Genomic DNA, 288358 nt, shown 5'->3' with positions numbered 1-288358 from the left:
GTTTCAGGCTGCAACAAAGTTTCCATTTGGTGTCTGTGCAACAATTTATGGCCACCCATAACATCAGCTTTGGAGGTCTGAATGTCTGTTTGACTAACTCAAAGTAGCTGTTTAACAGAAAACAGCAAAATAGGATTCATTCCACCATGCAGATGCTTTGTGACTCCTTTGTGCTTTTCTGTACAGTTTTAACCTATTGAGAAGGTCTGAGAAGTTTGGTTCCTCCAAAGTTTCTAGTGGAAAAAAAAAACCAAGAACCAAGAAGTTGTTTTGGAAACTTTTAAATTAACTGGTAAGTCAAAAAAGCCAGTTTAGACTAGCTTAAAGCCAACAAGCTCTTCTTCTCTGTGAAGATTTAATCAGCACAACTAATGAGAAGTTCTAAGAAGGTTGGTTCCTCACAACATTTCTGGTGATTTTTTTTTTAAAACACTGTTGTCTGGTCTCAAAATATATTTTAACAGTATTAGAGAGAATTTGGGTCATGGATGGAGACCAGTTTTACCAGCTTAAGACCAGCTTGGCCAGGAGGTCTATCAAAACCAGCTTAAACCTTGTATTTTTTACGTGCCTGTAAAACTTCCATCAGTATAACTCTAGAGTAGTTCTGAGAAGATTAGTTCCCCCCAAGCTTTCTGGTTGAAAAAAAAATCATTGCTGTAGTCTCCTATCTTTTGATGGATCTAGAGAGGTTTTGGGTATCATTTAATTAACAAGCAAATTAACAAGCAGCTACACCAGCTTAAGACAAGCTTGAAGACCAGATAAACAATCCTTAAACCTAGCAGATGCGTTCTCTCTCTATTGTACTGTAAGGTTTTAGTTCACACAACTAATGAGAATATCATAAAAGATTGGTTCCTTTAAAGGTTTCTGGAGGGGAAAATAAATAAATACAATGCTATGCTCTCAGAGCCTGTATTGGTGGTTTTAGAGAGGTTTTGGTTTACTATTAAATCAGCCAGTCAGGCCAGGAGACCAGCACCATCTTACAACCAATCTGGAAGAGCTAGCAAACCTGATAAACCAGTTCAAACCAGCTTATGCTGGTAAACCATACCACCGAACCATAAAACAACTACATAAGATGACTGTTACTCTACAGCCATCAATGACAGCAAAAGCCGCTACTGAATATAGCACATCACCGCAGCCTGAGCCTCCAGATATGTCATATTTGGGGTGAGAACATCTGCTGTCGAATACAACACCCATTTAGTGGTAAAAATAGACTGGATTACATGAATCACAGAGAGTTCCTAACAGCTGTGGATCTCCTGCAGCTCATCTCTCCAAAACTCTTCTTCTCTGGTCTTCAGGAAGCTTTGTATTCAGCCTAATAACAGGCTTCTGTAAACTAGCCGCACTCATTATCAGCTGAAGCAGTAAATATAGCTTATGACATTCCTCCATGCTGAGGTGTAAACATCACCTACTCACCGTAGCCTCCCTCAGAAAGGACTGACTGATGCAGGATGAAGAGAAAACTTTACCTGGCCAAGAAAATAACGGTGCTTGCAAGACAGCAACAGACGTTTTAGGTATAAGCTTAGGTTTTATGGTTCGGTTTTACACAAATTAAATGGCATGTCGTCGTGTCACTCAGCACGCGACTTCTTCCATTTGAGTGAAAAGGCTAAAAGTTTATAGATAAAAGGGTCAGTGACAAATAAAGAGGTCTGAGACAATAAAACAGAAGACATTTCTAAATACTAGAGGGGGAAAAAAGAAACATTTTATGTACCATTTGTAACAAACTTTGGGTTACACTTTACAATAAGGTTCATTAGACAACATTAGTTAGCATGAACTAAGAATAAATACTTCTACAGCATTCATTAATCTTGGTAAATGCATATTTCAGCATTTACTAATGCATTTTTAAAATCACCAGTTTGTTACCATTAGTTAATGCACTGTGAGCTAACATTAACTAACGATGAATGGTTGTTATATTGTTAACTGAGTTTATAAAGTTAACAAAAATTATAAATACTGTAAAAAATGTATTGTTCACTGGTTTTTCATATTCGTTAATACATTAACTAATCTTAACAAATGAAATATAAAGTGTTAACAAATTTTGATTTAATGGGATGTGGTTTAACTATCCAGTAAAAAGTAATAACAGATTTTCCTTACACCTTCAATGCATAAGAGCGAGTACATCTTGGTAATGAAGGTTTCTTCAGGATTGTTAAGTAATATTATAATATTAAATTTGTTATATTTGTAAAACAACAAATTTAATATTATAATATTCCTTAACAATCCTGAACATAATTTTCTTTCATTCTACCATTAAACAGCTGACCACCTGAAACGAGATTGCATGTGATTAAAAATGTCCACATATTTAAAAAGGAATAACACTTTTTTAAAAAATTAAATTAATAAATAACACGCACTTAGCTGTGTTATAATGAATTGTGTTCTTTCTAACAATCGACAGTTATACCAGCTAGACATTTTCTTTTCATTTATGTCACACACACGGAATGATAATTTTAATTTTTTTTTATTTTTTATTTAATTAATTTTATGAAAAAATGTACACCGTAAAAGAGGTGCATTGGCGTGGCTGAATGTACAAGACACAGTCATGATTAATAAAGAAGCATGTTCGAATAATATCAACGCTGCGATTATGTGCAAGTGTGTAGGAAAGAGAAAAGAATAAACCAGGGTCTATACTGCTGTAAGCGTTTTCTTAAGGCTGTTTATTGTGCAGTCCTGAGTCTGAGGTCAAACTGTGATGAAACTCATTCATTGTACCCAAAAACTCCACGTGATCACAAATGCACAGGGAATGAAACACACATAAACACTCTATAGCGTGTTTTATTAACAGTAACAGCGCCGGTTATATATATATATATATATATATATATATATATATATATATATATATATATATATATATATATATATACCGGTTGCAAACTGCATGGTTACTCTTCCTTAACTATTTATTTAACATACAGAAGCTCTAGAACCACAGTGATGGGACATGCGTGCACTGCTGGCATGACTTTTGTCCAAAAATGGGCACGAGGCACAGGTGTGTCAGACTGGAAAATGTCAACATTAACTTATATGGACCCCCCCGAACATCCCAACTAACCCTGCAGTCGGAGATATGTGAAGCACGAAGACATTAAACATGATGACACACGCCGTGAGCCCAACCGGAGTCAAACTCTGGTATCCTCGTGTCCTGCGCTGCCCACTCATGATCCTACCTTGTGACTGTCCTTCTCCCGACCGCCCGAGATTTTCACTTTAATGTTTTCAAAGCCGGTGGATCACATCGCATCGCGCCGCTTGCGCTACGCCGCAGAACTTCGCAAACGCTCTCCAAAGACGCCGCTCCAAAACTTTCATTCTCCGTCGCGCCGTCTTTTAGCGCTCCCAGCCCTGCTCTGAACTCAGCAGACGTTGCAGCGGATCTCCATTCAGTAAATTCATCCTTTATTCCTTTAAAGAGCCGAGCGCCGGGGTCAGATTACGCCGGGAGCCAAACCCCCTGTCTGCTAGCCGTGCCCGATTCGCGAACTGATCGTTCTATTGAGTCGAATCTTTCAAATGAATCGTTTGCGCCCACAACGATCCGCAGTGAGGAGATAGCGAAGCGAATACATTAGGAAAGAACCTAATATTTGACCGATTGAGCTATGGGTAAGCTATAAAACATTGGTGTAAATGGACATACAAATAAAACGTAGGTTATATGTTTTGTGTTTTTTTATGAATCATGTCCCACAACAAACGGAACTGGGACACGGTAAATAAAAAAACAAACAAAGGTAAATAAAAAAATTTAATAAAAAATAAATAAGTAAAAAACATTGTGTTTTATATATAGCCACTATATATGCATATAATGTGCCAGACCGGGATTTTTAGAGCAACGTGATGACGTAAAAGAACCAGTGAATCAATTTAAATGAATTGCTCAAAAGTACCGATTCGCTGAACCAAATCACCACTTTCTGCGTGTCTGTGTGTATGCCTTGAACACACAGGAAATTGCATCAGGGGCCACTACTGTCCCACTCTGAAGTTTTTGACTCACTCCTGTGTAATTTGGGCTGGAAAGAACTTTGGATGGAACTGTGAAGATGAATGTCACGAACAAATGGTCATCCCAAAACTAAAATAAAAATGAAGAAATTGAATTTCGAATCGAAAGTGACGACGTTGAGTGGCTATTTACTTCCTAATAACAAAATGTATCATTTTACTTTCCACTTTTTATTACAATAATTACATAACAGGTATCAGTTCTCAAAAGTGGTGTTTAAGGAACGGAGATTACAGAAACGCCAGCATAATATCTGTGTTATAGTCCTGATATAGCCTACTATTTTTAAAATAATTGAAAATTCAAGCCATCTACTGCTAAAGTATAGTGTGAAAGTTTGTAGTTATAACGAATCATTACAGGCCAATAAAATGTTTGTAGGAGTGCAATTAGGAAGTTTGTGAGGAGAGACTGTATGCTTTAATTGGCTTCCTTAAAAAAAAAAGGAATGAAAGGAAAGAAAAAAAAAATCTAGCTTTAGGTCCCAAAACATTTGTAGCAAAAACTTTTATTCATATAGCAACATGCAATGCAGTCAGTGTGCAGTCAATGTGCTCAATCAGTCTTATAAATTTCATTTTTAATTTGTTTCGTTCATCTTTCGTTTTTCATCTGTGCATCCCGATACTCTCAACCCTGGGTTTGTTTCCTCATGAGAAATAATACGGCTACCTACAGTGCAGCTGCATGTAATGCCATTATCAGCTGCATTACATTTCCGGCATTAAGGGTTATTTTCTGTGGTTTTACAGAGCAACACCCTAGTATATAAATCCAAAATTTAACTTTGGGCCTGCTGCAGATGTTTGGATTAAAATAAGAGGACAGGCATGCCACATCTCTCTCTCTCTCTCTCTCTCTCTCTCTCTCTCTCTCTCTCTCTCTCTCTGTCCCAATCTCTTTCTCCATGCCTCCAGTGTGTGTGTAAAGCATGTAATGTTGAGGTAATTGTTAACCCCACCCTGTTGTGTACAGTACAGAAACGTGACTGCTCTGTCATGAACCGCTGCAGCCGTTACAAACATCGCCGTTTAATATCTCTGTAAATGATTGCAACATTTCACAAGGAGTATTAATAGCAAGGCATTTCTTTGCATCTGCATGTGTTTGATGTACAGAAATGTGTAAACATACACAAAAACAAATGCATAAATGATCACTTATAAATTCTATACAAAGCTTAAAATACAATTATAAATTACAACCCCCGAAAGGATATCATGAAACATCATACAAATATGCCCTATGGCATGAAATTAGTCTATGAATTTTACAGCCTGACCTCATAGCAATTCGTACATATTTTATGAGGTGGCTTATTATGGCCTTATTTATAAATTCATAAGGTTTTGTTGTGTTTACTGTATTTTACACATTGCACAATTCATATAAATTTGCATGAACCTACACCTTACCCCAGCATTACACCTACCCATCTCTCGAAACTGTATGAATTAGACACCTTGTAAAATACTAGAGATAGTGCTAGAATGTAATTGTGTGTGTGTGTGTGTGTGTGTGTATCTCAAGTGCATTAATTACTTTTTATGTAGATCATATAGTGTTATTTTCTGAACAGAATGAATGTAACATCATGCACTATATATAAATATATATATATATATATAAATAATATATATATATATATATATATATATATATATATATATATATATAATATGGATATTGTCATGGCAGAAAATTACCAGTAAGTTTCATTTAAAAAAAATGTCATCATATTAGCAGAGTATGTTTGGAACATATTTTTAATGGACTAATACATACTTTAAATCTGGAACATTCCTTAAAACAAATGTGGAAGAGAAAAGAAAAAAAGGGAGAGAAAAAGAGAGAGAGAGAGAGAGAGAGAGAGAGAGAGAGAGAGAGAGAGAGAGAGAGAGAGAGAGAGAGCTCCACTTCCCTCAGTCAAAACAAACCATGACAACTCAGCATGTACTGTAATGATTTACTTGACTGCGGACTACCTGGAAAAAGGGAAAAAAAAGAAAATAAAGTTTGTGGGAGTGAAAATGTTTGAGCGAGCACAAATGTCAGGTTGTGTGTGTGTGTGTGTGAATTCTGTATTCTAAGTTAAAGTGATTCTTGATGCAGCAGTGGACTGACATATCCTCTACTCACAAGCCACTGTCATCACCTAGCACACTAACTTTAAAAACCACATAGAGCGAATTCCATTCGAAAGTGAGCATGACTTACTCTAAAAAGCTCTTGTAGTGATGCAGGGTATTACTGTCTGATATGTAATCATTTAAACACCCAGCAGCCATAAAAATACAGTCAAGGACTAAGAACAAGACCATGAAAATATTGAAGACACAAGACCAGTAAATATGGTCACTTACTCGGAGAAGCACCATGAACGTTAGGTTCTTGGGCTCAGTCTTGAAGACCAAAACCAGAATGATGAAAGTATGGTATTAGATTTGGACTGAAGAACCAAGACTATGAAAATATAATCTTGGACTTTGTCTCAAAGACCAAGACCGTGAAATTATGGTCTTAGACTCTGTCTTAAGGACCAAGACCAAAACCATAAAAATATGGTCTTAGACTTCAGGACTAAGACAATTAAAATATGGTCTTGGACAGGCTGTCTCAAGGGTCAAGACCAGAACCATGAAAAAGATTAATTTAAAGGCCAAAACCAACACCATAAAAATATGATCTTGGATTTGGACATGAGAACCAAGACCAAGGCCATGAAAATATGATCTTAGACTGTATCTCAGGGCCCAAAACCAATGGACTCGAACTTGAGGACCAAAATATAAATATAAATCTTGGATTCAAACTCAAGAACAAGACCAAAAACATAAAAATATCTTGAACTGTGACTTGAGACCTGAAGACCTGACCAAAATGTCAGGAGCGTATGGACTTCAATGTTTCAACCTAAACTCAGTCTCAAACAAATAAACCGGTCCTGACTACGACAGTGGCTTCAGGCCTCACTTCCGACTGCAGTTACACTTTGCCGTGACCTTCAAAGGAGCAAAAATGCCATTTGGAACTCACTCATTCTCTTTCCATCACTCGTTTGTGTGCCTTTCACTCCCTCTCCGCTGTCCGGCGAGGATTTTATTGCCATTTGGCCAGCCTCTCTGGAACCTCAGTGGGAGTGGATCGTGATGGAAACTCCTTTTTTAAAAATGGAGAATCTAGCATAAACCATGTTTAACAGCAGAAACATGTAGCAGCAGCACAGGCCCAAAGAATCTGCGGATTGCCATTAGCAACAAAGCCGATGCATTTACTTGTAATTCCATTTTAATCGGCTAAATATGTATTCTTTGTTATCAATTTTCTCCTCTCTTTGTCTAACTCTGGCTCACTTTCTCTGAACATGAGCTTCGCGTTCAGCAGATAACGGAGTACAGCGGGAGAAGGTCACATTTCTGCATTCTTAAAAATAAAATGTTCCACCCGAAATGGATTTTACACGTCATAGGATGTTTGAAATCAAATAGTAATTTTTTATTAGTTATTAAAAACAACAAAGAATATATTAAAGCTATATATTATATATTAAAGGTGTTTGGCGTTGCTGAGTAGTTACTTACAGGTTAAAAGGTTTGATTTATATTTTATTTTGTATTTTTTAACTTGTATTTATAGTTAAGTAACGCAGGAACTTCTAAAAACCCTATTTGTACATTGCAGGCTTTTATTAGAATTTCTATTATCAAAAATAATTATGTTTTTACCGATTTCATTAATGATTGTAGCCCTGTTATGATCATCAATAAAGCAAACCATCAACAAGACAGAGTCTATATCATTCATGTTCATAGCACACGTAGTGCAGGAAAAACAAACATCGTAAGACTTTATGTCTAACAGCAAAAGGAAAAGTCTGGCAAAATGATGCAACATGATGTTTAGAGCTGAATTATAGACTCACAATTTACAGTATAAAATCTGATAACAGCACACTGGCTTAGCTGAACATTTGTTTAAGATGTAATGTCTTAAAACAATATGTATGTCTTGCCCGCTGGGATTGATGCAGGATAATATAAGGATCAGTACAGGTCCGTATCATCTGGATAGAGTCCATGGAAATGTGGCCAGACACTTGTCCTCAAATCACAGACTGCAAAACTGATGGCTGTTTATCACATTCACACAAGCCCCTTATTTCTGAACCTTCCACTGTATTTTACTGAGCTCTGCTATTGCATCCATGTCTCTGTAGGCCTCTCTCTCTCTCTCTGTGTGTGTTTGTGTGTTATGTTTGAATATCTGAATATCTCCCTAAGCTCTGACTCTCTTGAAAATTACAGCATACACACAGAGCTCAGTTCGAACGCTCTCCTAAATCTTGTGGATTAGTGTCTCACTGACTGAAGGTGTCTAAGCCAAAGCAACCCCCAAACATACTGTAAAAAAATTAAAATTAAAGGAAAATGCAAGATTAAAAGAACACATGCAATTTTATTGTATATAAGTTTGTGTATGACATTTCATGCACATTCACAAATATTATTTAAAATGATGCTGTTTGCAGGTATTCACACTTTAATCATGTGACTTTTTTTTCTTACCACCTATTTTATAGTGGTTAGTATATATTTACATTTTATAAGTTAATGAAATGTATGGTTATGAATTTAGAAATATCGAGTCAAATTGCCTGACACCACTATGTGTGTGTGTGTGTGTGTGTGTGTGTGTGTGTGTGTGTAATATTGTTCAAATTTTAGGGATTTAATGCTAATCAAAGCTACATTTATTTTATCAAAAATATAAAATACTAAAGAGTTCAGCATATTTTGAAGCACATTATAACTATAGAATGATTTCTAAAGGATGTGACACTGAAGGCTGGAGTGCTGAAATTGTAGCTTTGCCATCACATGAATAAATTATATTTTGTAGTATATTACAATATAAAACTGTTATTTTCAGAATTTTGTTAAATAATATTTCACAATATTGCTGTTTGTACTTACCTCCCACCTTTGGAGACCTACACACTCACAATTACAAGCCCAAATGCTCACACATGTTCCTGTAGTAGTGTTGTGTGTTTGTGTGCATACTGAGGGTGTTGAGGTGGGGTTGTCACTCACACACACACACACACACACACACACCTTCAGACAAACATACTACTCCTCTCAGCCCCTCAGGACAGATGAGATCTCTCACTAAATGGCTGAAGCATTTGCTATATCATTCTAAAGAAACAGCAGCTTGCGATCAGACAGTACAAGAGACTTATTGGGGACTTATTGTGCTAATATTTTTTAAAATAGCACATTGTCTGTTCTTGCCAACATTAAACTGTTTAAGAAAAGGGACCTTGTGTTTTAAAGGGGTCATATGATGCTGCTAAAAAGTACATCGTTTTGTGCATTTGTTGTAATGCAGTGTGTTTTTATTTGATTTAACGTGCAAAAACACATTATTTTCCACATACTGTACATTGTTGTTTTTCCTTTAAGCCTCACCTTCAAAAGGGGCGATTTGTACAAAGCTCATCGGTCTAAAAAACCAAAACGAGGTATGCTCTGATTGGCCAGCTATCTAGTGCGTTGTGATTGGCCAGATATGTTACGCTGAGTCCCGGCGCTATGACACCAAAACAATAAAACACATTACAAGCAAGGCTGCATCATTTGTTGCATCCAGTGGGGACTGATTATCATGACTTAGTACTCCTTTTTTTTTTTTTTTTTTTTTTACAAGTCATAATGCATTGCACCTTGTAAACATAACACCATGTTTGCATTTGTGATCGGTGAAATGACAAATAAGCACTAACGTTACCCTTTACTGTTTAAAAGTCGCATTTAAACAGTAAGTAGCGGGTTCTTTTAACAAGAAAATGTAACTTAAAGATTGTGAGTCAGAAGCACCAGACTGTTCTTTCTTTGCGTAAACATTTGGGAGTCGATATCAAATAAACCCACTCTGTGATGTAGAAAAGTGGGGGCGTGCTTAAACGAGGTGTTTTAGAGAGGTCCCAACTTTTATAAAGAATATCGCTTTGGTTTTGAAACGTTATCTTTGCAACTTTAGGGAACATCTTGTAACACTCCGAAGAGAAAGGAAAACCTGAAACCGCGTCACACGACCCCTTTGACACTGGAAAAAGAGGAAACGTAAAAGAAGAAATGCCGTGTTTGTGTGTGTATGCAAGTAGGTGTCGAGTCCCCACAGATTGTTCTCAGTCTCTCTCACCCAGTCCTCCACCTGTTTTCAAGACTGCACTGCAGTGTTTGTAAATCGCAGCGAAGGCCTGTGAAATCACAGATTTGTTGCAATACTGTAAAGTCCCACAGGATCTCACACTCAGCACCTCAACATTTGGCTTTCAGACATGGAAAACTGAGGAAAACAACAAAAAAAAGACGTTTCCAAGCTGTTCTCAACACAATCTCAGGCAGTTGAATTTGTATGATGTCATTCGTGAATACTGTAGAAAACATTTTTACCCAGACATTCAACACTTACAAAGAAACAGCAATTAAACTGAATCAAATGTGAACATGAAAAAACTGAAAAGGCATTGTGTTGTAAAACACCTCAGTAATCTTTTTTTTATTTTATAAATATTTATTTTATAGATGATGGATATTTTTGGATGGTCTGCTGATCTTCATCCGTACTGTTTTTTTCTAAAAATCACATCTTTATGTACAATTCACATTGAACAAATGAATAAGAAATCACATCACTGTGAAATATTTGCACTTTCTCCTATAGCTTTGCTTTGGTCATGTGTCCTATGTGTGTTTCATATGTAAGATTTGTGATGTCTGAAAATCTCACTGTGATTGAATCAGCTGGATCTGTGATTAGAAACTGAATGAATGATTTATATATATATATATATATATATATATATATATATATATATATATATATATATATATATATATATATATATATATATATATAAATATATTTATATATAATTTATATATTCAAAGGAAGAAGTCCAGTGTCTGCCATTAAGATGGGTGAGATTCAAAATGACAAAACGACAAATGTTCTACATGGATGAATTATGGTTTCCAAAGTACATATGTGTAGTAGAAAAAGTATTTAGATCCTATTTAGATTATTTTAGTTTAGTTTAGTTTTACTTTTTAATTATAAAGTTATTTTATATTAAGAATTATAATTTTACATTAAGTAATAACAGTATTTATTTGAAATGCAAACCTTTTGTAGCAATATGAATTCACTTTTGATAAATGTAATACCTTACCGAATAAAACTATTAATTTCTAAACAAACAAACAAAAACCTTACCGTTTTTCCTCAACTCACTGACCCCAAACTTTGGCACTGCATCACAAAACAAGCTAAAAAATGCAAAAAAGCACAAACATACCATATAGCAAAAAGTAATATATTTCAAATACATTTATTTCATGCTAAGTATAGTTCACATATTTACAAACAGATAATTTGAGACTTTTTCTCAAAGTACAAAATGAGTTGCAATTTAACAGATTTTAAGTACAGGTTTGGTTTAGTTTAGTTTACTCGAAATAAGATTGAAGGCCGTTTTTGTTAATAAAATATAAAAAAAATGTGTTTTGCAATACACTTAGCGTGAAATAAACGCATTTCGAATACATAACTTTTCACAAGCATGCTTTCCTCCTTTCCTGCTTTCTTTCCTCGTAGTCTCTGTATCGTCGCATCTATCATTGGCCGTTTTAATTATACAGTTATAAGATCTGCAATTTTTCACAAAAAAATGTAAGGGATGATCCCCCACAGAGGCAGAGAGAGGTATGAGAGAGACAGCTCTGGTGTATTTGTACGGATGGGGGTAGCAGTGATGGCTTTAGCAGACGTAGATGGAATAAGCTTTGGGGAGGAGACAAAAAAAAAAAACTGTGCATTTTACAGTGCAAAAAGGCTAAAAACAAGTCTGGCCTGTGTGCGTGTAAGAGTTCAGTCGACCTCGTAAACGTCTGAATGCGGCAGAAACGCTTTGCCCGTTCAGAGACTTCAACAGTTTCTTCTGGCGGCTGTTTTTTTATTACTGTCACTTTTGAGTAGCTTTACGGCTTGTTACATCCTATTTACGTGACCAGTTGTACTTTAGAGAAATAATTCGAAAACAAAAATAAGAAAAAAGCACGTTTTGAGGAAGCGTGATATGAAGCCACGCTATGAGGGCGTGCTGTGTGTGTGGATTTCTGTGACTAGTACTGAATGTAATTCTGCATCGAGGATAAGACCAAACACACTGTGAAACCACCAAAGAAAACATGATTTTGATTTAGAGCGCTTGTGTGTATCGCTAGAGGGACACCGGAAGTTCAATCACCGTAAAGCTGCATTTTCATGGCGTGCTGCCCTCTGCTGTTACGTTTAAAAATCGAGCTCGTCTAAATACTAATCTGGTGAATTTCTAAAAATATCCACGATGTGGCGCTAAAGCCGAGCTGTCTGCCTGTTGTGTGCCCTGCTGTGATTTAGTCAAACTATTTTAACCTCACAAGATTATCAAACACAATGCATTATTTAATGAAGAGAGAGAGAGAGAGAGAGAGAGAGAGAGAGAGAAAACAGTATGCGTGTCCTGTGTGGAAACAAAAAGGCCTACCTAAAACCAATTGTTTCACTTAAAGTGTACAGAAAGTAAATGTGTGAGGTAAAAAAAAGCATAAAACATAAACAGTAGGGTAGGATATGTAAGAGAACTGTCATCTTGTGCTCGGAAACATCCTTGTTTTTCGAGTGTTTGATGCGAAACAAAATGTAATGTATTCTGTAACTTTGAGCATTTGTTTTGATTTTAGTTTATTAGTGGCTGATTGTTTTCAACTGTTCAGTTTTGTCTTTAAACTGTAAAAAAAAATACATAAAATAATCAGTTTGGCAATTAAAAAAACATTTGTGCAGCCATCTTGTTAGCTGGAGTGGGAAAAATAACCAAGCAAAGGATATTTCATTAATAAATTAATGCATAGTCCTATATAGAAAATGCGTCTTTTCTGATTTCTTTTGTCATTATATTACAAATGTATCCTTAATATTATTTCCTAATATCCATATATCGCTTTGTCACTTATTTGTTTATCTCCAATTGTTTATTATTTTAACTTATGTTCAACTATTCTATATTTAACCCTGTTGTCCATATATCTGTAGCTATTTCAGTGTAAGTGTAAGACTACTGTATTTCATTTTATTGATTGATTCGAAATGACTGTTTGTTATTTGTGCGTTTAGTACCACCATCCATGGATAAAAAATAACGAGCAAGCAAAATTGAGAACACATTTATGTCAGATGCCTCCAACTTCAATTTAAAAATAATTCGTTTTCGGGGAAAAAGGTTCAATATTGTTATGGAAACCTGATCGCATTTTCATTACCAAATAAATCTGTGTTTAAATATCTTCCTTCCCCATGCTGTGTATCTTGCATGAATGGCTTACGCCAAACCAGCTGTGTTTCATTCTTTTTATTTATCACCAAGTCTGTTATTTACCACAAAGAGCACCGATACCAATACGGAAAAACGTGATAGTTGTGTCTATGTTTGTGGCTCAGCTTTTCGCCCATTTCAGGATAGTACGCTCTCAATGTACCATCAAAACCTCAGTTGTTTTCATTTATATGCGTGCACTGGTACAGAAATCATTTGTATTTTTCTCCTGAAAAGGATAACAAAATTATATAAAATGTTTTAACCGAGCACAAAATCAAGTATGTACCCTGTAGCCTATTTATATAAGGAGGATGTTTGACATGGAAAGAAAAAGAAGTATGAACAGACTGACATGTTTACTGAGAATCAAAAACAGTCTCTCTGTCCCGTCTCTTGTGTCCTTTCTTTTGTCAGCTGTGGTCAACCCTTAAAAAAAAGCACTTGTCCTCAGTCTTTATTCTTTTTTATTCTCTTTCTCTTTTGTAGTCAGCAGTATTTGCTCTTGAATGCTGCTTCCTGCTTTGACTCGAACTAAATAAAAGGACCCTCGTCATCCCACAACCCTCCTCCACCCAGCTCTAAACAAGAAAAGAAACAAATACACTAGTCTTTATTCCAGGAAAACAGTTGCTGAGAATGGCCAACGTTTTTTTTTTTTTTTTGATAAAGGGCCTACATGTTGCACAGCGGGGCCCGGGGCCCGGGCCGTGACCCCAGCATCAACTGGCCCCCCGATTATTCTCAACTGTGTCAAAGAATGGGAAGAGAAAAAGAGCTCTCTCTCTTTCTCCAGACATGCTGCCCCTCTTCCAGTGTCGCTTTGTATTGGGTAACGGACACTTTGATCAAAGACTAATTATGGTTTCCTGCCTGGCGCTCTATTGTCCATTGATTTCACTGAGTGTAGAAGAGACATCAGCATGCCGTTGTCTTCATAACGATGAGAGGCTTGTGTCCGATGCCGTGCCCTGTTCATTTTTTACTGGTACGTGCTTGTTTTGGACTGTTCACATGCACACTCGCACACTGATACTCGAGTTATTGGCAGTGCTTGGTACAGTACTCATACTACACTAAACTACGCTAAACACTAAAAATGACTTCATAACGACTGCAATTAGTTAAAAAGAAGTGTGCTTAAAGTGAAAATGAAAATTCTGTCATCGTTCACTCGTCCTCGAGTTGTTGGTTGAGGATTTAAAATACATGATACATTTGAAATCATTATTTAAACAATCTCTTATTTTGTTTACAGCATAGTAAAAAGCACATGTAAAACACCTCAACTGTGTTATTCAGTATTACATTTAAACAATATTTTAATGTACAAAATTATAATTTAATATTTAAAATATATAAATATAAGTATAAGAAGTAGAAACTTGAAATAAGTGTAAAAAAATATATGTGAAAACATACAGACAATATACACTTATTTTATTTTGTGCATTAAGGATAAATTATTATTTTATGCAGGATGAAACTAAAAGTTTATCAGCTTACCTCAAAGTGTAGGTGTAGGATTTTCTGGAGTTTAAAGGGATTTGCTGCAACCACTTGTGCCGTAGACTTGTTGGGCAGAAGTGTGATTTTCCATTTCTAAATGGTATAATTAAAGGGAAAAGGACAATAAATGGGCAAAAATCATACATTAACAAAGAATCTCAGTTATAGTTGGTGGTAGGCACTTTTGGCTTAATAGGCAATCCCACAGCAATGCTTCTTGGACAACCTTAGCAGTGACTTTTTCACAGGCTAGTATTTCTTGCTTTTTTATGAAATGTAAAAGTCTAATGATACCTGTTTATGAATACAGCATGCATTCACAAGCATTAGTGGTTGATTTCCCAGCAGGCGTAACTAAACTGGATGTCTACAGTAGACGTCTGAAACATGGCCACCCCATATAAACACCAGATTTAGCGACCTCATTTCTGCTTCTCATGGAAATCTAAGTCTCCAAAACGCCCCATTTATAAACATACATGTTGTTGATCACCCGGCCAAGCCCAAACAACACATGGACGGCTGTCAGCTTCCTTCAGCCCAAATAATTCCACCACCAGACATCTCCGCGGTCCAGAATCATCCGTAAGTAAAACGAAAAGCAGCATGATTGGGGAAACTAAAGGTTTCTAAGTTGATGAAGCACTGTACTGTGGTTTTGGTGGGGGGAATAAATGCCAAACCTGTTCTCATATGCAACCGTTTTCACATCTGCCCCACAGCTGCTGTGCTGGCCAGGGGTGCGAGAGAGATGAAGAAGAGCAGGGGGAAGAAATAGAGTGGAAAATGGGCAACATACACTATAAATGACTTCTATACTCGTGAACTGCGTGAAAGGGGCACAAAGGCCAGTCATATGGGTGCGAGACATTATTTGTCTTTGCAACCAGTAAAAACAACAGAAACAGTAAAAATACTTAACTAATGTATTTACACAGCTTATAATACAAAGGACTTGATGCATATACTCAATTTTAAAGGCAAAACATGTTATGGACAGTGAATCTTTTATAATGCAAATACGAGGTGAGAATGTAGATAAGTGTGTCTTGCTTTTTCCTCCTATTGTTTCATTTGTCCTCTGTAACTCCATAATGAAAATGGTGAAAGGATGAAGAATTTAAACCTGCAGTTCTCACTGTGTCCAGCAGGTGACATCTGAGCTCCATGATAGCTGATTAGCCCACCAAAAAAAAAAAAAAAACAGTCTAACCACAACTCAAAACTGGCTCAATGATTTGACAGTGATACACAGTCTTCCTACCCAACCAGAAATCTTATGAAATAAACCCAGACCCAGAGGAATACTTTTAGAAAGCGCATAACCATGTGCACTCAGGATTAGCCGTTCCATTAGCAAAGGGCAAAATGATCATCTGTAGAGCTTCATGGCTGGCTTAGAGTGAAATATAGGCTCAAGTGTACTCTGCTCCTTACAAACAATGTGTGCTTTCGTTTTTGTGATCTATGTTAGGTCACACGTCTCGCATGCAGGCTATGTATTCATCCGCAAGCAGCATTGTGCTGAAAATATGAATTCGATAATTGCGGAGCCCTCTGAACTTGCATGGTTCTTAATGGTTGTAACTGACAGGTAGAAAAAAACTGGAATGCTGCTCAGTAGGTTAACTAGAACACTGTGTGAAGAGGCAACTCGATGCATATCTTTTTTGGAATGAGGATGTATGACAAAAATAAAAATAAACATATATAAAAGGCCAGGGATTTTGTATTAAAAGAAATTAAAAGCTTGTCAGAGAGACTGAACAGGTAAATAAGCTGGTGAGGTTTTTGATACAATTCCAGAAAAAGACAGCATTTCTGTTTGTTGATTTCCTATCCTATAGTGCTTTTCACAGTAATTGTCACAAAGGAGGTTTACAAGGATCAGTGCTCTAAGCGAGAAAGCTAGGCAAGGACAACGATGGCGAATAAAGCCCCTCTGATGATAATAATAGAATGAGGAAGAAAACTTTGGAGGAACCAAGATTTAGCAGGGGAACCTTCTTCTGTTGGTCAGCACTGTTGGTTAGAAACTTCTGTTGATTAGAAGGATCTATTTTGTAATGTTAGCAACATCGTCTTTAAAAAAAGAAGTTGAGACAGTACAAGTACGTGTAAGATAGGACCAGTACGCTCAAACTCTCTAGGTCTTGTACGAACACTCCTGCATTTTGAACTGCTTTGTTTAAGATTACTTTCGGGGGAACCCAGCATTATAATCTTACAGCTATAAACACATGGCTACGTTATCCGCATCATGTATGCGTTTTCTTGTCTTAGTATTTATTCCAGGCTTCCTTACAATATCATCTACTGGGAGCATGCTGAAGGAGAACATCAAAGGTCTTAAGACAGAGCCATGTGGCTCTACATAATTTTACCTGCATCAAATCATACAGTTTGACATTTAGATTTATAAAATGTAAACCAGGCAAACCACAGCACACAAAGGTTCTCAGATCAAAGTATTTTAAGATAAAGATAAGTTCGACATTAATAAATAAATAAATAAATATTACAACAGCAGCTATACTGTATGTAATTGTGATTTAATGGGGCTTAATATTGACTCAAACACGGTTTGACATGAAGCATGATTACTGTAGAACATTTTTTTTTTAGAAAATAAGATATTGGAAAAGAAAGTACCTGATCAAACAATGGGCTAAAACAGCAATAGTAACAACAACAAAGCTAAAGAACACAATTAGGTCCAGTAATAAATGAGTTACCAGAATATTTTTTGTGTGACGGTACCCTTATAAATGATCTTTACTGTAAAAATAATTGCATTATAATAATTTAATTAAATTAAAAAACAAATAAATACTTAACAAATGGCTTTTTTTTTTTAGATTACCATTAAAAGAAGATTGAAAGCAACTCAACATTCACTAAACAACTCTCTTTATCAATGCTTGATAAAAAGAAAAATGTACTGGGCTTTGTTGAAGCCCATGAGGGGACACAGCAAGACGGAAAAACAAACAGCAAGTAGAGAACATGTAGACACAGACTTCATACATCAGACTCGCTCCCGATACTAACCACATCACTCATAATAATGAAGGAAATGAGGCATCAAGAAAGAGAGAAAGATGAAAAATGAGATTCTGCTGCTGTACGCTGCATGTGGCCCGAGTATTTGTGTGTGTTAGGGTATACATGCGTATGTCTACGACTGCTGTCATGTGTGTCAACAAGCCAATGCCTGTCCATAAATCTGCATGCCTGTGCATGTGTGTATGCCGCGTGTGTATTTGTTGGCATATGTGTAAGTGTGTCATGAGTATGTGTGTGCTCCATTCAGCTACAGACAAGCAACCCCACCTTTCTCTTTCACTGTTTGAATGAGAGAGTGAAAAGGCTTTTGGTTGTAATTACAGTAATTAATGATTTTTTTTCTTCCTTTCCACCAATGAAAAGTGCCCTGACCTCATCCACCTTTCCCAGCGCTGCTGGATGTGGTCTGTTCTGTAAGGAGATCCCCCTGTTTATGTTCAAATGGGTGTTGCACTACGTTCTTCTATTCAACCATTGGCCCTTTTATGCGCTTCACTTCCCCCGGGTGTATAGGTGTGCTTGAGTGTGTCTGTGCAGAATAACCGCACAATAATAACGTGTTTGCATTTCTGTGCAGTGAACATGGCCATATGTTTATTTTCATTCACAGCCAACCTCAGGACTGACGTAGCTGTACATTGTATATAAAATATTTACTTCACAGATGAATGTACACACTTTTTACATACACATACACTGACATACACGAGATACAGTAAGTGTCTTGACACATCAAACGCCTCAGGTATTGTTATCATTAGCGTTAGCTTTTAGCTAAAGCCATTAAGGTCCTTGTTGGTTACTACTGGTAGTTTGTCAGCTTCTGGTGGCATGTTAAAACCACTAAATCGTAATGGAATATGTTCAAAAACACAACCATTTTTTTAATGGTTTTAATAGTAAAATTGGTTAAAATGCATTATTATTATACAAAAAAGCCGCTAACTTGAAGATGTTGAAAACATAATACTCACAAAGTGCAAGGTTTTGTGGGTAACATTAGCTTTAAAACATACCTTCATTGGATATAGTAAATATATGTGGGTAACTTTGCAAAATATACAAATTTGACAATATGCAACATTAGCAAAGAAACTCTGCAAATGCTAAAAAATCCACTGAAATAGTATGCTGGCATTTGAGATAAGCTGATTCTAATCTTGAATCTATTAAGGATGAACAATATGCTAAAGGAGTAATGACTGTTGTTTACTGTATAAACAGTTAAGGTTTCTTCATTGCAACTGCGCAAAATCTTCATTGATGCTGCAAGCAATCTAGTTTTCTTTAGCTTCTTTATACACTATTCACTTGCACTCTATGCATTCCATTAGAAGATTTCCTATCTTAGATACACGTAAACATACTTGGACATGTCCAATTCTATCCAATCACACCACATGCCTACATGGTGAAAGGGGGTGGAGGGTCTTTCGATATCATTCGACACCTATTACCCAGAGACAAACACAAGACCTGCTCACCCCGCTGAAACTCGTTCACTCATTACCCCCAGCCTGGGCCAGTGACCTCTTTCCTTATGAATACAATACAATGATGAATGACGACAGAAGATACACATTTACTACTCTGGGGGAAGCCAGGTCTATAAGCAGAGGTGTTTAGTACTGATTGCTCAGCGGAGAGAGTTTGAGATTATGAATTAGGGCCACAGGTAGAGAGATGTGTCTTTGTGGTGAAGCCATAAACAAAAGACCCCCCAAATCCCCATCATCCCTTTTTCCTCCTGCCTGCCTCCCACGAGCCTTTGCGGCTTCGCCCCTCAAATCACACATACAGAGAAGGAGCCGTGTAAATCTGGCTCCCAGTGGGAGAGAGAAAGGCTGGGGAAAATAAATCTGGCACAGTTCACAGTAAGTTCAGCCAAGTCACGGCTCCGAGTTCTCTCATTCATTCTCTCTCCAATCTTTGTTATCTTTCTGTCATCGGTTTACCCCCATACTGGTGAATCTCCTTTCATTAAGTGTTTATCTTACGAACAGCCTTTCACAACGATCTACACTGTCTGTCACATTCAACTTACCTGCCGCTTCACAACGCATTTAAGGCGGTTCGATTTAACGTTTCTGAAGAAATTGTGAGTGCTTCTGCATGCTAAACACCCTGATTCTAGCTCTTACAAAAAAGACGTTCATTCAACTGTGCAATGACTTTTTTCAAACCAAAAGCAAGAGTTTATATTTCAGTCTACTTTTTATGTGCTTTTTTAAATATTATGCACGCTAATAAGCTACTAGTTTGAATTGGTCCCTTTACTAAAGTGTCAGCCAAAATTATACTTAAGTGTACTGATGAGTATACAGGATAATCCAAGTATATTTGACCTAGTTTTTATACTGTTGTGTTACAATTAAAGTATACAATAAAGCATATTTTACAAGCAAAAACTCAGCCAGTAATGAAATAGTACATTTTAAATGAACTGTACTACTAGTACAGTTATTTTAGCATACTTCATAAACAACACTTGGAAAATATTCTTGAATTTTTTTGCAAGGGAGTAATGTGGATGGTTGCTAGGGCATTGTTTTAACCCAAGTGTCCATGATATTAGTGCTTAGTCCTTATACCTAGTCCTTATTCCTGCCAACCTGACAGAAATTGGTAAGCATACTCACTTTGAAATGAACATGCACACACATAATTTGAGATAGAATTCGTGTTTGTAGCACAAACAGTGCTGGATAGGTTACACATTAAAATTTATGTAAGTTACATAAGTGTGAGCCTTAGCAACCAAAAATAATCTGGACTGAAGTGGATGCAAAGGCATGTAGACAATCTGACCTTTTCATAACAAGATACTGGCTATCTATATAGACTCATAAAAACGAAACTGCAAATATGTCGGCTGGCAGTTCACAGTAGCAAGCCAATGAGTACATGTTGTTTGTTGGGAGCAAGAGACGCGGATGTTTTGAAGATTGACGAGTTCCAGACGGTTAATGAAGACGGATGTGAAGACATGGATTGCCGGAGCATAGAGATTTCTGATTCTGACCTCTAACCTTTGATGGAGAGAGGGAGAAAGACGAAAATAACAGCCTGAAAAACTCTAAACATCAACAGTTTGAATTTGAGAAGCCATTGTTGAGTCCTTGCTGGTTTCATTCACATTGAACTGTTTGGATAAGTGTAATATCTGTTACGTTCTTACCATGTGTATAGTTGTTCATGTACTGTAGGCGTTCTAATTCAACAACATGAATTGGTACAGTAATCCTGGTATTCAGTGTTTTAGATCAATGCATTTACGCTCTATTTAAGATGTATATCATTGGTTTAGATGGAGATCAGTGCAGATCTATGGCCTATTGTTGTAATGACCCTCCCTCCCCTAATCCTTCTTCCTAATAAAACATGAGCCAAGCACCTAAGGGAGTGGCTGTGGTGTTAAATTACCTGAGGTCTGTAATTACACACACACACACGACTCTTTCAAACACACATGCACACACTGATTATGTATAGTAGACGTAAAAAAAAAAACGCGGGCGCAGACGTTCGCACAGTGGATCAAATATATTTTCGCATCGGCTACGTCTTGTAGTTGAGCAAATTCATGGAAACGTCCACAAGGATTGGGGAATTGGTCATCTGACCAGGCAGTTCTGTTAATCAGCTCACGTAGAGCACATCAATGGCCCTGATGACAGAAGACAAAACCTGAAGACTTTTCTTAAAGAGGATCTGGGAACAAAACAGCTTTCTTTAATCGCAATGTCCCAGCAAATAACCCCGAGGTGAGGGGTCGGAGGTCACGACCCCGTTGGAGAGGGGTTGAGTCTCTGCAGTGCTCATGGCTGAACCAGCTGTAATAATAGATGACAGGCCAGAAACAAGGCCGGAGTTAAAATCCAGATCTTGGTGAGGTATCATAGAGAGCTTTCTTTTCTCATATGGATACATATGGCCTTAAGGCCTTAGGTCAGGGGAGAGCACTCACACACTCCTATCTCGTTCCCTGACTAAAACCAATATGTTCTCCGAAGCTAATAGTGGACAAAAAATAAGTTTATTGTTTGTTATGCTAACTATGGATGTTACCATTGGCTAGCATTGAGCAATTTAACTGCAACATCTCCCTCAAATCACAAGATACTCACTCATAAACACTCACAAAACTGCATACAAATCTCAAACTAACAGGTCAAATGTGTACATATTCTTGTATTCACTAAACAGATGAAACAGTACCCAGATGACCTACTACCTCTGCTGATATTCTAAAGACCCAATTAATGCTGTACTATCCCACGAGGCCTGGCTAGAGGAGCAGCTTACTTGAAACATCACAGCTCAAGTCCCATGACAATACAGAGAATTTTTGGATTTCATTCATCCTAGAGACATTACTACTAGCCTATATAAAATATTCAGTCAGCTTTTTTGTAGCGGGGGTTTGCTAAGTAAAGCTTAATACGGATGAGGATAGCCTTAATGAGGTGCAATATTACATGTCTGAGAGATTAAATTTGTGATTTTGCCTAGATATCAATAAAATGGGAAAATCATTTAAATTCATACTTACACCGAAGACTGAATACACTGAAGGATATTAAATTGGGCCATATATTTGTGCACAAATATTATAGATTTGCAAATTTCGAATGTCAGAGAAAGCTTTACAGAAATAACAACATTTTAAAGTGTTTTGTTTGTTTCTTAAGAGAGCATTGTTTCTTAAGAGAGTTTGTTCCCTTAGAGAGCATTAAGATTCATGCACTTGGCACACGTTTCTTTCAACTTACACTGTATTGAAGGCACGCTTTTAAAATCAGTTTATACATGATCATATTTGTTAAGATTAAACTTGTGATCTTTGCATTGCCATGTAAAAATGGTGTAAATAATATAAAAAGTAGCGTTTACAATAATCACAGTTTCTGCTTATTGGCTGTAAATACGTTTGAACCACAACATACATGAATTTGACAGTTGGGCAACAATAGGAGAGATGTGCCCTACTTTAACCCAAACTCTGCAATTTCTTAAATATAATAACCTCCTATTGTCTTCATTTGACGGGGAATTGGTAAAACTCACAAGACAGGACATAAACATACTAATACATGCACAAGAGATCTGTTGAAGAAGCTGGCGGGGGGCTTGTGAACCAGTAATGAGTAGCACACATTAAAGAGCTGTTCTTCTAGCATGCAATCTGCATCACAGAGACAGTTATTAACCTTGACTGCATCCCATGTGACCCGCTCCACCTCTGACTGTGCCTAATGGACCTTGCATGATCATCTTAGACGATATGTCACATATGTCAAAGACAGGCCAATCATTTAACAGCTTTCTCAGTTTACCAGTGGGCATGCAAAGATAAACTGACCTGTCGAGAAACTCAGAGAGCACTTTTAAAATTCAAGTTTTGATAAATGTATGTTTAAATGGTATTAACATATTAGCTGTTTATTAGTAGATACTTATAAACATATTCAGCATAAACTTATTTTACATCTCTAATTTTCCCCAATACCTGCACTTAACAACTACCTTACTAACTATTAATGCGCAGTTAATTAGGAGTTTATTGAGGCAAAAGTTGTGGTTAATTGTTTGTTAAAGTGCCCTGGGTAATGAAATATTTTGGTTTTGGGAGTCTCCAACAACAGGTTGACATGCATTCAAGGTAAAAAAAAATTATTGTCTTATAATATGCATTTATTATTACCTTACTTGCTCAATGCCTCCCAAATGATTCACTCAACTATTAATTTTTTAAAACACCTCCTTTGTATGGCATTAATGCATCATTTGTGAGTGCAGTCATGATACTTTTACCATACCATGATACCATGATACTTTTTGTACAATTTTTTATGAAAATAAAGTTAAAGAATGCCATTTATTTTAAACACCTAAATTGCTAGTTTTTCAACAATTACTACCTCCTTGTTAAAGAAATGCAGTTTCTTACAACTTTCTTTAACAATTTAATGCAACAGATTTCACTACCTGTGTCCATTCACGTAAAATTGCATAACAAAAGCGAATATGTTGCAGAGTATCATTCCAGCTTAGAGGTACACCTTAAGAAGATTCCTGAGTAAGCATGCAAGACCATCCTCATGAGTTATACAATAACGTCTGAAAGAGATGGCAGACAGTGATAGTGAAGACAATAAACTAGCAGCAATCAGAGAGAAATGTCAAGCAACTTTTCTGTCAATCGCTCTGAGAACTGCTGATCACACATTTCTGCTCTGGGCTCTGGTTAAGTGAGTTCCTCTCGACCATGTGGCCTGATGTTGACTGATTGTTGGCAATCAGCTGACAGGAAACACACACCAGGCCCGTCGAGCACAGCTAATGGAGAACATACACCAAAAGGCCATCGAGACGGTCGTCACCTTTGACCCCCTGGGCCGCATGCTTGTGGAGGTCTTGTAAAATAAACTGAACTAGAGCGTGTGCATATTATTGAACACTGCTTTCGTTAATCAAGACAGTGACTCACACCTTTTAAAAACAATTTAGGAAGTTTTCTTCCACAGTTTCATTCGTCATACGCTCATGTATCCAACTGTAATGCTCCAGCAGCGCTTTGACCACCGGCAAGGAAAGGATGAGACAGACAATGGAGTGTCTGTCTCAGTCCAGCTGTGCGGCTGACCCACAACTTCCTGCTCAAGGATGGTCTTCAGCCAGACTTCATGAGAGACGAGGAAAGAGACAGACTCCGTGAGAGGGGCCGTTGTGCTGCTCTCTGTCGTCTGTGTCGGTGTTGAGCCATGGACACTATACTCTGACAAAGTATATCACACAGGAAAAAAAAAATCACAAATGAAATCTTAAATGATTCTGGAGCGGAAATTGGATAAATGGAGACCCATTTTTATAAATATGTTTGCTACACGCCATTAAAGTACTACATATAAACCAGTACATTGTATTAACTTATTATGATTAATATTATTATTATGAATTATACTTCCTCTTAGAAATAAGAAAAGAATAAGAACTATGAATGTACTTATTTTGTAAACCAAATATTAGCACTAACAAGAGCAACAGCAGTAACAATAATAAAATAATATATTGAAGAAAACTAATTAAAATAGCATAAAAAATAGCATTAATAATTAACATTTATACTGATTATTTATAATAATAATTATAATAATATTAGTAGTAGTAGTAGGAAGAGGAGGCGGAGGAGTGGTAGTAGTATTTGCATTATTATTAATTCCTCTTAGTCCAACTTTAAAATAGTTCTAAAATCTTTTATAAATCTTTAAGATACTTCAGTCATCTATTAAGTAATATTCAGTCTGATGTTAATTTGAGTGCTATGACACATATTCGAGTGCATATATTTCAGTGAGTTACTGGTTTCATGTTTTTTAGTTTCAGAAACATTACATTTGCATGACTCAACAGTTCTCAGAAACCTTGCCAATAACAACCAACACTTGTTTTACTGGCATTTCTAACTAAATGCATCACTTCGTCCTTTTATCACTTTATATAACATTTAAGAAAAAAAAAACAAACATTTAACACAAAGTCTATACTTGCAGTATAACAGGAAAGAAACTCAGTTCTCAAGTTCTATGAAAGCAATCCTTCAACAACATTCTCAGGTGTTTCAGAATGCTGTCATTGGGTGAGTGAGTTTTGTTTTAATCTATAATGTTGTGCGAGGGCTTTTTGTATCTACTTCTTTTTGTCTTTGTTACCTAATATATTTCTCTTGTCTGTGACACCTGATAGTGCGGGTCCATTAGTCGCCCGTGTTTACCTCAGGTGTGAAGCGGAGCCGTGGGGGTTGAGGATGGGACGGCTAACCATTTTCAACCCTTTTGGAAGACGGCGGTTATAGACAGATTTTGCCTTAAGAAGGCCTGGGGTGGCGAGTTGATCTATTGTACCCCTGAGTGACGAACAAGGATGTGAAGGGGGGAAGAAAAATCCACTTGTTCGCAGTTCATTCAGCAGAGCTGCCCCGAGGAGACATGGCCCGGGTGAACATATTTCATCACGCTCATAAAGGACAGAACGAGGAGGGGGGAAAAGACTAAGAGAGGGGAAAAGAGGTTGTTAATAGAGAGTCGACTTGAATGAGACAAGCATAGACTAGCAGGCTGAATCTGTAGCTCACTGTGTTTTCTCCATTCTTAAAGGGAAGCGTATTGTCCATTCAGAATTCTCCCACAGTCTCCCACATCCCTCCTCTCCTGTACTCCATCCATTCATCCATTCACAATACCTGCAGCATCAATAAATATTCACCAGCTCCACACTGCAGGGAAGAAAGGAGAAAGGAGCCCGGCTGAAAAGAAAGGACAAAATAAGGATGAAAAAAGAGAGGAGCAAGGCCAAAAGGGGGAGAAGAAGAAAGAGAAGAAAAGGTTGGGAGTTGGAACTAGACAAGCTTACCAAAAGCTGGGCAAGGTGCTGGCAAAGAGCCAGGAGGGAGAAACAATACCCCGCCCTGCCGGCTCAGTGAGCGCTCTATAGAGACTCACTGAAGCATTGGGATACTGGAAGAGAGAGGGGCAGCTGCAGCTCCGAAATCCCGCCAAAGGAGGGGAGGGAGAAAAAGAAAGAAGGTAAACTTTGGCTGAAGACTCGGTACCAAAGCATCTTGTGTTCAGCATCACTTCGCATGGTCCCTCGGAGATTAACGACATTCACGTTCATCGCTAATGTCAGATTTATGGGAATTTCTCTGTGCGAGACAAGGAAAGAGAGGGATTTCATGTAGATTTCATGTCATTACATCAATTTATTCTAATGCTAATCAGATTAAATAGAGGAGATCGACAAAAAGGGGCTTTCTCCATGTATTGCGTTGCTCAGAGTTTGCTCTTCTAAAGCTCCTTGAGCACAGATCTTCGTTCCAGTTCGTTCCGTGCCAGCCGGCCCCTTCTGACGTGAGCCAGTGTCTGTACTGAAAAACGTATCTAGTTTAAATTACTGTTAAAAACTTATAGCTGTGGTTACCGGAAATAAAAGTGATATTAAACATATATTATGTGATTTTGCCTATATATTGTAGTACTAATAACTAATTTAGGTAGACCATGTATGCAATTAAATAATAAAAAAAAAAGGATTCTGACTCTTTTCTCAGAATTGTTATAAACATCATCACGTGACAATGAAGAAGGAAAACTCAGTTTTGCTACTACAGGAATACATTTGAAAATATATTAAACAGAAAACTATTATTTAAAATTCTAATAATATTTCACAATATCATTGTTTTAACTTTAGTTTTTTACTTCTGACCGTATAACTTTAGCTTTCCTAATAGGATAAGATATTTTAAATGTTTGACTAGTACAGTAGGTTTAAACCTTACATGGTAATAATTGTGATTGTTATATTATTACACTGCAGTATTGACATACGTTTAAGAGAATGGAGGTAAAAATGAATATGAAATGCATCAACCTGGTAATTTAGTCTTAGTTGGAAGAATTTCACGAGAAATACTCATATGTGATCACACATCTGAGCCCAGTTTAAGAAGTTGTTGAGATTTCTTCAGTAACCTGACATTTCAAAATATTCTAGAAAGCATCTGCGATAAACAGATCTCATGTGGGATTTTTCCAGAATGCGGCAACAGGTACATTCTTGGTTTTAACGACATCACTACAAACTAAAGTGGCTCTCCTTCCCACTTTTCCATTTCTTTTTCATTCCTTAACTGTTCTGTTCTTTCGTCCTTCTCATTTATGGTGCTCATTGTGAAGGGTGAAGGTCAAGGCGAAGAGAAAGAGAGCTTTTGGGGGGAGGAATGGTTGAATGTGTGCTTGGCCCCCTTAGGATCAAAGCTATGCTCCTATTGTACATCAAATCCAATAGGGGCTATTGGACAGAGCAGTGAAAAGAAATGGGCTTGACCCCTGCTGGCTAACTGACAGCTCCGTCTGTGTGTGTGTGTGTGTGTGTGTGTTCACATGCACAAGGAAACTGTATGGACATTACATTACATTACTCATTGCATTACACTACACATTCGTGTCTTTTCGAGGTAACTTTACGCTTCACAGTGCTGGTATTGAGGTGTCACATGAAAGGTTCGGTTGTTTTAAGATCCTCAGTGGAATGAAGAAACGCTATTCTCGTATCTCCTCTGTCTTCCTCTCGCACCCCCTCTTTCCTCAGGTGTGTTGAAAACATCACGTATGAGTCAGAGTTCTGAGAATGACATTTAATATCTTCCTTCATACGCAGGCCGCCGGCCGTGCACACACTCTCACCTGAGCTGCTCTGACAGACAGCTGCTCAGAGTTTACTCAGAAGAGATACTAAGTACCACGGGAAGTGGGTGTGCTGGTGTGTCATGACATTTATGATTCTTGGGTCTAAAGAATGAGCTGTAACTGTGTGAAAGGAAAAAAAAACGGGTAGATAGCTAGTGGTTTCTTCTTATTAGCCATGTTTGCTATAGATAATCATTATAATAATTGTTCACACACACACATATATATATATATATATATATATATATATATATATATATATATATATATATATATATATATATATATATATATATATGATCTTAAATTATTTTGAAAGGAGTGTTTTATGCTGCATGTGTTCGATTAAAAATGCTATATAAAAAGTTATATAGTGAAAAATATTATGATCCAGAGTAACTGTTTTTTATTTTACTACATTTATTCCTGTGATGTTAAAACTGAATTTTTAGCAGCCATTACTCCAGTCTTCAGTGTCACGTGATGCTTTAGAAATTATTATAATATGCTGATTTGCTACTCAAGAAACATTTCTTATGATTATAAATGTTAAAAAATAGATTGGCTTTGTAATGCTTTTTGTGGAAACTGTGATACATTATTTCTAGGTTAAAATCATAATAAAAGACCTTAACATTCTATAACATCATAAAAGATAAATTCAAGTCAATTTAAAAAAATAAAAGTAAAATAATAACAATAATAATTTTAATGATTTGCTGTATGATGTGTTTGTGAGTGTGTGTGCACTTTTTACCATGTTTAAATAAATGTAACTGTAGAAAAAGGAAAAAAACAACAGCAATTCTCTTTTCAATCTCTTCTTTTCCTTTCTTCTCCATTCTGTATTTCTTACTCAATCTCTCTCTCATAAGCAAACATGTCCTGCAAGAAGGTGGAGGTAGTTTCAGGGCTGGTGAGGAAGCCATTAGCCCCTCGTGCTGCTCTCTCTCTCTCCTTGCGTTAATCTGCTGTGACAGCTTCACTGTTTACTAAATCCACACTCAGTGAATCACAGGACGGGAGGCCTAGCACCGCTCGGCTCCATTAACCCCTGACCCTGAGCCCTATGGCAGCAGAGCCAGGCCTGAGGGAGGAAACGACACCTGTCCCATCCTCATGGGCTCACTCCATGTAAATCAGCAAATTTATGAACCCTTGAAGTTCAATTTAGGGTGTAATCCGATCACTACATCCTTAACAGCAATCATCTACCTTGACAGGAAGTTGACCCCAGCTCTAAAACTACTGTACTGAGCATGGTGGAGGATTAAATAAAACATCAAAAATAGTATGTGTTTCACACTCACTCATACTCACTATCATAAATACTCACTGTATCAAAACTATTTTTGAAACACCACCCTGCTGAAAAAAACCCCCATCATACATCATTTGAAACTGGGATGCTGGTTCTTATTATGCTGGTCCTTTGCTGGTCAGACCAGCACATGATCAGCTAAGGGCCAGCTTAGCATCCCAGATTCAAAACATACCTAGCCACCACATGTTATTTTTTTCAGCATGGCTAAAGTTAAAATCCCAAGACTCTACTCATCCGCCGTGACCTCTCCAGCTTCACCATTTAAATGAACCCGCTGTTCACCGAGAGGCCCGATATGAACACCACGCCGTCCGAATCACAGTCGACACTTTAAACTGTTATCACACATGCTCCATCACACATCTCCACTTCTCTTCAGCTATCACTCTCATGTCAGCACACAGCCTGGAGCGCCATCCTGCTCGGTCCTGCCTCAGCGTCTGTTTCTCCCTCCCCCACATACCAAAACACAGGAATACTGACAGCTTCTGCAGGTTACAGCACTGCTTTATCCTCTGTCAGGCTGCTGTGTTGCTCTCTGCTGGAGGTATGCTAATATGCTAATGCTGAGCTAAAATGTCTAGGGGGCATAGTTCAAGTGTGTGAGTTTGTGTGTTTAAATCACTTGTAATCACTTCTTTTACTTGTTGCTCATTTATAGATGCTAGTTAATGTGCAACTTTAACTCCAGCAGTATGATGGTGTAATGCAGGGTATTGACAGTAGTTGGCAGTGTCTTATGCTTTCTTTGCAGGGAAAACAACATGCATGCCAAAAGCAACTAAATTATTATTGTACAGCAAGTGAGGAAGACAGGTTACAGCAAATGAGGGGAAAACAGCACGCTGAAGAAAACACACACACACACACACACACACACACACACACACACACACACACACACACACACACACACACACATTTAAACAGCCAAGGTTACATTTTCTGTTTATGTCTACCTAGTGTTCCAATACTGTTTTTTTTTTTTTTTTCTTTTTACCACCTTTATTATATATATCTGCATTTCCTCTGTCAGTTTCAGCTGGGCCTATTTCTGTGTTTCTCTAATGGCCTGTTATTTTTATTATGCTTTTTCATGATTATGTTTCTTCAACCCATATGTCCTACACTGCTGAGCAGTTGATTCATCCATGTCTCACTCATGATTGTTTGTTCATGTGTGTATCGCAGTGATCCCAAACGTCTGTTAATGACATAATTCCTTATGGGACTTGTAAAGTTTATATGACCTGATCCTGAGCTGGGCCTGGTATCCATTCTTGAATATGTCTTGTAATTAGTTTTCATGTGAACTGAATCTAGCACTAATATCAAAAATCACGACGCTCTGAGCTGTGTTATGTTATGTTAAGTCTATATTCCTGTAAAGCATAAATGAAAACTACATCATGTCTACAGGTTTTAAAAAGAGAAACAAATTCTTATGCAATCTAAAATAGAAATGTAGAACTAACAGTACTGCATTAACAAAATATCAGTTATGGAGTAACCGAGGCTAGTATGGTTACAAGGCATCTGTATCTTCAGACTGTTGTGTAAGAAACGAGAGACACGATCAATGAGACTAAACCAATAGATACACACACACACACACACACAAACATAAACAATGGCAGAAAGGCAGCCAGCCAGGTCACAGTGAAGTATGACAGATGAGTTTGTGGCGTCTCTATCAGCACCCCTCCCTCTCAGCTACCACTCCCCAGCGTAACCTTTGACCTCTCTGAGCACACACTGTCATCACCACCTCTACTGCAATGTCTAAACACAGAGGTCAGGAACCCAGTTTCAACACACTCAAGACAGCCACCAAACACAGTGTGCATCGTACGTGTGTGTCGGGGGAGTGACAAGTTGCACATGACAACAGCGTCAACAGCCTCTCATATGTGGTCACTTCTGCTTTTCATCAGTATTTCACTTCTCTTGGATGACACAAACAAGGCCCTATGTATATAGTTACATGCACAAATACACACACTTCTGCTAAATCTGAGCATATTACAAAACACGACAATAATTGCTTCGCAAGCTGCATGCATCTGTGAAGTTCTGAAAACATTCCTGTCCACTTCTCTGAAGTGATATTTTAATATACACTTCCTTAAACTCTGTTGCAGTGCCCTTCGACCCGAGCATATAAGGATGTTTCTTCAACCTTGGCCACTTTTATACCGCATTAGAGGGATATCCAACTGATTCTCCCTTTTGTTATATGAATTCTCTTCCTTGTGCCAGACTCAGAGTAAATGTAAAAAATTGACCTTTATATTTTCAGCTATTTTACATTTAAAGAAAGGCTTTATCAAGCCAACAAAAAGTCCTTTTAGACTTTTAAATCTAATCTAATATATAAGTCTGACACTTCCATTTAAACTCAAACTTTGCCTACTTTTTTGATAACTTGTCAAAACTAATTTTCCTTTTGTTATATGAAGCCCCTTGTAAATACGCGTGCCAGACTGAGAGTTTTCTAAACTATTAATCTCCATCATAAATTACATGTTTTAAAACTAAATACCCACTTTAATATGTATTGCGTGAATCTTATTTAAAGAAAATTACTTTCCCACATTTGTGGTATTATTTCCACCACAAAAAAAAATTTTTCCTACGGGTTTCAGTAAACATCGCTCTCAAATTGAGATATGAAACATGATGTGTGAAGAAAACAAAGAAAATCTGCAGTAAATATAAAGTGAAAGCAAACTACTTTTTAATCCAATCAAGCTGCAAGATGTAACAGCAAGAGTGGAAATATTATAGAATTGAGAGTATTTAGAATATATAAAATGCTAGTTATTAATTCATTAGTTATTAATTCATTTCCATGTTGTCGTTTACATCGCAGAAAGGTGTCGAAGTGGACATATTTGTGACTACATAAAAATGTAATGACCGTTGTAATTTCCCGATCATTATTAATGAACAAATTAAATAAACTAGTGAAAGTGTGAAATGTGCTTAAGTATGTTTTATAACGCCAAAAATCTAAAAAAGGCCATAACTGAAGAAACACCCATATACTCCCTATGACAACTGAAACGCACCCAGAATAATTACTTTTCAGTGTGCGAACACAGACATGAATCATGTGATGATTCATGTCATTTTTTTTGCGCTTCATTTGCTTTAACTGTCATCATAACTCATTGAAGCTACAGGTGAACGCGAGATGACTGAATAAAAGAGCGCTGTCACTTAAAAATGAAAATGGGATTTGACCCAGATTTGTAACAAAGCCAAATAAAACTGTCACACCCTCAACAGCTGAAGCCTCTTCATCTGCTCTTATGAGCCTCGTGGTACCTTCCTGGGCCCTGAACATCCCCCTGGATACGTCCAGAAATACATTATGCTCATAGTCCTGAGCACACATGCACAGGCTCACGATGACAGCTCCTCGCTCACTTTCTCTCTCTCTCTCCCCCTGCGCTCTGTCCCCTCTTAAGTCCCTTTCCACAAATCATACACAAATGTTTATGGTTTTTCCACAAATTACACAAATAAAAGGAGCCAGAGAGGAGAAGGGAGGAGGGTGCTGAAGAGAGACGTTTGGACCTGGTACAAACAAGGGCAGCGGGCCAAAAAGCTTTGCTAAAAGTTCGAATTCAACACTCCCTGGAGTAAAACAGCTCAGGCAGATGGAATACATTGACTCGAATGCTCTATGAGAAGAGACGAGAAGAGGTTTAGCTGACTTTAAACGGTGTTCGAAAAATGTGATCAGAGAATAATAAAAGTTCTGCCAACATTTACTCACCCTTACGACTTTGCATGACTTTATGTGACGTCTTTTGTTCATACAGTGGAGCTGATTTGTTTTGGACCCCACTGACTTTCATTATTACGGAGAAAAACTGTTCAAACATACAAAATGCTTGTCTGGGTTACACTTCATTTAAATAGTCTATATTCTACTAACTTAAAAGTAACTTTGTAACTACATCTAAACTACATGTCAACTAATTCTCATTCTCATTCATTTGCAACAAGATGTCTGCTAACTCTGAGTAAAGTGTTTAGGTAGGTTTAGGGTTAGTAGAATACATTGACAGTTTACTTACAAGATTCTTACAGTCAGTATGTTGTATGTTGTGGACCAATCAAAGTAAAGTGGTAGAAGATATTAAGCAGACGTCAGGAACCCAGAATTCAGCAGAATGTCTAAAGTGGGCTATCGAAATAAAGTGTTACCAAAAAACTGAACACAGATAACACGTACTGCCTATTTCAGCTTGTTTTGAAAGTCTTGTGCTAATGATTCATCAGAGCCTCACCATGTAAATGATAATGGACACATTCACAGCCACTTTCGCAGCTTCAGCACAAACATCCTTTATAAAACATGGAAGTTGTTCTGCTGGCGATTCCAACACTTTATTAATCAGAGGAAGTTTCACAACAGCGTACAAACTCTTCAGCCAAAAATGTGAGGTTAATAGTCACACATCGTGATCGTTTCTGAATCTAAAGCTGTGTCCAGTGTTTCTCTAAAGCTGTGTCCAGTGAAAAGCTCGAGCTCGGTCCTGGATGAAAACGAAGTCGAAGCGGTGCAATCCTAGTGAAGCTTAAACTTAATCCTGAACTTTCCCGAATCTTTGTCTGAAAAATTTGTGCTCGTGTATGGATCATTAGGAACAGTTTGAACAACCAACATGGACTTGATTTACAGAGTGCACACACAAAAGGGGAAAAACATCTGTCTTTTCTCAAACAGACAAATTATGCATGTGAACGTAACCCTATAGGTAATACTAAACCAGGTGAAAGACGTTTAGCAGGAGCCAGAAGCCTGATGAATAATGAAGTGGTGTAAAGTGTACTATTGTGAGGAAAGCTGCTCATTGTTAAGGGAAAGGTGTTGAAATCTGTAATCGTGGTATTGTGATGCTTGTGATGTGCCGGGGAAAGTACAGAACGATTATGAGCTATGATAAAGGAAAAGGCTAATGGAGAGAAAAGGTCTAATTCCACAACATTAAACAGAGTACCAGTAAAAAAACGTCTTATCATTTGAGCTCTGGTGTCTGATTTACAAGCGAATTAGATCTTTGTTAAGACTAATGACAGTTTTGATTACTGGTCATTAAAAATCCATTAGAACTGAAAAACATTACAGAGCAAATCAAAAGTTTTACTCTTAGTTCGATTCCACTCTTCTCATCCATGATTGCATTTACAAATTGAGAGCACATGATACCACAAACCAGATGTGCATGCATTTGGTATCCAGGACCATGATCGATAAAAAAGCATAAAGTTCATATGGCCTCAAACATCTCTATTTGTCTTCAGGAGAAGATTGTTGATGCATGCGTCATGGCTTAATGTGGCCCATCTACAATAAGTGCAATGATATAAAATAGATTTCATAAGATGGAACAGAAGGTGCTTTTCTGCCCTAAAGCATCACCTTTTCATACAGGAGGACTTATGCCGGCTATATTGAGAAGATCAAACACAAGGCACAAACTCCCAGTATTGAACCCCGAGGTCAAAGTGTATAATCAGGCTGATCTGTTCTTTTCTTGCTTATGAATTGTGCTTGTGGGCGGAGAGCCTGCTAGACTTTCACCTGCTCTCTAAGACTCCATGCAGCTGGTTTTCTAGCTGGGATTGAACTCTTGAACTTGTCTTTAGCTCACGAATATGGCAATGCAACACGGTTCTACCTCTATACTAACAGTGAATGTCTGTATTAACTGATTGTGTCTACACATGTGTTACGAGTTTACTCGAAAATGAACATTCATAAGACTTTCGTTCATCTTCAAAATACAAAAGAAGATATTTCCAATGACACCTGTGGGATTTCTCTCCCTTAGTTGAGAGTTCTGTCAACTAAAACTGATGCTTCAAAAGCGATCAGTATGAATCACGCAGTTAAATCCAAGTCTTCTGAAGAGACACCAGTATTTTATATAATGAACATGTTTAAACTTGTAAATATGTAAACTTATTTGCATGATGTTAGCATGCTGCTAAGCTAACAAAATGATAGACTACTCTTACATACAACCTACTCTATGTGTAAAAGTACACCTTACAACACATACACACACAATAAGGTAAAATAGTTAAGTTTTAATTACATATTATATAGCCTACTATTGCGCTGCCTACCATGTTGGTTTAAGCTGGTCCTTCGCTGGTTTTAAGCTGGTTGGTCCAGCTATGGAGCATCTTAAACCAGTTCAAACCAGCATCTCAGCTTCAAAACATACCAAACCAGCATATGCTATTTTTTTTCAATGAGGTTTTCATTTAGCTCCTGATGAATACTGTCTTGGATTCTTTTAGAACATATTAGAATATTTTGGAACATTAGGAATATGCAAATGCTGTCTGAATAGAGAATTGGTTTAGTTGCTTCTCCTTCCACACACAAAAGAAATAATAATAATAAAACAACTTTGACTTTTATTTATTATTTTTTCCTCTATTAAAAAGAAGAGTTGGACTTTTCATAACTGAAATATTGATATAAATGAATACCCATTAACAAGAGGACATTTCTTCATGTGACACAATCCTGACACATTCATAAAAGGTCTTTAATCCAGCTGCACTCCCATTTGAAAGGTACAAACTTGAATAAATACAGTTTATCTCCAAGTAAACTGTGCATAAATTGTTCTCATCCTGTTTTAGCTGTTGGAGGACAAAGCACGTAACAAATTACACATGTTGACAAGTTTAGGAAAAGCTGTGTTTTCAGTCAAATAAATGTGCTGGATGAGAGCGAGACAGCTATGCAGACAGACAGCTACTGACAAGCAAATGAGTGAGTGAAAACGCTGCTACATGTTGTTGCTGGAGAGACGTAGCTCTGGAAGCTGCTTTTCCTTACTTGGTAGTGTAGACTTTGTGAGAGAACGCTCTACAGGCCCTCAAAGAGCAAAAGATGCACACACACACACACACACAAAAGCCTTTTACATTTATGCACATCTGTGCTTAAGTGTTGACGTAGACGGGAAGAGTGGACCTTTTTCCATAATTCCCTCCGCTGCAATGCCGTGCTCATTAGCTCACAGAGCTTTGTAGCCAGAACATACTTGTCGCTACAAGTCTGTCACAGATTACACACCAAGAGAGAGTCCAGAAAAAGGGAATAGCAGCAGACTACCCAATTGTAGGGGTAAGGGGCAAAAGGGGCTGAAAGGAACCATGATGCAAGGTATTACAAAAGCCAGATGGCTGCTTTAATGCCAAAATATGCTCTGTTTTTATTTGTTTGTGCTCTACAGCTTAAACATTTTTAAAGCCCCAGCTAAACACAAGAATTTGCATTTTACTATGGCAAATAGTATACCTATCAAATGTTTATAGAGGCGTATATACCAATATGAAAGCATATTTCGTGCTCAAAGTGGAAAAAAAGGTAATTTCAAGATAAAATCAGAAACTACGTCACATTGAGAGATCTGAAGTCACACTCCACAACATGAATTTGCAAGTGTGCGTTATAAAGCCACAGAAATGCAAGGAAACTTTTCTAAATGTGAAGCAATGTTGTGACATATTATGCAAGTTACAGCTGGGGCATTTAAAACCACTATTGCGAGATTTAAGGTCAGATTGTGGCATATTATATCACACTGAGAGTTATAAGGCACAGTTACAAGAAATACAATAAAAACGATTCAAAAACATAAATGAATATTGTGACACAATCATGTAAGAAAATATTTTGATGTATTTTGAAACCAACTCTTAATTGTGAAATTGGAAGTCACGTTGTGGCACATTAAGATGTAAAAATGCAATTGTGAGATATACAGTCACAATTACATATTAATGCAATTAAATGCAAGAAATCCATATGAAGACGTAAAGTAATATTGCAACATATTGTGAGTTAATAATCTGCAGCTAGGGAATATAATGTCACAATTGTGAGGTTAAAAGTCAGACTGAGGCACATTATGTCACAATGAGGGCAAAATTGGGAAATGTAAAGCTATAGTTATAAGAAATGCAAGAAATCTAATGAAAATTTTAAGTAATATTGTCACATTTAGAGTTATAAAATTAAAATTTTAAGAAACCAACTCACATATGTAAAATGAAAGTAATAAAATATCATATTAAGCAACTCACAAATTCCAGTTGTGACAAATAAAGTTACAAGAAAAATGCCAAATCCAAATGTAAAGCAATATTACAATATTGAAAGTCAGACTGAAAGTTAAATCACTACTTTGAGAAAACAAAGTCACACTGGGATAAATAAAGTTATATTTGCCACAATCTATTTATGAGGTATATGTTGAATGTCATTTTTAAGGTAATCAGCTAACCTAGCTAGTTGTTGTTGTTTTTTTTTATTGTAGCCATTTTATTACATCTTAATACGAGAACATTACAGAGAGAAATAAAAGATTTAGTCTGCATGTGTGAGCTAAATCGGTTTAACAAGCTCCACATTTAACAGAGCCCACCCATAAGACCTAAACCGGAAGTACAGAACACAGTGGTTTGTTGCAAATAACCCCTATTGTAATGTGGAAACAAACTTATGCAGTAAATGCAAGCGCAGCTAAAACCTTTTTACATGTTTTAGAAACGTTCTCGTTGACGGTGTCAGGTTCTTTGGCCGTTAAAACGTACTTGACTTCATTTTATAGTTAATAGGAATGAAAAAGCCCAGAAACTGTCACAAGCTACATTTCCCGTAGAATTGTCTAGATGTGACAATTAATAAAGATTTTATCAAGGCCCACTAACATGGTCTAAGACCTGAAAGGCCGCACGTATTTAGGAAATAGTTCCAGTTGGAGGAATCGGATCCATCTATGGGGAATAGCCCAAAATAAAATCCTCTGTTCTCCCATATCGGGCCTTACATAAATAAGATATCACTGCAGGCACAAGGCACCATGGGAAATAGCCAATCCAGTCTTGTAAACATCAGCCAATGACTTCTGGCAAGCTCACACTCTCTCTGGAGGCATGCGAGCGAAGAGGGGAGGAGGGCAGTTCAGGGCTGGAATTCATAAATAAATCACTTTTTTTGGAGAGGATTATGTGTCCACAGACCCTTTCTAACTCTGTCCCCAACCCCCCACCAAAATAAACAAGGCGAGGCAGAAATAGCTGCTTCCAAGCACCACTACAGGAAATTATTTTAGCTTGTTGGTAATTTGGGCACTTACTTTTCTAGTGTATGAATTACAGTTAACCCTGAAACATTTAACCTCCCTCCCCCTACCCCCTACATACACACACCTGGCCTGCAGAGCGAGACTTTCGGTGTGGAAAACATGAAAAAATTAGCCTGTAGAGCCAGAACATAAACAAGTTTGAACCATGAGAAATGATTCCATATTAAACAGTTACAAAATATAAAGCATTATGATGACGAAAACAAATCAGAGGAGCTTTATAAATACCGGTCTGTTTCCCAGTGCTTGTTTTTTGGGTCCTTTAAATCATTAACGAATTCCCAAAGGAAGCACTCCGGCTCTATTTAAACCCACTTATCCGGGCGCTTCCCGTAATCACCCTACTGAACAAACACAGGGAGCAAAAGATTGCTCAGTCTGCCCGACCTTGGCCAGAGAAGGTAATACTGGTGAGGAAGGATGTAACCAAATATTCTAAGAGGTGAATGTAAAGTTTTGACAATATGTCATTTATAAACACACTAATCCGTCCCAAAAAATCAGATTTCCTTACTAAGGGGAAGGTTATGTGATGCTGTTTTCAACTAAAAGAAAAATTATTTTTGCCTCTATTAGGATAGGACATTGTATCAGACAGTAAGTGAGGTGGGAGAGAGAGATTGGGGGGTGTATTGTGTAATGTCCGCGAGACCGGATTCAAACTTGGGACAGCTGCTATACAATATAGGTCACCACACCGCCCATGAAGCTACTGGCATTGGCAAAAAAACTTCTGCCCATTCATTTACACAACAACAGGCCTGAAAATGCTACCTTTTGAAAAGTGGACATCTTTTGATGATGGTACCATGTTCATATCTATGTAACAATGACATCATGCTCATGCATATGATATGTTCAGTGTTATAGTATGCTCTAGGGGTTGGACGATTTGACCAAAACCTCCATGTGAATCATTTTATTCCACGGTAACAATATATATCACAATAAACAAGGTCTTTATGATATAAAAAATTTTGATACCATAAAAATTCAATTCTTGCCACCACTCTCAGTATAATAAAATAAAAAAAAGCTCAAGCTCACTGAAGACGAGCAAACAGTCAGCAATTAAGCTAATAAGCAATAGGACTGCAGTAGAACAAATAAATCCAAAATGCTACATACATTGCATAATACCACTGCATATTCTTTGTGTGTTTTTTGCATATTTTCAACGTTTTGAGCTAGGAGCAGTGAGAAATTACCTTTTTTATTGTGTGATTAACATGAATGACAGACAGCCAAAATATTAGACTGCAATCACTTTAAGAGCTACCAATATACTGTTACATGTGTTCTCAGCTGTTTGCTTTTAGTTCTACTGCGTTTGTGAGGATACCAGAGATAAGCATTTTGACACATGTGCATGTGTGTGTGTGTGTTTAACAAAGGCCTATAAAGTGACAAATAACTCAATATCAATAATTCTATACTCTACGAGCACCGTCTTCATGTGTCTCTCAGACAGTGCACAAATATAGTTCCCTTTCGTCGCAGATTGAATTTCAATGATTTAAAATGACTTGTTTTTAAACTGCAATGCTTAAAACATGCGCAAACAATACATTTTCATGGCCATGAAGCACAACGTCATGTGAGTATTTATCCATAATAGGGTCAATAGTCCAAAATCTCTACCGGGTGACAAATTTCTGCTGGTTAATCATGTCTCTCACCCCTAGTCTGTGTCAGTTTCACAACGTCAAGTCACATCGCCAACCAAAGACATTGCAGGCTACCCACTGGACCGCTCTAGGCACGTAGATGCGGGCGCCATGTTGGAATGTCATTCACCATACTGTAGATTCGCACAGAGCCGTTGAGCCTTTCTGTGCAGGATTGTGGAATCTTTCCAATATTTAGTGACTACTATGGTGACCGACGTCGCGCCAAGCCGGACGGATGGCATGAGCCATGGCCACGTCATCAGAGAGCTCTGATCACATCACAGCTATCAGACTAAACACAAAGTGTCTTGGAATGGAAATAGCAGGCTGATATTTATACAGTATGTCACAATGTTTCAGCTTTCACTGGAACATTAAGAACTCTGCAGCATTGTGCTGGAACCATATTCCAGTAAACAAGACATTAGCTATAATTAAGTAGGTGTTGTTTTTGAATTGAAGTAAAAAGGAAGTTTCCCGTGTGGGCATGGAAAGGGTTAAATGTGTGCATTATTGTGGGTTGTGTGCATCTGTGCCTATGTATATGCAGCAGGACATGAAACAGTACGCAGTGCTTATAAACTCCTCTGCATGTTCCACAGTGAGATAAAACGTGTGCGAGAGCAATAGAGGCCGATATAGAGTAACCTCAGAACATCCTGCCCCATTTGTAAGAGCACACACACGTAAAATAAAACACTTTTATTCATGAAAGCATTTGTATTTGTAACATATTTAAACTAATAAAACTTTTTGTCATTTACCATTGGTACCAAAATACTGTTGATTATCCTCAGTCATTTAGAAACCATTGAAATAAGCAACTCGTTTATAAAATAATCTTTTGACCTACATAACTTAGGAATATTCAGACAGGTTTTTGGATGTTTTTACTTCATACTTTTATTTTTTCAGCTGTGAGGAAATAATAAACAGATCAGAAATGCTCCTCGGGGTTTGGGAGGATAAAATTTGTGCAGTGTAAATCACCCCATTGGATCTGGCATTTAAAAGTACATTTCAAGAAAAAATTACTTGCTTGTATTGGAGTGACAAAAAAAGGGAAATGCAAGGACTGTCGATATCAGGTGCATAACGTGTTTAGCTTTGGGCATGTACAGTCAACGCTGAGCCTGATATACTTATCTGAAATGGATATGCTTTCTAGAAGATAAAGAAACGTGTGGTGAAAGACTCCTCAGTCTAGACTGATCACAGAATGAGTCACAGATAGTTACAATAAAATTAATACATTTATAAATAAGACTTTTATTTGTGACTCTATATCTATGTGAAAATGATTTGAAATTATATGTTACAGTAACTTTACTTGTAGTGTACTTGAAAAAAAACTATACTTGCAGATAATATAATGACATACAAGGCCATTTCGCAACATTTAAAAAGTGCACCTCGTACTAATATAAAAATAAATTGTTTTCATGAATATATTAATGAATAACTTGCAACTTGATCATTACAAAATACATGTTTCATTAGTAATAAAGTCTATTTTAGTTTTCCTTTGTCAGTACATTAAGCAGTATGCTTACAGTGGTTACAGTGTTATGAAATTACGTATTAAGATGTGCTTGAGTGGGTTAAAAAAAATTCATTTAATTGCAAATAACATGCTGTAGGTGTCCAAAAACATTACATGTATTACTATGTATTATGTAATGTATCATTTTAAAGTGTATTTTTCCATAGTACATAGAAAATATGCTTGAGTGTGCTTCTTGTATGTCTAAAGCAACATTATAAAGTGACATTTCTTATGAGCTTTTTATCTCAATGCAGGGGAAATTTGGAAACCGAGTTAGACCATCATGATAAAATAAGATAAAGGAAATTCGGGGGCTTCTTTCTAGGCCACTTTCCACCTAGTATTGTAGGGCAGGATGTGACCTCACTTCCTCTCTTCACAAGTCCCACACAGAACGAAGAACAAAACAAGATCCACCACATAACTTTTCTCAGTTTTATGTAGCTGACCACAAATTTATTTAAAAATTCAAAAGGTTTTTTTTACATAATCAAGAGACCTCATGCACTTTCAAAGAAACCGCTTTATCTGTTTTTTTCTGTATAGATCTGAGAAGCAAAAGCTACATGCTAATGCTCAAACCTTTCAGTTTAGATACTAGAACAGTATGAAAGTTTCGATAAAATGTTGCTACTTTCGACTTTGGCCTATGCCTGTTTTAAGAGATAGCAGCAGATCTCTGACAGTCAAGGGCAAATGCACGGGATTTTGTTAGGTGGATGGGGAGAGAAACCGCTAAAGGCCGAGAGGGCAGTCTACAGTGTGAATCTTTAAAGCCAAATTTAAAAGATGACTCACTCCAGCAGCTCTCATTTAGACAGTTAGGTAAACACAGTGTGTTAATTACCACACGTTCAAGAGTGAAAGTGCCCTGGAAAGTACCAAGAAAGCTCCCTTTTTCGAATAGGGAAGTCTTAGAGATACCACCGCCTGATCAAACCATGATAACCGCAGATGAATATCCTGATAGTATTTTGGAATTAAAGTAGAGATGAGAACGCCTCAGAGATGAGGTCAATACCGCACGGGAGTGTTTAGCTTGGCTGAGAATGCATGATACAAGTCACTCAGGAGAGATTTAGCAATGTAGAGATATGCGGGTAAATAAACCCAGTGGGATTAGGTTATTGGGTTTGAACTTTGACCTCTGGGGGACAGTGCATGACTCAGAAAATGCGCCCCCCTCCCACCAAAAGCCGCACAGGGATGGGTCAACCTGACCTCTCTGCCTGATAACAGAGGACAAGTAAGGACAAAAGGGGAGAGGTTAAATCACAAAGTCCAATGGAAAAATAAAATCTTTCAGAAAAACAGTGAAAGTCGGATGTCATACATTTTTTATAATTAAGTGCAATATTTGTTGGTTTAAACTGGATTGATATTAATATTTTTTAATTTAACTAAAAGGCCTACAATAGGTTGTTTAATAACAGGTTACAATGTGACAACTTACCCTGTGTAGTGTGATAGCAGTTATTATATAAGTGAAATGAAGCAATAAAAGTGGAAAGGCACCAATACCTAAACTTAACATCTTAGTAACTAATAATAAGCCGCAAATTGTGAGTTTGTTGTGGCAAAAGTCATAGTTAATGGTTTGTTAAAAGCGAGAACTGAAGCTTACAATAAAGTGTGACTCAAATGTTTATCAAGAATAAACCCAGCATGAGTAAAATGCATCTAAATTAGCCTTGATATCCCTTTTGTACATATAACAAAGTCTATCTAGCTATGTTAATGATTATACATACTAAACAGACCTACTTGTTGTACAACTAAATATTTACTCATGTGCTTACACAATAACATGAATGCAGTCAAATAAAATGTGACCAAAAAGTTCCATAAATAACACTGTCTCCCCCAACCCACCTGATAAGAAAATATTGTTCTGTCTATCAGTGCTTTTAAATTACATCTCCAGACTCAGAGCTTTTTATATCCTACTAAGATTAAATTAAGATTAAAATGTAAACTGCGTTAGTACTAATTAATTCTAGCATCCTTAGTGTTTAAAGGAATAGTTCACCCAAAACTGAAAACAATTCTTGCCCTGAGGCCTTTCAAGATGGAGGAAAATTTGAAGAAATTGAATTTCATATCACTTGCTTACCAATAGATTCTCAGCAGTGAATGAGTGCTATCAGACTGAAAGTCTAAACAGCTGAGAAAAAACAATAAAAAGCTGCATGTTTGTAAGAAATTTCATTTTTAACTAATCTTTTAAGGCCTAAATTTAGCAAGTGACTTGCGTTTTTAGCTTCACGTTCTGCTATTTGTCACTTTCGCAATGTTTAATGTCACTTTTACGACGACAAGACATCCATATATGTAATCGTAAAAGCAAACACAAGTGCATGTCTGCACAAGTTCACATGCAAAAACATGCATTGTTTCCATGCAGACATCAAGAAAGAAACGCAAATCCTATTTCAATTCTCTCTCTGTCACTGTCAGAGCAGAAATACAGGCCTAAGACAACCACAGAGTCAACCATGTTTGAGTTCCAGTGGTCTACGAAAGGAGGGACCACACAAACGCTATACCATCAGATAAGAGTATGTGCGCAGGAAATGAGCAGCTCTTTGACAGATGAGGGGAGTTCTTCATAACCAAAATAGAACACACACATGGCACGTCGACAGACATCGGTTGCACAGTTTGGTTGCACTTCAGAGGTGGTTATCGGGGAAAACACCAAGAATATCACTGACCTTGTGGCACACAGCATCGTGACACATTTACATCTATTTATGGTTATTTACATGCACTAATCACATATTTGTTTTCACACCATGTTTTTAAGGCACCAGGTCTTTTATAATTATCACCATGTCATCAACTCTCGTCTGGAAAGTGGAACTGAGAAACATAATACTGACAACAAAAGACTTTTCAGTTGCCCTATTTTCAGCTGTTCTCAAACTTTACCTCATTTCAACCCTGCATTGAATGTAAAGCACAATGAACTCAATCCACATTGCTCTTATGTTACTCATAACGTACTGTATGTCAGCTGGGTCATTCTACAAAATGAGTGCTTCTTCTGTTTCAAAGATATGATTGGGTAACACTTTAGAACAGGTACGACATTTCCCTCAATGCATTTGCTGCTTATTAATAGTTACTGAGGTATATATAGGTCACTATGTTAACTACTTATGCCAAATATTTCTTAATTACTACTTATTATTATTATGGTAGCTGTTAAGATATTGGGTAGGAGGATGTAAAAAACTTACTTTATAAGTACTAATAAACAGCCAATATGATAGTAAAAGGCATTTTAATAATCAGCTAGTTAATAGTAAGAATTTGTCTCCATCTTAAAGTGTAGCCAAAATAAAAATTAACAGATTTTGGGATATACCTTTGCATTAAGAAAAAGGTATATCATTATCAGCCATTATTACAATTGAATTTAAGGTCATAACAATTAAATTCTATATTTTCAAATATCCAGTATTCAATAATCTATTTCAAATGATCAGTTTAAGATGATCTAACAAAACTAAAAGACTGTATATATATATATATATATATATATATATATATATATATATATATATATATATATATATATATATATATATATATATATACTTAAAATTGTAAAGATCACTTGTCATCATAGTGAAAACACTGTCATTGTGACAGAACATTTTTATGTATAGAGTACTCTATAGTAATAACAGACAGTTATGATGACAGCACGAGTACTTGAGGACATAAATTTTGGATGTTTTATTTACTGTCTACTAAAATATAGTATGTTATATAATATATCAAGAATAAAGATTTTTCATGTCAGTTTTTACAGATTTCGTGATAGTGTGTGGATCACACTAGTAAAATACATAAAGTATATAAGAACCTACAGTTTCAACATGTAGGTAATAATATCCTATATAGTAAAACAAAGTGCCATTAGCTACTAATGGCATTAATGTTTTGCTAAAATCCAAATTTTCGTTAGAGATACAAAAGGCGGCTGTTAAAAGATTCAGCTGAAGAAAAGAACAAACTTGATCCCTCTGATCAGCCAGATCTAGATAACTCTTCAAACCCTACAATATAATTTCTGAGTATAAAGGAAACCCTGTTGCTGAGGGAGCTTGAGTCATCTGAATAGTTTTCTGTCAATAGACAATACGTCAGCCTCATTAGACACAAGCATTCCCATGAGGCCTCTGACCCACAGCAGACAGGAAACCCTCTCTGACCACATAAACAGGAACATCAGAACTGAAATGAAAAAGGGAGAATCCAATCAAAGGTACCACCACAAATCAAACTCTACCAAACCGGTTCTGTTATGGAAGTTGAGATAAACAAGCGAGACCGTTGCTTATTTCATCTTTGCTGCACACAGTAACTGTTGATCTTGCTCAAAGTGAGCTATTCCTTACTCTGCCATGTTTGCATGTCTTTGCGAGGCAACGCTTCCCTCCCTAAGGTTTCTATTTTGTCTTCATATAAACATGGACCCATCGTTATGATGAGGTGAGAAGATTATGACATCACTGGAATTCGTCTGTCAAACAAAAGCGCCTGTGTGAGGCTGAAATGCTCTCTGCATGCTGGGTGAATGAGATGTCAAACACACATGAGCCCTCAAAGAATCAACTTCAGAACAACCAGATTCTGGTTTGAGAACCAAGGAAATGAGGTTAAAGTGTGTGAATGGCTATTGTGCAGATGCTTGTATTCAGCACAACTTAAACCCTCTCCCTCTTGAAGGAAGTCATTAAATCAATACGTGAACCCTGGCACGTTTTTTCTTATGTTGACATAGGTGTGTATTGCGATGGTTCAGGATTTAAATATTCATGGACTGTTCATAAAAGTTAATGCTCTATCATGTCGGAACACATGATACATCAAATCCAATCCTAAACCCACTCGATAGTGTTAACAAAAGTCACAGTTAATTATTTCTTGACAGCGAAATAAAATGTAACCTGCATTTTTCCTTTTATCACGGACACAGCATTAAAAACAAGCTTAATTATGAGTTCAAAGTTAATCAGGGCGCATATTTCGTTTTTACAATGCAGTAAATGGACGCTGAAAAACAAGTATCAGCAATGGTTTATTGCTTATGCACTTTGTGAGCAGAATGTTGACATTTGGTAAACTGCGCGAGTGGCACCAAAACACAATTTGGCTTGAAAGACACAAACAATTAGAAAATTTCAAATAGAAATTCCCGTAAAACAGCCGACCTCCCTGAAAGTCAATGTACGATGCAGCACCTAGCTGGTACCGGACCCATAATGTTATGATTCATAGTTCAGCGCTGAGGTATACGAGCCCTCTGTGGCTATGAATGGAGCGAGATTTGTTACTATATGTGGCAAGCTGTATATAAGAAGGAGGGCAATGTGTTATATGCGATAGGAGGCTCTTGTGGGGTTAAATGGAGGTGAGTGCGTGTACACGGTTAAACAGAAATGTGAGAAGACGCCACTAAACGTGACCCAGCGGCAGCAGAAAGGAAGGTGGGCCCGTACTCCTTAACACGTCTCCCCCTGAGTTTCCACTCTGTTAAGGAAATAAATAAACTCCAACTCCACCGGGTACTCGAGCGCCGTTCACCTCTTCTCTCATCCCTCGCTCTAGCCCTCCCCCGCACGGCCGGTCGACCGCCCCTCACACTGACAGCTGTCTCTGATTAAGACTGTGAAAAATGGGGCAGTCACGCCAGCCGCCCCTTCCTCCCCTGCATTCCTCGAGCATGACTGTGCACTTTCTCCCTCACGGCGTTCTCCCTCGAAGCCTCTCGCTCTGATTGCCTGTTTATCTCTTCTTATTCCTTCTATGTGTCTGTGCAGACTCGTTTTTTCATTCAGTTCTTCTACACCTTCCTTTTTTCTGCTAGAGTGGCTCTGTATGTAAGAGGGGGTGTGAGGATTTGTGGGTAAGTGGAATAGAGTGACAGTGTACAGTGTGGGGGGAGCGCGAGTGATGACGCATGAAAATGTGCATGTCAGATGGAGACAGTTAACTGCGGGGCGCGCAAATGAAAGTAAGTGGGAGAAAAAGAGATTTGTGGGGTATAGAAGCGCAAGTGACCGAAGGCGTGAGGAGTTTATGGTTGTGCGTGAGAGCGAGTGAAATGGAAAACGATGCACAAACACATGTTGTGTATTTGGGTCAATGACGTGATGCTCATATTATTGTCAGGATCTATTAAGATTTTCTTAAATACGTTAAAAATGTAATTGGTTCAGACAACTACTTCAGTGAAACAATTCTATGACAGACCTGTTTTCAGTTTCTAAATTAAAAATCGTTTTGATATTTTTATGGGGCCAGATATTGTAATGAATTAAAGTTAACAATTTAAAAAAAAAATTAACAAAAAATGTTTAATAAAAAAATAACAAGGACTATAAGAAATTATAATAGAGGCGCTTATTATTAAAATACACTATTTATCATTATTATTATTAACCCCTTAGTAGTCCAATGTCCCTCCTGAGGTACAAATCCCACTAAAATTCATCAGCAGACCTTAGGACTGCTAAGGAGTAAAAATGGCACTATTATTATGATTATTGCTGTTATTATTATTATTATTATTATTATTATTATTATTATTAAAAAGGGCACTATTGTTATTATTACTATTATTATTATTTTAAACTGTCAAATCAAAGTCAATGTGGTGTAACCATCATGCAGATAGTTTTTTCCTTTGACAAAAAAAGCTATAAAACAAGATATTATCTCAGAAATTTAAAGGCCTAAAGATGTAAAGACTTCTACAGATCCCCATAACTTGTGGGGTTTAATAAGCTAAATGGAAAAATATATTGACATCAAGCCAGATAGATTAACCCTAACAAAAGTTAATTACTGTAATTACAATTTATTTTTCTTTTAAGGTTGTGCATGTTTGTGTGTGTGTTTAACATGGAAGTCTATTTCCTGCCACTGAAAAAAAATCAGTAATGTAACTATGACTTTTATTTTTTAATTCTTTTTCTCAGAATTGTGAGGTATAAACTTGCAATTGTGGGTGATAAAGTCGGAATAGCAAGATATAAACTCTGAGAAAGCTTCTAGTAGTGACTACATTTCTGAGAAATGAAGTCAGAAATGCAATTGACTTTTTTTCATTTATAATCTAGTGGCAGAAACGGCTTACACATTTTAAACCTTATCTATTCAAGGTCTAAGCAATATATTATGTTTTTTTTTACTTGGTGGTCACAACACTTTTCATTAAGCAATCTGGGACATCCTTGTTTGACTCATTTACATCAAAGATGTGCAGTACCTTGCTTCATGTGATGCCTGAAAAACAGATCAGCAGAGAACAAAGTCTTCGAGGCCTTCTTCACGAACCCTTGAGTAACCACTGAAACAGCAAACATAAGCGTTCTCCGTTACCCATGGAGGAAAACCTAACCTCAAACTTCAATACAGACTAGCATTTTTCACTTTGCAGCACAGCCATGTTTACACCACATTAAAATTACCTCATGATAATTACAATGTGCTTTGAGTGTCTCATTTTTGCGGCTGTTTTGCTTCATGTACTTCTTTATTTGTTCGGGGACTGCTTGGAGACCTCGACAGAATCCACACGATTCCCAATGCATGAGACGGTGTGGAAGGGGAAGCTAATCCTCACCCTGTCATCTCCCTCAAGACGTCTGTAGATCCACTTCCAGATGTTTCCTGTAGTGTCACTCACGTATGCTTATACTCGGGCCAAAAGGCTTTAGCATGAAGTTTACATTGTCTGAAATGTCTACTCTTTGACTTTTGAAGCTCATCGCTGTGGAAAACATCATAATTAGAGTCTTTTCACCCATTAGTAGCATTGGTTTACATTGTACAACAACCCATTACGCTCTGTTTGGCTAATAAAAGCCGGAGCTTTCTTGGCTTTGGACTGCGGTCTTGCATCTGTCTCCTCTTCACGAGATGAGGACAAATGCATACTTTCGTGTGTGACCGAACAGTTCACGCAATCAGAGGCAGGCGTTCAAAAAACAAAGCAATGAAATTTGTTCTCTTTTTAAAAGGCCGCTTTCCTAAGGAGCTCAAGGCCAAATCCCCTCTTGAAAGCAAGAAAATCTTGATTCCAAATTAGTTTAACAAGCCTTTTCCTGTTTTATCAGAGCTTGTTCGTTTTAACCACATGCTATTGTAATCATTCTATTTTTGAGGGTGGTTTGAGGGCCAGGACTGGTGGGAGAAGGTCCTATCAGAGGCTGTTAGATACCATGTATCAGATTTCATAAACAAGCAGGAACGTTTTTTATCAATCACTGCATTAAAGCGGGCAAGCGCTGCACTCGTATCCAGTCGAATGATCCTTTTTGTTGGAGGCGAAGACGTTTTCAGGGCGCCGTGCTCAATAGTATTTCATCTGTAATGACCACATCTTTTACACAAATGACTCAGAAAATAAAGCCACACATCTCTCTTTCCACATACTGTATCTCTGGATGTTTGTCACCCATTCCAATGCTTTGGCCAAAAAAAAACTTTATTTGCACATCTATGGCACATAAGAAAAAAAAATCAATATTATTTCATTTCAACATACCTTTGAGCTATCATCATTTTTCACCAGAAGACTGGCACTAGATCTCCTTACAGGAAAGGAGCAAGAGATAAGGGCCTTCACATTAGTCAGCTTCCTCACTGCAGAAAGAATTAAGAGGAAAGCAGTCTCAGTTAATCTCCAACTATTTATTTTGTGGTATGATTCATGTGTCTACACCTGGAAGTGATGTCAGGAGTTCTGTTACAGCTTTGCTAGTCACTTATTGTAATACAAAATGCAAGAGACACTTACTAAAAGTACTAAAAGCAGGGGAGAGTATCAGAACAATGATTTTTCCATTCTACATATGATTTTCTTTGAGCAAATGTGCCGGTGTGGGAGGTAAATACACCGGGCTGATTGCATCTGCACCAAGCTTGTAGCCATACAAATCAAACCGAGCATAAAGGTCAGTACTTAAAAACGTACATGTGGGAGACTGCATGTACAGTATGACACATTTTAAGAATGGAACACGTGTTACACAGTGGAGATAAGAGCAGTGCACTCTTGATGTTGTCTTGTGAAGCAAGGACCAAATTACTCACCGCAGTGACCTCCAATAAACTGAATTATGTGCATTGACATAATACGTAGTTGCAATATGTAACTGTAATGTGATTTTTAAATATTTAAATGTTAAGTATTTAAGTATTTTACCATGCTTTAATAAAGCAGTTGCCAAAAAGACATTTTAAAATAGATCCAACAGTTAGCAGTTATAGTAAAAATATATTTTAATAGCAGTTGCTGTAGCTAAAAAAGCATATAGCTTTATGATACTTTTTGAAAAGTAATCGTTAATTTTTTTTTTGATAAAGTAGTTAACAATTAACAAAAAGACAATTTATATGATAATTAGCGAACAGACATTTTAATATAAAAGTTAAAACTTAGTAAAAAGACTTTTAATATAGCATTTGGCAGGTAGCGAAAATATTTTTAAAATAGCAGTTAGCAGGTAGCAAGAATACATTTTAGTATAGCAATTTGTGATCAACCAAACTGACTGATGTTTCCTCAATAAACTGGGGTTAAATTTTAATGTATTATACTTTTTGCATGTTTGATACAGTGTGGGATTTGTTTTCATTTTACTGTGTGACTTTAAAGAATTCAGCTGATAAAGACATACTTTTAAATTAAAACAACACAATAAATAATAAAACCTTAATAAACACTGGTATTAATTTCAAGTGCAAATATTGCTGACATATTTGCCAATAAAAGTGTGCACACTGAAGTGTAAAAACGTGAAGCGTAAAAGTGTCATAAAAAAACGCCTCTGCTTTTATTAATGTTTTGCCGACCAATGAGATTGTCGGTTTTCTTCGCACTGTTCCAAGATGGCGGCTGCATCTACGTTCCTAAAGCAGCCCAATGAGGCGTCTGTGTATGTCTATAGTTTTGACAAGCGCTCTTTCTGACTCCCTTCTTCTTCTGTGTTACAAGTGAGTGTCAGAAACATAAAAAGTTGCGCAGCACCACCATGTGTACCGGGGTATTCCTGTTTTTCTTTGTCAGAAAAAATCACTTGGGTATGAAAAGCGAAAAACTGAGACAATTTTTGCGTGCGATATTTGTCCGGTGTTTACTGGCCTTTAAAAATACAAGTCCTAATATGGTCCCAAATAGTCCAGAGTGCATTAAAGACTTCAAAACAACAGGTAACTAAACACATTTTAGTATCGCAGTCACTTTTAGCGACTGGACAGTACAAAGTTGTTATAATCTGGAAATGAATAATAAAGTAATAAATAATATTTTGCCCATGTATTTTCCGATATGAATTTTAGTTAAAAGCGCTTGATTACTGTGGTTTGATCTTTAGACAAAGGACTTCTGTCTGTGAACATCTATTTAGCATGAAGCGAAAACACACTCTTTTGCTAACTTGTAATCTAGCTTTTGTGATTACTGAAATGCTGTAGAAACATGTATATATACTTATATGTAAAAATGGACTTTTAAGAGGTCCCCACCCTTTTGTTTTGACTTACTTCAGGGGGTTCAAGCCCTAATTACGGGGGTCAGACCCCCCAATCCCATCCTAAATTAGCACCCTGGTTTGCTAGAACAGAAACCATTGTTTAGTTGATGAAGCCGGTTGTAAAGAAATGAGAGATCAAGATCTTATTGTTCCAGGAAACATCACTGTAGGCAACGCATGTTCAGACCGGAGCCAAGCTTTTTCATGTCTAGAAGGTGCATTATTGAGATCACATATTAAATCTATTAATAGCCGCGTCCCTCTCCACTGGGAATTGTTTTCATTTGGAAACAATTTAGTTTAGCTTTTTTCATTGTTTCCTCAGTACCACATTGGTTGGAGGATGATGAAGGCCGGGTGGTGGTCAAACACTGAGCCAGATACGTCAGCGCAAAGTCAAGAGAGCAGCTAAGCGTTTGCCAGCTCTGGGTGGATTCATTAAGAGGGTCATGATACGTACAGGGCAGCTGTGCACTGGGAAAATATCTGTACTCCATTTAAGAGTAAAGGGGGAAAGCTTTGGAGTGACTCAAAAGTTTGGTGAATGCATTCTAAGTTGAAGAGGATGGGGACAGGGGCTCATAAAGTGCCGATTCTGGGAAAGCCATTTGACTTTACTGGATTTCACAGAGCATATAAGCATTCAAGGCAAACAAACTGCAAACCAACACTGTTTAACACGCACCAAAAGAGTTTCCATACTCCATGTCACACAATAGGATGCAGAATGAGCTGACAAAACAGTGTGGGCTGCCATGTGGGACTGGACCTTGAGAAAGCCTGAGGTTGAGGGGTTGTATATACAAGCGTGGATACGCCAGCAATATCCACAGTGGACACGCTTAGCATTGGGCGTAATTGGTTGCAGTTTCTTATTTGACAAAGACTCACTTTTCTTCTTCCCCTTTCTTCACACAAACAGATAGACAGGCTGAAACGAAAAAACCCACACTGATTTACCAAGCAAAACACGAAAGGATAAACAGAGATAAAAGTAGAATGGCAGTTTACAGACAGTATTTGTAGTCTTTGTCATGTGAGGTTCAGTGGAGAGCATGATGAGTTTGTTCTAGACAAAACTGCGGGCTAAAAATGCACTCCATTACAGTGGAAGACGGAACAAACTGATTTCCCTCAGGATCGTACCCAGCTGCACCTCAGATCTTTGACACGGACAGGGACAAAGACACAGAGTATGAATCCAATATATCTTTCCTTAATAGACATTTACATCATCTTATAAGGAGGAAAAAGCATGGGGTGTAAAGTTGAATGATCTTTCTGTTGACTTAAGCAGATGTCTCAAGAGTTAAAGAAGGAAAAAGATGACATCTAAAAAATAAAGCATCTAAAACAGCTCTAACACTCCTCCGGGTGATAGTTCAACCAAAAATAAAAAATTCTGTCATCGTCTATTCATCCATACGATTTTCTAAACATGACTTTCTGTGTGTGTGTTCTGCAGAAGAAAGAAAGTCATTAAGGCTTGGAGCAACAAATGATGATAGAAGTTTCATTTTTACCTTTAATGTGGTATGAGACACAGACAAAGGTTCAGAGACCTGTTTATAATATAAGTCTTAAACCTTTAGTTTATTGAGAAAGATTAGATGATTAATGTACAGAAACAAAATAGTACCTTGTTGACATGAGACTTATTTCAGCTGTAAGCTGCAATGTTCTTTCATCAAGCAATCCTCCCTCCTAAAACTGAAATCTTTTGCTTTCAAGACAGAAAACTGAAAGGACATTTTACTCGTTTATCAAGTTTTCATTATATTAAAACCCTACTTTTCATGGATGGATGGCAGCCAGAGACTAACTTTTCGGGAATATGATTGAAAACATTTGTGAAATCAAAATGAGAGGTCAAGAAAGCATTGATCTTATATGGCAAGTTGGCACACACCAACTCGGTTTCTAAAAAACTGTCCCCTGGGAGAATGCGGAGGAAAGGATTTACTGTGCTGTGGTTGCCCAGCCACGGCCCACATACCTTTAATGTTGCTCACAAGAGCTTTCTCCACCTCTACTTAATCATTACTACAAGGAACAGTTGAAGTATGCCATTACAGCAGGACAGAGAGAAAATCCCTGTTTTGCCTCCATGATCTCCGAGTTAAACTATGAAGTCTCCCTTGCAGCTTGATAGTTTGGAGACACCTGAAGTTTTATACAAGGAGCATAATGGAGAGCTGCATGCAACTTTGTTGACCACACTGTTTTACCACTGTCTGAAAGTGGCAATTATCTCAACATGCCCATGAGTGGATTGTGAGATGCCGCAAAAGAGCACGGCCTCAAATATACCCTCTCAAGTGAACATAATTGATACAAATGTGCAAGTTTGGAGCGCAAGTACCGGTTTAGGTGCTGAACTCTTGAGTAGATTGTGGATAACAGTAATTAGAGCGGAGAGCAGTTTTGGGAAGACACGTTCAGGCAGACTTAGGCCAGGCAAAGCGGCATTCTGCTGCTCGTACAAACATAACGTCACACAATGCATCTCAGCTCCAATTTAGTGAACACTTCATATTTTTGTCATGCTCCTAAAGGACCAAATATAGTCCCTAAATGTCAAAAGTACTCCTATTAAAAAAAACAACAAACCTATATGACCACTGGAGCTAATCCAGTTGTTCCCGCCCTTGCTTCCTCTGTTTAAATGACAACATGCAATGACATAATCTGCAATGTAATCATAAGACATGTTTTTCCTCAGGGCTATTTCTCCAATGTGCATGAGTCATCATTACATTCTCACATAGAAATAATGAGCCTAATTTCATGTGCAAACTAGGTTAAATGTCTACGGGATAATTAGTAGTGCTTTTAAAGGCATGAGGTTCCGGATTCGTATTTTATAAGTATTCAACTTCGATGGCATTTTGTGAGACAAACCTTTACAATAACTCCTATTATACAGCTTGTGGAGAAGATATGTGCTATTACTCTTTTCCAAAGTTTTTGTTGGACGGAAAAACAAGCAAATCCTATAGCATATATATGTCTAATTTTATCATCGTTATAAAAATATCAAACAATACAAATAAAGGAAATACAACTATTATGGAAACATTTGTCTTATTTTACGATATCTGGGCACAAAATATCACAGCTCTATGGGTTGTGGTATTGTGGGTAGCAACGAATTAGTAACTAATCAAAGCACCCTAGCAACCCCCTAACAAATTAATAAAAAGATTAATAATCTAGTTTCCATCCAATAAAACAGTCTCAAAATTACGATCATAATGCTGATTATGAGCTCATGTTAACTTTAATAATCAGTAAACAAATCATTAACTTAAAACACATGCTGTGTTTTAGGGAATCCAGAACATGAAACAATGTATATGCAGCTAAACAAGCGAAAATATTAATTTTCCTTCCATCTTGCGTCTCATTCATGTCCAAGATTTTGATCAAGAATGCATGTAGAAGGAAAAGCAGAAAGAAATGTTTGTCTGAGGCAGGAAAGAGTGGCTTCACTTTCTGCCTTGTTTGTTGTCCGGCCCAGCACTGGACACATGGGCCGTGTAACTCTAGTCCGGTTGTGACCACACAGGAGAGGTTCTGTGCAGAGGGGGTCGGCTCCAGAATGGAGACAGATGGACGGAGGGCAGTTCTCACACAGAGAATGGCCTCCACTGTTCCCGCGTGCTGGCCGCTGCTCACAAAGATCATTGATTTTGACCACGTTGAGTGAAGGGCTCGCTAATATCTCATTTCAGCACCGTCCTCAGCATGACCATGACACCTGTTCGGAGGTCAGGTCTAAAGAACACCTCAACTTGGGGAATCTGATATATATATATATATATATATATATATATATGTGTGTGTGTGTGTGTGTGTGTGTGTGTGTGTGTATATATATATATATATATATATATATATATATATATATATATATATATATATATATATATATGCATGTGTATTCTGTTAATGTACTAATTTATTGAAGTTACTGAATGCACACAATACACTTTACAATTTACTGAATGTATGTTATTATATTCTTTATATTTTTATATATTATATATGTATAATATAATAATATTGTTATTTACTGAATTTATATTAACTGATATATATATATATATATATATATATATATATATATATATATATATATATATATATATATATATATATATTTATAAATAATCACTATAAATCACTATATCTATTATTGAAAAATTCTGTAAAATATTAATAGATATATTATTATATTCAGTATCTACGTATACTATGTTTATTCGGTAAATACTGCTTGCATAAATGGACATAACATAAATGGACAACACACACCTCATGTCAATAAAAACCTTATTCCCATCACTTACAAATATTTGATCTTAAATAACCATAAAGGTTTCTGGTCAGTTAAATGATGATTTCTGTAGTGATGATGCATTTCTTTGTGCTGCTGCACAGTAGGAATGATTCAGAACGGGGAGTACACCCTTCCTCATAATCAACAGGCCAGAAAACCTGGTCAGAGAGGAATGCTAAACTCAAGACAGGAAATTCAATTCCAATAATCGTATATTCATCACTTCACTATTTCCTGTCTTCGAACCCTGACACTTTTCCCCAGCAATTCCTCTTCCTAACTACAGTGCATTTACCTTTGTGCCAGTATCCTGTTTCCAGCTTCTTCAGTTCCTTGCTCCAACTCTACAAAAAGACAGGAAAGGAGGGATAAACAAATCGTAAACAATAGCATAATAGCTAGCAGATAATGTCACGATCTTTAAGCCAGAGAACTAATGCTGTTCCCATATTGTAGGGGTCAAAGAGAAAGCCATAAACGTCATATGTTTATATTTTCAGGTTTAAAAGCAGGCGTCTTTTCAACATCACTTTCGATCCTAATCGTCAGTCCTGACCCTTGAAGCAACTCATTGTACAGCTGGAGCCCCGTACAAAGAGCAGAGGGGGGCAACGGCTACTTTGTAGAGGAGTTGCATGGGAACAACAAGACTGGAGAGATCTAGTGGTGTACCACTTACGATTCTGTGGCCAAGCTTTTATGGACAATTTTTTTTTTTCCCTCATTTCAATTGTGCTTAGCCTTTAAAATACTTGATTTGCATAAATGCAAGAGGAATCTGGTAAAAAAAAGCAGAACAGGAAAAGACAAGTAAACAGATTTTGAACGAAAGAAAAATCCGTCCGTCAGCTGTGGATATCGAAATTAAAAACTTGAAATGACCATCCAGATATCAGCTCAGTTGTACCAGCAGGGCGGTTACCACAGCACATAACTGACTCTTGGAATCTCACAAGTTCCCCCTACATACTTAGAGATTAGACTGCAAAGTAATCCTGTAAGAGATATTTCATTCCTTGCCTCTTACTACCATCTCAAACTCTCTCTCTCTCTCTTGCTCCCTCTCACTGTTCAGCTAACAACAGCAGAAGCCAGGAAGGAAATGCAGAGCAGTCTGTGAAACGAAGTGCTCCCTCTACAGGCCAAAGGGCCACACTGCGAAAACAGTCTCAGCTCATTTGCATGATCTTTACCAAACAAGTTTAAGCAATTATGACATAGCTTGAGTTCAAATGTATTATTGGACTTTGTATGAGTGAAAATAACTTTTCTTATCCCGACTCTTAGGGCATATCATCAAAGTATCGATAAGTTAGTTGGGAACACTTTGAAATGTAATCTCAACCACTCCTGTCAACCTTCGGTTTTGTCTCTCTTACACCCCGAGGGTAGATTACTTGTTTGGGAGAGAACTTGTTAAACTCCTCATAAACATACTCATAATTCTTAAACTGAATAATAATCTCAGCATGCAGGTTTCCTCGCATCTCGCCTACAGTCCTCATGTTAAAAGCGCTGTTAAAGTGTGGAGGGGGAAGGCCTTTATAAAAACTTCCACCTCTGGCGGAGAGGAGGTGGAGAGGAAGGGGGGTGTTGTGACCCCGTCCTCTCCTCCGCCCCATACACAGCCCAGGGCAGTGTAGCGCCGTAGCAAACATCCCCAGTAAATTTGCCCCCTCCTCCAACATTTCTGAAAAAAACTTTTGTCCTAAGTGGTGCTGTTCTTCCTCAGCTGTAACACAAATACAGAATGACTCAGTGTAGACCGAGAGAGCAGTTCTTGCCCTGTCATGGATTACTAGGGTGGGCCGTGGGACGGGGTCTGTCCTGAATGGCGTGCTTTTTGAAGCTGTGGGAGCTCTATTTCGCTATTCCATCTAATATAAAGACTACAGGTTTTGCTTATTTACAAAAAATAAAAAATAACACATCACCATCCACATGAGGTAACAAAAAGCTCGACGTAATATTGTTTTTACAGAATATTAAAGTACTTCAGAATGTACTTCAGAAAACAAAACGTTTACAATGAAATAAAGGTGCTAGGCAATTATCTTAAACCAGCACACGAGGATACAGTTAATAAACAAAAATAAATCCCCACGTCTTTGTATTCTTCAGTGAAGCGCAGCATCATTCACTGTACATTGAAGATGAGCGATAATTTGTTGATTTCCGAAATAATTCGCAGCGAATATTTTCATACTAGGCTACGAGAGGTAAAAGACTATCTTTGAGTTACAGAGCGTTTTTGTTAAGAATTACGCAAATCTGCAAAATAAAGTTTTAGACACCGACGAAACCAACTAAACACAAGGGCGCTGATTCGCTCGAGAGCGTGCGCAAGAGCTCTGGTAAACTTTTAAACTGCGTTGCGCTCCTAAGCGAGAGAGAAGTAAAAACTTCAAAACTTGAAAAAAAAAAGAGCAGAAGAAACGCCCATACGAAGCGTCGTCTCTTGGCCCCTCCTGCATTGGGTTAAAAGGAAATGCAGACCAAGGAGGTTTCTTACAGGGCAGCACAAGTTTACACAACCAGAACCTAGCTTGTTACAATTTAAAGTATCCGATTCTTCTCGCCGCGTTTGATTTATGCTCGATTGGAAGATGACCACAGCCGTGGTGTCGCCTTTCTTCGACTTCAGCGAAGTGATCAACAACAAGGTAGTGAAAAAGTTACAGCTCGATCTGTTTGTGTTGTGGAATGTGGACGATTAGACTTTCCTTCTAGTTTTGAATGGGCGATTTCTAGTCGTATTAATTAACAACTAGATTACAATTGCTTGTGCCGTTCTTAAGTCACGTTTAAAGTTATAATGTAGCACTGAACGACACTAAAGTACGTAGTAGACGCTTGCAGCCAGCACAGTTCCCTGCTAAGCTTGTTCTGGAGAATCCATGGCTGTGATTTTACAGCATATGTGGGTAGTTGATGCATATTGTGTCCATGGACGTTTTTTTTTTAATCAAGATTTGTTGCAGGAATGTTTAAGTGAAAGTGTGTATCTTGAATCTTCAGACTGCTTGCAGTTAATTTGAACTTTAATCACAATTCTAATCACTGTTGAGCTCACAGTAGTTCATTCAAAGTAACTATGTGGTGTGCTTTTTAAATTAATTCAAGTACACGTTTTCAATAAGCTAATGTCATTTTAATTAAGAGACTACATGCCTAACAGTTGACACAATCCTGTTTAAGTCTTTTGGCATAGTATAACACATGAGTACACATCAACTTCCCACTGATGTTTCATGCCAACTACCCACGTATGTTTAACGATGCTTCCTTTTGAACTGTTTATCAACTGAAGTGTGGAGCAACCGGTTTCACCACCACCTGAATATATATATATATATATATATATATATATATATATATATATATATATATATATATATATATATATATATATATATATATATATATATTATAATTAAACCTGATGAAACAGTGTTTTTGATAGACCTGTTTGGGTGTAAATGTGAATGGTGTATGAATCTTTGCAAAGTCAGGGCTGTCTCGTGATTTTATTGAATTAAACTTTGACTGAGAGGAGTGACTTAAATCAGTGAGTCAAGATGGTTCTTAGATATGAGCTTATTTCAGTGGTTAACCCATACTTGCATTCAGACATCATTTGTCAGTAGAGTTAATGTGTTTTTCTTTGCTGTGCGGATGTAACATTTAGATTTGAGTGTGTATTTCCATCCAGCTGATTGTCGCATGAGTGAAACCCTATAAATAACTCTATTAATAGTTTTTCTTAATAAACCATGTGGCATGGTGTAAATACAAACCATAGTAGCTTTTTAGGTTGTTGCCGAATATTCAAGATTTGGTGACCAGAAGTTTAAGAATGATGTATGTCTTTGTTACAACCCTGTTTGGCTATAATGTTCGTACATTGACAAATTTCCTCATTGAAACTAAACAACATTTAGTTTGAGATTGATTCTGAAGTTATTAAAGTTGTCAGATGCGGTCATCAGTGTTTTTCCACAGGTTTCCAGACAGACCTAGTCCAACTTCTGATACTGTACAAGTTAGGTTATTACTCATATCAGACACACACAGCAGTCTTTGCGTTTCTAAAGCAGTCAAGCTTTCCCATAGTGGGCATTGAGCCAAGCTAGCAGTTGTTTAGGCCTGTATTTACTCATGGGTTTAACATGAAGCCAGTGTGAAACGGTTAAGATGAGCCAACCACTTTGTGACTTTCAAAAACTGAATTCAGTGTCATAATTTTTCTTTTCTTTTTTTTTTTTCTTTTGTAGAACAAAATGCTGAACTACAATAATAATATCCTCAGTACTCCACACCCTGTCTCGGTCCCCTGCACAGGGGCAAGTCTGCCCATCTCCAACCCCACCGGGTGCCTGCTGGACAGGAAGGCTGTGGGGACGCCCTCAACTGGTGGGGTTTACCAGCGCCGGCACTCTGTCACTTTGGCTAGCACCAAACTCAACCAAAACCAGTTCTTGAACATTGCCAAGGCAGATCCATCCCTGCTCGGTTCAGGGACGGGAACCACCGGCAGCAGCAACAAAGAGAACCGACTTCGGGACCGCTCTTTCTCGGAGACGGGGGATCGCCTGCTACAGAAGTGTTCGGGCCCTGGAGGCCCCAACAGCCAGGTCAACTCGAGCCGCTACAAGACAGAGCTATGCAGGCCTTTCGAGGAGAACGGCGCCTGCAAGTACGGTGACAAGTGCCAGTTTGCCCATGGCATTCATGAGCTGCGCAGCCTAAGCCGCCATCCTAAATACAAGACAGAGCTCTGCCGCACATTCCACACCATCGGCTTCTGCCCCTACGGTCCACGCTGCCACTTCATCCACAACGCAGAAGAGCGCCGCGGACCTCCTCCGACCCCATCGCCGCTTTCATCCTCCAATAAGATGGAGAGGCCTCGGCTGCAACACAGCTACAGCTTTGCAGGGTTCCCCAGCTCTGAAGGCTTGAGGGAAAGCCCTACCTCGGTCACTCCTCCACCTATATTTTCCCCGGACGAACTGCTCGAGTGGCCTAGCAGCAACCCCTTTACGTATTCCAGCCAGGAGCTGGCCAACCTCTTCAGCCCCGGCCTGGGCAACGCACCTTTATCCTGCTCCGACCCTTCCACCCAGGCTCCGTCTTCCCCGACGACCCCGTACTACTTCAGGGCCATGTCAGAGTCTCCCCAACTTCACGAGTCTCCATCCAGTCAGCTAGATTCCGACCAAGAGGGCTACCAGAGCAGCGCGGGCGGAAGTCTGAGCGGCTCCGAATCTCCCGTCCTCGACACCACCCGCCGACTGCCTATCTTCAGCAGGCTTTCCATCTCTGACGACTAGAGCACACTGAGCCAGACCCCATCCCCCTTTCCACTGCACGCAGCAGTCTTGGGCAGAGAGGATGAGACGCTAGCACTCCCTCTACCTCTCGCCATTTCTCCGGCGCCCTAGAAGCCGTAGACTTCCCTCCTTGTATGAAGTCCGCTCTGAAAACCGATGCAGTGAATTAAGGGATCTTTCTCGTTTTGAATACTCTTTTTAGCCAGAACAAGCTAAAACTCTCCCAGCCTCAAGACCCTTCTGTTTTCCGGGCCTCGGCTTGCAGAGGCCTCTGCTATGTTCTTGGTGTGACTGTGCCAAACACGCAGAGTAGGAAGTGGATTAGCGAAATGCTAATCGTGAGAGGTATGAGACCGTTGTGCCAGGTGCCACAGCTGCAGTCAAGTGTAGCGGAGCCAGTGGCACGGTTATGGGAGAGATCTGCGCCCTTCCCCCTCCTCACAAATTACCACTCTTCTCAAGGACACTCTTTCATAACTAACTAAAGCTCACAAGTGTCATGCTTAGACTTTTCACAACTGTCTTTGTAGACCTGCTTAAAGCAAAAAGAGGAAAAGAACATGAAAAAAAAAGACAAGTGCCTGGGGTTAAGTGTTGGGGTGAATGGACCACTGTTTCTTTTATCTTTTAATATATATATATATTTTTTTTTGTGGCCTAATTATGTAGCTCTTGTTTTGAGTGTGTGCTCTCCCTACCTTGAAATTGCAGATTACACCAGTCTGCAGGAAGGACTTCTCTCGTAAGGGTTGAATGAGAATGGAGCTCTGGAATATTTCAGGCACATTCAAATGTTCAATCAGGTGCTACATGCTCCATGCCTCCTCTCCAGCCAGCACAAACCCTGAGATGGGACGACTCCACTCAAAAAAATGAACAATTCCTTACAATTTTTGTTATTGTTGTTGTTAGTGCCCTTTTTCCCATTAGTTGCTGGTTACTTCAAGTTTGTTGGGAAGGGAATCTTGTTGTTATTAGACCTTAAAAACAAACTTTTCTGTCCCACCTCAAAAGCCAACTTCCCTCCGGCCAATCAGCAGACAGAGGGAGATTTCCATCATTCCCAAGGTGCAGTTCAACCTCCTACAGCTTCACTTTAGTTCTTCATGCAAGCACGCTTTTTTCCGTAGATTCTGCTCAGAGGAGCACTTTGTAATTTTGTCATCTTTCCACCTCTAAGTTTTGATTTTTATTATGGTCATTGTTTATTATTATTATTATTATTATTATTATGGTTATATTATTGTTATTGTTTGAAAACCTTTCAGAACAGAAGGGTTTGCTTGTCACTGCTTATTTAACTTATCAAAAACATATTTATTGGTGATCATATGCATTTTTTTGTTAATTTTGTTTGTATTTATCTTGATAATGAAACGATAGAATATATTTTCTTTTATGTTAAATTATGATCTTCTGTATTAATCTTAAGATTGTGAAGACTTGTCGGCTTTCTTTTTTTCACAGTTTAATATATTGTACTACAATGACTTTTGTTGGCAACTACACTTAAATGAAACTTAATTTAAAGCAAAAACAAAAAAAATCCTCTGCATTCTGATTTATTTATTGTAGATTTATTGTCATTCCCTTTTTCCCAGATATTTGACTGCAAAATCAGTACTACCATACAATCATTCCTAGATTATAAACTCACAGGAGTGTCGGCTTTTTTTTGTTGTTTGTTTGTTTGAGGTGAGCTTAGGCCCCACTTGTAGCAATTTATATGGCAGTTAAAAATCTTTTTTTTTTTTTTTTTTTTTTTTTTTTTTTTTTTAACAGTGAATCAAACCGTGAATTTTTGTTGTGAAAACAGACTTGGATTACCAATCCATTAACTGAATGCCTGAGCCTGATGATAGATTTGATCTATGGAACAAATGATCAACTTGTCAAAGTATCAAGTTGATCCAAGATGCAGAAGTTTAGTGGCCTTAACACATGCACCACATTATAAATACCATCATGAAGTGCTTTTTTTTTTTTTTTTTTTTTTTTTTGAATGTTCGTTACAAAGGTTTAATGATGTTGCAAGTAATAAACCTCCAGTGTTAAAGCAATTTATTTGGTTTATGGTGGTGGACATGAAAGGCAGGCAGTAATTGTGACCTACTGGGTTGAAGTTCTGTTGTCCTTGGACATTTGGAGCTTTTGGCTTCTATGTAAAGTGCCTCTTTTACACATTCCATGAGCAAGCTTCTTTGCCTTAAATAAAACTTTTTTTATGACTTATTGCTTGTATCCTCAGTGGTTTAAGCAATGATTGTCCAAGTTGGTTAACAGTATAGACACAAAGAAAGTATCTGAAGAGTTGAATGTATTTTTTTTTTTTTTTCATATAAACAGCTATTGTTGTTCACTACAGTAATTTCTATGAGTTTATATAAGATTGATCTCTCTTTTGTAATGACTGATTGCAGTTAAAACCAATAAAATCCCATATTTTTGAGAAAATAAATAATCGTGAGTATCATTTTTATGCGGTATTTATCTTGTGGCGGATGCAAGGAGATGGATTGCTTGAAGCAAGGAAAAAGATACACGTCCTGCTGTCAAATGCAATTAAAACTAAAAGTTCAATAATCATAATAGTGGTGTGTTTATATATAATACACAAAGGCAGGGTAGATGGTTTTGGCTGCACATGCTACCAAAATGTCTCGAGAATGGTTTGACTGAATTATACTTGCGACTGACCGCTGAGGACGAGAGAACACAAACTTCTTATTTGGTTAGGACAGCGATTTTCACAGAACCCCAATTCTGGATCATTATGGTTTTACTAATCTCTGTGGATCTGGCATCTGTGATACAGGAAAACAGATATTCTGCATATTATCAAACATTCTGACCCACGGTCTACTGTAATGAGGGAGTTCCTGTGAGGAGTACAGTCATTGGTAGTCTAGAGAAGGATTGATGGGCTACTGACCTGACTGTGGTCAAACTCCATGGGTCTCTCTGATTACACAGTTCCTAATGGGAAATCTGCTTCTCTGGTTTCTGCTGAAATAGTGATGAATTGGGTTAGAGGAGAAAAGATCTCCGAAGTTAAAGCGTGACACGTTACATCAGGGCAACCGTTAGAGTCTGGCCGTTATGTAACTTTGTCCTCAAACAGATTAAGTTAACTGAAAACCCCCTTCAAACACGTACAGTTGATGTGACATTAGATCTCACAGGTTTGGGGAAATTGCTAGTTTGTTTTCTCTGTCTGTACTGATTCCAATTTTTTTTTTCCCCGAGGCATTTGTGTTTCTACGTAAAAGTAATAACCTTTCAACATTTCAACATCACTCTATAATATAACATGTTTGATTATAATAGCCTATTGTTTGTTTGAGTCTATCATAACCAAACGTATTAGAACACCTAAGCTGTATTAATTCTATGCAGTTGCTTTTATTAAAGAGACATGCAGACTTTAAAAAAATGCAGTTATGACATTATAGATAATACAAATAATAGATATGCTCTCCAGACCTATCAAACCTTGGAGGTGAATGTGCATAATAAACTACATCTGTGGTTATTTGGTAAGACACCTGTGTGAACTAGCTTTATATACTAACAATAGCATAATTTGTTTATAAATAGCACATGGTTGCTTTCTTATCTAAAGCAATGATGCTCTAAAGCAGTTAATGTGTCCAAAAACTTTCTGGAGTCTTGTTCGGTAAATAAATATTGACCACATCTACTTGTGAAGCAGAGTTCAACACAGTATATGTTCAACTTGTTGGCACCCAAGTCTACAAAACAACACTCGAATATGTTCCTTTTTGCTATTTCCATTGTGCAGGTGATGGAAAGACTTGCACCAGTTGCTTGGTATGTTCTGTCAGGTGTACCTATATAAAGAAACCCTCAACCTCCCCATCTTTCCTCCACTGCACTCACAGTCTCCACCCTCGTGAACGAGGCCACATCCTGTAAAATGTGCCTGTAAACATATAGGTGCTTGATGTGTTCTCATCATAAACAGGAAGCAGGTCTCTCTTTCACATGCAGTGCGGCTGGAGAGAGAGAAAAATGGTACAAAGCGGAAAGCTACATCAACCTGAGTCTGTGTATGTTGAGAAACACTACTAGACTTTGTAATTCCTCTATCAGGAAGTCCTGGAATGGATTGCTCGATGTTTGAGCAGTGCAAACAGACAAAAATGTGCCAATTTTGCCCTTTTCTGTATCATTCGTTTGTGTACAGATGCATGTGTGTGTGCATATGTAGAGCAAGTGGAAGGCCAGGGTCAGTGATAACTTCAGATTGAAGAGTAACTTGTGTTCTGCGAAGTAAGTAGTTTCATGTGAACAGATTTACTTTCTGACCTACTGTTTATCTTTACACCAAAACAATGAGGAAACGTAAGCTTAAAGTGAAACATCATTAGTGTTAAAATAACATATTGGTTGTATCATAGACAATTGTCCATGGCCCTAAAGGCATGCAACTAGTTTCAGTTTACAACAAAAACACATTAAGAGAGTGATTATCATAGCAATGTACTAAAACTACTCAAAATGCCTGAATAGAGATGCCTTGGCAACTTCAGAAAACTCCCTAGTGTCATGACAGAGTGTTTTGCACTGAAATACTGTATATATTTAGTTTACATATTGTGTTGAGCAGCTTGTCCCATCTCAGCTCAGTTATTATGACTGGAAGGTCCACATATAAGAACTTGCCATTCTGAAGCCGTGCAGTTATCCAATCGTCTGGTCATGAATATTAACTTTGCCCCCCCTGGCTGTTTCCATAGTCCATCACATGGTTTCTTTTTACTGCTTCAGAGCAACCCTTGACCTGTAACGAAGAGCAGAAGATTATGCCAGAAAAAAGGTGTTTAGAAGAAAAGATCTCAAAAAATGTGCGGTTTGGAAAAGTTTCAATATGAAGGTAAGTTGGTAGTGGAACCAGGTGCAAAGGAAAGTGTGGTTGCGACTGCACCCAGCCACTGGGTTCTATTTGCAGTATTTCTCTGGCTGCTGAAACAGCACAAAGAAGCGTAGAGGAGACCGAGTTAGAAAGCTGAAACTGAGCTACTTAACCCTGTCACATCTCTGATCTGTACTGTGCTAAGTGTTTGTGTTGGACCTTAGGGTAGGACGTTGGGAGCTTCTGGATGAGATTAAAACAACGGAGAAACTGCACTTTCTGCTGTATGTAAATACTGCAGCTTTCACTGCGGGGCTAGAAACACATCTGATGTGACCAAAAAAGGTAGAGGCAGCAATGTGTTTTTTGTGTCTTTTTTTTAAGTTAGCATTTTTTGCATGTGTGCGCAAAACTGCATATCTTAACACCTTTGGAGGCATAACTGTACAGTGAGTGGGAAGCATATCTCAAACTGTTTGATGTTGCTTGTGACATTTCACTGCCGTGAGAGTAGTGATGCGCAATGTATCTGAAGCTCCAAACCACCTTTTCTTCACGTCCTTCCTGCCTCACATGTTCTCAAATGAGCTTAGACCCAATTATTTTCAAGAAACACCACGCCTTGATTGTTCTTTTATGAACCCCCACAATCAGTTATCATTTTTGTGAAAGCAACGTTCTTGCAAGTAAATTTAAAACTGGATGCATACATTAGTTCAATTGGAGATGTGATGCAAGTGAGTGAGTCTAATGGACATCACATTATCACAAGCTTATGTGACTATAACATGGAAAAGAAGCAGGTCGGTGTGGTCATAAAGGGCAAACTGTAGACGGTGGGTGGCTGGAAACTTGGTCTATTTGTGTGAGTATCTGTAGGTGAAAGTGATGACGACAGAGTACGTGAAGACCCTGACACCCAGGCCAGAACTGTAACTGAATATGATCGAAGCTTCATGGTACAACAAGCGTTTCAAAGTCAATCTGGCTCCATCAGAGCATTCCAGCATTACCTGTGTAAATAAAACACATTTCACACAAGTCATAGACTCCAGACAATAATTTAAATATAATGTTTTAGTCCTTCCTTCTAGCTTTGTCAAACAGTAAAGGGAACATTTCACCAGCATTTACAAGCTTTGTTTCAAGCGGCCTCCATATGTCTCAAAACCATTCAACGCACATTCAGGCTACAACATGTCAGGCACAAGAACAGGAGACCAATGATCTGCTTATCTTCTGGATGAACCTTAAGTAAATGCCTAAAGGGGACTATTGCCTTAGCTCTGTTCACACACTCAAACACGCCCTATGTAGTTCTTATCCACTGCGGGACCTTGAGTAAGCACTAAGAAATGACACGCTCCGATAACCTGCTTTCTCAAAATAATCTACGATAACATTGTTGTAACAGACAGACAAACTAAGAAGTGATTGCAGCTTTATCTTATGACTGGTTCAAATGAGTCATTCGTCTGCTAATGGCATTGTAAAAAGTTAGCAAGAAAATCAAAAAGGAAACAGATTGGTATCAAAGTTGAAATGTTTAGTTTGTGGTTCACTTAACTTTTAAGGATTCTCACATGCTTCTCATAACCTCAGGTGACAAGATACTGAAAGGTTATGTGTGAGAAAACACACACACACACACACACACTCAAACACACTGTGCCTGAGGTAAAAAAAATTGCTCCTTTACCATTCGGAACCTCAGAAAGAAAAAACCTACCTAACCTGAGATTGCATTGGCAAATCTCCCCACAGATTCTCAGAGGCAATGTTCCATCAAGATTAGGCCTAAACGAAACCAGTCGGGCCTGTTCCTTCCATTCCCCTGTCCTCAGGGTATGCTCACTTGCTCAGACAACGTTCACAAACACAAACATTCTCACCCTGACATAAACACGTGTCCAACAAACCATAAAATCACTTCAAAACATTGAAATGCAAAATAATCTTAGCAGCACATAATGTGTACCGTGGAATGGTACACAGAAATGTCACATTGAAGGGATGTGGAAACTTTAATAAAGGTCATGCTTTAAAAATACAGTTTGGGTAGCCACAAAAAATTCTTTTTACATTTTTAAACCACTTCGTAACATTCATTCGATGCGTGCTACGGAAGCAGTTGAGGAACCAGTTGCTAGATTAACACCTTCAGATGATAGGGTTTTAGCACCCACAACTTCTAGGGGAAATTCACATATTCTTGACCGTCTGAGCACACTGAGAGAAGCTGCTATTTTTGACCGTAAATGAGATCTGGGACTGACAAAAGCAGTGAGCAAGCAAAACGTGATTGAATATTTTCTGTTTACTTCGTTTTCACAGACTAAACAGGAACTTGCTTTTAATGTGCACAGTTTTACATACAAGATTTAATTTAAAATCGTCACGCCTACGACACATTTCAGGGCATTTCATCATCGTCACGTTGACCACTGTTTGATGGAAAATTACAAGTGTTTTGTTAGTGAACACCCATGTGCGTTTAGATGAATTCAACTCAAATGGTCGTTCACAGCTGTGTGGGTTCACTAAGATGTTCAGTCACGCTCCTGTGGAGGCAAACACAAAGTGAGGATGGCGTGCTCTATTGTTTAACAGGGGAGATCAGGCTGTTTTTAGGAGCTCTGGAGAGAGGAGACCAAGGAGGTTAGAGGAAGAGCGGCACAATGAAACTCAGAGAGCTCTGTAAATCACTGCCTAAATGATCCACCACCTGTTTGTCTGTGTGTGTGTGTGTGTGTGTGTGTGTGTGTGTCCATCACTCATCCAGCCACCCAGCTAACATGGGTATATTCTCACAACTTTTAAAATGCACAACAAGAAAACTGGATATTTGAATGTTTATAGAAAAAAAAACTTTCAAATAATGTGATCTGAGTAAAAATAAAAGTTATGAATATAAAATAGAATGAACAAACATTCTTTAACCTTAAAACATTCTTTTAACCTTAAATAATGTTCTAATCACAACAGGAATACTGGATATTTTTATTATTATTAAAATAAGAATATAAAAAAATAAACAATCAAATATTTGGGGTAAAAATAAAGTCACTATTGTGTTGTAAGAAAAGTTTTAGTAACATTTAAATAATGTTATAATCACGACAAAAGAACTGGACATTTTAACATTTTAAAAACATAACATTATTATAACCTATATTTGTTTCCAGGGCAATTTTAAGACATCCTACATTTTAACTTTAACTGAGCGGCTTACTTAGAATGCACTAAGATGCCAAACTTGCATCTTCCTGAATAAACAACTTTATTACTGACTGTGAACATCCATTCATATAAAATAAATATACAGTACTGTTATTGGATAAAATACTAATGCCTATTTTGAACATTAAATATTTATATATTGTGTATTTCATGCTTAAAGTGCTAGGTTATTAGCATAGCAATATGCTAATGTCAAACTCAAATCAAAGCAAGGCAGGTCACTGTCTTCACCTCATGTGTGGTATACATGCACATGCATAGCCCCTGTCCTAAATGGCATTCTTAGTCCTCACGGTCTTCCACACATTCGTGCCGATACAGATTTCACTGTTGGGTAGAAATCTGCTGCAAAGCTTTCCTCAGTGCAGGCTTGAAAGAAGTGTGCATCCGTTGCATAGTGGCCTAAAATAGGGAGCTCATGAGTAAACAAGTATGCAATTTAGGACAGGGCCAGGAAGTACACACTTATATGCAAGTGTGTGTTATATGTGTTTATATGTGTTAATGCTCTTATAGCACTAAAAGATACATGAAATAAAAACACTGAAGAACCAAAAATTTAACCTCATCAACACAATTCAATACAGTGAAATATAGTTATTGATGAGAAGATAATTTGTTGTTGATCCTAATGTGCATCACAGATCCATTAAAGAAACTTAAATATGTGATGCACAACTCATGTACCATATTTCACATTCATAGGAAAATTCAAATGGTATCCAGGTGTTGGGAAACCTTTTCATGTGCACTCATACATATGTAATTACAATATCAACAGGAATAGATGGTCATAATGAATTACAGCCCACTTTCCTATGGGGTTTTCCAGGAATAAGCCAGATTGAAAGACCTGAATTGGTGGGTGGAGTAGGTGAAGATTTGTGGAAAGGAGATCTGGGCTAAGATGTTTGTTTTCTTGGGCAAAATCTCTGCAAACCTTTCTGGGCCAGCTCAACTTCCTGTTCCCTAATCTGACAAGAGAACTATCATGGTTAAATCATTATTTCTATGGTTTTCAACTCCCGTTGGACACATGGTTAGAGATGGTCTTTAATTCATTTTAATGAACTATAATTAATAAATCTCTTGTCTCATGTCTTGGTCTTTAATACTCTCTCTTTTCTCTAAAGAGTGATACAAAGGGCAAGAGATTCTCTGGAAAGCACAAATCAGTTTTACTTCCCCTCAAGTGTTATTTGCCAGAAAGAAAAACAATTGTCTAAGTGTGATAACCTATTCCTCTCTTCCCAAGAGAGTACAACTCAATTGTCTTCAGAAAGGGTGTGCCTATCTCTGTAGGTCTAAAGAATGAGCTTGTTTGCATACCGAATATAGAGATGCATGTGGATTAACCAAACAGAGTCTAAGACTGTTGTCTTGTTACATCATAATTTCTACATGTTGCCTAACTGGCTTACCTATAACCAGTGAGCTCAGTGGAACATACAAGCAATTCCCGGACTGTGCTCCATCATTTGATTGCTTCCCTTCAGCCCTTTATTTAGTTTGTGTTCATTTGGAGCATTGCCTGGCTCTTCCCGTTTGTCCTGTTAACTTTCATCCAAGTAATTGCCTGCATTGTGAGATACTTGTTTTTATATGACCCCTTGTGACCTAAATGTTGTTTGCTACCTAGTTGACTTTGGTCATCCCCTACTTCGCAGTCAAGGTGGATGGGTATTCTTTGGAAATGTCTATGTTCCTTTTTTTGCATTTCAATCACAAAAACAAGATTTACAGATACCTTAAAAGTCACATGTCGACCTTTTGACAGTGGTCACTTTTTGTAAAAGCTCACCTAAAGTGTTTTTTCTGCTTACTGAAAAGAGGAAGAAAGGGAATAAAGTGACCACACAAACAAAAGTACAGCATTCAAATCTACCCAGTATGATACCTATGCCAAAGGCATTGTAAATGTAGCCCTATAGTCTACTGTTATTTGTTGTGTAGTTTAGTTTGAAAGGTGATTTTTGGGAAATGGGACAGTGCATGACCACAAAAGCCAACAGGTCTGTATTATTGGGTCTACTTTGGGTGGTAAAGGTGGGCCTCCCTCTGGGCGCCAGGCGGCTGGGGAATATCAGATATGAGCAGGGAGGGGTTACTGAGATCAGATTGGGGGGGTGGGGGGAGTCTCCAGTGTCCCCTCCAGCTTTGATTTAACCGAAAAAAGCACAGTATAAAAACAGAGGAAGACTGTCTTGAAATGCACACCTTGGTGAAAGCTGCTTGTGTATAATGTATCGAAGGTGGGCCCCTTTTTTGAAATGCTGCCAAGCCTGTGGCCACTATTGGCAGTCGCATTAATCCAGAACAGGAATAATGGCAGTAGAGGAGGAGCCAGAGCCGAAACATTACCTGGCAATTACAGGGGCAACGGGACTGGGGGTTGGGAGGATAGCGCAAGAAAATGCAGAACATATGGGAGGCAACACAAGGGCGGATACCTGACCTAGAACGGGTCAAAAATACAACTCACTCCCAGCAACCTAACAGAGTGCAGGGAGCATGTGTTGCCTGCTTGGGTCATGTAATGTTTATGTGTAAAGCAGCTCCAGCCCAGCAACATGCAACCCCATGGAATCATCCGAGCCCGACAGCCAAGAACCGCAGCCAACCGTATGTGCAGCCAAAACACACGCCGCGAATGCTTCAATCAATTTAGAAAACTATGAGGCAACAATTATCGGTTAACGCGCTGCTGAAAGGCCATGTAATGGAATTTGTACATGAATGTTTTTGCCGAAGATGGACACCAAGTCCATTCTACCCAGTTGTGATGTTTTATACAAGGAGTGGCACCATCCTCAGGTCTCTGTGGAAATTTTGAGCCATGATGGAGGGGTCTCTCTCTGGTCTCTTGTTTTATTTTTACGTGCCAGTGACGCAAAGACCTCGCAGCTGACTGCAAGTTTTTATTGTAAACACAGCTACCGCCACTGGGCCAGCTGTTAAGCTTCTTATTTCTCTCGTCATTGAAGCAGAGCTCTAATCTTTTAAAGATCCAGTTACTGGCTGGGTTTTTCCACTGGGCTACTGGTTGTTCCACTAACTTAAATGCATACAGGAAGCAAAGATGGCTGGTTGGAGGACAGTTGGATGGAGGCCTGAGATTCCTGTACTAAAGCATAAGATATTGAGGTCAAAGCTTTGGCTCTTTTTGATTGGCACAGTTTGTTTATGCAGTTGTAGTGTTACACAAGAGTGCGTCGCTCATGTCCTGACCCCTTCATTTCAAATAGAGGAAGGAAAAACAGCCACTGAATGGGAAAGACAGAGACGGAGAGAAAATGAGCACAAGAGAGATGCTGATGAAAGCAGAACGGAGGGAATATAAACTGAAGTCCCAGCAGCTGTGTCGAGGGCTACGGGGACGACACTCCCAGCCAAGTTCCATGTCCGCTCTGATTATGAGCTTGGAACAATGTGGCCCATTGTGGGCTGGCTACTTCACCATTCTCTCATCATGTCCCACAACCCCCCCATGCCTCTCGCTCGGTCCATCTCACACAAACACTTGCTTTATAGATATGAGTGCACTCTCGTAAACCACAAATCTAGGCAAAGAGATACTCTGAATCACCACATCTGTCCTGTTATTTTGCTTTTTGGCAGGTGAGGCAGCTCTGAATTGGAAACATCGAAAAGAAATGGAAATACATTAAGGTGAGTCAGCCTATTTGACACGGGGGCCTAGTATAATCCTGAATCAACATGACCTGCTTTAAATAACATTCATAGAAGTAAAGAGAAAGCCAATTACCTCAGACCACAGAAATACAATAGCCTTGAGCTATTAGCCTACATTTCAGCACTCTTTTGTTTTGAGACACGTATACAAAGTCATAACCTGCTTTTAATGCTTATGATAAACGTGCTGTCCACACCGTCCTACTTTAAAGAGGAAGGTTCTCATTGTCAACGTGCCTTCCTATTGACACATAGCCCTGAGTCAACAAGACTGTCACAGTTTTACTTCTTAGGCTCAGCTTACCAGTATTGCTAATTGACACACTAACGTCTTGTTGCATAATGCGGCCTAATTCTTGCATAACCTGGGGTATAGAGGCTAACGTGAAACTCCATGCTGCACTGAGTCAGATTTGATCTGAGAGTCTTCAAGTGGCAATTTTGGCATATCTTTTACCACAATGAGGAGCGTGTTATTTAAAGAGTGTTTAAAGGGATAGTTTACCCTAAAATAAAACATTTACTCATGTTTTTCCAATCATCCAAACCTGTGAGACTTCCTTTTCTTCCTATCCTGGTTTGCATTAAAATGAGAACAGAGTACATTACTTTAAATGGGAACATGCTGAAACAACACAAAGCTGAGTAAATGCTAAAAAATATACATTCTGGGTGAACTTTAGTTTTCTGTTATTATGAGATGATGCTAAGCAGCCACTTGTTGATTGCAGGAGTTGTGATAACATTCAAGGACAGCAAAATGAGTCTGAACTCAAACAAAAGCAGGTCACGGCACTCTGCACCCTAGTGAGTGGTAATCAGACCAAATCTTGCCTGAGGAACAACAGATGCAGAGGTGCTTTAATCACCAATATGCAACACCTGCGGTAAAGAGGCCTAGTTAAAATTTTACAGAACCCCTTGAGAAAGGAAGAGCAAGCGACAGGGAAAAAGAAAGACAGACAGAGAGGTGTGAGTGTGATTTTCATGAATGAGATATCCAGCAAAAGCATTACGATGGTCTGTGTTTTCAGGCTGTAAGCTGCTTCAGTTTCAAGGTTCTGTGATCTGATTGGATGCAGCTGCAAGAGAGCACCATGGGAATGCAACAGCAGCTGGATTTAGTGTACAGCCTCAGAACCTAGAAAAACAAACTCTTTCTGTGTCTGTGTGTGTGCGCGATTAACTTTTCAAGTGTCCAGGCTTTACACAAAGGGATTGTGCAAACATTGCAAACAGAAATTTACAAACTGAAAATTCAATGATTCAACAATATCCCCTACACATGTCTGTGCACTCCAATCACTTTTGACGATTACTCCTTGTACATGGATTGTTTTTAGCAATCCAAATAAACTGTAACATTTTTTATAACTAAAAACAGTTATAATGCATTAATACATGATACAAAATAAAAATATGATTTTCCGTAATGTGGCCTCACTTAAACCATTGTTTAAAATACTTTCTTAAACTGTTTTGATCTAAAAATCAGAAAGTCTTAGTCTATAGCTAACAACAAGTCTCTGCACGTTTCTGGTTGAGACTGTAAAGTGTGGTGAAATCTAGGCGTGAAATAATCATTTCACAGCAGGGGCATGTGCAGGTATGCCTGCAGCCAGCAGGCTTATGGAGTCCCGCATCTATGTCAGCAAGCGGTTGTGCAAGGTTTGGCTGCGTCACAAGGTGATGATGGACATAATTTCACGCCTCGGGCCTTCCAATGCCGTTCACTTTACAATCTGCAGGACGAGGCTTGTAGGAGGTTGCCGGAGCAACAGGTTTTCACATGAAGTGATTATTGTTGGAGGAACAAAAGACATGACTGCTTGACCTGAATATAGGCACAGAATAAACATGTCCTCATCAAACAATGTACTTCACTACAGATCCGATGGGAATAAATCTATTTGTTTCATCATGTGATTTTTGCGTGATTCATTGATTCGAACTTGAGATTGGTTTATCAGTTGATCGCATACGGGAAGAACACCTGAAGGGTTTTGCTGTATACATGTGTACGTGTGTATGTGTGTGTGTTTGTATGTGAGTATTCTTTCATGGGAGAGTGGCAGGACTAAATCTCTCTAAGCTTTGAAAAAGTATGAGAGCAAAACAAGAGCACAATCCCCCCCTCCTCATTCCAGCTTATTAAATGTGCGGTTAACCTAAAATAGCTGTTGAGGAGAAAAAGAGTTGCTTGAAAAATGTTTCCCCCCCAGTTAAGGTTGCGAATATGCAGGATAATACAGATTTCTTGGCTGGATCCCTACCTTCTGGTGAATAAACAACACTGAAATCTGTAAAAGACACTGGGAAAAGTTGGACAAAACAGACACAGAAGGAATGGAAGTAAAAACACAGAAAGGATCCCAACATTCTAGGATAAATTAACCTAAGACTGATTAAAAAACATAAGATAGGACTGTGAGAGAGCAGAGCACATTTAGATAAGGAGTGAGCTGGTGGAGCGGGCAGAAGAGATACACAGGAAGAGAGAGGAGTGAGGCAGGACAACAGAGAAGGAGAGAGAAAGGGAGTGACGGAGCATTGCTTTTCAAGACCAGGCTGAACAAAGGAAGCTTTGTGTGGAGTGCTGAGAGAGTGGAGTGGAGCCAAGATTTAGGGAGGGTTGAGCGGTGTGCACTGACTGCATTCCTGCACTACCATTACTGGACGGCTCTCATTTAGACCGCTCCAGGAAACATGATTATCTCCCAATAACAAAACAAGCCCCTCCTCTTTACATTTCTCTTTCTTGATGACTTGACACGTCTTAAAATAGCAACTTCTTTGATAGTTTCGAGCCAACATCTGGGCCGCCAAAAATAGCATTAATTCTAATGTATCTCGGTATATTTATGCATAATATAAGTCATAACATTGAGCAGACAATAGACTCTTTAAATTAGACCAACTTTATGTGCATGGTTTATGTCCTAGTGTGCATTTTGTGGCTAGTAAATATGATAACTGCAACTCAAGACAACATTTGACAGACTTACGAATGCGTCTTTATATTTTTGGGGCAATTTGGTAGCTGCCATGCCATCTTGTTTCAAGATGAGAGAGTATTCATGCCCTTTTGGGGGTCACCGGCATATCTTGTGTTTTGGATGCTGGTGTGTTGGTGTTCTATCATTAAAGGGACAGTTAGAAATATTGTCATGATTTGTTCACCCTCCTATCATTCCATCAGCTATATGTTAAAGAAGATATTTTGAAGAATGTTGAAAAACCAAACAGTTGTTGGTCCCCATCAAGTTGACCATCAACTGATTACCAGCATTCATCAAAATATATTTATGTTTAACATAAGAAACAAACTCATATAGGTTTGGAATGACATGAGGGTGAGTAAATGACGACCAAATTTTAATTTTAAGCTGAACTTTCCCTATAAGACAAATTTTCATTTGCTATTTGATAAAAATCTTGACGTGTACTCAAACTCAATAGAATCTGTCCAATTCTTCACTGATAAAAAGGGATTAGTAAACATTTGATTTATAAATTAATTAGTCATATTGGTTCATGTACTAAATCAGTGAGTAAATGATGACAGATTTTTTGGGGTAAAATGAATTATTCTGTTAACTAGATTTACTAGTTAGATCAGCACCGAATTTGAACCAAGCTAGTCTAAACAGGTCCTTTCAGCAGGAGTAACATGTTCAATAATGTCACAGGAAGCTTTTTGTGTCTTATGTCATTTTGTCCACTATCATTAAGACCAAGACTAAATATCCTGTAATAGCGGCTCTGTCTTTCTCATTGCTCGGCTAGCTCTCCTCCCTCCATTTCATACACAGCTGCATTGTTCCAGAAGCAGAGTGCTTCAAAACATAAGCGACTACATTCACTATCTAATTTGGCAAATAAAATTTAGACTGCAAGCCACCTGACTTGGTCTGGTTTTCTTGGAAAGACAAAAAGAGACGTAGATATCAAACTGGAGAGTACACGAACGCAAATGCCCTGAATGAAAACGAGTGCGCTAATGACTTGTGGTACATTAGTGCTTGGAAGTCAGGGTTGAAGGGTCTCGCCATTATTCAAAGGAAACATCTGATCTGGCATCAGCTTCAATGAATGGTGCCCACATCTTCCATTTTCCCTAGTCTGATCCCAGAGCAGTACAGAAGACTTACGTAATACCTTGTACCAACTTGCGCATTTTCCCCTCAGTTTTTCCACTGCCTGTAGTGATCCATGAAATGTGGTCTAATCATGCTTTTTATGTCATTTTACCAATGCTGTTACAAGACCTCAGATTTCTCCAGCTATTATTCAACTGATCCTGAAGTAAAACCATTCCTGTTCGCCCTCTCTACAGCCAACTTTTTAAATCCAGATCTGAGCCCATAATCAGCCTCACAGACTGAGCCGGGGCCCCCTCCCTATCTTTCTGATCTGCCTCTTTTGAGGTCCTCAGGAGAGCACGAAATAAAGGAGGAATAAATAATAATTGTGTGGAAAAAAAGCAGATAGGAAAGAAAGAAATAAATGAGAGACACAAAGAAAAGTGCTGAGATGCTGAGATTGAAGTGGTGGGACGAGACCCCCTATCTACAACTGCCTCCCCATCCCCCTGCTGGACGAAGAAGAGGCGTTTTCTTCAAGGGAGGAAGAAAAGTAATTAGTCCCCCCAACACACACACGTACACACACAATTTCCACTCTCACTTCTTTCTTTTCATCTCTTTTTAATTCCTCTACTCAGCAATTTCTAAACCTTTTTGTTCCTCCTTACAACTCTACTTCTCTTTAAGACTCTCCTCTTGGAGGACACTGGCAGAGAGCGAGTGTGGAGTCTGAACCGTGTGTGTGCATTGTGAATTTAAAGCAGTGTCTCCTTCAGGGGTTTTGCATTTGTATGAGAGGCGAGGCGGTTGGATTTGGCCGTAATCACAGCTTTTCTCTATAGCACACAGAGAAGAACATTCTCAGAGTCTAATTAATGGCATTGCTGCAGGGGTGCTTAAATCAAGTTATTATAAAGTTTTTTAAAGTTTAGTTGCTTTGAACCTCTGGAGTGAACTAATTTTTCCACCTATACAGAGCTAACTAGCATGCTGATCAACACCTATATGGACCCAATTTGTTCGGCACTTATGAAATCCTCTTATTCAAAGTTTTACAAAAAAAAAAAAAAAAAAAAAAGGTGTATACTTCAAATAATATTATGTTGCACCATCACAGTAGTGTACAAAGAATAACCATTGACTTGGTATTTGTATTAAACCTTTTACCTAAATCACATTAAGCCATATCAATGGATGTTAAGGAGATGTAGATGTGTATCTTTAGCAAAGCAGCATGGGGAGACACTATTGGGATGCTTCTAAAAGGTTTTACGTAGTCCAGGTGACCTGTAAATGCAAAAACAAAAACTGTTTCCATTGCAGTTTTGCAATATATTGCTTGAAAAACTGAGCAGGCAAGCATAAAAAATGTATGCAATATATGGGAGTTTCCATTTGGCATATTTTCAATTCACAATTTACTTTGAGAAAGGGTAATGTAAACCCATGAGACACAGTAGAATCCAAAAAACAGCATATGATGGTGATTTTGAGAAAGTTTAAAAGAATATGTTATTTTCATACTAAATGATACCCAAGTCCATTTAGAGGCAGACAATGGGGAATGGGAAGGCAAGAAGAGAAAAGAGGCAGAGGCACAGAGTGGATGATAGAGAAGATGAAGTTTTGTGGGGGAGTGGTTTTAACATCGATAAAAGTTGGGCCGTATGAAAATCCCCCTTTGCTCACATCAAAGCCCAGCCTGCCAGTTCAATTCAGAGAACCAATCTGCATTCCCATAGGCTCCCCCTGTTTCCTGCCCCTACAAACACCCCCAGCCCATCTCCCTGCTCCCCCTGACCACGCTCCCTTAAAACAGGACCACCATTGTCCCTGCACACTCCCTCCCTCTGCCCAGCGGGTGACCATTCAGACGTCCCCCACCTCGCTGAACTCCACGTCCAGGCCAGCAGACATCCTCCCTGCCCCCATGAGAGGACAGGGGACAGAGGCTTGCTTTGGGAAATGACCGTTACACACTGAGCGGATCAAAATGAAAGAGTCATGTGATTGTGTGTGCGTGCAGGGAGGGGCAGACTCCCATGTGGGGTGTGAGACAGGTTTTGGCGAAAGTTAGAGGTTTGTGGCTATCTTATGGGAGACAGATGAGTATGAGAGACCATGGGGTATGTGATGCGGATAAAGAAGAAAGGTCAGGTGATAGATAGTGCACAAAACAAGCTCTGATTGCTTTAACCAAAATGAAGAATGGGGAGAGAGATGAGATGAGACTGAGAGTGACAAAGAGAAATCTGTCAACTTTAAAGTTTTTGCAGCATCTTAAAGGGATAGTTTAGACAAAATGTTCAAATTATCATGTCATTCAAACCTAAATGGTTTTCTTTCTACAGTGCAACTAAAGATAAAGATATTTTAAAGAATATTGGGTTCCAAACAAGATCGGACCCCACTGACTTTCATTCTAAAGATTTATTGAAATAAAATCTAGTATATGTCACTTTTTATTCGGCTTATCCTGTATCTCACTCAGTTTGCCTCTGAAGGTCTACAGGTTCAGTCAAGGACACAATCAGACAGAGTGTTTTAAATGTCAAACCAAAAGAGCAGAATACCATGGATTCCTAAATGACATTTTAAGGCTGTGCAGCAGGTTGCCTGGTTGCTCAAGAAAGTTAATGAATGTAGGACCCTGTAGGGCTCAGTAGAAGACAGAGGCCTGTTGTACCAAGCCATCTAAACAAGAAAGGAAAGTAGAAAAGAGAATAAAAACCAGGCAATTCTCATTACTTCAAGTCATAAAATTAATAATAATTTGGTTTAATGTGGAACGAAGAACTTTTGTCCTCAAAATATTGAACCGAACAAGTTCAAACGGCTTCTGAACAAAAGCCCCCAAAATTGAATACAATCCCTTTTAAGTCAGGCTTAGGGTTGTGCTTGCACACACGCAGGGGTGCTCACACTCATACACACATTTCCTCTGCTTTTCTGTTTATTGTGACAATAGAGGGATTTGGGGGATCAGGGTTGCACTAGTCTGGATTTAACGCTCCCTTACTCAAAGAGAGCTTTGCTTTTCTGACCCCTCCGTTTTCACTGCTGTCAATCAGCACAACCTCTCATCATGTGTGATAAGACCGGCTTGGCTTCTTTCTTACTCGTTGTTGCATTTTTATCAATTCCTTTTTTTTGCCTTTGCTCTGGTGACAGGAGCACATGATGCAAACTTCCTTAGTAGCTTATGCTAGCATGCTATTAGCAGTTCTTAGAAACACATCGTCATTGTTTTTGGAATACTATCAGTGTGCACACGGTGAGGGAAAAATGACAACAAATGGATATGAATCTGACAGCTTATGAACTCTTTCCCCCTTCCTTAAAATGTTGTATTTAAAATACTTTAAACTTGTAGTGTAGATAATTTGACGTTATATACAGTAGTCAACATTTAAAGGTTCAATATTAACTTTTTTGATCCACTTTAAATGCTAACTAGCGTATGCTTGTCAATCCAGTTAATCTCTGTTCATATTCAATTCCAGTTTTTGTTTAATTTAGTACTACATCTATTTTATTTATATTTAGCAAACATGCCTTGGTCACCAGATTTTACAGTACCGCCACCTTCACGTTTCAATACTGTCACCTAAATAGTTCCCACATTTATCATACTGCAACATTCATCCCGCATGTTAATATTTCCTAAGAACAGTTTCAGATGATATTGACTGGTGAACACATTCCCTCTAGAAATAATTCTTCTGAGAATATCTATTCAACCTGTCACATGTTGGACTGATGTCAAAGAATCTGTCAAATAAACATCTCATTGGATGTGGCCTGCAAGTCGTCATCGTACGAGACTGAGGAATGAGATTGGTCTGGTTATTCCACAGGCACAAATCATTCATCCGTGTCTTTTTCTGACAGTCACCATGTCACTCGGTCTCAGGAAATCTCAGGAGTCTGAGTCGGCCTACACACTTAGGTATGGAAACAGTTTGAAATCACATTCCTGTGCAATTTAATAATTTCTTTACATAAAACCAACAGGAAGAATGCCATACTTCATTTTTAAACATCATAGCAATAACATCCAATTTAACTCAGAATAACACTGCTTGTCTCAGCAGGGTTCGATGAAGGTTAATACAGGAAGTGTGAAGCTGTGAGAACTAGACTAATGTCCTTCAGTATCACTTAGGTATGAGATACAGCGAACGTCTTCTAATAACAGAGAAAAACTTTGCTGAATGGCAAGGGGGTGTTAGTTTACCTCTAATTTACGAGTCAGCAACAAGGAGAGAGTAAATAAAAGACAGCAAATACTAGGTAGCGCACAAGCTAGAGTCATCTGAAGTCCTCTGATCTTCTCAATAGTTTTGTATTTGCTTAGCTTCCGTTGGACAAGGCTCTAACAGATGCTTTTCTTTCAACAACAGCACGTATTCATGCTAAAAACTAAATAAAAATTTACACTTGCAATTTTTTTTTTTAAACAAGGCATGTTGGAATAATCAACTAACAATGCGGGTTGATTCCGATGTATAATTCATGTGTCGGGGGGTATAATATGTCCGGATCTGAGGCAGGATGTTGGATAAATAAACATTCTTCTGTAGCATTGTGAGGTGGAGGTCTCAAATGCTGGTGACTTTGAACGCTTCCATAGAGAGAAAACAGGAGAAAGAGGAAAAGTGATCTCAGGGATCCTGGAAATTTTAAATGTCATCCTCTTAGCCCAAATTAAGAAGCTGGTTGCTTTGAGAGTGAAGACAAATGAATTAGTTAGTTAGCGGTACTTGCTAAAGTTAACATCACATCACAGGATTTGGATTTTATCAAACCTCTAAATCAGCACATTAGAGACAATGTCAAAAAAAGAGTTTACAGGCCATTAAACTTTTTAGGTAGTTTTGTTACCATATTTATGTGTGGCTACATCATGGTTTAAGCTAATGCTAACATTATTAATTTTTTAGGATGTTCTGTGTAGTTACTGGTCAAAAAGGCATGCTATTTTTGTTTGTATGTATGTCGATCTAGATCAATATGTCAAGAATTTCGTCTCTCTTTTGTCATCCACCATGCTGTTCACATATGCAAGTGACACAATTGTACAGTTTTTAAATGCTAACATTTTCTCTTGTGGACAATACACAAAAAATAGCTCTTAAAAGTACTCACAAAAAATCTCACCTGGCAGTAATTTGAAATTGATACTGGTTTTAATGACTAAAGAGTGGGAGATGGCGTTTAATAGAGTAAATTAGAGGGATTACTGGAGAAGAAAGTGCACTGCCCCTGACAGAGTCAGTGTGTCCTTCAGGAAGCATCCTGCATTGACCCTGTGATCCCAGCTACACATCACTTACGGGTCACCAGCACAAAACAGGCGATTTAACGGCTAACTTGGCATCGGAGAACAGAGAATTTCCCAGAATAACAAACTTTTTTTTACATCAAACCTCCTGCTGAGTTGCGGTGAGGCCTCAAGAACCACTGACCCTCATTACTATGCCTTTTCTCTGCCTGTTTACAAAGCCCATATGCATACAACAATAAAACACACAAAGGAGTGGGAAGGGGTGTCTTGCTAATAAGAATGCTACATTTATAAATGACAGCTAAATAGTAGTTATTGAATTTCTATATGTCGTATGTCTTATAGCTGAAGGTCTTATATCTAACTGATCTGAGTTGGCTTTTGGGTTTTTTTTTTGCCAGATGGACTCCAAGCCCAACCAGACACAAGCTCTAAACTTGTTTAAAAAAAAAAAAAAAAAAAAGAAAGACCAGCTTGACAGGCAGGAAGATCAGCTAGGACCAGTACATCACCTGGTTTAAGCTATGTGACTATAAGGAAACTCTGTTGTTGTTTACTTAAGTTGCAGTATGGAAAAAAGGAGCTTCGGCAATGCTAGTATATTGACTTCCAGGGAACTCAATGAACTCAACTGCACTGCAGTTTAACTGGACATGTCAAATGCATTTAAAATATTTATAATGTTTACATTGACATGTTAACCCATGTCTCAGTGAGAAACACAAACTTTTTAGAGAATGTTAAGCATGCTGACTTTGTTGTCTAATGGCATTCTACACTGAAGGAATCAAAGTGTGACAGTCTAAAATGACACAAATCAACACAGGACAAAACAAAGCACACTTTTATGAAAAGCCGACACACATTTACAAGAACACACCCACTCATACAGACAAGAATAGCTTAGAAAGTCAGCAAAAATGTCAAAATATGTGTAGGAGAAAATGGACATACAAGAGCATGCTTTGATTTGGAAGATTTGAATTTAATTGCTAATTTAAAGTATATATATATATATATATATATATATATATATATATATATATATATATATATATATATATATATATATATATATATATATATATATATATATATATATATATATATATATATATATATATATGCAGGTGGAGATGAGAAAGTCACACGTGATGAACCAAAGCCCATCTCAAGCAGCTTTTAAATATGAACATATATGGAAGGTGCCATTCACACAAACACTAACACCATCATGGTAAGATTCCTTAAACTGAAATATGCAATAAACATTGACTTGTAACATACATTGACATGTAACATACAACCCTAATAAACATAACCGATAAGAAAAAACTAAGAAGAAACAATTATTTCAAAGAAAAAACTAATTCAAGCAAAACTGGAAATGCAATGCAGGGAATTCTGGGAATGTCAGTTTACAGTTTTCGTTGTAAATTTCACAGGAATTTACCATTAACCATTTAACAGGTTTTATACTGAAACATTTTTACAGTTAAACTCACGGTCATTTTATACAGTGTAGATTTTTTTTCTTTATCATCTTTACATCTCTTTACCATTTAAAATAACATTTTACATTTTCTATGATAATATAGTTAACAATGTAATTTACTCCTGTGTTGCAAAGCTGTTTCTCCAGAAGCCGTTATTTTTTCAGCTTACTTTTTCCACGGGATTCTACACAGCGTTTATTGGAAATACAATGAATTGGACCTCGAAACCTTTGGACGGTAGTATACATAATTAGTTTTTTGCTGGTGTTTTTCACTTTGGAGCCTGTGGTGTGGGAGGATGTATAGGGTTGTACTTGCTTGATCAATAACACTATTAAAGCCTAATTCATTCAATAGGAGGCAAACTCAATTTAATACAGCGGCCCTGTTAGGAAGCAGGAAGCAGCAGCACATCAAAGACAGGCTTTGTGAAGAGAATCAGCAAATAGATCCACTGACGCAGAGAAGGAGGGTCTCTCTCTCACACACACACATATATCCTCAATGGCCTTTCCCCCTCTCAGTGTTGTCGCTTTGGAGGGCATTTCACTCTAATATCTCCTCTTTCTCTCTCTCTCTCTCTCTCTCTCTCTCTCTCTCTGACCATCCACATAACTATACAAGACCACCGTGACAAGCTCAAGATTAACACCAGAGGAGGGGAAAAAGCAGGGTCTCCAAGGGCGTCATTCATCATAATTACAGTACATTATAGAAGAACCGTGTTCTTCATTTCTAAATATGATTAAGACGATTTACAAGTATCTTTATGGAAATAAGGCCAAAAAAAGCACAAAAGCAGCAGCAGCAATGCTTCATGATGGAACATTCCTCTAATCTGATTATCACAATTTTATTATGTGCATCACATTATGTAGGTAAATTGCCACAAAGCTGTGTCTTTAAAGCGGTGCAATGTTTAGCCTATATGCCATTTGAGCACTTCAATTAAAACTGAAATATACATTTTTACAAATCCAAACTAGCCAAAACATTGATGCAGAAGGCCTGGAACTTTGAACTAGTACTTCAACATGAACACACACTTAAATGTGATGGGTATTTTTTCCTATGGGACGCCACAATCTCCACAAACCAAATTTTCTCTCACACACATTTACATACACTCCCCTCTAACTTTCCAGCGCTCTGTTTCCTAATAAACTTTTGTGGTGTTTGGAATCCATTAGAAGCAATATCCCTCTTTACGAAGCATCCTGGCTCACTAGAGAGGGAGGGGGAGGATGACACTGTTAATTTTTAACGCATTTTATGTTGACTTGATTTCAACACAATCCCTGTGATTTTTTGTCTACATAATTGATACAAATTGTGTAACTGTAACACGTTAATGTGTAGGAAAGCAGCGGGTATAACGCATTGCTGAGTTAAAAGCAACACAAAATGTGTTGTCCTTAACTAAACACAGAGGTGTGTTAAAAAACAACACCTTTTTTAAGAGTACAATGTGATTCTCACACACCCCATTGGCTATTTTTTGGCTTTTAATTAGTCAATATCTGCTATATTTGCGGTTATGTATTGTTACTTTACTTTTGAAACTAAGGGCTAACTAACACATGCACTCTGCACCTGAAATAATTCTCCGAACCAGCAGGTGTCAGTACTATGTATTCATAATTTCATTTATTTGCAAATTGTTAAGATGGAGAGGTAAAATCGGAAGAGCTTTATTGTTTCCTTGCTTTCATGTTTCTTTTCACTGGTTCTCTAAACCGATCAGCCAATCAGAGTGATACTACACAATGGCTTTGACCAGGATTCAACATGCTCAGTTGGCCAAAAAGCCCCAGAGGTGGTCTGACCAGTGCAGACAATGCAGAAAACACCACAAAAAAAAAAAGTTGTCCGACAGATGCTCAGTGAAGATTAAAATATACTGCTTCTCCTCCAAAGACTATTGTGCAAACATTTGTTCAATCCGATTCTGTCTGTAATGACAATGTCACATATTCTAATACTTTTAAACCCTTGTCGCTCTGTTGTCACTTTTATTGTGACTTCATAAGATTTATCATCACCGAACAAAAAAGCGGGCCACAGGGAGCACGCGGGTGAACAGACTTAGTCACTGGGTATTTTGTAGGACGTGCAGACTGTGTCTCAGTTTGTACTATCCCTAAAGCAGAGTCATGTCTGTTTTGTGGTGATGTGTAGGACTCAAAAGCACCTGATTGTTCTTGTCATGTGATCCAGAGCTATGGACTACATCTACAGAGCTTAAAGACAAAAAGCTGGAAAGCTGCCAGCACAGCGTGATTAAGCAGTGAGCTGGAGTACGACTGCTTAAGGAAGAAAACAACACAGCACTTTCAACAATGTCACTTCCCGCCAAAGAATACCAACAAAGCCTCTTCCTTTCTGCATGCCCCCTTGCATGCGCCCTCACTTCCTGTTTCAGAGCAGAGCCGGTGCTCAGACATGTGCCTGACGCACCAAACAACTCTCATCCCGTCAAAGCACGTGCACGCACTTATTGTTAACTAAATCTATTAATCGGTCGTTTAAATAAAGTTTAAAATACTGTATGAACAAACGTGAACATTTTAATCAGTAAATCAATGGAAAGCTAACTGAAGTTTGAGTTGGAGTACTAAATAGAAATATATATTACAAAATAATAAAAAGCATATAACAGAATTACTCAAATTGAAACTAAAATTAAAAAGTAAATAAGTAGAAGTAAGTTTTGAGCTTGCAGCTGTAATTTTGTCATTTTAATAATTTAAGTGATTTTACTTATTTTAGAACAAATAATCTGCTGTATAATATGCATATATATATACACTTGCCTGAACTGGAGTGAGTGTTGAGTAGTGAATATGTTTTTTGTAGTGCTGGGCAGGAATTAATGGCATCCAAAATAGTTTTTGTTTACATAATATATATATGTGTATACTGTGTATATTTATCATGTATATACAGAGACACACACATACAATATATATATACAGCAAATATTTACATGCATGTATTTATAATCATATAATTTACATATAATAAGTATATTCTTTCAAAAAATAAATTCTTAGACATATATACAGTATGTGCTTGTGTGTGTGCAGTATTTATATATACATAAAAAATATACACAGTATGCCCACACATATTATCTCCACAAATGTTTTTATTTTGTATGCAATTGCCAGCACTAGTCTAGCTAGCATTAGTTTTTTTTGCACTGACATACCAGATCCAAAAATGTATTAAATCCTGTGCCTTAACATTAACAGAATGAATCGGTCGTCTTACTGTTCAAAAACAAAGTGTGCGTCGTTGTTATTTTTAGTGCTGCCCAATATTCTGAGTTCAGGGTGAGGCATCAAAACAATATGAATGTTCCACCAAGGCTAAGTCATCCATAAGTGTACTATTGTTCTGCAGAGTCTTCCTCTAAGGATCCCTCCCATCTCTGGGATTCGAGAGCAGCGTGCTTTGATGAGGGAAGGGTTTCTGCAGCTAATAAAAAGAAAAGAGAAAAGGAGAGCACCAGGGCTTGTGGGTAATTATGGCACAGGCGAGAGCGTTGGAGGGCCAGATGTGTGAGGAATGTTCTGGCTGGATCCGTCGACGGGGAAGGGGGTTAAGAATAGTCGACTCACCGTCTGCAAATCGTTACAGGGCTGTCGAGCCTCCAGCGGTCTACTGTGCGTTTTATAACGCTAAGCCGAATGTCACCACCACAACCATAATAAAGACGCAGGACAACCGTGAGTTATCTGCGACAACAGCCGCATTAAAAAAACGAATCGCAGAAACTCTGGCAAAGGGCGAGAGACATGACAATGACAGAACGCACTTATGTTTCACGTTTTCGAAAAGCGTCGCAGCATGGGAGTGATAAATCTGCAGCTAACAAAAATAAGCGGCTGGCTAACTGTTTTCTCTCATCAGAAGAACAGCATTAAAAATGGAGTCAAGCGAATCAATTTGAAGTTTTATCTTATCTGTAAACAGTACCTTGGACACGAACCCCCACCGCTCATTCGCTCAGCGAGCCCATTAGTTATGTGCTGCTATGCTTGAGCAGTGCTCCAGAACAGCCTCTGTTTGTTCAGCTGTTTCAGGCCGGCCGCAGAAACCCTGGGAGGCTGTAGAGAATTCACAACCCCAACTCATCAAATGAAAGACGAGATGGTGGAGGGAGAGAGGAAGAATGAGAGAGATGAAGAGGAAGGATGAGTGCAGTGGAGCTCAAAGATAAGATGATGATGATGATGATGATGATGATGTCTTTTTTTAATCACAGACCCAGAGCAGCTACTTGCCTATGATCTAAGAAAGAAAAATGCATTTGAGAAACACAGGCCATCCCCTATGGAGCACATTCTGGCACGTGTTGGATATATAGCAGATTCATAATTTATACTTCAACCCTGAGGCCCTTTTAACATATTAGTGCTGGCTTCCACTAAATACGATTAAGCCAGTTCCTAATTTGTTTGCAGTGCTGCATGAAAATTTAAATGCAATGAAAATTGAATTAATGTGTCCATTGGGTTTCAGCAAGTCCTCTTTGTAGTCGCAAACAGCCTAATGGTTCGTACGTGTTACAGAAGCTTTTGCTGTTAAATTCAAACACAAACATAAACACAGAGGGTTCAAAGTTAAAGGGATAGTTCACCCAAAAAAATGTACATTACGTCATAATTTCATGCTCAACTTGTTCCAAACAAAATAATCTGGGTAACCAAACTGACTTGTAGTATTTTTTTCCTAACTGTGAATGTCAGTGGGAAAAACAGTTTGGTTACATGCACTCTTCAAAGTACCTTCTTTTATGTTTGACAAATTTGCAACAACTTGGGATAAAGAGAATAACTGCAGGTAAAATTTTAAATTGTGTTGTTGTTTTTTATTATTGCTTTATTTAAAATAGACATGATTATTTATATGTTTTTCCCCATTTCCTGTTCATGCCAAAAGTCATTCTCTAGACACTTTTTTCATGGTTTGCTGGCAGGAATATTATTCCACATCACCATTTTGAATGAAAAATTCAACACAAGTTAATAAAAAAAATCTATATTTACAAAAAAATATTACAATTTGCACCCATTATTCTTCATAAGCTGATACTGGAAGAACTATTTTAATTATTTTTTTAGTTTTATGCAACCTGATAAACCTAGATTTTTGTCTTTTAGCCTGAATTTCTTTCACATGGTCTTCAAAAACTGTCTGTTTATTAAATGCGTGCATGTCTTTTGCACATATGTTTGTAGTTTGACATCAAGTCAGTAGATTTTTGTCCCGTGCACGTATTAACTTTGATCACTTGCCTGATACAGTCAAAGCCAGCTTTAAGAAAGAGCCCTCTGTTTGACTGATGAATTAGAGTTTTGCACACTATTTCTGGTCTTGCTGACAGATACATATGTTTTTGTAAGTGCTAAATAGGCAATCTAGGTCCATAGCGCGCAGCAAAGAATGAGTCAGTGTGTCCAGTTGGTGTTGGCATTTATATGTGCTTCCCAAAGCGCTGAACATTTCCCCAGTCATCACCAAGGCCGGTGCACAGCCTTTACTTCATCCTGTTGTGTTCCGTCCTAAAGCGAGTGTGGCCTTCCTTAAATGTCATGTCAGCAGCCCATACTTCCCCAAAACATTTCCTTGTGCAAACATACCAGAACCACTGACCCCAGATCAGGTGAAAACACCTGAAGTTTGATGGTTCGCCAATCCACATGAGTGGCATAAGGTGGTATGGCGGTGCCTAAAATGCTATAACATGCTGTTTTAAGTTAAATATTCTTAGATATTCATCCCATGCTGTATAAAGGCAACTTTGTGGGTTTCCTTGCATAATGGATTGACTGAAAAAAAAAAGAACAAGTACAAGAAAATGGCGGGAAACTCACACTACACAGTTGTTTTGAGAGCCAAATCGTTTATTGCCCTCGATTTGCAACGGGTTGAAATTTCAGCCTCGCTAAGCGGGGAAACTCGAACCAGCGGTCCAGCTGTCCGCAGGCTGCCGTCCCACAGCGCCTACCGCCACACACGGTTCCCTCCCCTCTCTTATTCCATTCATCCCCTCTGTCCCACAGAAGCAGGTGATCGATTGGAAGAACAGACCCAAACAAAACATGGTCCTGAGAGTTGAACATTTGCCCAGAACCCTGTTTCCTAAAATTCTTCAGAAAAGCCTGGTTGAAACATGTTAACCCTGCTAAACAAATCTGTCATCGCGCAAAACAGCCACGTTTGATGCTACTACTTGTTGACTTCTTATCTATCTTTTTTAGCTTCTGGGTAATAAGGCATTTAAAACTGAACTGAGAATGACTTTTAAAATGGCAATAATTTTTCCAAATCCTAATTAAAGTAGCAAGAATTGCAGGTTACAGGTTACATAATTGAATTAAATTTGAATGAAAGAAAATCAAAGAGATTAATATGATTTTAACATTTCTGAACTTTGCACAATCTTAAGTCTTTAAGATATTCTAGATATGGCTATTGTCCAAATGCTCACAAATAATAGTAGCTCTCTATCTCTAACAAGTTAAGGTGATTTAGTTAATGGTTTGCTATTGCCTTAATAAACTCCACTTATAATTCTGTATCAGTATCAAATACAGCTAATTAAAGTGAAACAATAATGAACCACCTTTAGCCATAATTGCTACGCTTTCATGTCTCATAGAAAGCTGGTTAATTCTTTGCTCAAAACATATGACTTAAGTGCTTACCGCTGTGGAACAAGTTGACATTGACCTGTGATGTGATCCAAGGCACTACAGTTCACTAACAACAAAAAGGGAAAGAGGTCAAGTTAAGCCTGTCTGCAGATCTGTCATTTGTACAAGATTTGTACAGAATTTGAGTTTGTGACTCACATCCAAAGTCACCAGTCACACTGGTGTTATTGCGCCATCATAAAATGCCAGTTCAGATGACAGACAAAGACAACTATGACCCTAGTAAACTCAATGTACTCAGGGGTAGAGGACGGAAGACAAAATAAAGTCAAAAACGACAGTCAGACAAAGTAGACATGCAAAATGTTCAGTGTTGGTGTAGCTCCAGAAACGTGATTCACATAAAGTAAACTGCCTTTGAACTCGGCTACATACCAAGAAATCAAGAGTGTGAAAACAGCCTTATAATGAGAGTAGAACAAATTTAACCAAACACTAGTGACTGTTTGTTATCTGCTGAATCTGTCATGTCAAGTTTTGTATGCACATCTGTGCCTCAGCATCCGTTTCCTCTCTTGTGCAGCACTGCGTATATGTCCTGTGGTAAACTTGCCATATTGCTCCAATATGGTTGCCATACAACTGATATCAATCTCAATTATTAAAGTTCTTCTAATTATAGTGCTCATTTCGCACTGTCTCTTTCTATTCTTTTGAATGTGCAGACGTTTCCCTCCCTTTCTTTGTCATAAATACAGGTCTCTTTAGCTTTAGTACACTCGTCTATTTTCCTCACAAAGGACTTGAGGCAGAGCAAGGCAGACAGTAGCTGCATTATCAAGCCGATGACTGGACGGCTACAGCGCCCTTCCCTCTGTCACACATAGCGAATTAGGGACTTCGGGTGAGACAATGAGGGATTGTCCTCTTTTAAGTTCATAATCATTCACGTCTCCATTGGAAGGCAGAAAGGCCAAAACAGAAGGACAGCAGGAATGGCCAGAGAAGCAGAGAAATCTTCCTTGGTAATCTGACTGAATGAAACTTCTTAAATGCAGTTCTTCTGTGAAACACAGGAGACGACATTTTAAAAGTTCAAAAGTAGTGTTACCAGATCATCTTTTGTCTTCCTTGTGGCGCTGTAGTGTATGCATGTCGAAGAAGGAAACGTATGAGAAGAAATTATTTAATAAAGTTGTCATTTTTGTTTGCGCATTAAAAAGTATTTTTCGCAGCTTCAATAACATTAAGGTTCAACCATTGTCACGTGGACTATTTTAATGATGTCCTTATACCTTTCTGGGCCTTGAACGTGTCAGTTGTGTTGCTGTCTATGCAGGTTCAGAAATCGCTGTGATTTTATTAATAATATGTTTCGAAGATGAACAAAGGTCTTATGGGTTTGGAACAACATGAGGGTGAGTAATCACAGGACTAGCCCTGTAAGTCCTCATGGTCTTCACTCTAACTTAAATCCTGGTTGGAGGGAAACTGTGCAGAGCTGTGGCCCTCCAGGAATTGAGAGTTGAGACCACTGATCTAGGTTGTTTCTCTGGTAGAATATTAAGTATATTATACTTAGTACATAAAAACTGTACTTCGTTCTGCCACAAAAAACCTCCTCATAGTGAGTGTGGGAACATAACCGTCCTGCACTGACTCGGCTGCTGGGAGGACAGGCTGGCGTGGGTTCTAATTGTACATGGTGCAGGGCAGGAACTGAAGAATAGGAGAGGAAATCGGCAGAGGAGGATGGGGGCCAGCAGATGTTTCAGCTTTGAGTTTTGGCTGGAAAGGGCAATTATGAGGCACTCTTAATGACGCTGGCAGCCGCCCCATAAACCTGGTTCAGTGGAAGAGCTGCTCATTAGGGTGACCCACCAAAAAACCTTGCAACCTGTCCAAACTCTTCCGTGTCCTACCAAGCCAAACAAACACGCCAATGTCACTGCTACAGGAAGTGCAGCTGCAAGAGTTGGGAACTGTATGGGTCCCATGGACCCCAAAAAAAAAAAAAAAAATATGCAGACGACTTTGTTTGAGCCTGTGGATCTAAGGTAGCAGTAAAGCGCTCTAGATGGCGAGCGAGCGTGGTAATGATGTAGGTTTTCCATTATGCAGGTTTGTGCACAAGCTGGTGAACCAGACTACAGAGAAAATGATAAACGGAGAAAAGGGAGAGGTGGCTTGGGGGTGTTGGGGAACTGGGCGCATTAAAAACTGCGTTAAGAGCCCAATATAAGACATCCTGTAATTTACACGACTGATTTTCCCACTCGTTCATACATATTAACTTCACCGGGTGCCATAAATCTGTTTAATGACCACACGGCCCTGCACCGACATGGCTACCTCTACAAGGGGCTCTGGCCTCGTTGACGGCAGGCAGACTGCGACATGTTCCCTGGCGAAGGGGTTTACGAGAGATCTCCCCCATTCTCGTGCACCTTGGCATGGCTAGAGCCAGACCTGTCTTCTAGGCGAAACCGCTGGCACACGAGAGCGCTTGGCACAGGCCCTGCTATTGAGTTTTCATGAAAGTAGGTCACTGCAAAGCTCCCGTTGAAGCTTTAGAGCATGAGGAAAAGAAAATAAATGAGGAGATGAATGAGGAGAGAAGAGAAAGAAGATACCAGCCACTTCCTGTCTAGCAGAATAGGAGGACACAGAGGGACAGGAAGTTACGTGACATGCTGATAACGGTCTTGTCTTCTTTGAGATGTCTTTGAAAATTTTGGTTTAAGAATATTTTACTTACCCCACTGGCAGATATTTTTACTTTTACTTTAAACAAAATGCACTTAATTTAGATTCTGTCACTTGGAAATAAGAGTAAATATCTAGTAAAAGTGTACTGATTTAAGATATTTTGACTAGAAACAAGGCAAAAATACTAAGTAAGATAAGTCATTATTTTGCGGTGAGTGCGCGTTTGTTAGCCATATGTTGCCATTGTTGTGGTATAGTATAAGAACAAGCTGTGTTTGGCAGTTTTATTGTACCTACGATTGATTTACCCTACAAAGTTCAATTTAAAATGTTAGGGCTCAAGTACATGAGGTTTATGTTAAGGCTCATCATGCACTGATTTTGGCCAGTCTTGACACGGGAAGGTCAAACCTGTTGAAAACGTAAAAATCTCAGTCAAATGATTCATCCGCAGCTGATGCACGTGTCTCACACATGTTTGAAAGAATTGAAATAAAAGAAGCAGAAATGTGCTATAGATCTGTGAAATCATTTTCATTCTAATTCATCTTAGCACATGCGTCTCTCTCTACTGCTGGACTTACCAGACACTTCATTTTCCATGTGTTTGATCTCACACTCTGTAGATTTGACAAATCAGTTGGGTTATGGAGGTTTGAGGATCATTCGCTCCATCTGAGTGAAGCAGATTATTAAAAAAACGTCTCGTTTCTGTTCGCCACACATGTGGTCATCCTCCGATTTCCCACAATTCCCTTGTGTTGTCTCAGGTACCACATGGAATGATGTAGATGGATGACATTTTAAACAGCCAAACTAGATGGTCTGGGACAGCTATTTTGAGGGGAAAACTGCAGTTTGGAAAAAGATTACATTTAAAATTGTTATTAAATTATTAGCGCTAAGGGATTAGTTTACTTACAGAATAAAATGTTCCTTATTTTTTATTCACATGCATGTCATCCAAGATGACGTCCTTTTGTTTTTGTCGAAAAATAAATTAATAAAACATCATAAAAAAATTTTTTTCCATAGCTGACATTTACTTGCAAAGTTCTTCAAAATTATGCTGTATGTCGTGGAGCCATTAAAATAGAGTGTTAGAAGATATTAAGCAGACGGTCTACTAATACTCTAATGATTGCTAGTTGACATCTAGTTGCAAAGTTACTCACTGTTAATAGAATGCATAAAGTGGACTATAAAATTAAAATGTTACCAATAAACCAACATGCACACACACCAAAACATATTGTAAATAATGGTTATTCTGATTTCAGCTTTCTGGGGCTTCTCTGTAGTTTCCATATGGGTATTCTAATGAAGCAAATATTAATCATATGATCTAATTAAAGTAAAATGAGATTACTGTATCCAATACAGGACATCAGGACGTTGCTCTCCAAGTCTTTTCAATATGCGAAGCCAGATGGGAAAGGAGAAAAACACTGTTTTTACATGACAGATCCAAAGTCTTGGATTTCAAAGAACACACACACTAACAGGTGTGTTAGATCATATTGTGGAGAGATTCAATTATACGCTGCGTGCATATGCACACACAGGCACGTGTGAACATTCAACAAGCTGGACGTCCTGGCGATAGTTTTGTGCGTTCTTGTATTTTAAGCGAGGAACATTTCAGAGCAATCAGAATGAAATAACAATTTTCAACAGTTTCAGTTCAGTTAAAACGCAAAACAAACAAAAACAAAATTCACGCCTGTCTGCACGTGAAACTACTCATATCTGTATTCAGACATAAAAATAATCACTTCCTCCTCTGCAGCACTCAAACACCCACACGTATCAAAACAGTGCCAGGCCACTGTCAATGCGTAGGACGTTACAGTACTTAATATAGGACTTGTATCGAAATCCCCTAAAGGTCACGTGAATCAGGTGTGAGTTTTGAATGATACATGTAGGTGTTTTTTACAGTACGTCTCATCTGAAAATATAGCTAAGAAGTCGAAACCAGATTTGTGTGGAAGAGAAAAACATTAAGCAACTCTTTTAACCACTATTTGACTAATAAGCTAAATTTAACACAAGCTGTATAAAACATCACCCTCTCAGCATTCAAAACACATTTTCATCAGTATAGAGGGAGTATAAAAAGAAGAAGGGAAAGAAGAAGTGGATAGAGGGCAGTGCACTTGATAAAAGGAAGTGAGAGTTTTTTAGTGAAACATCTGCTCCTCCTGCGGCCTGTCTCTCAGCGAGCCGCTCTGTTTGTCTATGGGTCAAAAACGGCCAAAAAATACAAACACCAACAAAGGCACTCACGGACATGTGGACGCATAGAAAGCCGAGTTAATAAGTAAACAGGCAGCGCTCCATATCTGATTTGGCATGGCCGGAGTCGGTCTCGCTGAGAATAACAAAGGGGAGTGACAAAAATCAATGTTATCTTTTCATTTGCAAGGGAGAAGGCAAGAAGCACAGAGGGCCCACGTCAAGAAAGGAAGCGAGGGAGAGAAAGCCCCCTTCTGACTGCTTCAAACCCACATACATCTCCCTGCTTAGCTCACACCCCACCCCCTTTCTCTTGGCAACTCAAATCCTACACAAAGAATTCCAGCGTTCAGCCAAAGGTAAAAAACCCAGTGAAGCTCCGCCTTCCGGTCTAATAGACGTTTGCCCCTGGAAACATAAGCCTGATAGAATCAACCTGTTTGTTATAAAAATATCTAGATAAAGTATTGATGCTATTTGTAGCATAAACACAAATGATTAGTTCGAATTAGCGCAGTTGCTGGTGACATCATTTAGATACGTCAAATGTGATTTAGCATAGCTTTGATGCTACAAGGGGCTTTTTTACCATGTGGGTGTCCTTATTAGTAGTCCAGAGATGCTCTCTGAATCCTTCACTGCTTTGTTATTCTACATACGCACTCTCTTTTGCTCTGTTCCAAAACCTAGCGAGTTGTGCCTTGCTGTCTACTGCATGCAGCTGCCTCCTTAGCAAATCAAATGGAAATTAAGTTAGCATGCCGCTAAGCTAACAAACACAACACTCAAAGAAACAAAAAGTCATTAATTTCTAACAGAGAGTCACACACCAAATTCGAATTGAAATCTGTGTTTAAATTTTTTTTCTTGCGAGACTAAACAATATCCCTCCAGACTTCCTCCAGAAGAACTGGCAGCTAATTGTCCCAGCTGGATAGTTATTTAGTTAGAATTCATACGTACCACAATGGTCAAATTGTGAAATTGAAAAATGCTTTCACACTCCTTGACAGAAATAGCGACTTTGTGAATAAACTGTCAATTTACAATTTACAAAAAAATACACAATGTACACACGCATTTGATTTTTAAAAAAGCTGGTGCTTAGCTGGTTATGTGCTGGTTAGAACCAGTACAAGACCAGTTAAGCAACAGCTTAAACCAGCGTCCCAGCTTCGAAACATACCTAACCAGAATATGCTGGTTTTTTTTCAACAGCGCAATTACATCACCACTGTTTATCTGTATTTTTCGTTATTACATACTGTACAAAGACTGACATTTTCCAGACTTTTCGGGTTTTGTCAGAGCTGATTGAACAGAGGTTAACTTAAGCTGATCCATCTGTTTGGACTGCATCAAGAGAACGGACATGCAGACAGGGCCCAAAACACCCACGCTACATGACACTCTCTCACACACACACCAGCACAGTGAAGTGCTACAACTGGACTTCTTGCTCATCACCCTGCTTTCATCTTGGCACCGGCTGAACTGTTCATTTTCAACGAGAGCCCACATTTGTGTCTGGTCTGGCCACTTCAGAACGACTGATGCATGCTCTTTACCGCTCGCTCCAGCACTGCGGCTGCGCTGGGCCAAAGCCACAGGCGTGCAGGAGAATCTGATAGTCGTGGAACCCACTCTGCTCTCGCTCCGGGCTGGAATGCATTTCTGCAGCACTGCACTTTTTACCATATCAGGGGAATGATTGGAGGTCCCCACCAGAGCGATCAGCTTCCATGTTCAGCCAGACAACCAAACAACCCACTCACCACCACACACACAAACACTACTGGACAAACCTCAGCAGACTGAGTGCGTGCTCAAAACATATGATTCACATGCAGAAAATGACAGTTTTTTGGAGTTTGGGTTTCACTTCCTTAAATTCCGGTGTTCAATTCTGGTGTCTGTTTAGCTATAAGAAATGCACAGACATATTTACACAGACACACACTAATTATACCCAACATTTTAGTACCCAGTTGAAAATTACGTATCTACCTTCAGAGTATGGTCCTTTCGGTGCTCTAATTTGCTAATGTAGTTCACAAGCAGCCTGACTGATTTGTTCTGGGATCATACTGATTTGGTTCTGACTGATTCACAAATCATACCACTCTCAGAATGGAAAGATTTAAAAAAAAAAATGTACACAAAGCTATCACATGATTTCAAACATCTAAGTTCACCCCAAAAGTAAAATTCTGTCATTAATTACTCACCCTCATATCGTTCCAAACTTGTAAGACCTTCTTTCATCTTTGAAACACAAATTAAAATATTTTTGATGAAATCTGAGAGCTGACTGTCCATAGACAGCAACACAACTGAAATTATCCATAAGTCCAGAAATGTAGTAAATACATTGGTAAAATAGTCCATGTGAAATCAGTGGCTCAACAAAAATGCAACAAAAACAAAAATAACATAATTTACAAATAGTCTCCAAAATGGTGGAAGACGTAACGCATGGGAGAAGAATGGTTGAGTAGATTATGTTATTTGTTTTCTTTTTAAAACTTTAATATGAGCAACATTACTGTAGTTATGGGAAAGAGCAACCAGGACATTAATCAAAATATCTCCTTTTGTGTTTCACAAAAGTAATCAGCTGCACTTGGAATGATACGAGGTTTAGTAAATGGTTCTGTAAACTATTTCCTTTAGACAACCAGATTTTGCAGACACATGCATTTTGTACTATCAGCCTCTCATCTGAAATTGTAAACTGTGGGAGGGTGAACAAAGCAAATGCACAACCCCAGACTGTGATTGCGAGCCCAGATTATCATTGTGTGAAAAAATGATAAAGGAAAATATGTATCTGTGTGGTCTACTATAGGATTCAAGAGGGGTGTGTTTCAATGATATTTACATTTAAAAACCATATGTGCATGTGGAAAGAGAGTTTTACAACATAAAATCTGCGGAATTTAAAATCATGAACATGAAAATATCAGACATTTATATGGAAAGCCAAAAGCTCTTTATGCCTCACTGGATGGTCTACAAAGAAAGATATCCCCCCCTTAAATGTCCTCTGGGAACTGTTACATCGCCCCCTGCTGGATCAACTGCTACTAGCTTTGTTTTCAAGCTGTTTTTCTACAGGTAAGCTCTTGTCAGTTTCTCAGACATACCTAAAACCCTTATATGTCACACTGGCTGAGCACACAACCTTTGTCCTGCTAAGAGTTCTTTTCACATGATCCAGTAAATGGCCTCAAGACAGCCCGTGACAATAATTTGTCAGTTATGAAACAAAGCGTTCTCAAAAATATGGTGTATGGCTTTTTCCACATTTTACAGCTCTTCACACAAGCTATGAAATATCTCAGTGAGACAGGTAGAGGACACATGGAGCGTCCGGAAAGTTAGATGAGAAATGGAGTGCATTTGGAGCATGGTTTTGTCATTTGCACAGCTTTTCTCAGTATCTAGCCATCTCTCTTTTTCCCTGAAGGTGTATGGGGGAATCTAAGAGAACCTGACACCACAAACTTGCACCACACCCTATATAACTCCACACATCCTCATTTAGTTTTCCCGAGTATAAAGGGGTAATAACCTCAGCTATATCAGAATCACTGTAAAGATATGGATTAAGGGTAATACACTGCTGTATTTTGCCCTGAAAGACATCAATGCAAAACTTAGAATTGCCCCCGAGCTGTACTTCAAACCTTACACATACACATTTCAACCATCAAAGCATGTAAAGCATGCAATAATGTATGTCTATATATCTACGACTACCTGAATATATCTTAATTTTTAAGTATTAAACATGCATTCTCTGAAAGTAACTCTTAATACCGTATACATTGGTGTTTCTCAAATAAATGTAAATTGGATTAAAAGTGAAGGATTGTCAGATCCTTTTTTTTATCTGAAAAAAATTGACAAATGAAGAGCAGGATTGTTCGCAGTGTATCCTCAAACTTCTGCTTCAGTTTTTTAAAAACAGAAGGCGTACGGGAATATCTGGCCAATTTGTTTTTCAAGAGCATGTGGACTTTACGTTGCGGCACTTATTTCATTGACTTCACGAGTTGTCTGATGGCGGGGATTCCCCAGCTCTCCATTGTCATGAGATGGCAATCGCTGTGGGAGCTGCATACCAGGGTAAATTTGAATAAACCTATAAGTAGTTAAAAACAAGTTGTTTTCTCTCTATTCGAACAAAATGCATTCAATGCAAAACTGCACTCAGCATCGGACACTGTATTTAAGACTAGTATGCAGTATAGTAGGCAGTATGGATTGAATCCAGGCCCTGGCTCTTGTTTCAGCTTGTAAATCTCCACAGCCAGTTCTGTGCAGCCGCTGAAGGTAATCTTATTGTAAAATATTTTAAAGTCCCAAATTACGTCCAGTTAAAGGCAGATCTCACACCAAGTTTTACATGCACTTCAACATGAAACAGTTGGAACATATAAAGATGCCCAGTCTGTTCCAAATCTTTTTGTCGCTTTTACAAAGAAACATTATCACTGGCAAGCATGGTGGAAAAAAAGCTTTTATTGCAAGCAAACATTCTGGCTTGTTCACTTGTCAATCAGCGAGTCGGTCTGACGAAATAATGGATGAGCCGTAATGAATTGACTGGAGATTCCCCAGCGGTTTTAAGAAGGCTTGTGCTTACTGGTTTGAAGAGAACAATAGGTAGACGAGAACACTACCTGATAAGGAAGTGAGAGGCACTGCTGTGATTTGTTTTTCCCAGCATGCTCGGAGTGCGTCCCATTCAGGTATGGTGACTCATCAAGTGCTCAGAACTGAGACAGAGTTTGTGTCAGGCAAACAGCCACAACAAAACACAAAGGGCTGGCGAAAGAAAGCGACAGGGACAAACACTGTGCATCTTCAAACAAACGTCCCTGCGTGTACACCAGGCTGACGTACGGACTGAAACTTTCAGTCACTTACCACAAATCCTACTTAACCGCAGAACATCGAACCTCACATTTTACTATACCGTGTAATCACAAAACCTACGCACAAGTGGGCTACGGTCATGTTGAAAGGGTGCACCGATGAGATAATGGCCACAGTCTTATCTGACCAAACACGGGAATGGTTATACCACCCTCATTATAACTCCTCTGATCTCACACCTGCTCCAGACATCCATAAATTCTCCCATATACAGCTCAGCTATTTCGCTTTGTGTGAAAGGAAACAATGTTCTTATGGACGCTAAGTAACAAAACACAGGCCTCCTGCATTCTCATGGACACTGTTGATCTAAATATTGAAAATTCTGAGAATTTAAAGTGCAACTATTACAGTTTATGAAAGGTTTGTGTTTTGGTTTTTGGAGTTCCCACCAACAGGTTGACATGGATACAAGTTTACGTTCTCTCCTAACATGCATTTTTTAATTTGACCTTATTTGTTCGATTCCCAAACGATTTGTTTAACGATTCATTTTTCCAAACCCCTCTTGCGTGACACTAATCTGAGGTGATTGGTCGATTTCATTTAGAGCAGTTTAAAAAGCAGCACCTAATGGCAAATAATTAATTTGCATTTTAATTCAGACCAATGTGAAAATCGAGTTTTTCTAGGTCTGCGTGTGCAACAAGTAGGCTGTTAATATTGTAATATTTCACTCTTACGCCAACATGAAACGACTTGGGACTCATTTTAAAAGATTCAAAGTTGACTCTTTCTTTTGAGAGATAATAACTTTACACCGTGCATTTTTAGATAAAAAATTTTGCAGGATGTTTTTATTTACTTAGAGCTGTGTTATACACTGCATAAAATGTCATTTTCAAAAATCCACACTTTAAGAGTAACTTTTGAGAGTGTACTAGACATTTTATATCCATCTGGATGTGATCGTCAGTCAACAGTATGAGAAAAAAACTTAGTCTGCTGGCATTTTTAGATGTTATCGATAATCTTTGGCTGAAGAATGACATTTTTTGATTTGCGTTTTACAAATTGATGTGCACATCTTTATCTTTCGTGGTTGCATTCCTGCAAACCTTATCAAGAAATCATGATTCATCATTGCAGCAACATTTCTTACACTAGACACAAACATCTCAAATCCGACCCCAAAAACCCCAAACATGACTGCAAAGGTCTTGATCCCTTTTAATGGAGGCAACAGACCCTTGTTTTCCAGATCGTAGATACTAGATAGGACAGATTCAGTGTCTAGTGTTAGACCGGTCACGTATACTTTGAACACGACGCAGACTGTGCGAACGGGCAGGTTACCGTGAATCCAGATGGGCCTGAGGGTTGGGGGCGAGGGGTCGAGGGAAAGACACGGTAGAGATATACGCAGACCTGAGCGATCTCAAAACCGGGTGGTCTGTTATGTGGCTGAGGAATGTGAGGATCGCAAAAAGAACAGACGTTTAGGAAAACTGAGGAGCCCACATCAAACGTGATGACCAGGAGGGCCGAATGTAGAGGTGACCCGATACAGCGTGTGTGCGTCTGTGTGTATCACCGAGAATATGTCGGTCGCACGCTGCTCAAGCTGCTGTTGGTTGGAACACAGCAGCCATTCTCAGATCTCTTACAGGGTCCCACGGGAAGAAAAAGCCACCCACCCATGGTGCCACCGTCAAGAGCATCAGCCTACCATCATCTTAAGTGCAAACATATGACCACCAATATCTGACCCTAATATGACCCACATTGTCTAAGTCACAATAAAACAAATAAATGAACATTGAAAAGTGTTCCTACAGGAAGAACTACTAAATATTATACCTCTGTGCTATTAGGTAGATGCCCATAACTTGCTTAGCAATATTCTTTAAAATGTCGGTATGCCATGATTTAATTCAAGAAATAGTTCACCCAAAAATGAAGTGGTCATTCCAAACCAGTTCCTTTCTTACACAGAAGAAGATATTTTAAAGAATTCTGAAGAACCAAACAGTTGTTGGTCCCCTGTGGCTTCAATAGCAGGGAAAGAAATACTTTGGAAGCCAGTGGAGGTCATCCACCGTTTGATTACCAGCATTCTTCAGAGTATCTTCTTTTCTGTTCAATATAAGAAAGAAACTGATGGAGGTTTGGAATGACCATTGGAGTAAATGATGAACTATGCATTTAAGATGAAATAAAGAAAAGTACTTTAAAAGATAATATATGCCAATGTCAACTATAGTGCCCTTTGTGGTTACATTAGTGTTCCGACAACGACGTGAAATTGAGCTTAAGCAAGTATGAACATTCCTGTTCACATACTAGCACAGTCAGGCATACTTCCTAAAGCCAGCTGCTTTAGCGTGCAGTTTTTTTGACGTCTTTAGCATGTAGTTTGTCCTAATATTCCTGTCTTAAAACCATGTTTCATTATCCACCCATTGTTTGGTTTTGACTGTGGCTCATGAACTATTTTCACATGTATTATTTTTCCACATCTTCCGCGATCACGCTAAGAACAAGGTCAGGCAGCATTAAGACTAGTAAAAATATTTTTCTTCATCAGTACTTTGTCTTGTTTTTGCAAAAACAACTTTAAATCAAGATAAATTTAATATGTAGATAAGAGATTTCTGGAAAACCTTTATCTTTTTCATAGCCCTTTTACTTTTTGTTTTGAGTATAAACTTGACTTAATTGTTAGATGTTTAGAATGAGAAAATAATGATGTTTGAAAAAAAATGATTACAAATATTTTAGCTTCTGTAAATGATCATGCGCATTGTGTTTATCTTGTTTTAATTGTTGCTTAGTTTGGAAAACATGACTGAATTCTGTGTAATAAAATTATTTTCATAGCTCTCTGCCCTGCTTGTCAACTCAGCCTAGTTTCCTTTCATTCTCATCAGGGCAAAAATAAGACATCTCAGAAAACAAGAACAAACATGAATCTGAAGGTGTAGCTAGCTTACTAATAAAATGTCAGTTAGTGTGTGTGTATGTGCGTGTGTCAATTTATCAATGACAAAATAAAAGCCCAAAAAAGTGAGCCCTCTAAAAAACAATGTTACATCATAATATAGTTGGGCTTTGCTCTCTCTGTCTGGTGACAAGCTGTCAGCCAATCAAATTTCACTGGAAAGCACCTCATTGGCTGGTAAGCTTCACAACTATTGGCAGGCAAATGTAGAGACCTGTTTCAGAGCCTTAGTTACAGAAACAAAACAAGATTTCTGTTATAGTCATAGTGATCTACAATGAGTAGATCAGATGGCTCACGCACAGCTTAACAATATCCATTTAAATGATAAACAGATGAAGCGATTATACTTGGGTTAATTGTGTCATTTCAATAAAAGTGTTCAGAACTTATTGACAGCTGTGGTTCATTCACGTGGAAGAAATCACAACCTCACCAGTCTGATGCGCACACATACACACACACACACACACACACACACACACACACACACACAAAGGCCCTATTAAAAAAAAACATTGTATGTGCATGTTTTAAAACATTTTGGTCATTTGTAGTCTCTTTGAGTATTATGCCAAAAATGTGAAACAATTGTGATTTCTGTGATTCTCCTCCTAATTGATGGTTCTATGTCATACCTGGAGAGAAGTTCAAAGACAGCTGTCGTCAGTCTTGCGACCAAAGGTATAACTTACAATTGTTTTCTGACAGTGTCGGAAATTCAGCATGATCATCTCACAGGTGCGTTTGCCACCACGACCCACGTTTACTGACCAACCAATAAAAATGTGTCAAGAAATCAACGAGGAATGGCGCTAAAACATAAAAATTCTACCACTAGAAGATGCTGATGATGTTGTATTGTTCTATAGAAATGTGCATCGTAGAATACGAGTTAATAGGTGCCGTCATTGTACAATATACATGCATGTCATAACAAAGTTTATTAGATCCATGTCACTTAGTGTGATCTGCAATGATCTTATGGGATTGTTAAAATTGTTCAGTGAATAGAAGGCTTTACTGATACCAAGACAAAAAGTGTGCAACCGATTAAACGAGCTGATGCACAACAAGAGTGACAGCAAGAAAGACCTGGTCTTGAGGGAAAACAGCTAACACTGAACCAAACGCAAACTTGCTTCTGGTCCAAAAACAACATGCCAAATGCAAGCATGGTCTTTTTTTACTGAACTAAATCATGCTTTTTACAATCTAAAACTTTTTATAGAAACCTAAATGAGCCTCTCGCTTGAGCTCCTGTGGCTCCAGTGCGTTTTACAGGTCCACAGAGAGTCAATGAGCCCATTGGGACTACTAGGTTTAGAGAGGAAAACCACCTTGACCGCAAAAGATTCAGCAAGTTGTGCAGCAGCGAATAAAGATCAACCCCCTCTATGGGTAGAGGCGATTTGCAAATAATAGCTTTATGTTGTATTATATTGTAGGGACGTACAAAACTACAGACCTTTGAAATTTGGTGGTTCGCCTGAATGACTAGCTGAGTAATCAGTAGTAATGATGCATTCACATCATGTTGGAATTACTGTAATTAAAAGTTTCAGTCTTGTAAAAACCCTTTTGTGCCTGCGTCAACCTTATAATTAAAGGTTAGAAACTCAATTTCGACTTCGACTTCTACTACCTGACCGCTGTGATGTCATGCTTAAACAACCAAAATGGTGTCAACTTGAGCAGTAAAAGGAATACTTGGTATGCTTTCTGTGTCCTTCAATATTTTCTCGCCATTCCGACGTGGCATGGGCACAAAACTCTCCTATTACAATCATAACATAAGTCAAAGACCGCATGTGTGTGCTTTAAAGGAAGGTCATTGAAGCACTGCTACAAAATAATTAAAATAAGAACTAGCTGAAGAGTTAATCAACCACTGTGATCCATCCCTAGTATTCTGTGCCTGTTTGATTCAAGAGGTGTATGAACTTTTATTAACACCCATTAAGGACAAAGCCAGTGTTTATATACAAACACACATGACTTGGAGATTAGATCATAAGTGACCCCACCTTTAGAGTCCATAATGCACCTCTGCAGTCAGTCGTCATCCGGCAAACATTTCTTAAAATAAACCTCGTCTTTTTTACAGCTAGACGCACTCTGACACATTTTCTCTCGCTCTCCGCGGCTCTCGTGAGAGGAACGGAAATTTCACTGCTTTTTTTTTACGCCTCAAATGGCCACTTTAACACCGACCAAGCAGTTGAAAAAACAGAGGTAGTGAAACGTCTCACATATTTCATAATCAGATGTAATATGCACACACACCTGCAATAACACGGTTCCCACTGTATCGTACACCCCAGCGGTGTGCTCTTACACCAAACAGCCCAGCCAAGACCGCTATACCGTAACTCTGTCCCCAGGCCTCATCGTCGCTCGCCACCTCACTCTGCATTCCTGGACGCAGCTAAAATCTGGATTAAATCAGGATCGGACCACTGTAATGAAATCATACAGAAAAGAAGCGTGACGGTTAAAGCACAGTCACTCATTTCAACTGATGCTTGTTTGGAGTTCTTGAAAGTCATTTCTCGTCAAGAGCTGGTTTGGATGGAAACAAATGCATAGATCTCACAACTGCCAGCTGTTCGCCTTAATACCTTATTAAAACCACACACACCCATTACATTTAAAACTTGGTTACTAATCATAAAGTTTGTACAGCCAGCAGCTGCTTTGAAGGAGACGCCCATCCGTAGTTCATTAAGAATATAACCGATACCTTTATCTTTATTATAGTAATATATTTGCACTAATCTAGATCCACTGAACCGAACGAAAACTAACGACTTCCTGCGGTTCAATCGATAAATGATCTGCGAGTATATGGGAAAAATAAATAGTAAACTGATCTTTTCTACATGACCTTTTGACTATCAAAGAAAACATACCGGTACAGCTGTTTGGTACCAACCGTTTGGATAGCCTCAAGCGGAACAAGCAAATCTGTTACCTGCTCTTACATGCACAGTTGCTCAACTTAAAGGGTTAGGATTAATGTCTTACGGCTTGAATCTGTCATTAGGACAAAAAAATGGTGTGTGACGGGAACTTTGAGAGACTTGGAGAAATGTTTCGGAAAATGGAGACAAAAACAAAGATTAAGCCTATTGAGGCAAGATTTACTTTTGGGTTCTATGACGTCAAGTTGTACCAAATACTCAAATTCCCACTTCAAAGGCCAAAGTTGGGGGTGGATTTGTTCTTCAGGAACAAACTGGGTCCTTTGGCAGACTTATGGAGCTTGTTAGGGATGTTAGGCAGAATGGGGCCAAGGACTCTGTGACCATCAAGTGCCTGGCAAACCGCCTAACCATGCCATCGTGCTGAGCCAAACCAACTACGGAAAAGTCCAGAGAGAGAGGGTTTGACGTGTAATGGGAAGACGCACACAACAGTGATGGAGGTGTAGGTATGAGACGGAAGAAAGCTGAGAGGCCTGGCTCTCCACCCCTGCCTGGGGTCTGGACCGCAGGATGAGCGGCAGCTATTCATTTTAATAACTGCACTTATTTTCTTCCCTGCCAGGAGCCATTACCATAATTCACACTTTCTGCACAGTACCTGGAGAGCTTTAGTGTGGTTTACAAGTTTTGGATTAAAAAAAGTCTGGAAAAGTCTGAAACATAGCATGGAAGAGAGAAATGAACCAACAGCGTTACGCCTATTTAGTAGCCACACACCAAACAGACAAAGGCAGGCTTTAGTTCAATCCAAATAATATATTTACTTGACCCGGACCAAATCTGAATAATTTTCTTTCTTTCTTGAGTGGTTGGATGAATTTAGTAAATGTGTAAATGACACTCAGTTCCAATCAATTACAATGAACATGTACTTTCAGAGTACAGAAAGGTTGCATTAGTTCATTTTAGCAAACACAATTCGTATTCTTTATGCTACCTGATCTCATTAAATAAAGGTGAGACGCAAAATATGTAACAAAAACTACATATCACTGCAGTTTCCAAAAATAATGAACACTACAGGCAGTAAAACTCTGATCACTTTTATTCCTTTTCACACAAATTTACAGAGTTTTGAATAATGGAAGTGTAATTTTCACAAAAATACTTGAAGAATATCCTATTATGACATTAAAACAATATTAATATGCTGGTAGATTTAAAAAACGTATTCTTTTGAATGTTAGCATTACTCATAGGCAGCTTCATATCTATATGTTTTCATACACGGTAGGTTTGTTCGGTAGCTCACAGGCTACAGAGACGGACTTGAGAAGCGAGGAGCTCCGGTTTAACTCCTGTGTAACTACAGTTCAACAAAGTAAACTTCAAAACTGTAGTAAAAATAAGTAAGTTGAAACGGCACAGTTCCAGTAACAAATCTGTTTTTATACATTTTGCACTTGTTAACACGATCGGGTAGGTTTAGGGTTGGGTTTAGGGTTGGGTTTAGTGTCAGTCATAAGCTATTTGCAACGTCTTTTATTTTTAGCGTCAGTCCATGGATATTTGAATTTTGACCGCCAGAATATGAAGCAACATAATAAAAACAAAGCAACACTTAACAATTTTAACGTGATAAAAATGTGCCAGGGTTTACATATTGAACATATTGTTTTAAATCACTCCGTGGCCATTTCTTTTGAAAATTGCAGTGATATGAAGGCTATTTATTGGTAAGCATTTCGCGTCTCGCTAAAATGTGCCCCCAGGTTTATTCATATTCATATCCAAATTAATCATATTTTTGAGTCGGTTGATCCAGTTCACAAAATTGGATTTGCTCGCAAATCAGACTGATCCGGTTTTCAGGGTGTTCCACAGATGAAGGAATGACTTCTGAATGACATGTAAATAATGGCTGTTCGATCTTAGCAACTATTTCTTTAAATGTGTCGTGAACACTGGGGATATTTTCACAAGGCAGTAACTTTGACAATACTATCTGCAAGATAGCGCATGGAGTCCACCTCCTTTAAATCACACCGTGAAGAGATAAAACAAGGTTTCCATCCATGCTTGTGCAAATTCCTCTTCCCCATCCTCATCTACTCTGTCACACACAGAAGCAGTGGAGCTACGTCTCTGTAACAGTCACTCTGAGAAGTGACAGCGGTTGACAACCACTTGGCATCTGCTTTAATGTTTACACTGAAGCCTCACCCTCAAGCAGCAAAGCACTAAATTTAACAGAAGATACATACACCAGAAAGAAAAAGCAGGGGAGAGTTATTGCTCTTATCTCAAAATAGAGAAACAAAACAAAATAGCCTGCTGCTCAAATACCCTGGTAAAAATGCAAAGCAGTGTGGGAAACCTCTGTGTAACGTTATGCAAAGTTGAGTGTGAGATAAGCAATGGCCGTTTACATAACGGCAACAAGCAGCCAAAATGAGAGATACAGCTGTCCACCGTTTTAAAAAAAAACTGTCATAAGCACCCTCAAAGTAAAGGCTTACAGGTGGCTGTTTGTTTTGGCTTTTGAAAATTAGATTACTGGCGAACGATATAGCTACCAGGCTTCCTATGGAGGAAAAAAAAGAAAGAGCCAAGAAGATTTTTTTTTAACCAAGGTTAAGGCCGCATTTAACCTTTAAGTTAAGCAAGATTTAACCCCGGGTTATTAAGCCCAGCTCCAGAACTTTATTGGTAAGGGTATACCATAAAATGTGAATTACTAACGCGTTTTGGCCTGAATTGATGGTATCAAAATTTAGCTAAAATGTGAAACAACATAAAAACATTTTCTCATGAGAAAAACATGATCAAAAATGACATTTTAAAAATGTATCGTTTTAAAAGTATTATCCTCTCTGATATTTCAGAGAAGAAAGTAAGTTACTAATGACAAAATATCAAATCATGATTAGCATGTCATTTTTGTGTACACTATCTCTTTAAAACTAATACTGAATATTGAATAATATACTTTGTTTAATATTCACGGGACATGTTTGGATAAGATAAGAAGATCTAGTTGCTCTTCTAGCAAATGCCATAAATCCAGGGAATGAATAGTTTAAACAAAAGTGGCTTTTCTAGTTACAACCGTTCTGCATCTGTCCTCAATAACCCATATAGCATAAAGCAGGTTTCCTCCCATTGTATGGTTTATTAGGACTCTTTCTCCATTTCTAACGTGCTTTATGAATGGATCTAGGCCCTTTCGGCACACCCCTTAAATGCAGCATGAAGCCATCGTCTGCTCCACTGCACTCTGACAGCTTTAATGATTGACAGGCTTAAAGAATACTGTAGTGATACCCCTCCCCACTGACTCAGTTCCCATGCAAGACACTTAATTTAAACAAACCCCTCCTGGGCTGTTAGTCCTGGAGCTGTTTGAGCTGGAGTCTCTGATTGTGAGCCGCTTTGCTGCTTCATTAAGCTGGAATCGAATCAGACAAACATTACAAAAATCAGACAGAAAGACTACACACACACATCGTGAGGAAATAAAGGCTATTTATGCTTCACCTGCTCTTTAAAGGGTTAGGACCTTGCCATATTTGGCGTTTTGACAGATGATTGGTTGCGTTGCTTTCGGAGGCGGAGTTTAGGCGTTTTTTTATAGGTGCAGCGGCATCATAGCAGGCCACGCCCACTGCGGTCAGGTGAGCTCATAGGCGTGCTGTCACTGCAATCAAAGGCGATGAGAGAAGAGTTGCCAAATCGCAATTGAAGGATTTAAGGTGACGCATAATTGCCCTGGATAGCCACAGGGTTTTTCTGAAAGAGTTTCTACAAAATGGGCAGGAAACTGGAGACAAGAACATAGGTTGAAAAGCCTTTCTGTGATATGACGCAAGGATTAAAATGCCTAGCATATATGTGACAAAATGCAATCAAATGTACATGTCTGAAAATAAATGAGCTTGTTAATCTTCTGAAGTTCTGAAATAAATAAAAAAAAAAAAAAAAAAAATATATATATATATATATATATATATATATATATATATATATATATATATATATATATATATATATATATCGCTGGCCTATTGATAGAAAGCAAACAAAGCTTTATGTAATTTAATTACAAAATAAATGTAACTGTACTTAGTTACAGTTACTGTGAAAAATGTGTAATTACTTATGAAAATGTTTACAAAGGGTACTACTGTAAAATGAGAGACATGCCCCATGCAGACGATTTCATATAATCTATTCATTAGAACTAACGCGGACTGTCACGGAATAAGCCATGTTTTGGATGAGAAAGTCAAAAGTTTATCAGTACACTTGAATCAAACTCTGTTTTTGTGAATATGAAGCACGGGGACAATTCTTGATTTGATCCGCTGCCCCGGGGAACTGCGAGGTCACAGTTGCAATTTAGCAGACAAATAATTAACACTTTATATAAGGTTTAGGGGGAGCTAGGGCAGACCGCACAACCATTAAGAAAAATAAATAATTTTTACTATAATCTAAACACAGTGGTTAATAGTACTGTTAAACCATGGCAACCACAAATTAGCCATGTTTTTTTTTGCTAAAGTAACCATTTTTAAGACATGGAATTTGTAGTGAAACTTATGGAAATGGTAATCCATTTGGGAAACATGGTTATTGTACTTTTAATATAATAAATGTTTAATTTTTGAGAGCTTTTAAGTATTTTGCATGTCCCCGGCCTAAGGATTTAAACCTTTTTTAAGCGACGGCCATACAAATTACAGGGCTGTATCAGGTTTCAGAATTTGTTTGGGTGTTTGGGATCCCCTGGATGAGTGTGAGATTTCCTGGCCTGAAATCTTCTCTTGAAATTAATGACGCAGACGTGCGGTTTCCTTTACACACACTGAAGCGTGTTTTCAGCCTCTGCCTCCTCGATATATATGATTACAGTAAACACGTAAAACATTATCTAGAACAGCTCACTTCTTGATGTATATGCTTTCATTAATGTTTTTAATAGTAAACTACTTCTTATAAAACTGCACCGAATCTCATATCAACCTCAAGGTAAAAGGCGGTGCCAAAGTTGAATTTTGGTGGCATTTCAAATTGTGATATTAAATAAAATCTTAATTAAAGTGATGAAAGATTGTGAAAGTCTGACGGTAAATCAGTGTTGAGTACTACTGTAAGGTTAACCCTGAATGGGGAAATTTTTTGAAAATGTCGAATACAGTAATCAGGTTACACTGCTTTAATAAAGTAATTGAAAAATAACACTACTATTACATTTTTAATTTGGTCATTTGTAATCTGTAACCTATTGTATTTCCAAAGCAACCTGTATTACACCGATAACCTGTTCATATAGATCCCAACCACAGTAGCTGATGAGGATGTGAGCAGTCTGACACAGAAACACAGCTCACATAACCCAAACACATCATGTTATCTGAATGATAACAAAACGTGCCATCTTCACTGATACATTACGACACACACTTCGTGAAATCTGGCCTGAAGTATAGCAGAATAGAAACGTACCAAGGTGAAATACTTTTACGGTGGCTACCTAACAACTGCGATAACTCGGCATTTTCAGAAGCTGGAAACCGAAAAGCATAAGTGAAAACCATAATAACGTTACGAAGATTTTGCATTCGTAACAATAGCCGTAGCATCTGTGATTTGTTGACATATGGACGTACCTTCGGTCGGTCAGGCGCTAAATCCGGGTTCTGCGGTGGTGAGAGGCTGCCATCTAGTGGTCAAGCGACAACATCGCGTTTCTGCATTAACCTGCATTTAACCTCCTCACTGTTAAATAACACGGAATGTTACACACAATCAAGTGCTTTGTTTTTGCTTTTTTAAGATTTGAGTGGTGTTTGTATGAGAAATGGTTAACATGTTCACTTATTATTTCATAAACAGATTTATAAAAAAAATCAAAATCTTACAACTATTCACAAACGCTTACATGTTAGATTTGGTAGTACTACGAACATAGTGGTAAAAAAGTGCTTTTGCATTTGCACGGTTTGTGTTTTATGAATACCGATAATTCATAAAACATTCTGGCAGCTCCAAACAAGCGCTCATAAACCTTAATTAACTCAAAAATGAAAATGATGTTATTAATTACTCATCCACGTGTCGTTCTAAACTCGTAAGAACTTCATCTTCAGAACACAAATTAAAATCATTTTTATAACTAAGTTCATATCTTATACTGTAATCGTATTTGACCAGCGGATCTACGCTTGTTATTGCGGTGCATTATGGGAATTAGTGTTCAAATAGCAGACTATGTAAACATGGGGAACAATTTCAGATATAGCCTGTTTTTTATTGAATCGTTTGGCTGAACAATTCACATAATTTACAACAGCTATGTCGATACTCCCACTCTTCCCTATAGATTCATCCACTATAATATAGTCCACTGACTGGATGAAGCGCAGTGCTTCAGATGCCATCTTAACTGATTGGCTCACAGTGCGTGGCTTTACATTTGCTAATGAGGTGGTGCATTGTGGGACTGAACGAGCACACACCTAATCCACACGCAGTGCCCTATAAAAGGACATAGTTGGCCGTTTTTCAGACACAAACACACACACCGCTCGAACGCTGAGTAATAATGCGAGTAAACCGAATCAGTGACCGATTCAGAGTCTGATTGCATGATCAACTCAAAAGATTCAAGTCCCCGAGTTTACTCAAAATCCCCACATTTACGCGCATTTTCTTCATGGGTCGAGCTTTTATATCTTTTATTGACTAAAAAACGAATTATTTGCAATCAGGCGTCAAAGCAAACAGCAAAAAAAAAGAGATAAACACTGCCTACGCTTTGGTTATCTACCAGGCCATCTTCTCCCATTCTCTTAACCGTCTACTTGCAAGAGAAGGATCATGTTCAAGTCGTTTAACCTTTAGAAAATTACATGTAAAGCCATCGCTGTTTTAATGAACTGAAAAAAAAACTGTTAAATGTATGTGTGAATGTGTGAGTCGCAGGGTGTTATTTGCTTAAATCGCACATTAAAATTCAGACGACAACACTTATGCGTTCCTTCCACACGTCACATGATCACTGCCTGAACGCACGGCCGCATACACAGGCATTGAAGACCATCTCCATCACCGCCGTACATCTGTTGATGCGGCCTGATCTGTATTATGATGTTACAGAGAGCGATTACAATACAAGAACAATGGCAATGGCAAACAGACACGCAACATTTCAAAGGAACCGAAAAGTGCACCTGATAATCATCTAACATTTATAACTTTGACAATCATCTAGCAAACCTAAGAGACAGGCGTGCAAAACATGCGTTTCTATTAAAAGATCAAACGTTTTGCAATAAGTTGTGATAAAGACCAACTGCAGACATTTTATACGTTAACAAAAAAAAGTAAAACCAACAATGTTGAGGCAAAATTGGACAGGAATTTCGTTCAAAAATTTGTGGCTTTAATACATTTTTTTTTTTTTTTGGTCAGGAACAACATAACCAATACAACAAAACTTTCTGGCAAATCCATAACCTGAAATTGTAGCCATGCGGGTAATACCAAGGTGATGTTGGCATTTTAAATAATTTGCCACAGTATTTGTCTTAATCTTCATCCGTTACTTCATGGCATGTGAGAGACGGAGCTGAAATAATTAACATTGACGTACCTGAGGTCAGTGAACCTACATACTAGATGCCTTTATTGTGACTATCATCAGATCCCTTAGAAGACTCGATGAGAATCTAGCACCGGTTCATCAACACATTTATCTCATTCTCTCCGGTGAAAACACGAGAAACTGCGATGTTTTTATGGTTTCTGTACCGAGCACCAGGCCTCTACACATGTAAAAACAATACAGTACTCTTTTGGGTCTTCATCTCCATGAGAAAAAGCAAACAAAAACGGAAATAAATGGTACACATCTAAGATCAGTTTGAAAAAAAATCCTGGAAGACAACTTTCATGCATGTTCGAGCACAGAAATTTTTTTTTTTTTGAAGAATGTAAAAAAAACACCAAATTCAAGTACAAGGCATTGCTTTAGGTTATACAGTATATATATATATATATATATATATACACAATACATTTTTAATATATTATCATGACATTTCTTAACTACATTTTTAGATGAATAAATAACACAAACTAACATTCAAAAGGTAAGCTATCCTAACAGTTATTTGCTTTTGCTACTACATATACATCATACACACCTTTATAATCTAAAAGGACTTGCTTTTTTGGTTTTTTAAAGCACTTGATATATATATATCTTTTCGTCTCTCTACAAGTGATGTGTTTGCGTTTTTTGGGGGGGGGGGTTTTGAAAGAGGGAAGGCGAGTCATTTTGTTTGTCCCCTCCCAGAGTGTCGGAGTGGATCAACTGGTTTGGGAGGTGCAGTATGGCGGTAGAGGTGGAGGGTTCGTTCTCTTTTTTTGCCGTGGGGCACCACTCCTGCAGACGAAACCTGCAACTTAACGGCTACTCGCCCGAAGCGAGGGCAGCAAACGTCGAGCACTGAGGTGGCAAATGAACGTCCCTCCACAAGAGCGAAGAGCGCCGGTGAATCAGAAAGTTCCTGTCTCTGTTGGAGCTGCACCAGCTGTGTCCGAGCGCCTCTATCCCTGGAAGCGGGTGGGAGAGAGATTGAGGGATGTGGGGAGAGAGTCATGGGTGACGGGAGCTTCGAGATGGGGATGGCCGTTCGTCCTCAATCCACCTTCACGTAGCCGTTTGCGCTGGTGGCCCCTGCTCTGGCCCCTCGGGCCCTTCGCCCTCCGCCTCCTCGCCCCCCGCCGCCTCTGTCCGACCGTTCTTCAGCCCGGCCGGGATCGGCGGCCTCGTCGAAGCGCAACCGGAGCGTGTTGCGGATCACCAGGCGCTCCACGATGAAGGAGGCGCAGAACCAAGGCACGGCGTACTCTGCCGTGATCAGGCCCATGAAGTTATATTTAAACTCGGAGTAGTCCCACGGACAGGCGTCGAACTGTCGTAGCAGCAGACCTGTGCCGAACTCCCACAGGTACGTCCACAGTGTGTAGATGATGCAGCGGAGCAGCACGTTGCAGCGGTCCCGCAGACAGAGGTACATGCGCTCTACGATCAGGATGCAGGTGCCGTAGATGAAGAGCGCCCATACGCTCGTCACGCCGGGAAACTTCCAGTTGCAGTTCACCACAAACTCCCAGGCGGCCGTGAACATGACTTCACAGAAGTAGCCGTGGATGGCGTACAGGTACCATCGAGAGAGGGCCGTAAGGGGCTCGGGGGTCACCGGGTTTGCCATGTTGACCATCTTCCTTTTATTTTGACGTGTCGGGAAGTAAAAAATAAATACATAAAGTGTTACAAATCTGCATACACCGCGTCAGAGGCTGTGTTCTGAATGGAGTTGCCACGTTCACACCAAGATGGATAACTATAAAGATAACCATGAAGATATTAGCGTTCACTGTATATTCTAGAGTATGATCATCCGCCGCTTTACATTTTCATGCTCGTCATAGCAGGATGGATCCTGATTGGTCAATGTTTTTGTCATTCATCAGCTGGAAAAAAAAGTGATTCCAACGATACGGTTTCTCTGTGCCTTCATCATTATAGCTGTGGTGTGGACTCTGCTATTCTTATATATAGATAGCGAGGGTGATTTTTCTTTATCATTAAGAACTACGTCTTTTTAGTTATTGACCTTGGTGTGAATGGGCCTCAATGGTTTAGAAGCTGCAGGGAAATAACATCATTACACGCTCAAAACTGGCTAGTGACACCACAATAATGCGAAATTAAATGAAATAATAAAAAAATAATAATAAAAATTTTTAATCTGAAATTTAGTGCAGCAGCATGCATTTATTCTATTAGGAAATAACTGCGAAATGTAAAAAAACAAGTATATTAAAAAAGTATTACTTCCGGTGTAATTCTTACATAAAATTGGAAGGTCAGTCTGAGTGCATTACATTTTGGGACGCAGCATTTCACATACGGGTGCTTTGTTGGCAAATCTGGGCCAAACAGTAGGTCATTTGGGTAATTTATGCATACAGAAAATTTGCATGTTGTGCCTAATTCACATTACCATTTAAATATTTAGGATTAGTAAGTTTTTTTTTTATTTTACTTTTATTTAAAAGAGAGACGAATGTTATGTTACAAAAACGCCTGTCAAACAAATACTGTTTGAATTTTACATTCATGTTAAAAATGCAGCGCAATTACCACAAAAAAATAAACGACACTAATGTTCTATTATATATATAAAATTCTAACAATATTACTGTTTTTATGCTATTTTTGATCAAATAAAAGTTTGTTGAGCATAAGACCAACCCCAAACATTTTAAGTCGAGTAGCATGCTACGCCGAACAGATCCAACAAAATGCTACATGACAACACACAGTAAAAGCATCTAATATATGCTATTAATAAATGGCACTATATAATCTCAAGGAGCATATGAGCTGGATTCATGAAGGGGATCGCTTGCAGACATAAGCAAAAAATATCTGATCCTAGTTACATGAGCCAACAAACACATTCAACTGTCCTTTGCTGTAAATCCATGTACATATACACACACACACACACACACACGCCGTACACAGCTTAAAATACAGTATCGTATGTCAGAGGGCCTCTGAAGAGCTTAAAGTCCTATAACAGCTCATCTGTGTGCAACTAACATCACAGCGAAACTGTAGAGATGGCCGGTCAATTGTAAGGCAATTATGACTGTTTTGATATTCAACTGCTGCTGAAGATGTGTGCGAAACCGAATTAGAGGTGAATGTGATCTTATTAGGGCCTATCAATTACACTTTGGTAACCTGCCATTTAGCAGATGCTTCCCTCAGCCAAAGCCGCTTACTGTGGGCTAATTGTAGGGACAGTCATCCGGGAGCAAACGGAGGTTAAGTGTCTCGCTCCAAGGGCATCATGGGAACTCAAGTGACTTTATAATTCACACCTCCTGAGATCGACTGCAGACTTTTACAAAGCGCACCATCGCATTTAGACAGGTCCGCTTGTCTTATTTGAAAAACAAAAACTAGTTTTGCCTGTGCAGCGATTCAACCAGGCTGACGATTCAATGGATGGTGAGGGAAACAAACAAAAGCGGGGCATTGTGGAAAAATAGTCATATTTGCAGATTGACCCAACCTGCTGTCTGGCGGTCTCACTGTCCACACTCCGGTCAGGGTCCAAAGAGAGCGGTACGTCCGAGCTTTGCTGCCGATGACAATGCTAATGTGGTACTCATGTACTAAAATGAAAAAAAGGAAACATACAGTCCCTGTTAAACTGAGTGGAGTAATGGATTTGTTTTAAAAAAATGTTACGGGTGCAAGACAAGTTAAGCTTCCATCAGCACAGACATTTATTTTAACTTTCCCCTAAAAAGCTAAGAATATTTGTGTTTCCAGTAACACACCTACAATAGAAGTCTATTGGGAAGTACATTCTATCATATATTGCACTTATTTGAAGTATAAAGTGTAGACTAAATCAATTTTTTTCGCTCTTTGCAGTACACATTAATATTATTTCATTGTATTTTTGGAAATTATAATATTGTGTAATATTATGCAATAATACCTAATAATAATTCTGTTAATCTAACACTAAGAATATGAATTGTTGTCATTTTAATCTCACAAAATTTGTGCATATTTTAAACGCTGAGATAAATCTAGCCAAATAATATAAATATAAATTGTGTATATACATGTAAATATTTTCTAAATATATACTGATATATACTGATATATATATATATATATATATATATATATATATATATATATATATATATATATATATATATATATATATATATATATATATATATATATATATATATATATATATATATATATATATATAAAATAAACGAGCACAATACACATACATATACAACACAATTATGTACATACACACATATACACATTCTGTAATAGGCTTCTATTAATTTATAACAGTACTATTAAATATGATTACAATTTTAAATAACAGCTTTTACATTTTTAGATTTTTATAGTGTCACGTGATCCTTCAGAAATCATTTTAATATGCTGTTTTCTTGCTTTAAATAACACTTCTTATTACGTAGAAAACAGCTGAATATGATTTCTGCATGATGCACTTATTTTTTTGTAACAATGTACTCGGTGTCAAAAGATCAATCATTTATCTCACTCTTATCTGTTTTAATACACACCGTTTTGTTATTTTAAAACAAGAGATAGCGAGAGATCGCAGGTTATAAATAACACTCGATAAAAACTGCATTTCGTACTTGGACGTTTCGAAGGTTTTATCAGCGTAACTCCGCGGGAGTGCGGCACACATTGCTAAAAGGCTGATATTCTGCACTCTAATGGAAAGGCCGTTATAAAATATTAATCTATGCGTCGAGATAAGACACAGCTCTCGAGCCACAATAGAAGACACGAGCGCCCAGTCATCCGAACAACCTAGAGGCATTAAGAGCCGTCTGGTACAGAGCCCAATGGTACGCCGTTTACATGCTCCCCGTTTACTGGCCTTGCAGTCAGCATCACTATTGATCCCCTCCTGTCAAACCTTTATTGACCTTCTCAGCAACCTGACAGTCTGCTCATCACTGGACCACACAGACACGCGAGCTCGGCTGCATCAAACAGGACGACTGCTTTATGTGACGCTGGGTGAACCTGCGCGGATAAAAAGAGGAGGCGGCTGAAGAATTTGTCTTTTAATAAAGAGCGTAAAAACACTGCGCCGAATGCAAATGAGTGGAATCACTTAAAGATGTTTCAGATCGCAGGCAGTCGCCGCATTAGGTTGATTACTACGAACAGGAACAGCAGACAACAACAGCTGAAAGGCAAAGATTGTGAAACATTTATTCTCACATATTGTGATAAAAGCTGGTCACGGCAGTTAAGCAGATGTAAAATTTAATATAACTTTAAAAAGAGAAGGTGAGCGATTAAAACCGCATTTTTACATATTGTTTATATTTTGTTACGATACTAAAACACAATATTATTTTAACATTCACAGGTTGATCTCATTCACTTCTACTGTAAGTGCCTGTAACTTTTTTTTAAGAAACTGGGGAAAGTGTGGAGATATATTTTTTTTTTGTGGCAATCATGTTTGATTGAGCTTAACTATTCGAGTCTATTCATTTTCAATTGAAAATTGAAGCGCCAAAATTACTCTGAAATAAGTACATATAAATATATACAGAAATAATATTACCTAATAATACCTAGGTGAATTGTTCCAACATTAAATGCTCATACTTATTGTCAAATAATACGTCAATAATCTTAAAATGGCCTAATTTTGCTCAATACATTGGTCTATTACTGCTCATAAATCTTCCCAAGCATTATTTATATTAAATTGGTAATTGGAAAATGTAGATACATATTTAATATATAATAAATAATAATTTTATATAATATTTAATTTAATTTATATTTTACTTAATAGAATATTAGAAATGCTGTGTAAATGAAAAAAAAAAAAAATAATCAATACAATATTAATGCGCCTGGACTATTTTTATGCTGCATTTATGCTCCATTTTTGTCCTTGCTTCCACCATTTAGATGAGCAGCTTGAACACTGCATTAAATATACATTTTTTTTAGTTCATGACTTTTTTGGTGAACTGTCCCTTTAAGTGCCTGTTCGAGCTCTACGGGAATTTCAGACATAATAAAGGCTACATTATCCAAGTTTTATTCACTCTGTCCTTCTTTTGTCAATTTCAAGCACACACCTGCCAAGAGAACAATGGCAGGGACAATATACTGTAACGTCCTCCTTCGACGCACCGGAATGACCGGCTTTCTCATTACCGCTATTTCTAGAGGTGACTGATGAGAGCTCTGGTCTCTTGCCATGAGTTCACTCCACTCTGCACAAATATAAATGGCAATGGATCAATAGAGCACACAGCTCAGTTACTCTAGACATCACCTTGGCTCCAGTCCGCACACAGCCTTTATTCTTCTCATCAGGTACGAGAAGTGCTGATAAGCATCCTCGGGCTGTTAAAGGACGATCGTGTTTCATTACAGAGGCAGAACCAGTTTCATTAAATTCTTCAGCATGTGGTGGACAATTCATCCCGAGTTTCGCTCATCGGCGTTAATGAGGCACAAATTAAAAAAAAATTGCAAAACAATTAGTAGCTGAAAGTCGTTAGTAAGGGGTGGCTAAATAATAAGAGTTACATAATTTTTGGTTAATTGATATGTGTTTTTCAAAGACATAGAGAGAGAGAGGAAGTCAAAAGTGAATTTGTCAACATTAAATGGTTATATTTATTTAAAAATGCACATTTCGATAATTTTAAAATTGCCTAATTTTGCCCAATATGTTGATCTGTTCCTACTCATGAGATCCCCCCCCCAGCTTTAATTATATTAAATGATTGAAATAATAAAAAATAAAAGCATGATTAAAAATTATTAAAAATTATTAAACACATAAATATTTTTTATCTTACTTTAAGATGAAAAATAACTGTAGTGCTACCAGTATTGTTTTCATTGTAAGCAAAAACCAATAAAAATAATTCTCATTATTTGAAATAAAATAAAAACATGAGCTAGGCTAAAATAAAATATTAAATGGAAAAGTGACATTTTAAAAAATTAAACATTAGAAACGCTGTGTTGGCAACTGAACCGAACTGAAATAAAATACATTTAAGCTTAAATAAATTACTTTTCAAGTTTAAGTTTCAAGTTGAAAGTATTTTTTTACTTATTAAGCAAATAAGCAACTGCTAAAATTCTAATAAAAACTGAAAATATTTAAAAAAAAAATGATATTAAATATTATAAAAAGTAGGCTATAGGAATAATTCTAAAATAAGGCTGCGTGTGTAGTTTTATCTGGCGTGTCTGCAGTTTCAGCAGGACTCTGAGGGTGGGCCAAGCTCATGATTAGGTGGATGGGACCCCCCATTCCCGCTCTCCAGTCAGTCCTCTTATACACATTTTACTTCAAGTGATTATGAAGCAGCCTAAGAGCTTATCCTTTCCGTTTGTCCCCCAGAAAGGACCACAAGAATGTCCCGGGCCCTCCAGACTGCAGACATATGGGTCAGCGCCAAGAGATTAACAACTTCTGAGCCCTAATAGAGAGGGTAGGTCACATGACGGCACCGGGTCCCCGTGATGTTAAAAAAGACTGACAAGGCGAGTCTTGTAGAATAAAACAATGACACGCCGACATTTACCACAATTGCACGTCTCATTTTGAGAAGCAAGATTGAGACGCGGGCAACTGAAGCCGAAGCGGAGCAGATCTGCCACACTAAACACCAAATCCCCAGTTTTAATCAAGTAAGCTTTGAGTGTCTTTGATCTCACGCTGCTGATGTAAGTGGGGCTTCGGCTTAGCGGTATGAAATATGAGGACAGAGTCAGCGTAGTAAATATTGACCCATCCAAACTATCCCGGAACGACCTCTTAAAGGGCACGTATCGTGTTTACGCACGCTTAACCTCGTCTTATACCGGGCGGCCGGGACAGACGAAGGGAGAAACCCGCGCCAGGGCTCCGTTTATAACCCGTGACCCCGAAACGTGCGAAGCGTTTGAACTCTTCTGGTCGCTTTACTCAAAATGCTGTCCGTTTCTGAAGCGTCGACTTATGTAAAGACGCGACGTGATTGAGCGCCGGACACGCTCGTGCCGGCGCGAGCTGTCCGGGATAGGTAAATCCGAGGGGTTTTCGTGCGAGGCTGAATATACCGCAGTCGTGACAGCGGCAGCGCCGGTCGGATGCGCGGCGCAGGCCTCTCCATGACAACCGAGCACTGCACTGCGCCGCCTGCGCAGACACAGCTCCGCACGGTCCAACGCGGCATCACGGTGCCATTTACAGCAGCGCGGACGGTGACAACGTTACATAAAGTTGCCGAGTCGTCTCTGCAGCGGGCGACCAAGAAACGGCGTAGTCGGATGCAACCCCGCAAACGGCCAAACTTGAGCAAGTTCCTTCGTAATTGCAGCTTTTGGGCGCAAACGAACGCGTCTGGGATCAAATGCGCGACTGAGCAGCGTTGACTTCCTCGTTCGCACGTTTGGGTGATAACAGTGCTGAATGACTCGAGCTCGCGTGCATTGTGGGATAACCCGTGAAGGAAAGTCGACTGGACCTAAAGAAACATCCTAAAAGCCGGAGAGACTTACCTTATTATTGCTCCGCTGCTGTAGATGTAGAGGAGCCGGGACTCATTTTGGTGTTAAACTGAGGAGTTAAACAGAAAATCGTCGCACCGGTTGCCCCTCAGAGTACATTTGTAACCGGCTCCCTCTGTCCTCTCGCCGCTGTCCGGTGATAACTGACATATTTTACTCCACTGCAGCAGTAACAGCACATGCTCAGACGCCGGCTGCGTTTCAAAACACGGCGAGCTGCCTACCTAGGTAGCGACGTACGATTCGGCTTCGAATCGCGCTTCTGAATCGGATCTTTTTGCGATGCGTTAGTTGTTTCGGTTCACAGAATCAGCCTTTGAAAGATTCGTTCGCCAAATTCAACCGCGGTCGCTAGTTCCGTCGTTACCAACACAGTTCAGGAGAACTTGCAACACTAGTTAGCGAACGATGCTTTTGGGAAAACGCATCCCTGGTTTGACTCGGAGCTGCTCTCGTTCACTGAACGAACTGAATCACGAGTCGACTCGTTCGCGCATGCTTGATTTGATTCAAAGTGAGCCGAGAACGGAGTGACCGAAGGCAATAAAAGTACCGTAAAAACGTGAAACGTAAAACTGACATGGTTCTATTAGCGTGTTAATAAAACTTGTATTGTTGTAATTTGTAGGCTACATAATTTAAAGTGTAGGCTAATATGTAAAATATATTATAGGGTTTTTTATGAGTTAAATATCATTTACCATTGTGTGTGTGTGTGAAATATTATTTCAAGGAAAACACGAGTATGCTATGATATTAAGTCACACAGCTTGTTTCAATAATGCTGTAAAGAAATAGCTGAGCTCCACTGACAGAATACACTTGAAGTCAGGATCACTCAGGTCAAATATAAGCCCCATGACTCACTGATGACATTGTATGTAAATGTGGTAAAAATGAACCACATTGAAATATTGAGTACTGCGGTATAAGATTAGAATAGAGCCAGTGGGGGCCAGCGCTCCAGGTATTCACTCCACCTCGTCGAGTCTAGGACATCAACCAAATGATGTCTTATTTTAATTTGATGTCGTTTGTACTTACTTGTTATTAATTTTACTTTAAATTAAGTCCAAAATATGAGTCCATGTCAGATTCGAGTCCAAGTGCCTCTAGGTCCAGAGCTCGAAGCTGAAGAGCCCATGCAACCCGAACGCAAGGCACAGCAAGTTTCAAACTTACAGACAGTGCTCGATTATGTGGCAGTAATTCAATAAAACACAAACTATCAATTAAAAAAGTGCATATCAAGATCACAATTAAGTTTATGTAAAAATCCTTCACTTTACTTAACTATTAAAGCAAAACCCTGTAGATGCATCTTTTCTAGAAAATATAACCAAATATAAAATCAAGGTTCTGTCATTATTCACCGATGTCGTACCAAACCAGTATGACTCGATTATTTCAGCAAAACACAAAAGAGCATATTCAAAAGAATGCTGGTAACCAAACGTTTGCTACCATTGACTGGCATCGTATAGACAAAAACCACCGAAATGTTTCTTAAAATATCCTTTATGTTTCACAGAAAAAAAATACAGTTTATACAGGTTTGGAACAACATGAGGGCGCGTAGATGACAGCTTTTTATTTTTGGAATATCCCTTTAATGCCAAATACAGTTTTGCCTGATATCCATGGTGTACCTTTTTCCCGCCACAAGTGACTCCAAATTGACGCGTGCTTCCTAACGAATGAAATTCTGCTTTAGATATTACGGCAGTCCACGAAAGCTCTATAAAAATATCATTCCCAAAAATACGCCCTTTAAACCTTCTCAGATCAGTATCTTTGGTTGCAAGTGTCAAATCGCACATTACCTTTGGAGATTTTCCCAAACTGTTTAAAACTACAGTCTGTCGTATGTGTATACATCCTTATATATATATATTTTGTTTAAAGGAAATGTGTGATGAGTGTGAGAAGCTCTGCGCTGGCCTAAAGATATCAATATTTGATAAGCCAACTGCAGAGTAAACCAGGTTGTATCACATATCCTTGGCCTGAAGAAGTCGTTTTTTTTGCCGTGTGCATGCGTGAGGAATAACTTAAACGCCACACTCCCGTACAAGCTCAATCTTAAGAAGGTGCATCATTGTATTAATGGGGTAGTACCTTTTCAGAGTTCCCACCACCTCTCCGTATATGCAGGAGAAAGCTGGGGAGGTTTCCTTACAAAAAAGACATTTCAAAGAATACGCTGTGCATGGCAAATCCATTACAACAAGCTCTGATAACCACCAAAGGCCCAAAATGCACCACTGTACAATAACACCTCCCTCCTGTTTTCATTTACATATTCACAAAAGAGAAATTACATATAGGAGCAGTTGCAATACTCGTGAAAAAGGTAGAAAAAGAACGTTCCGTTGTCTTTCTGAATAATTTAAACCACTGTGGCAGGACGGACTAACAGAACCGGAGAATACGAGCATCCAAAACGAAGAGAAGCGTCATATAGTCCTTCACGTCGGCACGGAGCTGTCATGTTACAAAACAACGCAAAAGACAAAAATGACAGTTCGCCCCACCTTTACATTATGGTTTGGGAGCAAGTCGTTTCAAGAAACTTTCAAGATTCTTACATTTTCTCAAGTCATTAAAAAGGAAATGGTTATACTTGATAAAAAAAGAACAGTAATAATAATTGTAATAATTATAATAATTATAATTACAGTGACAGAAGTAACAGCCGATGGTAAATAATAATAATAATAATCAGTCCTGTACAATCAGATCAGTCCTGCGATTGGCCGCAGGCTGTTTGAACCCATGGAGACATCGGGGCTTTGCAGTCATTTCAATGGCTTCAGCTGTAAAAATGGGCCGCCTGGACAGGGCTTTCTGACCGCAGATCCTTTCTTAGGTCCATCCGTCACTGAGAGCTGAAAAAAATCTCTCGAGTCACCTGAGCATTAAAGAGATGCCGTCAGAGTTTGTAGTGCAACACATTTAGAGTATTAAAAACTATATAATCATATTTGATACAAATCAAGTTATACACACAATTTATTCATTTTATTCATTTGTTTGAAGGGTTATATTATTATAAAATATTATATGGCCCAGAAAAACTACAATTTAGGAGGGTTTATATATATATATATATTTTTTTTTTTTTCCTCCATTCATTCTACAATAACCCTCATTATTAAAAAAAAAAAAAAAAAAAAAAAAAAAAGTTATGCTGCTTAAAAGGTTTGTGCAAACCGTGAACATTTTTTACAAGATTATTTGAGACAGAAATTTCAAATTGCAAAGGAACAGCATTTATTTGAAACATTATGTCTTTGTCACTTTTGAACAATATACTTTTGTTTTACATCTGATGGAAAATGCTTTTTTGAAAGCATTTTTAAAGCTTAAATTGATTAGAATATCTACAACATGTAACCGTTAACAAGATATGCATTAGAAATGTTAATGAGCTGCACCTGCTCATCCGGTCAGAGGGTAGCAGTCAGTTGTCAAAGCAGAGGTCAGTCCAGCTCGTGAACCTCATCCTGCAGGCCCGAGGGAGTTCGGCCTGCTTCAGACACCCTCTTGGCCATTATTTCCCACTGAGGAGCCAGAACTTTGGGTTTGGACCCTGACACACATACAGAGAGAAAGAGATGGAGATAAACCCCATCTATACACGCTATCCAGCTTACATATACAAAAAAAAACACGCATTCAGAGCTGGGGGGTGAAAACTTTTTGAATTTGACAATCAGGGTAAACAACCATCAACAAAAAAAAACAGGACATTCAGGCAACAACAATATTGAGGATCAAGGTATGTAAACTTTTGAACACGGTCATTTTTCTACAATCAACAATTATTTTCTCATATGTGGACTGTAAGTAAACATCTTATGTGAAATATTTAGGTAAGTACTAAATAAACATTAACATGCATTTTTATGATCCCTATTATTTCAGAAAAATAACACTATGCAGGTTCTGAAAGAACGATGTTAACATTTAACCGTAACTGTACATAATATATTTACCTATTTTGTATTACCTGCTGTATGTTACATATTGTGTGCATTTGCAAATACTACAGAGTTCAAGACAGATAGAAATAAAATATTTGCAAATAGTTGCGACTTTTTATTTACATAAAAGGAAAATAATTGGTATAACATAAACCACACGTGTGTTGTGCATAACATTTTTGGCATTTGTACATATTAACCATGATAGAGATCCTAATAATAGTGTAGCGTAACGTAAAATACAAGATGAGTCTCTAAAATAAAGAAAGCTTTTTGTGTGGGGCATGGAGCTTCTGCCTATGAAGAGCACAAAGAGAGTCGCGTTTAATATTTCAGTTGAGTTAGGATGCTATGCTAAAAGACAGCTGCCTATGCGGGAAGTAAGTATCGGAGCAGCTTACCAGGTTTTGAAGAGGAAACAAAAAAAAAAAAAAAAAAAGACTCCAGACACTTCTCCATTCTATAGTTTCGTGAGCCATTCGCCCTTAAGACTCGTGTCACCCTACTGGTTCTAACAGGTACTACACGCACTCTTCAGCTAACCCCATCCTTTACATAATACATGCTGCTCACACCACCGAAGACCAAGCCCGAGGATGGCAACATGGAAACGAGCACGTGCCATTCATCACAACTACATCAATAAGTGCAATAAGCAATCTGAAACAGCAGCATGGGGGTGAAGAAAAAGGATTTGCTGCTTTGGACAGAATGGTGCCAAGCTCATCAGGAATTTATATAACCGCTGAACATTGGTTTCCCTCCAAAGCCTTCATAGAGACAAGAGGGTAATGAAGCACAATGTGACAGGGGAGCATACATAAGTGTTCCTAACATCCAAGCCACGTGCTCGGGAAGCCCTTCTTTTGAATCGACGGTTACGGTGCCTTTAGTCTGCGTTTTGGGGTCTGATCTCCCGCAGGACTAATGATCCATGTGAGTCACTGCTGATCCGTTACCATGACAACCCTGAAAGCCATTCAGAGATTAAAGTAGCGCGCGCGTGTGCGTTTTCCTGTATGGGGGTTGGTGAAGATACGAGTGGGAGAGTTTAAGAGAAGTGAATGAGACACCGCAAGAAGAGGAGGAAGAGAGTGCGTTGTGTGGGCAGCTCGGAGACCCGCCGGCGGCTTACCATCCAAACCGTTGTGCTGCTCGTAGCTGCGCTTGCCCAGGATGGTTGGGGAGCCGTTGTTGAGGATGGGTGTGGATTTGATGGGCGTCAGGCTGCCCGTGGAAATGGTGGCTCCTCGTGGAGGATCTGCTTTGGGTGGGCAGGGGTGGGCCTCTGGAACACGGTTGGAAAAAGACATGACTAAAATAGGTCTGCTTGAAAAATTAAAAAAGATTTGAGGAAAGGCAGCTTCACTCACCCAGATATCTAACCACTGACTCTAGAGGCTTCCTTACTGTCTGTTTTAGAGACGGAGGCTTTTTGGACGTATCTGGCAACCTAACCGCACCTGAAATATGTAAAAAAAACAGAAATGGTATTAAAATGATGTATTCTGATTGGGTTCAGATTACTGTGGTAATTCAGTCAATGAAAACTAAGATTATTAACCAAGATTAATAAATGCCCTTCAATGTGTTTTCATCGTACATCGTTACTTTGTTAACTACTGTGGTTAAATAATGTTAACAAATGTAACCTTTATTGTAAACTGTCATCAGCATCTAAAGAAATAAACAGTGAAGGTAAATATTTATAATATTTTTTTAATACTGGAAAATTATTATTATTGCTATTGCTATTATTATTATTAACAAAAAATAAAAACATTTGTCTACCAAATCAGTCCTCTTGTATAACGTCAATAAAGAAACATGAAGGAAAAAAATTATAGATGACAAACATCCCTGTAGACAGACCTGTAGACCACCGTGACAAGATCAATAAGTATCTTAAAACCTCAAATATTAATAAAAATTAAATAAAATATATTTTTGTGACAGGTTAAGGTTGTATAATGTAATGTATGGTACAACCTCCCAATTACTTAGATTGTAAATGTAGTAAATTTTTTTCTTTCATTTTTATGCCATTACATATACATATTAGTAGTTTACATGTATATACACACACACACACAAAAAAAAATTCTCCCCATTCATTAAATAGTAAATTCCACAATAGCGCGTTCATGTCTTACAGCAGATACTCACACTCCGCTTTGATAGCTGCGGTGTTGACGGGTGTGTACGGGTGTCTGGCCAAATATCTGGATCTCAACAGGTCCTGGCAGACACGTCGAGCCGCTTTCGTCAGCTGAGACGTGTGCAGGTAGAAAGCCTGTCTGGTCTTAACAGCAAACTTTGGGCTTCCGCTGTGTCTCATGGGCAGGCCGTGAGGACTCTGAACACAGACAGCGAGATGAAAGTCAAGTCCTGGGTGACGGCGAAATCTAAATATTGCATTTAAATTCAGTTAAAGTCCACGATTTTCGCTTTTTAAAACCTCTTTTAAACATAAATGAAAGAAAAAGATTCACTCATTCAGGGCATTCATTTAACAGTCACAAAGAGGCATATTAAAACAGAATTGCACAGCGCAAGAAAAAACAGACTAAATAAAAGGACTCGGGGGGTGGCGGGGTCTGGTGGAGAGAGAGAGCAAGGATTTCATGTCAAGAATTGACTCGGAGCCCCGTGGAGTATGTTTGGAGAGAATCCACTTTACACCCACCATGTTGTTGCGGTTGGGTCCGGGCCTCTCTCCATCCAGTCTGGTTGGCATCTTCAGACCTCCGTACTTTTTCCAGTAAGTCCAGCAGGAGGCACACAGTCTGCACTGCATGTTGGGCGGCCCCCACGAGTACCACTGATACGAGCTAGTGGCTGCACACAAACAAAACACGGAAAACTCTACTGGCTGTGGTTTAACCCTTAAGCTGAAATAATATTAAAGCTGACATATAATAGAAAACAGGATTTATCTACTCTTTTTTTTTTTTTTTTTTTTAATAAATACATCAAATCATTACTTGGATACTTTGCTGTATTCAGCTTGTACTTTTACTTCAAAAGCTTAATTATTATAAGGCTTAATCAATCATAAAAGATTAGTGCAGTTAAATGATTAATTGCACACAAAATATTTATTTCTATTATTATATTTCATATATATTAAAAAAAACTGAAATATACAACGCAAGTGTTTATATTTATATAAACATACATATTAGATACACTATGTAAACAAAAACGTATATTTCGGATGCAATACACTGCGATTCATTTCACATTTGGGTGAACTATCCCTTTAATTCTATGTCAGAGAACACTATAAATCACAGGAAAAATCTCGACTAACACGGCTTAAGCCCGAACGCTCTGTCCCGTCAGTTTAATGTAACCTTTACCATCAGATGTACTTGAGAGCGCCTCAGATACTCACTGTAACAGCTCTCGCATGCTCTTCCCAATCCGACGGGCTGGCCTGGTGCTCCCGGAAGCGCCCCCGCTCCATTCACGAGCCCTGGCTTCACGCTGTTCATGCTCAGCTGGTTAGGGTTGGGCTTGTTACTGTAGACAAAAAAAAAAGGCCACGACGGTTACTGGATTTCATCTGGTCAAAGTGCAATCACTCCAATCTTACAGAGAAATGCAAAAAATCCGGGGGGTTGAACTTCGACCCGTTTGAAATACTCACTAGTTTGGGATATAAACCTGCTTTAACTTGCTCTCAGCCTCGGCTGCTTTTAATCGTTTCTGTATGAAACAAGATCCAGTTAGTCTCGATGTGAAACCCATCTAGGTTTTCTACCTGTGCACAGAGACTCGAGACAGCAGTGTCGGATTACCTGCTGAACGTATCTGTCCGTGGTCTTCCACATGTAGTAATACTCGATAATGCTGGTCAGGGACTTCCAAGGAAGCTGCAACAGTAAAATAAAAGCTCATTTAGAACGAATACTTCACTAAAATCATATTATTATCACATTATACTACAAACCCCGCCTTTACAACGTTACTATAATTTAGTTAACCTCTCAGTCTTTCCAAACTCACAGGACTTGCATTTATCTTCGAAACACAAATGAATATATTTTCAGGCCGAGAGATTTCGGTTCCTCCTCTGAACATCCACGCCAACAAAAACTTTGGCTTTTGTAAAAGTATTATAAAAATAATTGCTATGAATTGCGCAGGTCTTTAGAAGAGACATGATCAATTTACAAAATTAACAGATTTATTTTAGGCTTTTTCCCCCCCACTTATAAGCACTGATCACTAGAAAACATCAAATACGGTCAATAAAATACGCAGGTTATTTGAGACGAGTGAACAAGTGTCACACATTGCACAAAAAGTTTCTGCCAACTACAGTTGTAGATTATGAGTGGAGAATAATTACATTTTTTGACTGTTTCATGCAGTTTTTATGCAATTTACAAAAGATATCAAATGATCCACGAGGACTCTTTTAAGGAGCTTTCTTGCCGTTAAATTTTTAAACATTCTGCAATGTTTTGCTCCACAGAATGAAAGCGTATGGACTTAAAAAGTGACTAAATGGTGACAGTTTTCATTTTCAATCTTTTTAGAGCAAATTTGTTCGTGATGGCAAACAGAATTCCAGCTCCATTTCCCATCCTTTGTGTCCCTGAATAAGCTGGTTGACTTCTTTAGGGTGTGCCCATTTTCCATGCCTGGCTCCTCCCTGTTTCTCTAAGTAGAGATTTCTGACACAAACCCAGGGCCGAAACGCTCAGTGCTGCACATACACCCATCGACCACCAGATGGCAGAGTTAAACTCGCACTTGGCACACTCTCTGTCCCCTGAACAAAGGCAGTTTATCAGTCATTACTGCCAAAATTACCTTAGCATATGCCGCTCAAATATTTCCACGTTAGTGCGAACCGTAGTAACTCTGAAAGTCTGATCGCCCTTCGAAACTTACAAAGTCTTGCTGGATGTCAGTGAAGTCCTTGCCGTATTTCTCGAGCGCTTCCTCGAACAGGTTGGCTTCGGATGCGCTCCATTCCTCCATTTCATCCCGGCAGAGCACCGGGCCGCCCTGGGGTACCAGCGCCGCGATGGCCCGCGTCATGTCGTAGCCGTTCTTATGCAACGTGTCCATGGCGTGAAACTAAAAAAAAAAAAAAATTTAAATGAAAACGCATCATAAATGATGGCTCGAATCCAAGATTCGTCAAACACCCCATTGTTTTCAGCGGAAAATCTGAATTGCTCAATCCTGGGAACAACACAACACTGACACTAGATGAAGAGAAATTGTGTGGGCAGCATGAGAGTGTGTATGTTTATGCATGGGGATGTTGCCCTCTGGCGTCTTTCCTTCATGTTTTGTACACAACGGGCAGAGTTGGGTGGCTGGAGAGGGAAAACCGTGCTCTGATGTTCTTCTCGAACACCCTATAGGCTAAAACTGAACACAGAGCTGTCGCAATTATTACGTAATCGCCTGGTGGAGATTATTTGATCTAATTGTGATTATTTGAGATGACTGTGATCACGGTGCGCTTTAAATTCTAATCACATTTTGCCACTCAAATTATGAGATTCTGACCGAAACACCGGCTCAACCAACGACATGATTTTGACTGACCAACGGCATTCAAGCTGTGTGTGACGGTTCTTATTTTCATAATTATTTTGGTGAACTTCGACGCGCTTTTATTTCATGCAAAATGGAAACACGGACTGAAGCCAAACCCCAAAAATGCTTTGCTCAGCTTGAAAGAACTATACATTTCATTAACAAAGCAATCCATTACAAATGCAATGCATTTATACATTTAACACGTTATTCCTTGAATTTGTGTCAATTAAATAGCATTTAGGCTCCAATAACATTTAAAAGTATTGAATGAAATTCAAAACAGTATTATTAGTCGTGTAATTATTCCGTCTGGGTTGTTTAATACAATCTCGACTTTAAATAAACTATTACAAACTGAGTAGATGTTTTTGTTTACTACTATGACAGAATGCTAACAACGATCTCTAAATCTTAAATTGACTTTTGACTGATATAACACATCTGTACTTGCACAAAACACAAAACTTTACTTTCCATTTCGAAGAGAAAATAACATGAAAGCTGGTACCATCTTTATGTAATAAACAAGTTCTTGGTTTAAAAAAGCCTTTAACTCTGCACTAGTACAAACTGAATTTATAATAACAATACAATTTTGACTGCAAAACGCTTCAGTGTAATCTCTTTTCTATCAATACATCACCCTAAAACAGTAATCGTTTACAGTTTCACCTTAATTCAATATAAATGTATAAAAATACAAAAATTAATGCCACTAATTGACCAAAAAAAAGCTAATTGAACCATTTTAGATCATGTCCAATTCTGATTTTTTTTCCAATTAAGAAAAATGTTACTACGAACATTTATACATCCATAAGGAGTATTTACAGTACACACAGATACGTTCAATTAACACAAATGCAATTAATGGTTGCCCGCGCTAGTATATATATATATATATATATATATATATATATATATATATATATATATATATATATATATATATATATATATATATATATATATATATATATATATATATATATATATATATATATATATATATATATATATTACACTGTATTATACTGTAAAATTAGCATTTACAACCAGTTTCAGAATTGGACAAATGATCCAAAAAGGTTTGAGTTGCATTTTTTTTCTGTAAATGTGCTATTAATTAGTATGAACCTGCTGAGCTTAACTAAAGTGTGAAGTCTTCTAGCAGCATGTGGAGCGTGCGCTAGTGTGAGAATGTGAGATGTGCCGTACCAGTGTGATGTCTCTGGAGGCTGCCGCAGCGCTCATGTGCAGACTGGGCTGCCGAACTGAACTGCTGCAGTCTAGAGCCCGCGCAAACGTACCCACAGACCTGCAGGGGAGGGGGGTTGGGGAAGTTTGAGAAAGAGAGGGAAAAAATGTGAAAGAGAATGAGTGAGTGAGAGCCAGCAAAATATGCAGTTTGAAATAACAGTGGTTCAAAAATATATATATATATTTGGGAGGCATCGTCACAATTTCACAGCTGAGCTTTTTTGTTGTTTATTGTCTTTAAAACTCGAAGTTCTGTTCACACTAGAAAAGAATCTCACCGAGCCACGACAAGGAACTGGTCGATCTGTTTCTCGGTGAGGGGGTTGCTGGGATCCCACACTTTCTCCTCCAGTTTTTCCAGCTCCCGACCATCATCCTCTCCTGACAAACCAACACCCGCAGATCACAATCACTACTGCTTTAAAATCAGACCTTTTTTTTGTAAGCCATCTTTCCTCTAATGTGGATTTAATTTAGTTCTTACGATCAGAGTAAGCAGCATTACTGGGCAACCAATATATAATGACCAGGATGTTTAATTGGGTTCTATCCGGCATTTTGAGATCATTCCTATCGGCCATTAAATTGCGATCTAATTTTTTCCTCTATTGTGACATACAGTACTACATCTGACAGAAGCAGCCTCTTGAACGATTCTGTCATCATTAAAGGAGTAGTTCAACCAAAAATGAAAATCGTCCTAGTTATCTCTAAAACTAAAGTGTCTTTATATCAAACACGAAAGAAGATACTCTTTACTCTGATTTTAAAGAAACAAAATAGCAGTTGGCTCATAGTAGAAAAAGTAGTGGGAAATATTATTAAGTCGATGGGGGATCATCGACGGTTTGATTATCAGCAGCATTCTTCAAAATGTCCTTTTAAGCTTAACATTAAAAAGAAACAATATTCATCCATCAGTAATTAACTGGGGTGAATTATGATCAAACTGCTCTTTTGTGTTGGATCTTTTGAGTGGATCGGTTGATTCAGTTCACACAAACTCTAAATGATTTGCAAACACATGAAACCGATCTGAGCTGTGATTTCTAGACAGCAATGGGTGGCAATGGTTTCTATTATCTGCTTATTTTTATGATGCTTCTGGGAAAAGCAAGCTTAGATTCTCAATGGTCTGAATAATTAGTAAAGCTCCGGTTTCAATTCAATGTCTCTGAGCGGTAAACCACTATATTTAAAGAAAATGTCTGTCCCACGAAAAAGGTTTTTAATCATTTAAAGCAAATCCTTAAAAAAAAAAGACTTCCAAGTCATGTTTGCTATAAAATAAAAATTTTTTTTGTTTTTAGTTTTTTTAAGTCTTTTATGGTTAACAATTTGACCAAAATAACGTATCTCTGTAATAAAAAAAACCCCAAGTGTTCCTACTCAAATATATTTTAAAACAAAATGTAATCCTCTGATGGGAAAGCGTCGGTCTTCATTGTCACATGATCATTCAGAAATCATTTCAACATGATGTTTTGCCGATGAATAAACATGTATTTTCAACCCTGAAAACACTAGCGCTGCTTAATATTTTTGTTAAACGTTAATATGAAGAAATACAAGACGAGAAAACGTTGTTAATGGTCTCGTCTGAAGAGCTCAGAGCTTTGGCCATGTCTCTTTGCCTCATTGAGTTAGACGTCTTACCCTCTTTGAGGAGGTCAGTGATGTCGGCCTGGTACTTATTTCCCACTCTGATCTCTCCCTTATCAGCCAGCAGAGTCTTCTGCTGAGGGTCGTATACCAACGAGTAGAAAAAGGCATCCTGCGAAACCAAGAGACACCTTAATTAAAGCCAAAGACTGCATTAAATCACACAAATGCTAAACTTAATTTTGTGCATCGAAAGAAAACCCACTCCATGTATAGCACACTTGTAACGCGGTGACCGAGCCTTATGCATAAAGTATGTTTCTGGCCTTTAATATAAACACAGACAAATGAATCGGTGAAGGCCAGTGTTTGAGATATTGGAGGACCGGCTTGACTCTTTGTAGAGTCTCCAGTCTCCTCATTACTAAATATGAGGAGGAACATACTGGGTCAACACACTGAATTATTCATTTGGTTCGGGACTCAAACTAGCTCTCATACACACAGGCGCGCACACACATGCGTCAGATAAACATTTCCCTCTTGCAGACATACTGTGAACGCAGATACAGAGAGTGAAAAGCAAATTCATGCAAACAAAAGCATTTGCACATGCGTAGAAACACCTCGGCATGCTGTGACGCTCACCTCTCTGTCTAAATAGGATTTGAGGGCTTCCGTCTCGTTCAGAAGAGTAACGCAGCATTTCCCCCTAAAAAATAAAAATAATAATAAACAACATAACGGTTTTAGTGCTGGACATGCGTCATTAAATGGATCCGAATCGCTTCATAGGTTACTCACAGTAATGACAGTTTTGCTGTGGTTTAGAAACGACTCTATTATAGTAAAAAAGTAATCCTATTTACAGTCTGTCATTTGTTATTTTGTTACATTTAAAAACATATCACACAATTTACATAGTTAAAACTTGTTTCGTTGACTCGCATTCCGTATTTGAAGCCAAAAGTATCAGAAACAGACCGTTCTTAGTTGATTGTAATTAAACAGTTGTATCTGTTCACAGCAGCTTGTCTAACTGTTGCCAACTGTAGTAATTATTAGTTTGATTTTTTTTCCCCAAGTAATCTGACCAAGGGGAAAAGAGGAAAAAAAAAAAAACATTGTTAATGATATTTCACAATTTATCTTTTATCAAAACAAATCTGTTTTTTGGGGTTTTTTTCCAAAGTACAGCTATTACAAGGTCATAATTTGTGTAAAGTTTGAAAAAGTATAAATAAAAATAAAAAAAAAAAACACCACATTGTCCCAAATGTATTAAGATATAAGAGCCGGCGCTTTTCTTAGAAGTCAATCATTTAAAAATTTTATTTGTACTTTATTTGATTAAGATTGCATGAATTAGTACTCCTGACAGATCCCAAAGCTAAAACAGACCTAGAAAACATCAAAACAACGAAGTTAAACGGGACATTAAAGCTGGCGTGTATATATACACACACAAAAATGGCCTCTTTCCATTATATAATTTGCGGCAAAATGGAAAAAAATACCATTTAAAATGTTGCGCTAAAAAACCCCCAAAAAACTAATTAATCGCTCTAAACATCCTTAAAACTAGATCAATTGACATTATCAGTAAAATGACAGAAGCTGTTAAGTCTGAGAAAATGTTTAGAAATTAAAGTTTTTCTAACAATCAGACTTAATATCGTTTGACTTTTTTTTTCAGTCTATCATGTTTTAAGCATAACTATATGTTCTCCTCCAAAACACAACAAAAATGTTGAATAAGAAATGTTTTTTTGGCAGAGTACCCAAAGCCCTCACATGAGATTTGAGTAAATCCTGAATTTGAACTCATTAACTCTGTGGTTTGAATAAATGTTTTTGGGTCACTACGAATGAGTAAAACTCTACTCGCTTCGAGCCCAAAGAGTGTCGATCTGTACACCTTCCATCACCAAACAACAGCGAAGAACCAGTTCATCCAGACAGGTCAAGCTCACAACACCCTTGAGTCCGACGTTCCCCACGAACTCAAAAGAAGACTTACATGAGTCAGACGTGACCCGGCCAGCACCGCAGGTTTGTAAGTAGGACACGGGCGGATGCGGTGGTTTAAAAAGCAGCCTTATGCTGAACGGCTTTCCTGAGAGCATCGATTTCACGGCAACTTCCAAAATAAAAGTGGGCATGATCCTCATAAAATGGTTCTATTCACATGTATAGATGACTTGACGAAAAATACAAGCCCTTGAGCGAAAAACGAGATTGACTCTATCTTCAATTGCTCTCCGCTGAATTCGGAGAGATGCGAGAGCGGCGTGAATGAACGAGAGGTTAATACTCTCCTGTGCTGGGGATTCCATTAGGCCAGAACATGAAAAAGATTGAAGAGAGCCGGTGTGTGCGTGAGATGTGTGACTCACGCACATGCTAATGAGAGCGAGGCCAGTCGGCTGCAGCGTATCCTCGGTATCGACAAAGCTTTTTGTAGGTTACCTGATGTGTGTCGCGGGCAGAGACTCCAGCTGTCTGGACAGGAAGAGCTCTCTGTGTCTCAGCTGATGCTTCTGTTTCTCTGGGAGATCCACCATTTCGGGGTTCTCCATCTCCTCTTCCATTTCTCCTACAAGTCCAAGGAAAAAGATTAACAACCTTTATTTGGCGACCCTAATTAATATTATCACAGGTGTGATGCTGCGCGCTGATACTTCTTAGCTTTTTAGTGTTAAAATAATATATTAGCAATTTATCATTTTCATATTGTGGTCATCGAAGCCATGAGTTCACTGCACTTCCTTGTTCCACCTTCTGGAACATTAGATATTTCTATGAAATCATACAATGTTTACTTGGAACGTAATATCGACGGCTACCGGTTGAAATGGGTACCACGGTTCAAATCCAAAACACTAGAAAAAGCTTTTTCATGCTTCCACACGTGGGTTGCCAGATTGACAGGCAACAGGAATGAGCTCAATCAACAATGGAAGACAACAGACAACAAGACAACAGACAACATATTAAAATGTAGTCACATTTTAATATGCTTTAATATGCTTCTGGTCATAGAGCTTTGTAGATTGATGCCAAGGTTCTTGAAGTTGAGTAGAATCTGTGATCGCTTTGTTTTTGACACAACTAGCAACCCAGGGGGTCAAACTAATATTGTGTAAAATATTAAATTAAAAGTACAATAACTTGCTGTAGGATTGCTTGTTTAGAGAAACAAGTATTTAATGCTACTATATTTTCACCTTTTAGAAGTAAAAAAAAACAACAACAGTTTTTGCAAGTTTAGATCTACGTCAGTGGTTCACAAACTCTGTTGACTCTAATATGAAGATTTTATCAATTAATTTTCGTGTGTTTAATGGATGCAGATTTACCCAAGCTTGGCATAGCTATAAAAATGTCAAATCGAAATGCCTAATATTTATTCATTTACATGACCTTGAGGCCTAAAAAAAAATAAATAAATAAACAAACCATGGGGTCCCTGGTTCTTCAAAAAAAAAAAAAAAAAAAAAAAAAACAACAAACAATTAAGCGGTGAATAAAATATAAAATACTTTGGATGTCCGCTGAGGTCTTAGTGGATCCTGAACCCTTGAGTTCAGAACCTCTGATCTCAGACCTTAATACAGAGCATGCCTTTATAAAGCCCTCAAAGCATCATTCGGATCAGCTTCATTCAAATTCAATATGGTGTCTTCTATTGATTAATATTAAATTGTACCTACCTATTCTTTTTTATTCACGGCAACTCGCAAACAAGTGAAACCTTGAGGCATTTAACCCTATAGAGCCTAATGTATCATATTTGACATGCAAAGGTCTCTAAATGAACAACATGACTAAACCGTCGCTGAAAAAAAACAGTTGTACACAACCCACTACATAAAATTTCTCATATCACTCAATAATACTACATGGGGCCACAAATGCCTTATGAATTAAATATGATAGTAAACAAAACCATGTATGCAATTTTTTTTTGGTATAAAAGTTTAGAAAGTAAATAATAATAATAATAAAAAATGTGTGTAAAATAAATAAATTCTGGTCATTTAAATTTATTATGTCTGGCTTCACAAGGCTAAACCTACATCACTTCAACAAGCACAAAAAAAAAAAAGACCCTAATCGAAAAATTACGCCATCTTCAAAGACCCGAAGGCCTTCAAAGTGAGGTGCGGATGAGTTTGTGATGGCCATTCGTCCAACCTGAAGCCGCATCTTTAAACGGAGACTAATCAAACACCGCGTGCAAACGTGAAAATTACTGCAAACAACCAAAAGAGAGCAAGACAACACAGACGCCTTCTCTTGATTGGGTTGGCGCAAACACATTATCACCCTTCTCTTAGAAAGATTACAGAGGATGTACAGAGAAAGAAGACGTCTCTCTTGACAAACCCCACATATATGTGCTGTATGGAGGCAGAGTGCGGCGGAGAATGATAAGTGGGAGAGAGTCGGGAGGGAGGGAGAGAAACCAGCGAGCGTGCTCCAATTCATTTGGAGTTTCATTAGCGAAAGAGAGAGAGACAGATGGAGAAACATGAAGATGGAAGGAAAGGCAGCAGAACAAAAAGAATCAAGGGATTTTCCAAAGAAAGACATTTGTGTGAAATCAATAAGTAGTCCCTCCTATTCCTCACCCGCTACTACATCCAGCTCACGTGTATGCCATTCCTTTCTACCTATCACAAGCCGTATCTTGCCATTAAGAAATCTGAAACTACGGTGGTCGCTTTACAAGCGCTGCACATCAGTAACCGTCCTATTACAGCTGTGCGTGGAGTATCGACAATCCCTGCTGAGAAGAGGTAGAGATGAAGCCTGAAACAAAGAGAGTGAATGGGATAAGATGTGGCGAAAAAAAAAAAAACAGAACGAGCGAGAGAGGAACAGCCCTGTGGCTACGAGCAGCCTGCCGTGTCCTTGAGAGCCATCGAGAAGAGAAGAGCTGAACTCAGTAAACTCCGCTTGTAGTTCTGAGAAAGACAGAGAAAAAAAGCCAATCATCTGGCCCTGCACCCCTGCCTATACTCAACAAATTACCTCTCCATTTCACCTGTCTTAACCAATTATTAATTATTGATGAATGAATCGCCTTACCAGGTGGAGGGGGAAGAAAAGAAGAGGAGGTCGAGCTGAGAATCCAGAACCATTTTTACTCACAGCGACTATATTTTTAACAAGGCATTTGGAAGAGCTAGCGGCAACCGAATGTCTGCATTCGTCTGTTGATCGCGAAGCTATGGAAGCTTAAATAAGACTGGGTTCGAATTGGAGGTAAAAGAGCACTAAAAACTATTTCTGTGCAAAATGGTAATGCTTGTCCGTGCAAAACTAGGGTGCTGTGGGTGGTTCTTGATCGCTTTCTGGTCCAAGACGAAGGAGTCCACCCTCGTATGATATTCTCGTCTCTAGATATGACTCTCTGTAAATCTATGAGGTTTTTTTTTTTAATGGTTTTATCATGTGCCAGATGAATTTTCTTTGTTGCATGTCCAAAAAGTAATAGCACTTCTTTTCAACACTATTAAAGATAAAGGTGCTTAAAAGGCTCTTGACAGTGAACCACCATTTTTGTCAAAGGTTATTTTTAAAAGAGCCATCTCTTTCTTACCTTTTAATAATTTGAAGAACCTTCTTTTGCCACAAAGAACCTGAAGAACAGAAACGTTCTTCAGATGTTAAAAGGTTCTTCTTTGGTATCGTGAGGCTCCTTTATTTATTTTATTTATTCTCAAAAGCGTGAACAAAGAAGAAAGAAGATGGGGGGAAAAAAAACTAATTAAAAATGAGGTAGGGTTGAGAATCTAGAAATCCCATTCTGCTCATTTACCAAAAAAAAAAAAAAAAAAAAAAAAAAAAAAGATTTTCTGGACATTGGATTTTGTTTTTAAATGTTTGGGTTCTTGGACTAATGTAGACAGAACGCTGTGCTAAAGCACACTGACAGTGTTTTCTGCACCACTATTGAGCGGTGGCACTGCAGCACTACTCAATCTGAAAAGAAATTTTAACAAGAGATGTGAAGTTGCAGTCTGAAGTGAATCTGATGAAAGATGAGACGGAGAAAATTCTATTTGAAAGCATTTCAAATGTGTTATTGCTGCTGGGGGCACAGAAACACAAAATAAGTGAAAAACACTCTCAAAAAACATATTTGGGGTCAAAAAAAAATAATAAAAATCCACTATTTGGATCAATCTTTGAGTTATGGCAACCTCTAGTTAAATTATGCTTAACCATTAGAGAAACTTAATATGCAATTAAGTAGATTATCCGAAAAGGATGTTGCTAGTTTATAAACATAATTGAGTTGTGACTCTGGAAACAATTCAAGTTATCTATTTGTATTGAAAGTAAAAGTTAGCATAGCACGTGGTCAACGTAACTTGTTTATTAAATGTACACGCTAAATAAGTGAAATATTAGCTGTCCCTGGCATCAGTACAGTCATTGCTCATAAGGTCAGTGTAGTGTATCCTCTCATAGAGCCACCCACAACCTAACCACTTCAATTAAATAACAGCTTAGAACAGTAAAATGTCTTCCCTTTCATTAAAAACATGAATTACATCTAATGTCAACATTTATCCTCACTACACAGTCCTTTTAAAAGCATGTAAGAACTAAACATTTTGTCAAAATAAAAAACAGTTACAGCAACTTGCAAAGCAAAAAATTAGTTTCTTTTCAATTGAACCTTTTTTTAAGAAGTGTATTTTATACACCACACTGAGGTGATATATTACAGTAATGATCAAAATTAGTATGTAAACAAAGCATCAAAATAATGATGAATTTCTGACTTGCAACCATGCATGCGTGTTTAAGATGTAATAACAGGTCCCTGAATTTATCAAAGTCATTTTATATACTGTCCATTGAACAATTCTTCATTTTGTTTTATATACAGTCTTAGCCAAAAACAACCACAGGTTGCATTATGAATTCAAAACCCAAGTCCTAAATCAGTATAATGCAGTTAACACGTATACTTTCACATTTATTAAATATTACCGTTTAGACACACACACACACACACACACTTTTCTGTTTCATATGTGTTTAAAAAAAAAAAAAAAAAAAAACGTTTTCTTTTCTGTTTCAGTTTGTGAAAGAAGAAGAAAAAAAAAAAAAAATTAGTAAGCACTACGTTTTAAATGTTAAGAAGAAGAAGAAGAAGAAGAAAAAGAAGAAGAAAAAGAAAAAGAAGAAGAAAAAGAAGAAGAAAAAGAAAGAAGAAGAATAAGAAGAAGAAGAAGAAGAAGAAGAAGAAGAAGAAGAATAAGAAGAATAAGAAGAATAAGAAGAAGAAGAAGAAAGAAGAAGAAGAAGAAGAAGAAGAAGAAGAAGAAGAAGAGAGAAGAAGAAGAAGAAAGAGAAGAAGAAAGAAGAAGAAGAAGAAGAGAAGAAGAAGAAGAAGAAAGAAAGAAGAAGAAGAAGAAGAGAAGAAGAAGAAAGAAGAAGAAGAAAAGAAGAAGAAGAAGAAGAAGAAGAAGAAGAAGAAGAAGAAGAAGAAGAAGAAGAAGAAGAAGAAGAAGAAGAAGAAGAAGAAGAAGAAGAATAAGAAGAAGAAGAAGAAGAAGAAGAAGAAGAAGAAGAAGAAAGAAGAAGAAGAAGAAGAAGAAGAAGAAGAAGAAGAAGAAGAAGAAGCAACAAGAAGAAGTGAGAAGAAGGAAAGAAAGAAAAAGAAATGTTTCTTTACCAGCAAAGCAACAATCGTGTGACACTGGAATGAAAAGGTACAGCTTTATTTTTACGTCATGATAAAAATTGTGAACTATATTGAATCGGTTATTTTAAATTAGAATATTTCACAGTATTATTGCTTTATCGTATTCTTAACTTCTTTCAAAAAGACTTAAAACACACAAAAACAATAATTAACTGCATCAGAGTGATTAAAATCCTTATTAAGCCCAATTTATATTTTTGCATCGGGCATGTACACCATCGTTTCACATTAAAATATATAAAAGTGCTCATAAAAACTGACAAAGCTCAAGCACATACAGAGGCAGGGTTCACAGCACTTGCGGTTTGCGCTGAAATTCAGCCACGGCGTAGGCCTGTGCATCCCCGCGTACAAGTAGAAGTGTAAACTGGGCTGTAGTCGCAACCTTAAAAAGTTTAAGCTAGTACAGAAGTGTCACAGAGACCGTTTTCATTCAACCCTCACATGCGCACACACACACACACACACACACACACACACACACTATATACAATAGGTACAGGTTTCAAAAGCTCCCTCTAAAGCCTCTGTCCAAAAAGCTGTGGCCACAAATACACACTTTCACTTTGCTTTGTCACATAAACCCACACCACGCGTAACCTTTCTGTTGATAAGGACATGAGAGGATTCGGAGATGAATTCCGGTGCCTTTTTCCGACCGCTCTGTTTATTTTGCCCTTCCAATGCAGGAAGAAATGTAAAACACACAAACAGAGCTCGCTCTGACAACCGTGACTCAAAGCTGTTGCGCTCTGCACCGAGAGGTCGAGCAGAAAGCACAAACAAGTAGAGCGGCTGAGGCCGACGAGTGAGGTGATTCCAGTGAGTAGTTCACAGCAGGGCCAGGTCTCTCTCTCGGCACACATGGCGCCTCGCTGCCTCATGCTCTCAGAGCCCAGCAAGGCGGAGCCAGCATCACAGAGAGCAAAATATTTCATCTGTGAGTCAGAGCACCCGCACGCTGCTGACTCCTCCAACGCTCAAGTCAAGTTTACACACCACTAGCTCTGCTGGGTTATATCAAGGGTCAAAGAGCACTAGAAAGTAGATTTCGACAATTTCTGGAGTTTTACTTGCTGATGCAGAACTACAAAAAAAAAAAATATTGAGAAAGAAGAAAAACAGAAAGAGAAAAAATAGAAAAGTAAAATAATAAGAAAAAATCATAAAAATATCATCATGATAAAAAAATAAATAAAAAATAGAAAAAAACTATTTGCCAAAAAATATATATAGATACAAGAGAAATAAATAAATAAATGCATGTATAAAAAAAAAGAATAAAATGAAGCAAAGAAAAAAAATGTAAACAAAAAATAGATAAAAAGGCAGCAGCAAATAAATTATCAAAATATATACATAAAGTAAAATAATAAAAATATTTATTGCAAAAATGATTGCATAAAAGGTAAGAAAAAAGTGAAAAATGTAAAAAGGAAAGTAGTAAAAGAACAAAATGTAATGAATGAATGAATGAATGAACAATTGAAATGTAAATAAAATATGGAAAAGATTACTTGAGAATAAATTTATTAAAAAGGAAATAGGAAAAAAATTAATGCATGAAGGAATTAGTGGAATTTCACCGGAGGGACATAATACCAATTTTAATTTGGGCTTAATTATTCATTTAATCCACATAATTAGGCGTTTGAACAAAACCCTATCCCTAAATATGCGCAACAGCAAAAGTGATGCTAACAAGTAGCACCAATGAGCTCGAGCATGAAGGCACATGAGACCACCTCCAGCCAACACTGAACTTGTGTCTCTTCTCATTGGTTCGGCTTCTCCCTCATCCTCCCTCTACATGGTGACTTTTCTTTTTCCTTACGCTCTTCCACTCATTCTTCACCTCCCTTTCCCTTTTCCAAAGGCAGAGACAGGATGTAGCCCACACCCATGTGGTGAACAACCATTCCTGCCATGCATTTTTCACATATTGCAAATGTCTGAAGGTCCACGGAGAGACTGCTGGCATTAACGAGAGGTCCATAACACACACACACACACACACACACACACAGAGAGAAAGAGTTCCTCTTGACTGCATCTGTGTGGTCCACATGAACAAATAGGCTTCACGGTCTCCGAATCAGACGTGTGTGTTACAGACCAACGCCGAAATCTCTTTTATACGCATAAGCACCATGTCAAACCCCCGTACTTACAAACCTCTCAGATACCCCTCTGCTGATAAATCTCTACAGCAGCCATTTTGGAGGAAGGTTCTGCTCACAGCAGGAACAGATTCTCTTTTAAAAGACTCACAACTACAGTTCATTCAAGAGAGGAAGATGTTTTAAAGGCTGTCATTCATCTGAACATTACATAATGGACGACGCAAATATCTTGCAGCTTTTTGCCTGAACCTCTAACAAGATTTAAAGGATTAAGTTCACTCCAGAATGGTAATTCTCCATTTACTCGCCCTCGTCTCTTTCCAAAATCACTTCCCATCCATTGATCAAAAATGGAGGCATTCTGAAAAAAGGTCTAGGCTGCTCTTTTCCCGAACGTGAATTGGAGCTCAGCGTAGCGCTACCAAAAAAACCCCTGCTACACCAGGTTTGATGTCAATGACAATAAACAAAGAACATCCAAGTCTAAAATGATATGAAGGGGAGCAAATTACAAATTTCATTTTTAAGGATAGTTTCTTTAAAGGGACAGCCCAGCAAAAAACCTATTCTCAAAAAGACCTTCTTTGACCTTTGGGACACAAATCTAGATGTTTTGATGAAACCCAAAAGCTTTCTGACAGACATGTCATTTGTTTGCTCTAATCTGAACGTGTCATTTAATATGGTGGTCTCCGACTTTTGTGAAGTAGTGTGTTTACTAAAGATAGTGTTCTCTAACAGATAAAGGGCAAGAGGTTGGACACAAAGTGAATCTGCTTAGTAAAAAAAAAAAAAAAAAGAGAGAGAAGTATTTGCTTAAAAAGGTCCAAGGCCTGGCCAAGTTTCTGTATTCGGTGGGGACTGAAATCACTCTTGGGGAGGTTCGGACTCTTGTATGAAGCTGTTCATCTTAGAAACTATTTCGTTTGATCACCTTAATATATTGTTATTATTAATGTTGTTGATTAATGTCTTAGACAGCATGGCAACAACCGCATTCAAGGTCCACAAAGCTGGAGGTGTTTTTTTCAAAACACAAAATACACACACACACACACACACACACACACACGAGTCGTGGTACACATGTAAATATGCATCAAAGACTGATACAGAAGTAGGAAATGCTGCATAATATTGTTTTTAATGTTTTCTTTGCACAAAAAAAAGTATTTGAGCATAAAAATAAAAATAAGATAAAACCACTGATGGACTATTTTACTGCTGTCTTTTCTACCTTTCTGGACCTTGAACCTGTCAGTTGTGTTGCCGTCTATGCAGGTTCAAAATAATGTTCTCGGTTTTCGTCAAAAACATCTGAATTAATGTTTCAGGGATGAACAGAGGTCTTACGGGTTGGATCGACATGAGAGTGAGCAATGACAAATGACAATTTTCATTTTTGGGTGTACTCTCTCTTTAAATGGTGTAAACACAAAAAGGCAGGTTCTGGCTCTGCGAGACATTTTGAGCTAAAACTTCTTGTAAAAAGGGCCATAATAGGTCACCTTTAAATTAGTTTTAAAGACAATGAATCTGAATGTGAAAGTGATGCATGTAGTTAAAAAATTAAGATCTCTCTAGACTGAATCAAAGTACTGTGCACCATCAGCACGTTAGCAGCGCTCTGATAATGAGAAAATATGGAGAAGCAAACATGAATGTGATTAAAATCAGCCTGCTATCAAAATAATTTAACACACAACTATATCCATACACACACAGGCCTCCCAAATTGTGTGTGGCCATTTGCCTATAAAGACTTGACTATGAGCGCAATATAAAGACTATTTTGTACGGTCATCTGTTGCTGTCATTGTGAAAATAATATGCTATTAATTAACAATATTTATATTACTTCAAAACTGACATTCATTCTAAACCATTTTAAATGAAATAAAATGTTAACTATTAAGTAAACACCACTGGTCTTAAATTATAACCGAATTTAATTTGAATTAAAAATTTGTATTATTCTTGTTTAAGCCGACAAAGGATTTGTAAGCAAGAAAAAATATGAACCAATACTATTAAGGCCTAATATGTTCAAATCTAAATTGAGAAAATGAAAAGCAACCTATTAGTTTGCAATGAATATTGTGCTTCACTCTGGAAACACAGGTAATACAAAACTCCAGTGTTTGTAAATGGTTCAAATGTACCCTTCACTACAAGGCGCCTTAAACTTGTAAAGGGATGCAATAGAGGGGAAAAAAAACTGAAATATAACAAACGATCACTTGAGATAGAGAGACTGTATTGTAGCTCTGTATGATAACAGACACCAGGCGGATGTCTCCAGAAACAAATTTCAGGTTTGGTGAGCTGACTGTGGGTGGCCATTGTGGACTTGGAGAGGGGAGAGAGAGGAGAAGAAAAAAAAAAAAAAAAAAAAAAGAAAAAAAAGAAAAGACAGCTGCCTAGGAACAATCCCAGCACAAAAGCTTCAAAAAGGTAAGCAGCAAAATGATGCTGCCTAATAAAGTGCTAAAATACTTTATTTTATCTAGAATTACATTTCATGTTATAAGGTTCTATTTCAGTTAGGATGCAAATAGTAGGCAAAAACACTTGTTTAATTGACACTTGTTTAGCTGAACGGTTAAATGTTAAACTGGCATTATGTGAAAATTCCTTCTATTTAGTAAATGTATTTTACTCTATTATAGAATTCATCCATGAAAATGACAGCTTTCTCTTTGTGGACGTATCCCAGACTTCGTCCAGACCTTCAATTCCAAACCTCCAAAATTGACCGCAAGCACACAATCAGTTTCACAATATTCATTTGAATGATGGGGAAGAAAACGCCTACTATTTGAATGTTAGACAATAAGAATGAATGTAGAGTAAACATAACTAGTTTGTTCACAATTAAAATTCACAAAGTAAGCTACTCTTTAATTTAGGGGTCCATGAAATCCATTTTTCCCCTATTATTATTATTCTGTTATCATTTAATACAAATTATCTAATATTGTGTCTATGTTACGTTATGTTAGTCTAAAGAAATAATTTAAAATATATATATACATTATAATAATAAATATTGCATTATTTCTTCAAATAAGATGCTGCACAAAAAAAACAAGAAAGTCTAAATTAAAACATGGATGAAAAATGATGTAAAAAAAAATGAGTTGTATGACATTTCTTAGTTAAAAAAAAAAAAAAAATATATATATATATATATATATATATTACTTAGAAATATTACCATTGTATACTTCTCAGTCATAGCGTTTATTTTGGCAGTTCGATCTGTCAGTTTAATTTTTGCAATATAACAGTGGTTTTCCTCTGTGGTTTGAAATGAAGAACAGCTAATGAAGTGCTAAAAACAACAAGATGCTAAAAAAAACAACTTCTAAGCGTCAAGTATGTTTGAGTTCATGTAATAAAATGCATACTTAACGTTTGCAACATTAATGCAATACACACTGACTGGTCGCTTATTTCTGCTGTCACGTCCGATCCATATCGACTAAACTATCCAGAGTTCATCATCGTTACCAACGCAAACGTCATTGTGATCTTGATATGATATCTCATGCTCAGAGCATTATGGGTAAAGTAGTCTTCGACAGCTACTCACGTGCATGTTTATCAGCGAGGGCGATGAGCGTTGTAGAGATGTCTCTGCGTCGGTAGAAACACACCACTTTGGCCTCCACATTCCCATTCGCCGTCTGCAAAAGGAAACAGAGTTGTCACAGCAACAGCTTCTAGACCAATCAGCTCCTGGGGAAGCCTCTATATGCAAATTGAGGATCAAATCAAAACCATGACCTAAACACCTCTGCACTTCCTAGGCGATTTGAGAGGGTCTCGTGATGGAGAGAAGATGAGGAGGGCAGACAGGGGGTGCAGTGCGATGTTAGAGGATGTTAAAGCTTACAAGTATTAACACGGTATGAGAAAAAGAGATAGAAAGCTGTAGCTTTGAGATTTGTAAGTCATTTAGGTATGGGTTTTTGCCAAGCGCTTGCTACTAAACTGAAGCTTGTCACCCTTTGCGTATTTAAGAGAAATCGCTCGTCAAAAAAAAAAAAAAAATTCGGCTTTGTTTACTCACACTCACGACATTCCAAACCTGTATGATTTTGTTCCTTGGAACACGAAAGAACATTTTAAAGAACGTTCTGCCCATTATTTTAAATGAAATGATTAATGATTGGTGCTCTCAAGTTTCAAGAAAGACAAAAAGCGTCATAAAAGAATGATACAAATGACCAAGGGTTTAGAGTTAGTTTTATCTATGATTTAATCTGGTTTATCTAAAAGTACTGCTTTTATTTAAAATTTCTATTCAGTTTTAATTTTTTTTTTTTTACAGTATTTCAACTTCTTCTGCCAGTTGGCAAAGCAACATTTCCAAGTTTCATTTACATTTTTGAAATGTAAGTTAGATTTAAAAATCATCTAATATTTACATTTCATTTCCCCACTGTTTAAATTCATGAAAACTCTAGTTATTTATGTATTTATTCCCTTTTTAAAGCCATGCCAGCCTCAAGGCTATTTTCATGGCGATCTCTGGATAAAATTATACAAGGTATACAATTAAAATCTTAGAAGACATTTCAGATGCATACTAGATAGACATATATATATATATATATATATATATATATATATATATATATATATATATATAATATATATATATATATATATATATATATATATATATATATATATATATTCATAACGTTTTTTAATGGAAATAGACAACAATTTAATAAAACATGTTTCTCAGTTTGACAAGTAAAGCATGATCAGGAAACTATAGCTTTAGTTAGCAGAACATCAGTAATAAAAAATAAAAAATAAAATGTATGTAACTATATGTATATATATATATATATATATATATATATATATATATATATATATATATATATATATATATATATATATATATATATATATATATATATATATATCATAAAAGCCATATAGACCACTTCCATAAATAAAATAATAAAAAAACAATAATAGTCTACTTTCTCACAATAGCATTGCCATTTGCTTATATCAACCACTCAAAAGGGTTTACACACACAAAAAAACGCTGCATCTTGGCTACAATCCGCGCTTTTTGTTGCAGACTTAAAGCATTAAAGGCTGACCAGCTTCAGTCTTGTAGTGTTCGATTGGCTTTTAGCAACACATACACACTTGTTTGTCACTCACCTTGTTGAGTTCCTCTATTCGCCTGATCAGCAGTGGGTTACTGGAGGAGTTTTCGAAATAAACATAATCTGTGAGGAGAGAAAGAATCAACCGTTAGTGTTTACACACCTACAGTCTGTCAGCGACAGGCAGCATCTCCTGTCACGCTCCCACACCTGCTGAGGCTTACCGGACTGTTTCAGAGACTAAACAGAGCATTCTCCGCCGGGATACATGACAGGAGCGCCGCTGCCTTTTGGCGAGTTCCCCAACAACAACAACAACAACAACACTTGAAAACAAATGCGTTGACACTGTGAAAAGCTACGGTGCTTGTAACTCAACCTCATAGATAACCTTCAGCAGCCACTTTCATCTGGCACCGAACAACATGTCAGTATCAGGACTATTGGAGGAAACACGGACCATTATACCCAAGAAGAGACATTTTTCTTCATTTAGGTCATTTCAAAATGTTTTTAAAAGTAAATTAAGGATGCAATTCAAATACAGCATTTGAATAAATATCTTCTTGCTTACCAAATCAAGGTCGTGTGTTGCCACCAATAAAGTCATGTGGTGCCACCAACAAGCAGGAAAAAAAAAAAACACAACAGGAAATTTGTCATCAAGACGACCCCTGCAGAACATCATGACTGTGTTTCAAGGTCAAAAAGCCTCTTACACTTTCAGATAATTTGACTTATGGCAAGACAAGGTTAGTTCCGGTTATTTATTGATCAATTGCAGATGTGTAAAAAAAAAAAAAAAAAAAAAAAAAAAAAAAAAAAACACACACACACACACATATACCCTTTTTTGTAAATAATCGTTTTAAACTTGATTTTTAAATTATTCTTTTATCCTAGCCCTACTTTTGCCATTGACCCTCCTACCAATTCTCTCAGTTCCTTCTTTCTTGAGTCAACCCTCCTTTTCCCGATGTATTTGTGTGTGTTTGTCTTCTGTGCGTGTGCTGTTGGCCTTGCTCCAGGGCGTGTGGGCTCTGTGCAGGCTTACGGCTCTGTGGGACGTCCCCCGCAGGCCTCAGGCTTGGTGGGGTGCCTGGTCTTAACCCTGTGCGCGCCAGGACCTCTGGCAGATTACACCCCGCATACAGCAGACGGCATAGACACACACACACACACAGTAATCCCATGGTTTGGTGGTGGGGTGGGGGGGGGGACAGAACATCAAGTCTGGCAAAAACACGTTTGCAAACTCAGTGTTTGTTAACACATCCATGTGAGCCTACAGTTCCCGTTTCAGAGAGAAGTCTGTTTACTAATACATCAAAATGGATGATTTGAGATTCCTGAGAATCTAAAGGGCAAAAAACAAGTGGGACTAAACTTTCGGGACAGAATTGGAAAACACAGCTTTTGAAATACAGCACTGTCCTACGACCCTTTCTTATTTTGAAATTTCTGCCGCTTTGAAAATACAGGGATCGTGGCATGATACGTGAGGCAAATTGGACAATGTCATTACAGGAGGCTTTCAGATCACAAGTAATCTACTGATAACGGCATCCTAAATGGAAAGTCCCCTCGAAAATAAAACTTCTGTCATCACTTACTCTCCCTCATGTCATTCTGAACCTGTACGATTGTCTTCGGCTGAACACAGCACAAGATATTATGAAAAATGTTGACGACTGAACAGTTTCAGTTCCCGCTGGCTTCCATTACATTATTTGTCTATACAAATGGTCGATGGGAACCAAAACTGTTTAGCTACCAAAATTTGACAATATAACAAGCGTTGAGCAGACGAAAGAAATGCATACAGGTTTGCAATGACATGAAAATGAGTGAATGATAACAGACCCGTCATTTTTGGGTGAACTATTCCGTTCCCAAAATACAAATGCGATATGCTCTACATTGAAAGAGATTAAATACCACATTAAAACTGCAACATAATACGACTTCAAGGTAAGATAATCAGGCAATTAATACAATCCAGTTAGAATATATCTGACGTTGCTTTTTGCAATGCAGAGCACAATATTCAGACTAATGATATTTAGTGCTGGGTGGGCTGCCCAGCTCAATACCACAGAGAAAAAAAAAAGAAGAAGAAAACAATCGACAAACGACCACTCCTCATAACCACAGCCAATTAGGGTGAAATGTTGATTTACATGCAACAGATATTTTGCATGTCATTTAATACCGTCAGGCCTAGACCGGACGCAGTGCACGTCCTGGCTGAAAAGAGGCGAGGAGGTGGCTTGGGTACGTTCTCTACAGCCTCGGTGATCTAATGATGTCTTAGAAAGTCTGGGAGGCAGTATGTTCTTGTTTGTTCTTCTACCAAAAAGTGTATGCTGGCTGTTCTGGAAATATGTGGTCTGTAGCACCTTGCTGAGACGGATCTATTTAATGTCACAATACACAGTGGGTCTACTCCGAGAAGAGAAACAATAAGTGAAAACAAACACAAAACTAAACATGTAAATTTTCTTCTTTTTTCCAGATTTTGAATGCATATTTTTCATAAAAGTTTAGATTAAATTAATGTTGTAAAAAAAATTTAAAAAAAATCAGTAATGTTGCATATAACTGATCAAAAGCAAGACATTTTTAAATATTATAAAATATTTCCTTTTTAAATAAAGTGTGTTATTGTGAATTTTCTTTCATATTTTTGGTCAAATAAATGCAGCCTTGGTGAATATATGAGACTTTGTATAAGAGATTAATAAATAAAAAAAAAAAAACTTAACTTAAAAACACGCACACACCCACATATACACATACATTAGGCAGAACAATAATGTTATGTGATCAGATAAAAATCATGTATAAGCATTTAAAAGTGTCCGAGAAAAACGCTACAATCATTACAAGCAGTGACAGCGAGAGGCCGTTTAACACTGCATCTCAAGTCTCTGATGAGAAGAGAAGGGTGGCTGTTGCTGGTTGATGACTGAATTCACGAAATGGCCTCAAATGATTGGTAAATAAACTGCAGACAGTTATGTTTTCTAATACACTCAAGAGTTGCATGTAGTCTATTCAAATAGTACTGCACAAGCCTACGGGTGCATCTGCTTGTTAACCAGGGACAAAGTAAAAATCTGCACTAAAACAGTATTTACACACACATACATATATGTATGTATGTGTGTGTGTGTGTGTGTGTGTGTGTGTGTTATATATATATATATATATATATATATATATATATATATATATATATATATATATATATATAGAGAGAGAGAGAGAGAGAGAGAGAGAGAGAGAGAGAGAGAGAGAGAGAGAGAGAGAGAGAGAGAGAGAGAGAGAGAGAAATAACAATTACAAGAGCTCTATTTAATACATTATAACACTCACAAATAATGTTTAAACTGGGATATGTAATATTTTTCAGTGTTTTCAAATAATTTTCTTCTGCGCAGCAAGCCTTTTTTTTTTTTTATTGATTCACCAAGGTGGTCCCCAAAATAGCCAAAAATTGTTTCCCTAACTTATTTATTTGAAGTTAAATTGTGCTTTGATGGGTTGTTAAGTTATAGGTATCCTATCTTGCGAGATTCAAATGTACAGCTGCAACTGGGGTGTTGAAATTTCCAAAACTTTAGGACTGAAATAAAAAGTGGTCGATGATCAAAAAAGGTTGGGAACCCCTGACATTCACAGTCCTGACTCTTCCACTCCATCCGATCTTTATTCAGCCACGGGCGCCTGACTGTATCTATCAGTGTGTATGCGTAAGACTCGTACCACACCTCTTCGCTGCTTATTTAATGAGTACAAGTTCTACCACAGGCCTCCCGGTCCGGGGCAAAACCTGACATGGAGTCAGAACCTCGCACAGAACCTGGAAGAGAAGCTTGTAGAAGACCTGGAGGCATCACCGCTGTCTCTCACAGCTTCTGCCAGCCCTCCTGCCATCTCCGGCTGCCTGTGCCCACAGCTATTGCTGTGCCCCCATCCCCCCACCAATCAGCACGCGACACAGCCTGTGACATCACAGTGCAGTCAAATTTCCTGTGATCCAATCCGTGCATGTTGCCGAGCCTTACTCAGACTGAGGGTGAAAGAAAGACAGGTCGAGAGAGAGAGAAAGAGAGAGAGAGAGAGAGAGAGAGAGAGAGAGAGAGAGAGAGAGAGAGAGAGAGAGAGAGAGAGAGAGAGAGAGAGAGAGAGAGAGAGAGAGAGAGAGAGAGAGAGAGAGAGAGAGAAAGAGAGAGAGAGAGAGAGAGAAGAGAGAGAGAGAGAGAGAGAGAGAAAGAGAGAGAGAGAGAGAGAAGAGAGAGAGAGAGACAGAGAGAGAGAGAGAGAGAGAGAGAGAGAGAGAGAGAGAGAGAGAGAGAGAGAGAGAGAGAGAGAGAGAGAGAGAGAGAGAGAGAGAGAGAGAGAGAGAGAGAGACAGAGAGAGACAGAGAGAGAGAGAGAGAGAGAGAGAGAGAGAGAGAGAGAGAGAGAGAGAGAGAGAGAGAGAGAGAGAGAGAGAGAGAGAGAGAGAGAGAGAGAGAGAGAGAGAGAGAGAGAGAGAGAGAGAGAGAGAGAGAGAGAGAGAGAGAGAGAGAGAGAGAGAGAGAGAGAGAGAGAGAGAGAGAGAGAGAGAGAGAGAGAGAGAGAGAGAAGTGCAGGGAGTCTAACCAGGCCAGAGGAAGTTGAGTGAAGAGAGACAGACAAAGAACAAGAGTTACAACAAACAAGCCAAAAAAGTCTGCGAATGGATTAACACTTTTAAAAAATGTTATTACATTTATGTTTATGTTATTATTTATGGGGTTTTTTAATAAATCGCATAAACTCGTCGACCTCATTAAATCAAAGAAATCGTACAAGCACAAATGCAATCAGGCTGGACTTCAGGAAGTGTGGGCTGCCCCGAGTCGGACTCAGAGGAGAGGTCTCCGTGGCCCAGCCGCTGCAGAGACCCCAGCCTGCACAGGTCCTCGGAGTGCACAGAGGCTATTCAATCCCTGTCTTAGGACAATCAGACCGGGACCCATGAGACATCCGTTACTATGGCAATACCAGTTAATTCAAGCTTATGCGCCAAACACATACACAGAGCATTAGTGCAGCTCTTAGGTTATTCTTGCTCTCTGCCTCCGGCTCAGGGATTCGGGTTATACAACACCTTCTCCAGCACAGAACCACAGCTTGTCTTTCCACCTAGGACAAAACAGTGGTGGGCCGGGATGTACAGGACACCTAAACTTGCTGGCTTTAAACCTTTTTATTTTTTTCAAACCCCCCCCTCCATGTTTATAATAGGGGGAGGGTGGGGTCTATGTTCATTCTAGTGCTTTTTACCCCAAGCCCCTGATAATTTCTGACTCTCATATGCACTGATCTCTCTGCAATGTAGTTGACAGAAATCCACCATAGTGACGGAGAACTTTAATCCCTACACTTGTGATTAATTTAATGAGTCCTTGCTAAATTCCGGTATTAATTTATTTCCCGAAGTCGTACAGATCCCAAACATTACTAATATGAATATAAATATAATATTATATAATATATATTTACATTAGTAACGTTGGCACTGAATTTGTATTTTTCTTTATGATTAATCAAAAGTCGGTCGTTACACATGAATTGCTACATGTTCTTCCATGTTTTCATTTTAATAGTAAATCCCCTTTGCCAAAAAAAAAAAAAAAAAAAAAAAAAAAGTTTGCTTAATTTTCAATAATTAAAAGAAAATGAAATTAAAGTTTTACGCCTGAAAAAAATTCTATTAACTAAGAAGAAAAAAAAATTAAATTGTTTTATGCATTCAAACAATTAGACATGCTTTGATGACAATAAAAAGGTGAGAAACAAAATATGTAAAACTTGATAAACTTATGTGAAAAAGCATATATGTTTATCTCAGCCCGCTTGCTGTTTGTGTGTCATGCGTGCAGATTCTTTATGTAGCATAACTTCACAAAGCTAAGGCAAGGTGGGTCTGTTTTTGTTTCAGATTTTGAAATTATGCGGTCCATACAGAAATGACACAATTCATGATTAAAATGCAGTGGCTGCCTCTAATTTCAAATGGCTATGAAAAAAAAAAATCAGTTTCTGCAAACGTTATTAATATGCGATTTCTTCCGTTTCTGTACCACAACATCTACAGGCATTAAAACCTAAAGCATCATTTAATTTGTTTTTTTAATTTTGTTTATTTGTGCTACACACTTCTAATAATGTTTAAACTTAGTTATGTTCATTTCTGGCTAGTGAGGTTTCCTTCTTCAGTCAAAAATGTAAGGTTTTTAAGTAAAAACATTCAAGGATCTCTCTCTAAACTGTGGTCTTTCATGGGAATCAACGGGTTGAAGGTCCAAATTGCAGTTTCAATGCCACTTCGAAGAACTCTACGCGAAGAATAAGGGTCTAATCTAGCAAAACAACTGCTAATTTTCTCAACATTTCATACACTACATCACAAATGATCTAAAACAATGCTGTCAGACAATTTTAAAGTAAATGGAGAAAATTAAAAAATGAGAATTTTTCGTCCTTCCCTAACCTTTTTAACTGAACTACAAAAAGAACTAAATACGCTCGACCTTTACAGCATGATTATGTAATACGTAAAGTTGTGCAAGATGAACATTTGGGGTTTTTTTTTATAAAAATGACTAGATAAGACCGTTATTACTCAGGTGGGATTGCGTAGGGTGCAGCTTGGACCCAACCCAATGATCCACATTGAAGACCACTATATAGAGAAAAACCCTGGAAGGTTTTCCTGAAAAACCTAATGTCTCTTCTGACTGTGGAAAGAAAGGCACGGACATCTTGGGTGACATGGAGGTGAGAAAATTATCAAGATTTATTTTTTTTTTATTCTTGTAAAACCTTTAAATCATTTCAACACCGAAGTCACATGAAAGCACCAAAAACGCCTGCGTGTAAAACACGGCGATCGAGTTGTCCAGCATGATTTGAGAATGTTTTAAGGAGCATCTTGTGAGCTACTCTGGAAGCTAGGAAATGCTGTACACATTCAGGCAGACCATCTTTGGTCATTTTGGCCTGTTTTCTTGAACGCCCCACCCCAAATGAGGTGTCAAGATATTATGTAAAGTAAAAAAAAAAAAATAGCCCAACCTTTACAAACATGTACTAAATTGTTTTTTGGTGGAAAAAAGTTTTTTTAGTGGACTCGTCTTTTAAATAACCCAGCAACTTTTTTTGAAAACACACACTTTTTGGAACAAATTTTGAGCAATGTTCAAATGTTCCCTGGCTGAGCATTGGCTCCTGGACCAGTACCAGCAACTTTTCAGTATAAAAGGGATATCAGACTTTTTATTAAAACATTTAACTAGTCTCCAGACTATAAGAGCTATGGATTTCTGCACTGATGTTTGTGTTTGTGTGCGTCTCTGTGGTTGTTTAGGCCAGACCGTTCTAAAAGAAAGAGACCAAGGCCTTGTGCGTTAAATTGCAGGTTCTGTAATTGTCCCACCTACATATACTGTACACAAAGATCCCGACACAACGTTCCAGTGTGTGACAAGTATTCAGTAGCAACCCATTTTCAGTCCGCACTAAAGGAAAAAAGCTGCATGAAGCGACAAAAAAAAAAAAAAAAAAACAAATATTGGATGATTAAAGCCAACATTGTGCTGTGTTTACCACCATTCACTTTCATTCAACAGAGATATTCTATATAACAGGCTACTTGTTTTTGATACATTTATTCATGAGTAATTAATTAGATAAAACCTGATCTTGCATTCCACAATGAAGCCTACAATAAGCATCAAATACAACCGCCATCAACTTTTGGGAAGGGTTTTTTTTTGTTTTTTTTTCTTCTTTTCACTGGAACATACCGAAGGTCAAGTTCACATGCGAGAGCACTTCAAGAATCCCAATGGTTCAGTGCAGAGTCTCTAAGCCTATTTATTAAAATTGATCATTTTGGCCAACACTGATATCATCTTTATTATATTAGCAGGGATTGAATCACTGCATTAACTTTTGGCAGGATTGTACAACAGCAGAATAAAACAATGCCCAATAGCTAATTGGTTAACAATAACCAATATCCCAAAAAGCTGACGACAGCCGAGGAGGAAAATATATTTCTCTCTTGGAAATAACATGACCGTGATTGCGCAGTAGAAAATGAACGGGATCGATTTTGACTGGCATGATTTGGACCAATTAGACCGCGCCACTGGTGAAGCGTCCCAGTGCGACGTGACAAAAATAGACACCTGAAACGTATTATTGGTCATCACAGTTATTAGGAAAGATATTACCTGGTATTGAGCTTCATAAGGTCATAAAAGTAAGACAAACGCAAAAAAGCATAATGAGCAACAAATGAAAACTCCAGAATTAGTTTGCTAAGAATGCAGCGACTGCTTGCAGGCGTTTTTAGTGCTAATGGATCAAGGGTCAAATCAATTTTGAAAAATCAATACGATTTAAACACTTTATCATAAAATAAAGCTACCGCAAAAGTAATGGCAGAAACTGGTTAGTTAGCTAATCCTCCGAGCATTTTCTCAGAAACAACACCATTCCACTCATCTCATTAAAAAGTCTCTGCCAGCTGAGGAACTATTGAATAAATGATAATGTTGCCGTTTTAACTGTCAATCACACAACTGTACTAGAGAGATAACTGCTCCTGGGGAGGTGCTTCAGGACTCTGCAGCGCTCAGAGCAGCCTGGACTGATGCTTTGCTCGCCAAAGACAACTTGCACTTTCTGTAATGCTATCATTACCTGCATTTAAATATTACAGAACTGCAATCCCCGTTGTCCTGTTTTGTATAGACTCTGAACACCGGATGCACAGGTGGTGAAATTCTGTGAAACTGATTGTCAATAAACATTCAGTTACGAGTAGAACTTTTTGAATAAGCATATATAATTTGACTAAAATCCTTCAAGCTTTGTGCACAGGCCTGTCACAACAATCAATATTTCAACTAATCACACAATATACGTGCATGACCTCAATACTTTTTGGTGATATATTGCCCGTTATACTTTCAATAAAAAAACATTAAAAAAAAAAAAAGAATTCCACTTGCACCTATGTCTTTTGCAATTTTTGTAGTCATGAGGTGCTAATTTTGAAAAATCCTTCTACAAAAAAAAAAAAAAAAAGTTCAATCTGCAGATATGGCACTGTTTAGAGATCTGTGTCTTTGTGCATACAGAGATCTGACTGCTAAATTGGGTTTGTGTTTTTCAGCAAGTGCACCCTTACTTTTTAGAGAAAAAAAATGGAAAAATCTCCGTAGAAGTTCTTTGTGCATTTGTCTTTTTTCTGCTTATAAGAAAATGTATACTTACTATTAATTCACGTTTGTTAAGGTATCTTATATTCTGATTCTTAATTTCCACGATCTAAATATTTTTAAGAACTGAACGTTTGTTGCGAATTGAAAGTGTGTAGGTCTTCTTGCATTATTATGCGGTTATATTATGATTATACATTCAGTGGCATAAAATGACAATAATAACACTTATCGCAATTATTTATGGGGCAATATATAGCACAATAAAAAGTTGTTATAGTGACAGGCATATTAATATGTCAATGAGATATATATGGCCACAATGCAGAAATGGTAAAATCATCTTACTCTTTGTTGGTTTCATATATTTCATCTATTACACAATTTAAATTTAGAAATCTAATGATTCTAAAATTACTTACACCCTGATTACATGTAAACAAACATTAAAAAATATATATATTTTTTTAATACTTTTATTTATAATTAATAGTTAAAATAAAATTCATTACAGTTTGGGTAGACAAATCACATGACATTTTACAATCAGAAAGAAATTTAGACTTGTATTTTCTTATGTGGCCCTACTTTACAAAAACCAGCAAACACTAAGAAAATAAAATTACCTTAGGTTTAGGGGGTCTTTTCCTGCATGTTGGCTGCACCATGATTTTGATTTGTCAGTCAATATCAATGAAATGTATCAAGTGTTAATAAGCAGCAATCCAACTGTTGCAGCATTTGTTTTAGTAAAATAACAACAATAAAAGATTATATAGAACAACAAGTCTTGTTTTCAAGAACTTCACTATTTAAATGAGGCTTTTATCCTCGTTACGATATTAGAACAAATGCATCCTGACACACTGCACCCCAAAAACATCAATTAACTTTAAATTCAGAAAATAAAAAGCCTATGCTCGTCATAGAAGAGGTGTATTTAAGTCACTGCGTTATGAAATGCATTTATCAAGCATTTTGAATAGATATACAGAAATCCTAACACAATGAGCATCACGTCATGGACCTTTATTAAGGGTTCTGCGGGAACAGATTGCTGGCCAGTGATTTACAGAAGCTTCTACATTCAAATCTTTAAAAGCAAGCATATTTTCCCCAAGACAGATGGGGAACAAAGCACATTTTTGCACTACACCTCGTAATAGGCTACGACTACTGTACCAGACAGAAAAATCTGAAATCCACTCGCTTTGTGGCATCATATACATCAAGGACTCCCGTGACCAAGCGCAGGCGAACACCCGCATGGATCGGACACATATTAGAGATAGCGAACACCTGGCGAAGCCTCCCAAACACCGTACATCTCCTCTAACTGCGTCCTGCCCATTGACTCGCGTTTCTCATTCAACCTGGCCCATCCCAAGTTCAACGCCACCAATCGCAACGTGATTCAGCCCATTTCCATTATTTCTGTGGCTGTTCATGGTGGTCTGTTTTGAATTTTTTTTTTTTTTTCCCTCTGATTTTCTTGGCACATTTATTCTACGCTGGAGTCTAGGAGAAGCCTCCCTTCTGGGAGAAGAAAAGAGAGCCAGAGAAAAGCCGTTAGCTCAATGAGAGAGAATTCAGGCCGACTACCTTCTCCATCAAGTGTGAGGGAGGACAAAGGAGGAAAAGAACGCTAAGGCTTTGTTTCTCCCTCACAGGGCATTGTTTTAACCATTATGGCTCGGTTTCCAAATTCAATACCCCAAAATCCACGATGATTGTATTGGAGGTATCGGGAGAATTTTGAGCGCTTCAACGCGGGAAGGTGTCTGGGCTGCTTTAACGAGATCCAAATGATAGTTACGGAGCGTTTCGGCAATCGGCTATTAGTACGGCTGCGCTGAGTGTAGGGCGCACAGCAGAGGTCTGAACACGGAGACGTAAAATAGTGCAAAACTGGCTTCGTTCCAATGCGAGGTTGGTCAGCGTGCTTCTTTCGGTCCGCGCTGGAGCAAGGAGAGAAAAAGAGAAACGGAGAGAGAGAGCGCAGGAGATGTCGATATGTATCAGGTGATGCAGTAGCCAGAGGTATGGAGGCCCTTGGAGACTCTCTGCTGGATGGAGCGCCTGGGGCCATTTTCAGCCTCAGCAGCCAAAGATGTTGCAAACACGGGGAGGAGCGTGTAACAGAGTAACAGATATTTACGCAAGGATCTTAAAGTCCTGAACGAATGCATTCACGAACCTGTGATTCATCTCTGTACAGGATATCCAGCGAGAAAAGCGGCCTGTTCGGAATACAGTGCACTGAATACCGAGTAGTACAGACCCGATACTGTTTTTTTTTTTTTTTGGTATGCATTATTTAACGCCAACTATTTTTCAAACCATGGTATGACATACTGCTGTCACATGGTCATGTTTAATTACGTCTCATTTAAATCCTGAGAAAGATAAAAGAGATTCTAAAAGGGACAGTTCACCCGAAGTCCTCATTTACTCACCTTCATGTTATTCTAAATTGCGTTTTTATATAAACCCTAAATTAAATTTGTTGACCTTCAGAAGGATTTGGTTGAAGTTATTAATTCATATAGATTACTTTTACAATTTCTTAATGAACTTTTTGAAGCATCCAGGTTTTGGTTGGATGGATGGACGACGTTTATGAAACGATCACCTTTATCTCGCACAGAATTATTATAGGTTTGGAGCGACACGAGGATGAGCAGATAATGACAGGACTTATTTTTGGATTTAAAAAAAAGTCGGTAAATTTTACTCAAGTTCATTTGTAGCACAGCAAATGAAAAGTCAAGTCATTGTGATATGCATACTGCATACTGGTATATTGCACTTTCAGAGAATATAGTAAAATACTTGAAACATTTGAAAACAGTACACTTGCAAAAGAAAAAGTTTAAACAAAAACATCAACGTGGAAAAAAAGGATCTAAGGACACCTGGGCTGCCAAGCGTATTTGTGAACCAGAATTGGGGTACATTAATTCATATCACTCCTGATCAAAGATCAGCGTTTCTTCAGGTTAGACCAAGTTCGTCAGCTCCCCTGCCTCAAGAACAAACATCCGAAGCCAAATACTCTCATTATACCAATAATTACACATTGGACACTGTAAGCACACACTCATTCTCACTAAATCAGCATAGCCGGGATCCTAATGGATAATTGATACCAACAGGGAATCAGTTCCTATGCCAAATGCAATCACTGGATGGGGATAGATAACCCAAAAATCTAACTTCTGGCTTCATTTACTTACCCTTGCGATGTTTCGAACCTGTATGACTTTCTTCTGCAGAACACAAAAGGCTGCCTCAGTTACCACTCACATTCACTGTATGGAAAAAGCGACGAAAGTGAATGGTGACTGAGCCCGTCCTTCAGCCTAACATCTCCTTTTGTGTTCTGTGGAAGAAAAAGTCACACAGGGTTTGAAACAACGCGAGGCACAATTTGTATTTTTGGGTGAACTGCTCCTTTAAATAGCCCGGGTTACCTTAGCTTCAGCCATAATAGATAATTCAGGTAATTACACATAATTGTGAACCCCTCTTAAATGTGACCCATATTTATAACAGCAGTGCATCACGCTCTCTTTACGAAAAAAATACCAATTTGAGAATATGCAATCTCTAATAAAGATGACTCTTCGCCACCACGCATTCTATATGCTATATTTTTTAATCCTTCGATACACTTAAGCACTGAACTCAATCTACTGGCTTGACGTCCGTGTGCCAAAACTTTCTCCCTCCATCTATTACATCCAATATCTTATAAAACTAAAACCCAAGACAAAGATTTGACACCGTGCAGATCTCCCCCGTGCAAACAGTCAGTTTCCGACTCGTCGGAGTGTCTCGAGCGAGGCGTGCTGCCCAAACTTTAACTTTAAAAGCCCAAACGCGTCTCTCCTGTGCACATTTTCAGAGTTACCCGCTTGTTACTAACACTCAATGACACTCGCACGCGCTACATCATGCTAACGGCAATAAACGTAGCGCCAGTTAGTAGTAAAAACATTTTCGGGGTCCCGAAACGAGAGTGCTAATCTTCATCCCGCTGTTCGCTATCACCATCATCATCCTCTCGCCGTAGTCCTACAGTACTTTAAAAAATAAAAGAGGAAGGACAGACCTAAAACTGCTAAGCCTTGTTGCGAAAAAGCATGAACGAGAGCGACACAGGAGAGAAAAAAAAAGGGCACGACATTTTTTTTTTGCCAAGCGTGATCTCTTACCTCCGACCCGGTACATGTTGGCTGCCATGACTCCCCCGGTCCTGCCTGGCGTCTCCAGGTAGGGCTTTCTCTCTCCGCCGCCGCCGCTGAGTGCTGCGCGCTGGAAAATGGTGGATTGATCAATACGAAGCGGACCAGCGAAGGGATCTTAAAGAGACAGTGCGCATATTTTTCCGCAGCCGCGTTCCACGGGGCGGTGTGGGCGATCGCGTTCAGAATCACCCGCGTGTTTAGGAACACCTTCCCAACAAAGCGGGATCCGGAGACTCGGGCCACGGGGCTGAAGAGAGCGCCGGAGGGAGGGGAAGGGGTCTGTATGGGCAGCATCACTCGCGTTTCCCCGCCTACTTCAAATGACCGAACCATTGCTGTACTACTTTGGACCCGCTAGAGGCGAGCTGAAACAAATAAACAACTGTTGCTCTCGCATTGAGTTTGAAACAAAGATACAGACGTAAAACATCTCTCTCTCTGGAGAAACTGTCGTCTGAATAAATATAAAAACGTGCTATTATCGCAATAATGGAGCTACTGGTCCAAAGAGACCACTTGTGTCTATATAAGATTCTTTATTTGTGTTTGGTTTAGTTTTTTGTGCTTGCGCTTTGCTTTAATTGGCTTCGTCTGTTCTAACTATTTTGTTTTCTCGGTGTATGATGCATGAACCAGTATTTGTGATCGTGGGCTGCAAAACCAGCTTTATACTTCATCTGAAATCTGAATAAATAAGCGTTACATTGATTCGTGGTGTGTTAAGATAGGACAGGGTTTGGTAGAAACACAACCAGGCTAATATGGAATCTGGGGGTGCAAAAAAAAATCTGAATATTGGGAAAATCGCCTTTAAATTTGTCCAAATTCAGTCATCAGCCATGCATATTACTAATGAACAATAAAGTCTTAAGTCTAAATTTATGAAATATCTTCATGCAGCATGATCTCTACTTAATAACGTTATTTGTCTATTGCTAATTTTGACCCACGCAATGTATTGTTGGCTGTTGTTACAAATATACCCATGCTATTGTGATTATTTTGTGCTACGGTGTCAAATATGAGTAAATTTACCAGAAACGGTCTTATCAGAGATCAGCTTTTCCTCATGTTAAACCACTGTTCTCAGACTCGGTTCCTGGAGGGCCACAGCTCTGCGCAGTTTAGCTCCAAACCTAATCGAACACACCTGATCCAGCTAATAAAGGTTTTTAGAATCACTAGAGACTTTCAAGCAGGTGTGATTTGGAGCTAAACTGCGCAGAGCTGTGGCCCTCAAGGAACCGAGTCTGAGGCCGATGGGTTTATGTTGTACTAGCCACTAGCCAAACGTAGCCTTTCCTCAATATGTAGAGGTTTTGTCTGAGAAAAGAAGGTTAAATTTAGTATTTTTTGCCGAGCAGTTGTTAGAGGCATATATTGCTTGAATTCATGGCGTATACCTTAAAAAGTACCATGGTATATATTCATAGGCCTGCATTAATTCTACATAGCACATCATTTTTAACAGTTGCATGGCAGTACAGTACATGATTTTGAACACAGCTATATTAATGATTGATTCAGTGTTGAGAAAATCAGTTACCAGTTGATTTTGAAAGCTATTCCCCAGTAGGTCCCTTAACTATTTAAACTAGTGAGACTTCTTTGGTCAGAAAGCGTCATTAGACAAGTTTAGCTGGTTAAGAGCATGCTATGGCTAACACCCAGAATAAACTAGCTTGGGTGAGAGTGGAAATGGTCTTCTCGTCAGTTTATTCTACCTGAATAACTCGCTTTACAAAAACTATTTATTGTCTAACACCGTCATTATTAACTAGGCTTTCGACATTACGCTTAACCGTGAGTTATATTTGATTAATCCCAGGTTGAGGCCGCTTTAACCCCGGATAACATTTCATTAACGTTTTGTAGCCACCTCTTTCAAGGTGTACAATGTGATACATACTTATAAGATTACATTAGAGTGACTCCGGGTTAATTTGTTAATAAGTGTGAAAAGCCTAATGGAAAAGGTCATCTTGTGAAGATGTTTTAAAGGCTACCTAAAGATTATACAAAAGCTGTCTTTCAGCCTGAAGTGTCTTCTGGTACATAATAAAGAAATGTGATAGTTTCTAAGTCTGTTTAAGTTCTGAGCAAGTAGTCTAAACACTGGTTGACAGTCACTAAACCAGATTTTTATAAACTGAAGTCCAAATCCTGTTTTATTTATTTGTTCTCTAGCCTTGGAATAAGCTCAAAGTCTCGAAAGCCAGTTTATAATTACGCTTTCCCTGCATACACAACTACAAAGATTTAGCCTCTTCTAAGTTTGGTCTGAGGGAAACGTGAAACACTGCTTTTCAGAAGTCGTTGTGGGTGGCACATGTACCAGAATTTGTACGCATTGAATGAGTCAACATGAAAAAACGTGAGCAATATACACTCAAACCGGCACTAAAATTATGAGACCATAGCACTACTGATGCAGAGAAAAGTATTGTACTGTATGAATAATTAATCTCGAGCAAAATAGGAAAATGTATTAATATTTGACATTTATTCATTTTTATTATTCATCATTTTTGTTACATTTTTTATCTTTTTTCAGTGACTGTCTGTCTGTCTATCTGTATAGAATAATATTATTAATTAAAAATAAATCCCATATAGCAAAGGATTGATGTTACAGACATTACACATCTTTAAATTAAATACTTAAATATTATTAACAAAACATAAATATCCAATTAATAAAATATAAGATAAATATATGAATTAATAAAAAACTATTTAAAATGGCAAAGGACTGATATCTATCTATCTATCTATCTATCTATCTATCTATCTATCTATCTATCTATCATCCATCTGTCTGTCTGTCTGTCTATCCATCCATCCATCCATCCATCCATCCATCTATCATTTATCTATCTATCCATCCATCCATCCATCCATCTATCATTTATCTATCTATCCATCCATCCATCCATCCATCTATCATCTATCTATCTATCCATCCATCCATCCATCCATCCATCCATCTATCTATCTATCTATATCCATCTATCCATCCATCCATCTATCTATCATCTATCATCCATCCATCCATCCATCCATCCATCCATCCATCCATCTATATATATATATATATATAGTAATTAAAAACCAATTAATTCAATGGCAAAGATTGATATTACAAATATTACACATTTTAAAATAAAAAATATCCCTAATAAATAATGTTTTAATCTAATAATTTCTAATTATCTAAAATCAAACAAGATTCCTATTCTCATCTTTCACTTTCTTTAAACAAATGTTACTGTGTTCAGTCAGATATATATAAAAGAGATTTTTCATATTGAGGATTGGTGTCCAAAGTGAATTTCCAGAGTTTCCAAAGTGAAATTCGTTTTAACTACTATATGAATTAAAAAGAAAGAATCTATAACACTAAAAACTACATCACTGGAGTAAATGTTTGGTAATAGTACAAAACAACCGTAATTTCTCCGTTATTACTGTAATTTGTCTGTGTCTGGTGTATAAAATGAAATACATCTGCTAACACGGTTCAACCAACTATCTAATCCGATCTTAAACTGTTAAAAAAATATGAACTCACACTGGTACATTGAACGTCACAAAAATAGGTCATGAATAAACAGGACTGTCTTCAGGGGGACAACCGTGATGCATCGTATAACCCACTCATCAGGCCCAAAAGAGAGGGACCCGTGAATATAAGCAAGTCAATACATACGCGATCGTGAAACATAAACCCCGCTGACTATTTAGACGAGGCCTGACACGTGACAAGGCGTTAATAATGTCGTTTTGGTGGAGAAGGTTTTGGGGGAGGTGAGTGGGATCTCTCGAGCGCTGGTTTTGGCACGGCGTGGTAAGGCACCTCATCATGTTTGGTGGTTGTTGTTAGCGAAGGCAGAGAGGAATGCTGTGGTGAGCAGCTGATTTACACCATATGAAAACCTTACAAACTGAGCTCTGCCTCGAGCTGTAATCTGCAATCACGTGACCGGCCTCAGCCAATGGCAGGCTTCGACTTACCCTCGGCGGAGACTCACAACAAAGCAAGTCCGTACTGCTGATTTGTGTGTGTGCCTGCATGTTTATTCGTAAATATGGGAGTTTTTGGGGGTCCTGAGTTGACTGAAGCAATCAAATGAAACTCATCTTGCCGGAGCGGTTATCACATGAGGGTGTGAAGTTGTAGCCTGATGGTAATTTGCTGCAGCCTGTCTATATACCCAGGTCTGGAAGCCTCTAACAAGCGCTAGAAGGTTTCGGGATTCTTGTACTCTGTCTCTCGATCTTCCTCGCTCTCGGCAGAGCCCCAGCTGGCCTTCTCCCAGGGCCCTTGCTCGAGCGCAGCAGGCAACAGCTAGAGAAACAGAAGAAATCAATTAAGGCGTGTGGCCCGATCAAGCTCCGTCTTTTCCTGTGTTCTTTTTATTACAGACTTAATTACAGCCAAACACGCTTCACAAATAATATAAGCATTGTCCTCGCTCCGCGGACGCGACTGTGAAGCCGGGTCCATCTGCGCAGAGGGAGGGTTGCTGATCGCTCTCGTGCCATTTGCTGTATATAGAGAAACGTGCGCGGATCAGGTGTAATAAACACTTTCCATTAGAAATGCTGGTGAAAGAAAGAGAAAGTGCTCGTTTAATGGACACTATAGGTGTAATGGTACAGAACATCAAAACAGACAAACACTTGTGCGGATCAAATGAGAAGACGACTGATCATATTACAGGTCATGCAGCAAATATAACTTAAATTACACTTACTCTATGGTCTATTCGTTTGCAAGGCATTTAAAGAAGAAGTAACTTGATGGCTTGTTGCTGGCATGTATATATATATATATATATATATATATATATATATATATATATATATATATATATTATATATATATATTACATGCCAGCAACAAGCCACCGACAGACTTACTTATTCTTTAAATGCCTTTTATATAAATATATATGTGTGTGTGTGTGTGTGTGTGTGTGTGTGTGTGTGTGTAAATATTATACAAATATTATATAATATATTCAATTTAAAAATTAATTTTTAAAGGTATTTTTCCCAGTTATTTCACAATATCTGAGCCATTTTGTCACTTTTAGTGGCATTTCTAAGCCTAGTAGAGAGCATTCAGGCACAAAAGTCTCATAATCAGGATTGAAAAGAAATTTACAGATGATATGAGGTTATTAGCAACATCTGCAAGCCGTCCAAAGACGCTCACAGAATGAATCATTTAACAAACAAAAAGCTTTTACTCTGCCGCCAGATGGCAGCAATACACTCTATATTTTTGCATTATAAAGTATACCTTGTCTTAAAGTGCAAAGCAGGGAACGGCGCGGTGAGGCATGTGAGGCATGACTTGGGCTTTCTAATGGAGTTCTGCGTGTCTGCTGTATGTAGACGCGCATTCTGCCGCCGACCAGCAGGGGGCGCGAGCAAGCCGTCTTTCCTCGCGCGCCTTTGTCCTCGCGCGCTCGCTACAGAACAAAGTGTACAACGAGAGTCCTCAGAACACAGCGGCACTGACACGCTGACAGCGGAAACGACACTCAATTAATTGGCTCATCTCGGTTCTTTCACAACGCATCAGGAGATTAGATTTGGGCCTGATGACAGATATTTTGTCACAGCAACCCCCGGCGCTGCCCTCATCTCATGCATTGTGTGCTACAAAGCTTTTCTTTCCAGAATTATCGTTTTCCTCTTCCTGTTCTCTGTGTTGTGGCGTATTAGATTAGGAGAGAAAATTGCGTGGTGCAGATGTGATAAGTGCGCACGTGTTTGTGGCTTTCATGTGTGTGTGTGTGTCCGTGTAGAAATAGTGCGCTCTATAGAAGGCCGGCCTAGTGTCTCTGAAACTGAAGAGGTGTCCTAACATTTCTTGATCCTATTTCTCCAACGTTTCTTGCAGATATCACCTATAAGTCCCCATAGGTAGCAAACATACAAGAGAAAGAAACAGTGTATTTCATTTCAGCTGTATGAAATAGATTTTACTGTCTTTCACAAAACACATTCGTCGTTGAAGTTTTCCAGCAATTCTGGGAATTCCTTTTTGGGTCTGAAAGTCATAAAAATTCCAAACACATTTCTATTACATTTGAAATTGTAACGTCTAGTGTCAGTATTTTAGAAATAAACTGACCTTGCTCACTTGCCTTGCTAACTTATTTAATATGATATATTAATTAAAACCTATTCTCACATTTCTTATATGCATAATTTGCATAATTTGATTTTAACTTACAGCTTGATTAGAAATGACTTACAAATGGTAATTTCTTTTGATATTTTTATGTCGCGTCTCATATTTCAAGCACGCAAAATTGACGCCAAAACAGCTGTAATTATAAACAACAGAATTGATGTGATTTTATGCATCTTCACAAAAGAATTGTTTAAATTATTTTATCGTTATGGTTCTATATAAGCAAATACTTCATAATTCTAAAGAATTTTCATATTTTAGGATTTAAAGTTGGGATCTGGGACAAAGGTAAAATAATAAAATATAATAAAATAAAATATTTACAAGAAATTTATACTTTTGTTCCGCAAAATGCACTCAAATTTATCGAACATGACAGTAAATACTTCTGTTTCAAATAAATACTGTTTTGATGAACTTCACGAGAATCCTGAATATATATATCATGGTTTACACTGCCAATAAGAAGTTTTTTGTGATTTCTGAGGGATCATGTGACACTGAAGACTGCTAATATCCACCACAGGAATTTAATATTTAAACATTTATATTTTAAATTGCAATAACATTTTAAAATATTACAGATTTACTGTATTTGCGATCAAATAAATGAGGCCAAATACTGCTTTTATGCTTCAAAATTGTAAAAAGTAATGTACATTATAAATGCACTGCACAAGACTTCCATTACTTTTCTTTTAGAAATAAATGTGCTATTTACAGAAATAGCTCAAATCTGTTACAATAAAGAAAAATCAAGCAGAAGAAACTCTGATTATAAACATGAATAACAAAATGATTTTCTTTGTCTACAAACATCATCATGTTTTTGTATTGTTTTTTTTTGTGTAATAAAATCAGTCCTGGCCTACATTTATCACACAAATAAAATCACACATGAAAACAAAATGGACTGGGAATAAAAATGTTTGACTGTAAGTGCAGCGCTGAATGAAAAGCACGAGCCTTAACAAGAAACAGAGTGCGGAGACAAAAACAGAATGCAACAACAAAGTGAATAAAAAAAGAGGAAAAAGCTATCCTCTTCTCTGGCCAGAGGCGACAGGATTTTCAGGCTCTCAGCTGCTGTGGACTGGCATGAACACCGTCTCCATCTGCCCTGCCCTGCCGGACTATTACACCGAAACCACAAAGCGCCGGGCACCAAGGGTGCGAGGCCCTACAAGAGACCAGCTGTCCGTGTTTTAGCCTGCTATCTTTTCTACAGGCCACGGACAGTTGGCAGGAGAACAGTGGAGTCGTCCGAATGCCAAAAATCTTGTGGAAGAAAGCAGCAGCTGACCCCAGAGAACGCAGGGCTGGGTTACTGGCTCCACGGATGTGCCGCGTCCCTTGCAAAAGTGTAATACCCACCTCAGTTTTGTGCATTGTGTCAGTGCATTTCCCCGCATTGCATGATATACAGCGCAGAAATATATAGGAATAGTAAAGTGGGGCGGTCGAGGGCTACGAGTGACGCTTTGCCCCAAGAGACACTGTCAGTTTAACAGGAATGGGCAGTTTTATGAATCATTTTTACACTGTACATGCATGAACTCACATGCACGCGCATATATATATATATGCATGTAGAAATGGTTAATCTTGTCGTTTTTACGATTACTGTGGTTGTGGTGTGTTACGCAATGATGCAAATGACAGGCCGCTCGCTCACATGACCTTTACATCAATCACAGCTTGCTTCTTAAAAGTGGATTCGACTCTTGAATCCTGCAAAACCCCTTCATTCTGCGCCAGGCAAAATTATAAGCGTGCAGATCGTAACCTTCATTTTGAGAACGCAAATTACATTGCAGGGAAAATGGCTTGCTTTATTTAGTTCACGGACATTTATACAGAAGATATGTATCCCGGCGTGTACTACCTACGGAAGACATGTTTTCGCGTCGAGAGTAAAGCAAATTAATACATAAAATAAAAATGACTTTATATCTCAGATACTGTATTGTAAAGTATAAAATCTTTTTTATACTTCAATTTTATTTTTTGGTTTAGTGTATTTTTAGAGCATTAAACTGCTTTCACATAAAGCAAAAACTGTAAAACTGCTATTTATTTTTACAATGAATGTCTGTTTATCCTCTTTTTCTGTGTTGAGATGTGAACTGTGATGCACTTTTTTGACCCAGACCTGAAGTGTTTGTCCCGTGCCAGGGCTCTGTTATTGCTCTGTTTGGTTCGAGTGTGTCATGTTTTGGGATTCTTGTGTGGTTCACATGCTGCTTTGACTGTTTGTCTCTGGACAGGTTCAGTTTGAAACATTGTGGAAGTGATCTCATATCTAAGAAAGGCTGTATCAACTGTAAAAAGCAATATTATTCTTAGCTATATCTGCAGTAAGCGTTTAGACAGCGTCTGACTAGGAAAAAGGCAAAATGAGAACTAGTAGCCGCTAGAATGAGTTTCCCAAGATGTCATTTTAGGCATTTTATTTTGATAGAGATACAATTGAATGCTTTGGTTAAAAGTCATTGATTAAAATCTGTGATTAATTGTCAAATGATTAATTGCATCCTTAAAAGTTTTTTTTTACATAATATGTGTGTGTGTGTGTGCGTGTACTATGTTTATTTATTATGTATATATAAATATGCAAATATACAGTATATATTTAAAAAATGTTTACATAATAATAAAACATTATTAGTTTTTATATTATATAAATATATTTTATATATAAACATAAACACAAGTACCATCTGAAATTTACTTTTAGCATTTAGACTTATATATTATTAAATTCAATTATATATATATATATATATATATATATATATATATATATATATATATATATATATATATATATGAAACTATTTATTGGCATTAAAGTGAAATAATTAACTATAAAAAATTATTAATATTTCTAATAATTTATTTTATTTTATTTTCTATTAATTTAGTTTAGTTTAGTTACATTTATAAAACAATTCACATTATGAAAGCTCAATGGTTCACAACAGCACCATATAGATGCAGACCAATCATAGGTAACATGCTTTATTTTTTAATTTTTAAAGAAATTTTATATTTAAATTACTATTGTTGTTGCTGTTGTTTATTTTAGGTTATTATAATTTATTCATTTTTTTTCACTTCAAAAGGTTATTTATATATACAGGATATATGAGTATAAAAATAACTCTAGTAATAGACACACAGCGCTTTCATGCACTGGTTACAGATGAATAGGGACCGCCGAACCTGGGCTCAAAAAATATGTACCTCTGTGCACTTTTTGTGCAACACCGTTTTTACTTGCCTTCAAACCAAACCATTATAACCAAAACATCCTCCAAAACTTCCCTCCTTATGTAATCAGCAGATTAACGACTTGTATTTTCCCGCCAAGCACAAGAAAGCACTTTCGACCATCAAAACAAGCTTAAAACCCATGTGATGTTTCCTCTTCTCCTGTTGACTTCTTGCGGTTACGTCACCCGTTCAAGGGACCCGAAGAACTCATTTTCCGTTTAAACTTAGACAAACAATGATTCGACGAAGACATGAGCAATGTGTAAGCGAACCGGCTGAATAAAGTTGCTCTGATTAGATAAAACAAAGATATTCCAGAGAAGTGGAAGCTCCCAGAGGAGGACTGCTGGAAAGCCGAGTACATCTTCCCATCACTACAGTCTCAGAGACGAGGTCACTCACTGTTATCTTGGGCAGAGGATCAAGACGAATACCGAGGGATGGCTTTTGACATTCCTCCGCATCCATTTTCAGAAACTCGAAGCATGACTAAGGCCTTTGCGAAGGTCTTTTGTGAAGCCGTTTATGCACATTGAGGTCACTCAGAGCTTTTCTTCAGCTCCTGCTTCTGACCTGCAAATGTCTGATAGTGAAGTTTACTCGAGTCGCTGGAGACTAATTAGAGATAACGTAGAGTCTGTGCCTTGTCTGCCTTATCGGTCACCACAGACACCTGCTGTTGTTTCCCAGACTGGAGACACCCTTAAGAGGTCTGATACCAACCGCTGTCCTTCAGTCTCTTGCAGTTAATAATATCCAGAACCACTTCAGTACAATAATAGACGAGTTCTGCTTCAGTACATCTGGATCCTCATTGACATTTGCATATGCTATAATAGCTACATGACTGCGTACACTTCTGCAGCTCTTGGCATTACCCTTGGAATACATTTAATTTCTGCTGTTTCAAATGTAATTCTTTTATTAGCGGTATTTGTGTGGTAGCAGAATAAGGAGCAAAGGCTATGAAAAAGAAAATGATCTTAAACCAGCTTAGGCTGGCCAGCTGACTGGTTTTTGGAGAGTTGGGACACTTTTTTAGTTTGAGCTGTGGAAAAAGAGACCGGCTTAAACCACATAACACCAGAAAACAGCATTTGGAGGTTTAATGTGAATTTTTAGCAGGTTATAGGAATCAGTAACACTTGTCCTCAGGTTTTATTAACTACATTGAATTGCAAACCAGGACTGTTTTACCTTTTGATGGCAAAATTGTAAAGATACTGTAAAGTGTAAATGTTTTTTTTAATTATAAACTTAAATATTCAGAAATTTAAATTACTGTAGTGAAAAAAGTGAAAATGGCAAAGTGGCAAAATTATTTTTTAGCTGCCGTTACTCCGTTTTGTAGTGTCACATGATCCTTCAGAAATCATAATATGCTGATTTGGTGAGCGAGAAACATTTCTGAATATTATCAATGTTTGAAAAAGTTGTGCTACTCATTTCTTTTTGTGGAAACATGGAAACATTTAATATATTAATATTTAGAATAGTTTTAATTTCTCAATTAAGTAATTTTGTCATTGTTATATCAGTTCATTGAGCATATTAAAAATTGTTTATATGTTTTTCGCGTAATATTAATATTTTGTGTGAATTCAGGTTTATTTTGAATAAACTCAAACGTTTTAGTTAACAACAACCACATAGCCGCTATTAACAGCTGCAGTGTCGTAATAAATCTAATTTTATTTTATTACTTTGAAAAGAAAACATGCTAATCTCATAATTAAGAGTCTAAATGCTTCACCGCACCTAGATTTTGTCTCGAAAATCTGCTACTGCTATTATTTTTTAATAAAGCAGACGTTCCCACATGAATCACGACAGCACGTGTGTGCAGAGTCGGGCTGGTTTTGGGTGTGTTTGGAGGGTGGAGTGGGTGTTTGGGTGGAGTATGTACTGAAGGCTGCACACTTGCTTTGGGGAAACATGTGCCTCTGAATCCATCCCGCGGGAAACGGGTGTGAATGGAAGAATGGGTATTTATGGAGGCACCTGTTCACCACTTGTCCCAATGGGCTTGCACTGGATTGAGGTGAAAGGAATTTGAAAATTTTTAGCACTCACTTTCAGAAGTTTGGGGTGGGTAATATTTTTAAACCAAGGCTGCAGTTGTGCGACCAAAAATACAGTAAAAATAGTAGTATAGTATAGTATTCATTTCTGCGATTGCAAAGCTGAATTTTCAAGAGCTATTACTCCGTTTTTTGTTGTCATATGATCCAATACGCTGATTTGGTCCTTAAGAAACATTGTACTTTCAGACAGGACGCAAAATAAGAGAGAGAGAGGGGGTATGTATCGGGAAAACCGGGATTCGAACTCGGGACTCGAAGTAAAACTGCACATAAAGAGACTACTATTACTATAAATTCTAGGGATATAATGTCTGTCTGGGTTCAGTCAAATGCAGCAAAGTTGCCTGGACAGCGCCTCACGGTCCAAATGGACGATGAGTTTTTAAAGGTGAAAAAGTGGAATATTCTGCAAATGGCCAAGTCGATCTCCTGATCTCACTGAGCATGCATTTCACTCGAAACTAAAGGCAGAAAGACCCATAAACATACAAACAACAACTGAATATTTGAGGCCCTGAAAATAGGGACTGTGCATAAAAATGATAAGTATGTATATTTTTTATGTATAAAGTTTAAAATCTGCACTTCAAATTCAGTTTGATCTTAATTCTATAACAGTGGCACACTGAGTCAGTCTGTGTCCAGATATGGACCTAATTATATACACACGCATTAAAGTTTAAAAATGCCATAATTGCTGTCATTTCCCACCTACTAATAATTTAAAAACATTACTTCCCAACAAGCATTAAGGTTTCATCCCGGCCAAGCCAACACAGCAAATCCCTCGCCGCAGCTGTGCAAATGTGCTAATACAGCGAACTTACTGCCGCTGTAACACTGACACACAAACCAACTCGAATAAACTCGACGCTGCAATCCAGCCACGGGCCGAGCGAGAGTCAGTATTCACTAAGGTGTCAAGAGACACTTTCGCAAACGTACTAGTCAGGGTTCTGTTTGACTAGTTGACTAAGCAATTTGGAGACTTATAGAAGACAACAGGACTCGGTTGCGCGTGGCTGTCAAAGGAGTGTAGAGTCAGGAAAAGGTGGACATTTGCTCTCCTGACTGATCTTTTTGAGAGAGAAATGACGTGGACACGCGGTCGGGGCAAAAGCCCGTAAAAGGGTTAAAAAAAGACTTGGGTGACAGACAGTTTTGGGTGTGTGGAAGAGTGATGTAAGCGACAAACTAGTCAAAAACGTAACACTGCCATGCAGTGACCTCAACCCCAAACAAAAAGAGAAGTGTTGTGGGCATGGCTGAGACTTGCCAATGTCTTTCTCCTTCTGATTTCCACTAGTAACGGTCTGGCAAGTGCTGAAGAATCCCTATTCATGAGAAGTGAAAGGAACCTTTGTTGGAAGCCTTTCGCTGAAGGATGTTAAAAGGAAGAGCCAGCAGCAGACAGAAGCCCCCGCCGCCGGAAGCACGCGACCCCGCCCACTTGATGACCGACAGTTCGCCTGACCAACGAGAGAAGCGAAAAGAGGAAGCGCTCAAAGAGACCTGCGAGAGAGGGCGGGGCTATGCAAATACAGAGCGGCTCTTTCAGGAGACGCTCTCCCGCTCTCAAGCCATTGGTCGACTTGCGCGCGTGGAAGACAAACCTGACTCCCGGGTGAGAGAATCTAGTGCGAGAGACGATGGCTTCAAAGTGTCCCAAATGCGAAAAGACTGTATATTTTGGTAAGTTTGTGTTTACGTTTTGGTTTGATTCGGAACCTGTGTGTAAGACGCATTCACCGTTATATTTTGATACGATGAATGAATTCCTCTGTGTAGGTGCGATGGGTTGTTTACACAGGTGTTGATAAAACTGATTTAAACATCTCAGAGTTTGCGATAGGTTGTGCAATCAGTTTGTCTGCGGAGAATCACTCACTCCACCGCTTTAGGAAGCCACCTATACTTTCCAGTGCACTTAAATATTGCAAAACCCCGCAAAATAATTTCTTCAAATGGCTAACTAAAAGATGCGGTGCACTCCATGAATGTGGGATTTCCACGACTTTTAGCTTAGAGGGACAAACTCGGTGCGGGTTTTAAACTTTATTAGACATGTTTCTGGATGATTTGTCACAAAAATGGTCGCAAAAACTTGGTATGAAAAATAACTAGTTGTAGACGAATCAGATGTTTATGTCTCCATAGCTGATCATTTTGACCTGTTCATTTCAGGTCACGAACTTCTGGACTGTATCCAACAATTAAAAGCATAAGTCATGAACTGATATCAGTTCATTGTTGCAAAGCCATGCTTAATTTTTCATTATTTATTTAAATTTTGTTTTCATTTATTTATTAAAATAGGTTGATTATTCATTAGTTTCGTAGATTTCATTTTGACACAGATGTTTGTGTAAAATGTGGCACAATATCCCAAATCACGGGGGTTAAAATATTTTCATGGCTGTATGTGATGAAGCGTATCAAATGCAGTCCCTGCTACTTTAGAAAAAGAGGAAAGCCATTTTATTTGCCCTACCCTGCATTTATTTTAAGTGCCATATAGAAATAAGAACGTCAACTTTTTACTCTCCGACTGTGTACTGAGTGCAGTGACAGCTAGTTTATATTCAGACAAGTTTATTGCCTCCTTCTGTAACATTAATAATAAACAGTTAAGTCTAAAAGTCTACATCTTACAATTACCTTTCTCTGCTTTGCTTTGCTTTTATAGGCTTGGATGTTGTCTTAAATAATACAACTTGTTATTGCACTTGGTGTGGATGTTTTGGAGCTTAAAGAGCATAGCGGAGGACCTCTTCTTTTTATTTCTATATCAATTCTAGGTCAAAGCATTGATGTCTGCTCAATATATATATACCCCTCAATCCATTAAACAGTTGAATAGCCTCTCTGCCACTTGACCTTATCATCCCTGCTCTCATATTTATAAGGTTATTCATCAGCGCATCAGAGCCTCTGTGGTGGAAACTGAGATGATTATTCAGCTCTTATTTATGTTGTATTAATTTGTGCGTCAACCGAACAGCCATAACACACGACCAATAAAGCTGTCGGGTGGTTTTAAATCGATGTAGCGAGCGAGGTGCCGTTATATAAAAGCAAGTGCAGCTCTTTTCACGGCTGTGTGTCTACAGTAGGTGGGCAGAAAATTCTCTAGCTTGACTGTTTTTCAGCTGGTTATGCTTCAGGATCCAGATTTCACGTGGGACGACTAGATGTATTAATTTTTCCATTTAGTTCACAGGCGTATTAATTGGCTAAATCGTTCATATGGCATCAGAAATAGCATTTTTGGCTTTAAAACATACAAATGTTATAATTCATTGGGCGCAAGGGAGGAATCGGACACGTTTCCAACGTCACTGACGGTCTGTGATGCCAGAGGGCGGAAGAAAGGAGAATTCAGGGTTTCACCCAAGACCTCGGTTTGTGTCAGGAGGGAGTTGGTCGAGATGGATGCGGGTGACTGTGCTTTTATTAGACTCGCGTTGAAGCCAAGACGCATTCCATGCAGCTGTGGAAGAGCGCGGGTGCGGCTCTCCTCTTTTGGTCCTCAACGTGTGTTTCCTCTGAATATGGAAATGTCACCAAGTGGAATATTTGAGGTTGATGGTGAATGCTGCTTTCAGATCCACAGTCTAGGCATGAATGAGCAGAAACCAGCAATAATGTATTAAATAATAATATAATAATAATAATGTATTATTTAGTTATTTTTTTATTTATCTATTAATATGAATGCACATTCCTAGTTTATATATATATATTAATAAAAAAAAACCCAGCTGTTCCAGATGGTATTTCCAAACTGAGTTTGTGGGAGTTAGTGCATGTGTTCCTGTAAATTCCTTTCTGTCAATATCCTGTTTCAAACCTAAGTGGTAAGCCACTGTATTGAGTGGAAACTTTTCAAACATTTGGTTGAACCTTTTATTCATTTATTGAACAGCTGTTAGCAGATGCTGTGGCTTTCTTACACAAGAGCAAAAGCTTCATTTCTAACATTGAAACTTCAATTCAAAATGGTTGGGCAATATGAATTTGAGTGTTTGTATGCTAAAAATATTATCATCATTATCGTCGTAAACTTTGGAAGCAATTCCTGTACGCTTAAAAACAAAGGCAGCATAGGAAGTAAGCTAATATTAAAAATGTATATGATAGCAAACCTGTCCCTATTAATGGCAGACAGACCTTGCTTGTATTGTATCATATCTCACTGATGAAAGACAATCTGCTTCTTTGACTTCTCCTTTTTGCTGCTCTCTCTTCAAGGCCTGTCCACATTCTTGAATAGCAGTTAGGAATGCTTTCTTTCTTAGATGCCAGTCACGTCGAAATGTGAGAGGGCATGTCAGTTATGTCATCTTTTGGTTTCAGACACAGGAAGGCAAACCGTTGGTTTAAGGGGGCTTTTTCTTTTTTCTCTCTCTGTCCCTCTCGCATCTCTCAGATTTACTTTTACAGCTTACACCCATTAAAAGCCCATGTTTTCCACATGGCTGCCTCACAAGCTGTTTTAATGTGCAGAATCAGTTATATAATGCCACTTCTTGTATTTTTGTCTACTGTTTAGGGGCGTTGCATAATCCTGGGAGTCAGAACTGGGGCCTTGTCTGTCAGGATTCCTGCCAGGCATGAACCTCGACCATAGTTACAAGATGTTTGTTTTTTTTCCTCGCTTGTTGCAAGGTTAGCAGGAAAAAAGACCTAAGCCATCATGTAATTACTTGTTTTATAGCCTTTAAACTGACGTTATTCTAATTCGACCTACCCGAAGGCCTGCATAATTTGTCTCCATAAATTTCCTCTACCTGAAGACACATCAAGGACAATTTAGTGTATTTTTTTTCCCCCTCTCTATAATGTTAAATCAGTCCATGAATGTATTAGAATCTATTTAATAGTGCTGTCAAATGAGTAATTGCATATATAGTTGTTGTTTTGTTGTTGTTGTTTTTAAATAAACAATAAATAAGTATATATAAATACACAAATGCAGTATAATTTTTGAAAATAATAAATATTACAGTAAAAATGAATGTTATATACATTTTTACAATTAAAATAAAATTAAATTGGCATAATTTTTTAATGTAATCTATACTGAAAATTAGGGTACATTAATTCTAGATTTATTATTTTACATTAAAACCTTTTTATATTACAGTAATAAATATACTTTGAGAAATTACTATAATTACAATTGGAAAACAAAATTGCTTAATTGCCAGGAAAGTGTTACAGTACATTGTAATGCCGTGCGATCCAGCCTGCTCATAATAGACTTCACGATATTCACCCAACCACTGAAATGTGAGGACCAGTACAGATTCTTACTGCAGGGAAGCTGATTGAGTCCAAGCTCCACGAGGCAGCATTGATTTGTACTGACAGCCATGGGCTCTGCAGTAGCACACAGGCACATGTAGCTCTCATTCAAGCCAGACAACTGAATATCACGAGCTTGCCTAATTTATATCATGAGGAAACTGACGAGACAGACATCTTGCCGTGCCTTGCGTCAGCAGGGCCACATCTGTGCAGCGAGGGCCCAAACCACACCCGGCCTTTCCGCACTACTGTAAGGAAATTCACAAGCCACTGCAAATTGGAAAACCAAGCTCACAATCAGACGCCTATTTGAGATTTGTTTGGAGAAGGAACCGCCACTCAGGAGTTGATGGCTATGAGCAGGGTCTGAAAGAAAGGCACTGTTTGCCATCGTAGAAGAGTAGGGTCATTAAACAGAGCTACAGAACATGATCTGAGAGCAGAGCATGTGTGCTATTTATAGCTGGAAAAGCTGAGGATCATGGGAACTAACCACAGCAATCATCTCGCTGCTTATTGGAGCCAGGAAGGGCATGTAATGATTTTGTGTACATTCGAGCTACAGTTTACCTCGTTTTATCTCTGTGTGTGATCGTACATGTTTGGCCGAGGCCTGAAGGCCCTCAGGTGCAAGGCTAGCGGGTCAGGCTGTAATCAGTGACTCGAAACGAAGCACCATGTTGGACCCAGATGGCGTGCGTGTTGCTTTTGCAGTACGAGGGGACACAGTCAGGATAGAGTACAGTATAATAGTAGTGCTCTCAACAGATGGGTCCACATTAACGGCTGCTGAAGTGGAAGCAAATCTGTCCCTGCCTTTCAAATTGATTTCCATGTGCGCGACCACATTGAGTGGACGGATATATAACACATGTCATTTTGCCCATCTTTTGAGTCCTGTTCTGTTAGGGACTTTTCTTTAAACCATGTACAGGGTTAATGTCAAGCCAGTGCCAACCAGTGAGTACTTGTGTGTTTATACTTTTTGGGTTTTAAGTTTTCTAAAAATCAGTTTTAACACACAAAGTCTCTGCTGAGGATGATGGAGTGCATTCTTGCTGTGGAGCCCGTAGGGTGTTCAGCTGTGTAAATGTTATTGAGGCCTAGCGCTGTTTATTTGTGATTATCAGTCAGGGTCAGCATATTACAGACCTTTCTTATCAGTTTCTTTATCTCGTTAGTGCAGCACTAAGGATCAGATGAAAAATGAGCCCATTTACTTTCTAAATACACAATTTCTAGTTTTATATATTATGCATACAAAGGTTGGTCTATTCAGTCTCTTTGCACTGGAAACCAGAGCGTTTTTTATTACATTAAGTAAATAATATGATATCAAGAAACATAGCAAGCTGTTTTTATACCAAGGCCACTGTTGTTCAAGTCCCTGCATTCAATCTTTCCCCGGTTCCTTTCCCCTGTGCTCTCCTATCACTTCCTGTGAACTTCCCTATCAGTAACAAAGGGCTAACTATAACCTGGAAAGCCCAGGGAGCAACTGGAGATAACCTGTGGGTAAAAGAGAGCAGTGTTCATTCACTGTCCACATCTACATTTCCTGCCAGCACTAAGAATCGAACCTGCGACCTTCTGGTTATCAGTGTCAAAGTCTAACTCTTATACCACAACTGCCCATATAATAATGAAGTAATGTAGCCAAAGATTATATATTTTTACAGTTTATCTTACTGTTGCTATCTTGCAATAGGGATGTTCCGTAAAGCTTGTCTGAATTATCAGTAGTAACCAAGAGGTTGAAGCTTCCCCCTTGGTTACGAGGAAGGGAAGGGTCAATTATACAGTGTTTTCAAAAATAATACCCCTCCCTTTCTAGAGAAAACAACTTGAACAATGAGAAATCCAGTGTCCCCATGTTGCAGAGATGCATCTGTTGTGCCCAGACAAAATTAATAAGTATGATTTAAACCGTGTTAACGCATCTCTTGCTCTCACGGCTTGATTTTGTTTTTAAGACTCTTTGAAAGCCTCTTCTGTTCTGGAACAACCCTGGGATATTGAGCGTGGCATGTTTACAGAGAGACTTATTCACGTAATATCAGGTTGATAAATCTCCTTGGTAATGTTGACTTCATTAAATCTCATATGACTCTTGTTTGGTAGTGAGAGCTGTTGTTGTGACAGATTAGCTTTCGAAATGAGAGCTGACTGCACAGTGCAGCTCCATTAGCCCACATCCAAACCTGCATCTGTTCTGCTGAGATGGCACAAGCTCATTCGTATGAAGGTGCTGAGAGTTTCATTTGCCCTCCCTTTGCGCGCCAGCCAAAACACATTAAACAAACCTCGGTGTTGTTCACGGATCAGTTGACCTGGTGTTTGAGGTGTTATCGTCTGATTTAATTGTGGAGTAAACTGAGGGAAAACACAAGATCTAATGGCTGAAGGGAGATGTTACCTCTACAGACAGTACCAGCAGGACTAAAGAGATTACCTCTGCAGCTCAAAACAAAGCACTAAGAAGCTTATCAGCGATCAGGTGTACATATTGCACAGCGTGTGCTCATTAGAGCCGGACATTGGGAGGTACTGCAACCTCTCGTATAGTCTTACACAACCATCCATTACGGCTCTCATGCATCTACGCCTCGCATCCAAGGTAACCTGACTCTTTAATGAAGCCCTCTCTGGTCGAATGGATTCCCTTAGGGATGAACGAGATGACAGTGCTGTTAGGATATCACTACAGTCGCACCGTTTCTATTGGAAAGCAGAAACCAAGCTTGCAGTTTTGGACAAAGCTTCTTGTAAATATACCACCCAAGACACTGATTTCCTTTGGCCGTAGTAAAAGAATGTGTGTTAGAGTGTGATTGGAGGTCGTCCAGGGGTCTATTCAGCTTGATGAGCGATTAGCGATTCCCTCCGCCCACGCAAAACTACACCAATAACTGAAACTGCTCCCCAGCAACCACTTGTACAACAACAGAAGCCCTTTTAATGGCAACTCTGTTCATCTGCACTTCATCAACCACCACGTACGCACACTTACCGTTCTATAGTAGTCATTGGCATTGGCATCCTCCCTGCAGAGATACTCTCTCTCTTTATACCCAGTTGGGCCATTGACTGTGAAATCTCACTTATCTTGGATTAGCCTCCTGCTGGAAAACCAGTGATTTATACTGTCTGGATTTCTGCAGCTCTCTAGTGTGAGCTTAGAATTCGTTTGGATATGATGCCTGTGTTAGTAATAGAAATAGTTATGTACTATAAAATGTCTTTTCCCTTTTTCTTTTTTCTTAAAATGGTTACTCCACCCCAAAATTAAAAATTTTACTATTAAAATTACTTACCCCCATGCCATTCCAAACCTGTGAAAAGGTTGAAATTCAGCTTTTGACTGTCCTATTGACTGCCAAGCAATAAACACGGTCTAGGTACACAAGCCTTGCGGTTTTCATCCAAAATATGCACTACTATGCAAATACTAAGTTTAACATGCGATTGGCAGAAACTGTTTGTTTTATGTCCCCTTATTGTTTAATTGTTGCACTTCCATGTGAAACTGTGATGCCGGTATTATCAATGTGCTCTGCATAAATGATTCATATCATGCATCTGGGCTGCTGCCAACAGTGCTGTGGTAATTTGGGCCTCCTTAGGTTGAGTCCCGGCTCATGGACAAAAAATACAAACACGTTGTGCACTTTTCTAGACAGATAAAAGATGTTTGTCTTATGTTAAATAAGTTGTGAAAAATTCCCTCAGACTGGACTCTTTTTACTTGTGCCAGTAAACAACCATTTAGAACACCCCAGTTACCACTTTGCAATGCACTTAAAACTACACCGCCCTGCAATGCCTGGCGACCACTAACAGCACCCTTGCAGTGTCATGACGCGTATTGCACAGACAAGTTTCCCTATTATTTTCTTTAGAAAATGTAAAGATTTGTCCGAAAGATTGTCATACTTTTTAAACATTCACGCCCACACATTTTAAATTGTTGCTACGCCTCTGTGTGTGAGTATTTGCTTCACTTTAGCAGTATAAGCAGTAAAATTTACAAACTGATCTCTTCTGTACCGCCCTAGAGCCCAGAGAGAGACGGTCTAAGAGGGCTGCAAATCTGACAGAACCAAAACAATACTTTTCCAGGTGGGAAAGCAAGGAAGTAGAGGAGAGCAGGAGGAAACGGATTGGATTATGGCCTGTTTTGATAAGCGAAGGTGTTTCCTCTGAAGGGGGAGAGCTGTCCCAGCAGTCCTGCTTTATGTATTGTTTTGAGAGAGAGAGATATATAAATGGAAAGAGTAATAATAGGCCTGGGGAAGTCTCCCAGGACCCTCCTTAAGAAACGGGACGGGAGGGGAAATGGAGCAGTGGTCTCTGTATTATGTCGTCATTTAGCTGTCCGGTTCTAATTAGCCCCGCCACTGCATTTCCTTGTGTTTCATGTCATTTCAGCCATGGAATGAACCACTGCGTCCACTCACAATGAGGCCAGTGCTTATCATTGTTTTTATGTAATATTGACTATCAGAATGAAAATGCCCAGACCGGCACACATCCTCAAAACATGAAGCTTGCTGGATCTGAAAATTATGTAAATCCACCATTAATAATGCTGTGTGGAGACTCTCGCTCACTGATGCCTTCACGACAGGGAGAGGTTCTTTGCTTTAGCCTCCCGAGGAAATGCACTACATATTTTAGTTTTTTTAGGATCTTGGATTTTCAGACAGGAAGTTTTCACAGCACATTCATAATTGATCAGGGGCTGCATCCATCAAGATTTGAGTGAAAGGGAAACTTGCAGCACATCGTCACTACGCTACAAATTATAATCAGAATTTTGGCAGAACATTGAATATGTCCTAAATCGCACATTCTGAGTAGACCATTGAAAAAAGTGAGTCCTACTGTGTATAGTATGAATGCAGATTCGTTATATGTTCTCATTGGACTTACCATCAACTTTTTTTCATTGCCAATCGTTCTCTTTGCCCTCATGGGGTAGTAAATTGTCCATTGGTTGCTAACTTTAGAATCTCTTAGCACATAGTAGTTTGTCTGGGTACTTTTTGTTTGCTAATTTGTGAGTACTGTGAATTGGGGAAAAGTGCTCTTATTCACATATATTCACGTTTTTGCCCATAGAATAGGAAAGTATGCATGTTCAGATGCAGTAATAGTCATAAAGACCAAACCAAATCATCCTAAATACTCTGTTCAGTCTTAGGATATCACATATATGAGGTTGCACAAAAATTGTGTGAATTATATATATATATATATATATGGCAAGTATTGCTGTTATAGTTACTCAGAGATTTGAACAAGCTTCTAACCCTAAATTTGAACCATTTGTGCTATGGATATGAATTAAACCTCAAATCGTGAGATGAAATATCCAATAGTTATGACTCAATACCCTAGTGACCATCCATCAGCGCTCTAGCAGTCACAACAACTTGGTAAGCACTGACAGTACTATAGTGTTGGGGCGGCGGTTTTTTCATGTATAGACTTACATTTGTTTTATGAAAAAGGGTAAAAATCAATCTTTCTCTCTCTTTCTCATCTCCCAGCTGAGAAAGTGTCATCATTGGGGAAAGATTGGCACAAGTTCTGTTTGAAGTGTGAGCGCTGCAGTAAGACCCTCACCGCGGGTGGCCATGCTGAGGTGAGTAAGTCAGAGATCACACACTCACTACCTCACTGCAGTCTAGCTGGGGAAGCTCAGACTCCTACAGCCGAGTATTGACTTTGTGACACTGTGCGTTTCAATCAGAGGATCAGTGGTCTATTTGAAGAGTCCAGAACCAGGACTGAAGCCTGTCACGTGGCATTATGTGTGTGGTGAGCAAGCATGACATAAACACAATTTAAGGGGTAAAAATGATGCAATTATGAAAGCACAAAAGCAAACAGAATGCCTCAAAACCTACAGGATGTTGCAACAAGCATTTTCCCTCCTTATCTTTTTTTGGAGAGCTGTGAGTAATCGTATCTCGTTATGCTCGTCTTCAGTGATTTGTTGAAAGCTAGCTGGCCAGCTTTGTATGTCCCCAATGTTCCTGTGTACATGACTGCAAGCCAAATGAAATTCTCCACGACCTTTCTAGCATCCTATTACATCACATAGTGATGACTGTGTCTAGATTGCAATGGCAGTAGAGGGCAAAGAACAGGGAAGTGATGTTTTTCAAGCCAGAGGAATCGTCATCATCAGTCATCACATTGCCTTTAGCCTTTGTTCAACAAGGGTATGAGTAGGAAACACCTGAGAGTCGTCTCTACCCCGTGAAGAGAGTCACAAATCTTTGTAAGCATATTAACATCTCCAATGCTCACATCAGCCTAAATATGGATGTAGGTCAGGTTGCTACGGGTGGGTTTCTATTGGGTCTCATTCAGTACAAGAACGAGGATCGGGTATAGTTCAGATACATTTATGTACGTTTTTCTTCAAGACCATTGATCGAACAAGAACTCGCCCTGTGGTTAAGATGATAATCCCTTGGTGTGCTCTGTGGATTCTGGCAGGGTAAATCGAGAGGGTTTCTGGGAATAGCCATGTTAAGTAGAGGCAGAATGGAGAGAGTTTAGATTTAGTTACCAGAATAAGTTAGAAGCTCTGGGAAAAGAGTGGGCTGGTGCTTTGCTCTATATGACCGGTGAGAGGTGACCAGTGAGACCTGTAATGGGAGCTGATGGCCTAAGCTTTGTGTCTGGCTTAGACATCACACCCACAGACTTTTCACCATATGTCTGATGCATATCACTCAAAATGTCGAGATTTACCAAAAAACAAGATCTGATTTTGACTGGCAATTTCCAGAAGTCAAGGGTAGGCAACTGACAGCGATTTGCCACAAAAAAAAATTACATAGAAGTGGGTGAGCTGAAGTGACATGAATCTTCAAAACCACTGAAAACCACTTGCCAATGAGTGACTTGATGTGGTCATTGAGTGCAGAGAGTTAAGCTTGCGTGATATACTGCCAAATGCAATTGGATTTTGCAGTCAAGTAAGAATGCCTGCCAGCAAACTAACTAACAATATAGAGATTTAGCGACCTCCAGTGATTAAAATGCTGTCAGAGTAATCTTCACCCTCAAGGACTAAAGGTTTCTGTTTCTATTAGGTGATCGAACTGTCAAGACTTGCTTTAGTTAGCAGTTCCACTGAAGAACTAGTCATTTGATTTGGTACCTTTTGTAAGGTTCAAGGCATTTAGGTTGCATTCACACCTATAGTTCGGTTCTCTTGGTTTGTTTGGTAGAAACCAAAAAAGGACAACAACAATACATTTGGTTCGGGTCCACTTAGCATTCACATTGGAAAATCCTTAGAAAAACTAAGGATACCTTAAAGACATTCACAACCTGGTTGAATGACATATATATTTTTTTGATAGAACTTACCGAACACCCCAGAAAATTCAACTTAAAGCAGACTGATTAGTGCATGACATCTAAGTATCCATTCACCAATCGGTACCGCTTTAAGTTTAAGTTAAGTTTGCACTGTCTGCTGGACCAAGCATGCTCATTGTTGTATGCACAAGATTTTATTTTCACCCCTCATAAAGAGCTCATAAATGGCACTTTACCTTCTCATTGCTCCACATTTACCCCTTTGCTTATTTTGTTTTGGATGCACAGCTCGTTTTGTGATGTCAAAGCATAGCATCACATCTTGTTATTACATTCAGCATTTGGTTCATTTAATTTGGTTCATGTGGTCCATGTTGCATTTACATTTAATGTGAACTGCACCAGAGTTTGTTTGGAATTGGACTAAGACCAATCTTTTTAGTGGCCTAAGTCTGTTTGTTTGGTGCGCACCAGGGTACTAACTCAAATGAACCGCAAAAAAAAAACACAGTTGCACCAGAGCTTGTTTTGAACCAAACATGACAAATGTGAGCACAACCCTTAATCTTTGAGAAGCTTTATAAGCAAAAAAAAAAAAAAAAAAAAAAAACAACCTTGAAATAACTTGCCTCGTTGCATAAATTATTATTCTTTTTTTTTTTGGAATTTTTTTTTGGAATTTTTTTAACATTAAGTAATGACAATTTGAAAACTGTAGTTGATTCAACAAAAACAAAAAAATTAGGCAGTGGGGTACCAAAATGTTTTTACAGTGTAGTAAGTAGACTTTCTTTACCCCGCATTTCAGATCTTGACTATATGAAAAGCTGCAAATTTGACCGGACTTTATGCTAACGTCTTGATAGTGTGACTTCATTTACATTGCATTGCGCTCAAGATGCCCACATTTTAGCAACTGTTGCTTTCCTTAAGATTTGAACCAGAACCACTAGACCTCTGTAGTGAACAAGTGTAATTTTTTTGCCTTTTTTAGAAGTATTGACGTCTTGCGTCAAGTTTTCCGGTCATTGCAACTGAGGCGGGAAGGTGTCTGGTAGTCTTTGTTGGAATGTGGGGCTCATTACAGTTTTTCCCCTTGCATACTTTTGTACTGGCATGAGGCCACTGTTCTCTGCCCCTTCCGTTCCTTTATCCTGTCCCGCGCAGCTGTAACGGTCACACAGCTGCCGTCTGACGGTTCCCATGGCAACCTTTTCCCGCCATGGCCCTGACCAAAGGGCTCTGGGAGCAACTGCCATTGAAATATGTTCCCTCCTTCCATTCAGACACAACCAAGGCACAACAAAGACACATAGGACACTTTGGCTGTCCTTTTCCATCAACATATACTGTGTCCTGGTGACTGCTTGTAAGTGTTATCAGGAGTGGATGCCAAGATAACCACCGTCTGTGGCATTGACACATTTAAGATGGTCTACAAGCAGATTAAATTGCAAACTTAAACTAGCAAATGCACACTCATTCACTTATAGAGTCTTAATTGATGAAAAACAAGCCTGTAATGACCATGTTTTTTCTTCTGTTTTGCATCCTCACAGCATGATGGGAAACCATACTGCCACAAGCCGTGCTATGCTGCCCTCTTTGGGCCAAAAGGTGAGATGAAATGAAACACTTAGCATTTCTAATCTCTACAAGTTCTAATCTCTGGCCATTTACCATATATACAGCCTATTAGGTTATGGGGTGATTGATGTGGCTTAAGAGATTTTGCACTCTTGTGCATATAGCAAGAGTAAATCAAGTCATTGTTGTGATGTAATTTTAGAGTGCCCTCTGCTGGGCATTAGGAACATTCTTGTTTTGAGAAATCCCTGACAACACTTCACAGTAATGTTCAATGTTATTAAATGTAGGTTATTTTTCATTGATATACTATTGCTGATAGTTTATTTTTAAGTATTCATGATTAAAAATATATCGGTATCTGCTGAGGTTGACATGAAATTTGATAGATGTGATAAAAGTATTGCTGGTTCATGATACAGAATACACTAGCTAAAATGTAATTAGTCATATCAAACATTTGTGTAAAACGAATAGAGCATGGCAGAGGGATATCCTCATGAGACCTTGTTTACTGTGTAGGTGTGAACATTGGGGGTGCAGGCTCATACGTGTATGAGGCTCCCGCCAACCCCTCCCCACCAGCATCCACCGTCGACTCTGCACCCAAACCTCAGGAGAAATGGGTCCCGCCTCTTCAAGACCACCATCTAAAGGTACAAACGGCAGCAGAGATCAGCAGCAACTCTCTTATTCTGATCAGAACAGGCTGAGTGTATAATTAAGGCCACAATGGAGAGCTTGTAGCATCTTCCTTTAGCTACAAATCATCGTGTACTAAATGCATATGACAAATTGTGTTTATTTGGATCATGGAGTGCATGCATCTCTCATTTCAGCTGGAAGCATCACCACCTTCTCTGGGGAAGCCAACTTGTGTCCCAGATGCAACAAGAAGGTCTATTTCGGTATGCTTCTCTTCGTCCTAACATTTCATACTGTGGTTTGGATTTTAATGATAGGAAATGGTGGTAGCGTAATGACACGTTCTGTTACTTATGGCAGCCGAGAAGGTGACGTCACTGGGGAAGGACTGGCATCGTCCATGTCTGCGTTGTGAGAGATGCAGTAAGACCCTGGCAGCTGGCAGTCACGCAGAGGTGAGAGGGAAAACTTGCCAATAGTAGAAGCGCAAATATAAACTTAATTAAATCTGTCCGTGTAAAAGGAGTTAGACAAAAAGAATTTTGACATTAGAAATCCTGAATAAACCGCAGGGCATCTGTGGGTCATTAAAAACTTTTAATTGGTAATAAATCAATTTGCTGGAAATTAAGTCTGGAAATTGAGTCCTAAATTATGATTCATAAATTTCTCTGAACATTTCCTTTGGGAGTAAGTACAGTTAATCAAAATAAAACTGAAAACTCTGTATGGCTTAACGTGATAATTTGCACAAAAAGAACATTACCACTGTAGAAGCCAAAAAATAGCATTTTTTTATTATAGGCACTGTATGTGCATGAATGCAATTTTTTTTAGTTGATGTGCAGGTCTTCAAACATGAAAAGGTATTGAAAATATTCAAATGCATTCAGCTGGAAGTGCTGATACGTCTGCATTTTTATTTTTAAGTGCGTGGATTTATCCTAAAATGTGTTTTTGTGTGTTGCAGCACGATGGTCAGCCCTACTGCCATAAACCATGTTATGCTGTCCTCTTCGGCCCAAAAGGTGAGAGTTTCACTCTAGAGGGAGCCATTGCTTAATTTTCAGAAAAGAATGCGTCGTCCTCGTTTCAAATCTGCAGTTCTTCCTTTTCAGTGAAGTCACCGAACCTTTAAATATACATTTTATACATTATTCTGCTTTCTTTGTATCATAAAGAATACTGAAAACCTGATATGTCAAAATTAGTTACTAACCCGGTCTAATCCACTCTCCTGCATTTCTAGGTGTAAACACTGGTGGTGTTGGCAGCTATATCTATGACAAGGAGCCCAACACAGAGGCCCAGCCTTGATTTTCAACCCTTGGGAAGCCCAACTTTACTATAATAACAGCCACTACCAGTACCTCACGCACTTTCACATATGCCCCACTTTTTGCCTTATTATGGATAACCTTGTGCCAGCCTGGACCTTTTTCAGAAAAGTGATGCCATGTACTACAATCATGTCTTGAGCTCCAGCTGCACCACTGACCTCTTGGCCTCTTCTTTTTGGCCCATTTGATACTCCTCTACGCCAATTGCAATTATCCCCAACGAGTGGAAAATCTGAACTGGTTAGTCATTTCTGATTTGTCCTATGATTTATGTCAAGGTAATTTATTTAATTGTATACAGTATCTTTGTTTGTATCATGACTAAATCGCTGTATTGCAGCTCCTCGACAAAGGAAAAACTTAGAACCCTACTTCCACAATACTGCATGTACAGTAGGATGTTTGTGTAATGCGTGTTCTAGTAGCAGATAAAAACAACAGAAGTTCGTTGAGGGAGTTTTGTTTTATGAAGAAGAGCCAGGCTGTTTGAAATGCCTGCCGACGGAGAGATGAATCTCGCCTTAGAGGTTTCATGCAGGTGCGTTCGGGAGCACATCATCATAAATCAGAAAAATATTCCCAAACCCACATTTACTTTTTGGCCATATGGCAGCATTCTTACGTTGAAACATTTTAAGAGAAGGTCTGCAGGACGTATGCAGACAGTAAAGTGAAACGGCCAAGCTCTTATTTTTAAAAGGGAGGATAGATTCTGCTCCCAGAGGACCACTGTCCTGCAGAGTTTAGCTTCAGCGCTAATTAAGTACACCTGAACCAGCTAATCGGGGTCTTGCAGATTATTTGAAACTTCCAGGCTGGTGTGTTGGGACAGGATGGAGCTAAAATCTGCACGGGCCCTCCAGGAGCACTTCTGGATACCTCCTTGATTTATGGGGTAGGTAGTTGAAGTCCACTGGGACAGATGGGAACAGGGGTGTATGTGATTGGTGCTTGGTGACCAAGTAGCTGCAGCTAATATTTCTGATGCCAATCTAGTACCGTTATATGACGGATTAAAGAAAAGATACAAGCTTTTGTATTGTTTGTGATTTTGAATCTTTTAAACGAACCCCAGTTTCACAAAGTGTTGTAACTGAAGTATTATGTCTACCATTAGTTCTTTAGTTTGTAGTGAATTTGACTGCATTCTCTCTGAATGTGCATTCATACTTTATGACTGTTATATATATATATTTTTTGCTGTATCAGGCCTTTGTTCTTTTGATAACTTTCTTATGCAGAGTCTGCATGTCAAGTCCTGCTGCTTCTGTGTGTTTAATCCCATATTAAAGTTTACATAAAACCTTTCCCTCGTCTTGGATTTTTATTTAAAAGCAGCTTAATTTGTTTCCCGTATTGAAACGTGCTATAACAAGATGGAAACTATAAGGGAGTTAAGGTAGATTGATACAGATGGCCTTAGGTGCGCTGCCATTGTTCCTATTTCCAAATAATAATGTAGTTGTCATGAACTTCATGTTATGCACTTATGCTCAGCAGCAGCAATGAACATTTCCTGGAATAAAGTGTCTGACAGAGTCTATTTGTGTGCTTTGATCACAAAACGCTTTTGTGTAGTAATTGGTTTTTCTCCATTTTAAAATTAAAGGTTGTCTTGGGAATACTCCTGTGATGCGAGTTCTCAAAGCGTTGGAGAAAACATCTCTTGATCTCCAGTTAAGGTTACATTCAGTCAAATTAGGCCTGCTTAGATTTATCTGAGCTTCGAGCTCTTAGCAAAATCAATAGAGCATGTTACTCATTATAAAGATTTCCTTTTTTATCATACTTTTACCACTCGGCACCTAAACAGAATCAAGTGCGACTAGGCTAGGCTTCAAACGACTTGCAAATGGCAGCACACTTTAAATTCATTTTCAAAAATTACTTTCATTTTATGTATCATATTTTATATACGAAAAGGTGCTGTCAAATTAGCAAGTCGCAAATTGAACTTTTATTTTTTTATGCCATAAAATCGTTTTCAAGTGCAGCAAATTTGGTTGGTCCAGTTAGTCCCACGGCACAAAAACTACATTTTTTGCACAATGAGGAATTTATTTTGTAAATGAGTTTCCATCACACTTTAATGGATTTATGACATGTTTTCAAAATAAATGAAAAATGTAGTTGAGCATATTTTTAGAATTTATGCAACATCCCAAATTGTGCATAAAAATCGGTGGATGGAAGCATAGCCAGTGTGGTGAATTTGTGACAAAATGATGTGAACCTTTTGCTAAATCGCTCAACTTTGAGTTCCAGATAGACAGGAGTCCTATTGCCAGCTGAATGGTCATTAGTCAAGATGGTGTTCCAGGTTTTTTGAAATATTTACAGGATTGTCTAAACGTGTTCCTGAAGGGGCAATGTCCTGCAGAATTTAGCTCCAACTTTATTTAATCACACCTGAACCAGCTAATCTAGGCAGGCCATGAGAGTTAGAGCTGGTTGATCCTTCAAGAGCAGGACTGGACACCCCTGATTCATATATAAACAGCTCCAATGCAAAACACCTATTGTGTATATCACTGCAGCAACACATATATTGCAGTGTTACAGTACTAGCAGGTATTACCTGTATGAACTGTGGCATATGTATTAAAACATCGTTAGAGAAGCCACTTAAAGTGTTCCCAAACAATGACCTCACTCTCATACCATCGATCTAAATATTTCCCATCCGACGGAAAGAAGAGCTTTAATGTTTTTTTCGTCAGATGCTTACAATAGAGCTCGCTCAAAACAGCTGGAAACGTGTCCTGTGATGCGTTAGCAATGGGACTCTTCAGGCACCCACAATTCAGCCTCACCAATGTGCGAAAGGCACAGTGGATCCTGGTCTTTCATGGCAACAAATCTAAGTCTATTCTCACGTTTCAAATCTCTCTTCGAGCACGTTTTCTTTTCTAAGCATTTTCTGAGACAAAAATAGTGTGAGTGTGCGAGTCCAATGCAAACAGTCCTCCGCAAACAAATCAAAGACGCGGAATAGAAGATTTATGATGCCGTGATAACTCTACATTCGTATTCGGTGTGTTTAAAGCTGTCACTGTCGAATTCACGCTCTTTTAAATCTTCTCGCTGACATGTTTGTCTTCGGATTACACCACCTTCATCATTCAATGTCATAAAAGAATCACCTTTTAAAGCTAATGAATTACCCATAAAAGTGCAACATAAATTCACGGAAACGCCTTTTATACAATAATCACTGAATGCTGTCATCTAGTTGAAATATTGTAGGCGTGTTAAAATGTTGTTATGAAATATATACTCAAACGTCAGGCTGTGTCAAACACGGATAAAAAGAAGTTACATAAAATAATGAAGGGGTTGCAAGGCTGGTAGCATTCTCTCTAACCTACAATTGCTAAAATATAACATTTAAAGGGGTAGTTCAGCCCAAAATGATTTCTATTGTCATTAATTACTGGTTAATTATCCCCATGTCGTTTCAAATTACTAAGACCTTGTTCATCTTTGGAACACCAATTTAAGATATTTTGATGAAATCAGAGAGCCATCTGACCCGTTATAGACAACAACACAACTGAAATGTTCCAGAAACGCAGTAAAAAATAAAACATTGGTAAAACAATCCTTGTGAAATCAGTGGCTCAACAATTTCGCTACGCTACGAGATTACTTTTTTTGCTCAATACAAACAAGTTACGTCTTCCGCCATTTTGGAGAGTATCGCAACGCCTAGAGGAAAGCGTGCTTATGCGAATGGTTGAGTAAATTATGTTATTTTATTAATTTATGTTGTTTTCTTTTGCACAAAAAAAGTTTCTGGAGCTGGGAATATTCCAGCTGTGTTGCAGTCTATGAAGGGCCAGATGGCTCTCTGATTTCATCAAAAAATATCTTAATTTGTGTTAAGAAGATGAACGAAGGTCTTACGGGTTTGGAATGACAAGAGGGTGAGTAATTAATGGCATAACTTTCCTTTTGGGGTGCACTAGCCCTTTAAATGTTCAGAAAAGCGAATTTGCTTGTTTGGTCAATTTGCTGCTTGCAGATGCCACTCAATATTCAACCAGTTTGCCAAATAGTTATCAAATACAATTAAATTCATACATTTTAAATGTGTCCGGATCCTCTATGGGGCCACTGTATGTAACCACAGGAAGTTTAATAATTGTACACACATGGTCTCTGCATGAGAGTCAGTTGCTGTGGGGTTTCACCCTGACATCATCGTGCAACATAACTGGAGTAAAGCAACCAATACAGATTTGTGCCTACACCCTGGGAACTAGTAACGCCGCATTGCATCCATCATGTAAAGGTGGTAAAAAAATCACCCTAAGGCAGAGGTCTATCAACCAATGCGCTATTCAAAACACTGAAGCAAACTCCTTTTTTACTGTCGAAACTTCATTTGTACATTGCAAAATGTTGTCTCTTTCTAGCGATTATGTAACACTGTCGAGAGCGTTCCTATTTATTTTCTTCATCTTCCAAATTTGGTAACATCCTACTACTGCTAACTTCTAACTTGACACGAGGGAGCGATTTGGTTACTCGGGTTACACTTCCGGTCCATTCCCAAAGGCTTTAAACTCACTCAACTCTATGACTAGAAATAAACTCGAAAAACAGCCTCTGTGAAGTAAAAAAATAAAAACAAATTGCCGACACATTCTGATTAAATAGAGGACGATTTAAACATATCTATTAAAAGTACTGCTCACTTGACAAGAGTTGCTTCGATTAACCTTTAAATGAACTTTTGCTTAACTTTAATCCAAGAATGCTGTAGTTTTCTCCTAGTTTTGTGGAAAAAGTAGATATTCATCCACCAGATGGCTAACGTCTGCCACGCTTTATATTTCTATTGCTATATTTTGGCTATTGTCAGGTAGGTTTACATAGTTCATCATCACACTGACCGGCAATAAAGGCCAGCCGCATGGGCAGCACTGGGCATAAATGAGTGGAAACACACACAAAAAAAGTAAAAAAAAAATTGCACCTAATTCTCCTAATCTTAATATTGCCTTTCATCGTGCTCTGAATTAGTGTTTGCTTAGTCTTACTTCTGTAACAGGGATTTTCCTACACAGAGAAAAGCCCATAGATTCATCCACCAGATGGCTTTCACCTAAATAAAGGGACAGTGGTATGTCTGATTAGGTCACTAAATTACATCTATGGCCAGAATCAGTATCAAAAGTACCTTTTACGTCATCTCAGGGTTGAGTGAGGTCGTCTCCACTGAATTGAATTATTTCACAGATTCCTGCTAAAGCATTTAAGTAGACTCACAGACTGAATGGAATGATAAGATATGATTCCTACTACTGTGTTTTACTGCAGCGCTCTGGAAGAAAGATTAATTAACAGTTTATATGTAGTAATATACAGTATAAAGCTTCTGAGATGTAAAAACGGTCTTCTTTTCAAATTAAAGAACTACAATACTCATAATCCCGAAGAGAAATGGACCAATCAGACGCTTTTAGCACAGAAGCACAAATTGACCACCTTTGACCACCCACTCCCACAAAGCATTGCACATGACACATGACATTTACATTGACATTTCAGTGCTTTAATTCAATCTGTGTTGTTAAAAGCGCTATATAAATAAAAAGTGATTAATTGATTGATTGACAACTTGAACTGACCTTGACACAAAGTCCTGAGGATCTGCAGGAATCACACCACATTATAGAGTTTTGATTACACTTTATTTTATATCTCTTAAATAGTTGCCTATTAGCATGCATATAACTACAATATTAGCCATTTATTAGTATTAAGCACATATTAACGCCTTATTCTACATCCCGAATCCTACCCAATACCTAAACTGAACAAATTACCTTACTAATTATTAATAAGCAAGTGTTGCCTAATCTAAAGTGTCACCTGAATTTTCTTCTTTTAATGAGTTTCTTTTTTGTCATCATGGTATCACAACAGTTGTAACACCCTGAAATTTTTTATATGCTCCCAAAAAATCTCAAAATGAGTTTTATTCTTTATGAGAGTGCTTTTAGACTTTTCGAACCGCATACAGCCAAACGGATGTTCCCTATCCTGAATGAAATCATCGTTTGGCTCCTGTAGATCGGCACATTAACTAAATGCACGTGTTTACCCCAGAAAATTGAATTGTTAAATGTCAAGACTAGCATAGGCTGGATGCAATGTCTGCTTTTAATAAAACATGGCCGGCTTCCTATGAAGTAGGGGAGTTTCATTTAACACTTTACATGACAGAAAACTCTCCAGCATCCAAACAAACTACTGTAATAAATAAACCATTCATCGGCTCTGACTGAGAAATCAATGAAGTGTCGATATCTCTATTCATCACTGTCAAACACTGCGAAGCCTTCAGCACTGACCTGCTCAAACAATCTTTTATTGTATCCTATTAAAGAGTCCAAAGTCTCTTTCACTGCTCGATATTTTTCCCTTTCTTTCCTCCTGTAACGATACACAGATGTGCATCCACATTGGCCTGAAAACACTTCTTCTTTATAAGTCCAATTTCTTTCTTAATCTGCGAGTACAGCCTTGATGCCACATGTGTTACAAGGATTTGAAAGCTCGGTGCATCATGGGAAATCCCCTTCTCTTTTTGTATTCGTCATTTCAGCCTTTAAGGAAAAACACATTACTGATGTTTAGCACTGCGAGCCCTGATTTTCATAATGCCAGCATGATGAAAGAAAGCTGAATGCAAGTCAAACAGCCCTGATACCTTAAGAGCTAAGACAGCATTGACTAAACACTAAACCCCCGTCTCGCGTTTCCGCCGTTAAGCGTCTCAATTGTCATCACAGGTGAGCTGGCAGATGTTTCAGGCTGGTGAATATAATGGAGAGATCTGAGAAGGTGGCACTCTGCCACAAGAAGGACTGAAGGCCAAAGGGTTTGCGTGTTTCACTCATTGTTAAGAGTAACCAAATCGCCATTTTGTGCCACATCAGGGTTTATGTAGCAAAAACGACTAGCTAACTTATCCCTACAATTAGGGGTGGCTGATACGACCAAAAATGACATCATATAGTCAATTTATTTCAACGTAACGATATATGTATCGCAAAATAGTTAAATAAGGTCTTTATGATAATCATATAGAAATTTCACAAAAGACTAATAGGCCTATAGTCTTAAAAAAAAACAAAAACAACTAAACTCAAGCTCACTGAAGACAAGTAAATAATCAGATATTAAATAAGAATAATATACTAATTACAGCAATAAGACAAAAAAATCCAATGGAACAATTAAATAAGAAATGCTACATACATTGTAGCAAAGTCTTCACAAGAGGCAAAAAGTCACTGTCCAAAACCTTTGACTTCTCTTCTCCTCTCACCCAAACTGACAAGGACATCATATCTCTCAAGAAGCAGATAAAGACACTCCTCTTCTACAAGCACTTAACCACACCACACCTGTGCACTAACACAAACACACACACAAATATAATATCCTCTGATTTTCTCCTAGCTTGCTTTGTCAGCTATAGTCGTCTAATACAACTGTGATTATATATATATATATTACAAATTATGTTGACTCTTTGAAGAACTGCTTTTGTTTCAGTTTGTTGCCTTGGATAAAACTGTCTGCTAAATGTATAAATATAAATGAAATGTGCAATGTACAACTATTTCCAAGTACTCCCTGAGGTACAAATATCCCTATTGTGAATTGATGATCTAATGGCTCCGTCTCACACAGAGACGGCCACACTCCGAGATCTGACAGTAATACTGAACTGTTCTTTGCAGTAAAGCCAAACATAATCCACCATGTGCTGATCCCTTTGTCCTTTCATTTCTCAAGCTGGAACTGTTTGAGTATTGTCAAACTTAGGAAGTCAGGCTTAAAAAAAACTATGGAAAAACTACATCCACAGAGGATAACAGGTGGAAAAAAGGAAACATGAGAACACACAATAATAATAATTAAAAAAAAGTTTGATGACTCCTTATGTGGATTTTCTCTTCTTTTGCTTTTAGATTTGTTTTGATTCTTTAGACTTCCATGTTTTGCTTTGTGAGGCATGACATTTTTATTTTTAAAGGATGCACTTCAGACAATGTTCAGAATAATTAATTATAAATAAAATAAAAATAAAATAACTCCAATTAAATAGGGGAATTGATTTTATTTTTCCTCACAGTTTTAAGGAATAATATCCTTCGTGAGAGAAGAAAATCTGTAAATGGTTGCATGCAATATATGGGACGCCTCTAAATATTACGTTTCTGAGAATTCAAATTAGTTAATAATCAAAAATAACTTTGCTACAATTAATTTAATGTCAAAAATGTGTTAAAATAATGACGTGGTTGTAAGCTACCCAAGTATGTATTGGAAATACCTATGTTTCTGTTAAGCTGAAAAAAAAAATGAAACGTCCACTAGGGACATTAAAACTCTTATTCTCAAAAGAAGTTTTGATAAAATGTAGGTAGAAGCACAAATTTCAATGGGCCTGGGTAAGTTTGTTATAAGTAAGTTGGATATAGTAGAGAAAGCCAAGAACTTAGATGCATATACAAATGGACAAAAATAAATACATAAAGATATTAATATATGCTTTAATAGAAGTAATGGGACATCAAAGTGTACCATATTTGCCATGTGCTGTGCAGAAACAAGTATATGTCCTGCATTATCTTATAAAACATATTTGAAGGCTCGCAAAGATGCTGACATTGACTGGCCTTCATGGTCCACTGAAGCGTACTCAACAAAGCCTATAACAACTGAACTTTCTGACACTATTTGCATAACTTTGCAAGACTAGTAGTAGATGGTTGGACAAGCTAAAGGCAAACAACAGTGGGTGCGATTCTGACTTGTTGAAAAAAGCATGTCAAAGACTAAGAAGGCAACTTAAACATTGTAAAAACAGATGGTTCTGCAAGGATTTTAAAATAAAATAATCCAGGTGAAGTCAGCCAGCATACGAGGCTCAAACGAGGAAAAGCTGTTAAACTGAGTGTGGGACAGTGCTGGCCCTTCCTCCCTCAATCTTTCCTTTCTTTTGTCACTGAACTTCCTGTTATGTGTTTGCTTACAGCATCTAAACTGGGCTGCATTCCCACCATTAATCGAACCCAGACTCTTTTCCATCCCTGTAGTCTTATAGTTTGACGTTCTTCATCTGTTCCTCTCAGTTACGCAATGAAATGGTCGACACACTTATTTAGACACACTATTAAAGTGACAAACGGGAGTTCATGGACATCTATATATTTTTTTTGTAGGATAACCTCAAAATCATGGGAAGACATAATCTATGCCAAACCAGGACTCTTCATCAAGGCCAAAACCAATAAGTACAGCAGCCAAGAGGGCAACACCCTGTAGTACAACAACATACACCGCTTACCCTACAGTACCATTGATTTCAAATGAAAACCTTAGCAACCACATAGCAGCACCCAAAACACCCAAACACTCGTAGTGTTCATGTTTATGTCATATGTAAATATATTAATGCTGATATTCAGAGTACTACTAAAATGGCTAGTGCTTAATGCAACAGAATAATAAATGAAAAGTTAATAATGATTCTATAAACACATATACGTGGTTTGTTCTTCAGTGAATGATTCGGTTGAATGATTCATTAATAATTGTCCCAATGATTCCGCGTTTCTGAATGAATACATTTATAATAGAGTCACTAGTCACCAACTACTGACACAACTACGCAATCAAAAAGTCTTTGTCATGTTTATTCGATATTATGTATATTTTGATTTGCGTAAAAAAAGAGCGCAGAAAAAAGTGTTTGAAAAAAGTAAAATCAAGTTTTTGAGTTGCCTGAGTTGACCTGTCTTTCCATAGATTGATGTTAAGTAATATTAACTAATATCATCTTTATTTCTCTCTCTCTCTGTCCAGTTCAGTAAAAGCAATAAATAGGCTGAGACAAAAAAAAAAAGTTGATGGGCAGACTGGAATCAGCCCAATGTTCTGCGATAGATAAAGCAGCTGCTCTGCTATTCTTTGACTTGGCTGAATTCTTCAGTGGTCTGAAAGAGTTCCCACATAAACCCACCAGAGGAACCCTTTGGTCCAGCTCTTTCCTTTGGGAAAACATTTCTTTTCTTTTTCAGGTCTGGAGAGCGAATCAGCATTTGTTTGTGTTGAGCAATGGTTTCCATAGAGACTGAAGGTTCTCAGACATTCAACATTCCAGAATATTTCTTCTAATATTTTTTTCCGTCTTTGATGAAACGGGCATGTTAACTAAAATCCCCCTTAAATCCTTTTGGAGAAAGATAATATGGCTAATAATAACTAGGGGCCACTAAGAAAAGTGAGGTGTGCTGTAACATAGACTCTCATTTTAAAAGACAAATGGGACCTCAAAATGTTGACCTCAAAAACCTCTCCTGATCCGTTAGTACCCTAACATGTGATTAGTGCTTGATTAGCAACAAAAAAACTGCAGCCCTCAGAACCAGATCAGAAGATGCTCAAACCTGTGGACCATAAATTGAGCCACACTTGATTGATTCAAGCCAAGCAGCAGGAACGATGCCCAATCAGGGCTCAGTCAGTCCATTCAGCTCTACAATGAGTCAGAGATGCTGGTTGTAGAAAGCAATCCACCCTGTGGTAACAGTTTTTTTCTACTTGTCAAATGCCAGCTTTATAAAAAAAGGCCTTCATCACATTTACAATGCTACGCACAAACCGCATTCATGACAAAACATTCAGAAACACCAAGATGTAATTTAAGAAGCATTTCATTTACTACTGAACAGTGCAACTGCATAAATATTTTTGCAACTAGCTGAATATCAAAAAGGATACTATAAATACTTTTACTTTTAAATAAGGCACTGTGTTGTTTTAGTTGGATATTACATTTTTGAAATATTAATAATGTTGTATTTACAGTTGCTCCTCCCGAGAAAATAGCTAATAATCCACAGCAAAATTATGTTCTCTCTGCGAGTAACACTGTGGTGTTCCCTTCTTGAAGGAATCAGTGTATTTAAGCCAGTCCTTTGAGTAAATGATGAGTCCGCTGAATTCAATAACATGTCACCACCTACCGGTGTAACTATGCAACATGTAAAAGAGTCACTGAAAATGGCAAAAATGTCAGTTTGTTTTAACGGTTCACATGATACGATATAAAGTTTTCCTTTCTCTTTGGAGTGTTAGAAGCCTTTAGTGCACAGATAAGATAGTTGCAAAGATTAAAATTTCAAAAACAAAAGAGATATTTTTTATAAAAGTTATGACGTGTTTAAACCCCCACTTTTTCACCTCACAGAGTGGGTTTATTTTTTAAACAATGGCCAAATATTTACACAAAAAAAGAAGGCAGAACTATTATTCTGGCGGTCTGGCCGATGCCATGTGCTGGACGTGCTGTGTGACACAACTAGAATCAGTGGTTAAGTTATATTTACAACACTGTGTTCAGCATATTTATGGAGAACTAATTCTTAAACCTGCAGTTATAACTCTGCAAGGACAGTCCGGTGCTTCTGACTCACAACCTTTAAGTAAGTTACGTTTTATTAAATGAACCCGCTACTTAAAACTCAAATTTTGAGCAGTGTACAGTACTGCTTGTTGTTTCTCCGATCATGAACGCAGACATGGCGTTATGTTTACAAGGCGAGATGGAACATAGGGCATATGAAGAGAGTACATTATAATCAATTATAATTAACATTATAATATACAAGTCATTATAATCAGTAATCATGTCCCCAATGGATGCAACAAATGCCTCATTTGAAATGGTTTTATTGTTTTTGTGTCAAAGCACTGGGAAATAGCACCATGTTAGGGTAAGGGGCATAACATTTTCATCACATGCTCACGATTATTCGGCAAATCACAGTGCACTGGATAGCTAGCCAATCAGAGCACGCCTCGCTTTTTTAGAATGATGAGCTTTGTACAAGTCGACCCGTTTCGAGAAGGCGGGGATCAGAGGAGAAACAATAGTGTATGGTATGTGGAACATAATGGGTTTTTTAAACCTTAAACCACAAACACATTGCATTACACCAAATATGCATAATGTTCTTTTTAACAACATCCTATGACCCCTTTAATAATCAGAGACACTTCAGAGGACTTCAGAGGACTCACTTCAGAGGACTTCAGAGGCAAAATGAGAGGGAATGGAGAGTGTGTTTCTCATTCCTGTTCCCAGTAGAATTCTTTATTTCACAACATAGATTTACAAGCCGTTTCCACAGTAATGCCATATTTAATGGGCCAGTTTTATAAGTACAACAGTATTCACAATCAAGCGACCACAGGATCCCCAGCCTAATATTTAATGATTACCTAACCACCATAATATTACGATCCGTGATACATATGCCACAATCTTTCAGAAGCCTTATCATCGTAATAAATTTCCACTACGCCCTCCAAATATAGACCATTCTATTTTATTTTACAGACGATTTGAACACAAGAGGCTTTTAGAAAAGAACAACATCAAACCTTCTCCAACATAATGACTTAAACATTTCCCTTCGGCTGCAGTGGATGCAGCACAATGATGGAGCAGCGCCAGATACAGTAGAAGAGCATGATCGCTTCTCCAGGATACGATCCACAGGACATTTTCCTGCTGTCCGACAGTCTGTGATTCCTAAATTGCACATTTTCCATATAAAACCACTTTCATTCACTCTAGTTTATACTGAGACTCGCCAGCATACTGGCTTGAAATAAAAGCTTCACTGTCCTTAACTCAGCTGAAATCTGTATTTCTTTAGCACTCTTTTCTCACTCCATTACTTACGGGTTTATTGTACAAGTAGGTGTTAAATCCTTAAAAGTTACGGCTTCAGGAATGCAAACCGTATAACAGTGGCAGGTTACCCTGGTTACCGTACAGTCGTTTCCTGTCCATTCTGCTTTCCTTAGCCTGCTACTCCATTATGACATAACCCGTCGTTTTCCCGCCAAACGCTCTCCACTGCAACCACAGTCATTTCCGTACAGATAAACTGGTTTAATGAAGACTCCAGAGTACACAAATGGAAACTGCCTCCCTGAAATGTAGGAGCCTTGGAGATCTATTGCAAGTGCATGGTGAAGAAAATCCCCAAGTTCAAAGCTTCACCAAGACACCAATAAACCTGTATTCCTGGTAATTTGTATTACTGATCCATGCCATGTGTGGCTTGGTGGCCTCATAATTGAAACCGTGTGGATATGTGGTCTGTCCAAATATTATGTCTGATTTTGTATCAATGGATTTATGGTAGTATATATGGCTAAGGATAAATGTTAAGGCGGTGTCACGGTAGAGTGGATGGTTGTGGTACTTTTGTGGCAGAAAACCAGCATTAAATGCACTCTGAGGCTTTTTAAACTGCCACCGAAATCCTGTAACATGTAACATTTCTTCAGGAGACAGGGCTTATCAACCAGTTGCTCGATACTTTAGTGCTCTCTGGCATATGAGAGTAATTTTCTCTGCTGTAGAGTACTACGGCCAAAGTAAAGTCGGTCAGATTACGTTTGATTTACCTAGACGATCAAGTGAGTGAAAACAGAAACTGGAAAAGTGTGCATGGAAACTTGGCACTTTAAAGAGCTGATGGTTTGTCTGATGATTGCACATTGCATTGAAATCTTGACTTTCCTCAGCTATCGGACTATTTTCAACTTTCTGCTTGTTTGATACACAAACAGATGTTTCAAATGATTAATATAATTTTGTAGTCGTATCAAGTTCATTCAGAGTTCAAGTTTCACGCTCAACTGAGATCGTAATTATTTAAAATGATTCCAGTTCGCAGTTGTGCTGAAAAAGTAACATTAAAATACATTTATTTATAATTATTTACAGTTAATCAAAACATAAAATCGTATTGATATGCAAGTGTTGTGTTTTCATCCTCATGTGCTCAGTGTGACCCGGTTTTTCCCTGCATTTGATTTGATTAGTTAGTCCACCTGTGTCTTGATTATCATTCTCTCCTGCCCCTTGTTAGCAACCCTATGGAGTCTGTTTTATTCCAGAAAGCAAAGTTAACTTACCATCAGATAAAACCTGCATTTTTGGTTAAAACCCAAACCTTGTTTACTTGAGGTATGTTGGTTTCAAAATTTTAATTTCCTGGTTAATGCAAGTCAGTAGGCCTAGATCAATAAAGTCACTATGGAAACTGATGCTAAAAAAAGTGTGCCACACTACTTTCTTCTTCTGAAAAGAGAAGTAACAGGAAATGACAATTCATAACTGTTTTATTGAGTTGAGAATTGGGAAACCTTCAACTATGTCTTTTTCTTAGAAAAGCTACAATCTAAAAACAAATCATATAAAAAAGGAAAAACCTTTTATATTTTGTTAGTGAATACATCAAGGAGAATACATCATGTTTAAAAATAAGAACATGATAGATAAAATTCAATTGTATTTTTGTAATTACTTTAAGCCACTGGGCTCTCTCTGCAGTTTTGCTCCAACCAGTTTCAAATCACACCTGCTTAGAGGTTTCTAGTGCTCCTAAAGACCTTGATTAGCTGGATCAGGTGTGTTTGATTAGGTTTGGAGCTAAACCGTGCAGAACTGTGGTCCTCCAGGAACCGAGTTCGAAACCAGCGCTTTAAGCAATGTTAACACACAGAGAGAAAGCATTTAGCTTTTTACTGATGAATACACCTTTTTGTAGAAAAATAAATTTTTCTGCATTATATGCACATGAGGGACACAAAAGCTACCCAATCCGTAGGAAGAGCTAGTTCCATTCACCAAAGCGTTGTGTGGAGCACTAATGCCTAATAACTCTCCTCTCGCCCAGCTGGTGTCTGTCTGCCAGCGATTATATCACACTTCTCAGCTTCATGTGACACGCTCTCTCACCGTTTGCCCATTATACTGGAAAAAATTCTCAGCAATCTTTGGAAAAGAAATGCCAATTACAACACAGCGTGAAACATGGGCGTTTAATGCCAAACCGGTGCCAAATCATGAACAGCTCCGTGCCATAAACCTTTAGTGCTAGTAAATAGAGGGATGGGTGAAACTACTGCGCAACTATGCACCGCAAAAGCATGCACTGATTGTGATAAGTTGCAGTGTGCCTCACAATAATTACATAAGATGTGTGAAGGTGTCAGTTTCTCTTGTTTCAGGAACTTATGTCATTTAGTTGTTTGCTTAACCAATGACAGTCGACTAAACAAATACATCGCGCTGTCCAACATGATACCATGTTTAAATATTTGACTGGCAATAAAAACAGAGTTTAGCTTGTATTGTGGCTCAGATGACTGGGATGATACAACACTGTTAAAATCTTCCAAACACATGCAAGCTCATCATATCCTGTTTTATTTCTTGTTACCATGGCACAGGAAGTAAACTATGACAAATAACAGCCGGTTGCTAAGGAAACGACTCTCCTTCCCTCTACTTTTTGAGAAAATTATTGCATTCTTTCCAGTATTGTGCCACACCAGAAATGAAGATTACTGATGGCCGTTTGAGATTATCGCACTCATGTCTGCATATTTGCAATATTTGTTTTATTCCAATTCGGTCTTGATTTATTCCCACAATTTCTTAAACGCATACGTGGGGGCTGAAACGCGAACATGCTATGTTACAGAGTGGAATGCAATTTCACTTACAGTACACGTGGGCTGACGAGTATCAGTTAAACAATCCTATGACCGTGTGAACCATCTCTCCCCTTTTGATACTGTTCCAAGATAAACATTTTTCACTGCATTGACATGTAACTGATGAAAGCGTTGTACGTGAGGTGTTTTAGCTGGTAAGCCTGTGATGACTAGACGGTTGACGTAAAGTGCAGTGTCCTGTCATTTTATTTTTAAGGTGTGTGACGCTGTAATCAACGTTCAGCTGTCAATCAGTATGGCGCAAACTTGCCCACAACAGAGTAACCCTGGCAACATCTTCCACCCAGTGCTCAATGTCCTCTAGAGATGATTGACATCATCATTGTTATGTGTGCGTGTGATGTAACAGTAAGGGGTAATAAAAGGATTACCCTCAAGGTCTGTAGATTCTGTGTGTGTGTGTGTGTGTGTGTGTGTACTGGCGTTAGTGGGTTATGAGGACACGTGTATAATGACATGGGTACTGCAACATAAACAAGGTTCATGAGGACACTTCCTGTATCCGTGTAAAGCAAAAAGGCTTAAAAAAAAAACTGGGGATTGAAAAAAAGGCAGTAGTTTCCTGTAAGGGGTAGGTTTAGGGCGATAGAAAATATGGTTTATACAGTATAAAAACCATTACGTCTACACGTCCTTCTCCCTCGGTGACATACTGTAACATTTTGTCTCACAAAAAGAACACTTTGCTTCCCAGCCTTCCCTCTGTCTTCGGCAGTGATGAGTTCAGTCCAACAAACTGTTATTCCACGGCCCCCGATCACCTAATCACAGACGTCTGTGTTTGTTTTCGCTACTCAGTCCTCTTCCCTTTCACTTCATGTACACCCTGATCTATCACACTGGCGATGGGCTCCCACAAATAGCCTACAAAACAATCTGTGATCATGACAAAGTTATGATGTGCTACTATACGTTCGTAAGGAATTACAGCGGGACATTGCATCATCTTAAAGCAATGATACGCGAGCCACGCCAGTTCGCTAATGCTAAATATCTGTTACAAAACGAATTACAGTAGCGCTCCCGCAGAGACGTATGAGCGTGTTGTACAAGGACAGATGCAGCGTTGCGGAGTAACTGGCTGAAACAACAGCTCAACAAACTTGTGAATATTTTTCAGCAGGCTGGCTGTAGCTCAGCGCTGTGCAAAATAATGTCGCTCTGAGCAAATTGAGGCAATAATTAGGCGCGTGTGAACGGTCACTTCGTTCTCAAGCAGCTTTGGAAAGTCATGTAAGGTTCATGTAAGTTGTTGTAGATGTCTATCAGCACACCATCGGGGGAAAACTCAGTTAGTAATAAATAAAAATGAGTTAAGTTATAAATGAATTGAAATTCTGTTAGATAATGCAGCACTGGTTGTGAACAAGGACTGATCAGTGCAGGTGTATTATCTATATTTCAAATCTTTTCACCAAGTTAATCAATATGAAGAGATTAAGTATTGGTTTGAATTCAGATTATTTTATCTGTACATTACTTTCATGCTTCCGCATAAAAATAATCCATATTAATACAATTTACGAAACAACTGGCCAAGCAACAAAGCATATCATTATTAATACTAGTCCCTCTTAGGATGTTTTCGCACTTGGTTCGATTACCAGGTCCAAAGTATGCAGATAACGCCAAAATCAATGGATGGCTGCTTGAACAATCTGATTCATTTTCCAACACAGAAAGGCACACAGAATGGTATATGCATCTATTTGTCGAAACTGCATTAAAAGTCATTCACATCAGATTTAGTAAAATTTCGTTCTCATCAGGGGCTTCATTTATAAAGCGTGAGCAGAGCATCTGAGCAGTTTACGCACTTTTATATTTTGCAGGTTTTTAAAAATGTATGCTGCTCTTGCAGCTCGCTGTTCTAAATTACGACGACTGGTGATCTTTTATATGTTAATGACGTTAATTAGGAGTAGTTTACAAGCCAGCGAGCTTAATTTTCACGCAAGTTGACAATCATTTGCGTTTCGTTGTTTTTACATCTGAATGTGAGGCGTACGCACGTTTTCTGTTCGTATGTTCATTCTATGAATCAAACGTACGCATTTTCGAGAAATGATCGTAGGATTATATTTAGGATATTTGATGTGCAACATTTTATAAATGAGGCCCCAGAGTTCGCGTGTATTCCCAGGCAAAGTTATCGGGTGTGAACCTGAGTTCAGAAAACAGCGTTCACATTATCCTAGTGAACCGAATTCTGGTGTCAAACCCGTGTGTGCCCCCTAGTGGCTGGCTGCAGTATACGTCCTAAACCCCACCCTCTCCATGAAAAACAAATGACAAAAAAATTACACAAAATAACATAAAATTACACTTAAAATTGTTTTTTTCCCCAAAGATGAGTTCCTTCATATTGAGAGGTTCTTTTCATGCTTTCAATTGTTCGACTTTCTAGTAAGTTTTACTTTTAGTTATCTGTATGCTATACAGTCGCAAGCATAATTGTTAGCTTGCGATTGTGTCTGTGGAAGGTATTTTGATATCGCAGCTCTAGCTCATGATCAGTATTAATGCACAACCTCAGGCTCTGAGTGATGTCATTGGCACAAAATACCTGGAATATTTTGGCTTCAACTCTCTACAATGGAAGGAAGAGGCGACACCGTCCAAGCACTTTACAGTCTATTCTCTCTAACTGCATGCGAGGCACCATGGATGACACCAATGCTACTCAGAATCAAGCGTTCCAGAAAAGAATAAATCTGGTATTTAACCTATAGATGTTAAATACCTTCAATGCGGTCAGCTCTTTGTGTTGGTTTTTGAATTTGTATCCTGACAGCGCACACAAATCTCAGAGACGTCTATTTCATGAGCACGTTTCCATCTGGAGGCTCATCTGCCTCCAAGATTTTTCCTGAAAGACGTTAAAAAGACGTCTCTAAAATGTGTATGGTTACGTAAAACTGCTTTTTAAATATGTTTATCAGATGTTTGTACACAACAGATGTTTTCCAGATGAAAAACTCTTGGAGAAGAGTAGTTTGCCCATATCTTAAAATATGTTTGCAGCTCGGCACGCCGCGTGCGTAAAGTAGCTCCCCCAACTCTGAAAGCAAGCTTTAATAAGCCAGACTTCTAATAGGCAGCCTACAAACTTTAACGGTTTATCTTTTCATGTTGTTTAAAAACAAACAGCTAGAGGAAGCGAGTACTGCGGGTGCCTAGATCAGATAATGCTTTGGTGCCGGTAAGCAGGCAATGATAACAGAGCTGGAAAAGACTGGCAGGGAAAAATATCTCTCAGCACGGATTGCTGGATCTACTGTCAACAGAGGGAGGAAATAAAGATCAGTGGAAAATCCTTGATGGTGAACCTCACAGTGTGTACGTGGGGAAGAGCCCGGTGAACAGGACTGCATTTGCACTGCTGGATGACAGCGGGTGGGCTGTTTGCTGGCAGATGGAGTCTTCTGCAGATGAAACTGTGGCCTGGCATGACTGGGTAAACATGGGTGGCACGATAGAGTTAGGAGATTGCTGATGGATCAGCTGTGGGTAGAGCTGTCATGATAAATCAAACACGGGGCAGAGCGAGGGATGCAGCCTCATACAGAGCACTTGGGGAACATTCATCATGCATCAAATATATATTTAGATTCAGTGCACAAACATGTACACTGCACTGCAACAGACTAAGACCACATAGTTTTTCATACTGAAAACAAAGTTGTTGTTGATGTTTGTATTTTGGAATTTTATGTAAAATGTACACATCGTGTTTTAATAATTAATTATTAAAATTATTACAAAAATACATTTGTAATGGTTAATTTTGTAATAATTTTAATAATATATATATATATATATATATATATATATATATATATATATATATATATATATATATATATATATATATATATATATATATATATATATATACACACACACACACACACACACACACACACATATATACTACAAATGTACAATTACCATACATTTTTTTCATATAATGTTCTGATATTTTAACAAAAAATTTTGACGTTGACACAAAAACATAAAAGATATATAATATTCTTGTTTTATGTTTTTTCATGCTGGTTTAATGACCTAAACATTTTTCCCCCAAATATATGTAAGGTAATCAAAAATGTAGATTTTCATTACATTTTTTCCTCAAAAAAACGTGTAACAAGGATAGTAGTAATACCAGTACCAGGACATTGTTGGGACATTGAGGAAACCATGAGGAAATAAGCTCATACAGAATTATTTGTTTTGAAAATAGCAGAACGTTTTCTAGGGATATTGATAAGGGGATTAAAAGTACAGTTTGGACAGTATAAACACCATTAGGCTACATCTATGAATGTCCCCATAAAGTGTGTGTGTGTGTGTATCAGTTATAGCCTATACTTCATTGCACTTGAAAACATGTTGAGCAGTTGCCATGGTGCATTTATCAATGCAAGGGTTGGGCTGAGACACACCTATACTCTCAGAAAAATGTTTGATCTGTCAAGTACTGATGCCGTTTACTAAACGTAAGTGTCCAGAGACATTTAAAACATCCGCGCACAAACAGTCCCTCAAAGACCAGCGGAAAGCCCTGTATGCGTGCGCAAGGCACCGCATTCACGTTCATCGTTTCTAAAGAGTGAATAAATCAGCTGGGCTCAGGTGCACCGCTCCACGTCTGAAAACAAACTCATTTTAAAAACACAAAGAAGTGACGAGCGGCGTGTTTGGCGCGTTACTGTCCGATGACATCACGTCCCGCGTCATGTGCCCCTTTGATCTCTGAATGAGTTTCCAGGATCGCATTTCTATCCCTTTCAAACGAGCAGAAGTCGACCGAAAGGTTATTTCTGCAAACAATGAGCCTCCAGCGTTTGTAAACATGTCTGCAAACTAATTAAAAAGCGGATAAACCGCAGAAACCGAGCATACGTACAATGAAGTACGGCGCGTTCTCGTGTATGCGCGCTCCCGCTCTCTCTCTCTCTCGCTCTCTCTCTCTCTCAGCATTACCGTGTGCAAACTATTTCCACAGTACTATAAATAAGGCTGCAGAGTGCATGAGCGCAAACCAAAGGCGTGGCTGTGTGCAGGTGGACCGTTGCTGCTCTCCATCTCAACTTTCTTCAAGCAGGACTTTCTCCTCCGAGGAACTAAATCACCGCAAACATGCCTAAATGCCCCAAGTGCGACAAGGAAGTTTACTTCGGTAAGACTCGTGTGAAATGTTTATATTTACGTACGTGCTACTTTTGAATGGGGAAAGAAAGTCAAAGTACACTATTACTCTGTCGTACGATTTAGGAATAATCGATGTAAATCATGTAAACCGGTCTGAACGGCATAACCAGGAAGGGAGCTGTCAAGAAATGCATGTGAGCGTATTTCCTGTAACTTTTGCAAAACAGCGTTTAAACACAACTTGTACAGGCAAGCGTTTGCAGCAAGAAAACTAAAATACAGTATATTCTATCATATTTATTATACATTTATTTATTTTTTTAGACTTGTTGGGCTTAGAGCGATTAGACGTACGCTTATGTTTGTTACTAAAGTATATTTCATACTATAAATTAGTAATTTACGTTATCATTTATAGGTAGGATAATAAAGAAACTATAAGAACATGAATAGCAGATGGGGCTTTACAACAGTGACTAATAATGCAAATGATAATGTCAGTGCTTTACATTGTAAAGTAACCTGTTTGCATTGTGTATTCAGCCAAACTATTTAAATATTTTCAATACCGTGAAAACAACAAGACAAGACTCGTCTTTAAAGAATTTTACTGTTTGGCTCATATTCAACAGTAAAATATATTGAAAGTAAAAATGAATGCGTGCATTTCCTACGTTTCTGAGCTGAAATTTATTCATAAGCATCTCCCGTGAGACTGTCCTTTGACTGCAAGTCTGGGATTGGGTTTTGTCCTTTCAGTTAACTGACCATCCATTCCACCAGCCTTTTTTTTTCATTACTTTGCTAATTCACTGTACATTCTTTGCCAATATAAACATGCCGGGCAGTTTTTGGCAGGTTTCTATCATCAAGCAGTGGACTTGAAACGCTGAATAGATCATATCTTCTCAGTATGTAAAACTTAATTAGCATTTCACCGAAAGGTTTCTTTATCATTTACATGCATTTACATCTATATGCACATTTCCTCTGAATTAACAATAAAGATTCCATCATGTGGTCTTAATTCAGCATCTCACACCGTGACTCATTCTACTTTTGTTTGTATCTTTTCCATCATGCAAAACTGCCTCACAATGCCTGGTTATATTCAATGTTCAAATGGAAGTGATCTAGCCACGGCAGCCCCTCAGAAATGGAAAAAGAACAACAACAAAAAAACAATAAAGATATAGGATAGAGATTAGATAATGGCATAATCAAAATTTAAAAAATATATGGCTTTTATTCCCTTTAAATTGAAACAGTAACATTGGGTAATTTCTATCATCATCAGACAAAAAAATAATGACCATTTCAAACAGGTTTCCCCAACTTTTCCCAATCGTCTACTATTGGTCAGTCGAACAGATAGTCCCGCCCCAAACTTACACTATTGGTTCATTTTCAGTGTTGCTCTGCTGAGATGCTCAAATTAACAAAAGCTATTATATGCTCAAACTAATTTTACATAGTAATCATATTAGTTAACATTATTTAAATTATATATATACCGTAAATATTACATCTATACGTGTGTGTGTGTGTACTCGTGTTATGGGGGAAAGCATGTTATGCAGAATATCTCAGCTGCAGATTTGTTGTAGATTTGCCAGGACACTGTGTATTGATAAAGGCAATTAAGAGAGAGATTAGTGCGTCCTCTGTGTATTTGGCTGAGGGAAGTTAAGTAATTACTGTCTTAGGTGTGGCTCAGATGACCAAACTATTTCTTGGCAGCATTGCAAGAACCCAAACCCATTTTAGTGAATTCCTTTCTGCCTTGTTTGTCCTTTCAAAATGTTCTTTCTCATACGGTCCATTGACTCTATGATGCATCCAACTCTCCCAGCAAGTCTGGATCATATGTTCACAGTCTAGTCCGAAACAAAAGAGCTTCCTGTGTCATCCACCGTAGTAGTGTGACATGACTAACTGCCTGAGCTGGGATGAGTATGACTCTCATTACAGCTGTTGCAAGCAATTATAGCAGCTCGCAGTAGTCTACAACAATGGAAATAATGTGGTGTATGCGCCATCCTTCAACACTGCTTACTAGATAAAAGATGAAGCATTATTTGGTGTCTGGGGTCTTTGCTAGCACCTCATCACATTTTTCAGATTTACGTCACAGGTGGGAACTGTTAATCTGCCCTTTGTCCATCCTTTGGTTTCTGCATGCCAAAAAGCTCCAAAGAATCTTCTCTTGGAGCCATAAATCCGACGTCTTCTCGAGTGGTCACGCTTTCAGACAGTTTTTGGCGTCCGTGAGACGTAGACTCTTGCCCAAAACCTCCCTCGTTAAAAGCACCTCCCCTACTGGAGACGCCCGAGCATGCATGACTTTGTCTTCCCTTCCCACTTCTTTTACGATGTTCATCGTGAGGGTTGTTTGGAGAAATCTTTCTGCTGAGGGCTGTAGATAAAGACTTCTTTATGGCCCTTTTATAAGGGAAGGGAGGGATGAATTCCTTTGGGAGTGTCCTGCATGTAGCGTCCACACCCACCCATGATCTGACAAGATTTGCAGCATGCTGGACTGAAGAGGCAATCTGATTCAGATTTCAGCTTAAGCTTTGCTGACATGAAATGTTCATCATGGCTTTAATGAACTACATAATGGCTGCAAATCAGCTAATTTTCCAATGCACGATTGACTTTGTATTGCTCTGACTCCTTTATAAAAACAACTTAACGGCTAATGAGCGATCCTTTAGGTTCCAAGTTGTCTATGAGTTTATAAACAGGCCCAGATGGAACTTAAGTTTTCTTTTCAGCCATTTTCCGCATTGGCTTTTTTGGAGGAACACAGCTAAATGTTTTAAATTAGGCTCCTTTTCTCCCTGCGCCGGTTTTTAGCCAAAGTTTGTATTTAAGAAATTTTTTTTAAAAAACTTAGAGACAGTTCACCCTAAATTTTTTATTTTAAAGTTGGTCATCATTTACTTACCCTCATGTTGTTCCAAACGTGCTTAACTTTCTTTCGATCTTCAAAATGCAAAGGAAGATATTTTGAAGAACGATTCTGGTCCATACAATGAAAGTCGGTGGGGTCCAAAACCCCAAGTGATTGATTATAAAATAATAATTTGGGGTGAACTGCTTCTAATTAATATTAAAATATTGTGGAGAATTTACAAAAGTGCGTAAAAAAAAAATAAATAAATGAATTTTGTCAATTCTGCATTAATCAGTCCATGTTGGCCCAATTTATATGTGGTTTTCATATTTATTTGAATTAATTCTAATTATCCTTGATGTTTCAGCTGAGAGAGTGTCGTCACTTGGCAAAGACTGGCACAGACCCTGTCTGAAGTGCGAAAAATGCAACAAGACCCTGTCGGCTGGCTCACATGCAGAGGTAAGTCACTCACGGTACTTGGACAGAGCACAGATTAATTTACTATGCAGACTTAACGGAGTCCAGTTCACTTTTGGCATATTTTAACCTTACATAAACACTTCAGGGGGTTAGTCTGTCAGAGTAATATGTCTTGAGGAACGTCTTGCATAATAGCCCTGTTCATGTCCATTAATGTACTGTGAACTGACTAATGTGTTTAACCCCACAGCATGATGGGAAGCCCTATTGTAACAACCCATGCTACTCGGCACTCTTTGGACCCAAAGGTAAAGTTTCTCCGATGCGCCAACAGCTCTGTTTTACTGTGCTGTAGGGTTACTGTTCAACTACACCACCACATGGCATAGATTAGTGCTTCACCTCATAAACACATGGACCAACTGCTGTGAGACAGTACTTGACCACTAGAAAATCCAGGGAATTTATTCACATTTATTAATTATCCAGCGGCACTTAATCTGTTATGCCATTTAATCGCTTCTACACATTTTTAACAGCGTTGATAATTTTGTGTTTTCTGTTAGCATGCTCATCAGTTAGCCTGCTAAGCTAGCACATCCAGTGCAAGCTACTTCAATAATTATGTAAAAACATTTATTTGCATGCCTTATAGTCAAATGGACATGGCAATACCGTATTTTCTATTTAAACGATTGAGAGTAATTCTCTTTCATGTCTTCCTCAGGTTTTGGACGTGGAGGCACTGAGAGCCACACATTCAAATAGATCACTGCACAAGTGAGTTCTCCATATAAAAATAACCAATTTTACCTATCCTTACAGCAGATGACATAACATGCACTAACTGTACTTTTCTTTTCTGTTTGCAGGTTTACACGCTCTCTAAGCTTGTTTTAGAGGAGCTTGATTTTTGTTTATTTGACATTTTGTAGCCACATATTGTTAAACCAAAGACAAAAATGACCAATCCATCCAATGTTTTAGAAAGTACTAATTTGTATAATCTGTTTTTAAAATGTTGTCTGCTATAGAAGCACTCAATGATATTTCATTAGGGGCACTAGTCAAAGACCCTTTTATAATTAAACTAAACGTTTTATACATTAAATGTATGATTTAAACCTCCCTCTGTTTGTCCTTCACACTTATTTCTCATATATATGAATTAATAAAATGTACTATAAATATAGCCTATATAAACTACATTTTGCCTTATTTTTTATTTTATGATCCCTTTTAACTCGATAGTTGTCACTCATAGCATGATTTTGTTACTCTTTTTTCATTCGCATCCACACCTTTATAGTACCGTTGCTCTAATGTTAGACTGCAGGTCTGGAAATATCTTTTAAAAATACAATAACAGATTATATATTGATGCTAAATCGAAAAAAAAAAAACCCTACTATTGTACTACTATGTACTATTCTGTTGTAGAGTGTTATCATTTGAACTACAGCAATGCTAGTCAAACATAACTAGACGAATAATCTATTGTGATATAATTTAAACTACAAAAATGAAAGCAATTCTAAAATGTCTCTAAATATCGAATTTGACAGTTAATTGGTTTTCTTGTGAGTAATACTGAACACTATGCAGAAGATGCTGCTTTAATATGAACTGTATGAGTGCTTAACTGCATCATGTAAAATATTTGTGAATGCCAGTAAAGTGATGCAACAGATGCTTGTAGCTCACGACTTTGGTGAATGTAGTGTGTCCACATTACATTCAAACTACATAGAACACACTTTTTAGGGGTACAAAGTAATCACTTCACTTCAAAATAAGTACATATTCAAGAGTATGCAATTTCAAACACACCTTGACTCCAATAAAATGTCAATCAACAATTCCATTGCAATCACCGGGATCATGTCACTTTGTCGCTGCATGTTACTGGTGTCAATGTGAGAAATATTCCACATGAAACATAAATTTGCATCCTGTGCCCCACTAAAAGGCAAAATGTCTCCTTAACAAAACAATTTCCACTTTAGAAAAAGGTGATGCCAACAGATGTTGAGCTTCATAATGAAAAGCTAATTCTTACTGGCATGGTTCCAGATTCCAGAAGCATGAATCAGATACGAGTAGGCAGTGTTCATTTTGAGTAATGCCACAGAGCGCAACCACCTCCAAATAACCGTGCATTAGAAAACAACCTGGCAGAGGGATTAATTGGTAACTATAAGCGAGTTTATTTAGAGTACCCTTATATGGTAAAATACCAGAATGAACACATGCCGAATCCCACATACATTTCAAGGTGACTGACTCAAAAGGGAGGGTCACTTCCACTCTGTGTCTATTTGACACGAGTGCCTGCCCACACCCCTTCAACTCCTTCCCACCACCCGACACAGAACGGCTGCCGGCGGGTCAGAGGACAGCGGTTACTATCGTAACAGACGCAAACAAGACCCAACAGCGACTTGGCCAACGCTCAGCCCGGCTCTGTCTCCAGCGTTTGCCCCTGAACAAAGATCCTTTATCGTGGCGAGATCTGGAATGAAAGAATGAGACAGACAGAAAGGGTTGTTCCCCGGTTTGCTATTTAAAATATTTTTCGAAGAAAGGAGCATTGAGCGCGCACATGATGAAATGAGACTATTTTTATGGCAATGTAATCGAGATCGCGCAGCTGTACGGCGTCCACCCCCTCACGCTTGCAACTTTCTCACACAGGAAGGATATTTCTGACTGAATCAAGGCCGTTTGACGTTTTCATATGCAATAATAACAGAACTGAAACTTCTGTGGATCCATCTCCAGTGAAGAACCCGAGTAAACATACTCAAATACAGAAACTGCCGAGCAATCTAAATTTGCATGGCCTCATCCTCTTTGTGAAAGTGTATCGGTCTTTCAATTTCTTCACTGCAGTACACTTTCATTCAATGGTTTTATGACAGGATATTTGCTCCCGCTGACATTAAATGGGCAAGGGATACAATGCTGCAGACCAATGGGGACTTTTACATTTGCCCAAAAATAACACAGTAGTTTTATGTGTTTTTAAGATGCTCGCTGAGTTACAGAATTCCTATAAAGTGTGTAGCCAACTACCTACATGGTGCAAGTACCATTTCCAGCGCATTCCAGCTAATCTGCCTTTTATTTTTTACCAGTGCTCTGCTTATTTTCATTTAAGATTCTCAAATGGACCTTGAAGTTGAAGTTTTTGCTTACAAATGTCTTTTCGGTTACAGCTTTTTCTATGCAAGAAAAAATTAAACCTGCTTAGACAGTCTAAAAGGTTTAAAGCATAAAGGCACTGTGACTTGTTGCAGAACATGTTTTTTTTTTGGTCAGCTTTGCACAGATCAATCTAATGGTTTGAGGCACAATATGGTTGTAGGATGAAAATTTAAAAAAATACAAAAAGTGGATACGGAATTACTTTCATCACATGAAAGCACCTAAAACTACTTAAAAATGTACACGTGCTGTAATAGCGTGCAGCAGTGTAATGGCTTACCTTTATGGCGTAGGCACGCAGGGAAAATGGCGGAAATACGTATACAGTTTCCCGGGGAATCCGTCCCGACAGTCTCAGCGAAGTCGAGGTATGTTAGTGCTTTAATTCAGTTTTGTTCGCCTCTAACGAGACAATTAAGCTATATCCCTTTAGTCGCCACTTAATCTGTTGTCAAAGGTGAACAAGTTAATAGACAATCAATTTAAAAGCAATCAGGGTACACGTGTGGTAAAGCGAACGTTCTCGATACATTCTTCCAATTCTCGGAAGAAACGGAAAACACGTAAGTTGCGAGAAGAACACAACGTGCTGCGCTACAAACCAGTGTTTTACTGATCTCATGAAATTGCGTCTCTGTACACGCTTTTGTTTCTATTTGGCATGCTGTTTATATGGAGACATGGGCTTTGTGTTAGCGGTGTGGGGTAGGTGCGTATTCGACGCCGAAACTGTTTGTTGTATACAGGCCGAAACTGCTTATCCTATGTGCGCAAATTGCGTATTATACGCCCATGGAGCACGTGCATATCACATCCACGCCAAACTCTATTTCTGCCTAAAAATAGCGCGTCAAATGGGAACAAAAATATCTTTTATGAGATCATATATCATATATATATATAATATATATATATATATATATATATATATATATATATATATATATATATATCATACCTTTTTAACTAAGAAAATTGAATTGTCATGTCTAATATCATAGTTTAATATCTGTTTGAGTAATAGCAGTGATGTAAACGCAACTAATTAAAAAACTATACGAGATAATAATTTATGACCGTGAGAATGAGATTATGCAGTGAAATCTTAATCACTGAAAGTAACGATTCAAGGCCTGAATTATTGTTGCGATTTATTTTCATTGTGCAGAGCTCCGAGAAGCTGTAACAAAAGCAAGAGTACTTCATTAAACCTGGAATGAATTTTCCCGAATTTTCCAAATAAATCTTTCACGTGCATAAATCCGTCCCAGAAAGTGCAACAGAGTTCTATTCATAGCGAACGGCCCCTGCCAGAACGTGACACGAGGGAGGAGCCGCGGTTTGCCGTCGAATCTGGTTCCTCATCTCTTTTGGCAGCACATAATATTTGTTGAATTAAATTTTCTGTCCCGTCGGTCCCATCTCGTTCTGTCCACCCTCGCTCACTCGCTTTCTCGAGGCTGGAAGCAATCTGCTGTGATGAGCTGCACATTTCTCATCGCGTTTAATGAGAAAGTCGGTGTGTGCTAATAAGAGTGGAGTGAGCCGATCGGAGCTCCGAGCACCTGCGAGGTGTGAGCCGCTGTACGTCGGTCTCTTCTACTGTGTTGATTAGCGAACAGGGGCGGCTTCCTGCTAAATCCCAGAGGCAGGACGTGATAATATGTTTGAAACGGGATACCTCTGTACGGCACAGTATACACTGTGCACTGCTGCCTTTTTCTTTAAACAAAATAGTAGCTGTAAAATAACCGTACCTTTTATTCAGAGTGCATTTTTATATTGGCCTAAATGAAAATCGGGGTGTTTTTAGTCTTGGTCTATGACAAAATATCAATAACTACATAACGCAGTAAATCTTAACCGTTCCAGTTGATAGTATCTGAACTAAATTAAACTTTGACTAGCAAAATATTTTTAATTCAATGTTAAATCCAACAAAGTATTATTTTGACCATACGTTTACAGTGCCCTCCATTAATATTGGCACGCTCGGCAAATCTGAGCGTTTTGATCTTTTATTAAAAAAACGATGAAATTCTAACTTATTAAAGTAAAAACGATTGAATGTGGGAGTTAAATCTCAATGTCAAATAATGTCTCAGTGTCTCAAATCTGTGAAATAAATGCTTTCTGTAGTTCACATTGGCCACAATTATTGGCACCCAATTACTGTAATGTCCTGAGTTTTCTTCTGTAATGCCTGAAGAGTTTGAGAACACCTGATCAGAGATCAGAGACCAGCTCCACGTTGGTTCTCCTCACCCGTTTTCCGTAGTCTTCGGGATGGACGACTGGGAATGCCATGGCAAAAGCTTCATTTTGTGCTCAGCGACCCATTTTTGTGTTGATTTCTTGTTTATTTTGGATTATCGTCCCAATGGAAGATCCAGCCGTGGCCCATTATACGATTTCTAGACATTTACAATTACATTTTTTATCGGTTGCGATGCCATGTATCTGAACGAGGTGTCCAGGACCTCCAGCAGAAAAACAGGCCAACAACATTATTAATCCAGCGGCATATTTAGTTATGGGCATTTATCCCTGTGTGTATTTTGGTGGGTTTGCTGCCAAAAAGCTCTTTTTTTTAGTTTCATATGACCATAGAAGCCAGTGTCCTTTGGCGTCCCAGTCATCAAAATCTTTCTATTTTCTGAAGCTCAACAATCCTGTTCTGCACATCATGGTTTTACTCTTTGTGATGGACGATTAAGGAAACTTGGCCTTTGTTTTCTTTATATTTATAATCCTTTGGAACAGGAGGACATAGTTGGACACTTGCTCCTAGTCTCCCTGGTATGCTAAAAGAAAGGTAGATATGAATGGGAAGATATTTCATAGATATTTTACTCGTAAGAATTTCCAGGGGTGCCAATAATTGTAGCCAACATCCATTGCAGAAAAACAGTTATTTCATCAAGAGAGATTTTCTCCCCACTCTCCCAACAGTTGTTTTACGTCAATGATAGGTTAGAATTTTGCGATTTCATTATTTATTTTGAATGAAAGATTGAAGGGATAACCGAAGAAGATTTCTTTTATTTTTACAGATCTGGCGTATTTATACAGAAAATTCTCGTAGGCAATATGTATACGAAGCAATATGAAAGATGGCCTGAAGTCAGCTCCAGTGCAGGCCGCCCATCGTCTTTTACACAGTCCGTCTATTAAGTGAAGGTGATAAAACAAGATGGCATCCGGTGCAAATTACACCGTAATTATGGGTCTAGTTGTAAATATAAATAGGATTTAACTGTAAGGCTTTGCCTCTGGTTTACTACTTTCTGAGATCTCCTTCCCAAGGTGCAACGTGTCTGTTAAGGTAATTACTTTGCAACCATACACACACTTACAGCTTTATTTTAATAGAAACATGATATTTTCTGGTCACAGGTGAAGGAATCTTCAAAATCTGCATATAATTGCATTTTACTTGCAGTAAATAAAGATTATTCTTACACTGACACTGAATTGTTCATTTTATATAATGACATTATAAAACAAACCGTTTGGACATCGGTTTGCATGAATGCATTTTTATTAAAGTTTTCATACAAATTATTATTGATAACATTTCCTTTATGATTAACATTTGTATTTATTTATAAACAATCAGTTTTTTGACAGGCATCTTGAGATATGTGAAAAACAAGTTCTTTAGAGTTATATATAGTTTCTTTATATAAAAATTATTATTATTATATTATTTATGCAATTTAAAGCATTGTGTATTTGCTGTACGTACACACACACACACACACACATATATATATATATATATATATATATATATATATATATATATATATATATATATATATATATATATATATATATATATATATATATATATATATATATATATATTAGTAGAATTACTACTGAAAAAAAAAAAAAAAATGGGGTGTTTGGTTTTGGCCAGAAATGTGACCTGAACACATTTTCTCAGTCAGACATCTGTTAAGTGAATCTGTATCAAGTTCTTTATATAACGCATGCATTTTAAACACGATCCCACAACTTTACAGTAAATCAGAAGGACACTAAATCTTAAACCTGTAAACATCTCTCCTGTAAACTGCGCCCATCGCCCAGAGGGACATCAGACCCAACCGAAGGGGCCCGTGGTTTGCTGGCTATCCACTGATGAACGAACAGACCTATCACATCTGTTACAAGGAGTTTCCTCCAAACACACTTTACTCAAGTTTGCATCGCAGATTGTGCAAACTCAGTGCTTTGTGCGTCCTCCTAGAAGACAAAACAGATCCCCTCTGATCTCTGATCGCTTCCATATGTTGTCTAACGCTGTAAAAAAAAAAAAAAAAAAAAAAAAAATCACAATCTTCTCTCAACAGAGATTACGTTGGCCATTTTATCTCGGCGTCTCTTCCAAGTGGGAGGAAAAGGGAGCGAGAACGAGCACGAAACCACCTCGTCTGTTCTCGTCTGTCTCTCCCTAAATCTTACTTTGAAATACAACAGCGAGCTCTTTACCTACAGCCCTGAATCCACAGCAACAGTCAACACACTTCTCATCGCTTCATCGACAGACTTCAGCGTGTGGTGTATGTGCGAAGTGTGAACGCGCAAAGTGACATGTTTGTTAGAGTCGTCCTGTATCGTTTGCGCGTATTTTACTAGACGGGTCTTTATTCGTTTATCTGAAAGTTCCGGGCGAAACTGCATGATTTGTTTCCGTCTGCGTGGATGATAAAAAACAAATATAACCGCGTGGCAAGAGCTCATGGCGGACCGTTTGGTAGATGTTGGCGCCCCCCAGTGGCAGGCAAAAATATTAACAATAATACAAAATAACTCCGTCGTTTTGCGTTTTTTGATTACTAGCGTTATAATATTGTACATAATTTTGTACACATAGACCGCTTAAGTGCATTCCCCTCCTCTGCTTGTTACATTCATAAATGCATAAATCCTTTGCAAAAAAAAAAATAGGTCAGAAAGCAAGAAAATTGTTGTATTATGCGGAAAAGCTTCCCCCTTTGATTGTTTTATTATTATTTAATTTATTAGTTTGTCCGCTTAATTTTATTCAAAGTTGCTGTCCTTTTTTTATTTTTGTCCTGAATGTGATGTTTACCCTTGAACGTAAGTTTCTTAATTTTTTGCCGTTTTACATATTTTTTTTTATTTAATAATAACACCGTTAAATGCAGTTTAGCGCAACAATATGGTCTAGTTTTCAAATGTAAAAAAAAAAAAAATAGTAATCACTCTTGCTTGTTCCTGTCAATAAATTATTTTAATGACCGAACGATTTAAATTTTAACATGTAGATATTATTTATATATTCATATAGATTTCTAACCTCCATATTTTTATATCATCACTGTAGCTCTCTCATGTAAAAAATAAAATACTGTAGACAACAATGCCACCTTGTGGACATTCATGTAGTAAACGTAGCATATGAAAAACAAAAATCTGAATAATATATATTTTTATTGTTCCCCTAGCCATCATTTGACCAATTAAATCACTCGTCCTCCCCCAAATACTGTTACAAACATGGTCATGTTTATTGTGTTTTTTCCTTATTTATTATTCTAAAACACATGATAAAAACACAACTGAAACACAATAAGTTATACTGTAGTAAAAAGCACTTCAGAGTTCTTTCCACAGCCATCATTAGTGTACAAGCCCCTATGAAAATAGCATAGAAAGTGTGCATACAGTTTTAGAAGCCTTTTTCATATTTTATATTCCTCTACTGAAGAATTTCCCTTGGCTGAATGAAAGACAGAAACAGGAGGTGCACCCTTACAACATTCCCCAAATTAATATCAATATTCATATCTCAACAACAACAACATCAACAACGAGAATAACAAAAAGCTTGGCTAAATCATTGACAAATGCCCGTATCTTCATATTAGAGCAAATCGGTCTTTTTCACATATATGAACAAGTATATATAATATATATATATATTTTTTAAAAACTAAAAAAAAAAAAAAAAAGACATTAAATAGTCTTGAGGAAGCTTCTTTTTCTCACTTGGCTTTGAGTTTGAAAGAGTTTTGAATATTGGTGCATGAACTACACACAACCACGCATGCACACCCATGCAAATAAACACAAACACACGTGCATTCGCGCGCGCTCTCTCTCTCTCACACACACACACACACACACACACACACACACACACACACACACACACACACACACACACACACACACACACACACACACACACACACACACACACGCTGCATAGAAGACTTCTGTGTTATTAGCAATAATTGGAGCCGTTACTGTTGGCTGTGAATCCCCCGTGTGCCTATCCTTTAAAAGAAGACTCTTTGTTGCCATGGAGACAAAGCCAAGTGCTTAAGTGTTTGGCCAGTAGAGAGAGAAAGAAACCCGAGCTGCTCGCAACTGCCCTTAAACTCACCATCACATCTCACATTTGTTCTTACACTAAAATCTAAGTTGATTATCTAATACTTTTGTTCAAAGACGCTAAAAAAAAAAAAAGTGGAGTGGGAGGGAACTCCAAAGTCCCACTATTGCTATTGCACTTACAGTGTGATTTTTATAATCATGCTTTCAGCAAATATATGCAATCTTCACTTAAACACAGGTAGCAGATGTCGAAAACCAAAAGTCAAATGAGAAAAAGAATTGCGCCCCTCCCCCCGGAAAAACAACATAATTTATAATAAAACAGTACAAAGCTAATAGTAACAGTAATGATAATAACAATAAATGATATATCAAGCACAACCATTATAATCTGCAGAGTATAAAAAAAAAAAAAGAACCTTTGTAAAAGTGATTGTCATGTAAAGATAGAAAGTGTCAAAAACATTGAAGGCATCAGCGAGGTCACCGTTTTAATGAAAGGAGGAGTTCATTCGAATTTAAAAATGCTGGCATCGTCACGCTCGTGTCCAATTCTATACGCTGAACACCCAAAGGAGAGGTTAGGTAGAATGTTCAAGCTGAACATTGATATGAAATAAAAGTGTATATAGTATCAATAGGGCAGATGTCAAGCTTTAAAAGTAAAAAAAAAAAAACTTTCATATCTTCACTTTTAATTAAAATGCAAGTACTTCTACTATTTAGAAGTATATATATATATATATATATATATATATATATATATATATATATATATATATATATATATATATATATATTCTCGTTTCAGTTATTTTACACTTTTTTGCATCATGCTTTTTTCATCTAATATGCATTTTACTTTAGCTTTAAATTAGGGCTGTCAAACCAGTTAATCATGATTAATTGCATCTAAATTATATACATGTATGCGTGCATATTTATATACACAAATAAATATACACAGTACACACGCTATGTAAACACATACTTTTATTAATCCAGATTAATGGATTTGACGGCCCTACTTTGTCAATTAAAAAAAAGTCAGGATTTAGTTCAGGTTTTATTACAAGAAGTTTTTTCTTTTTTACTTATGTTTGTTTGTCCTTTTTAAAGATTGAAAGCCCTTAATCAACGCACACACACACACACAAAAAAAAATCACATTGCATAAATATTCTGGAATGACACGACGCTGAGAAAATGACAGAATTTTCCATTTCGGATGAACTTCACCTTTGAGATACTCAAAACAGAAAGCCCAAAATTACAGCACTGGAGATCAAGACCAGGCGTACAAGCACAGTTGTGCAAGCGTTTGGCAGTCACGTGGAAGAGAAAGATACCGTCGTTTTCATTTCGCAAAAAGGAGGAAAAGACTAAACACACACGCACACTTGCTTCCGTGTCCTTCCGCGTCCGCGGCACCGAATCCGTAACGGTTCGTTTCACGGGAGAACGGCGAGTGAGTTCCGCGCACGGACGCTGGAGAGATCAGTGTGTGTAGGATGAGTCCAAAAGTGCATATTATAGACACACACACACACACGCACACATTCACACCGACATGGCATGGCTTGCACTCCCAATAGCCCTATATCTGAACATTAAGCACCTGAATGCTCCTACAGCATCGGTCTCTGTCTTCGTCCGTCTCGTGTATACGTGACGCACATACACACTCTACGGGAGTGAGCCAGTCCCTGAAACTGTTCTTTTGGGATGGGTCTAGTTGGCTGGTAAAATGAAAATAAATAGGGTTTTTTTATTAATTTTTCTTGGCCATACGGAAGAGATCGTTAGCTAGTGCCAGTCTTCGTCATCTGCGTCCTCCTCTTCCTCCGAGGAGTCGTCGCTGCTGGCTCTCCTCGTTCTGCTCTGATCGCCCATCGCTCCGTTCTGCTGAGCGGCTAACAAGGCGGCTGCCGCCCGCTGCTCGGCCTCCCTCTGCCGGAGCGCAGCTGCCTTTTTCTCCGCCTCGGCGTGACTCTTCATGTGGGCACTGCGGCTCTTCACTTTATAGAAGATCCTGGAGAGAAAACAGCGTTCGGATCTTTAGGTCAGTGATTTGAACTCAAAGCTTGATTTCGTGAACTAGATTCACGAGTTAATCATTTAATGTGGTTCAACCCATTTATCGTAAAAGAATGATTCATTCAAGTGTCAGACATGCAGATGATTGAGTCAGCTGAACTCGAGAACTAGATCATGAACTAATCGTTTCAAGCGATTCAACCAATTCGTTACAAAGATCCATCTCAGATTCATATATTGAATGATTCAAGTGACATGCAGACACATTGGCTGGATTCATGAACAAATCATTTCGACCGATTCATTGCAAAAAGATCCAATCTCGGAATGATTTATTATACGATTCATTCACAAAACAGACATGCAGATCGAATCGGTGAGTTGAACTCGAGAATCAGATTGGCTGAATCAACTGATTCAACCAATTCAATGTTGAAGATCCAACTCAAAAGAAAGATTCGTTCAAGAATACTTATATATACACTTTTCACTGTTTCAATACAAAGATTTCACTGGAATATCATAAAACATTTGCGAATAAAGTCCAACAACTCAAAGAGAACAAAAACATTACAAAGCTGGCAATAAATATCACCATGATTTTTTTACATTTATATCACCATATTTAAATTTATGCACATCTTGGCATTTCCATCTAGCATTTTTTTACGCAATATTATAAATTGCTCACAAAAATAGGTGGATGGGAACACTGCTAGTAAGATGAACTGGATCAGTCAGAAATTATTCAGACTGGTTTTGTTAACCGAATCAAATAAATTCATTGCAAAGTCTGACTCAAAAGAATGAGTCATTCACGAATCAGATATACAGATCTCCATCTGTGTCAGTAAGCTAAACCAAAGAATCGTTTAAAAAATCCAAATAATTCAAAAAGTAGTTCACAAATCAAACAGAGTTGCACCCAAGAACCGGATCAGCTGGAATCATGAGTGAATCACTTCAACTGGTTTAACTGATTCATTGCAAATATCTGACTAAAAATAATTGTTTTGTTCATAAAAATCAGGAAAGCAGATGTCAGCAAGTCGAACTTGTGAACCAAAATGAACTAAATCATTAAACTGATCTGACTCGAGAGAATTTGTACATGAATCAAGCATGCAACTTTTCTCTTGAAACTGCTAAGAAGAGTCACAGGCCATTGAACATTTTCAGTGAATAATGACCTAAATTTGTTTTGTTTCTTACGGAAAGCTATATTACAGTGTACAAGTCATTTAAGCCATTTTTTGTGTTTCCTTTTCGGTTGTGATACAATACATTTGTCCTTGTGTTTAAGAATAACCAAGTTATTTTTGGTGAACTTACAAGTTACACAACTACAAATAAAACACTGGTAAATGAATCTCCATGAACTCCATGGTAATACAACGTTATCCTCATATACCGCAGTACCATTTTAATACTATTATATATAAATACGGTGATTATCCAGATACTGCCACTGTACTTCTTAGTAAGAAAAAAAAAAAGAAAGAGCATACGTGTGTATTCAGATCACAGACGCCGACGATGTGTACAGATCAGAGAACGTGGCATTCAACATCTCCATGGACTTGGTTGCTAAGAGACGGTTGATTTTAACAAGCCGACTGTTGCCATGGATAAAATCTCCAATCAAAATCAGATGTTGCCTTTTTACTGCTTACTACTAGACTGATCCGTAATGCACGTAACACCTCAGAGCGGACGAGTTTTACTGATTCCTAGTAAGAGCCGTTTTGTTTTTTTTATGAGCAGCTATATATCAGCTGCGTGAAACAACCACACCGCCAGTGCATGTCGTCTAGTAATAAGCACAACTCACCAGTGTGGAGTAAGATAGTTTTTGAAACGGCAGCATATATAACAAAATTATGAACAGCGGCTTTTAACACAAGCACAAGGACTTATGTCCAACATATCAACCTCTGAATCACTGCTGAATCAACAGGTGCATTTACAGGAATCACTGAAATTAATCTTTCCGATGCTACGTAAAAGTGAAAAAGGCCTTTGGAATGTTTTATTATATCAGTTTGCTTGACTGTGAAGCTAAATACACAGTACAATGTAACAGAAACTAAAATATTTAGTCAAAGTACATGCTACTGGCTGGAGAAAGCAGCTTGTTACTGCTACACTGCTGTGAAAACACCTGAACTACAGCCACACTACAGGAAAATGTGGTTAAGTTAGTTGTGTTGCAACTTTTAGTCGATGGCTCCCCAACACTGCAGTTCATGCATTGTGGCATAGTGATAAAATATGTAAATAAATAAAATGAAGGTATAAAAATTCAAGTAAATTTTAAAGCTGTCAAGCAATGTTAATCGCATATATTTTTTCTTTGCAAAATATATTAACATGTATTAAGTATATTATATATATATATATATAAATTTTATATGCATATTAATATTCATATAATTTATTATAAATAAATTTTATATATATATATATATATATATATATATATATATATATATATATATATATATATATATATATATATATATATATATATATATATATATACACACACACACACACACACATACATATACATACATACATATGTAAACATACTTATTTTGGATGTGATTAATGGCTTGGCAGCACTATTATATTTACAATAAATGTACATTTAAATACCAAAACAAATACAAGGTAACTGTGAAAAAGATAAAATAAGGTGCAATTTAAGTCAAATAAGATAATTTATAATAAACAAATGGTAAATTTTAATAAATTAATCAATGAATAAATAAACAAGCAAAATAAACAAACATTTTAAATAAAGGTAAATATAGGGCCGTTTCATAAAACATGTTCATCAAATAAGCCAGGTTTATTTCAGTTAGTTTGACTTATCGTCGATTGATTTGTTTTCGAAATAAGTCTAGCCTAGCTTATTTATGATGCAGGCCTCTGAAATACATGGTAAGTTCAAAGTAAATAATAAACAAAATATTGTTACACTATTGAAGTGACACTCCACTTTTTTGTTTTGGAATCCATTCATCTGATCTCCAGGTCTGGCGATAGCTCTTTTAGCATAGCTTAGCATAGATCATTGAATCCAATTAGACCAGTAGCATCACATTAAAAAATCAAGAGGGTCGTGCAAGCAGGAGGGATCCAGCCGTTTTCAGGCACTGTGTGAAACCACCGCACCTGCTGCGGCCATGATTATTATGCCGGAATGGGAGTATAGCTCCTATTCATATCGGCCTAGAAAATCACAACTTTTCTTTTTCCCTCCGGCTTTAGTACACAATATAACTACAGAAGGGTCAAGGCATAAATAGGAAAAATATCTAAACTATTTGGTCATTTTTAAACGTGATGCTCCTGTTCTAACTGGATTCAATGATCCATGCTAAGCTATGATAAAAGTGCTCTGGCCAGACCTGGAGATTGGCTGAATGGATTCAAAAACGGTAAAACTCAACTTATTAGCTCTAGCGGGCGTTGGAAAGTGAGCCTATTTCAAAGAAAAGTGTTCCTTTAACATTACTAAATAGCAAAAATTGTGTGTGTATCCCAATAAACTGACCTGCCACACTTCTTGCAGGGGAATTCACCCTCTTGGTTTGTTTGTCCCTTTCCCGTATTGCCAGTGCTTTTCCGGCCTGTGGTGTCAGAGCGGGGTTTAGATGTTGGTTGTGATGGAGGAGGATTAATCCCCAGCGTGGACGGATCTTTAGTGCTGTCTTCCTGACTTCTTAAGACCAAGACGGCAGCAGCCTAACAGGAAACGGATGATTACTTAAAGCAACCACAGCTAAATGCATACAGATATTAGACGCAGGAAACTTCCTCTGCGACGGCTGAGAGCTGGCGTAGTGAAGAAGATCTGGTTCAAACCGCTACTGTGTCAATCAGCAAGTCAGCACTCACTGTAGGTTACTCAAGCAGGATGGTCTCTAATTTGTGCACAATATTAAGTGCACCATGCATTCGATAAATAATTCAAGCTATTCAAGGTATACCACTAGATGGCGCTAAAAATACCCCAGTGTGCTGAACTACACATGACTAATGTCTATTGCAGACCTGTTTTCTTATTATGTCAAGTAGGCCAGAGATGGGCACGCTCACTGGAGAACTGCAGATACAAATTTCTGCAGGCGCCATACGTTTTTAAAACCTCTCGCAAATTAAATCTTCCCAAACTCACATTTTCAGTGGCCTGTAGCGATTGTGTCACCCTGCCCGGGCTGTTTTCTTGTTTCCTGTCACATGACCCTTCCCACTTCCTGCTCTCCTCGTCGTCTTTCCGCGATTCGAATTTCTGTGAACTCTGGAGGAGAAGAAACATTTTGATGCTTCTCTGGTTTGCGGGCCGTTCAGCCACCCAGGTAAGATGTAGACACAAAGCCTGAGGAACTCACTTTATTGTCCACTTCCTCCTCTGTGGTGGGTTTGGTCTCCGGTGGCTCCGCTTCTCCGTAAACAAGAGTTCCGTTTCTGCCGATCTTCACCTGCTTCTTATACGTGTAGTAGAACTCCACACACTGAGCCACCGTCTTGGAGCTCACCTTCAAGTCAAACATCAACAATTCATCATTACCGGTGTTCAACCCATGCAAAACTTGCCATCATAATGCTGGGCTGATAGGGTTGCTAGGGCGATGCTATGCAGTTGCTAAGGTGTTCTGAACGATTTAAGTTTGTTTGAAAATTTTTACCACTGGTTGCTAGTGTGTTTTATTTTTTGCTAGTATAATAGGATGATTTATTTTGCAAGTATTTTTGTGTTTATTCATTTTAAATGTTCATGATTTAATTAACTAATAATTTCTAAAAATGCGTCACACGTTAATAACAACAAATCGAATAGATATTTTCTTTCTCTTCGTATTTTTATAGCAATATGGTACAAGATTACCAGTGTTAAAATCAATAAGATAAACAAGATCAAAAATAATCAAATAGTAGTGTTAAGTATAATGTTACATATAATGGATTGCTTTTCTAAATTCAATTTTTGTCATGCAATTAGGATTCAGTAAGAATTAGTAAGTAACCCAATCGGGTTATTGCTAAAATATTTTATAGTGTTTTAGTGCATTGCTATGTGGTTGCCAGAGTGTTCTATTTATTTTAAGGCGTTGCTAAGATTTTCTGCTTGATTGCCAAGACATTCCTAGCATATTTTAGTGCATAGCCACTGCCAGGGTTTTTCACTGTCAAAGCCTTTTCACTCCGAACTCGAAAGTTTGGCGCAATTACGCTTTTAAACCGAAACAATAGATCCCTACACACAGTCATTTGCAACACGAAAGAGCGAGGATTGTGGTTTTGTAATCGTTTCTATAATTTTTTTCCAGTCCCTCTGCAACGAAATTGGGTCGTCCAATTAGATTTGTGCTAAGATCACATGCCTGGAGCTGCTGCCGTTGCCTGAAAGAATGAGAGTGGTGGCGCTGTTTAGGAAACCAGTGCAAACTAACACAGAAGAAGAGTATTCTAAGAGAGCGAGATAAGGATGTGTTCTTGTTATCAGTGGTATCTGAGAACAGATTTATTCTCACGTTCTTTACGCCGAACGTGTAACAATCTATGAATTCTCTTCATTTGACGTAAGCCGAGTTCCTAACGTAAGCTTAGAAGAGGAAAGGCGAACGAGGATAGAGCAATGCTAAACTCCAGTAACGAATTAAGTGTCGAAAACGAGAAGTCGAAAAACGTATATTATCGTACGTATATTGATCTGCGTATCATACGACGAGATATATTATGCATAACTGTTGGCGCCACCTACTGGTGAAGGTGCGAATTAGCAAAAGGTGATCAATCTTTTTAAGCGCGAAAGCACCGTTCATCTCACTTTGTCACCGTATGCTAGGATGTGTTAAGTGCTATGCATGTACAAGGGTGCGTTTCAAGTGATGCTATGATGTTCTAGGTGGTTCCCTACTAGTAGAAAGACAAACGGGCCGACTTTCTATATTACTTGTCCCTGAATTGCCTTCATGGGATTGAAACTCATCGTTATGAGTTTGTTCAATCCTATACGTACCAGTTTCTGGACCATGAAAAAGTCCTTCTTGTAGGCAGCAATGCCTCTGTTGAAGAAACGTCGCTCCTCTGGCGTCCAGCTGTCAGAGCCTGTGCGGGACAGACAAGCGGTGCACAGAATCAGATAGCGGCTGCTGTCCGTTTAGCCTGTCCTCTTATAGAGCACCCCCACCCGCTAACACAAACACATCCGCACACAAAGGACAGAGAGGGGGCAAACAGCCAGCACACACATGTCCAGACAAACAATGATGCCGCTGTCTTCTCCTAGGATTTAACAACATGCCACAGACGCACTCCCCCTCCTCTCCTCCCGTACTCTACCCAGCAACCAGCTCGGTCACCCAGCAATCTCTCAGTCGATACCCCCTCCCCTCCACTCCTCAGCTGCTTTTGTTTATAACGGAGACACGGAGCGTGGTTTGGAATGCCAGTGCAGGGGGTGACGGGGTACCACATGCCCTACGGATTAACTCGCATCACCCCGGCCAGCGAAAACAAAAAAAGGGTGCAAGGAAAAAGGACAGTGTGCTTGATGGTGAGGGGGACTTACCGGAGTAGTGGTAGCTAGCCAGAGGGTGCGCTTTGGGAAAGATGGGGGTTTTTAGCAACAGAAGGCCGAGGGCTGCCTGAAAAAGAAAGTGAAAAAGAAAGTGAAATTAGCACGGCTGAGGAAACAAAACTGGCTGTGGTGTGTGTGATGCGTTGTGGCTGAAGAGACGAAGTCACAAGTTAGAGAAACGCAGGTCAGGGCATGTTGTGCCCTGGAGTGGATATGAAGAGATTAATGAGGACAGGAGAGATGCAATTCTGCAAGACCGTCGCTATATCCTTTACAACATGTGTAAAAGGCTTTGGCTGAAGGCGTTTAACCCAGCTGTGCAAGTCACTGGATAATCCCTCTTGTTCTCTCCACCTTACACTCTCTCAGGGTACGATAAATCGAGGACAGCGTAGTCTTTTCTGGGTCATCGAGTTTGAACGCGAGTTTTTTTTTCTTAAATATGGCCCTTTTTCAACTTTTTCAACCAAAGTTCAACATGTTGCAGCATGTGCAATTTCATACTGAAGCCCCAAAAAGTGTCTGGACCCTCAAAAAGCACCCTTAACGGTGCTTTTTGAAACTCAGTCAGTTAAACCATTTCGTCGCAAAGTGATTCGAATCGGATCAGAATCACAGACCACCCCCCCTACAAATCACACCCTGCATATACTTATAATCAAGCTCTTACAAACTCTTCTCACTCTAAAAGTTATTTCTGGGAAAAAAAACGGTTATAATTCGCAACACATAGCATGACAGGCCATCATAGGGCCAATCTGTATGGGATTTAAGTTTGCCGCTGATCCCGTCTGACATACCTGTTAATGTGATAAAATATCTACAATCAAAACCATGTTAGCTAGTGGTTAACAAAAATTACTCATTTGCATGAGAAACAAAGCAACAAACAATTTGCAATTACAAAACGTAAGATGCAACAAGATAAAACTATTAAAAGCAACAACATGAAACCAATGTCAGGGCATCTCTCTTATCACTGACATTCAGTAAACACCACAAACCTCACAGACGCTTCACAAAGAGTCGAGCTGACTTTCAGGTTCTGCAGAAGAGCTTCGCATGTAATACAGACCACAAAACAACAAATAGCTTCTTATTTTGCAGTGTACTTGGCTCAAAGCACAAGGCACATGATTTAGTCATCTTCAGTGTGTCGTTCTGGACATGAGCCTGTGATTGACAGGTGGTTGCCATGGCGGCGGAGCGACAGCTCAGCAGTAAGCGGCTGGCTGCTGTGTTGTTGCAGCTGCTGGCTCAGCTCAGCGAATGTTGAAAAGAATCATATCAAAACACACGCACCATTTGTGTTTTCATAAAACAGGGGTCAGCAATTACCTGGACCGAAATCGGTTATCATAAATAAATAAACCAGGGGGTTTGGGAATCTAGTGGATTTCAAAGGGCCCCAAGTGTTTCATATGCATGCTGGTTTGTGAAAAACTGCAGACCATGTCATTTACATACACACTTTCCATATGCGTCTAATGCGTTAACACAAACACACCAACAGGCTCTTGTTTCAGGCTCTTCAACGCATAATTCCACAATTTCATTTTAAATCAGCAAGATTATACCTAAACTGATATTTCCTGCCACAGATTTCACCAGAAATCCTTATATGACTCAAAAATAAACTGCTCATTCAGATATTGTCTACTCGTATGACAAACCATCTATCGCTCTCAGTGATCAGCAGTTTAAGAAAAAGGAGCAGTCGGGCGTAAACAGGTTTGATTGGTACACAATACAACAGGAAGTGCACTTAAAATGTCAGTGCTACTTACCATGACGTCACCCTTGCATTCATACAGGCAGTGCATGGCCAGTTCCTGATTGGTCCCTCCTCCGTGCAACGCACTCGAGCACGCCAGGTGCATGAGGTCATTCACTGCAGGGACACACAGAAGGTCCAGGAAAGACACAGACTTAAACATACGGTCGTGCAGATTCAGTTTAAACTTGGTAAAACTGCAGAACCTATTCCTCCACCTTCGTTTCATTCAATTTAATGAATAAAAAAAGAGAAGCTAATGCGGTATTGTGTAAGTTTTAAACCTCTTTGCTGTTTTTCAGTGTTGGCCTCCAGGTCAGGCAGCGGCGCCCACACCAGTTCAGCCTTGTGTAGGTCGTGCTGCGCCGCTGAGCGCTCTCTCAGCTCTGGGACCTCCGCCTGATACCGCAATCCAATGTTTATCCGACTGCAAGAGAGAGTGAACATAAACAGTCTGCTGTAGCAATCCAAATTAAATGAATACAATTTCTTTTTTTAAACGGTGCAGCTCAAAATCATCAGACCACTAGAAAAAATTTTATATAGTATTATATGTATATCTATTACATTGTCTTTTTATATTTTTACATACTTGTATGTTGATACTTTTAAACAAAGAAATAGGTTATGCTGAACACAGAAGATGATGATGACATGCTAGTAAACAAACAGTTGTTGGTCCCCTTTGCTTCTGTAGGGATATAAATACTATGGAAGTCAAAGGGTCCCATTTCATTACCAGCGTTCTTCAAAATGTTCACAAAAGATCTTTTTGATGAAATCTGGGAGTTTCTGACAGCAATGCAACTACCATGGTTAAGGTCAAGAAAGATAGTAAGGACATCATTAAAATAGCCCATGCATCAATGGTTCAACCATAATTTTATAGAGCTATAAGAATACATTTAGAAATTTTACTCTCATGTGAATGCATGCTGACACAGAAGAAAATAAAGTGTTGAATGAAGTTATTTTTGTTTTTTTACACAAAAAGTTGAACCGCCGATGTCACATGGACTATTTTAACATTGTCCTTACTACATTTCTGGTCCTTGAACGTAATAGAAACATTACCATCCATGAATTGTCAGAAATCTCTTGGATCTTAATGCGTGTTCTGAAGATGAACAAAGGTCTCACGGGTTTGGAATAACATGAGGCTGAGTAATAAATGACTGACAATGAAAAAAGACTAATATTAAGTTTCTCCAAAACCTAATGAGCATAATTTGAGAAACACCTCCAAAATCCATTGTGGACAGGTCACAAGAACTACTAAAGGGGAATATTTGTGGTGTCAAAGTGTATTGTAAGCTAAACATGCGGCACAATGAGGCTGCTACTGAAATATGAAACATGCCTATGTAATGAGAACTTCCTGTGAAACAATCGCATTCTACTTCAGGTCAAAAGCGCAGGTAGTTTGTTTCTAAAAGGTGTCACAACCATTTAAGAACTATTAAAGTTGTTCCAGACTGTCGTTTCAATTAATTTATTGCTCATCTTGTTGTCAGCTCCTTTTTTTGAGAACTTCGGCATTCACAAGAGTAGATTTTGACCATGGGTATTTGCATAAAATTAACACCCCATGTTTCTGAAAGCCAAATGTTCCAGTATCTCACTGCCAAGGTCTGGGGATAAGGCAAGACAGATTGTGTTTTATTATTTTGTTCCAGGATGTGCTTTCGTGGTGCATTGGCCAACTCCAAAATGAAGGGATATGCAGCCATTCACTGTGTATGTAAGAAAGAAAGAATTCAACCAAACACTATTCTGACCATTAGATAAACCAGCTGGTACCAGTCAGAGAAGATATCCCATAATTCACTCTGTTCAGCCACCATCCCCCACCTACTCTGTTCTTGAAAAGATAGTTGCATGTATGATCCAAGAAACCCACTGAGATGTCATTTTCCTTAAACACACTACCAGATCCATTTGTGCATGACATAACAGCTCCCAAACCAGCTCCACTGTTAACATACAAGTTAAACCATGAATTTTGCATCTCTCTACAGCAGAGGTGCCCAACCCTGCTACTGGAGATTGACAGTACTGCAAAGTTCAGCTCCGACTCTAATCAAATACACCCGCTTTTAATTTTCAAGCGATCCTGAAGACCTCAATTAGTCGCTTCAGGTGTGTTTGATTAAAACTGGAACTAAACTTTGAAGGACAGTCGATCGCCAGGAGCAAGGTTAGGCACTCCTGCTCTACAGTTTGCGACTTACATCAAGAAACAGCAACATAACAGCACTGCAAAACCTGTTTACGCCACTTACATTAGCAGCGTGTAAACGAAGCAGCAGCGTCTTTAACAGCAGGCACACATTGTGCTTTCATACGGTCAACGTTTATGCCGTGTAAAGCTGCAGCTCTGTACAACAAATGAAGCTATTTCTGGGATACTCCATTGAGTATTGTCTAATAAATGTGAGGAAACAATCAGCTATTCTATATGACTGACGTTTAGCCAGCTGAATGAAATCTAGTAAGCAAGTAGCACAGCAAGGTTAACCAAGTGAAGAAGTTATCATTTGGCCAGAAGCGTAAGCTAATTAAAGAAACTTGTGAAGCGTAATACGTGGGGGGTGTTATTTGAATAGCGTATGTACTTACGGCTCAATGCTGACAGGTGTAGCCTCACTCATAGCAGAGAGAACTGGAGGGGTTATATCACTGCTGTCTGGACATATACAAACAAAAAGACTGTACTTAGGCGCAAAGTAAACACTGTTTCTTATTATATGTCCTCCTATTCATGATATGCACATCAATTATGTCTAATTACATATATCCTGGCTTGTCAGGACATATATATTAGGTATAACAAGTTTGTTCTAAACTCTAAATGAGGCGCCTACTTACAGCACTTTAAGCAGTTACATACGGTAGGCAGCTTATTCTAAGGCAGCATAGCATGTCTCCTTTGCTAAACAGGTATGCCTAGCATTCATTAGAGGAGGTTAGGAGACAAACGAACAAATGACAGTGGACAGATTTTCAGACACTCTCTAAAGTATCCAGTACTGAGTTATTAGCACAAGTTGTTAGCTTAGCAACTTATGCTAAAATCAAACTTCATTGGAATCAACTGTTCATCAAGTTAGATGTAGAGGTACTATTTGTGTGATGCACATGGAGTTCCTTATAAAATTGTAATAAAGTTAGGACAGGTAGCTAAGACGTTTTGGAAAACTGTTTTCAAATCCATTCAGCTGATCTCTGGTTCTGGCGGTAGCACTTTTAGCTGTAACTTAGCATAGATCGCTGAATCTGATTAGTTCATTAGCATCTTGTTTAAAAATGACCAAAGGCGTAATTTGCTTCCGTACCATGGTACCGACAGCACCGATGGCACCCATGATTATAAAGCTGAAATGTAGGAATGTAGTTCCTAGCCATATTGGCCTAGAAAATCAAACGTAACTACAGAAGAGTCAAGTTTTAAATAGGAAAATTATCTAAACTCTTCTGTATTTTTTTTGCAAGATGCTAATGGTCCAATCCAATTTAATGATCTATACTAAGCTAAGCTAAAAGTGTTACCATTGGGCCCAGAGATCAGCTGAATGAATTCAAAAAATGCTAAAAACTCAACTATTTAACTCTAGGGGAGTTGGAAAATGGTCATTCTTTAAGTTTAAGTCATTCAGTTCTAAACACTGACTATGTGATCTCTGTTTAAGGTTGTATTCAACTAATTCTATTAATGCACTTTGTAGAAACAGTAAAAGAAACTCACTTGAGCGCAGGAGGCTACGGGTGGCAGATTTTGGAGTGGCGGGTGGGGGCAGCCCCTGATTACTTGCTGTTGCTGCAGCAGCGGCCGACAGGAAGGTGGAAAAGTAAAGACCCGAACCCTCTCGAACCGGGCTGAGGATGGGCGGGGGTGTGTAAGGAGGCATGTTGAGGGGGTTGTCGACCAATCGGACTGGAGAACGTAAGTGGCTCTGGTAAGGTGTTATTGTAGAGTACACCGGTGGAGCAATGAAAGTTCCAAGCTTGGGTGGGGGTATAAAGAGCGGTTCTGGACGAGGACGTCGTTTGGCTTTGGCCGATTTGCCGTCAGCTTCACTTCCACTTTCTGCTCCACCATTCTGTAGAAAAGATTAGATGTTAGCAAACAGGGTAGTGCAGAAACCCTCTAAAATACATAGACCATATGCTATCTGGATGATCTTGGCAAGTCTTGTCAGATCTCATAATTGTGGTAGTGAAATGGGGTGGGGGAAGGCTGGATTAGGGTACAGTAAATGGACGGGGGGTTGGCAGAAATTTGAGGATTATTGAGGAATTTTAATCTAGGTTTTAAGGGAGGGGGTGAAATAGATAAGTAGGCAAAGAGAAAGAGAGAGCGAGAGATCATGGGAATATACAAAGGCATATGTAAAGGGTTCATCAACTGAGAAACCAAAATATAAATCACTGTACTGTTAAAACATTCTACAAGTTTCAGAAGTCCAAACTGTCTTGTTAGTCTAAGAACAACTATAAAATGTTTCTGGTAATCAAATGAAGGCATAAAATGTTACATTTAATTTATCCTAATCAAATAAATTAAACACTTATTTTTTGGCAAACAAAGTGCTGCACAACAGAGGTTTACTGTTAAAATAAAAAAAATAGATTATTTCTTTAAAATTGTGTTTTATTATTAATTATTATTAGTAGTGGTATTGTTGTTAGATAGAGTCTTAAGGCTGCACAATAGTAATGTATTTCTGCCAGTTTCTTCACGTTAAACCAACTTTTATTTTGACGGGTTGCTTTGAATTTCTGTTACGTAATATGACGGTAGTCAATATAAACTGTAAAATGCTCTTGAAGTTACAATCAGAGCAGCTGAAGATGATATTTGCAAAAATGATAAAAGCCAGTTCATTAATGTTTAGATAAGATTGTCCAGTTTGTGAACTCACCTGGCCCGTGCTCTCAGACAGCGAGTTCCTCAGTGAACGTCGTCGAGTGACAATTACAGAAGTCTTGTAATCGGAGCAGCTCATGTCATGGGTGCTAAAAGGCCGTGAAGGCCAACTAGCTGAGAGAGAGGCTTGCTCGTGATCCGGGGACAAGGAGTCAGTCTGCTTCACTGGCACAGAGACTGGAATGACCAAGGGCATGAGGCTGTCATCTCTGGGCCGCTTGGCACTCACCTGATCCACCTCAGCTGCCCCTCGACCTGGACCCGTTGGGGCAACAGGGGGGCTCCACGGCCTGTGTGACTCTTGCTGACAACACACATGATTAGCACAGTCAAATGAATAGTTCAGCAAAAGTCCCAAATCTCAGCTCTGTCTCGTTTCTTTCATGCATATCAATTATGTCTACACTGCTTAAGAGCTGATAAAAGATATATTAGTACAAGAAATGAGGTTAGCTCAAGACTATTTTCAAAAACATCTTAATGAATCAACTGCGACCTCATTTCTCTCTAGGAAGAAACATTTTGCCCTACAGACCAGCAGCAGACCGCATGAGGATGTAAAGGTATTTGTCACAAGTGAATAACATAAAAGGCATGTCAGCACAGGACAATACCTCCAATATAACCAGACTCTCTTCTGGGTATGTTAATGATTAGAGAATATTAGGTTTACTCAACTGCATTCATACTTCTCCAAAAAACTTAAAAACGTAACTACACAAAAAGTGGCACTCTTAGCAATTTCACAATGCCTGTAAATTTCAAAACCTCTTAAAAGAAAAAAAAAAAAAAAAAAAACACAATGTCTGAGTCAGAAAAAAAAGCCTTTTAGGAGGAGCACTAAACCCATGTTTCCCTTATTGTGAGAGCAATTCCTGTTTCTCCTCATTGCTAAATCTATGCCAATCCTAATGAGTACTGTAACTTCACTGTTATGGAAAAATGCAATGCAATATGCGTCACAACTACCATGTGTCTAACTGGAAGTTGCATGAAAATCTAGAAATCCCTTAGGATGTGGACTGTCTTATCTGAACTCCGGCCTTGCTGGCACCATTAAGGTATTCAGCTTAGTGCATGAGGCCCTTGCAGCTAACTCACCCTTGAGCAAGAGCTGTTTTTCAGCCTACATTTAGAGTAGGGGAGGTTTGGAGGCATAAAATGACACCAGAGACCAAAAAAAAACAACCCTCATTGACTTATGTACCTACTTCTTTCGAGAAGCTAGAATCAGCTAACTTGAGATTTGCTTTTTACTGGACTGTTCTTTCTGTATTCTCATTATCTGACCCACAGATCAACAGTATATGTACACACCCCCTTTTTTGTTATCATCCGTTGGATGTCTAAGGCGAGTGCTGCTGTCCTTTTCAAAGGAAGTTTATGTAACAAGGAAAAGCAGAGTGAACTAAATAGCGCGGCCCAGAAACACTTAGATCCTCTTGTTAAATTTGACTGCTAATTGCGCTAATTCTCTGCGCGCAATAAAGGAATGAACAAACCAAGCAATTAACACTAGTCCACATAAGCAGCATCTACTGCGAGAGGATGAAATCTCTTAATCTTCCATTCTAAAAAAAGAAGTGACTCTGTGACACTGCAAAATCAAAATTAGTTATGCAAAGAGCTCTGCTTTTGGCCTTCGACAAAAGAAAAAGCAGCTCTTTATGTACATCAGTGTTTAGGCATCCAGGGGCTGCACATGCAGGTATGTGTATGAGGTGTCTGTCAGGTAATTGTGGTATGGAAAAGCCTTTGTTTGGTTCGAGAGATCATGTGACCTAATGGCAACAACCAGTGCCTGTACTAACTCTACACATCCCTATCAACTGAGAAACCTGCAGAACCTGTATGCATTTGAAACAAGTAGTGCATCCTCACTGCACAGCGTTAAGCAGATAATGACGTCAACTTCCCTAAGGGTAATATGTCATCCTGAAGTCACAGTTCAACCTTTCATCAAAATTTATTTTAATTCAGTCTTACCTTGACACTACGTGAGGGTAGAGATTCCCTTTCCGAAGCCTTCTGAGCCAAGGTTTCCAGGTTGACCTCTTGCGACACCCTTCTCTTACGTCGTGTGCTCTGGATTACACCTGTTGGGGCGGCCCGGATGTCTTGTGCCGCACTGCTCTCAGAAGCACCATTCTGAGAACCCTGGGTGTGGAGATCAGTCTGCATGACAAATGGGTTATCCGAGGCAGGGCCTCCACCCTCTTTTGAAAGCCGACGTGATCTCCGGGGCCCAGGTTGTTGGTTCTCGATGGATTGCTGGGGGACAGTTGAGGGAGGCTGAGAAACGGAGTCTTGAGTCTGTGTTGATGGGGGATCAGTTGTCTCTTGGGACTGTCCTGGTAATGAGGGCGGATGCTGATCAAGTGAAGAAGCATGTGGCTGCTGGCCCTCGGAGTAGTTTTCCAATACATGCTGGTTGTGAAGAGGCTGCTCAGATTTGGTTTGCTGCTGCACCAAGTCTTGTTGTGGTTGAATCTGTTGCATATGTTGTTGTGGCGGCTGCTGCTGCGGAGTATGTTTTAACTGCTGTGCTTGTTGCTGTAACTGTGATTGTGATATCTGTTGTGGCTGTTTCTGATGCTGAAGTACCTGCTGCTGTTGTCGCATCTGTTGTCGCAAATGCTGTTGTTGCCGCTGCTGAAATATTAACTGCTGCTGCAGCTTTTGCTGCTGCTCTTGTTGCTGTAGGTGCTGTTGTAGTTGGGAATTCGTCTGTGTACTGTAATTCAAATTCGGCAAGGTCCGATTGCCCTGAACTACCTGATAGTATCCCGCTACCAAGTTCTGCTTGGGCTGTCCGAAAGCTAACTGAAAGGGTTGCAGCACGGAATTCCCAGGATTGGACTGTCCGTGCTGCTGCGGATTTAGCATTCCAGGCTTTTGTGATTGCTGAAAGGCCTGCTGCTGTTCCCAGTCCATGCCCCGGCCAGGTTTGGTCGTATCCCTAAAGGTCTCTCCACTTATGTTAGCCACTTGTTTTTCAGTTGTCCTAATAGTCGATGACTCAGGTTGCTGCTGCTGCTGTTGCTGTTGTTGTACTGACATGCCCTCATGCATCTGCTTTGCAAAAGCTGCCTGAGCCCCTAGGTAAGGGCCAAAGTTCTGGGACCAAGGGGTCATACCCTGTGGCCAATTGTTTGTTCGCTGTTGAGGCTGCAAAGGTGGGTCTTGGCGCGGCCACTTCATGGACATCATCTGTTGGTAGTGCCCACGGCTTTGATCGCTCTTCTCTGGGCTGAAAATGACAGAATTGAGGTAGGTATGTGGTGCTTCTGCATTCAAGCTTTCCACACCTCCGCTGTCATTATGGCCTGGCCCTGAGGGAGGGACCCCAATGCCATAGTACGGCTCTGTATGCTGAGAGGCCTCTTTCATCGCCACACCCTGATCGTTAAAGAAAGTGATGCGCTTGCCCGTTCTTTTTGCGTTTGGTTTCTGCTGAGGTTGCAAACTCATGACTTTCATGAATATAGATTCTGGGGAATGGTGGAGTGGGAGGTTAAGGAGATAAGAGTTCAATTTCCCAAACCACACAAAGCCGTCTCTGGTTCAATAAAGAGTCTTAGAGTATGGACAAAGAACCCTTGATTGGTTTAATGACAGTTAATGGTCATCCAAACCTACTCAGCATGGTAGGAATGCAGGTAAGTTTTAAAAGAAAAAAGTGCAACATCTCCTGTTCAGAAATAGCCGTTTCAGTACGATGTAGCTCAAACATGTCCATTTGCTTTTTTCCGCTCACTGACAACTTCTCCGCTCTTGGGATGTCAAGCTGGGTTGAGAAGTCTTTAGGTTAGCTTGTTGCTCATTCATTGAAGACAACCTAAGAAGAAAGTGGTGACAAATATTACGGTTAGCCTTCAGAGTCAGTGCTTCGGGCTTAGTGGGGGTTCATTGAAATAGCCGTTTCAGCAATTTCATGAATAGAACCCTAGAGAAAAGAATTTGAAAGGGAAAGGTGGATTGTTAAGGCTTGGTGGAGCCGTGACATTAGCAGTTTAGTGGAGATGATGAAACACTGTTGAACAAACTGCAGGTAATTTGTTCAGTATGCACAGAAAGTAACAGACTAATCTTGGCAACCAACAAACCAAGATGACACGTATGCGAGAACGTTATATGAGAGTAGGGGGAAATGTGCACGCTACCACAAATAATTGTTTCTAGATTGATAGCAGAGAGGACCACAGTGAAAGTGAGTAAGATGAAGATAGATGTACAGTTGCACACACAATCCCACAGAGTGTGAAAATGTACTAGCCTAGTTTCACAATGAGATTGTTAGAAGGTAATTCCCCCCATAGTTGACATCAGCACCAGAATATTAACATTAAAATCAATAAGTCTATCAATAATCTGCTATACCCTCCTCATAAATAATGTAGAGCATGTGCATATGTGGCTCTCACATGTTTGCATATATTAAACAATATATATATTTTTTATATTTATTCAAGGAGATAAATCTTTTAAAGCACTCTACCTGATCATTTAACATATCTTTTGTGATCCAAGTTAAATAAGATTGGTTTACTGTCCTTTAATTGCTGAGCATACATTAGTGTTTCTGGTTTTACTTACACCTGTCTTATGTGGCTTTTTGCTGTATTACAATGTTCTCTATGCTTATTACACACTTGCACTGACACCTAAACCCTTCATATGCATGTCCTTATCACTTGCATATTACTTATAGCATATATATTTGCAGCTTAATTGCATTTTAAATACGTTTTACACCACTTATTTTGATTAAAACTAAAAAAAGAATTCAAATGATAAATGCAATTTAATTTTTTTGCATGATTAAACAGAAATGTAGGCCTATATTAACCAACTTAATTTCGAAAAAAAAAGCAACTAAATAACTGAGCATTCAAAATTAACATTCATTCAATTAAATAACATTACGCCAAGTGTATAAATGCTGCGTACTCAAAGCAGGCATTTAAAGCTGCAGTATATTCAGGGTTGTCGCAACGCAATGTGAAACACCCCTAACTGCGCGGGGATGTAAACAACAATTGCATCAACCAAACCAGCGTCCACTTAAAGTGCGAGGGCCACATCGCAGGTTAAATGAACCTAACACGTTTCAGCGCATTGCATTTTTTTATTCGAGCAAACCAGCGCACGGCGTTCTGCTGATAAACAGTGAACGCGCGTAATTGTTATTACACTGGCGAAACTGCACAAGACGCAGCGACGCGCGGTTACACAAGCCACGGTTTTAACAAGAGAACGCGTTTAATAAGCTCGTAGCGTCAAGTACGGTTACCTAATCGTGCCTAGGTCTTAATTTAAACCGCAAACGAATGCAGAAGAGACTCGAGCGCTGAGGCATGAGCGAGAATTCCCCTCAGAGAGAGAGAGAGAGAGAGAAAGTGCTTGTGGCTCAAGACCTAGTCAGCTCCCTCGCTAGACAGCATTTTAAGGGGCGAAGACTCAGAACGGGGTGTATAGTTTAGGAGAGTTTGTCCACTTTTAAAGTTATGGTTTACGCAGGAACTAAAATGCGTTCTTCGCTCCCCCTCACGTTGTTCCAAACCAGTGTGACTAAATGTTCCGCGGAAAATGAGATGTTGTGCAGAACGAGAGCCACTCACTTTCATTCTGTGGGGGGAAAAAAAAGCAGCGCCCGACGTCGTCTAACATATCGTTCTGTGCGCCGTAAAAAGCGAGTCGTGGGGGTTTGGAACAACCTGTGCGTGAATAAATAACGGCAGAGCTCTCGTTTCGTGCGTGTACTGCTAACGCTTATCCCTTTAACTCAACGCGCTGGTTTGTTTACGCGACGCGGCGCGGTCGCGTTGCGTTCGAAAAGCGCGTACGAGCCCCTCGAAAAGCTGTCTGGGTAAACAGCTCAATGTATTTTGAGACACAGACAGAGTGTTTGCATACTGGGTGCCCTCCCTGGACCCCCCTTCCTAGTGAAGCCAGCTCAGCGCTATTTACCAGAAGTCCTTTGTTGCAGAAAAGGGATTATCCAGTCACTAATTCCGTGTCACACTGCAACAAAGTGAGACAACAATACACCCTATGAAGCATGCTCGAGCAGCAAAATAATAAAAGTGGCAAATGACAAGCCCCCCCTCCCGTCTCTTCCTAGTTGTCAACTCTAGTGAATGTAAATTGTGCGCAAGTTAGTTCATGCTTTCGGTGTTACAATGGAGTAATAACCACACGTAGCGCGCGCGCTCGAAATCGACTAATATTCTGCCGTGACTTAATACTGTTCGCTGTCCCGCAAAACATTTAACATCAGGCGTTTAAAAAGCATCCTTACCGTGCTTGTTATTCTCTGCGTCGCCCTAAGAACAACTGCAAGGTCCAATGCAACAGTAGAGAAATGACTGCATGCTTATCCACGATTGAGTCATGCAATGCTGACCTCACTCCAGTAACATTCAAGTCAAGAGGTAGATCCTCCTGCAAACGAAACCGCCGAGAAATGGAAATGGAAATGGAGGGCTTCTTTGACAAAATGGCGTGGCGCTTTTCAAAAACAGTTGCACGCGATTTCGTTATTATTGCGCGCACAAGACGCCCCAAAACAGCGCGGTCCACTCGTACGTGAAGTATGGAACAACACATTCTCTTTCAGCTGAAGTCTTGTGATCCCCTACTGTCCCGTTGGCCACACCCACTTCCGCTACCATATAAGGCCTTTCCCCTTCCATGCGGGGCGCTGAATTACAGCAAATGCACAGGCCATGCGGGAAATTCCGTCACTGGGAAACGCGCTTTAAAGCGTGGCTTGTACCAAACATCCCCATCCATACTTGGATCGAGTGAATGAGTTACAATATTTGTGGTCAGTGAGCAAAAAACGAAGCACGTGGTTCAAACTAGCAGAAAACCAGTTAGTCTTTATGAGGTTAAATCATAAAAAGGGCCAGATCTGCGTGGTCGTATAAAATGGGGACCAGGAGCCTTGTATAAGAACAGTTATAAGAAATCAGCTACAGAGGTGAAGTGACTATAACCACCACCCTCCTGATAGGGCAGCATAGATACTGTAAAATACACAGGATATAGGATGTCTGTATTTTCATTCGTTATCATTATCATCTGAATCAGCGGTTTAATTTGACATGCAACAAGCTTTTTTTTATCTACAAGTTTAAGAACTAGAAATAACATGTCTGAGCAGGGGAGGGGTTTGTAACACTATTCGGCGCACTCCCACTGGATACAAAGATTGTCCTATTTTGCACAATGTACCGTCTAGGCCTACATTTCCCACAATTGTAAGAGTGACTAACACAAGCCTGCTAACACATTGTTTTAGATGATCTGTTATGATGATGATGATGATTTTTCAGCCGTAATGCATTATATTTTGGCATTAAATTACAGAAAACTAGTTATCTCTCTCAATTACGTATTGTTGCCGTCCACTGCTGTGGTGCAAAGAGTGCTCCAGATAAATATTACTAAACGGCTGTCACTCGTCTTAGTTCATCGCCATCTCATAAAGTTGCATTACAATGAACAAAGGTCTCTAGGTTGCACAATGATGAGATGCTGCTCCAGTGATCTGAGCGGAGCAGATTTTTAAAAAAAGTCGCAGAAATGCCATCATGTTTGAAACAAATGCGAAAGAAAAAAACATTTCTAATTAGTTCTAGTTTCCGTTTACCACTATAAGCGTTTACCCAACTATGGCAACTTCCACTTCTAAAAAAAAAAAAAAAAAAAAAAAAAGCCACGGAAATGTGTAGAAGCTTGGTTTGTTTCTTTATAATTAAAGTTTTAATCGAAACACTGGAAACAATTACATGCATAACACTTAAAAAGTCCACTTTAAATGTAACATCACTCTTGAAACTGCATGTAAACTACTTCGACACGCAACAGACAAATAAGAGAATATTATTTCACAATCTTAACTTTCCTCGAGAAAAAAACCCTCCCTGGTCCCATTCATTCTTAAAGATGACAAATAGAAGTGTATTGGATATCCAAAAAAAAAAAAAAAAAACCCAGATGTAAATAGCTGTCTCCGAGGTGCATCATTGCTCTCAGGGGCCCTACTGAATGTAACTATAAAGTCTCCATTCTCGCTGATACGACTGCTATCAACAAGGGAACACTGTGAACATAACTGTGATAGAGTGCGCGGCGTCAAGGCAACCGCTGCGATACAGACTCCTTTTTAACAGCATTTGGGAAACTTCTGGACTCTGCGTAACGCCGATCACGCCTGGAACCGGGAGCGTTTGTGCGCGCGCGCGGAGGCTCAGCGGCACGGACATGATCGAGCATGTGCTGCCGTGAGTAAGGAGACACCCGTAGGCCTCGCCGTGTCAGTGTTCCCGTCCTCTCCCTCCGCCGTGGCTTAAAATAAAGCGCAAAGCCGCCAGACACGCGGCCGGCCATTCACAGGGTATGGCATGCGCTGAGTTGCACCAGCCTCGATAAACAATCCGATACCTCGAATGCTATTCGGGCGTGTAAAATACGATTCTCAGACATTACTGTAAATAGATGCGCGCTGCAGGCAGCCTTCTTGCGCTCTCAATCGTTACGTGCGGGAGGGCGCGTAAATGCGCGCTTATTTAATAGTTGCAATGCACGCGCGATTCCCAGCCAGAAATCAAACTGGAAGTACACGACCGATTTCGAGATGTAAACCCCCCTCCCATGCACTCCCTGGCTTAAGGGGGGTAGGCTGACACAAGTTTATATGACACAGTTGTTGCAACACCACCGAATGTTGCACAACAGTAACATGATCCATCACAACGCAGGTACAGGACCGACACAAGCGCCGCTGATTTAAAGGGAACGCTTGCGTTTTGGTAACGAGAAATCGACATTTGTTGCAATGCAACTGTCCCCCTGACAAGCGCTTTCCGTCGCTCACATGTGCAGCTGCAGCGCGTCCCTGCAAAAACGCGTTTACGCGAAACGGTTCGCCACCCGCAACGCCGAAAAGCGCGTCTGATCCGTTTCTGTCATACAAGTACGGAACCACCCAAACGAATTCGTGCTCCAGAAGAACAAGGTCTGCTTTCGACGTCCTGCAGAAACTCGTCGCGAGGGGGGAAACGCATTCAGGCTGGGTCTAACTGGAAAGGAGTTATTGCGCGTTACATTACCTCTAAAACATCTGCGACGCAGCTCCAGCGATCCAGATCTTTTTCGCGTTGCTTTCAAGAAAAAAAAAGGGGAAAAAACTTTAAGCCTTTGCCTGTAGCGTCACTTCCTCGTTGGTAACAAGAGCGCCACCCGCTGCAAATTGCACAGTGATGTAATTTTTCTCTTGCGCCTTTAATGCACACCTTTATATACATTTATCTTATAAATATATATACAACCCCTTATCCTGGTGTCACGTGTGCTGAAAAGCGATTGCTCTCAAATGACATTCAAACGATTCCATATGAAATCACATGGTAAAGATTTTTAGTAGTGCCCAAAGTAAACACACACTCTGTGTCCGAATCATTCTTGTGAATCTTTTCTAAATCAATCGAACCTTTCTCAGAACCTTCTGGACGATTCATTTGAATCAGTCCTAGAGGTTCTCGATCTCGACTCAACAACTTCGACTCACACCATTTTAACACATGCAAAAACGCTTCAATCAACAGATTGAAATGAATATTAGAGTTATTTTAAGTAAATTCGAGATATATTGAACATTTAAAAATTACTTTAGAACTAATGTAGAACATACATGGGATGGCAGTGAGTCTGCTTATCATTATGATTTTTTAGTGGGGGAAAAAAAGAAAGAACCGGTTATTCGAAACGAGTCGTTCAAAAGAACCGATTCGTGCGTCTGAATTCCCAACATCACAGCACACGAGACCGGGCTTTTAACGCGCATGGAGCCAATCAGACGAGCTCCTGCGAGTCATGTGATTATTTCAGGAAGAAACGCAGTCTCCGCTAACAACATTTTCATTGCGTTGGAAGTAACTGCAAGTTTTCTGATAAAAACGTCAAGTAGTAAAAGAAGGGAAAAATGTTAAATGTAAAAAGGGTTGTGTTGTGCTCTAGACCAGGTAGGCCCTGTTGACGCGATTCACCAGTTTACAAATCATTAACAACATGTAGTCCGACAATCATAGATATTTCTGAGTCGCATGCTTCTTAACTTAATGTTTTCGTCCCTACATTTGCTCAGGCAAAAATGGTCATCCTGTCCCAGAGAATTTCCGCGTAGAGGAGATCATGAAATCCCCCGAGCTGAAAGAAGGACAAGTGTTAGTCCGCACACTCTTCCTCTCAGTTGACCCTTACATGGTGAGATGACCTTACCTTTCTTATTGAGCTCTCCATTCAGAAATCCATTCATTTTATGTGGGAAATACTGTATGCATTCACTATATTCATATAGTGCACATTTCCTTCACGGCAACTTAACCAGTAATCAATATACTACAGGCATTAGCTTATTCACGCACGCACGAAACAATATTAATACCAAACTCTGCAGCGCTGTCGCATGAACGATGATACTGGAGCTGACTACCTGTTGCCATGGAGATTAGAGGAGTGTGTGGATGGAGGTGGAGTTGGTGTAGTGGAGGCCAGCGAGAGTCAGGCATTATCTGCGGGCACTGCCGTCACCTCCTTCAACTGGCCTTGGCAAACCTACGATGTGATGGATGGCAGCCTTTTGCAGAAGGTGCAGTGCCTGGCCATTTCGGCCGGTTTGAATAAATAGTCTCGGTGCTTGTGGTCAGGAGGGGTGTATGGATATGTGGCGTACGCGTTCTTGCAGGTCGAGCCCGAGATGGTGGATGGTCACCTGTCGTATGTTCTGGGGGCGGTGGGCATGCCTGGCCTCACCGCTCTTTTGGGTGTGAGAGAGAAGGGTCACGTGACTCCAGGAAGACACCAGACGATGGTCATCAGTGGAGCAGCCGGAGCTTGCGGCTCGATTGCCGGACAGGTAATATGTAAGGGGAAATCGGTTGTTCTCTGTGGAAAGATTTTGATTTCGTATGCATTTGTAATGGATTATTATAACTTAATATTTATGCTTGCTAAGGCAGATTTTTCATTTGATGTCTATTATTAACATATTGGCTGTTTATTAGTACTTATAAAGTACATATTCCGCATTAACATAATCTACATCACTAATCCTACCCAATACCTAAATTGAACTATTACCTTACTAACTGCTAATTAGTAATTAATTAGGATAATTAAGATAATTTAAAATCAGACATTAAATCATTAAATAAAATGTCCACTGTGACTCCCAGAAATGTCAAATATTTTTTGCATAAAATATAAATAACGTATACAAGTATAAATAATAAATATCATAATAAAAATGCAAACGTTTACATTGGGGAAAAAAGTTATATATTTTGAAAATAATTATGAATGCCTGAAAGAATGAATTTAAAAAAAAAATGTACTTAATTTGATTTTATATTGAGTGCTTAAAGTAGTATTATTTGTATAAAGGTCTTTCTTTTTTCTTTTGTGATCTGCATTATGAAATGTGCGATTTAAATTTTGCTGTGTTGTTTCAGATCGGCAGGTTGGATGGTTGTGAGAGAGTCGTGGGGATCTGTGGCTCCGACCAGAAGTGCCAGGCCTTGGTAACAGAGCTGGGTTTTACAGCCGGGATAAACTACAGACAAGGAGATATCAGCTCAGCGCTGAGGGAGCACTGCCCCACGGGCATCGATATATACTTTGACAACGTAGGCGGTCCCATCAGCGACGCTGTTATATCACAGGTCCAGAATGCCCTGCTCTCGGTTTTCATGTCAGTTTCTGTCGGTCATTTGCGTCAAAGTGCAATCCCCTCCCTGCGCAGATGAATCCCGCTGGTCATGTGATCCTGTGCGGCCAGATATCGCAGTACAATAAGGATGTGCCTTACCCACCTCCTCTTAGTGAGGAGACCCAAGAAGCTTTGCATCGCAAAAACATCACAAGGTGCATGGAAATAGTTATACCAATACTTTGGTTTTTATACAGCGTACCATATTACTGGCTTACAAGCAATACGATGTGTTTTCAGAGAGAGATTTGTCGTGTTGAACTACACGGAGAAGCACGAGGAAGGTCTTATGCAGCTCAGCCGCTGGGTAAAGACTGGCCAGATAAAAGTAAATGCACCACAGGCACGTTTCCTCACACGAAAGACGCCGTTGACCTTTTGTAAGTTGTGTTTCTCCTCTTCGTTTTCCAGGTGTTGGAAACTGTCGTAAATGGTATAGAAAACATGGGAGGTGAGAGTTTATTTTTTCCCTCCTTTATTGAAGTGTACTTTGCATACATATTGCATGAACCGCTCATGTTTATATTAATGGATGTATGCGATATGCATATTTCAGAGGCGTTCTGCTCCATGATGACCGGAGGCAATGTCGGTAAACAAGTTGTCAAAATTTCAGACTGAGTCAAGCATCTGCTTCTGGAAGCCTTGTGGAGGTGGTGCAGTCATTAGAAATCTGGGCTGCTAACCGAAAGGTTGCTAAAAGACAGCTGAGGTTTCTCCAGTGGGACTGTCCCTTTAAGCGTGCCGTACGTCTATGTGAATAAAGGCATCAACTTAGTTGACCTAACATTTTTAAAATAGAATTAAAGGGAATAGTTCCACTAAAAATTTACATTTTGTCATCATTTACTCATGTCCATTTACTATGTGTTTTTATGTTAAACATAAAAGAAGATATTTGGAAAATATTGGTAATCAAACAGTTTTTGCTTTCCATTGACTTCCATAGCATTTCTTTCCCCTCTATAAGTCAATGGGGACCAATTTGGTTCTTCAAAAGATGAAGGACATGAGGGTAAATTATGACAAAATTGTCCTTTTTGGGTGAACTGTTCCTTTAATTTAAATTTAAATAAATATAATATTCTGTGCCTTGCTCAATTGTCAGTTTTGTTATATATATATATATATATATATATATATATATATATATATATATATATATATATATATATATAAAAATACAGAGAGAATTGAGCACTGTTTGAGGTTCGACACCGAAAATGTACATTTAACAAGTATTTGGGAAGCCCCTTATGTTCACCAAGGCATATATTTTTATGATTTTAAAATTTATTCCTGAGGTGGCAAATCATATTGTTCAGCAGTCATTACTCCAGTGTCAAATTATCCTTCAGAAATAATTCTAAAATTAAAGATTCGCCACTCAAGTAACATTTCCCACTATTATCCGCTAATGCCTTTTTATAATTTTTTTATATCTTTATAATACGTTGTTTAATTTTTACATTAAAATGAAACAACAGAGTATGTCACAATATGAAACCCCTTTACTTTGTTGTACATAAATACAGCCAGATAAATCAATTCCAATGCAAGATGATTCAGAGTCGCAGAAACATGACAAATATAAATTGAGGTCATTTCATGTGGGAAAACAACATTGTCAGCTATAAAACGGAATAAAGAATACATTTTTTGGACGCGTGTTGTGGTGAAGCCGATTTTTAAAAGCAAATTCTGATTAAATTCCAAGTAAATATGTATTCATTGTCCACTGAAAAGAATTATTTTGGGCCTCCCACAAAACAAGTATGAACAGCACTTTCCGACATGAGTGGAACTACAAAAGCCACGTGACCACAGAAACCCAGAATGCCCATAAAACAGTGCAGAACAACTGGAAGGAATATACATTACGATATCAATGTGGATGAATACATTAACATAATACATAATAAAGTAAAAAAAAATTAAATACAGTAATTAAAACCAAACCACATATAAGCAGATATTTCATCATCAAACATTCAAAGTCCTATTAGTTCACCACAAATCTAGATTAACATACCGAGTAAATGTGGAATCTTTCGAAAAGGTTCGTCCTCGCTTTCATGTGCCTTAAAACTGCAACAAATCTCTTTCAAAATAACATTCAGGGCATTGAAAGACAAACTAGAGCAGCCTATTGTTCAAGTCTTTACTTTCCTGAGAGACAACAGAGACCTTGAGTGACCTGAAACAGCAGGAATGTCAGTGAATCCGCCAGAAACTCTTGTCACAGCTCTTTCTGTCACCTGTCAAGTGGATTATGAGGGCAAAAAAAGACAGACCTCAATGACAACATAGTTTCTTTTCAAACTAACTGACGGCCATTGTGTCCTTAGGTTGTTTGTGTGGTGTGCGACTGTGAAAAACCAACTATAAAAGGGCTGCTTCACAACGTTATTTCTCTAATAAACACGTAACAGAATTGTGCACATCTGATTATTTCCACGTGTTCGGTGTCTTTTGTCTATATGCTACATTGGGATGTTCCCTTGAGCCATCCAAAATGTCTGGCTTTAATCTTCAGCATGTGTTTAAGTGGCCATTATTAAATGTGTTAACTTTGTGCGACAAAACTGTTTAACATTCACGCTCATCTATATAAACATAGTGGTTTCGTCCTTTGGAATATGTATTTGAATATGTATGATCAGATAACTGGTGCTCAAAAAGAAAGTTCTTACACTGTGAGACAGTGGATAAAACGTAGTCGTGCAGGAAAGAGGCCACACCAAAACAGCTCTTAGAAATACTTAAAGGGTTAGTTCATCATGCTCATGTCGACCCAAACCCTTTCGTTCATATTTGAAACGAATATAAAGAGGTTTTTACTGATTACTGAAAGATGTTCGACCCTCCTTTAAAAGTCCGTTCCAAAAAAACGTTCCTACTTCAAAACGTTGTCATAGGTTGGTAACATAACTTTTCATTTTTGGAACTATCCCTTTAATTCTTGTCAATGCTGGCATTCTGTGTCGAAGTATACAGCTGAACAACATCCAAAGCAATTTTCTTGTCCCTTTTATCATAATGCAACTTTCATAATTTATCATCATTTTATTCTAGCAATAAAATAAAAAAAAGCTCAAATTCAAGAATTATTTTGTTAAAGTCCGCGTGAAATCAAGACGGACTATTTTCATTTAGTTAGCACACATCGTTATTTTTGTGGTGAACAAAAATGCAAGTCAATCTACAAAAACATTTGTTTGCCTTCGTAATCGTTAATCCGAATCTGAAAAAGTTCCTCCGTTCTAAAATGACGGCCTTCTCTGATGATGTCAATTTGATGTCTAGGGCACGAGCGTGACATCACTAGCCACGCCCCTCCAACGGTCGGCGTTCACAGAGCCATTGAGAATCATTTTTGAATGAAACGTCTACTTTACTATATCCAATCAATTCACAGTACACTATAAATATAAAAGATAAAAATGAAAAGTTGAGCCAACTTAAAATTTTAAGGCAACCAGCTTAGATTTGAGTTTTCTCAGAATTTTAAGTTGGGTCAACTTATCACAATACAGATTCAAAATCGGTTCACACAGACTTTTAAGTAATGTGTTATAGGTAGGATAATGCACGGTCATCTAGTCATTAGAGATCATTTAATCCAGGGGTGTCATATTCAGTTCCTGGAGTGCCTCTGTTGTGCAGAGTTTATGTCCAACCCTAATTTAACATAACTAAGTAATGCATTTTATGGATTAAATTTATGGCTCCGGTTCTTCCAACTCACTAGAAACCTTCAAGCAAGTGTGAAATAGTGTCTACAAATTTAAATTTGCATTAGGATTTCATCCGTAAATATATAAAAAAATTAAAAACAGGATACTTAAACTAAAAGCAAACTAAAAGAATATTAAACAAGGATTAGATTGTGCAGTAAATTGTAAAAACAATCACCAGGCTGTAGGCTCCCTCTGCAGAAATTTCTTATAATGTATGTTAGTGATTAGCATAAATAAATAATTTTAAAAGCTACTGTTCGCTTTTGTTCAGCAAATTAGAACCGATTATCGTTAATGACTTCTCTAGAGCAAAACCGATATTAGCTTTCAAAGAGCTGGATTGGACACCCCTGGTCAAATCTGATTGGCCGAGGCACAGTTTAAATCTGTGTTTCTTTCTGACATGCAAAGCTTGATGCTTTGGCTTCTTTTGGAACTACTTTCATTAATGGCTAAAATAAATTACAGCCAGCAATAACCGACTTCATCCCTTCTTACATCCTTTACATACTATACCTTGTCTACAGGTGTAAAAAAAAAAAATGATATCATCCCCTAATTACAGTGCAGTTTATATGCATTAAAACAATATGAGTAATTTGGTGGCAGTTTCATGCAGAAACATTAAAAATATCAGGCAGTCTTATTTCTTTCTTGATTGCTCCTCACAAATAAAAACAAACATAATTGGTCGAGTACTGTACATGATGCGCAGTTTATCAAAGTAATATGCTCAACCACACACACACACACACACACACACACACACACACACACACACACACACACACCTGGACTTCAACACTGCTTGGGTTCACAACGGCGGGAAAAAACTACCGACATGTCTTAGTGTCAAAGAAGGATCAGAGCCACGTTTGAAACGGCTCCGTCATCCACGTGTGACGCCATCATCGCTCCATATTAACTAAAGACTATTTTCTCTATCCTAATGTGTAATGGCAACGATTGGCAATCCGGTGACCGTGAAGACAACGGTGAATGGAGGGAAGAGCTTGGCACGAAACAACGACACAGGTGAAGGCCTCTCTTTGACTGTCACCGTCACGATGGCCGGTTGCCAATGGAGAAGTTAGGAGGTGTTCCCCACCATGCCCTGTACACCAACAGCAGACCCATGAGCAGGGCCCAGGTACGTACGGGAGAGAGGAAGAACGCCAGCGGCCCGTAGGTCTCCAGCAGGAAGTAGCAAGAATAAGCCTGCCAGATCATGAGGACCAGCATGCCTGTGTGCATCGCCAGAGTCCTCCAGCGGCTGCACGGCCGGTAGAAATGCGAGCGGAAACTGGTTCCGCGACACCTGTGGTGAAGACTCCAGCAGAGGTAATAGGTGAGAGGCATATTGAAGAAGAGCACCTGCGGATGACAGAACGGCACGTTAGGCACGTTACGACTCGGGCCGCGAAGACCGGGAGGATCTGCTGCTAGATCTTGAATTACCTGTATGACTCCCACGACATAGGTAAGACTGCCTTCGAGGAAATGGCCGTCCACAATCACGCCGAAAGCAAAGCAGGCTCCATTGTGTCCATCGATGACTTCCCCAACGAACCATGGACCTGAAAAACCAGAAGGCAAAATGCTCTTTTCTCTTATCACAGTAATCAACGACCTGAACTCACGCCGACACATCTTTACTGCGCTCTTGAGCAAACCAAGCAGGGCTACACAATTACGTTCATAATTTCCCTTGATCGTCATTGTGGATTGCAACAACAAAAGCGACGCCTTAAACAATTGTGTTTCTGTCAAGTGTCATCATATACTCGCCTTCATGTCATTCTAAACCTGTACGACTTTATTCTGTGGAACTAGAAGATATTTAAAGAAAAAAATGAATTTTTGAATTTTTTGAGTGAATATATATATATATATATATATATATATATATGTATATATATATATATATATATATATATATATATATATATATATATATATATGTATATGTATATATATATATATATATATATATATATATATATATATATATATATATATATATATATATATATATATATATATATATATATATATATATATATATATATATATATATATATATATATATTAATATATAACAGATGTTGATATAGTATTGAATGCTTTAGTGGGCACTTTCACAATTTTATTAGAATTTTATTTTTAGTTTAGATATTTTATTAGATTACCGTAAGGTCAAGAGTTGGTTATGGGCATTTATAAAAACCAAGTAGCAATTACATATAATATAATGATTAAGCCATCACTCATACTCACTGCTGAATGGCCAGATGAAAAAAAATTTCTTTTTTGTATATTTAAAAAAAAAAAAAAAAAAAAAAAAAAAAAAAAAGATTACAGGCCTTCTGGTAGTTTAAGTCATTATGTTCCATTAATAGGTGAAACTGTTTAAGTGGTGTCAGGCGATGACTTACCTAATGCTGTACACAGGTTGAACAGCAGCAGACAATAGAAAAACGTGTTGCTTTTACTGACGAGATGCAGAGACGTCCACGCTTGAGAAGACAATCCTGATGGAGTATAAGAGTATATAGTGTCAAGTGTCAATTATGTTCACAAAGACCCTTTATATTCAGTTGTAATGACAGGACAATAGAAATAGGCCTACCTCTTGTAGAAGATACAGGCATAAATCTGAAGAGCACAAGCCCAGCAAGGTTTAGTAACACTATGCCCACAAAGGCAATCCGTGCCTGTGAGAACACACACACACACAATCATACATATAATATTCTGTTTTATGTAGAGATTTTATAGCCGTATTCTTATCCCAGACACAGACTTTCAATCTTATAAACATTTACTATTCTATAAAAATGATGCCATGTTTAAAGCTATGATCATTTAAAGGGATAGTTCACCCAAAAATGAAAGTTCAGTCATTAATAACTCACAAATTTGGTCGTATGGATTCGAAACAACGTAAGGGTGCGTGATTAATGACAGAATTTTCATTCCATCCCTTTAACTGAAGAGTGAAGTAAACAGCCATTTCAATGATCGATTTTTGATCACAACATGATGATTTGTTTTCATTTTCATACCAGTATGTAGTGGTCTGTAAGGAGGATGAAAGACTGCATGAAGCCGAAGCTGGGAGTCAGGTGTTCCTCCAGTGTAAATTGCTGCTCGCGCACTTTTGAGCGACCTGCAGAGTCCTGGGACAGGGAGACAGAGAAGAAGTCAGAAAAGCTTACACTGTGCCATTTTCTTAAAGTAACAATACAACAATTTAAGACCTGACCCTCTCTAAAACGGCGGAAGATGTAACTCGGGGGAGAAGAACGGTTGTGTAAATTATGTTATTTTTGTTTTCTTTGCGCACAAAAAAGTATTCTCGTAGCGCTGCATGACTGAAGTTGAGCCCCTGATGTCACATCCTGTTTTACCAATGCATTTACTACGGTTCTGGACCTGAGAACATTTTAGTTGTATTGCCGTCTATGGAGGATCAGATAGCTCTCTGATTTCATCAGTAGTATCTTAATTTGTGTTCCGAAGATAAACAGGTCTTATGGGTTTGGAACGACATGAGACTAATTAGTTTTGGGGTGAACTAATCCTCTAACCACTTTGCTTTGTGGTTCACAGGCTATTCTGGAGAGTGTTACTTTGCATTTGCTAAGGTTTTCTTAAGAGGTTTTAAGCATGTTGTTGTTCTGTGTTTTCTGGTTGGTTGCTGAAGTCCATCTTACATATTCTTATTATATATCTTATAATATTCTGGTCTCTTTAAAGAAGCAACAGAACACCTCTTCTTAATAAGACACATGATCTGAAGAACGAGTTGACGGGCGACGAGTTTAACACTAGAATTAGTTCAAATCATTACCTACCTCCACTTTAACTCTGATAGTGTGCAATCCGGTAGTGTATAGCGTTGGGTCCCATTGGAGCACGTATAAAGGACCCCCTGCGCTAAATGCTTTTCCCACCGAAACTCCATCCACATTCACATGCACAGCTGTGATCGGAGATTCAGAGAAGACCAGGAGCCTACAGAACGACACACCGAGCAATTAGTGCAACTTCATGCCACGGCATTCTTCATGGGACAGAACAAGACGAGCATGCAGGGAACAAACAAACGAGAGGTTTGGATGAGAGACGATAACGCGTCATAAGTCAACGTCCGAGCGCTTGAAGGTTCAAGAGGACACACACAGAGACACCTGATGTGCGTGGAACGGCGGATACGACCCAGGGGCTCCACCCCGGGGTGCAGGTACTGGGCGTCTTTGGGATTGGTGATCAGCACAGCTGGCCAGTCCTCAAACGTCACGTCGGTGAAACTAAGCAGGTCGTGGTCGAAAGCCAATATCCTGTACCTGGGCCAAGGGAGAACTTTGCGTCACTGCGTTTTTAAAAGAGCTAGGGCACAAAGCTGTGTCTTCCTTCTATGTCAGATGTTGTTCTTGCATTTGCTAACATAGTGAGCTATATTTACATCATGCGGCATTCCCTTGAGCGTGGGCCTCGTTCTTCGTGAACTTACCTGCGGTTGTCCATCCAGTCTCCCAGCTCCAACTCTAGCGTACCTCCTTGATGTCGACTGTGCAGCACCGGCATGAAGCCTCCTAGTGTATGTAGGTGCCCACACAAATACGCCACAGATGCACTTAAAAAAAAAAAAAAAAAAGGTTATACAGAATATGACTATTATTATTATGAGCTCTTAAGTGTTATTCCCCACGAGTGTTTAACAGCACTGATGTTGATATGATGTTATTGCAGCATTTCAGACCAGAATTCATGCTAGAGAATCAAGTTGTAGGGTTTAGATGAAGGTCAGATTGCCAAATAGACAGAATGACATTTGAAAGTGGCCCTAATCGAGTCGCAGCCTCAGATGGCGCAGTTACAGGTCATTCACAGGTCACTGACTGATTCCTGATTCATACCGCACACAAACACTGTAAGTCCTATTCCCAATTTGTCCTAACACAGAGGGAGTTTTTTGGTTCAAATAACAAAAAGTAGCCTAAACCCAATAAGTTAATAAAATGCAATGTTTGAAAAAAAGACATATAGTTTTTGGTCACTTTATATGCTGCTCACATACTCTCTTCCTGTCTAAGTGGGCTGTTATTGGCGGTCAGTGGGGAAAATTTCAAATTGGTTGACAGTGTCGCTGCGAGATTTTTTCCAAACCTCATGAGCTCTCGGATTCCTGGGAAGGGGGAGATGATAGTAGATGTGGTATAATGTCCAAACCAGATGGACTTGTTACTGCTCAAACTCTCCTCTCTAAAGGTCGCCAACATGTCCATCTGAGCCTATGGGGAACATCACATTTCAGCCAAAGAGAAAAGCATTCGTCACGTTTACAAAGCTAAAATGATCTCCCTTACCTGATTGACAATTCCAAAGAAGTTATAGGGCCGTTTGGGTCCAGGGGTCAGAGTGGCATCGGCACAGATAAAAGAGTAGTTCCCGAAAGGAGTTCTATGGATGTAATGGAAGGATCCAACTTTCTGATTGGCAGAGTATTTCCTAAGTATTCAAGAACGGAGAGAAATAAGACAAAACGTCTTCCCAGGAACACCATTAAATGTGCATTAAAGGATTGTTTAATGTCGACTTTAATATCTGAACCTTCTTGTAACTTTATAGCCATTGTGTTCTGCACTTGTAATATTGCTACAGACCTGTAATAATTGTTCACGCTCTCCAGTGAAATAATATTAAAGGCATCTGAGGAGACAAGAATAAAACATAAGTCAAGATTTCCTGGAAACGGAAGAAGAGCGAGGACAAAATAACTGATAATGGAGCTCTTATTACATGTCTGGCAGTTTTCGTAATGTAACACCAGTTACAGGACCTGTGGGGAAATGGGATAATGGGAATAGAGGAATAATGATATGTGAGCTATGCGAGTTCATTAGAGAGGTTCATTAGCTTCCACCAAAGTGGATGCAGTCTTCACAGCCAAATGTTAATATACTAATATCAGACGAAACACAGCTGCCGCGCAAAGAGATTTATGTATATTTAATCTGTTCATAGTAAATCTCATCGGTCCAAATCCTCCATTTAACTGTATGTTAAACATCAAGTGTGTTTTGATTGGCTGCGATTCTATCGCTCCGTTTTAAGCGTGGATCTGGAAACGTAACGCGTCACACCCAGCTGGCTGTGAAAAGAAGCTTAAAGGGATATGGCGAAATATAATTCTTACAGTATAATGGCGTAAATTTCAGTCCGTTTCTCACGCAAAAGCTATCAGATGGCCTCTGAAGACTTGGAATGCATTGCATGCGTACTTTTAGGGCATATTTTTGAAGGTTTATGGTCCGAATAGGCAACCGATTGTATGTTGCATGAACATTCACCTAAATATTTTCTTTTTGCGCTTGACTGACAAAAAAACAAATCATATGGGTTGAAATGTGCATCTGAGCATCAAATGCATAATAAAAAAAAAAGGTCATTCTAATGAACTGAGATAAAATTTTAATTAAATATACAAATTATTAATATATATATATATATATATATATATATATATATATATATATATATATATATATATATATATATATATATATATATATATAAAAAGCTAAATAACTAAATTATTAAAATGTAAACAAATAAAATTCTAAATAAAAATATAAAAATAAAAATTTAATTCTAAATGTGTATAGTGCTATATAAATAATACTAAAATGACACAGCAGAACTTGAATGTTGAGTGAACTCTCTCTTTAAATCAAGACGGGAAACTGGAGGAGTAATGATAAACAGCCTTGTGATTGCAAATTTGTTATTAATCCACTAAAGTTTGTTCTGTGTCACAACAAGCCGGCAATATCCTGTTTAATAGAGCTGGGCTTCATTTCAAGTCATTAGTGTGACATAAGAGTGTCCAGCTGTCTTCACTCAATGTCCTTTAATTGTTTTATTGCCAAAAGACACTGGGACAAAGACAAACAATTATTTGTCCCTGACCAACAGTGATGTGCAAAGAGGAAGCCTATTTCTGGTCTTTATTTAGCTCTCCGTCCCAAACCCATAATGATTCTGGATGACTTTAGAAAACAGAGATAAAGTGTGTCACTTTTGTGACATTAAAATATTTTTCCCTATCCCACTGTAATATGCAACTACGAGTGAGCTCTATTCATTAAATTTTGTAAACACTTCATTGTTTTCAAGTTCCACATCTGCTTCCGGTTTATGTTTAAAGGTGGATTTCCTTTTGTATGCTCCACATAATACAAAAATCCTGTTTTTATAATTATGTTTTACTGCAAACTCACGCCCTCGAAAATCATCACTAAGAATAATAACACTGATAAACTAATAATAATAATAATAATCACCATGGTTTCCTCGAATGTCGATCCATTTTGTTCGTTCCAGCACTCGTGATCTTTTAAGGACGTTGTGGTAGGCCTGCCACTCCACTTCATGCTGAAGAGAGCCCATCTTACTCTCGGTCTTCGCATCCGTTAAGTCCCCTGTGAAATACAGGACAAAAATGCGGGTTTAGGTTGCGTGTGTAAAATGCGCACAGCAAGTCACGTGTGGCAGCTCACCTGTGGCCAGCACAAGATCGGGTTTTATCACGTCAATGGTGTCACTGCAGAACTTCTCGAAGTCTGGAATGCGCCTGGGATCGTGGAAACGACTGATGTGGATGTCCGAAACCTGCACGGGGGAATCGGCATGTTTAGAAATCGGCTAATAATGAGGTTTCACGCAAAGCCTGTCGGTAGTTAACAGAGAGTCTTGGAAATCTCACACATAAAACTCGCCTATTTATAGAACAAGTGTCACTGCGATATTAGAAGAGGCATTTCTTATGTGAGAGTCAGTACACAGCTGAAGGTTTCGTGTTTTATCATCCAAATTATGGCACTAGGGCTTTATGTACACTGTATATATATATATATATATATATATATATATATACACACACACACACACACACACACACACACACACACATACATATAGTAGGAGTAGTAAGGAGGTCTAATTATAGTATGCACAAATATTTCTAAGCAGATGTATAAAGAATGATACATATATCATTGACAAATAATTAAAAAAATTATGAAAGTGTACATCATTATGGATCAAGGAAATGTTAGTACAGTGTAGCGTTGAGGAGGGTTAAACACACGTATAAATCAAGTCTGCCGTCTGAAAACTGTTATTATACAAATAACTAATGCACATGTCTTTGCAGGTCAAATTTGACTCGTATTTGAACAACCAATTATTTCCTTTTTGTTAATATACTAACAAATGTTTACCTCAAAACGTTACTTTTTTAAAGATTCAACCCCTCACGCCTGCTTTTTCGACAGTACAAAACTTTGCAAAAAGACTAGATTTGTGTGTTAAACACGCATGAACTAAAAACGCAGCTGTAAAATGACAGCAGATCAATAACTAACAGCAGAATAACGCAGTTTCCTAAAACAATACTGCATACGCATTTAAACTCTAAACAAATGACACATTTTAAAATAAAGTCGTGTCCCAGCATTCTTGTATATTTTGCATAAAGAGTTAAATACTGATTACAATTTCTCAGTGTTAGTGTACAATGGACTAATCACTGGATGTGTGTAACACGTGTCCTCAAGATAAAAAAAACTGTAACGAACACACACTATATTACATTATTGTTTCGTTGCGACCGTAACCAGTTTATTTTGCATTCGTGGTTATATACAATACAGCTAATTGGCACCGCTGTCCCCCCAGAGGTTAAAATATTCCGGCCTTTTCGTGCTTAAATACTTCACGCAACAACCGTCTTTACGCCGCGACGAATAAATTATTATGGCAGAACGCAAAATAAAAGCCGTCCCCGATCAATCACATGATCAGCCCATTGACAGACTAATGACAGCGCGGCACGTTTTTAATGACCTGGCGCGCACCGCGGCGTTAAAGCCCCGCTCACCTGCACGAACCAGAACACCCCGTCCAGCCGACCGCCGGGGTACGGAGGGCCAGCGTCCCTGGAGGGGTCTAAACTGCGCTTCGGGTGCCAGGCGCTGTCATAGCTGTCAAACAGCCAGGAAGTGAAGCAGGCGAGCAGCAGCCCGACGATGACCAGAGCCGCGAACAGCCGGAGCATCCTGCCGATATCACGCTGCCTTCACCGAGATCCCGTCAAGCGCTTCTCTTCTTCATGCTGGAGGACGCTAATGGGGGACTCAGACAGCCTCGCATCCCCGGCTCTAGCTTCAGCGGACGCCAGACACACAGTCTCGACGGACGAGCAAATCAGCGCGCTGTAATCGCCAACATCATCCATTAGAAACTTCCGGGTGGCAGGATCCTGTTTGTAGAAATGAAACTGATGGAAGGGAACGTGTGCCGAAGGGGGCGGAGCTATGATGCTCGTCTTGGCCCAACAGCTACCGCTAAACTGCTCAGTTCATTTTATATTAGAAATGTATTAATATCTAATATAATATGAATATATAAGATATTGATACATTTGGAAAAACGCAACTGTTAAGACTTGTTACGTGAAAAAAAATATTTACAAAATATTAGAAATCGCTTAGTGCTGTCAAACGATTAATCGTAACCAAACGCATCCTAAATAAAAGCTTTTGTTTACATATATATATATATATATATATATATATATATATATATATATATATATATATATATATATATATATATATATATATATATATTTATAAAACATACAAATTTAGTTTGTATAGTTTTTATATATATATATATATATATATATATATATATATATATATATATATATATATATATATATATATATATCTGGGCTGCTAACCGAAAGGTTGCTAAAAGACAGCTGAGGTTTCTCCAGTGGGACTGTCCCTTTAAGCGTGCCGTACGTCTATGTGAATAAAGGCATCAACTTAGTTGACCTAACATTTTTAAAATAAAATTAAAGGGAATAGTTCAACTAAAAATTTACATTTTGTCATCATTTACTCATGTCCATATGTTATATGTTATATATATATATATATATATATATATATATATATTATAAATATTGTATATATGTATTTGTATATAGGTTACATAAATATATACAGATTGTACGCACACATATTATGTAAACGTAAACTTTTATTTTGGATCTGCCTAATTAATTTTTAATCATTCGAAAGCACTAGAAATAATACATATTACATACATTACGTTTGTGTTAATACATTTTTAAATCAATAAAATTATTCCAATTATTTAATTATTAGACCATTTTGAGGTTCTAAACGGGTTTGTTGGATAATGATAATAATCGCTGTTGGCAAAAAACTAATTTACATGTAGTTTAATTTCTTTCATAAAAAAAGTCATTTGAATGCAAGCTAAATAGACAACTGGAACCTACTTGATACACAGCATTGGAGGATGTAGCTAATAAAAAAGAAGAATACTATAATGGTATTGCGCTCATGAAATAATGTAGAAGCTAAAAGCATTGGTCTTCTATTGTGTAACATACAATTCTCTTTAAAATAATGTACAATTGTGGATATAATCAATATGAACTGTAAGCACAATAATGTAGTCAGCTGATGTTTATCACAAAATAACCACCTCCAAATTTGATTTTAGTAGCACATTTCTTCGGATCAGGTGTTTATTTCATCTGCCACTGATCCACTGAGCGCCCTCTGTTGGAGACAACGTTTTCTCATTATGAGAAAAAGCAAGTATCAATAACACGGACCTTTCCACTCCATTTAGTTTATTGATTCCACTTTAGCAGGTCTATAGAAAAGACAAGGGCACATTATGCTACAGTAATGATATAAATGAAATGTTCTCATAATGGTTTTCCTCTGCAATAGTTACTATAAAGATATAGTAACAGCTATAGTTCAGTTAAATTTGTATATACATCCTTTTGTTAATATAACCGAATCAGGTTTGTCATATGTCACATTTTTTTAATATAAATGTTATAACAGCTCTGCATGTCTACGCCATGCTTCTGAAGTCAGAAGGAGAAGTTGACGTGACCTAAATTGTCCCATCTGTAAAAACCACACGGAATCAATAAAAACACCATAATCACACAATACTTGAGCATTTCATTTAATGCACAAATATTATTATTATTTATTGTTTTTTTACGTGAGGCCACGTTCTATATCCAGAGAGACAGAATGAGCATCAAAGCTCACTGAAATTAAAAGAGTTATTTTACAAACAAGTGCTTTTGGACTATATCCCGGAAAACGAGGAAGAGCATTAGGTCTGGATTTTGACACCTGGGCTGTACTGGAATGAGCCTGATGTCTCTGCCTGTACAGTTTGTACACAATCATTAGAAAACAATTTCACCTAGAGTTCATTAATATACAAAAACAACTCGACGCAAATTCATTTAATCCAGTAAAAGGCTATCGCTTGGCCGAGGTCTACCTGAATATTAGTCATTCATGCACATGGCATCTTACGGGGAGAGTGATATTTCATGTATCATGTCCATTTTAAGGAACAAAAAGGCCCTTCACATTCTGTATTCTCACTTCAAGTGCACAATCGCGATTGCTTGATTTTCACGTCAATCTCTGAAACTTCAAAGAAGCAGTAATGGCACACGACGGCTAAAGTCACTTGTGAAATTTCTTGCTCGGATCCTTGGCGTGATCGAGCAGCAGCTGACAAGGCGTAAACTGGTTCCCGAAGACCTCCTCGAACTTTCTCATCTTCTCCACAAGTTTGTCTGCTCCGAAGCTGTCCACAAACTTGAAGGGTCCTGCAAACAGAAAGTTGACATAATGAGGGGAATGAACGCACATCGTCCTTCACAAGTTCTTCAAGGATCGGTTCGAGGATGAGTTCAAATCAAAGGACGTTGGGACTCTCACCTCCGAGACAGGGTGGAAAGCCGAGCCCGAACACGGCCCCGATGTCACCCTCCACTGGATTTGCAAGGATTCCCTCTTGCAAGCACAGAACAGCCTCATTCACAAAACGGGACACCAACCTGTACTGGATATCTGAGTCTGAAGATCTGGGTGGAGAGACAGAAAGCAGTGATTTTTTACTTTTCCTTGATGAAGTATGAGGAATTAGCCTACTACAGAACAATAACACTGCGTCTGTCCTGATAAAATGTCACCAGTCAACTTACATAGCAGCGTTCGGCGTCAGCTTGTACGATTCCATGATCTCCAGAGCTTCTGGGTTCACATCCCTGCGTTTAAGTCCAGGCTGGTAGATGTAGCAGCCCTTACCTGATTTACGGCCTAATTGAGAATTAAGAAGAAATATTTATGGCAAATCATACCAAACATGTTAAGGTAACAAGATTGAGATTTAAAGGAATAGTTCGCCCAAAAATGAAAACTCTTGTCATTACATTACAGTGGTTCAATCGTAATCTTATGAAGCTATGAGAATACTTTTTGTGCACATAGAAAACAAAAATAACTATTCAACAATTTGTCTCCTGATTGCGCAGTTTTACTCAAGCTGCAGTGGGATTTGAGTAATTACGTTTCATATGACTTTCTAAATATACATGTCACGATCCATGAAATATTTGAAGAATAAAATATTATTTTATGCTTGTGCTTTTAAACATTTAGCTGTATTTAGCTCTACTTTGAAGGTTCAGCTGTATGAAAACACGTTCACAGCAAGTAAGCTAAAGACTGTACCTTTAAACCCTTTGTCCACCATGCTCTTCAAAACCTCAACATTTCCCCCTCCAAATCTGGAGCCGAAGGCCTTGCCGAGGTCTTCAGCCACATGAGCCGCCACATCAATGCCCACTTCATCAGCCAGGGTTGCAGCACCAACAGGGAAGCCAAAGCCTGTGGTCAGGGAATCCAGCTTCTTGGGGTCCACACCTTCCTGTACAACAACACAAAGATATGCGTATCAGGCGTGTTACTATTAAGGAGTGTAATCACAGCCTGGTTTTGATATATGTGTAACACTTTTACAACAGATGGGATTAAATGAATAATTCAGAAGGAAATACTCAAACCTGCAATACACGCACTGCCTCAGCCAACATGGGAGCTAAACATCTGGTGGTGTAGAAACCTGGTCCATCCTGGAGACAAAACGTTGCAATTTGTCATTCCACAACTATTTAAATTAATATCTCACCCAAAAATGTAAATCCTGTCATCATTTAGTCACCCCCCGAGTAGCCAAACACAAAAAGGAAGATACTGTCGCTTTGGGTCACCATTGACTTCCAAAGTAGGGACAAAATACTATGGAAGTCAATGGTGACCCAAAACAACCTGGTTACAAACTTTCTTCAAAATATCTTGTTCAGCAGAACAAAAAAAAAAAAAAACCTGGAACTACTACTTGTGACCCATAAAATGTACTTTTTGAAAATCAGTGCCTCACCCCGACAACAATAATGACTTTGCCTTGCTTCAGGCCGACCGCCACGGCTGAGGCTGTCGTGTCCTTGGAGGTTTTATCAGTGGTGATGATCTCCAGAAGCTGCATCTTGTCGACTGGAGAAAAGTAGTGCATTCCAATTACCTGAAAACAAAAAACAGTAACATGTTCGAGGTGGACTCTAAACTTCACAAGGTGCTGAACTCAAGTTTCTTACCTTTTCAGGTCGCTTGCTGACAGCTGCAATATCTTTGATTGGCAAAGCGGATGTGTTGGTAGCAAATATACAGTGAGGAGGAATCACCTGGAACGAGAAAACACGGTATTTGCCAAAGCTGAAGTATTGAGGAGAATTTGAAATCTTGTTAGATATTAACTTACAGCTTCAACTTCTTTTAGGACTTTGTGTTTGATGCTCAGGTCCTCAAAAACAGCTTCAATTATCATGTCAGCTTTATTAAAGCCATTGTAGTCAAGCTGCCCTGTTAGGTTGGAGAGGAAACTGTCCCTTTCAAATGATGTTATACTCCTCTTTTTAGTCTTGTCATTTAGCCTGAGAGTAAAGATTAATATAATTAAACAAATACAAAAAAGATGCTTTTTACATTCTGTCATTAATTACTCAGCCTCATGTTTTTTTTTTATCTGCTTTGTGCTTTTTTATAGCTTCGTAAAATTACAGCAATCACGTGGACTATTGTAACGATGACCTTACTACCTTTCCGGGCCTTAACTGTTTCAATTGCGTTTCTGTCTACGGAGGGTCAGAAAGCTCTCAGATTTCATCAAAAACATTAATTTATGTTCAGAATATTAATGAAGGTCTTTTGGGTTTGAAACCTCATGAGTAATTAATGATTGAATCTTCATGTTTTGGTGAACTATCCCTTTAATGCTTACCCTTTATAGACTTGCTGCTCTCCACGACCGAGTCCCTCCACTGTAGTGTCCTTAAGAATGGTGTTAAAGCCTTTATCCACAGACACTTGAGCAATGCCAGCCCCCATCAGCCCGGCTCCCAGGATAGCAAGCGTTCTACAGCCAGAAAAATCAAAAATACGAGTTGCTATTTTACAAGCAACAGACGTAAATCTTAAAAGCGTAAGTATTGCCTCGCTGTCGCCATCTCTGCTTGAAACCTACAGTCGCAGTTATTTGCAGAATAGTTTTGTTTTCGTGGGTTTGTTGGCATGGCTCCTCAGCACGGATTAACCTAATGAGAACGTCTAGCTGTCGGTCACCGCACCCATGTGGATCCTGGACTTAGTAATGGCAGATTCTAGCCTACGTCTAGGAATAAGTGACCCAAATAAGAAAATTCACGGTATATTTTCATCTGATCAAATAGTAACGAGTCTGCCATGTTTGTTCTGACCAACTGAGGAAAAAACATGACAATAAATAGCGCTGCCGATGGTGATTAAATCTGTGATTAACAATCTGTTAGCTCATCTAGCAGTGCAAATTATTATTTTTATACTTTGTTCTCAAACTATGTACATTTTTACTAAAAAAAAAAGAAGAAAAGGTTACAGACTGCAGCTTTAAGTAGCTGCATTATTTAAAAAAAGTTCAGAAGTTCAGCAACTGTCAATCTGCATTATAAATTTTATAAAAGAGCAAGACTATACATACTTTGCTTCCTTTTCAGGGGTTCCGAACCGATTCTTCTTGCATGTGACCTGACCGTGGTAAAGGCCAATAAGCGCTTTAGACTCGGGGGTCATGGCTAACTTGCCAAAATTCTGAAACAAAGATAAAGAGGGCATATTAAATTGTCTTTAATTTCAACCAAATGTTATCATTAAAATGAAAACTGACGGATAATTCAACACACTTTCAGGTGTGAAATGCTCCTGAAAAATACACCCGATCAGAAAAGTGAGGTTTCAAGAGAAGAAGAAACAAGCGAGAGGTGCAGTCGAGTGCACTAATTCACAGGACATCGTTCATTAACGAAGCGTCACAAGATTATGGTAGAATAAATAGTTAACACTTTCACAGCACCTGCGACTCAGACAGGTAACCTGCAGTCGGACCCTGTTCTAGACCAGCCTTCACACACTGAAAGAGAAAACAAAAAGATTGTACATTTCTGTTTGTACCACGATTCATGATAACGCATCACATTGAGCACAGAACAGCAAATATCATACTTCAATTATTTTCAGCGGGGCAGGGTACAGGCCCTTGGTCTGTTTCATGACTTTCTTCTCAACCGTACTGTAGATCTGCTGTCTCACAAACGGGTAACTCATGATGTAGTCTTGAATTTCTGCAAGGAAATAATTGGACATACAAATTTCAGTGATAGAGCAATATTAAGCTGCATAAAGGCAATAGTCTTAGTCTTGCAAGAGATTAAAAGTTTTAAATCTTAACTATGCAAAAGCATAATTACATTTATTTTAGTAACATAATTGACAACTAATTTGACTATTATAAACGCTTACTCTGCATCAAGCCCTTTTCTTTGGTAAGTGGGATTTGTTTCTTAGAAAGCCCCCTGGCAGCCTCCACAGCTACTTCCTCCAAGTATTCAATGGTCCTCTCCTCTGGACTCTTCAAACCAGGCCCTGTTTTGATTTTTAAAAATGCTTTTATTGAGCAAGAATGTAATAAATAGATCAAAAGTAACAGAAAAGACTTTAATACTTAAATATATTTCAATTCAATTAAATGTTTTAAATATATAATTATTGATATAATATGTACAAAATATTATGCAGCATTACCATTTTTAACACTGATAATAATATAATTTTTTTATTGAGCACTAAATAAGCATATTAGAATAATTCCTGAAGGATCACATGACGCTGAAGAAATAAATGAACTATATTCAAACAGAAAAGGTCCATTTAAATTGTAGTAATATACATACACGATTGCATAGTTTGTTACTGCAATTGCCGTTTTACATACACGTATACAGAAATTGTTTTACCAAGAGTATCCACCAGCTCGTGAACCAGTCCCATTTTCTTGGCTTTATCTGAACGGATGCTCCTTCCTGTTAGCACCATATCAAAGCCACTGGGAAGGCCGAGCTGTATCAAACAAATGTGCGAAAGCAATCAGACCTGCGCTGTGAAGAACCAATCAACAGAAGCATTACTAAATGTGATGCTGGCATACTGCTGACCATTTTGGGCAGTCTCTGCGTTCCTCCGGCTCCAGGCAGGAGGCCAAGCATGACCTCAGGGCAGCCCAGAACAGTCTTCTTACTCTTGGTGGCTATTCTGTACTGACAGGCAATGGCGAACTACAAAGACAAAATGAGCAATATCAACACTGTGTTTTCTGCCGACTCAATTTTACTAACGTATTTAGGTCATTTGCTTCTCAGTTATCTGTATTGTTTGTATAACTAACAGTCATGAACAAATAATAAAACACTTCCAGAAAATGTCTACATATCAGGTCCACAATTTGACTGTGATCCTTATGCTCACCACGTGGAAGAAGAAAACCACTACAAATGCACACAAATCCAATACCTCTAATCCTCCACCAAGGCATGAGCCATTAATGGCAGCGACAATAGGCTTAGGAGACTTCTCGATCTTCTCAAACATCCTCTGGCCCTCCTGAGAAAGGGAAGTGACCTCCTCTGCTGTCTTACAAGACTGAATCATGCTAAGTACATGACACAGAAAAAAAAAAACACACACACAGGTGAGATATCAGCACTGTATTTGATAATGATCAGCTAATAAATAGTTTAGGAATACTCACTTAATGTCCGCCCCTGCAATGAAGCAGCCGGGTTTGGATGAGATGAGAACGATGCTCTGGACAGCATTGTTTCCCCAAACCTCATCCATAACTTCTGTCATCTCCCTTTGCATTTGAACAGACAGTGTGTTGACCTAGACACCAAAAAAAACACACCACGATGGATCAGAATACCATTTGAATGCATAAATGCACGGTTTTGAGGAGATAGTTATTACCCGTGCAGTGGGATCATTCAGACGGACCACAGCTACATCTCCCTTGACCTCATAGTTCACATGTGTACGAGCTGACGTGAGAAGACATAAAACAATTAATGCATGAAATAATAATGTTTTTACTGTTGTGCATATTCATGTGTGCGACTGTGCATATTATACGGATTAAAGATGAAAAAGCATCAGAACAGTAAGACTTTTAATACAGCTTTAAATTTTGTTTTTATTTTGTTGTCCATCATCATTTCTGAGCAAAATCTATCATATCAATATCATTTTTATCACGATTTAAAGAAAAATGTCCGTTAGTGTAACAATAGTTTGCATGCCAAGAAAATCTTGTCATGCATATTAAGAAAAACTATAATTCATGACATTAAAAATATAAATAAAATGGCTATATGAAATCACTTGGATGTGGTCCACAAAATGGAAAATCCCATCTTTTATCCATATGTATGTGTGTGTGCATGCATGCGTGTATAATATATATATATATATATATATATATATATATATATATATATATATATATATATATATATATATATAAAAAAACACAAATTTAGTTTTATTTTATATATAACATATATAATATAATTTTTACCCATCATACAAGCAGCGAGTCTAAAGGTCCTCCTTGTGACACCTTTATTGGAAAAAAAATAACGATTAACATGAGTTCATATGCAAAATCCTCCAAGTACATCTTGACATCTTCTTTAAAATTAGCATTTCATCCTGGCTACTCTGTATAGGTTTCCGTGTTCTAAACGCGTCGAGACTGGCATTTAGCACATTTAAAGTGAAAGTACCTGATGCACATATACTACGTGTGGAGATCATTCTGTGTCTTCATCTCATTTTTGACCAATACGCCCTTTTAGGTCTCAGAAGGCATAAAACCCAATATAAAAGACCTCTAACCAGTGAGGGTCAAGTGGGGATAAGCTGAAAGACAGTGATAAACTGCATGCAGGAGTATGTAGAGCGTCCTGTAGAGGACAGTACTCCAGTAGTACACTCACAGATGAACTTTAACCCAGTTTCCCCTTAACCTACACTCCAACCGCAATGATAAAGCCACACACTTCCCAATAATGCTCAAAATATTATGAACCGCGTCCCCGTAAACAAATTAGTCATCATTTAACGATAATTATTTTATTAGCTATTAGAAACCAAGCAGCAGGTCTCTTACAAACAACCCCCATCACACTAGCTTTCAACGGCAGAGGGAACGACTCCTTATTAAACACGTTATATACATATCTGTACATTTACATTACATGGTTTTGTCACGCGTTAACAGATAATGGCCGGTTTAGCAAACTAAATGGGAACAGCGCTCCAGCGGGCTAACTCGACTGCAAATGAAAAAAAAAAAAAAAAAAAAAAAAAAAAAAAAAACATTTATAAAAGATAGCATTTTGTCGCGCGCGCCGTAATCGCCTATTGCCATATAAACCGCACGAGCGCGAAACTTCACACGGTCGCGAAACGTTCACGAGACCTTGAGTTAATTAGCAGCCGGGCTAAGCTACAGCGCTGGGGAATGACTGAGACGACTCTCCGGGGTGGTTCGCTTCCGCGGGGGTCACGGCGAAGTGCGGCAGCGGTGCCGAGAAACGCGGGGAGAAAGAGCGTGTTTGCGCGAAGTACCTGGAAACGGGGCATATCTTCTGCTGGTGAGTCTGGAGAGGGAACCGAGGGCTCGCACGCCGGCCATGTTTGGAGGTCAATGTGTGTAATGACAGACGGCAGGCGGAAGACTGGAGGAGGAGGAAACTTGTATTTGACTACAGACAGCCACAGGCCTGCTAATCACGAGCAACTCACTCGTAACGCGATAAACTATAATATAAACCACGACTTCAGGTCATTAGTGAATGTGTAATATATATATAGGCATGCATGCATTTTGTTGAGTATATTTTGTGTTGTTTTTCATCTATATATATACATGCATTCAATTTTCAAGGGTTGTGGAAATGGAGGTGTGGGTGCATATAGTATCATTTAAATTCAAGGGTTTTTAAATTAATTATTTTATGTAATTAAATATCTCTGCATAATTATAGCTTACTCATTAAATTAGCTTCTTAAATCATGTGGATGAGGCAAAACTGGACATAAAGTACTAACACATTTGAAATTCATGCACATTACACTTGCTGAAAATGTTTGCATCATTTTTGGAAAACAAAAACCCCAAATTCTGGCATCCTGGGCCCCCCTGGTTTATATATCTACATGCAGGTGTGGATGTGGTTTATGATCATTTGATGTATGTGATTTTAGTATCATTAACATATTAGTTTTAATTAGTATTTTGAATGAATTTTCTGTCATATAATTATGTTTTAATATTTTTATATCAATTTATTTATAGTTAAAATAACAATCTCGACATGTCAACTAGCTGTAATAAAATAAGTTGAATTTCTTTATATAATATAATATAAATAGCTTTATTTTATTTCAAGTTTTTTTATGGGTTTAGTTTGCTTTAGTCAACTACTAACCCTGCTTCGTGCAATGAGTTGCAATTCTGTCAATATCCCCTGCAATAGCTTGAAAGACTGCAATGTAATGTTCATCCACGAGATGGCAAACGCGCAATAAAATAGTCTCAGTAAAACACAGTGTGGTAGGCCATTAATACTTGCACTAACTTTGTCATTTACTCCACCTTTTGTCTGTGCACTCTGTACTTATTCCCCCTATATGTGTGGCCTATAACCTACACACACAAAATGTTGTTTTACTGTAAATATTTTGGCACCGTAGGTCTACACAATGCAAATTAACAGTGACCAATTTAAAAGCACCATAAAATAATCCCTCTGATTCCAGTGGTTAAATATATGCGGTCTGTATATGCTGTTACATCACAAAGGTAACTATAACTATATTAGCGCCTGCTGTGCTGCAGATGTGTTCTCCTCAAGCTCTTTAAAGCAGGATGGGTTCTGATCAGCTGTTCATTTTGAAGGACCAATATCGCTCCGCCGTGCCGTGGTGCTGATTCAGCTATCATTTTAAATGTACAAAGACTACTAACGCTGCATCTTTTTTGGTATTATTATATTTGGTGCCCTTGCCGTGAATCGGCCTTTAATGAAACAACTAAAAAGTATGAATGAGTTAGCCGTAATGTCATGCGTTTGCCGGAGAGCAGTATCAGTAACGAAGCACTATTGTGCTAATCAGGCAAAAGGTTGCGTTCTGTATATTTACTTTTTGCATATTACAGTGGCCTCATTGTAAGGCTCGCGCTTTCAAAGACCTCCATCCGAACTCGGGACCGTTCTCACATGCTAAGCTCGGTCATCCCGAGTCCCTTCGCCATACTCTCGGTTCAATGGTCGATGGGTTCAAGCGAACTTTTACACATTTAACCTGCTTAAGGAGCAAAAAAAATATCTCCTCGCGGACGTAGGGCGACGCGAGCGGCACGTTGCTGCACAACCGTCAATAGCTGTCAATCAATTATGAATTGCTACAATAGTAGACACACATCAGGTCTCTTATCCTAGAGAATTGATTTGAAGACTGTGCAATGACTGAATAAGAGCCATTCTCCATTGTTCTGAAACAGGGCCCCATACACTGCTTTACTGATTGCATCACACTGCCCTCATTAAGTGCTCCCCACCCTTATCCCAATACTGTTGTTTCATAACAAACATCCCCTGATCCTCCACGCAGCAATGCGGGAGTAGAAATCTATTTAAAGAATTCAACCTAGTCACTAAAGACTTATCTCAGCGTTTGTGTGCTTTTATACGAGTGCAGTTGGTTCCAAGGTCCATTAAAGACAGGATCTGTTTGTACAGCTGTGCAAGGAGCAAGCTGTCATTCTGTGGGAGAGGACGCCACTGACTGCTGCATCCCATGTTCGACACGGATGACTCATAAGCCAAATGACAGAATATCGGGCCATTTGCAGCATGACCAAACAAATGCGTTCTATAATCGTGTGTTTTAATAACGATCTCCGGGACGTCTTGAAGGAGTAGTCAGCCCAAAAGCCGACCCATGCTCAGGCCATCCAGGATGCGTTGGGAGTTCGTTTTATCATCAGAACAGATTTGGAGAATGCGGCATTGCATCACTTGCTCACTAATGGATCGTTTGCAGCGAATGGGTGCCGTCAGATGGAGAGTCCCAACAGCTGATAAAAACGTCACAAAATTCCAAAACAACTGGTCCTGGTCCGCGAAAAGCTGTGGTTGGAAGAAACAAATCCATCACTGAGGCATTTTAACTTAAAAAGCTTTTATCCAAAATGCTAGTTGGTAATCCATGGTAAAGCTTCCTCCGGTGAAAACATCCACCAATCCCCTGTTGTCCTCTCACATCAAAATATACTGACCTATTTGTTTAGAGTGGTTTGCTTGGTATGTGCATATTTTTCTCTTCTAAATCGGACCATTTTTCACTGGTGGAAGCGGTGTTATGGATAATTTAGCAACCGTTTTTAACTCTGACGGCACCCATTTACTGCAAAGGATCCATTAGTGAGCTAATGATGTAATGCTAAATTTCTCCAAATCACTTATAATAAAAAAAAAAAAAAAAAAAAAAATTAATTCATCTACACCTTTGGTTGACCTGGGGGTGAATACATTTTCAGCAGATTTTCATTTTCGGGCGAACTATTGCTTTAAAAAGGGAAATTAAATGAAAACTGCAAAGAAGAACAAAAGAGAAATATTTGTTTGAAAATAAAATAAAGCACTATATATTTCAGTGGTTTGCTTGATATATTTAACATAATCCATAGAAAATGTTTATTTGCCAAAAATGTTTACAATGCACATTTTTTTAAACTATAGAGATTTTTCTCACTGTTGCATCGGCTGTCAAACCCGTATAACAAACTAAACATGAATTTGCATATCCTTGGATTACAACGTAAACTATTAATGAAAAATATCATTTTGTGCACCAATGTCATTTTTAATATGTAAAGTGACCATAGAAATCAATAAGTAACAACATACAACGTTGGACTTTTTATAAATCATAAATCATTTTATATGTTGTTGGTTTTAAGAAAAATACTTCCATAACAAGCAGATTTAAAGCACACGCTAATATACCAGAAATAAGCATATTCTTGAAGTATAACAAACTATTTGTGAAAAAATAAATATCTGCTATTAATACGCAGCAAAAGGTCTTCGTTCACGACTTTTATTACCCATCTATCCAGTAATCAATGAGAACCAATATACATAATATCAATGAAGTTGATTTCGTTTTTTATACATATCAGCATTATATACAGAACACAGCATGAAGCGATGAACTGAATGTTGTTGGCTTTAACAAACCCAGCTCTCTAAAACACATATTTCCGCAATAAGCAGATTTGAAAGAGTCCAGACAACTGCCCTAATTTTTCCGGCAACAATCAGCTATGAGCAATGTGCAACTCATGCAAGATAACGTCCTTCTCGACCTAAACCGTTGATTCCATCTCCGTATGCAGAGTATCCTGCACTTCTTCCCGATCGGCCCATCCTACGGAGCGCCTGCAGGACTTCTCTTTATTCTCGGTCAACTCCGGCTCTGGCTTAGCCCTTTTAGTCGGATCGCAACATAGCTTGGGTTTGCACTGGCTTCGGCAGGAGAGCTCACACTGAGAGTCACCGGGTCCTTCCGAAATGGGAGAAAATTCGGGCTGAACGGTTGTAGCGTGGATGCCTTCTTCGTGGAAGACGTCTTTAACGCGCTTGGCAATGTCCATGTAAGACGCTGGATCCGTGCATTTGATGTGAGCGGTTGCGATAATGCGGGACCCGGCCAGCTGCCAGATATGCAGGTCGTGAATGGCCTTAACGCCGTCCAAGCTCCTTAGCTTCCGATTCAGCTTGCGCACGTCGATCTGCTTGGGGACTGTTTGAAGGAGAATCAGAGCCGACTCCTTCAGGAGAGGAAAAGTGGTGTAGAGCAGAATGCACACCATTATCAGGCACAGCGTCGGGTCCAGGTAAAGCACCCAGCACGGCCCGGCCACAGACACCGTTCTGGGCGTCCTGTCGGGCGTTTGGGATATGCTCAGGACTGTGGCGTTGACATGTTGGCGCTCGCTCGAGCGGCCGCCAGACAGGGGTTGAAACAGACTGCGTCGCTCTGGCACGGTGTCCACACGAAAGTGAAGATCAAGGCGTTGACCACCACAATGACGGAGCCTAAGGCGTCACCGAGCACGTGCAGGAACACCCCGCGCATGTTCATCTGGGAGGCCGACTCGGGGCTGTGGTCCAGGTCCTCCAACGAGCCCTTAGCGGTGATTTTGATGTTCAGGCTGCCTGGGAAAGTCAGCAAAGTGAGCAGAAAAATAAAGCACTGGCTACAATTATACGTGTTTTGCATTAGGCTGCGTGGATGAGAAGGAAACCCAGCAATTACTTTGAACTTCTTCCAAGTTACAGGGTTTTCACACGAAAACTAGAACAGAATAGAATAGAGTAGAACAGAAAACCGCATTGACACCGTTCCACACTTTCTAAATGTCCATGTTTTTGACTGGATACCAATTTCTAGCTAAAGAAATACTAACTACAAAATAACTAAAAAACAGGAACAGTCCTATGCACTGATTAAGTGCAGTGATTAAGTACTAATCCTTAACCCAACCCTAGCACACGTAGTCACCTTATATTACAGCATTTTCTGAGTTAAGAACACTGTAAGTAGATGTACTGTAAAATCCAGCGCAACCATAAAAATTTTTATGCTGACAACAGACATTTCCGTTTTATTAATTTTGACGACTGTTCCAGGCCTGGAAATCACACTTTCGAAATTCCACGGCTTTAAAGAATTTCCGTGTTATTCCCATTACTTTTCAGACCGTGCCAAAACTGGATCCCGGTTCCTATCTGAAGAAATACTAAATACAAGAAACTACTTGACCGTAGACGTTCCCTTTACATTTAAGGAATTCTATTAAAGATTTTTGACGGGCCCCAGACTGTCGGAACCGTTTTTCTTTTAAGAATTTCCTTTTTCGTCTAGAGATATCCATTTTAAATTCCCTAACATTTCCAGGTGTTCCGAGAATGTGACAATCCAGAATTTGTATGTAAGTGCTATTTTATAAATATAAAACTAGCAATCAACACAACGATTTAATTGTTCATAAATAGAATGAAATACCTGGTTTTAGATCAGAGGCTCGATCTCCTTGAGAGCTGTTGCTGTTTATCATGAGATTGTAGGCTTCTTCGTGTGCTTTTGGTTTTTCATACTCCCTGCGGGTTGTCTTGTGGAGGTGAGGGTGTCCGGAGTGAGAGTGACCCCCATGAGAGTGACCCCATGAGAGTGCCCGTGCCCGCCGAACCCCGCGTGCCCGTGGAACAGGAAAAGACCGAGGACGTTCACGAGGAGACCGGCGACGCCGACCCAGATGACCACGCGCGGATTCTCGATCTCGTGCGGCAGCGTGTAGCGCTCGACCGCCTCCAGCGCGATGGTGAAGCAGAGGGCCGTCAGAAACACGGCGTTAACCAGCGCTCCCATCACTTCTGCTCGGATCCACCCGTACGTGTTTTTACTTGTAACGCGAGCCGTCTCCGCGAAGCCCACCGCGATTAAAGCCACTATCAGCGCGATCACGTCCGACAGCATGTGAAAAGAGTCGGACAGCATCGCGAGGGACGCAGTTATCCTGCTCACCACAACTTCAACGACGAAAAACACGAGCGTTAAGGACAGCATGCACAGCAAACGCGCCCGGTTCTGTCCCAAACCCATGTTTGTCTTCAACGGCGAAACAAAACTAAGTGTAACCGGTTTCTTTTAGCGCTTGGAATAATTCACATTTCGTTTTAAATGTCGTTAAAGTTGAAAATAAACGCGCAAGAGCTGTTGCTATTGGCAACTCACGACTTGACAGTTGCGCGACGGACCAGAAAAATTAATCATCACAGCATTCATTCTTCGCGGACAGAGACGCCGGACGCTGCAGGCTGGTGATGGAATAAAAGACGCTCGTGGATCTCTGGGACGAGTTAAGCGAAACTTGAGACTTTGCACCCGGTAAAGTTCTCCACACGGTCTGAGCGGGGACGCGCGGTCCCCATTGGCCGAATATGACTGAACGCCGAGGTCACATGGGCAGCGAGAACACGCTCCGGAGCCCTTCAAACTATGTAAATCACAGCAATCAGTGCGAATGGACGGAAATTACTGCGAGGTGTGCACAGATTAGGTACACTGGTAATAAGAGAGAGATTATCCTTACCCGTAGACGTGATGATTGTGACTCTGAATCACGTTGGTGTAATTGCGAAGCCTGAAAGTTTGGTATTGTGCGTTGATATCGTTCTCAAAATTACTTTTTTTAATCTTACTTTTGGACCCCAAATTCTGAAAGACCTAAATGCAGATAGATAGATATATCTATAGCTATGGTCAAATAGGAACGTTAAAATTACGATATCATTATAACATCATCATTATTATTATTATTATTATTATTATTATTATTATTATTATTATTATTATTATTATTATTATTATTATTATTATTATTATTATACACGTGGGGATTGTAAAACAGGCTATATGCAGTCACAAAAATCCCATATGATATCTATGTATCCATTCATATATTACTATCAAATAATATATAATAATATACCATTTACATTTCATTCATTTTTAAATTATATATATATATATATATATATATATATATATATATATATATATATATATATATATATATATATATATATATATATATTATTATCACACAGACGCTGTATATTTAATATATAATCTGCATAAATAGCCTACATGTGTCATGCGTGTGACTGTGAGGAACACGATAAAACAATCAAAAGGAAAAACAATGAATGATTTTTTTTTTTTTTACATTATTTGCAAGTATTATGGTTTAAGCGTATTGCTCTTTATACATTAAACAAATTCGCGAGCGATTAAAGGATTTGACTCCCAAGTTTAAGTCACACCATTTTGCTCACAATGAACTCTTTCAGCCATATACCATTTATTGCTTTATAATAATTTAATCGCCACTAATCTCATCACTGAATGAGTGTAACCTGCACACCGACTGCGTCAGCGCCTCACGCGGAGAGGAAACACGCGAGTCTACCTATCAGCAGCGCGCTCCGTCTATTGTCTGTGAGGAGCAGGGCGTGTGCCGCCGGAGCAGGAGATGCGCGGGGCTCGGTGCATGAAGCGGACTCTAACGATGGCGTTGGACCGAGATGTTCTGCGCTCCCGTTTTTGTAGGACGGACATGCGTCTGCCGCATTCAAACGCGTATGTGTAGGCTGCGCGTGAACGTGCGTGTTTCATTTGATCCTTCCTCGCATTCATGTATAGCGTAGCGGAATATTGAAAGGCTTTTTCGTAGAAACGATGAAGAGAAACAGCCTATCGAGACCGCGATCCATGTCGATAGGCAAGAAATCGGAGGCGGTGAAGGTGGTGGTGCGTTGCCGCCCTTTAAACAAGAAGGAAGAGGCAACGAATCAAGAAAGAATCGTTGAAGTAGATGTCAGATTGGGACAGGTAAGAGTGCGTAATCCCAAATCATCCGGAAGCCTCTTGAAAACGTTCACTTTTGATGCCGTCTATGACGTGGGTTCGAAACAAAACGAGCTGTATGACTATGCATGCAAACCTCTTATTGACTCTGTTTTGCACGGGTTCAATGGAACTGTGTTTGCTTATGGGCAAACCGGCACTGGCAAAACATATACAATGGAAGGTGTGCCCACAGACCCCGAGAAGAGGGGAGTCATCCCAAATTCGTTTCAGCACATTTTCACTCACATATCCAGGTCTCAGAACCAACAGTATCTCGTAAGGGTGTCTTACATTGAGATATACCAAGAGGAGATACGAGACCTCCTCTGCAAGGACAACAATAAGAAACTGGAGCTCAAGGAAAATCCTGAGCTGGGGGTTTATGTCAAAGATCTCTCATCTGTGGTGACCAAGAACATAAAGGAGATTGAGCATGTCATGAACTTGGGGAACCAATCAAGATCTGTCGGATTTACCAAAATGAACGAACGTAGCTCAAGATCTCACGCCATTTTTGCCATTACTGTTGAATGCAGCGAAATGGGCATTGATGGTGAAGACCACATTCGTGTCGGAAAGTTAAACATGGTGGATCTGGCCGGCAGTGAGCGGCAAAGCAAAACGGGCGTCCAGGGACAGAGGTTTAAAGAGGCTGCGAAAATAAACCTGTCGCTTTCGGCTCTTGGAAACGTTATCTCGGCTTTGGTGGATGGGAAGAGTACCCACGTACCCTACCGCGATTCCAAACTCACCCGGCTGTTACAGGACTCCCTCGGAGGCAACGCGAAAACTGTTATGGTGGCCACCGTCGGACCAGCTTCGTGCCACTACGACGAGACGCTCACCACGCTGAGGTACGCCAACAGAGCGAAGAACATCAGGAACAAGCCAAAGATCAACGAGGACCCCAAAGACGCCCTGCTCCGCGAGTTCCAAGAGGAAATAGCCCGGCTGAAGGCGCAGCTCGAGGAACGAGGGATGCTGGCGAAAGAAAGGAGGAGACGGAGGAGAAACAGCATGAGGATGAAGAGGAGCATGAGCAGCGGAGAAGTGGAAACTCCAAGGGATGGAGAGGTGGAGGTCATCCAGGCCGTTCAGGAGGAGAGTGTGGAGGACTATTGGTGGAAGCAGCAGATGGCCAAGACCTCTGCCAATTACAAGCCTGATATTAGCAGGAAACTTGGCACTGTAGACGAGAAAGCAAAGACTGTGGAAGAGTTGCTGAAGGAGCAACAATCTATGGAAATGTTGATTGAAAAATACAAGGTTAGTTCTTTCCACAGTTTTTTTTTTTTCGTGCAGATTACACACCAAATCGTTCATAAGCCACATCATAAACTTTGTGCCATGTTTTTTATAGGCTATGGAAAGTAAGCTTCTGGTTGGAGGGAAAAACATGATTGACCACACCAATGAACAGCAGAGAATGCTGGAACTGAAGAGGCAGGAGATTGCTGAGCAGGTGACCGTAGTAGCCATATACATAGTTATTATAATGCACGGCAACATAAAAAGCACTTGAGAAACTCCTACGTGTGTTCGATAAATCCTTCTAGGATAGAATGGAAAGAGAGATGCAGCAGCTGATGTTCGAACAGGATGAAGAGACGATTGAACTGAAAGAGACGTTTACTACTTTACAGCAAGAGGTGGAATTTAAGACCAAGAAACTTAAAAAGGTACATAAGGTCGCTGACACACACACTGCTCGCTGTTTTTGAAGCAGAACGAAATGTGAGTAGCACATCAGATTATTATGTTAGACTTACTGTATGTGTAGGGAATACTCAGTTATGATTAGTCAGTTGTGGACAAATATCTTTTATATGAATGTGCTTCTCAACCAGGGGTCCTATACTAGTTAAATGTAGCATTAAAACAATTTGCATATCCCCTTCTGAGGAAATGAGGTTCTTTGAATATTATCAAAGGGCCTTGAGTCAGAAAGTTAACACCTGAACTGTTTAATTGAAATCTCCAGCTACTTTGATTTAAATCAATATTTTATAGCCTGATTTCTTTTTCTTTATTTTTTTTATAAATCTTAAAATGTACATCAGGCACAATAAGCAAGTTCCTGATACCTGGTTTATTTTGTGATCATATCTGGCTCATTGTACATTACATATCCCTGTCAAAATGTGTTCATGATCATGGTTTTGCTGTAGAAATCATGGATCTTTTTTCAGGCCTGGCATATTTAGACTGATATTTAGCCCTGCTTAAAAAGTTTAGCTTGTGTTTTTTCAATCAATTCAATTAATTTTAACAATCAAAACCATTTAAGACATTTTTGACCATGTTTTCAAGGCCACCGCTCTGTGGAGTGACTTTAAATGATGTTTGCAACATTGGTATTTGATGCTAATAGGAAAAGCACAGCTAACCCTGTTTAATAGCAGACATTAGCTATGGTGAGTGCTTATACTTAATCTTAATTTTCACCCCAGTTAAACACTGCATTGGTTGTTCTCCTCAGTTTTACAGCAAGCTGCAGCTGGTGAGGTCTGAGATTGGAGATATCATCAATGAACATGTCACAATGAGGCAGGAACTGGAGCAGACAATGAATGAGCTGACAAGAGAGATGAAATTCAAGTATGTCCCACCTGTCCTCTTAGTTTTATTCTGAAGAAGGCTATTAAAAGATAAAACTCTTGTTCACGCCACGGTTTTGTGTTTTTCCCCCACTTGTCGCTTTGTATTTTTACCAGAAACATGATTATTGAGAATTTCATTCCTCCAGAGGAAAAGAATAAGATCATAAATCGTCTTCACTTTGACAGCGAGGAAGACCAGTGGAAAGTCTTACCTCTTCTTCCTTCCGAAAAGTTTGTAAAAGAAAAACTTTCTACCTGAGATTACAATAAAAAAAAAAAAAAAAAAAGATGAGGTTCTTATCTAATTGTATTTTCTCTAATTTTCCAGTAACTCCCCTCTTGTTCGACGAAGGCCGACTTCTGTAGTGGGACACAAGAGACCAATTAGTCAATATGCCCAAGCTGCTGTGTCAACCGGGTCTCCTTCTAGATACAGGGTTGGTATTGTACAGAGATAAAGTCATTGTAAAAAATTCCAATTGTTCTAGAAAAAATCCTATTGCTGTTTTAAGGTAATGATAACACTTTAGTGACTTTAGCAACAAAATACATTACCATTATTAAAAGTTTGAGGTTGGTAAGATTTTTGTTTTAGAAATAAATCTTATGCTCACCAAGGCTGCATTTACAGTTCAGAATGAATCTAAATTATCCCTAGAGACTGGTACAAAAATTGCATCTATAATAGTTTACTGGCATAATAAAAGTGATGTCAGTATATAATGTAATATTATTCAGTTAAAGGACTTTTTTTTGTAACACAGCCATAATTATTCAACCGCTATTGTTCATGCTGTTAGAATGATCCAAATAACAGAATTTATTTGGAAAAAACTCTTTTGCAAAAGTTGATTAATGAGATATTGCTGAATAAAAGTATGAATTTCTTATTAAATAGTAATAATAATAATAAAGCGTGACCCCAATCTTTTGAACTATAGTGCATAATCTTAAAAAATCTTTTGTTATCCCAGGCTGAGAACATTATGCTTTTGGAGTTGGACATTTCTCCACCCACCATGGTGCCCCTGGACCTTCAGAGGTCAGATATAAGGACTCAAGACTTGATACGTGACTTTGGTCTTTACAGAAAGCGGGCGACCGCATCTCGGGTCATGAAAGCCAGATCTTGGTGAGTACTCTCTGCACATCATGTATTATTCAGCTGCTCCCCAGAAAGCTGAAATGAATTGCCCCCTTTTAAAAATTGTTCTTTTCTTCCTCCTCAAGGTACCAAGGGCCGAGTCAATCTGCTTCTTCATCAGCCAGCTCTATGGCCTCTGGGCCCCAGTGCCCAGACTCAATGGGGGCTTGTGCTGCGGCCTACCAGCCATGAGCCTGTACAGCGTGTTATGCCTGCAAGCATATAAGCATAGAAAGCACTTAATTATTCTTTGCACTGTTTTCATGAGCTTTAAACAATGCCATTTGTCTTTTTCATCACCTTGATTTTTTTTTAGCATCAAAGCTTAGTCAATTTAAGCACAATTGTCTCCTGTATACTTGAAAAAGCTAGTGTATCCTGTTTAAGCTTGTGATGTCATTCTTGAACAGCAATGCAAACAATAAATGGATCGTAAACAAACAATCTCGATAATGTACCACATAACAAGTTCAAGCGAATGGAAATGCAATCCTGAACTCTAAAAACGTGGACATCAAACCGCGACTTACACAAACGCCATCTGCAACGCATACTGAAATATGTAAAGGATTAAAGAAAAAGCATAGAGGGAGCTCGAGTGAGGAAGTCGGTATATAATAGATCATATGACTGTTGGTTAAATACCATTGTAGGCCACTTTAGCTTTAGTGCTCCGGGGGTTTTATCACAAGTTTGTATTAGGCCAAGGGGCAAGCATTAACCTTTCATGCACATACATATACTTAAAGATTATTTCGACCATTAGGGTCAACATCAGATCAAAACAGTCCTTATTGTTTCATTCCTTGATGATTGTTTTTGATTATTTATTTG

The 288358-nt window shown here is 38.6% G+C and overlaps 12 protein-coding genes and 3 long non-coding RNA genes across 20 annotated transcripts in view; 6 read left to right on the top strand and 9 right to left on the bottom strand.

Moving 5' to 3' along the window:
- plekhh1 (pleckstrin homology domain containing, family H (with MyTH4 domain) member 1) overlaps nt 1-3561 on the bottom strand; it is a 37581-nt gene extending 34020 nt beyond the window's left edge. Inside the window, 1 exon segment of the mRNA XM_043263861.1 lies at nt 3243-3561. The gene's annotated coding sequence lies outside the window, so the exon portion shown is untranslated.
- A 22150-nt stretch (nt 3562-25711) lies between these two features.
- Nucleotides 25712-27051, bottom strand: LOC122362240. Its single transcript, XR_006253079.1, has 3 exons — nt 26496-27051; nt 26218-26388; nt 25712-26133 (listed from the first exon to the last, which is right to left on the bottom strand). It is a non-coding gene; the product is annotated as an uncharacterized LOC122362240 (long non-coding RNA).
- Nucleotides 27052-59454: 32403 nt separating this feature from the next.
- zfp36l1a (zinc finger protein 36, C3H type-like 1a) lies at nt 59455-64753 on the top strand. The gene is made up of 2 exons (XM_043262852.1): nt 59455-59625; nt 61237-64753. The coding sequence occupies exons 1-2, from the start codon at nt 59554-59556 to the stop codon at nt 62293-62295; spliced, it is 1131 nt and encodes a 376-aa protein (XP_043118787.1). The 5' UTR covers nt 59455-59553; the 3' UTR covers nt 62296-64753.
- A 1139-nt stretch (nt 64754-65892) lies between these two features.
- LOC122361633 lies at nt 65893-113118 on the bottom strand. Of its 2 annotated transcripts, XR_006252991.1 has the most exons (5): nt 113069-113118; nt 110934-111093; nt 110770-110844; nt 106756-106928; nt 65893-67099 (listed from the first exon to the last, which is right to left on the bottom strand). It is a non-coding gene; the product is annotated as an uncharacterized LOC122361633 (long non-coding RNA). The 2 variants fall into 2 exon arrangements; XR_006252990.1 differs by lacking the exons at nt 65893-67099; nt 106756-106928 and having other exon boundaries at nt 110469-110844.
- LOC122361632 lies at nt 67081-75929 on the top strand. The gene is made up of 4 exons (XR_006252989.1): nt 67081-67192; nt 67396-67516; nt 74030-74080; nt 75139-75929. It is a non-coding gene; the product is annotated as an uncharacterized LOC122361632 (long non-coding RNA).
- Nucleotides 113119-114821: 1703 nt separating the features above from the next.
- On the bottom strand, nt 114822-124136 carry tmem229b (transmembrane protein 229B). 3 transcript variants are annotated; one of them, XM_043262288.1, is made up of 4 exons: nt 123601-124132; nt 119991-120090; nt 118559-118661; nt 114822-116693 (listed from the first exon to the last, which is right to left on the bottom strand). In XM_043262288.1, exon 4 carries the CDS (start codon nt 116687-116689, stop codon nt 116105-116107), a length of 585 nt encoding a protein of 194 aa, XP_043118223.1. In that variant the 5' UTR covers nt 116690-116693; nt 118559-118661; nt 119991-120090; nt 123601-124132; the 3' UTR covers nt 114822-116104. The 3 variants fall into 3 exon arrangements, with proteins under 3 accessions (XP_043118223.1, XP_043118222.1, XP_043118224.1); XM_043262287.1 differs by lacking the exon at nt 119991-120090 and having other exon boundaries at nt 123601-124131; XM_043262289.1 differs by lacking the exons at nt 118559-118661; nt 119991-120090 and having other exon boundaries at nt 123601-124136.
- A 1542-nt stretch (nt 124137-125678) lies between these two features.
- mta1 (metastasis associated 1) lies at nt 125679-164813 on the bottom strand. Its single transcript, XM_043263371.1, has 18 exons — nt 164502-164813; nt 151074-151141; nt 149473-149566; nt 138495-138621; nt 136674-136737; nt 136080-136197; nt 134702-134804; nt 134382-134481; nt 132501-132689; nt 131399-131473; nt 131248-131306; nt 130993-131120; nt 130282-130433; nt 129762-129951; nt 128969-129058; nt 128731-128883; nt 127047-127201; nt 125679-126520 (listed from the first exon to the last, which is right to left on the bottom strand). The coding sequence occupies exons 1-17, from the start codon at nt 164527-164529 to the stop codon at nt 127092-127094; spliced, it is 1848 nt and encodes a 615-aa protein (XP_043119306.1). The 5' UTR covers nt 164530-164813; the 3' UTR covers nt 125679-126520; nt 127047-127091.
- A 12854-nt stretch (nt 164814-177667) lies between these two features.
- Nucleotides 177668-193638, top strand: crip2 (cysteine-rich protein 2). The gene is given in 9 exon segments (XM_043263362.1): nt 177668-177797; nt 186968-187062; nt 190319-190376; nt 190869-190967; nt 190970-191002; nt 191186-191254; nt 191352-191446; nt 191962-192019; nt 192241-193638. Coding segments are annotated over 9 exon segments (618 nt in total). The 5' UTR covers nt 177668-177754; the 3' UTR covers nt 192309-193638.
- Nucleotides 193639-212946: 19308 nt separating this feature from the next.
- Nucleotides 212947-217571, top strand: crip1 (cysteine-rich protein 1). Its single transcript, XM_043263641.1, has 5 exons — nt 212947-213149; nt 216388-216482; nt 216694-216751; nt 217171-217223; nt 217316-217571. The coding sequence occupies exons 1-4, from the start codon at nt 213110-213112 to the stop codon at nt 217209-217211; spliced, it is 234 nt and encodes a 77-aa protein (XP_043119576.1). The 5' UTR covers nt 212947-213109; the 3' UTR covers nt 217212-217223; nt 217316-217571.
- A 10202-nt stretch (nt 217572-227773) lies between these two features.
- mideasb (mitotic deacetylase associated SANT domain protein b) lies at nt 227774-250622 on the bottom strand. 2 transcript variants are annotated; one of them, XM_043262988.1, is made up of 13 exons: nt 250475-250622; nt 243342-245193; nt 241351-241659; nt 240174-240528; nt 239048-239114; nt 236713-236855; nt 236442-236545; nt 234646-234721; nt 234094-234182; nt 232463-232609; nt 232249-232371; nt 231625-231815; nt 227774-228057 (listed from the first exon to the last, which is right to left on the bottom strand). In XM_043262988.1, exons 2-13 carry the CDS (start codon nt 244833-244835, stop codon nt 227832-227834), a joined length of 3324 nt encoding a protein of 1107 aa, XP_043118923.1. In that variant the 5' UTR covers nt 244836-245193; nt 250475-250622; the 3' UTR covers nt 227774-227831. The 2 variants fall into 2 exon arrangements, with proteins under 2 accessions (XP_043118923.1, XP_043118921.1); XM_043262986.1 differs by lacking the exon at nt 250475-250622 and adding an exon at nt 247657-247980.
- Nucleotides 250623-251209: 587 nt separating this feature from the next.
- Nucleotides 251210-266799, top strand: ptgr2 (prostaglandin reductase 2). 2 transcript variants are annotated; one of them, XR_006253025.1, is made up of 10 exons: nt 251210-251386; nt 251509-251627; nt 251821-252012; nt 252109-252279; nt 252875-253084; nt 253165-253286; nt 253372-253459; nt 253543-253582; nt 253688-253823; nt 266692-266799. XR_006253025.1 is itself a non-coding variant. In XM_043262801.1 (9 exons), exons 1-9 carry the CDS (start codon nt 251347-251349, stop codon nt 253750-253752), a joined length of 1047 nt encoding a protein of 348 aa, XP_043118736.1. In that variant the 5' UTR covers nt 251210-251346; the 3' UTR covers nt 253753-254155. The 2 variants fall into 2 exon arrangements, 1 of the variants encoding a protein (XP_043118736.1); XM_043262801.1 differs by lacking the exon at nt 266692-266799 and having other exon boundaries at nt 253688-254155.
- Nucleotides 254621-266427, bottom strand: tmem62 (transmembrane protein 62). Its single transcript, XM_043262800.1, has 14 exons — nt 265819-266427; nt 264437-264548; nt 264221-264358; nt 262541-262586; nt 262244-262385; nt 262044-262168; nt 261388-261510; nt 261065-261220; nt 260729-260888; nt 259937-260050; nt 259501-259585; nt 259307-259402; nt 258330-258448; nt 254621-258245 (listed from the first exon to the last, which is right to left on the bottom strand). Exons 1-14 carry the CDS (start codon nt 265993-265995, stop codon nt 257934-257936), a joined length of 1905 nt encoding a protein of 634 aa, XP_043118735.1. The 5' UTR covers nt 265996-266427; the 3' UTR covers nt 254621-257933.
- Nucleotides 266800-267951: 1152 nt separating the features above from the next.
- hadhab (hydroxyacyl-CoA dehydrogenase trifunctional multienzyme complex subunit alpha b) lies at nt 267952-276014 on the bottom strand. The gene is made up of 20 exons (XM_043263253.1): nt 275864-276014; nt 274809-274850; nt 274202-274272; nt 273984-274117; nt 273746-273884; nt 273391-273510; nt 273193-273295; nt 272699-272821; nt 272402-272520; nt 272253-272309; nt 271881-271990; nt 271146-271280; nt 270627-270798; nt 270463-270549; nt 270249-270389; nt 269872-269940; nt 269540-269735; nt 269011-269125; nt 268745-268890; nt 267952-268632 (listed from the first exon to the last, which is right to left on the bottom strand). The coding sequence occupies exons 1-20, from the start codon at nt 275928-275930 to the stop codon at nt 268487-268489; spliced, it is 2292 nt and encodes a 763-aa protein (XP_043119188.1). The 5' UTR covers nt 275931-276014; the 3' UTR covers nt 267952-268486.
- A 2786-nt stretch (nt 276015-278800) lies between these two features.
- On the bottom strand, nt 278801-282817 carry slc30a1b (solute carrier family 30 member 1b). Its single transcript, XM_043262419.1, is given in 4 exon segments — nt 278801-280318; nt 280321-280524; nt 281375-281543; nt 281546-282817. Coding segments are annotated over 4 exon segments (1446 nt in total). The 5' UTR covers nt 281972-282817; the 3' UTR covers nt 278801-279671.
- A 292-nt stretch (nt 282818-283109) lies between these two features.
- kif3cb (kinesin family member 3Cb) lies at nt 283110-287965 on the top strand. The gene is made up of 8 exons (XM_043262297.1): nt 283110-285046; nt 285141-285242; nt 285337-285459; nt 286260-286378; nt 286495-286611; nt 286709-286817; nt 287355-287512; nt 287611-287965. Exons 1-8 carry the CDS (start codon nt 283610-283612, stop codon nt 287714-287716), a joined length of 2271 nt encoding a protein of 756 aa, XP_043118232.1. The 5' UTR covers nt 283110-283609; the 3' UTR covers nt 287717-287965.
- The last annotated feature ends 393 nt before the right edge of the window (nt 287966-288358 follow it).

This window comes from Puntigrus tetrazona, chromosome 17 (genome assembly GCF_018831695.1).
Source record: "Puntigrus tetrazona isolate hp1 chromosome 17, ASM1883169v1, whole genome shotgun sequence".
Classification (NCBI taxonomy): Eukaryota; Metazoa; Chordata; class Actinopteri; order Cypriniformes; family Cyprinidae; genus Puntigrus; species Puntigrus tetrazona.
Note: the sequence above shows the minus strand (reverse complement) of the source record. Positions and strands in the feature narration are given on the sequence as shown.

Excerpts from the sequence above, each read along its gene's own strand:
- zfp36l1a (XM_043262852.1), top strand. The coding sequence starts at position 59,554 with ATGCTCGATTGGAAGATGACCACAGCCGTGGTGTCGCCTTTCTTCGAC. Across the intron at positions 59,626-61,236 it reads GCGAAGTGATCAACAACAAG|AACAAAATGCTGAACTACAA; the intron begins GTAGTGAAAAAG and ends TTTCTTTTGTAG.
- tmem229b (XM_043262289.1), bottom strand. The coding sequence starts at position 116,689 with ATGGTCAACATGGCAAACCCGGTGACCCCCGAGCCCCTTACGGCCCTC.
- mta1 (XM_043263371.1), bottom strand. The coding sequence starts at position 164,529 with ATGGCAGCCAACATGTACCGGGTCGGAG. Across the intron at positions 149,567-151,073 it reads GAATAGAGGAACTCAACAAG|ACGGCGAATGGGAATGTGGA; the intron begins GTGAGTGACAAA and ends TTCCTTTTGCAG. Across the intron at positions 134,482-134,701 it reads CAGTTCCTTGTCGTGGCTCG|GTCTGTGGGTACGTTTGCGC; the intron begins GTGAGATTCTTT and ends CCTCCCCTGCAG.
- crip1 (XM_043263641.1), top strand. The coding sequence starts at position 213,110 with ATGCCTAAATGCCCCAAGTGCGACAAGGAAGTTTACTTCG. Across the intron at positions 213,150-216,387 it reads CGACAAGGAAGTTTACTTCG|CTGAGAGAGTGTCGTCACTT; the intron begins GTAAGACTCGTG and ends TTGATGTTTCAG. Across the intron at positions 216,483-216,693 it reads CGGCTGGCTCACATGCAGAG|CATGATGGGAAGCCCTATTG; the intron begins GTAAGTCACTCA and ends TTAACCCCACAG.
- mideasb (XM_043262988.1), bottom strand. The coding sequence starts at position 244,835 with ATGAAAGTCATGAGTTTGCAACCTCAGCAGAAACCAAACGCAAAAAGA. Across the intron at positions 236,546-236,712 it reads CACTGAAAAACAGCAAAGAG|TGAATGACCTCATGCACCTG; the intron begins GTTTAAAACTTA and ends GTGTCCCTGCAG. Across the intron at positions 232,372-232,462 it reads AGGAGGAAGTGGACAATAAA|AGTTCACAGAAATTCGAATC; the intron begins GTGAGTTCCTCA and ends CTTCTCCTCCAG.
- ptgr2 (XM_043262801.1), top strand. The coding sequence starts at position 251,347 with ATGTTAAATGTAAAAAGGGTTGTGTTGTGCTCTAGACCAG. Across the intron at positions 252,280-252,874 it reads GCGGCTCGATTGCCGGACAG|ATCGGCAGGTTGGATGGTTG; the intron begins GTAATATGTAAG and ends GTGTTGTTTCAG. Across the intron at positions 253,583-253,687 it reads TGGTATAGAAAACATGGGAG|AGGCGTTCTGCTCCATGATG; the intron begins GTGAGAGTTTAT and ends TGCATATTTCAG.
- tmem62 (XM_043262800.1), bottom strand. The coding sequence starts at position 265,995 with ATGCTCCGGCTGTTCGCGGCTCTGGTCATCGTCGGGCTGCTGCTCGCC. Across the intron at positions 262,587-264,220 it reads CGACATTCGAGGAAACCATG|ATGCCTTTAATATTATTTCA; the intron begins GTGATTATTATT and ends TTGTCTCCTCAG. Across the intron at positions 258,246-258,329 it reads ATGTCGTGGGAGTCATACAG|GTGCTCTTCTTCAATATGCC; the intron begins GTAATTCAAGAT and ends TGTCATCCGCAG.
- hadhab (XM_043263253.1), bottom strand. The coding sequence starts at position 275,930 with ATGGCCGGCGTGCGAGCCCTCGGTTCCCTCTCCAGACTCACCAGCAGA. Across the intron at positions 274,851-275,863 it reads AAGATATGCCCCGTTTCCAG|GTGTCACAAGGAGGACCTTT; the intron begins GTACTTCGCGCA and ends TTTCCAATAAAG. Across the intron at positions 273,296-273,390 it reads CGCAGAGACTGCCCAAAATG|CTCGGCCTTCCCAGTGGCTT; the intron begins GTCAGCAGTATG and ends TGTTTGATACAG.
- kif3cb (XM_043262297.1), top strand. The coding sequence starts at position 283,610 with ATGAAGAGAAACAGCCTATCGAGACCGCGATCCATGTCGATAGGCAAG. Across the intron at positions 285,243-285,336 it reads GGCAGGAGATTGCTGAGCAG|GATAGAATGGAAAGAGAGAT; the intron begins GTGACCGTAGTA and ends AAATCCTTCTAG. Across the intron at positions 285,460-286,259 it reads AGACCAAGAAACTTAAAAAG|TTTTACAGCAAGCTGCAGCT; the intron begins GTACATAAGGTC and ends TGTTCTCCTCAG.